The sequence below is a fragment of the Vidua macroura genome, chromosome 2, assembly GCF_024509145.1.
Source record: "Vidua macroura isolate BioBank_ID:100142 chromosome 2, ASM2450914v1, whole genome shotgun sequence".
Classification (NCBI taxonomy): Eukaryota; Metazoa; Chordata; class Aves; order Passeriformes; family Viduidae; genus Vidua; species Vidua macroura.
Window position 1 is genome coordinate 60,196,361 of NC_071572.1, and position 288,358 is coordinate 60,484,718.

General features: G+C 43.5%; 3 protein-coding genes and 2 long non-coding RNA genes across 8 annotated transcripts; 4 read left to right on the forward strand and 1 right to left on the reverse strand.

The window, feature by feature from the left end:
• Positions 1-286: 286 nt before the first annotated feature.
• MOGAT2 (monoacylglycerol O-acyltransferase 2) lies at positions 287-33,132 on the forward strand. Its single transcript, XM_053971086.1, has 6 exons — positions 287-380; positions 10,832-11,010; positions 28,357-28,561; positions 29,982-30,156; positions 30,308-30,507; positions 32,519-33,132. The coding sequence occupies exons 1-6, from the start codon at positions 287-289 to the stop codon at positions 32,671-32,673; spliced, it is 1,008 nt and encodes a 335-aa protein (XP_053827061.1). The 3' UTR covers positions 32,674-33,132.
• Positions 33,133-63,240: 30,108 nt separating this feature from the next.
• On the forward strand, positions 63,241-94,818 carry DGAT2 (diacylglycerol O-acyltransferase 2). The gene is made up of 8 exons (XM_053971085.1): positions 63,241-63,359; positions 78,696-78,815; positions 79,758-79,865; positions 80,681-80,751; positions 88,250-88,454; positions 91,571-91,745; positions 92,414-92,616; positions 93,403-94,818. The coding sequence occupies exons 1-8, from the start codon at positions 63,320-63,322 to the stop codon at positions 93,555-93,557; spliced, it is 1,077 nt and encodes a 358-aa protein (XP_053827060.1). The 5' UTR covers positions 63,241-63,319; the 3' UTR covers positions 93,558-94,818.
• Positions 94,819-106,790: 11,972 nt separating this feature from the next.
• On the reverse strand, positions 106,791-108,869 carry LOC128803817 (uncharacterized). The gene is made up of 2 exons (XR_008435845.1): positions 108,685-108,869; positions 106,791-108,433 (listed from the first exon to the last, which is right to left on the reverse strand). It is a non-coding gene; the product is annotated as an uncharacterized LOC128803817 (long non-coding RNA).
• Positions 108,870-108,980: 111 nt separating this feature from the next.
• UVRAG (UV radiation resistance associated) lies at positions 108,981-211,665 on the forward strand. 4 transcript variants are annotated; one of them, XM_053971080.1, is made up of 15 exons: positions 108,981-109,169; positions 118,744-118,861; positions 120,281-120,315; positions 122,068-122,229; positions 123,055-123,129; positions 127,678-127,763; positions 142,533-142,638; positions 144,445-144,571; positions 145,458-145,542; positions 146,014-146,101; positions 146,668-146,728; positions 148,746-148,911; positions 168,206-168,284; positions 186,300-186,391; positions 207,992-211,665. In XM_053971080.1, exons 1-15 carry the CDS (start codon positions 109,089-109,091, stop codon positions 208,698-208,700), a joined length of 2,070 nt encoding a protein of 689 aa, XP_053827055.1. In that variant the 5' UTR covers positions 108,981-109,088; the 3' UTR covers positions 208,701-211,665. The 4 variants fall into 4 exon arrangements, with proteins under 4 accessions (XP_053827055.1, XP_053827056.1, XP_053827057.1 ...); XM_053971081.1 differs by lacking the exon at positions 120,281-120,315; XM_053971082.1 differs by lacking the exons at positions 168,206-168,284; positions 186,300-186,391.
• A 40,354-nt stretch (positions 211,666-252,019) lies between these two features.
• Positions 252,020-257,905, forward strand: LOC128803818 (uncharacterized). Its single transcript, XR_008435846.1, has 4 exons — positions 252,020-252,334; positions 254,686-254,999; positions 255,643-255,890; positions 257,732-257,905. It is a non-coding gene; the product is annotated as an uncharacterized LOC128803818 (long non-coding RNA).
• Positions 257,906-288,358: the final 30,453 nt, after the last annotated feature.

Sequence of the window (288,358 nt, forward strand, 5' to 3'; positions counted from 1 at the left end):
ATCTTGAAAGCAGGATTGGGTCCTGAATGGAATTTACTTTCCAGATTTGGGTGGAAGAAGCATGAAATTGTCACCATCTAACAATATTGTGAGTCATGATGGTGTAAAGTCCATGACACCTCCCTCTCCTCCCTGTATGGAATGGTGCTGTGCCCAGCCACCACTGTGACTGTATGTTGCACAATCCCTTCTACTGTTACACTGGATAGATACTGACGGATGACTTTGCACTTTGCATATGCCATTTGTTTCCTTCTCCTTGCGAGACGTGCATGCAGAGCCCAAGATGAAAGTTGAGTTTGCTCCAATGTCTGTGCCACTGCAGAGAAGGCTTCAGACAGCATCAGTGGTTCAATGGATCTTCAGCTTCCTGGGTCTAGGTAAGAGACATCTCTTTTTCCTTTTTCTGAGAAGCCAGAGAAGCTTTCCATAGAATTGCAGTATGGTTTGCATTGGAAGGGCCCTTAAAGACCATCCAGATACAATCCCCTACATTTTTTTGCATTTCAATTGTTCTTTTTATGCAGCACTCTGATATGGATTTGCTTTGGCTCCTGTCCCATTTGGCCTCAAAACACTCTCACAACATACATGAATCATAAGCACATTTGGCAAGGAAAATGAGAACATGCCAGGCTGAACCTTGTGAACCCAGCAGGCAGTAGCTGTGCATGATTATAAAATGATTTAAGATGTGAGAGGCCACTAAAACACCCCTTTAAATTGTCACCTGCGGTGTTGTCATATTCTCTTGTCCCGGTGATAGATGTTAGGGATAGGAGCAATTGGTGCCAGGACATCTCCTGCAAAGCAGAGGGAGTGCCTGGAACAGCCAGAGTAAACAGAGCTTTCCTGCATCTCACTGGGGTAGTGTATAGCTGAACACTCTACACAGAGGGAGCTGCAAGTGTGGTCCGGCTCTGGCTTTGGAGATGGAGTCTCACCTACCTTTAGCCCAGGGCATCTCCATTCCTACAATGGAGGGAAAAGGCTCCTAAGAAGATGTGGGGCTCCTACCTGATTTTTTTTTTCTTCATTTTCACTTCATTCCAGCTTTTGTCGGTGATCTCCTGGGAGCAATGGGATGAGCTGCCATCCCCTTCCTCTGACTCTTGTCAGTGATTGACAAGGAATTAGGTGCCTACCTTTGTGATGGCTACAACTGTATGGTGTGTTTTCCCTAAATAAACCCACGGTCCACTCCTATGAGGTCTTGGCCTGAGCTTTGCCATGCTGTTCTCACAATGCCATAGCATTGTTTCCTAAAAGATTTATGTGTACAGGGGTATGTGTGTACAGGGTGTGGGGGAGAATGTGTACAGACAGCATGTGATGAGATGTCAGCTGGCAGTCTGAGAAAAGAAGCCAGTCCACCTTTGTGTCATCAGATCCTGCAGAGATTTAAACATCTGCGCACATCGTCATTGCCAGTCATCTTGCTCCTCATGCCATCACAAAATGCAGGAGAAACTATCAAAAATGCCCCTGGATGGTCTCCAGTAGCTTAAGTTTGACTGAAAGGTGCCCTGGCTTCGTGTGAGGATGCCAGGACAAGAAGGTTTATCAGGTACCTTATTATTCAGCTTCCAAAACATCCTGATTATCATTGCACAGTGGGTGCTTGACAAGGAACCACTGCTTGGCGCTCTGCTCAAAGTCAGTGGTGATTTTGGGGGCTGCAAAATATTGGTCTTGCTCTGGTTTGTACCACACCATGATGCCTTTAGCATAATCATACAATCACAGACTGGTTTGGGTTGACAGAGACTTTAAAAATCATCCTGTTCCACTCCCTGCCACAGGCAAGGACACCTTCCACTAGACTGGGTTGCTCCAAGCCCCATCTAACATGGCCTTGAACAGGGCCCCAGGTATGGGAAAGCTACAACTTCTTTGAGCCATCTATGCCAGCGTTTTTGACTTGTTCTCACCACCTGATCGGAGCACGGTGGCACTAAGGAAGTGTACAGCTATGCATGGGAATATTTACAGGTCATGCAGCATCTAAACCAGGGTGGGATTTTCCACTTCTCTTTCCACTCTTTAGGTTTAGAGTTTTTGTGCTTTAAGCTGTTGCTCTGCTTGGTATTAGGAATGGGAAATAGAATTACCATGCTTGAGGAATGGTACCATAGGAGGAGTATTGGTGACTCTGCTTTTGTAGCAGTTTGAGGAAAAGACACATCAGCAAACTAAGATGCAGACAAAGTCACTGCTTGGTGGAGGACATCAGGTGCTGATGGAAATGACACACATGCTGTTTTGAATAGGATGCACAGGGAAATGATGATGGGAGACACAGAGGCACATTATCAGGGAGTGCAAACTGCCTGGGGGCATTTACAGCCCATCAGGCTGGAAGGTGACATCCCAGTGTTTCCTAGTTTTATGGAAATAAAAATATCAAAGGTAGGTTATCAGTGTAAAATGCCTGGGGCCATTTACAGCCCATCAGGAGCCAAGCTGAAAGGTAACATCACAGAACTTCCCGTTGTTATGCCAGTTGTGAATCTCAGATGGGATGTGTGTAAAGCTCCTCCTTTGCTGTGGCAAGACAGTTACTGACTAGCTCAAAACACAGCAGATATTTGTGTGTATCTTTGTGTGCATCTCCAGAACTATACCTGGACAGAAAGCACAGGCTGTGCTTCAGACTCCCACTCAGTTTCTTAGATGGGCCTTCCAAAATCTTCTACAGACCTGAGCTTGAATGACCACATTTGCACCAGTATCTGATGGACTGGAGGACTGTGCAATACTGGTCCAGACAGGGTAGCTCTTTAAATGTTTCTTGCTGTAGGACTGGCTTATGCTAAGTGTCAGGAAAATTACTCCACAAACACCAGAGGTTTATGTCCAAAAAGGAGACAGAGGAGTCCTGTAACTTTATTCGAATAAAGGGAGAGGCCATGAGGCATTTCCCCTGGGGTCTCTCAAAATTTTAGAGGACACAGCCTCCTTTTTATCCTAATTTCCTGGGCACATTTCCCTTTCACTTTCCTCATTGGCTGAGGTACTTGAGATGTTATAAATTGAGGCGAATAATTTATTCAGCCTTTCAAGAGTCAATCAGAAATTTATTGATTACAGCAAGCGATGGCAAGCAAACAGCGCTGGGTGGAGCCGGGGAGTCCCTGCTCCGCAAACGGCTCACACCGTTTCCCCCTTCCCGCAGTCTTTTTATACTCTTTTTCTTCCGTGTCTGTGGTATCTCTGGGTGTACTCTGCGCTTGCGCCCTCTGTTGCTAGGGGGTCGTCTTCTGCTCTCTGGTGGTCGTTTGAGGAAGGCTCCTCTCTTCTTCCTTGGTGAAAGTCCACGGCCCTGTAATGGTCTTTTCCATATAAGGTTATATGTTATATGCACCTAAGTTCTAATTACACAACCAGCTTAAGTAATCAACATACTAGCTAGTTTCTGTCTGGCGGTTTTCTGTTATCTACACAAGGCTTCTCCTTTGGTTCTCTGTTATCTTACACAAGGGTTCTCCTTTGATTTTCTGTTATCTACACAAGGCTTCTCCTTTCTGTCTTGATGAACAAAGAGTCTTCTCTAACTTATCACAGAGAGGTACAGACTTCCTGAAATGCCAAGACCCCCTTCTAATGTATTTTCCCCTGGCCCTTTTCCCAGAGTCAATCAGTGGAATTCCTATAGAATTAATGGTTATTCCCGTTGTTTCTTTCATGTCTCAGTATCCAATTTTATTTATCAGGAGACCTACAGTTTGTTTGTAAAGACAAATCTCTCTCATTCCATTTATCAATCAGTGGAATCTTTCCCATTGTTTCTTTTAGCTCTCTCAGTGCTAGTTTTATCTACTAGCAGACTCACCATTTGTTTGTAAAGACAAATCTCTCATTCCTTTCATAAGTATCACTCTTCTGAACAACACCTTATCCCAGTTTGTGCAATTCAAGTGGCATGGGGGCATTGCTGGTCACCAGGAGGGATGAAGCTACCTTTTTTTTTGGAAGAGATGTGCCAAACAGCCATCCTTGGTGCCATTGTGTACTTGTGTTATAAACCCTGGGGGTCTCCCTGAGCAGAAGAGATCCCACCTGTGATCAACGTTCTAGTGAAGAAGAGATCCCACATGTGATCAACCTTCTGCCACCAGAGAACACCTGGCAGGAGAAGACACCAATGTATCCTGGCAAGAGAGATGGAAATCTGGCAAAGAGCCATGCAGTCTTGGACATAGCTAACCAGAATGGAACATTTTGGAGTGCTCTATGATTCCCTCTCTAGCCCTGCATTTGCATTTCCTTCCGTTGGAAGGAAATTCAGTTGGGATGCAGTAGAGATGTGGTCACAGTGTTAACAGACGATCGAACAGCACATCCCCATTCTCAGCATGGATGCAGTTTGGAGCTTATGGAGCTTCAACAATGTTTTCCAATAAAACAATTTGTACTTCAGGTTTTTCTCTTCTTGGTATTGGAAGCAAGCTGGCACTTGACTTTCCAGAGATGGAAATAACTTCTAGAGCCAGCAGAATGACAGCAAATGGCCAGGAGGGAGGAATCCTCTGCAGTTGTAGGAGTTGCTTGCAAACACAGACTCTACATCCTGCAGGGAAATGCAGCTTGCTCTGAATGAGAATGAGACCCAAACCCACTCCTTCTCCCATGGCTGACCTTCAAGAGCTTATCATCTTTCCCAGGAAGAACTTGATTTGTTGTTTGGGGTTTTTTTGTGTGGGTTTTTTTTTGGTTGGTTTGGGGTTTTGCATGTTTTGTTTGGTTTGGTTTGGTTTGTTTCAGGGTTTGGTTTGGGTTTCTTTTGGTGATACAATCTGAAACCAAAAGCAGTTAAGAAATGCTCTTAAGAGGGGCATTAGAAAGGTGATAACAAAACCTCATGAAGCAATTCCAGCTGGTTTGATTCACTTTACAAAGTTTCTTTAAGCCTGGAGCTTTCCACCTAAAATCTCCCAGTTTAACAACTGCATAAGCCAGATGCTGATACTGTTATTTTCATTCCATGAGCTGCCAAACACCCCTTGTTGCACTGTTATAATCCTGAGGCACAGAGATCAGACTTTCTGTGGGCAGGATTTAGCTGTCGGCTGCTCCTTTGTTTGGGAGACAGGCTTGGGCTTCTGCTTCCACAAGAGGGCTTCTGAAACACCCATTTGCTGCCTAGCCCTTCGGCCAGAGATCCCAGGAGCACTGATTGCAGGCAGCTTGGTTGCTATGGTTGTGCAAATGCATTCCCTAAGAAGCCAATCACCGTGCGAGGGACTCATTTATTCCTGCAGGATGCTGGGTGAGGGCAGCAGCTTGGCCCCAGTGCTGGCAAGGAGCTCTGCTCCAGCATCCCTTGCAACAGGCAGGCATTGTCCATACTGCCAGTTTTCTTGAGGATGCTCCTGACAAGAGCATGGAGACAAAAGGTTCTATTTATTTCAGGGGCTGACAGTTGCTGGAGGAGGAATGCATATTGTAAGAATGGGTTGCAGGGCATGGAGTGGGGACCCTATTGCCTTCCTAGTACATGATCTGAGTACTGACCAATGTCCCTTTATAATGGAGTGGAACCAGGCTACTGCAGAAAACTGAAATCAACAGGCTGGTGCCCAAGCCTGCTGCACTGCTTCCTTCTGCCTCTCTCATTCCCACTCTCCACTGGGCATGGACACCCATCCAGATACACCATGCAGAACTATGAGTGCAGAGCTGAACCATGGCAAACAAACCCAGTGTAGGGCCAGTAGATCCGAGCATGCTGCCTCTTCAGATCCAGCATACCACACGCAGACTTTGAACCTTCGAGTCATCAGGGTTGGCTCAAAGGGCATGTGGTACCAGCATGATCAGGCTTCCTTGGCAGATGAGTGTAGTCCACAGCCTACCCACATCAGCTGTGCCCAAGGGTGTACTATCTGTGTAGGTGGCCACAATCAGTGCCACTCCAGGCTGGCACTGAGGATCTCAGCAGCATGCATCTTGGAAGCATTCAAGGCCAGCTTGGATGGGACTTTGAACAATCTGATTTAATGGAAGGTAACCCTGCCCATGGCAGGGCAGTTGGAACTGGATGGTCTTTAAGATCCCTCTAACCCAATGCATTCTGTGATTCTGCAATGATCTTGGAAACCATCCTGGCAAGTGCAGTATGAATCTGATTCACTTTGGGGATGTTGTGACAACTAAAATCTCTTTCTGCAGGCTGCAGTTTTCCCTATTTCAGGCTGAATTAACAAATTTTGGGTTAGGAACACTTTGATGGGACATGGTCCCTGCTTAGACTTGGTCAGAGAAGTTCTCCATGTGCTTTGAAACCTGTGGCTCCTTTGGAACCCATGGCTTACTTGGAGCCCATGGCATATTTGTGCTGTCTGTGATATGGCCATTTTCTTGTCCAGAGAGGGATTTACAGCTCACAGCAACACTCAGCGTAAGAAACCCACCACTTCATTTTTGCTTCTTTGAAGCAAAGCTATGAGCTTCTTTGAAGCAATCCAGCCCAGGAAACCAATTGACCTGTGGAAAAAAACAAAAACAAACAAAAAACCCAACCAAACAAACCCCCCTCCCCCCCAAAAAAACCCAAAAAAAACCCCAAAAAAAACCCCAAAAAAAACCAAAACAAAAGCCAAAAACCAGAAAACAAAAAAAAAACCCATCAAATACACATTGATGTGTCTTTTCTTTGCTGAGTCTCATACAGCCATGGAGATGTGAGATGCTGGGTCTTGGATCATCAAAAGTTGCTGCACTCTGCTAAACAGGTGCACTGCAGAGTCCAGGACCATCCTATGAATGCTTCATCCAGAGCCAAACCTTACCATGGACAACCATAGAGAAAACTTCCTGAATCTGGACTCATCAGAAAATGCAAGATTTAGGTCTGCATGCTGCATTCCTTCTTGCCAGGGACCCTTTGGTTTTAGTTTTGGTTTGAAGCAGTCTCCACTTTCCATGACAGTGTAGACAATGCAGCAGCCAATCTCAGCCCAGCCCAGAATTATCTGTTTTCAGATAACAGAACTGATGCATCTGCAATGACTTGCATGATGCCTTTAACCCTGCTCTTATAGCCCTTGTCTGCTTTGAAAGAGCTCTGTGTAAGGGCTTAAGCCATTTTATAGCAATTTAGCATATGCCATTGGGCTATAGCACAGGAGTCCAGATGTTGGTGATGGAGAGATGGGGAAGACTGATTCAATTATCAGAATGCAAATTTATTTTGGGATACAAATGCTTATATACTATTTAGGGAGCCTAGTAATGTTTACTACAATGATTAGGTTAAAATCACATACACAAACTTATGCATATCACATCTCTTGCTTGCAGAGTTTAATGAGATTTTCTTTTTCCAGGAAACCTGTCTGATTGAATCTTCTTGCAATCTAGATCTAATTTTCAAAGTTCTGTTTGCTTTTGCCAAGGCATCCTGTTACCAAATCTCTTATGTTAACCAGGTCCAAAGTCTTGTGTCTCACAACATCCCAACATCTCCCCCTTTCCTTTCAACCAAAATCACTCCTTTAATGGCCTTAATAATTAATCTATGCACAGATCGAAAGGTATCATGATTAATACAATTATTATCAAAATTATCACATACATACCTATCATAAAAAGAGTCTTTTAGTTAAAAAACTCCAACCCTAAAAGGCTCAGGTTTGATCTTTATAAACGAAAACATTCCTGATGGTAGCTGCAGGGGTGGAGGCATTACTGGACTTAGAAAGGCTGCCAGAAGTATAATTGCAGCAAAAGGTTTGATTATTTTACACAGGGTGATAGAAACATTTTTAGACTGATTCCTTTTTGTGTATTTAAAATCAACATAAAAATCCAATTTCACAGATCCCAGGAACTCTAATTCTTGGGGTTCCTAGGATGTTTCGGGAGGGTAAGGGATCAAATTTGATGTGCTTTGATTTGCTTTCAAAATTTTTAGTGTAAATATTAGTATAAAGTTCTGGAGGAGCTATATCCAGACCTGCAGAAGGAGCAGATGAGGATCATGTCTATTTGCAACCTCAAACCTGTTTGTAATCTCAAACCTGTCTGCAACTCAAACCTGCCCATTTCTTCTGAGCAGTGGGACTGGTGGTGGTGGTGGATTTAGTCTGGGAACCTGACATGACTTTTGGAACACACTAATAGAGCTCTGTGGAAAATTTCTGGCCACTGGTGGCCCACAAAGTGTTGGTGTTCAGACAGTGGTATGGAGCTGTTCCTCCTCACCAAATTACAGACCATAAATAATCAGGTGCCTGCGTAAGGCTGGAATTCATTTGGATGCAGATTTAACTGTACATTTTCTGGAACCTTCCTGTCTCCTTGGTCCCATCCACAGTAACTTTCAGACTGACAGTCCATTCTCGCACAGGAATGGGCCCCTTTCCCAAAGAGCACCAAAAGGTTTCAAAAGGACAAAGCCCCCCTAAATCTTAAAATTGAGTGTCGGTCACCGAGCACAAATTTTGCTCTGGGGAAAAAAAAAAAAAAGTTGAATTGCAAATGAATTGAGGAAGAAATTAATAGTTATATAATTGTGACATAAAGCATGGATTCGGTCCAGAACTACTCCTTCACTTTGCAGAATGTACTTTGAGCTTTGCACAGTACGATAAAAAGAGAATTAGGCATGGCAGTTTTGCAGCAGACCTGATGACCTGGCTCCTAGGTGCAGTAAAATTGTGTTTATTTATCATGTGGACCCTTGAGCTGCAGTTCATGTTCTATGAAGTTCTTGAGAGTTATAAAGTCTGTGTCTGTGGCATTTGAAAATGAAGCGTGAGCAGCAGATTGAGGGAGGGGATTCTCTCATTCTGTTTCAGTTTTCTGAGGCTCCAGTTGGAGTGGGTCCAGAGGAGGCCTCAGAGATGCTTCAAGGGCTGGACCCCTCTCTTCTGGAGACAGGCTGGGAGAGCTGGGGGTGTTCAGCCTGGAGAAGAGAAGGCTCTGGGCAGACCTTAGAGTCTTTTCCAGTGCTATAGGGGCTCCAAGGGAGCTGGAGAGGGATTTTGCACAAGGGCCTGGAGGGGACAGGACAAGGGAGAGTGGCTTCCCACTGCCAGAGGGCAGGGTTAGATGGGATATTGGGAAGAAATTCTTGGCTGTGATGGTGGTGAGGTCCTGGCACAGGTTGCCCAGAGAAACTATGACTGCCACATCCTTGGAAGTGTCCAAGGCCAGATTTGAGGGGACTTTTATGATTCCATTAAAGTGTGGCACCAGGTGTGAGCAGTGGTTCTTTCTGCCCTGCACGATGCATTACAGGTTAGACCCGTTGCTTTGCCGAGAGCTGCAGTCTTTCTCCCCACTGCGAAATTCTTAGTGCCTACCCAGGTGCTTGCTGCAGTCTCTCTACTTAAAGAAAGACATGCAATCCCATTTCAGCTTTAAGGGGATTTAGGATCCTGTTAGATTATTGCTCTTTTTTTCCCCATAGGAATTATTGGTACCATCATGACAGCATTCTAAAAAAGGGCAATGATTTGCTTTTCAATGCAAAGCTTTGTAATCAGGGTGACTTATCATGAAAAAAAAATGCTACAAACATGATCTACTTATTTATCCTTAAGTGAAAGCAAGCAGGAGGTACATGAAGGTCTTAGATGAGAGCATCCTATTCCATGTCTCTGACAGGCCTTAGCTGAGAGGAGGTGGAGAGAGCAGGTATCAGGTGACTCCTAAAGGTGGAAAAGATGTCTCAGAGTATGAGGGTGTGGCTGCATCTATATCACAGCTGAAGCTGAGCAGGGCATCTGCATCCTCATATCTTCCAGGCCTGGGTGGAAAATCTGAAATGAAGACCCAAAGTAAAACAAAATATACAAAACATTATGTAATTCATGAGCTAGGGAAGGCAAAGGACTTGGATTAATCTTTGGGTTTTCTTCAGCTCAGTCTTTCCCTTTGAATGTAATACCAAGGGTTCCAGAGGGACAGATGGAGAGGACACAGCTCTTCCCAGGCACACATCTGCTTTACCAAGTGGAAGCTTGGTGGCCATCATCACTTTCCAGTATCTGCAGACACGCAGTGTTGGGGTTGAGTGGGTTTTTATGTACCAAGTGATGTTTGTTTGCACAAATACTTTTGTTCTCCTGTTTCTATGCCAAAACACAGGGTATAAGGGAGGTGGGAGGTAGAGGTCAAAGCTGGCACTAATTGGAGAAAGTCCCAAGTCATGGAAGTCATAGAGAATTAAATAGAGCACTCTTATAAAATTAATTATGACATTGAGTTGAAAGAACTGAAAATCCTCTGGAGTCCAAGATTACAAGTGGAGGAAAGGGTTCAAAATCAATAATAAAAACTCACTAAAGAGTAAAATCTTATCTATGGGTATAAATCATAGACACAATTAAAATGGGGAATCATTAGCTCAAGATAAAGCTATTGGGGACTGTACAGTCTGAACATAAGACACTTTTTGCTACAATTGCAAAATATCAGGTGTCATCAGGGGGTATTAACAGGAATTTTGGGGTAAAACAAGGTCATTATCATTGCAGAGATCAGTCTGACTCCAGAGAAAAGCAAGACAGCAAAGGGATAAAGAGCTGATCCATGAGAACACTGTGAATGGAGTGAGATTCATCAGTCTTTTGGGAAGAGGGGGACATGGTGGCCTTTGGAGAAATTGGTGGTTGCTACAAGGGAGGTGCTTGGTGTCTTTTCAGGTTCCTGGGGCAGACAGAAAAGAAAACACCTCTGCATCAGAGGTGCCTTCACACTGATAAATTCAGCAGCAAGTCCAGTGGAGGCTCCATCCCAGGACCAAAAATGCCTCTCCAAATGAACCATTCCTCCCAAAATCCACCTAATCCAACTATCAAGTCACTGCTGGCTTTTCTTTCAGCACAGTGCTGTACAGCTGCCTTCATCGCCCTCTTCTTCACTCGTTTTTGGCTGGTCAGTGCCCTCTATGCTGCATGGTGGTTAATAGACAGGGAGAAACCCAGCAAGGGTGGGCGACGGATCCACGTCCTCCGGAACTGCATCGTTTGGAGGTACATGAGGGACTATTTCCCCATCACGGTAAGTGCCACCAGTTCATTAATGGCTCTTCAGTGTTTCAGGAACCAGTTTTGTCCTTGGAGTCTGGATACAGTCTAGGGCCAGCAGTCATGGCATGGGGTGCAGGGAGCTTGGTGTTGAAGGATAATCTTCCCAGCTCCCAGATTACTCAGACACAGTAAGAAATGGGGATTACCATTTTTACAAACCACATCCTTCAATCATCTGCCTTTTCCATACCTATTTAATCTTGATGCATTCCAGCTGTTAGGGAAATCTCACCTTTGTTTTCCATGTCTATATTGCAACATTCCAGCCCTTCAGGTTGCTCAGAATTTACCCAGTGGGCATAGGGCCAAGTTTTAATCAAAATCCAAGAGATCCTGTGTGGTCTGCAATGTCAGTACCCCATTCTGTTTAAAAGGGAGATGGATGGGTAAAGCTGGGGGTGCACTGGCAGTCTCAGAGAGCTGTTGTTCTCTTGAGAGGGACTTCTGTGACATTCCCTGATTTACTTAATGTGTGTGGCTGACATTTGCCCTTACTCTTTTATCTGGTGTCCCCTTGGGCATGGTGCGGATGCATGGAGCAGCAGCAAGTCCTGCCTCAGAGCCATCACAAGTTGGTACAAATCTGAGCAATGTAGGAGAAGAGCTCATGGGTTGTGCAAGGAAGAGAGCTTTGAGGATAGACCAGGCAATGGGAATTTCTAAGATAATTCCTTTAGGAATACATTGCCTGTTGAGAAAACTCAGATGGGATGCACCCAGCTGGTCAGAGATCACCTGGAGTCAGAAGCTGAGTGCTGCAGTCCAGGATAAAGAAGTTGGGAGCCCAAAAAGCCAAAGAACCCACCAGCCTAAAGGAAAAAATAAGAACCCAGCCTGAGAGTCCATCCTGCATGGAGTAGGGCCTGGGATGAGAGTCCATCCTGCATAGAGTAGGGCCTAGCATAAGGATTAGGGGGAGCCTGAGCAAAGTGAGGACCAGAGATGACATGCCCATCAGCTTTGCTGCTCAAACAGAAATAACCCTCTTTTCTGTTATCAAAAGATCACACCTGGAATACTGTGCACAGTTCTGGAGCTCCCATCATAAGAAGGTTAAATGGCACTTCTGGGGCAAGTCCAGAGGAGGCCACAAAGTCAGTAAGGGGACTGGAGCACCTGCCATATGGAGACATCTGAGAAAGTTGTGGCTGTTTAGCCTGGAGAATGTTGTGTGGATACTGCACAGCACCTTCCACTATCTGAAGGGGCCCTACAGGGAAGATGGAGACTCTTCATCAGGAACTAAGTGATGGAACAAGGGGGAATGGGTTCAAACTGTAAGAAAGTAGATTTAAATGGAATATGGGGAAAAAATTCTTGTCTGTGAGGGTGGTAATGCCATGTTACAGGTTGGCCAGAGAAGCTTTCACTGCCCATCCTTGAAAGTGTCCGGGGCCAGGTTGGACAGGGCTTGGAGCAACCTGGTCTAGCCATTCCCATGGCAAGGAGTAGAATTTCAAGGTCCCTTTGATACTGAAATCAGCCAGAAAATAAACTTTCTAACACAATTGGAAGAGTTAGAAAGCAGGCATTCTTTATCTGTGCAAGACACATTGCAAGGATGTCTTGTTTAATCCAATGAGTGTGGTGAGGCTTTACAACATTATAATCATATATATTCATTAAAACATGTCTCCTAGCTAATACATTGTCGCAGTGCGCTGTCGTATCGTGCTGGGCAGCAACAGCAGGGGCGCAACCTTCTCCCTGTGAGCTCTGCTATTCCCAGTTATTGCTTGGTCCAGCGCAGGAACAGATAATGATGACATGGGATTTGGGGTAAAACTGGATGGATTTATTAGGTCCGTGACCTGGGACCCCAAGAAAAAGCCCAGGGCGTCTGCAGAGGTTTTTATAGGGGGAGTGGTATAGGGCAACTAACCAATGAGGGCATGGCAGGGGAGGAATCTAGGGCAGGACTAACATTCTATAAACTTATCAGGGAGAGCAGGGGAGGGGGATAATACAAAGCAACAAATGGGGTATCGAATACTATAAGATAGACAAGGAACATTCTGGAAAAGGGGGTAGGGATAGGGAGGATTGACAACTTGGGAGGGAGGAAGTTAGGGAAGGGCTTGGGGAGACTGGTAACTCGGGAGGGGAGGAGATTAGGGAGGAGAATAGTGGGCAAACACAAATTTAAAGCAAAAACCACACCACAGGAGCTCCTCCTTTTCTTTTAAAATAAAGAGAGGGGAGAGCCCTGGTGTTAAAACAAATTGATGAAGGGTATGGGTGTATGACAATACAACAGTCATATAACAGATACAACAAATTTCACATAACAGATACTGTACTTTCACAACATATAACAATTTACTAAAACAACAGAGAAGATTCAGAAACTATCAGGAAAAGGATAAACTTATTATTGCTATAACATATAGGATAAAAATCTTCTTCATGAAATATAAAATGCACAAAGTCCTCATGAAGCACAGGTGGATCTGAGGTATGAAGCACAGCAGAATTTGGGGTATTGGAATTTCTGGGGCTTGACGAGTGACTGAAGAAAACTGATTTTAAATTCTGCATAACACACAAAGTACTTCAGGGACTAATCGTCAGTGACACCGTCACTGAAGGGTGATGTAGTTTTACTAATTTTATTTTTCACCTGACGGCTGCATGGAAACGGTGGGCATTAATTTGATTGGGTGGCATTTCCTTCTATAACATATAACTCAACAAATAAATTATTTCAAAATTGTCTAGAACATAAAGGACAATTGCATAATACAAAAATCTGTTTTGAGATGTGGGGAGTTGATTAATAAATCAATATTTAATTTCTGCTTATAATACTAAATGGTCGTAATATAGAAATCAAAAGGAATAACAGGTAGGGTATACTTAGGGAAATGGATAGGGAACTTGAGCAGTCACCTCTGCAATTTCAAGATGTAATTTTATTTTGACTGTTTCTTTTTATTTTCTTTTTGTTTCTTTTTTACTTGATTGTTTATTGCAAGTGCTGCAGCTAGAAAGTGTATGATCTGGAAGGGTTTTCAGAGAGGCCTCGAATGATCAAGGCCTTTCGGAAGATCCTTCCAAAAACGGAATGTCAATTGAATCCGAATTTGGTTTAATTCACAGGAAAAACCATGATCGCATTGGTGACTGCCGCAAGTAGTATGGGGTATCAGTGAGGTGATTGACCTGGGCGTCGCCATCCTGGGGGGAAACAAAACAGCGACTTCCCGGTCTGGGTTTCCAGCTCCACCTTCCTCTGAAGGAGTCCCCCCCAGACGGGGAGGGACCTCCCATCAGAGGAGGAGCCGGAGGAAGGAGTAGGGGTTGGTCCAGCTCTGCCTTCCGACAAAGGAGAACGGCCTCCTACATGCAATTCGTGTAGTGGCCTCTACGGAAGGGGCGGGGCTGGCGGTAAGTTTGGGGCCGGAAAAGAAGGGCTATGGCAGATAAGTGGGCTCCAAGCAGTGTGGCAATCACCATCTTAGAAAGGGGGGGGCCAGGTACACTGCAGTTCCCTCGTACGGCCTGAACAGTGTCCAGCAGAGCACTTGGGATGGCGCAGCCAACACCATCTCCAAGGGAGGATAGGGAATTGTTTTGAGAAGTCCGAGGGACAGAGGGTACGGGGGGCTTCACAGAAACCACAGGGGAACTTACAGGGGAGGGTCCCGCCACAACAAGATCTCGACGGTGTGTGTGGATGCCGGGGGCCTCTTTAATATTAAATTCTCCCCTATACTTACAAACGTGCCGTCATTTGGTGAAAAATTTCTGCCCCATTCTTGTTTTTCCTACTCTCTCAGCCCTCATGGGATGCCCCAGCTTTTTGGGGGAGAGCCCAGCTTTGGGTAAGAGAGAATAGAACAAACACTCTCCTGATAAGTGGAGGGTACCCTCAGGGAATGTTCCAACCTTTTGGGGAAGAGCCCCGATGCTAGAGAAAGTGGAGGGTACCTGTGCTCTCCACAAGCTTGGCCACCAGCTCTTGGAGACTAAACCCACCCGCTGGGGATATGCCCTGCTTCGGCTCACTTATCCTCAGAGCATGGGTGGAGGTGTGTTTCTGGCCATTCACCTTGAGGATCCAAGGGAGTGACGGTGGAAATCCCCTCAGATTAGCTTATCAGGACGTGCCTGACCAGAGTCGTCCTCCTTAGCCAGTTCGGGAGCTGGCTTCTGTGGTGGAATTGCAATTAGCTGGGGACTTTTTCTTTCTCAGCTTGTCGCCTGCAGGGACTTGGGTTTCCTGGTGCTTCAAGGCTTGTCCCCAAGAACTTGGTTGCGGCCACTATCAGCCCCTGGTGTGCTCGTCCCAGTGCGAACACCTTGCCCTGCAGAGATTCTGGGATCTTCCCTCTCACCTCTTAGGGCCCTGACTCAGCTTACTGTGAGCCGTCCGACAAGCCTTCTCTCTCTGTCCTCTGGGTAAGTCCACCCCCTCGAGGTGCCCGATGGCAAGAAGAAAGTCAGGGGCGGAGAGCATGTTGGCAAGGACAAGAGAGTCCCGGAGTCTGAAATTTGCTGCTCAGCTCCTCTTAGAGACCAAAGCAGAGCTCGCTGATCTTTGTCATTGGCGTTCCTTTTCCCTCTTCTTCTTCAGAGAGGCGGGCGCCCCCACAGATTTGCCCATTTGTTTTAAAAGACGAAGGAGGAAACCATCCTTTGCTACCATCTGTTGCAGTGCGCTGTCGTATCGTGCTGGGCAGCAACAGCAAGGGCGCAACCTTCTCCCTGTGAGCTCTGCTATTCCCAGTTATTGCTTGGTTCAGCGCAGGAACAGATAACGATGGCACAGGATTTGGGGTAAAACTGGATGGATTTATTAGGTCCGTGACCTGGGACCCCAAGAAAAAGCCCAGGGCGTCTGCAGAGGTTTTTATAGGGGGAGTGGTATAGGGCAACTAACCAATGTGGGCATGGCAGGGGAGGAATCTAAGGCAGGACTAACATTCTATAAACTTATCAGGGAGAGCAGGGGAGGGGGATAATACAAAGCAACAAATGGGGTATCGAATACTACAAGATAGACAAGGAACATTCTGGAAAAAGGGGGTAGGGATAAGGGAGGATTGACAACTTGAGAGGGAGAAAGTTAGGGAAAAGTTTGGGGAGACTGGTAACTCGGGAGGGGAGGAGATTAGGGAGGAGAATAGTGGGCAAACACAAATTTAAAGCAAAAACCACACCACAGCAATACATAAGCATCACTTTTCCTAGAACTGCCTCCTACTGGAAATCGTTTTATGATCCTGGAGGGTCCTCTAAAGGGATCTCTGGTGGTCCTATTCAGTGAATATTTAAATTTTAAAGATGACCTTACCTCGAACTTTTTCTTTGGGCATGTGCTGTTGCTTCTTGTTGCCTAACTTGCAAAAAGAATACTGTAGCCCTCTTTATCTGTTCTTCTACAGTTAAGCAACATTTATCATCTAGTGTGCATACCTTTACATCCTTTTATCTTTTTCTGCTAGTTAGTCTTTAAGCTCTATTCAGCAACTTCAGAGGAACTGAAAATTTCTATTCTCTATGTTATTTGTCACATTGCAACCCAACCATAGTGTAATTCAATGATTTTTGTGACTCTAGTAATTATATACAATATATAATCTGTAAATTATTTGTGCCTGTAAGCCACCACTTGTGAAGTGTTGGACCAACCTCTCTGCTGAAATTTAGCTGCCAGCTCAGCCCAGCAATGACCCTTCTCCTGTCCCTTTCTAAAGAACATGGAACCCCACTCCTGAATGCCTCACTGTGTTCTGTCTGTCCTTTCTTGTAGGACGACCACTAAGACCAGTAGAGGGAGCATGGTATGGGGTTTGGCTGTAGCTCTCTGGGTGAGGGCCCACAGGGCTCCATGGAACCTTTGTCCCCACTTCTCTGGGAGAAAACAGAGGAACTTTCACAAAAGGACAGCAGAAAAATTTGAAAGAGATATCATATAGAGAGCATTATAACCAAGCAATCACATAATACTGTTTCTCCAAAATATTTTCTCAGTCATAGAATTATGGAATGATGAAGTGTTTTGGGTTGGAAGAGACCTCAATGATCATGCAATTCTAACCTCCCTACCATGGGCAAGGACACCTTCCACTAGACCAGGTTGCTCCAAACCCTGATCAACTTGGTCTTGAAAATTTCCAGGCATGGGACAGTCACAGCTTCTCTGGGCAGCCTGTATACCAGGGCTTCAGCATCCTCACAGCCAAGAATTTCTGCCCAATATCCCATCTAACCCTGTTCTCTGTCAGTGGGAAGCCATTCCCCATTGTCCTGTTTCTCCAGGCCCTTGTCCAAAACCCCTCTCCAGCTCTCTTTGAGCTCCTTTAGCACGGGGCTAAAGCCACTGGCAGGGGCTCTAAGGTCTCACATTTTCTTCCTCAGGCTGAACAATTCCACTAGCACAAGGTACACAAGGAAGTCACATCTGGGGACACAGACTGGGTTGGTATCCAGGACTCGGGACTGTATTTGTGTGTAGACAGAGTTTGTTAAGCCCTGGAGAATTAGGTATTCTGAGAAGATTAAGTATGACTCCTAATCCTACCAGATCCCAGCAGCAAACTTAGCATGGTCAAGTGTTTGGAAGCAGCAAATGCTGCCTGCTGTCTTATTTTAGGAAACAGCTTTAAACACTGCTTTTAAGGGATCCCTGTGCATGTTTGCTGTCTTGGAAGCAAAGAGAGGTTGGGATGAGCATCTGTTTTATGGGCAGTGTGAATTTGCAGTGTGCTTCAGTACATGGAGCATGCCAGTGCTGAGCTGAGCCAGGCCACTGCAGTGTGTGCAAGGTGCACTTCTGCTGATACCACCCTTGCACAAGTACCACTTTGCCGATTTATCCCCCTTGGAGATGACTGCATTTTTATTAATGATTTGAGAATCAGAGTTAGGCAAGACCTGAATGAGCTTGAGTGTTTTGAGAAGTGGGATGAGTGAGAAATCAAGTCAGGGTCCAATGCATTGCCCAGGGAAGTTATTCCTGCTTAATTTCCCTGCATTTTAAACATATTCAAATATGTTTATTTATTTATTAATTTATTTATTTTTAAATATGCCCTCATTGTAGTCCTTCAATTGGCCTGGAATTGTTTCAAAATCGTGTAGATGTGACACTTGGGGAACATGGTTTAGTGGTGGCCTTGGCAGTGCTGGGGTAATGGTTGGACTTGATGGTCTCAGAGGGCTTTTATGACCTAAATGAATCTATGATTCTTCAATTCCAGTACATGATCAAGCTCAGCTGCATTATAATGTTGTGGAAAATATACCAAAAGGCTTAAAATTAATCTTTTTGAGCTAGAGTTTGTCTGAACAGATAACCTCTGATGCCTACCATGTTGATGTTGCCTATAGCGTGATTTTAGATGCTGTGGACTGCTTTATCTATGCTATGTTCAAAAAGCAGTCAGTAATCTGTCTGCTGCTGTCCAAACCCTCCATTTTCATAATCTCTTCCTCATAATTTACCAGTGCATCTTTACAATGAAGGATACACCCAGCTTAACAGTAAAAACAAATTCTGTCCCCATACCAAGTGAACGGACATCGCTGCTTTTTCTCCCCAGTCCCATCCCGTCCTGTCACCATCCTCCCTCATACAGCCATGGTGCTTTGGTAACCTCAGATGACGAAGGTGAAATGGGGAAAGTGTAAGCATAAGCTTGACAATATCTATTTTTACCACAGTCCTCAAAGAGAAGTCACCATCTTGCTGACTGAAAATTGGGGCTGGATGCTTGGCTAAGGCAAGACATCTCACCTTTGGATCTTACAACTTGGATTATGAGTCTGTTCTAGCAAATTAAGGTCTCAGATAATTTTTTGGGGTTTTTTAGGTTGTGGTTTTTTAGTTTGTGGGGTTTTAGGTTTCTCAGTGAATTTTTTCCCTTTGTTATCAGGGAGACGCTGGAAGGGGTAGGGGGTGGCTTTTTGGGTAAATAGTTAGCGATCAAGACACAAAAGGACAAGACAAGTCACACAAGACACACTCCTGGCATTCCAGTGGAGTTTTTGTGGGGATGGGGAGTTTTTTGCTGGGGGAGTGGGCTTTTGTTTAGCATTTTTTGGGAGTTGTGGCGTGATGCCACCCAACACAAGTTGTGAACTCGGATCCGAGACTTCGTGGGGGTGGGTCTTACCTTCCTGCCCTCTTTCCATAAAGGAGATTGAGGACAGTGGTCATGCGGTGCCAAGGAAGTTTGTGTGCTAGGCTCTAGAACTTTGCTACGCTGCAATTAGGCACTACGGTCGAATCTGCCTGCTTCCATTGCTTCTGCCAGCTGCTCCTTGGTAGTGCTGGATCGAACGCTGCCCCTGAGTTTGCAAAAGAAGCAATTTCCTTCCTTCCCTCCCGGTGCCGGCTGAGGGGATCATGGCACGCTCTCTCTCTGCCTCTCTAGAGCGGCCAGCGCCCCCTGCTGGCCGTGGTCATAACTACACCATAAGGAAAAATTGTAGTTGGCGGGTTTGAAGCTTCTGTTATTGCATTGGGGTATTTTCTGGCCTGATACATATTTTTTAGTAAAGAACTGTTACTCCTTTTTCTACCTTTTTTTCTTCTTGAAAGCCACGTAAGTTTGAAATTACAATAATTTGGAGAGAGGGGTGTTTTCTTCCTGTTCCAGGAAGGTTCCCACCTTCCTTGGCAGACATTTGTCTTTTAAATCAAGACAGGGACATACTTTGTTTTTAACTACTGTCATCAGAGTACCCCAGCAGGGATAATCAAGCCAGCTTTATTCAGGGCAGCCTGGAAAGAACCTGCTGTACAGAGAAGGACCCTGTGGTCTTTGCCACACTCTTTTCTCCTTGTGAAAAGACACAAGACATTTCTTAAAAGCCTTGGGGTTATCTAAGTGCCAGGTGGACCTTGTTGTCTGCAGAAACCTCTGTCATTGTGCCTGTGGTCTTGCTGGTATTACTGTTTTTTGTTAGTGTAACTAAAATGAGTTATTGGAGAATTCGTTGAATCTTTGAAGCTGTAATTTGGGAAGACTTCAACCTATGGCTCATTCATTCTCATTATGGCACAAACTGTGATGGAGGTTATTTGAGTGTGTTGCAGTTCTAGGGAATTGCAAGGCACTGTAGAGGGGACAGTTCCAGTTCATGTGAACCAATCCCTGCCAGGAATGTTTCCTTTCTTTTCACAGAAGAGTGGTATTATTTGTAAATGGGGACTTGTGCCACAGCCTATGACATCAAATACAATTTCTGATTTCCAGAGGTCTTGACTGTTCCCTTTGCTTCCTTCCGTTGGCTGGAAGAGGGATTGTCAGGGAAAAAGAAAAGCATGGGCAAATGGCCCAAAGTCCCAGTACTATCATTTTCTGAGGAACTTCTGTCCCATGTGCTGGCCCTCTCTTTTCTGTTCTGGAGTGTCCTTAGGTAAGAGAGGTGTCATAGTTTGACATAGGAGGAATTTGGGGAAGTGAGGCAAAAGTTTTTTGTGTAACTGACAGTCTGTTGAACCACTGAGAAACCGGACATGCCTCCGTGAAAGACACATGTTGAAGATGAAAGAAATCCGGGAACTTTCTCTTTCTTTCCCGGCCGGCAAGAAGGTAACATGCCCCGGGCCCGCCAGGTCTCGCCCTGGCCGAGCCCGGGAAGCCTGCCGGGCCCCGTCCCGGGCCCCCTTCCCCCGGGCCGGCTGCTGCCTCCCCCTCTTCCCCCATCTGCTCCCGGGCAGGGAGAGGGGGGCGTACTCCGTGGCCGGATGGAACCGGCCTTGCTGACATCTGGCTGCTTGCTATAACTTATCCCCCTCCCCCAGCCCGGCTCGCCGAGCTGATCAGCCGAACCCGCCGGGCCTCGGAAGCAGCCCCGGCTCGGTGCCGGGATTTTAGCTCCATGGGAGTTCTCCGCGACCATCGAGCAGGGGAAAGGACAAGGCCACTCCCCCTCCCTCCCCCCATCCCGGCGTGCTGCTGAGTTCTAGCCTGGTTGATTAGATCCGAGACGCCTCCCCCAGCCGCAGATCCCGCTGTCTGGAGCACCCAGCCCCACCGGGGTCAGGTAACCATTTCAAGGGCTCAGGAGACATGTTAACCCTTTCAGTGATTCAATCCTCCCCCGAGTGAGAGATAGGAACAAAATGCAAGGATGTAAAGAAACAACATGAAGACATCGAGGTCAGTGAAGAAGAAGTCCCAGATGGGAGCAATGGGGAAATGCTTTGGTCTTGGGGCTGAAATCCTCCTGTAAGCTATGGAGAAAAATACTCTTTTTCCCTATAATGCATGAAACTATGGGGAGATGAAGGGTTCAAACGGATATTGGGCAAAGGGCTCCATGCTAAAGTAAGCAGAAGTGAAAGTAGTTGTAATCCCATGAAGTTTGAACAGAGAGAGTAGTCCAGTGCCCCCAGGAAAAGAAGATCTCTGTTCCCAGGGATGAAGATGATTTTAGAGATAGATAATGAGAACTTTTGTCTTTGAATAGCTCATCTTTAAAACAATACCCCATAAGTCGACATGGTCCATTAACAAGCTGTGGGAAGGCTTGTGGAAATGGGAAGGACTTCACGATGGCAGGGTTCCCCAGGTGGCTGCTATTAGTGATTAAATTGAGAGCCATGAGAAGACTGGTTTTTTCCTCTTGAGGATAAGTCTCCATAACATTAAGAAGAGGGACTTCTCTCTCTAAGTGAACTGAAGACAGACTATTTTAGAGGTGGTAAACTAACTGGAAATTTTAGGTTTTGTTTCTTTACATTGTCAGTGGGAAAGAAAAGATGAGGGGAATGAAAAGTGTTCTGAAGGGCTTGTTTTGATTCTTACTACCTTTTTTTCTTTTAGTTACTTTCAATGAACTTTTCTTTATACCCTTTTAAAGTTTTGAGCCTGCTTTGCCTTTCTCCTAATCCTATCTCACAGCAGGAAGTGAGTGCATTGGTGATTGGCCAGCACCGAACCCGCCACACTCTTTGGTGCGTTGGCTGGGAAAATCTCAAAATTGGGGAAATCTGAAACTGGTGAACCAAAACCACTACAAGGGGGGCTATGGCTGAGATCCATTGGAGGACTGTGTCCCACCATTTGTACTGCTAATCCACTGGATAAAGGAAGTCCTACAAGAGGAAGGGAGGACTTGAGCATTTTGGAGCTTCCTTCCTTACCAGCTTTGGGAGTGAGGGTGGTGAAGTCCCATCCAAACTCAATTTAAATCCACCTGGCTGGTCAGATTCTCCAGTATTTGCTGCAAATGCAGCTCTGACCTGACACTGTGGCACCAGGAGAAAACCCCACGAGTCAAAGATCTCACTGTTTCTAATTGCCTCTCTCAAACTCTCACCATTGCTGGGACCTGAAACCCATCCTCCTCAGCAGCTGCTGGCGGTACTCAGATGTTTGCACTTCCTTTGGTCTCCCATCCAGACAGCCTTGGGTTGGTGACCTGCTTTTTCTCAGTTTGGCACTATTTGTCCTTCTTCAGATCTGGTTGGGTTTCTTGGATATTTTTGTTGGGCTTCTTCCCGCATAGAAACTGGCTTCATGTTCTGTCCTGCAAGAGATGATTTTGGGAGGTGTCCATGGAGAGCTAAAGACATGAGAATTTGTTTAGTACAAAGCTGAAAGGAGGTTTATCCTACTTAAGAGCAGATTACTGACCATGACATACATGGAAACAGAGTTTTGGGACCAGAAGAGAATAGAAAAATATCAGCAACTCAGTTTGGGAGACTTTAAATTAAGAAGCCAGGAGCTTGCTGATCAGGTCTCCAAACTTCTCCTCCTCCATCACATCCTCCTCTGCTCTCTGAGTGACTGTGGGTGTAATACCGTGCTACTCCTTCTCTCCCATCTCAGTTCATCAATCCTTAAGGATGCAATGATATGGCACATTAGTGTCCTTCCTGAGTATATGCCCCCCAACATGGTATGCACCGTGCAGTGTCCCTGTTCATCTCAAACTTTGATTAATTCCTCACTTCACAACTTTTTAACCCCTTCAGACAATGCATCTCCAGAGGTTCCTGGAGCACCACCCTCCAAACCTTTGGACTCTGGGAGAATTTTATTTGAATCAGAGAATCACAGAATTATTTGGGTTGGAAGGGACCTTAAAGATCCTATAGTTTTAACCTCTTGCCATGGGCAGGGATGCCATTTACTATATCACATTGCTCCAAGTTTCATCCAACATGGCCTTGAATATTTCCAGGAATGGAGCATTCACAACTTCTTTGGGCAACTTGTGCCAGTGCCTCATTACTCTTTCCTCAACCACTAGTGCACCAGCCTTAAGCAGGGAATTACATGCTCTCTGTCTTCCTGTGGTTTGGGACAGGACAATTCAGTCTGTAGGGAGCAACTAGGAGAACCTAGTCACATCTCAAGGGATGAATTAAATCAGCCTGGTTAAACCAGTGCTGAATTACTGGGCTAAAGTCACTCAGAAGCCCTAACTCCAATTATCTTAATTGCACTCCAAAATTAATTCAAACCAAACCAAATATGAAATGAAGAGTACTTTAATCCCTCATCATTATTATCAAATTAATAATCTAATTGGGATGTTAATGCGATTTAACTAATCCAGTTTAAAAATAATTTGGATTAATTTGCTTGAGATCCTTCACGAGTACATGAGCTCTTATCAGAGGTCCTGGAAGTCTGCATATGCATATCATTGCAATGGACCCCCGGCCAGGTAATAAGTTACATAGACTCCATGTATTAGAGAAGGCTGATTAATTTCATTTATTAAGAAACCCATTGCTTTTATAGACAGTTACGATACAAGTAGGCCTAATTGGTCCTCTAATTAAAACACCATCACCATTGGCTAATTAGGAAACCACCCTTTGGTAAACAAATCTCTATAACACATTCCACATGTTGACAATACGAGGTGCAGCAAATTAAGATAAGAATTGTTTGTCATTCTTTTCTCTGATCTTCTCACAGACTTTTCCCAGAATGATGCCTGGGAAAGTTGTGTTTCTCTCTGTGGCCAGAGAGCTGCTGCCACATATGCATTTCCCTAACACAGCTGACAGTGCATGGAGCAGGTTCTACCATGTCTCTTGGGGAGCTGGGGGAACTGGGGCAGAGTTTTACCTATGTCTTGGACCCACATTTGAGTGGTCAGAATAAAGGGAGTTTTCTGTTCCAGAGTAATCACTGCAAGCCCTGAAAAACTGTAGTTATCAAGCTGTACTTCTTCACGATGAAGCATAAAATAGACCTTATCCTTCAAAATTTAGTTCTTCCCTGAAAGAATTGTCCAGCCTTGGCACAGGCTGTCCAAGGCAGTGGTGGAGTCCCCATTCCTGGAAACATTTAAAAGCTGTGTGGATATGGCAGCTGGGGACATGGATTAGTGGTGATCTTGGCAGTGCTGGGGGAGCATTTGGACTCCATGATCTTAGAGGGCTTTTCCAACCTAAACAATTTTATTTGTTAGGAAGGCCAGGATCACCCCACACCTGGGATCCAGAAGGCTTGAAGACTTCATAACACTTTTGAGAATGAATCATTACTCCTGTCAGCAGGCAGGGCATCAGCCAGCATCCTGACCATGCCAAAGGCAATCTCAAGGAAGTCAACAAACCCATGGCTCAGCTTGGAGAGCACAACCCTGAGCTGCTAATGGCTGCTTTCAGACCACAGGTCATGCACATTAACTTGGCATTCCTCAGACACCTCTGAGATGAGAAACTGCTCTTATTTCACAAAAAAATCCTGTGGGTTGTTTCATGCTTGTGGACAGACCAGCTTGGACTCTCAATTATTAAATGTTCAGTTCACTCATAAGACTGGAATTGCGAACGCCATCTAGAGGATGTGGAAAAGACAACTCATTTGAGGCAGGATGGAGGATAGTCCCACTTGTTGGCACCTCAAACCCTATTCCATTAGGCAGTTCAGCTGGACAGCAGGAGGGGGAGGCTGTGCAGAGTCACATTATTAACTTTTCTGGAAGTTTAGGAATGGAGACTGACCTCTGCCAGGGGGAGAGGGAAGGAATGAGACAGTGGGAACAATCCAGAAGGGAAGATGGAGTTTCTGTATTTAAGATTTTCCAGAAGGAAAAGGGTAGTGTAGAGTCTAAGACCTACGGTATCTAGAGACTTTGCCTAAGTCTCTCCTCCTACTACAGATTTCTCCTCTCCTTCTGCTACAGATTTCCTTCTCAGTCTTGTACAAGCTCTCTGGTTTCTCTGTGAGTTTTGGCCAAATCATCCAGATGAGAGGAGGCTCTGTGTCAAAATGAGGACCTTCTTTCCTCAGGGCTATTGCAGGGGACAGCTCTTGCAGAAACATTACCCAGATCCACCAAAACTTGAGAGACTCAATTGCTACCCTCCAGCTGCCCATGGCTTAGAGCAGAGCATCAAAAATCACAGATTCAAAGACTGGGTGACATTGGAAGAGAACTCTAGAGGTCAACATACCCAACCCACTGCTCAAACAGGGCCACTCAGAGCCAGTTGCCCAGGACCATATCTTACCACAGAATCACAAAATGGTTTGGGTTGGAAGGGGCCTTAAAACTGATCCTTGTTGGAACAAGGACACCTTCCACTAGACCAGGTTGCTCTAAGTCCCATCCAACCTGGCCATGAACACCTCCAGGAATGGGGAAGCCACAGCTTCTCTGGGCACCCTGTGCCAGGCCCTCACATATTTTTATGATATTCTTATCATAAAAAATTTCTTCCTCATAGCTAGTTTTAATCATCCCTCTCTTAGTTTAAGACCATTCTCTCCCTTGTCTTATCACTCCAAGCACTATCCTTTGTTCTTTCCTTTCCTGTCCTCCCTCCTCTTTCGTTGGGATGAGCACCAAGACAGCAGCTGGATGTTTTGTAGGGAGTGTTTTTACAGACGTGTGGTGTTTTAGCACAGGCAAACTCTCCCATCAAGGCAATTTGTCCGCTCAGTGGCTGCCCTCTTGCGTCGCCCTTCCCCCTCTTGTCTCCCTTCACACACAGAGCCAGAAATGTAGCAGTTTCTAACATGTCTGAGCATCTTGCTTCCCTGCTTATAAATCACTTGGATATGAAACATTGTTTAGAAGCTGAAGATGAATGCAGGAAACATTTATGCAATCTAAGACTACTCAAAAAAGAGCAAATGGTGGCAGGGGCCTTGAGCACTTAGTGATTCAGCCATCTTCTTCTCTTCCTGCCTAGAGACCTCTGCACCTGGGCAGTAGTGGGACTTGGTTTGTCCATTCCCCTCATTAGGAGCAGCTTGAATGGGTACATGTGCGAGCTGCCCTGGACTGCAGGGTGACCCACTGCTGACTAGTCAACAGGTGCCCAGATAGAGTAATAAGATCTCCACCAATGACAAGAGGACTCTGTTCAAATCCACATGGATTTATTGAAGGAGAGACTGAGGATGAAGAAGCAGGAACAGGAAGACAACCTCACGTAAAGGGGAAAGCTCCGAGAGCAAACTGGGGAAGGAGGGACCAGGGTATTTAACTGGGGAAGGATAGGCGGAGTCAGGGTGCAAACTGCTCAATGAGGGAAATGTTCGGGGGAGGAGCAGAGATGGGGTGACATAAACTGGACCAATGAGGGAGAAGGGAAGGAGTGGCTTTCTAAGGGAACCAATGGGGATAACGTGAACAGAGAACTTTCTGGAATGGGGGAGACTACAACAAATGATGGACATACCCTCATTTACATAAGGAAACAGTGAACTCTAGGAAAGTGCCCTGCCTTAAACAAATGCAGTCTCCCAGGGCATTCCTGAACTGCTTTCCACTGGGGTACCTCCCACACACATGTACAGTCAACAGTGCTTTTGTACAGGTAGAAAATGAGTAATGGTGGAAGAAAGTAAAATACACTGTCATGATTAACCTGCAGTTCTAGCAGCTTCTAGGAAAACACATGCACCATTAACTGCACCCTGAGTGCAGATGGAATCGGTACTTGGAGGGGTGACACTTAAATGCATAGGGCTTTGGTTGTTCTTGAGCACAAATGCCTTTGAGTTGTCTGGAAAAGCATGGTGGCTCTGTAATAACAGAATCACAGAATTGTTCAGGTTGGAAAAGCCCCCTAAAACCATTGAGTCCAGCTGTTCCCCAGCACTATCACAAATGCCATTTAATCATGTCCCCAGGTGCCACATCTACATATTTTTGAACAATTTCAGTGATTGTGGTCCCACCACTTCCCTAGTCACCTTGTTTCAATGTCTGACCACCCTTTCAGTGACAAAATTATGTGATGACTAAACTTGGAAAGATTCATCCTTCCCTGCTGCTGTGAGCATCCTCAGCACCCACAGAAATAGTGCAGAGATTTCAGCATTTTTCAGTTTTGCCTGCTTCTGCCTGGGCTGTGCAAATGCTGACTGATGTTGGCATGGCAAGGTCTTCTTGGTGCCAGAGCTGGAGGGTGGGTTTGTCACATCAGCTCCTCTCCCCTGGCAGTCCATAACAAGTGCAATGGAGATCAAATCCCAGTTGTCTCTTATCTCCCTTTAACCATCCCCTCTTGTTCTGTGGTACTCATTCTCCCATGTAGTATATCCCAGGCTTGAATATCACTTTCAGATCGGCTGAGGATTTTAAGAAGCTGCTTAATGAGCCCTCAAGGGCTGGCCATGAGCTGCACTGTATCTGCAATCCATGCTGCCCATCCCTAAAATGCTGGGCATGGGCATTCTCCATTCTCTCCTGCAAAATTTGCAGCAGCCTTGGGCAGACATCCACTGCTCTTTGATGGACCTGGGCACCCAACACAGGCACAAACATCTGCATCCTTCATGGTTTCCCCAGTGTCAAAGAAACCATTATCTTCTCTGTTAGATGTCTAGGAATTAGATTTCAATTTGCCATGTGTGAAAACATCCTGGAATCACCTGGCACATACTTCAGGACAGGATAAACCTTTAATCCACACCAAGTTGCTGGGTGGGACACATGCTTATGTTGTGTAGTAGGTCTGCTAGAGTGATTATGTACTCCCTCTGCTGTTCTGGTTGTGGGATCAAGAGGTACTGTGTGGAAGAAATCACCCTTTTCTCGCTTTCCCCCCCATATTAGAAAATGTATTGGAGGACATTTTAAACAAAGTTGGTTCCCAATAGCACATAGACCAGTTCAAGGCAACATAATGAACTGTGCCATTAGAAAAACCATTTTAGGCCAACAGGTAGGAGGAGATGGAAATGTGGGCAATGAAATACATCTCAGTGAAAAATGGGCGAGTTAATTCCAGTTAACCTTTTCCAATAGAAAGGCATGGTGGGTGCAAGACACTCCCCTCCAGGAATGCCTTATCTGCTCTTCATAGCCAGTGTTCCATCCTGCTGAGGTTAAAGCACTAACTCTGACCCCTTTTTGGCTTCATCTCTGTGTCTAGTTGATGAAGACAGCAGAGCTGGACCCTCGGCAGAACTACCTGGTGGGATTTCATCCTCATGGAGTCCTGTCAGCTGGAGCCTTTCTCAATTTCTGCACAGAGGCATCTGGCTTTTCCATACTCTTCCCAGGCATCACCCCCCACCTGATGATGCTTTCCCTGTGGTTTCGCATCCCATTCTTCAGGGACTATGTGATGAGTGGAGGTAAGGAGCATGGGCCTCTGGCAAGCAGTGGTATGTGTAGGTGCTTTTTTTGAGGAACATAGAGTGAAGATGCATGGGGAAGAGGAGTCAAGGGTCTGTTTTCCCTCATCTGGGGCCAATTGGATCCCATTCATGGACACATCTATTCAAGATGGCAACCCAAAACCTCTGAAGTTAAAAGTTGCCCTTCTTGCTGTTATGTCTGTTGTTCAACTCCATAAACGGTCTCTGTGCTCAGGGCATCACTGTGCAGGTGCTGTGTGCAAAATGCAGAGCAAATTGTGAACAGAAATGCTGAGAGCAGCAGGTCAGGATGTTCCTGTATTTCTTTCCATAAAAATTATATTAAGGCTTGAAATTGTGAGGAAAAATATGCTTTTTCTGAAGTATCTGCTGTTTCCAGGGAAGCAGCATCCAGGGACAGAGGATGAAAATAGCAGCTCATGCTGCTGCAATGGAATGTGGCAGGGGGAAATATGTAGTGAAAAGGAATAGGAAAAGGGACAGGTAAAAATTAAACTGAGAGAGGTGAAAGGGAGTTTTGAGAGATTTTTGGACACTGGCAGAATGACCTCCATCTCTCAGCAGCGAGCTTGGCAATTGTCACTTCTCTAGCTGAATGTGGGCAGAATTCAATAGGCTAAACATAGGCATCCAGTTCCATCTGATGTACCCCAGAGCATCCATTACCCTGTTTTCCACATAAACTCTGGCTCCTGCTGCCAGAGTATTTACATAGAGAGTGAGAAATCCAAACAGTGAGATATATGAGACAATTATGACCCAGGTGAAAGGAAGGTTTAGTCACTGTAATGTCGGAGTTGGGTACATAACTAATTTTGAGGTCAGTTGAATCCATTTCACAATGAGGTTTTAAAGTGCAAATTATTTTAGCCCCCGAAACAAGGATTTATTTTTTTAATTAAAAAAATATTGTCAGAACAATGTTGCTTTGTCATTTCTGAATTAAAGATTTCTATCTTATTCAAGTAAACAACACCAGAGAACCAAATCCTTCATCAAATTCCACTTTCAATTAGCATCATCCACTGAAATGTATGTGTGTTTTGACCTAAAGCAAATGTTTCTCTGATGTCAGAATTGTTCAGAATTGGACATGGTCTCACTTGACAACAAATTGAAACAAACTTTTTCTAGGACTTAAGTGCATCTAGTTCCCAGTTTATTTTTTTCCCTAAATTTTTCCCTCACTTCTGAGCCAGACAGTAAATAGATAATTGTATACTCACCCAGCAGAGCTGTGTGCAAATGTAGCACCTTTTAAAGGAGTTGACCTGGGGTTTTCAGCTCTTAAAATAAAGTTTTTAGCACCTCTCCAGAGACGGATTATGGGGGGGAAAAGGTGCAGAGCAAATCACTGACAGGTGGGTTTTACTTTTAATTTCTCTCTGCTCTCCAGGCCTCATCCCCTCTGACAAGGAGAGTGCATCCTACGTGCTGCAGAAGCCGGAGGGTGGGAACTTGCTGGCCATCATTGTTGGCGGGGCACAGGAGGCACTGGATGCCCGTCCAGGATCCTTCACCTTGCTGCTGAAGAACAGGAAGGGATTTGTGCGCCTGGCCATCCAGCATGGGTGATGAAGGGGGTGGGGTCCAGGGGTGCTGAGGGAGGAGTGCTCAGCTCTGTGGCTGGTTAATGGGGTGTTTCTGTTTTGGAGAAGAATGAAGGGGTTTTGGAATGGGCTTTGCTAATCATGACACCCTATTGGTTTTAATTCCCTGCAGCACCCCCCTGGTCCCTGCCTTTTCCTTTGGGGAGAATGATGTCTTTGATCAGGTGAAGAATCCCAAAGGCTCCTGGCTGCGGAGGATTCAGCATTGGCTCCAGCAGATCATGGGCATCTCCCTTCCCCTCTTCCATGCACGAGGCATCTTCCAGTACAGCTTTGGGCTGATACCCTACCGACGGCCCATCTGCACCGTGGGTGAGTCAATCCACAGAACTCTGACATGATGCCAGACACACTCAGGCTAGCCAAACTGGGAAAACAGGGACAGTCTCTGGGTTGTGTCATCCTCCTGCCAGGCTGAAGCCTCATGCCAGAGAGCACAAGCAGTGGTAGGCTAGAAATGTGCTGTAAAGCAGCATTCCAAACTGTTCTTGTTTTGGCAATCTGGTTTGATTTCATGACAAATACCAGCCCATCTGGGCTGTGCTGGGAAAGGCCCCAGAGCAAATGTGGCCAACCTCATCACTCCTGTGAGTTGCAGACAACCCCAATACCACAACACGGTGACAAAAACCACTGCAATAGGGTTGCATGAAACGTATTCCAAGGCAGTTTTACAAACACAAGTAGGTCAAGGGAGAGGATTCTGCCCCTCTGCCCCACTCAGGTGAGACCCCCTCATGCAATGCTGCCTCCAGCTCTAGGGCAAGAACATCAGAAGAATGGGGAGCTGCTGGAAACCATGGATATACTCCAAAGGCTTGGAGCATCTGGCAGACAGGCTGGGAGAGCTGGGGATGTTCAGCCTGGAGAAGAGAAGGCTCTGGGGAGACTTTAGAGCCCCTGCCAAGTGCCTAAAGGGCCTCCAAGAAAGGGGGAATTTGAAGGGCAAATTTGAAGGGAATTTGAAGGGGGATTTTTGGACAATGGCATGGAGTAACAGAATGGAAGGGTTAGATGGATATTGGGAAGAAATTCTTGGCTGTGAGGCCCTGACACAGGTTGCCCAGAGAAGCTGTGGCTGCCCCTCTTCTCTGGAAGTGTTCATGGGCAGCTGGAACTGGGCTTAGAGCAATCTGGTCCAGTGGAGAGTGTCCCTGTTCAAGGTAAGGGGGGTGGAATGAGATTATCTTTATGTCATTCCCAAGCCAAACTATTCTGTGATTCTCTGAACGCTCAAGCAGTTTGCAGCTTTGCTTACTGTCCTGTGCAGACATATCTACAAATCCAAACCTATTTGCATATGAGGAATATGAACCGTTTTGACCAGAGACCATGTCCATGGGAGACCAAGTTTCAAGAAAATCTTTGGTTTTGAATAAGTTTTTCAACATCTCCATGCTTGTTCCACCAGTGTGGGTGATTTTCTGTGAATTAATTTAATTAAAAATACTGTTTGGAATGGTTAGAGCTTACACCACTGATTAAGTTTGACAACCAGCAATTACTTCTAATTGTATTACAACCTGTTTAGATTGTCTCAATGGTTTTATAAGCTGTGTAGTATCACATGGACTCTTCACTAATTGGATGAAGAACAGCCTTATAACATGTTGAAACCCTCCGCCACTTGACAAAAACAATTTGAATAAGAGACCAGAGCAAAAAAAGTACCTCATGGACCTTCTATGTCCCCTGCTTCTGGTAGCTCTGGGAGATGGAAAGGCTCTTCTAGAGATAGGAATCAAAATAACTAGATTTTCTATTGAATAAAATGTGATTTTTAAAAGATAAGTAAGTACTTGGTTACTAATAAAAATCAGATATTGCACAGAATCTTTAATCTGAGGAAAGTGGAAGCACCTTCAGTGCAAGTGTATTTCAATAGTGTGGGGCTCCCCCGTTCCTCACTTTCCTCATTTGCAATGCAGATTCCCCGGGCGATGTGGAAACATGGAAAACCTAACCCAAATATTATCCTGTCTTTATATTGTGTTTATCTGCAGCACATCTGAGATGTGAGAAGCAGCTCTTGGGACTGCATTGGGATACAGCACTTCTAACTTCAAAAGGCTACACAGAGGGTCTTTGACATTAGCCAACTTTGCAGATGGGTAAACTGAGGCAAGGACCAGTGTGATCCTGGAGACCAAGAGCTTGGTCAGGATCTGAGCCACCATCCCTCCTTGGTTGTGCTATCTCCCAGGCTCCATGAAATAACTGGTCATACTGACCTGTCCATCCTGGATGGGCTGACCTCAGCTCTGGCAAAGTGTTCAGAGGTACCTGCCACTGGCTCCTCCTAACACCTGTACTTCTTTTCCAGTTGGGAAGCCAATTCCAGTGCAGAAGAAGCACAGACCCTCTGAGGAAGAAGTTGATCAAGTCCATCAAAAATACCTAAATGAGTTGTCCAAGCTCTTTGAGAAGCACAAAGCTAAATATAATGTCCCAGAAGATAGCCACCTGGAATTTATATAGAGTGCCTTAAGCAAGGTAAAAACATGGAGATCAAGCTCCAAGTTTCCCCCTTCTCTGGAACTACTTCACAACCCCAACATAGTTACAGTTAACACATAGTCTATATAGAGTCAGGAAAATAGCTTGATTTTCCCAGTATTTGCATGGGTGTAGAGACAGGTTTTTCATTTTTTCTCCATGTAGAACACATAAAAGATAAAAAAGAGAAGAAAAAAAAATCCCGTCTGTGGTCAGCACAATTGAAACTCCTCAGCACAAAAATAACACTTCCACTCTGGCATGGATGCCAGTTTATACAGATATTTCCAGGGAGTTCTGAATTATTGAAATTACTTCCTTTGCATTATTTTCATTTTGAAATGGGACAATGAGCCATAATTTGTGATGAAGGCATATGTTTTTTTTTAAATATAATCCATCTAGATCAATAAATGAACATTGTTTGTTTGGTGCTCTTCATGTTTTTAATTGCTCTGGGCTCTTTTCTCACCACCAGAAGCAGTTTATCTGAAAGGTCCAGCATGATGGCAAGCACCGTCAGCAGCATGATGCCGTAACACGCTTGCACAGAAGAAATTAAATAAATTCCATTAGAAATATGTATTGGAACTATAAAATATTTCCAATTATTATAAAGAAACCAGGAGCCACTCTGGCAGTCATACTCACACCACCACAGCTGGGATTGAGCCTTGGCAACTCCACACTCCATACTCCATCAGACTGGGCTTCCTTACTGGCTCAACCCCTAGTTTCCCATAGCACAGTCTCAGATATCTGGATCCTTCAAATAATTTAGTCATACAAGAACAAAATGACAGCTTGGGGTGAGAGACTCCAGAAGTGACAAGGAATCTCCAAAAAAAGAAACCCTTGGCTTATGTGCCTTTATTATCTGAGTGCGTGGGAAAGTCTGGGCTCTTCTTCCTGAGTCCTTGGCTCCTGCTGTATCTCGGCATGTCCATTCACCTGGCTGTGCCACAAGTCCCTGTGCCCTTTTGTTTTGCCAAGGGTTGGCAGTTGCCTCTTGCCTCCAGCTCTTGCCACCAGATCTCCTTCTACACCTGGCACTGTGGCTGCCCCTCAGCTGCCTGCTGCCTGCTCTGAATATGTTCTTTAATAATTAGTTTAGAAATATAAATTAGAAATAAATTTATAAAGTATAGGGACTCATCCAAAGGGTTCACCGTACCTGGGCTCTAGGAGTCCTGCTTCCAGTTTGGTTAGTTTAATCCCAGACATCCCTGCATAGGAACATGACTGGTCACCAGCTATGGTAGCAGGGTCACTGTGCATTTTGTTTTACAAATGAGACCATTTTCTTAGGAAAGAGGAGCATGACTAGGACATGGAGGAATGGAAATGTGATTTGGGCTGCAAATATCCATTGGGGTTTGGCAGGTGATTTGGCAGGTGATTAAGGCTCTAAATAGCTGCTTCTTTTTGATATCCAGAATTTCATTAAACTTTGCACTTAATGGGATTTTGCAGAGTGGAAGTTTCAGGTGGCAGGAAGCCATCTGCTCAGTTCCCTTACAGAGCCCTGATACTTTCATCTTCTTCTTTCTCCCTCCCTTCATTTCTTTCTCTTCCTCACATCCTACTCCCCACTTGTGAGCAGCCACCAAAAATCCTGCAGATCACATGCACTTCATTTTTGTTCTTGAAACTGCAAGAAATACATTTAACAAGAAAAACTTGTTTAAAAATTGAAAACTCTGTCTCAGCTGACAATACCAGGTCATCATTGGGGTCTATTTCCTTTTCCTGCCTCCTGTCCTGACCAAGGCTGCAAGGATTCCACCGGATTCTTAATCTGAATAACCCCCTGCAAATCCCTCCCATTCCTAGAAAACAAGCAGCAGCATGGAAGAATTTAATGGAGTCCTGCTCAGTATTCTAAACACTCCTGTAATCCCACACTTAATCCAGTCCAATAAAACAGGTCACATGCTATGATTTCTATTTTTCTTTTTGTTTTATTCTTTGTTAAGGACTAAGTTAAGAAGTGCCCAAGCAGGAGGAAGATTTTCTGCACCAGAAACAAACAAACAAAAAAATGTATCTCCCACCCTTTTCTCTTGGTGTTCATCACCATCCAAGCTTTACCATAGCTCTAGGTTTTTTTCTCTATCCTTTCTTCTACCTTTCCTTTTACATGGCCATCCACCCAGAGATATCAGGAATGTTGCCAAGACCTTCTGCAAACATCCCAATGGAGATCAGTGCCAGAGGGAAGCGATGGGGATGTCTCCAGAGTCACAGCATGGTGTGCTGTGGGGATGGGGGAGGTCTCCAGAGGTGAGGATGAGGAGCTGAGATCTCAATGCAAGAGGAAGAAGAGCGAAGGTGCTGCTGTTGGGGTGGAAATTAGCAGTGAGGGGAGGGAGAGGATTTGTTGAGATGTGGTGATATTTTGCAGGTGTAGGAAATGGAGAGGGGAGGATGCAAGGTCACAGACAAGGATGGCAGATATTTGTACTGACAAGAGAGGTTTGGTCAGAGGAGAGACTTCTACCCCACTGAGAAGCCATGTTAGAAGGTGTGTTCCCAATTGTCCGCAGAGGCCTTGGTCTTACCCTTTTGGGGCTGCCGAACTGATGCTCCTTGTGCCAGAGACACATCTACTTGAGAGGTGAGCTGGCCCATCATCTTCCTGGCTTGGATACCATTCTGAAAGGGAGAAAAGGCAGAAAATGGGTGGTCAGGAAAAAATCTCAGGGAGGCATGGGAAGGAGGATGCGGGAGCTGTCTGAAAGTTTTTAAGGTGGTCAGAGACATCCAAAGGTGAAGAAAGACCACAGTGCTGGAGAAGAGGAATCAAAGGAGAGTGTTGGCTGTACATAATTGGTTTCCTTCAAGGTCAGTTTTATCTCACAGACTGAAAAATATCCTTGATGTGTCAGGGACCTATATAACCCAGGAGGGAGAGGTCAGTGCCTGGGCTTTTGTTAAATATAACAATAAGAACAATAATTCATAGGCATCCTTGCAGCCAGGACTATTCAGGGAGCTCAGTACAATGAGAGGTCCCATCTCAAGAAGCCAGAGCTGTCTCTGAGCAAAACACTATAAACCAAGAAGCTTTTGTGCTATTTCAGCACAAAAAGTGGTGAATATTTCACACAGAGCTGTCTGGAGGATTGAAACTCTTCTGATGGTACACAAGACAGGAGGAGCCTAAGGAAAGTGCTCAGATCAACCAAACCAAACAATGTTTAGGTTTGACTCTTCAGCTGGAAACTGGCTTAACTGGAGTTACCTCTAAGGCACCTTCAACTGAGGGACCTTCAAGCTGTCACTCAAAATAAGGACCACTTGAAGTTAAAACAACACTGTATGTTTCCTTCCAGCATGTCCACTCCCTACTTACTCAGCTGGTTTTGATCTGAGAAACAAGCCCAAGGGAAAGAGATATATCCAATTGCCTTTCTTGCAGAAATGTCATATTTTACCCTTTTTGGGACTTCTGTGGAAATTCTGAATTGCAAAATATTGTAAGAAATAAAAGTGTGGTGATTCGGTATTCCCCTCCTGCCTGTCTCTTCCCTCCTGATCTTTCCTGTATTTCTGTTGCGAGAGGCTCTAATCTGGATTTGCCTTACTTAGCAGGTTCAGATCAGGAGGCTCAGAAGAAAACCTCTGATGACTGATGAATACAAAATTTGGACCAATTCTCCAAGAGGAGGAAAGCCAAGCAAAAAATGCTTTTTTGCCCTTCTGCAGCTCTACTGCTGCAAAGTTGTTTTACTGCCCTGAGAATGGGATTCAAAGATTGTCTGCTGTTGGTAACAAAATTAAAAGGTTTTCTGCTGCTGCAGAAAAACATGTGGTTTCTGCTCAGGGAAAGATTTGCTGCCTTTAGTTCAATAAAGTCCCAAAATGTGGTATGTTAAACATCCCTCTTTTATGGCATACCTTTCAATACAGGAAATAAAATTGCAAGTGCATCTGAAACCCATCACTTTGCATTAAAAAAACAAAGAAAGGAACACAAAATCAAATCAAGAAATTACTCTTTTTTTTGTTGTTTTTTTTTCATTTTCAATTTAAACATTTGGAACATAACATTTAAAACATTTAGAAAGCATGGGTCTCCTCATGAATATTGACACATATTTTTGGGGATAATCTGTTAGTTCTGTCTGACTTGTAACCAATGAACTCTCTTCTGCATCTCCCATCATGTGAGCTCACCTCTTGACACAATCTTTCTTGAAGAAAACATCTAATACAGGATTTTGGCAAACCATCCTGTTCAGATTATAAAAACCATCAGTGAAGAAATAATCTACAATCACAAACAAGGTAGGAGAGTATATATTGGATTTAAGAAATTATTTGGCATGATTTATCCATTTTTCAAGCTTGTGCTTGGTTTTACTCCTACCCATGTCCTGACCCCAGCCCCCTTGGAGATGCTAAGCCATTACATTTGGGCTGGCAACCTACTGAGCCACCATGTCTCTGGGGCACAGGGGTTTTGTGTGTTTCAGGCAACATATAACCTTCAAAACAGAGAATGCACTTATCAGGTGGGAAAGCACCTGTAAAATCAGGTAGTTGTGAACCAGCATCTTGGGTGTTAGGATACAAAATAATTCCTGTGAGCAAAAGGGATTAATATTTTATTAGATTATAAGAAGCCAACAAAATACAGCCCAAACATGATTTTAATGAGCAATTCAAGACACACAGAAAATTACATACAGAAAGCACTACAGGAAGGATTTGAAATCACTTACGAAATGCTTGTAGAAAACTCTGAATGCACAGAATATCAAGCATTCACAGAAAACTGTGCATGCACAGAAGAAAAATAATGCAAATTAAAAAAATTAATTTTTAATTCTTGGTGAAGAAAGTTTTCTGATCTCCTAGAATTGAAAGGGAACAAGCGCTAGCAAGCAGTGCTTTTATTTTCACCACTGCCAGCAAGGACAAAACTTAGTTGCTCATTGCAAACAAAAGCTTCATGGACAAGGGTGCATGTGGATGCTGAGCAACTCACCTCCACATCAGAGTACTTTGAACTGGGAGAGCAGTGTTGCATTGTCAAGAGCATGTAAACAGGGCTGTGAGGTCAGGATTTTCAGAATTATGTTACTTAGCTTGTACCTTCTGAGAGGGAGAACCTCTAAGATGCCATTTGGCAGGATCTCCTAGGAAGGCTAAGCACCTTATTTTCCTCATCAGCAACCCCAAAATCTACAAAATCTAGAGATGCTCACTTGCTAGAATCAGTGTACCCCTCAGAGGAGGGAATGAGCAGATTTTTCCATGCTGTGTTTTTGACATTACCTACAAATCCCACAGTGTGCCTTGCTGCCAGGAACTGCTAAGCACTTTACAAGTAAATAGGATCTGTAATCCCTGGAGAGGTAGAACAGGAGCTACTTTAACCCGTCTATTCATGCTGGGCTACTGTCAACCCAAGATCATGAATGTCACATGGCCAGAGAGCAAGAACAAGCATGACATGTAGCCCAGATTCCTAGATCATCTAGTTCCATGTGATTTGTGGTTGGTCAGAGGAAGACTATAGCAAAGTTGAGACCCAAATCCTCCTGAATCATAGAATAGCTCACCACCCACATTGTAAAAAACTTCTTCTTTATATCTAATCTCAATCGATCCTCTTTCCTATGAATACTTATAGTTAAACATAGAGGGAAAGAAAGAAGAGTATAATCTAGGAAGAAAGAGGCCAGACAAGTTGAAATTACAATTATTTTAAAGCAAATAAATCAGAATGGCTAAATTATTATTTAAAAATTAGAAATAAAGATATGATAACCAGATTTGACAGGTATTTAGGTTCAAAAATTATTCCCTTCCTTGGAAAGTCCAAATGACACAGAAAAAGTCCTCTCCACATTAGCCCCATGGCTCAGGAGTCCCTACAGCCACACCTCCTCTTTCAGTGGCCATCTCTGTTAGTCTCTATTTCTTTTCCCCTTCCTTTTTAGTCTGCTACTCTATTTGGCTTCAATTCCCTTGTAGAAACTCTTGCAGTCATGTTGTATCTGTATCTCCTTGTGTCTGGGATGTTCACATCCTTTGGCCAAAGACTGAGATGGAATGTATTTCACATCTTGCTGAGAGCATGTGTGCAACAGCACAGAGGTCAGTGCAGCCCTGGCACACCACGCTGATGATAATAGGATGTGCTGCTGGTTCTCCCTTGCCAAACTTTAGGGCTGGCCATGGCTAGAGCAGCAGGCAAGGTTAAAATTTGTTGAAAGATTTGGGTAAGGAGGCCAGCTAGCACTTCACTTTCATTTGTATTGACCAGTGCAGAGCATTAGGAGTATTAGAAGCATTAGAAGTAATGAAACCCAGTAACAAGCAAAGCCATTGTATGTAAGATTGATCCCGGGACTTTTGGGGTCTGATCCAGCTAGCTCTGGACCCCCGGCCCCTCTCAATCTCACAAGGACAAAAGTAAAAGATGGGAGGCGTTCTTTCCTCTCGGGACAAGAGTCCCACTTTATTCCTTGATAGGAGCTGCCTGGGAAAGAAGGCGGCGTCCCAGAGGGACAAGAAAGCGAGTACCTGATGGCAGGGGATTTTAAACCTGGGGGAACGGGGGGGTAGAAGAAAAGGAGCCACAGCCAATGGGATACAAGTGACGGGAGGGGCAAGGGGAGGAAGTAACTCAGGTGAAGACCACCACCACAAGGCTCTGGGGGGAGAGGGGAAGATACAGAAGAAACCACTTGCTTGGAGGTGCAACACAGCACCTCTCCCTTTTCTGTTAAACCAAAGTTAAAAGAAAAGTGTAAAATAACAACAAAAAAACAACAGAATTGTTTTAACCATATAAGTCCATGCCCCCCCCGAGAGTCCCCAGTCCTTGAACAGTCCGCTGAGCCAGTCCTTGGATGTTAAGTCCTTCAATGTTAAATTCAAGCAACAAAGTCCATGCCAGGGTCACTTAGATGTTTTGGCATGGCTGAGGGATGATCCATGCAGCTGTCAGACTGCTCAGCATGAAAAGGATGACAACTTGGACAGGGCTCACTATGAGGTTGAGTGGGAGGTAGATTTTCTTTTCTAAAAAACAAACATTTTAAAAACACATTAAAGGTCAGGGGTCTGCCAGAATGTAACCAAATCTCTTAGGAAAATTCTTCCTTCTCTTCCTGGCATCGTCTTCTCTTTGAGGCGACGGCTGCTTGCTTTTCATTCCCATCTGCTGGTGCTGGATTTTTGGGGACAAAAGGTTTTATCCACTTTTGGGGTATCCATCATGGGCTTGTGGTGGTGGACATGCACACATAACCACGCCCCCAGATGACAACTCATAAGGACCCTTTGTTTTCCAAGTTTCTGAGTCCTTAATGAGGACTGGTGGATGCTGTGGTAACTTAAACCGATTATTGCTGTGGAAATGCTGTCCTACCAGAGAACTCATATTCTCAAATGAACAATTCAAAAAGTTAATAGTAAACAGGGGTTTGCAGAGCTTTTGTTGTGGTGTCATCCACACTGCTGAAATGCTCTGCCTTGCCAGGACTTGTTTGAACATATGGTGGGCATGCTCAACTACAGCTTGACCCGTGGGGGAGTGGGGAATGCCTGTCTTGTGCTCCACCCCCCACTGCTGGACAAACTCTAGGAATTCCTTGGAGGCGTATGCTGGCCATTGTCAGTCTTCATTTCCCTAGGGATCCCCAACACTGAAAAGGCTAGCACCAGGTGTTTGGCATGCACAGCCCTTTCCCCTGTATGGGCAGAGACATAAACTGCACCTGAATATGTATCTATACTGACATGCACATATTTAAGGTGACCAAAACTGGAAATGTATGTGATGTCTGTTTGCCACACTTCACAGCTTCCAAGGCCTCGGGGGTTAATCCCAACACCCAGTGATGGCATGGCCTAGAGCTGGCAACTGGGACAGGTGGCCACAATGGCTCAAGCCTGACTCCGTGTTAGTTGGAACTGACAGATCAGACCTGGCACATTCTGTTGGTTTTGCTGATGACTTAGCTTTGCCTGTTGGAAGACGTCCGGAAGGCGTGCCATTTCTGCTGGGGCGGCAAGGGAATCTGCTTTGCAATTACCTTCTGCGATTTCAGCTGGTAAATTGGTATGTGACCTCATGTGCATCACATAGAACGGATGCTCCTGCTGCGAATCCAAATAAATTAGTTTTGAGAGCAACCTAAAGAGATGCTCGTTCTTGATGTCTTTGAGAACTGCCTGCTCTGCCCTGGACACTACTCTAGCCATGTAGGCTGAGTCAGTGACCAGATTAATTGGCTCTGAGAACTTCTCAAAGGCTCTCATGACTGTGGCCAGTTCAGTGACCTGGGGCCACCCCTCCACAAACTCAACATCAGCTTCCCAATGCTGAGTCTGGGGATTTCTCCAAGTCATCACCGACTTGTGGGATGCCCTGGACACGTCAGTGAACACTGTAAGTGCCTTGAGTGGCCTTTTCTCAGGAGCAATGAGGTGGAATTCCTCATTAAACAGCTTGTGTGACTGGCCATGGACTGCTATTTGTCCACTGTACTTGTCCAGAGATAGCTGGAGACTGGCATTGCTCTGGAGCAGGTGCTTGGATGTCTCTTTGGTCAACCTTTTGGGAGAGTTCCTTCCCTCCTTAGAAAGTTTGACCAGGAGGTGAATACACTGAAAGTCACAACCAGCCAGCTCACACAATCTCATCCTGGCCTTCCAGATCAGCTGAGCTATCAGCTCCTGTGGCTGTGTGATGGTTTTGGATCGCTGGTGGGACAGGAAAACCCACTCTATAATTAAGAGTGAATCCTTCTGCCCTTCAATCCATTGGAATATCAGACCATCTAAGTGTGGTAATTTTCCCATAACAATGAATTTGAAAGGCAGCTCGGGCTGATAACAATGAGCCTACCTCTCGGCCAAAGCCTTCTGCACTTTTTGGATTGCAGTTTTTGCCTCTGGTGTCAGTTCCCTGTGAGAAACCAGCTCTCTCTCCCCTTTCAATAAATTGAGGAGGGGATCTAGGTCCTTGTTGGTGAGGCCTAGCCAAGGCCTGACCCAGTTCAAAGACCCACACAAGGAATGGAGAGATGTTAAGGTGTTGGGATCACTATTGATATCCAATTTCTGAAGAACAACGGTCCGCGCAGTGATCTCCAAGCCCAGGTACTTCCAAGGTGGCATCCTTTGAACCTTGTCTTCCTGCAGTTGGAGTCCAGCAGAGGTTAAAATTGTAACCACTAGGTCAAGTGTGTTTTGGAATATTATGTCATCGGGGGTGCACACAAGCACATCATCCATGTAGTGTAGGATGATGGCTTCCCTTTTCTGGGCGTGCACTGGGGACAGCAATGAAGCCACATACCACTGGCAGATGGAAGGAGAGCACTTCATGCCCTGAGGCAATACTTTTCAGTGTGGTAGCACTTAATTGGGGTTTCTTGATTGATGGTAGGAACCGAGAAGGCAAAGCGTGGTGCATCTTCTGGGTGTAGGGGAATATGGAAAAACCAGTCCTTGATGTCAGGATAGCCAATTGCCAGTTTTGGGGAAGCATCGCTGGGGAGGGCATCCCTGGTTAGATTGACCCCATGTCCTCAATTACCTTGTTTATTTCTCGTAAATCATGGAGGAGCCGCCACTTATCCTTCCCTGGCTTTTTTATTACAAAGATCAGGGAATTCCAAGGGCTGGTTGTCTCTTCAATATGACCTTTAGCCAATTGCTCCTCTACGAGCTCCTCGAGCACCTTCAGCTTTTCTTTGCTGAGTGGCCACTGATTTACCCAGACTGGATTATCATCCAGCCATGGTAACTTGTCGGCAGGGCACTCCACAGTGGCCACCTCTAAAAATCCTGCGGTGTCTTAGGGATGACCAATTTGACCCCCCACTGGGACGTGGTGTCTCTCACCCACAAGGGTGCTTTGTAATTGGTGACAAACAGACGGACATTGGCCAGTTTTCCTTCTGGCCCCTCAATTTGCACGACACTTTTTGATATCTTTGTCAATGTGACTCCTCCTACACCTTGGATTTTGCCAGCCACGGGTTGCAAATCCCAGTGTGATGGCCACAACCTTTCAGGTACGATCGTCACATCTGCCCCCATGTCAAGCAACCCTTCCACATGGAGATGGTCTGCTCCACGCGTTAGGTTGCACTCCATAATGGGTTTGTCCTCACCAACCACTTCTGCCCAGTAGACGCCTGGTGATTTGCCATCTACTGGGATTTCCACTGGAACTGGAATGGCCTGGGCGATGACTTGCCCCTTGGCCAAATAGAAGGGTGGCTGAGGGCAGCGTGCCAGGAGAATGAGGTTAGGTATGTCTCCCTTGATGGTCATTGGAGTCACCTCAATCTCCATGGGTGTGTGTGTGTGGTGTCCCAAGTAACAAAGTACTCACTGTCCAGTCCTGTGCGATCTAACATCAAGTCCTGTGAGTCCTCTGGCAGGTCCACTCCAATGACTGTCCACTGGGTAGACCTGAAAACAAAAGCTTTGGTGGTCACAAGCTTGAAACACTTGTGAGGCCACCAGATTTTGTCACGTAAACATTTCTTTTATTGTCCTGCACCCCGCCTCCCTTCCTCCCTTTTCTGTTTTCCCCTTAGGGGAAAAACCCCTCCTCTTCCTCCCCCGGAGAGGTTTTCCCCTTAGGGAAGCCTGCTGCATTTATGTCGTAGCACGGGGCGGGCTCGTGCTGGTGTCCTAGTTTTTTGGTTTGAAGGTCTTATTTTTCTGCTGCTGACTTTGGGGGCAGTCTTGGGCAAAGTGTCCTGGGTTCTTGCAGTGGAAGCTAATGATATGTTGAAGCTGCTCTGGTGACATCTGTTGCCTCCTCACTCCTGGGGACACAGCTGCCACAATCCTTGAGTTTGTTGACCTTGGCATCACCTCTTGTGCATCAAACAGCTCTGCCTCCCTAGCACACACTTCAATCATCTGTGATACTGTAGGTGGAGGGGTTGAGAGGCAGTCCCAGGAGCACTCTGCGGCAGACACTGTTGGCATTTCTCTGAGCCATCTCCTTAATTAACTCTGCCTGTGTCACGGGGTCTGGTACTTGTCTCTCTATCTGTGCACAGAGCTGGTCGACAAACTGCAAGAAACTCTCTGAAGCAGACTGTTTAATGTTAAGGTAAACTTAAGCAGTTGGTAGCTGGTTAAAAGCCTTTTTTGCACCTTTTGAGATCTTATCTAGGACGAATTTAGATAACACCCCGGCTTGGTCCTCAGGGTTAGCCCACACGCCCTCACCGCATAGATGTTCATACTTGATGTCTTTATTTTCTAAATCTTTTGCACCCTGGGTGCTTTGCTGAAGTTCTACCAGGAGTCCCCTCAGGGATCTCTTCCAGGAGTTTTCCCATAGATCAAACGCTGATTGGGTAAGCAGGCACCAGAAAAGATCTCAGAGGTCAGTAGGAACAAATTCAAGAGATGCTAAAGTGGCTCTTATCATGCTTCTAAAGATCTCACTGTGTCTACCAAATTGTAACTGACTTTTACATAACTCTCTTTTACTTTGGTAGGGAAAGGGCTGATATTTTCTAGGCCTGCTTCTACCACCAGTATATAGGACAGGGGCCACTGAGGGAATTGCTTCCTCCCCCCAGTTTTGGTCCTCAGGTTTTCCCTTTCGGCTCCACCCCCGTGGGACCCGGCTGGGGGGCACACTCTCTGTGGGAACCGGCAGAGGGACCACCCCCTCCCCCAGGCCCACCCCTGTGGGAACTGAACAAGGGACCACCCCCTACCCTGGTCCCACCCCCTTGGGGAGAGGGCGGGGGTCCACCCCCTACCCCATCCCCATGGGGTGAAGGGCCCACCCCTTCCCCCGGCCCTACCCCTGAGGGAACCAGGAAGGGGCCCTGTGAAACCCAGATGGGGCGGGGGGGGGCAGGGGGGTGGGAAACAGGAATAGGCAGGGGGTGGAGCTTTGGGGGGGGTGGAGCAACGATGGGAACCAGGGATGGGGTTGCAGGATGACATCATGCAGGGCAGGAACATGGCGGGGGGGGGCAGTGTCCAGGGAAAGGAAGGGGTTGTGGGACCAGAAGGGGTTGGGGGAGGGGATAAGTGGACAAAAGGGATTGTGGGAAGAAGAAGGGTAGGAGGGAGGGCCAGCCTTGTGGCCGTCGCCATCTTGGCCCCTGACCATGTGGTCGCTGCCATTTTGGGGATGGGTGGGGGTCAGAACGCAAAACTGGGGAAGCAGCAGCTGGGTTAAAGGGGTGCAGGGAAGGTGCTCTGTCAGCCTGCGCACAACTGCCAGAGCCAGGGTACTGAGATGGAGGCGGGAGGCCGGGGAAACAGTGGCTGTGCCAGGTACCCTGCATTTCTCAGGGTGCCTCACACGTCCCTCTTAGTTCAGGGGCAGAGGGTTTGGGAGGAAGGGTAGGGGAAACTGCAGAAGAGGAGGTTTGCTCTGGCTGTCCCTTCACTTCCCTCTTAAACAGTTCTTTCCAAATCAAAAGGAGCACAGGGAGAAATTCAGACACGGTTTCATCTCCCTGTTCCACCTTTGCTGTTAGTAACTCTCCAATTTTATCCCAGGCAGAGACAGAATTCACATTCTGCTGCATAAACTGAGGGAAATGAAAAGATATCCAGCAAATAAACCGTTTCAAAACTCCTTTGGAAACTTTAACATTTTTACCTTCAACTAGGATATAAATGCCTCTCCGTGTTGCAGAAAACTTTGCACCCATTTCTAATGTTATTTGCTTTCTGCACACTTGTATCTACCTTCCTTACAATCAGCACAAACAGAAACTGAAAGTGCAACAATGTCTACAGCCAAACCAGGGAAAGCATCAGCAGTTTTCCCCCCCCCAACTGTGAGGTAAGAGCAAAACCACTTGCGTGCAAAACTGCTCGGCTTTCAATATCACAGCTGGCAGCGGCCAGGCTCTCCTGCACCACGTGGCCAAGGCGCAGATTGGCGCCGCCTGCGCCAGTCCCCACTGCTCGCGTGCAGTATGAAAGCATGAGCCGCGGTTTCTCCCCGCGCCAGCTGCGCCCCACTTGGGAGCCATGGCTGCCCTCACACCGCGGAAAAATCAAAACCGCCGCGCCGCAGAGCTGGTGCTGCCCTGTGCGGAAATCGCTCGTACTCGGAGCTGCGCCCCCGCTGCCACTCGCCCTGGAGCCGGCCCGCCACTGCCTGCACACACAAATCCCTCCCCACGGGGCTTGCACCTTTCCCTCAGGCCGGGGATTAACCCCCACCACCCAGGGATTACTCCAAGGTTCCATTACCACTCGCGGGTTATACTCACCCCTCCTGAGGACCTGGGTTGGCTGGAACGTTGCAAGTAAGTCTTCTATCCTGAGACCGATCCTTCTTGGGCTGGATGGGCTGCTGGTCTCTCCCTTGTGATTTTCCGCTGTCCAAAAAGCGTCTGGAACCTCCGAGAAAGCTGATGGCCCAAAAGCTTGTGAAATCCACAGATGGATTACCAGCTGCTGCGTGGCATCTCAGACCTCGCGGGAGATGAGACCACATGGGTGCCAGATTGATCCCAGGGGCTTTGAGGTTTGATCCAGCTAGCTCTGGACCCCTGGCCTCTCTCAATCTCACAAGGACAAAACTAAAAGATGGGAGGCGCTCTTTCCTCTCGGGACAAGAGTCCCACTTTATTCCTTGATAGGAAGAACCGCCTGGGAAAGAAGGCGTCTGGTGTCCCAGAGGGGCAAAAGAGCGAGTGCTTTATGGCAGGAGATTTTAAACCTGGGGGAATGGGGGGCAGAAGAAAAGAGGCCATGGCCAATGGGATACAAGTGACAGGAGGGGTGAGGGGAAAAAGTAACCCAGACTAAGACCACCACCACAAGGCTCTGGGGGGAGAGGGGAAGATATGGAACAAACCACTTTGTGCAACACAACAACTGGACACTGGTGTCTGTTAAGAAGGAAGAAATATTCATCACTTTCTAGCAGGACATGCTAAAACTGGCCTCATGAAAGATCTTCCGAAGCCTATTAGCTAAGGCACTTCCTGCGGGAAATCCTCTTAGAGCAGTGGAGGTGACAATGTAGCTGATATTACTGTTCCCAGGACTGCAGTCATAGAGAAACAGGGCTGGGATGGGGTATTAAGAGGTCAGTGGGGGCATGCCCTTTATCTCAAGGAAGGATCAAGTCCATCGATCTCATATGTCACCAGGCAGACGTGGTGTTAATATGCTCTTGAAGACTTTATATGATAAAGATGCCACAACCTTCCCAGAGAATTTATATCTAAAGCAAACTGTAACTCAAATTCTCAAATACTTTGGCTCATGGCTTTTTACCCCCATCCAGTATGTGAATGAAGATAAGGTTATTCTCTTCTCTGTCTGTCTTCATGTCATCACATGTCATGTCTTCTCAATCCACAGTTTTTCAGGCTAAACCATGGCTAAACTATGTTTATTTGATGAGCTGGATCCACTAAAATCTCCATAATAATCTCTATCAGACTGGTTGTTTGAGTGTACACAAACTTGTATATTTTGATGCTCATCTCAACTTCTGGAAGTGGACAACACAGGGTTATGAGGACTTCCATAAGTCTGAAAGTACTCCAGCAGAAAAGAGCTGATAGAAAATGACCTGTGAAAGGAGGATTTCCCTTCTTCCCATTTATACCCCAAAGCTGTTGATCTGTTTTTGGATGTCCTCAAAACACTGGTCCATATTTGGTGAAGAAATTTCTCATGTGGCAGATCGCTGAAAAGACCTGCAACATGGTCTAGTTGAAAATGTCCCTGCCCGTGGAAGAAGGCAGAGTTGGAATAGATGATATTTCAAGGTCCCTTCCAACCCAAACCATTCTCTAATTCTGTAATACTTTTCTTAGAACATTCCAGAAATGCGGGCTGAGATGAAGAGTCGTTGAAAGGTTCTGTAGAGAATAAAGACAACCTCAGATGACTAGATTAGTTTTTTGTCCTTCAGCCTGTAGATGGCACCAAGAAGTACCACTTTTATTCTGCATTTCCTGGCTTCTTCCTGCAACTGTGGAGTGCACAGGGAGCATCTGCAGAAACGGTCTGGTTGCAGTCAGCGTGACTCCCTGGTGAATAAAGGGTTGCAAGACTGAGTCTGTCTGGTGCCTGCAGCCCACATGCATGTGTGGAACAACTCTATTGGGATTTGCAGGAGTTGTGAAATAAAGCTGTCACCTCTTCCTGCAGACTTTGTTAATTCTTAGTTTTTTATAGTTTGATATTTGATTGTGATGCAACCCTCTGTGGTCATCATATATCCTCTGAACAGAGAGAGACATAGCTCACCCAGGATTTTCCTGGGAAGCTGTGAGAAAGCTCAGAGAAAGAATTAAAACAATTATTATCTCAGTTTCTGCAGCTGGCAGACAATCTGTTTGTCAAAGATGTTTACAAGAAGGAGTTGTCCCTTCTTGACCAATAGGTGAGAGAAGATTCCTAAAGACCAATCAGGTCTTAGGTCCACCATTGTTTCTATAAGATCTGTGGATTTCTAATAAAGTGCTTTCAAATAAGTGGATTTCAAATAAAGTACTTTTTCATGTCTTCTGATGATGGAGTCTCTGTATCACCTTCGTCTGTCCCCGATACCCCTTTGGTGACAACCCCCTAAATTTAACAGCATGGCACACTCAGGCAGCTCTAGTCCATTACACGTAATCTCTACATCAATTCCTGCAGTAGCAGGGCTGTAAAAAATAGTATAGAAATTATATGCTTTCCACATTTCAAGCTATTCGAACACAGTGGGGAGGCTCAGGTTATTGCTCAGATTGGCTGACCCAGAAGGAATTAAGATTCAGCCTCCCACAGTTTTTCCACAAACTGTTTCTGCCATGCAACATGCCAAGTGCAGTGGGGATGGTGTGTTAGCTGCCTTCCTGAGGGAAGGTGAGGAATTTCTGTTGCAAAATCCTTCTTCATTTATAATGAGGAGGTATTTTCAACCATGCACGGCTTCTAGAGATGTGCTTTGAAATTCAAGAGCCAGCATAGACTATCCAACCATGCACGAGTCAAAGACTCAAAGAAAAAGGTGTTTTGGCACCAGAGCCCTGCCACGCAGGGTCTTTTGGGTTCTTTTAGTAACAAGAGGTGCTGGAGGGTGTCCAGAGAAGGACAATGGAGCTGGGTAAGGAACTGGAGCACAAGTCCTGTGAGGAGTGTATGAAGGACCTAGGGGAGGCTCAGCCTAGAGAAAAGGAGGCTCAGGGACAACCATCTCACTCTCTACAACTCCCTGAAAGGAGGGTGGAGCCAGGTGGAAGTTGGGCTCTTCTCCCATGGGACAAGTGACAGCATAAGAGAAAACAGTTTCAAGTTGTGGGGGTTTAGATTGGATATCAGGGAAAATGTCTTCACCAAAAGGGTGGTCAGACATTGGAACAGGTGGTGGAATCATCATTCCTAAAACTGAAAGGTGTGTGGATGTGGCATGTGGGGACATGGTTTAGTGTTGCACTTGGCAGTGCTAGGGGATTGGTTTGACTCAATAATCTTAGAGGGCTATTCCAACCTAAAGGATTCTATGACTCTACGACTTTAGGACTCTAAGTGCCTAAGAAGAAACCAGGCTGCAGAAGAAACTTGAGGAGAAAATCAGGTAGGTCCTGACACTTTGCTGTAAGAGTTCTATGCTTCGTCTCTTTGCATCTGCATTTCCAATTTTGTAATTGAACATTTAATGTTTTTCTGTGCTAAAATAACCCTCCATTTTAATTGGTGTGGTGGCTGGTGAGCACACTTGCTCTAAAACAGCAAAGAATGGCATTGCAAACAAGCCCTAAAACTTTTCTCCATCCATTTCTGTAGCATAAAGATGCAGCAATTAATAAAGAGAGGGTCTTCAGGGCAAGAGCATTTGTGCCATTTGTGTCTCCCAGACCACCGACAGTGATGCTGTTCTGTATTCAGAGGAGAGAGCTCTGGGTCAGGGTGAAAGGAGGCAAAATAATCTTTGCAAAGCATAATTAGCAAGCAAGGGTTTGATTGCAGCTGTTCTCAAAGGTGAAGGCTTTTAAATGAGCATCTGCAGCAGATCTGGGGCCTCTTTTGAATGTCCTGCTAAATTTCATATCATTATTACTGATTTGTGTTGCAAGAGCTTCTTATGTGTGGTCCAAGGAATATCACAGTAAGTTTTGATTTGGTATCACAATCCTGTCTTGTAGCTGCAAGTTGGAGCCAGACTTCGCCAAGGGGAGAAATCTGTGAAAATATAGGGAGGAAAAAAGGTTAAATCTATGGTAGAAATGGTAAAATCAGACTTCCAACATGCCTGGGGAGGAAGAGCATTCTTGGGAAGGAGACTCATTCAGACTGAGACCCTCCTGAGTCCCCTTGTTTTGCTTCCAGTCCTGAAACGTGAACAAAAAATCAAAACCCCACAATTCCAATAAATATTTGTAGGGACGGTATGTTTATTACAGCACTGGGCACATGTAAGGGATCTTTCCCCTTCAAAGGACATGCATGCCCCAGAGAACTCCCAATCCTTTTTTATTACCCTTAACTAATTTACAGATGCATAGATTTTCATAATAGGTTCATGCATATTCATTCTGCTGATTTAGCTTTACACTTACAGCTCGTTACAATCATACTCAGTTTTTGTCAGAAAGTACAGAAAGAACTCCTGGGTCACTCTGTGCTGTCTGTTTCAAGGTCTAAGGAGTCTTACTTATCTTTTTAGCTTGGAAATTTGCATTCCTTCTCCTCAGCTGGGGCAATTTTGCTAGTGCTGCAGTTACCAGACTAAACAGCATATTTTACTTATGTTGGCAAGCTCAAAGTGGCACATTTCACCTAAATCCAAATGCATTTCTAACCTGTTAAATTTTCATTCTTTCTCAGTCCCTTATCAGAAGAAACCATTTTATTCAAGACCTCAAAAGGCAGCTTGGACAGACTAATGTGGGCATCTGCAATAACCATAAAGCACAGGTAGGTGGGTGACAGTGTGTTCCTAAGCCTGTGGGCAGACCCACATCTCATACAACGGGGAAAATGGTGCAGCAGATGGCCATGTATTTTTTCTCTTGCACCTTTCCCCAGCACAAAGCTCACAGAAGTTCTGGTCTGCAAAAGTTCTGCAGACCAAGGATGGGCAGGGCAGCTCAAACTGGAAGAAGTTTCAGCCTCAACATTTCAGGGCTGGGATCAAAGAATCATGGGATTGTCGCAGTGCATTGTTGTATCGTGCTGGGCAGCGACAGCAGGGGCACAACCTTCCCCCCTGTGAGCTCTACTATTCCCAGTTATCGTTTAGTCTGGCTCAGGAACAGATAATGATGACACAGGTCTTGGGTTACAACTGGGTAGATTTATTCCTGGACTCCAAGACAAAGCCTGGGGGGGGGGGTCTGCAGAGGTTTTTATAGGGGGAGTGGTATAGGGCAACTAACCAATGAGGGCATGGCAGGGGAGGAATCTAGGGCAGGACTAACATTCTATAAACCTATCAGAGAGAGCAGGGGAGGGGGATAATACAAAGTAACAAATGGTGTATCGAATACTACAAGATAGACAAGGAACACTCTGGAAAAAGGGGTAGGGATAGAGAGGATTGACAACTTGGGAGGGAGGAAGTTAGGGAAAAGTTTGGGGAGATTGGTAACTCGGGAGGGGAGGAGATTAGGGAGAAGAATAGTGGGCAAACAAACTCAAAGCAAAAACCACACCACAACATGGGATCATAGAATAGTTTTGGTTTGGGAAGATTTTGGGAAGAAACTTTAAATCTCATTTCATTCCACCCCCCTGACATGAGCAGGGACACCTTCCACTAGACCAGGTCCAAACCCCATCCAACCTGGCCTTGAACACTTCCAGGCATGGGGCAGACACAGCTTCTGAGGGCAACCTGTGCCAGGGCCTCACCACACTCACTGCCAAGAATTTCCTCCCAATATCCCATCTAACCCTATTCTCTGGCAGTGGTGTCTTGGTTTACAAGACAGGTGTCTGCTAGGGAAGGCAGAAAGCCTGCCTTGGAATGGAGAATGTAAACCCTCTCCCTCGTAATTATTTGAATTTTGAAATTTAGGGGCTCTCAGGCAAAGATATGGAATAGGAATAACAGTTCTTTATTAGTATGTATAACAAGGCAAACAAAGCAACAACTACAGCCTTAGTAACAAACAGAACCCGGAACCCCGTTGACAGCCTTTCTTGGCTGCAGCACTTTCCCCTTTGGTGCAGTTACGGTCATGGCCGGCAGGGGCGCTGGCAGGCTCCCGGTGGACAGGGCAGATGCGGTGATTCTCCCGCGGCTGCAGGGGGCGCCCCGGCACGGGCTCAGGGAGCACGTGGTAATGGCGGCTCAGCCGAGACAGGAAGGTATGGAAGAGAGGCTTTGCACCACAAACCCCTGGGGCAGCCGATCCCGGTGCCCCTAGCAGGACTCTCGGAAGCAGCAGGCTGGAACAGCAGGGATAAGCAGAAATCCTGGGGCGGAGGACAAGATGTATCAGAAACTCCACGGCAATAGCTGGAACCTGCAGGATGTCCTGGCAGGGCAGAGGGATGCAGGGCCCAGCACCAGAAGAAAGGTTCCCTGCAGTGTAATGGTGGTGGCAGTGAATTCCCTTTTCCAAGCAGCAGGTCTGACTGTCCTCCTCCAAAGTCCAGCAGAGAGAGAGAGAGACAGAGAGAGAGAGAGCGCTTTCCAAACTCCAGCCATCATCTTTTTACCTGACTCCATTCTTGCAGTACCTCTGTCATGTCCCCTCCCCCCCCCCCATGCCCCCCTCCCCCCTCCCCACGGGAAAACTCAAAAAACCCTAGGGTAGTTCCCCCTCCCCACTGTCTCAAGCACCCAGCCATCAGCACTTCTTAGCAACTCAATGGGAAAAAAATTCCACAAGTAACAGGGAAAGAAAAGAAAAAACCCAACCCCCAACAAATAGGAAGCCATTCCTTCTTGTCCTGTCCCTCCAAGCCCTTGGCTAAAGTCCCTCTCCAGCTCTCTTGTAGGTCCCCTTAAGTATTGGAAGGCTGCTGGAAGATCTCCCCTATCCCTGTGCTCTCATTCATATCCCCTTCCTTTTCTCCTTTGAGACCCACATGCTGGGGGTCATCCATGTGCAGTTTTCACCTCCTCTCCTCCTACTGAGGCAAATTCCTAGATGTAGACATGAACTTCATAATAAACCAAAGTCTGTTGCCTCCAAATTACACCACCCAGTTTGCAGTCCTAAGGAACCCTTCCTAACATCTTAAAAAGGCCACAAGCATCCTCCTGTAAGAGGGATCCATCCTCCCTTTCTAAAAACCTACAGATTTTCTTCAGTGAAGGGAAGAGACAAGCAGCCAACATCATGGAACAGAAATACACCAGCTTAAGGGAGACAGTCTCCTAAGAAACAACCCACAACCGTTTTTCATGGAACAGACATACCCAAAACATGATACGCTACAACCTTGAGAAACCAAGTGCCTGTGAGCAGTGGGGAACTTGTCTCTCTGCCATGTAGCAAGGTGGTCTCTTCTCACTAGGCTGCTTTCAAGGCTGGGGCGCATCTTTTCTTCTTCCCTGCTTTAAGTCATCCTGTGCTCTGTGCATGGCTGAAACCCGCAGGGAGGATTGCAGGAATCTGGGGCAAAGAGAGGATTTCCCAGTCTCTGTTTTTCTCTGCAAAGGGTGCTGGTGCTGGAGGGGCCCTAAAGCACTCAGGGAGGTTTGCTGCAATTGGTAAAATCCTTGGAAGCGGAAAAGCACAGGATGGGCTAATTCCATGAGGCAATTCTTAGATATGTCCTTGCAAACTGCAAGTGATCTGTTGGGTAAATTTCTACTTTTTTAAATCTATTTTGTCCTTATGATCTTGGGACTGATGGATCCTGCACAGGATTTGGGGCGATACCTGTCATGCCTAGGGTGGTGGAGGGCCCTTGAGAGGTCTGACTGGCTGGAAGGTCAGGGGGGAAGGACAACCTTGGCTAGTAGCTTTAAGGCCTTGCTTATTGGCTTTTGCTGTGCCCAGGGGATGGAGGGTGTATGATGCTTTTGCTAGGAATTGCCTGGCTGAGAGCTGGGATGGAGGCAGGGAGGTGCAGAGGAGCACTTGACTTGGCTTCACCAGAAATGCATGGTCTGTGTGGTCACCTTTCCAAGATTTGTGCCTCAGTTTCCCTACCTGTGTTTGGAGACCTGTTCTGTCCCATGGCTGTCTGTCTGGTTGCAAACAGAGAAAAAAACACAGAAGTTTCTGGATTTCTCAGGGAAGGCTTTAGAAAAATGCAGTCATCATGGGCAAGAGCTGAAAATGCTGGGCAAGAGCTGAAAATGCTCATTTTTAAAGAAGTATAGCAAGATGCTTCCTAAAAGATCATGAAACTCTCCCACCCTTCAATAATAACTTTTTTTCCTCTTATATTTAACCACTTTCCAATGTCTCATTCTCCCACACCCATCTTAGCAAAGAAAGCAAACATAATTAAGAAAAACACTAAAATCACCTTTTTTGGTCTGTGTGTGCCAATTCTTGTTTTAAAAAACACCCTGCAATTGGATTAAAAGTGGAGCTGGTCAACTGTCTATTAGTAATTCTCTTCCTGGTCTCTCTCCTGTGCTGAAGTAGTGCTCATTCAGCACAGGGACCAAAGTTTGGACATACAGTTAATTTTTAGGTGCTCTAATTTTAGACTACAGCTAGGCAGCTCTACCATGACTTGATGCCAACAGCCAAAGTCTTTGCTCCCTCACTTGCATAAATCTTCCTATCTGTGTGCTGGGGAAAAGTGAGGGTGAGACTTTGAAAGAAAAAATAATTAATGCCCTCTAACACAAAGCTCACTGTGAAGTGTCTCTCTTGCAGTTTTGGCCTGAAGTTTGCTTCCAGTTGTGAAAAAGAGGAGGTGTAAGTGCAGTTTAGAAGGGGAAGAAATGGATACATTTCAAAGCCTCTCTAAATGTTAAATAACTACATGAACAAAAAAGGCAAGTGCTATGAAAACAGCTGATACCCTTTGGGCTTTGAAGTGGTTGTACCATTAACCAGTGAGTTGCAGAGGAAATACTCTTCGCTCCAATACTACAAAAATAGTGGCTGTATACAGTGAGCGTGGAGGTTTGCAGTGGTTGTTCTCCTACCCCAGACAATACCTAATAGGTGGTGTGACATCAGAAAGGATACAGGACCAGTATCCAACAGGTGGACAGAAGAAATGTGGCATTTCCTTCTGTGCTGGGCACTGCCAATGCAGCTCCAGTCCTGGGGGCAGTTCTGGGCCCCTCGCTCCAACAAAGACATTGAGGGGCTGGAGTGTGCCCAGAGAAGGGAACAGAGCTGGGAAAGGGTCTGGAGCACCAGGAGCATCTGAGGGAGCTGGGGAGGCTTGGGTGAACCTTTTCACTCTCCTCAACTCCCTTACAGGTGGGGATTAGGCTCTGCTCCCAGGGAACAAGTGACAGGACGATAGGAAGCAGCTTCAATTTGCCCCAGGTGTGGTTTAAGTTGGATATAAGAGAAAATTTCTTCCGTGAGAGAGTGGTCTGGCATTATAATAGGCTGCCCAGAGAAGTGGTGGAATCACCATCTCTGGAAGTGTTTGAAAGGCATGTGGATGTGGCACAGGGAACAGGGTTTAGTGGTGGCCTTGGCAGTGCTGGTTTAACAGTTGGACATGATGATCTTGGAGGGCTTTTTCATCCCAAATGATTCTGTGATTCCATGCTCATTGGGGTTTTACCATCTGCTTGTCCCTTGCTTTCATCAGTGGTCAGCTCATCAGTCAAATTTGCTTTTAACACAGTCTGGATAAATTCAGGCTTTGCCCCACCAGCTAAATAAATGCTTGCTCTTCCTTAGTTTCTTTCCTGGGGATGTCCCAGGATGCAAAAGTCCCAGGGGTATGTTTGTAGGGGTTTTGAACAACCTGGTCTATTGGAAAGTGTCCCTGCCCATGGCAGAGGGTTGGAACTGGATGATCTTTAAGGTCACTTCCAACCTAAACCATTCTGTGATTCTGTGATTTTATGTGTCAATGTACTCCTAAGGTGCCCATAGCTGCAGAAATCCCTCTAGAGAACAGGGTTTGCAAAGCTCTGTGATGCAAACATCCCTTTCCAAGCAAATTCTTTGAACAGGAAGGGTGTAAAGCACAAATTGGCAGAAAATCAAGCCATGGGCTGGGGGCTTGGGTAATTTTTTGGCCATATGATGTGGATCCTCCATATGCAAAGGTCAACCAGTTCAATGATCATGGTGGTGCTCAGATGTCCACAGGTACCTCAGCATGGGCTCTGCTGAGGTGGAGGGAGGCATTGCTCCTTGCTCATTCTGGCTCTGGACATGTTAGTGGATGTCTTTGCACCCTGTCAAAACATAAGCCAATGTCTCTGGACCATGCCAACGACCTGGCCCAGAATGACTTCATGCATCTGCAAAACGTTGCCCTGTTATGCTCCCGTTAGAAAGTGTATGATGGCTTTAAACTGAAAAAGAGCAGGTTTAGAGTAGAGGTTAAGAAGAAATTCTCATGAGACCTTGGCACAGGCTGTCCAGAGAGGCTGTGACTGCCCCATTCCTGGAGGTGTTTAAAGCCAGGTTGGATGGGGCTTGGAACAACCTAGGAAGATGTCCCTCTTGATAGCAAGGGGGTTGGGACTAGAAGATCTTTAATGTCCCTTCTACCAAGGGTAAAATTACCACAACTACCCAAATCTGCATTGTTTCTTCAGCTTAATTCCCCAGTAAGCTTGTGCCTCAGTTACCTCCATACCTTTGGGTTACACAGCTTTTGTGTTTATTTGAAGTTCTATAGAAAAACAGGTGACGTGTGGGGATGTGGGAACACACCTCTTCTCCCTTTGCTCAAGATTTAGCTCATTACTCAGGTGATGTATGAGCCAACAGCACACTTCCGTAAATACTACCTAGAATGTGAAGTGTTCCCATCGAGGCAGGAAAAATAATCAAAAGATAGATGAACCCTCTATTGACTTTCTGCTACCTCAGTACAAAATTCTAAAAATACCCTCAGGGACATGATGGATGGACCTTCAAAAAGGCAGGGGCAGATGTCCAGGAGCATAATTTTGTCAGTTTTGATGTTTGTGAGAGCCTCCCAAGTGGCACATGGAGACTCAGATCACATTTTGGGCTCATTCTTCCTAGCCTCCTGCACCTAAATTAACTGGCAAAGAAAAAGGACACAATGTTTTGGAGGGAAAGTGGGGAACACTGTTGGTGACATGCAGTGCAAACCAAATAAGTACAGATGCCACATTTATGGCAGGAAGAAAAATACCTACTGTAAGAGTAAGAAGGGGTTTTGTCACAGTTTTGCCTTCTTGGCAACTTGATAAAGCAAATATTGCTGGTTGGCTGACTCAGGTTCAAACTCCGTGTTAAATCCCAGCTCTTACTGTCTGGCTTGTTATTCACTAATGATAAAACTTAGATCACTTCCTGTGAGGGCATGATTGTGGTTCAGAGGAGGATATAGGGATGAAAGCAGGCATGATCTGGAGGTTCCTGTGGTTTGGGAGGAGCTCTTTGGTGGAGCTTAATTTGGCAGAACAAACTTGGCATTCTTGCAAAGTCTTCCTGCTTAATGCAAGGTTTTCCCTTTCTAATGAGATGCTTCTCATACACAAGTAGCCTGCAGAGAGAGCAGAAAGAGATTTCGAATCTGAATTCATCCCGCTGCAGGCATTAGAAGAGGGGGTGGAGCATGTCCAGAGAATGGCAGCAAAGCTGGGGAAGAGTCTGGAGCTCAAGTCATATGAGCAACAGCTGAGGGAGCTGCAGAGGCTCAGACTGGAGAAAAGGAGGCTCGTGGGTGGGGAGGCTGACGGACACTTTCTCATTCTGTTCAACTGCTTGACAAGAGTGTGGAGCCAGGTGGGAGTCAGGCTCTGCTCCCAGGGAGCAAGGGACAGGATGAGAGAAAACAGCTTCAAGTTGCCTGAGGGGAGGTTTAAATTGGCTATTTGAGAAAATTTCTTCATGGAAAGGTTGTCAAGCCCTGACACAGTCTGCCCAGGGCAATGTTGGAGTCCCCATCCCTGGAGAGATTTAACAGGCATGTAGATGTGGCATTTGGGGACATGGGTTAGTAGTGGGCTTGGAAGTGCTGGGGATCTCATTGGACTTGATCTTAAGAGAGTTTTTACAGCCCAAATGATTCTGTGATTATACAAAATGAATACTGAGTTGGACCTGATTGTGGTACCTGAGCTATGGTCTCTACCACAGGAACAGATCTATCATCTTCTGAGAGTGACCAATCCGATTTTTATTTATGCCTCAATATATGTTACGCATGAGGCGAAAGATTCCTATGAAGACTGCTGGCATCCCTGTTCCCGGAGAGGCTTCACCTGGCAGCCAATCAAGGCAGAGAAAACTTCCACAATTAAACAATGAGCACCCCCCTCCCTCCAGGCACTTGCCAACGGGTCAAATGCTCACATGCCCGCGGAGAATGCCCCCAGAAAGCCATTCTGTGGGAGGAGCCTTAGCACAGAAAAGCAGCTAGCTGCTACACAACTAGAGCCATTTTGCTTTGGGTTGCTTGGAGAGGTCAGGGGCTCACTCAGAGAGTCAGCTTGGCTCTTCTGCCCCCGCCCTCGCGTCTTCTTCTCTGTGGTCCTGTTTCCCTGCCCGTACTTTGCTTTGCCCTGTTGCACCGTTTCTGCGAACCAGCTTGTCACCTCAAAGACCATGTGCAGTGCAGTCGCCGCCATCTGCATCTGGCATCGAACAGCGACCACTGTTGCCATCGTGTTTCCCCGCCGCGACCGTAGCCGCCAGCATCCAGCTGTGACTGTTGCCGCCATCGTGATTACTGGAGCTGCCGCCCATAGCCGCTGTCTGCAGCCGTTGCTGGAGGCATGTTGCCGCCGCCACTTGGAACTCGCATTCAGCCTACCACGGGAGCTAGATGCACCGTAGTTCGCAGCACGCCCGCTCAGTCTGCCAAACTGAAGCTGACAAAGAGCCACGGTTCTTGTGGTGACACTGTCCCTGTCTTCTGTTTCTTTCTTCCTCTCCCTTTTCCCCCCATCTCTGCTCCTTTTCCTATTCTCCCCCCTCCCCCCCTTAGTAGGAACACTTTTTTTTCAATAAACGGTTTTCACATATAATATTACCGCCTTTGCACTTTATTTTCATCAGAGAAATCTATCAAAAGAATCCTTCCCGACTCCTTATTTTATAACGGAATGGGATATATTAGTAGGCTCAGGAGTCAAAATTGTGGAGAAAAGGCCCTTTTCAGATGCTGTGGTTGCAGCCTGTGCAGACTACTGGATTAGTGAACAACCTTGGTAGCTGTAAATTCTCTGTTTTTAAGAGACAGATCAACTCTTGAAACAAAAATCTTGTAAAAATACTACTACCCTAAAAGAGAAAACCTGAAAATCCATGAGCACAGGTTTAACTCATGCAGGTAAATGATTCTATGGTTATAAATCAATGAAGGGAATGACAAAGACACATAAGCCCTACACTGGAGTGTAATGTGTTCTGACAAGCCAAATACAGGAACTTTCTTACATATATCCAAGCCACTAGGTGAAGACAGGGCATTTTCTGCCGCTAAGTAGCTGTACAGAAACAAAGCTACAGAACTGCACACCAAGTTCTCACTCAAACTATTGCAAATCTGCCCCACAACTTGGAGGTGATTCCTGAAGTCTCTGAATAGAAGTGCAAAGGGAAAAATAAGTGTGTTCTCAAAAGCTTTATTCAATAGGCATTGCCCTAAAAATTCAGTATATGTATTAAAAAAAAAGGAGTCTAAAACTATTGTGAATTGTTCTTGGCTGCAGAGAGCTGGAGGGCTGGCTCCTATCTGTGTTGCTCTGTCCATAGCCCGTGTTTTTCAGACTGATGTGAAGTAGGGTATTTGAAAAGGTGTTATTGTTCAAAAATATTCATGCTAGACACACAGGTTAATATCTCCTGCATCAACTAAAGCATAAATAAAACATGTCCTGGGCATTTCCAAAATCATTATCAAACCACCACCTGGTGTGTGGCTTCTTGTTGGGAAAAACATCCTTGTGGGAACACAGCCAAGATATTTCTAATCTTTTATTTAGGAATGTTTGCTGATTTTCAGTGAGTGAGATGGGAGAGGGAAAAAAAAGTTTCAGGACAAGTACTCTTCAAAGAAGTGAGATACTGCACTGCTCAAGTAGTGGGAGTCAAAGAATCCAAGAATGGTTTGGGTTGGAAGGTTCCTTAAAGCCCATCTTGTTTCAACACCCTGCCAGGGGCAGGGTCACCTTCCACTAGATCAGGTTGATCCAAGCCCCATCCTACCTGCCCTTAAACACTTCCAGGCATGGGGCAGCCACTGCTGCTCTGGGCAACCTGTGCCTGGGCCTCACCACCCTCATAGACAAAAATTCATTCTAACCCTGCCCTCTGTCAGTTTAAAGGGATTCCCCTGATTGTGTCACTACATGCCCTTGTGAAGGTAGAGGCTGTTCAGGGGCTCAGTCGTATCATCAGGTTGAGGCTTATGTTTTCCTTCCTCACAAGAAACTTGGTGACACAATTTTCAGTTTCAAGTCACAAAGCAGTTGCTGACGCTGAGGCTATCTATGGTCGTTGCATCTTTACCCCTGACAGTTGTAATAATCCATGAAGCACTAAAGCATTTTATTATTATTATTAGTTAATTTATTTAAATTTTAATGCATCCATCTAGGCTGGGATACCATGGCAGTATATGGAGCAAGAAAAGCAGTCCAGAAAACCCCCATGTCCTGGGTCTGGGCTGATCCCACAGCATGGGCAGCAGGGGAGCAGGTGATTCTGCTCCTCTGCCTCACTCAGGTAAGACCCCACCTGCAGGGCTGCCTCCAACATCAGAAGGATGTGGAACTACCTGACACCTTAGAGCCCCTGCCAGTGCCTAAAGGGGCTCCAAGAGAGCTAGAGAGAGACTTTGGACAAGGTCATGGAGGGACAGGATAAGGGAGAATGGATTCCCACTGCCAGAGGGCAGGGTTAGATGGGATATTGCGAGGAAATTCTTGGCTGTGATGGTGGTGAGGCTGTGGCACAGGTTTCCCAGTGTAGTAGTGGCTGCCCCATGCCTGAAAATGTTCAAGGGCAGGTAGGATGTGGCTCAGAGCAACCTGGTCTATTGGAAGATATCCCTGCCCATGGCACAGGATTGGAAATGGATGAGCTTTAAGTTCCTTACAACCCAGACCATTTTGTGATTCTGTAATCAGGATTCAGAGAATTTGCACCAAAATAGATAAAAGGTGAATATATAAATAGTAGGATGATGGATCTGGGCAGATAGTGATCCCAGCAATTCAGCTATTTTCCATTTGCCTCTCTCACGCCTGTCATGACCTCGCAGTGTGATTTTTTTGCAGGCTTTTTTTTCAGTTACAACAAGAAGAGATACCTCAGCCCTTCTTTGCTTGTAGATAACTTTATTTAATTCAACAGGGAACACAGGCAGGCAGGAGAACATTCACTTTTCACTCAGCACTATGCTAGAGTGATTTATTTGGGTTCTGGCCTCCCTTTTGCAGGTCTTAGCCAAGACCTGTTGGTCAAGAATCTTTCTTCAGACGGGCTTTTTCAATTTTACATTATTATGCAGATTTCCACAGGCTACTACAAGTGTTGGAACACAGCCTTATGGCCTAATGGGGAGCAAACCAGTTCTGGTGCTATTTTGACTCATAAGGACAGATGTGGGAATGCCTTGGGACCGAGAAGAAAAAGAAAACGTTCTTTCACCTCTGAATCACAGGTTTAAGCTCTCCAAAGCAGAAAATATGACTTTTTTTTTTTTTTTTTTTTTTTTTTTTTTTTTTTTTTTTTTTTTTTCAATGAAACACACTGCTAGATATGTCTGTCTGGGCCAAAAAGTGGATATTGCAACAGCATCTCCAGAAGCAACTGGAAAAAAAACTGCTGACACAGCTAGACATGATCCTGCTTCCACCCAAAAAACTAGTCAAAAGTTGAAGCATTTTCATATCTGTTTCAGTTGTGATATGCTCATTACTTTCCACCAGCTTTTCTTTGAGTGATGTTGAAGTGCTTCTTAAATACAGATTATTCCATTTTCTCCAAATTACAGAAGATGAAACTGAAATTAGGAAAGAGACAGAGGCCTGATCCTTTGTCCAGAGCTATAGCAAAGTCCCTCCTTTACCAACTTACCTAGACATGATATAGTTATAAATGATCTGGTTTAATGTCATGGGAGCTGGGACAGACCCATCTGCCTCCAGAAATCTCAAGTGGCAAGTACAGCTACATTAAAACCTTGGTGCAAACCTAAGTAACACCTTGTTTCTTGTGGATGAGTTGAATAGACCCTTCAACATGTTGTTAGAAGAAAATGAAGCTTGGTCAGTGGTTTAGACATTATCTGTAGGTTATCTTAACAAAAATGATGCTCAATGAAACCATTAGAGCCTCCTTTAAGTTTTAATTAATTCCATTTTCATTCAAAAGCCTTTAAAATGCATCAAAATTACTAAATTTTCCTCCTTTCTACCTTTTCTCTTAATTTCATTATTCTTTCAGGAACCCAGAACTCCCAAAGCCAGCTGGGGAAGATAAAATCAGCCAAGAGTGGAGTGGGAGAGCATTTGAACAAGAAGAGGGTGTTTTAAACAGCTCATCATTAGTAGAGGAATGGGGTGACCCTCTCACCACCAGTGAGGGGGGAGAATGGATTGAGAGCAGCCCTGAAGATGAGGACTTGCGGGTGCTGGTGGACAAGAAACTGAACATTCCCCAGCCATGTGCTTTGCCAGCCTAGAAGCCCCTGTGTGCTGGGCTGATCACACAGTGTAGGGAGCAGGGGAGGGGGGATTCTGCCCCTTTGCCCCACTCAGGTGAGACTCCACCTGCAGTGCTGCCTCCAGCTCTGGTAACCAACATCAGAATGACATGGAGCTGCTGGAGTGCATCCAGAGGAGGCCATGGAGATGCTCCGAGGGTGGGAGTCCCTCTGCTCTGGAGATAGGCTGGGAGAGCTGGGGGTGTTCAACCTGGAGAAAAGAAGGCTCTTTTCTCCAGGGAGAGACCTCAGAGAGCCTGCCAGTGCCTAAAGGGGCTGCAAGAGAGCTGGAGCAGGACTTTGGACAGGGGCCTGGAGGGACAGGACAAAGGGGAATGCTTCTCACTGTCACGGGACAGGGTTAGATGGGATATTGGGAAAAAATTTTTGGCTGTGATGGTGGTGAGGCCCTGGCACAGGCTACCCAGAGCAGCGGTGGCTGCCTCATGCCTGGAGGTACTCAAGACCAGGTTGAATTCAGCTCAGGGCAACCTGGTCTAGTGGAAGGTGATCCTGCCCATGGCAGGGTGTTGTAAATAGATGAGTCTTAACGTCTGTGCTAATCCAAATCGTTCTGTGATTCTATAAAACAGGGCGTGAAACAGCCTGTATAGGAGGCGGGCCTCTGCTTGGTCTCCTCACTCCCTAATCCCTATCCCATGCAGAAAGCTGCATCACCTGGACCAAGACCTTCCCCCTACCCCCACGCCTGGGCTGGGACATGGGACCCGGGAACCGCCCGCCCCTCCACCTCCCTCCGTCTCCTCCTCCTCCCTGGGCTATATATGGATACGCGACTAGTGGCTCTCCTACTCGCTGGCTGCAGGGGGGTGGCGTAGCGTGGTGCGCTGCTCCATCCCATGGCCTTACCCCAGTCCTAACCACCCCTCCCGCCATGAAGACCATCATCGCTGCCTACTCCGGAGTGGTCCGAGGTACCGGCGGGGGGAGAGGGGGGACACTGGGAAGGGGTGGAGATGAGTCTTCGTGCCCGGAGGGAAATACTGCGGTGCGGAGCAGCGTTCTGGTGCTTCAAGGGCTGGGGTGGGAGCAGCACCGAAACAGTCCGCTTTAAGATATTGCTCCTTTTTTTTTTTTTTTTTTTTTTTTTTTTTTTTGCCGCAGGAACGTTGTTCAAGGGGAATAAGGAGGGGGAAGAGCGATGTGCAATGGCGGGAGGCAGCTGTATCTTTTCTTGGGTAGAGGATTACAGGTCTCTGCGCAGATTTTGTGTTTTAGTGGCTCGGAGGCTCGGGGTGCGCTCCTGGAGCTGTTGGAAACGGCTCTAGTCAGTCTTGTATATTTTGCCAAGATACAAACTACAGTAAGTTTGCACCTTGGCAAAATGTGGGCGTGGGGCGCTTGCCTGTAAACGTGTCTCCCCCTCCCCCCCACTTTCTTTTGTCATGGTAGGAAGAGAAGTGTAGTCGCTTTATCCGTGCTGCGCGGCTGATAAAGTTCGGTCTCAACTTTATTTTCATATGATTTCATTTATCTGGGAAAAGGCCTCTTTAGCGAATCCAGCTGTTTCATAATACTGTGTTCCCCACACCTACATCAAGGGGAGAGAGGAAAAATGGCAACATGTTGCTATTTTTGCTGTGTTATAATGAGGAACTGAAGATTCACTGCTCAGCAGGAGTTCCGTGGTAGCCCGTTCTGCGAAGTTTTCTTTAACAGCCCTCCGTGCTGGTAAGTGGCTTGTTGAGAGTAGTGGAATAGGTGTCAGTGGCTGACACCCCTCGTGGACAGAGCTGCTGCAGACACCGAACACTTCCCTGCACGCTGGAATATGTTGGTTAAAGGCTTTGGAGAGAGTATAGGGAATCCCAAACCACAAGCTACCTTGCTTGCTTGTAAAGGCATCTCAAAGGATCTTGTAAGAATTAATTCAGCAAGTCTTAATGTTTTGCTAGATAGAGTTTTGTATCCCTTCTGCAAGGGTGCTTGTTTAGAGAAAGGTCAGGATTTGCAAACAGGGTGGGTTGTGTGTGAAAATGCAGTTGAAGAACGATTTAACCTGTGATTTGTGGAGGGTCCTTGAGTGATTGCTCTGTGTTGTGAAAGGCTTTTTGCCATCAAAAGGCAAACTGCTAATACCTCCTGGGATGAAGGGACCTGTAAAATGTTTTATTGATTAAACAAATCATTAGCAGAGCTGAAAGGACATTAACTTGGTGAATTAACCTCTGAAGTCTTGATTTTGCACAGTCCTGTCCAGTCCTGCGTGTAGAGGTGCTGGTGCTCATCTCAGCCAGGATATTAGATTGATCTGAAGGATCAGTTGTGAACTGACTGGGAAGAAGACCTGCATGTGTTTCCTGTTTTCAGATCTGTTTTTTAAAATAACTTCACTTGCTTGCATGACTAACAGAGGACAAGTTATATTTTCAGTTGAGAGAAGTTATTTGAATTAGCATAATCTGAACAGTTATATTGAGCATTAACTGCAAACTAAGTGCAGAGAATAAATAATTCAGGAAACCTATAAAATATGTAGGGTTGACCTGAGACCTCAGCAGCCACCTTGTTGGCACTGGCATGTTAATGATGGATCTAGGACACATGCATAATTCAAAATGGAGTGTGGTTTAGAGACAGTGATTGGCCTCATCTCTAGATAATCCTGATTAGTGATGGAAAGCTGTCTTAACTCTTCTCAGGTCAGTTTTCCTCTGAGACACCTCGTGGGGATCCTGCAGTGATATTTGTGCTTTTTAACTTAACTTAATTCTGCCTGGGGAGACAAGGGATATTGTCTTGGTGACTGCAACATCTACCAACTCCATGCCAGTGCTGTAGCCTGCATGGGCAGGAAAGCACAGGACTGTCTTCAGAGCTGAATTCGGGTGCCTCCCAGAGGAGCTCTGACTCAGACTGGGTATGGAGATAGTGGTGTGGGACCCTGCAGATCAAAACTGGCAGAGGTGATGTGGTAGAGATTCATTCATGAGATCTTATGTACTGCTTGATCATGTTGGACAACTTGTCCCACTACAGAGGATGTGTAGAACAAACTCACTAGATTTTTTTTTCCTATGTCCCTGAATATTTTTTTCCAAGTACCATGCTTGTGCAAAGGGCTGACTTTGGGGTGAGCATCTGAATGGTTCATACTGTCCTTTAGTCTTCTTGTTTTCCTGGCATCTGATTTTGTTCTGGTGCTTGTAAAATTGGCTGAATTAAGTCTGATCCTATTTAAAAACAGGCAGAAAAAGAGGTGCATGCATCTGCCTCTATATCCATCCCTGTATGTATGCAGAGGAATGTCCTTTGATATCAACCCCGTACTGCAAAAATCAGAGCAGACCTTGGACCAATGCCTAGGGTTGGATAATGCTCTGAGAAACCTAGTTGGGTAGGAGGGGTTGTGGTCTCCTTATCTTGATCTGCCCCACTTTGGCCATAGGATGCCCAGGAAGTCTCCTCCTTGTGTTTGGCAGAGCAGCAAGGAGCTCGGTCTCAATCCCGCTCCCCTGAGGAAAGCTGCTAGTCTGGCTGGAACCTTGAAAGGCTGTGCTGTGCTGAAATGTCTTTTCTAATGTTACTTCATCAGAAAGAAGTTTGGGATGAAGAAGATGATTTTGCTCAGCTTTATCTTGGAGTTAGTCTTACACTGCATGTGAGGTTTACCAGACCTGAATTCTGCTCTGGGGTGGGCAGCCTGGGAGCTCCTGTTTTGGGAGAACAGGATCACAGCTGGCTGCAATGAGGTGTTGTCTCTTTACACAGTTGCTTGGGAGGTGAAGGTCTGGGCTTGCTCATATGCAACCCCTCTTTCAGAGCTCTCATGTGCTCTGGACACACTGATGAGCTATAGTAGGATGGGTCATTTTCTCTTGTCCAGACCTATTCAGTGTTGCTAACTTAAATCTAAGCTTGTTGGCTGGTCTGGGACAGTGTGGTCTTGTGGTTACATAATTGTAACATACATACTGCTGTGAGTGTGGAGATTGAGGGCTGAGTTTAGTGCTGTGAGTAAATCCAGAACTAAGATAAGTAATCATGACAGATTTGTTTCCTGGGTCTGGAGAATCCCAGCTCCTTTCTAAAAGAGCTGATATAAATTTTTATTTGCATGTCCCTGTTCAAAATATTGTTGATCTCCAGTTGTAGACACACCATACTGTAGATAATATGTAATTGAGTAGCTTCCTGGGACAGGAGCAAACTGTTGTAAAGCTGTGTACAGGGCAGGATAACTATACTCTTCACTGATTACTCATTATTTTCTTAACAAATTGTTTACTCTATAGTGAATATGCTTGTGCTTGGGGCACCCAAGTAAACCTAAGACACAAAATAACTAGTGTTGCTCAAGGGCTTTTACAGGTGCACCAGCGTGCTGTGTGGGCTCCTGCTCTTGCGTGGGAGGCTGTGTCCTCCTGAATATTCTAGTACTGGTCTATTTTTCTTATCTATCTTTGTTCTAGTTTCAGCTTCTCTGCAAAATACATAGCTCAAAATGTCTATTTGCAGCTTATCCTTTGATGGATCTAATATGGTTTTCATCTAAATAAGGAAGCAGTTTCATTCTTGACCAAGAATTAGCATGCTAATTGTCTGGAAAAGGTGGCAGATGAAGCTTGGCTTTAATAAGGTTTCAGTGTATTTTTAACTATATGTAACACTTGTACTTCTTTTCAGGCAATTTCTTTTGCTGCTGTTTAATTAAGTCCTGTCAGTTGGGTTTTTCTGGTGCCCACGTGTGAAGTCCTGTTTACTTCCGTTATTGGGATTTTGATTCTACTTCCCTGCCTAGATAAGTGTTGTTTGTGTAATTTATCTGAAATAAACTGTGCTAGAAGAGCACTGGATGCTGAGTCCGTAATGCAGGAGTCAAATGCTTGGTCAAACCGTTTGCTGATTCCAGGACTGCCTTGGTAGCAACTCCTGCATTTGATGTTAAATGGAACTAAATGATAAAAGTATGGTGAGCCCATCGGCAGTTGCAGGATAGCTGGCTAATGTCCCTGAGCTTCCTTGGAAGGTGGCAGATGACTGCCATCTTTGAGCAGCAGGGAGAAGTTCTCCTGGAGAAGTTGTTACTCTGTCCATTGTGACAAGGAAAGTCCTTGAGAGCCATGCATGGCTTAGTGCAGGGAGTATCCCATCAGTACTCCAGGGAATGGGCTGCAGTGTGAACTGGAGACCAGGAAAGCTGTTGGTAAAGTATGTCTTGTATAGATATGGTTTGCCAAGGCTGACCCCAACAGTCATGGAATGGCTTGGGTTAAAAAGGATCTTAATGGTCGTCTAGTTAAGGCTCCCCAGACAGGCTTTCCAGTTTTCCAGGTACCCTGGAAAATGCTCCAGGGGGTGTGCTGTGTGGCCAGCATAGGAGCTACTGTCTTCAGCAGCAAAAGATGGAGGTTTGGGTTTCTTCAGGATTCAGGATATTTCCTTGGGAAAAGACTGATAGGAATGTATACAAATTATAGTTATGTCTACTGGGCCCTTTTAAGCTAGGTTATAAGGGTAATCTGTTCCCTGAAAGTTAGAGAAAATGCCATGGGTTTTTAATATGTGAAAGGTGTTTGGTGTGGGCCCACAGGTGAGCCATTAGGAGGAAGTATTTTCTCTAATGGACTGAACTCAAGTGTCAGTGTTGGGTTATTCTTCTGTGGCTGAGTGCCAGCTCCCCCTTCTCCCCATTTCTGTTGATTTGTCAAAGCTCTTCTGCTGTGTGTCACTAGTAACTGGCCTGGTTCTCCAGAGCATGGAGAGTCTTTCCAAAAATGCCTCCTGGTTACTGAAGCTGAAAGGAGATAAGGCTTGCCTGGGAGTTGAATACACAGTGTCAGTCATACATGATGAACGGGAAGCTCAGAACTGTCTGGAAAGGATTGTCTTGGCACTAAGGTGTGTAAATGCCTCGTTGATGAAATGGGTTAATCTGCAGGTTTGGTACAAAGGTAGGCCTGATGAACTTGCCAGGTTGACTGACCATTCCCATGGTCCTTTCCTTTGCTACTGGGCATCTTTCATTTCTTAACTGAGAATTAAATGCTAGTATTCAGGCCATGGTAACTACTGGCTTTCCTGGTGTGGAAAATCTTGTTCTCTTTGAAGGATATCTTTGCTTTCAGCAAATAACTGACCCAAGACACTTGTCCAAGGTCAGGTGCTTAGAGCCGTGTGGCAAACCACTGCCTTCCCTCTGTCTGCAGAAGTTGAATGTGAGTTTTACGAGGTTCGAAAAACAAGCTGACAGGTTGATTTGTGCTACTCAATACTGCTCTATTTACAGGGCTGGCAATGCCTACAATTTGTTCAAACATCTAGAAAATGCTGAAGTACAAATTCTCATCTAGAGGGATAAACAACTGTTCTCTTTGGGAAGAGGATAGGGATTTAGCTGATCCAAGGCTAGAGTGTTTGGTTTATGAAGCCAAAGAGGTTTAGTAGTGTAAATGCGAGTACTGGAAGAAAAAAATTACATGGGACTGGGCTTTTATTGTGAGTCACAAATAATCTCTAAGACTTTTGGCTTCTTTTGGAGGACATAGACATATGTCCAGTGACACCACTTTTGCTAAACGCTTTCTTTAAACTTGTATCTGGTAATCCTCAGTCTATATCAAGTCTGTCCACATGCAATTTTGTAAGGTTTCTGGGATAGCAAGTTCCTGGAGCTGTGGCCCCTCAGCAAGAGTTGAGCAACCTGGTCTAGTGGAAACCATGGCAGGGTATTGGATTGAGATGAGCTATAAAGGCCTCTTTGAATACAAACTATTCTAAACCCAAAGATTTCTTTTACCCCTGAACAGGCAACTGGCTTTGTAAAAAATTGGGTGAAGTTCATCCCTCACCCCAAATTTGGGGATTTACTGCTAGATTTTACAGCATCTGAATCTCACTGCTTAGATACTCTAGTGTGGCAAATCAGTGCATGTGACATTTTGATGTTTTGACATTGTCCTGTCTTGCCTCAAAAACAGGAGAACTGCTTGCAGAATTCAGTCTTAATACTGCACTGTATTATCTTGTAAAGAACTGTCTACAGCTCTAGCTGTTGTTTCAACCTGGATTAGTACTGTAGGTTTCAGTTTACTCGCAGTTGTAGTGGTATGATCTATTCCAGCCTAAGACTTGGTCTGCTTAGAGTATAATTAATGCCCAACGCACTTCTGGGATTGTTCATGTAACATGGACTAACCAGAACTAAGGGTCTGAACTGGGTGGTCTGGCTCTAAATTTAGACTGTAGCCTTTGGTGTGGCTCCCCCCTGAATGTTGCCAGGGATGAGGCATCTCTGGGTAACCTATGCCAGTGTTTCACCACCCTCATAGTAAAAAACTTTTCCTTACCTAATGTAAATTGACCCTCATTTCTGTGAAACAGTTGCTTTACATATTTAAAGATGCACCAGTTAGAGTATGTTTGTAGAAACTACCAAAAATACTAGTGCCTACTTATACCTAGAGAAGCTATTTTCAATCACTTTAATTTGACTGAGTGTGAACACTTGTTATGCTATTACCACTAGCAGGTAATAACTTGTCAGCAAGAACTGAACCTATTCAATGTAATAGCTGCTTTCATAGTCCTAATAACAGGCTGATCATTAAATACAAAAGAAAATATGTAAATACACATAAAGTGATTTGTATTTTGGCCAGTTATCATGGTGCTTGTAAATAAAGTAATGAAGAAAAGTGAAGGAAAGCCCACTTGGAAGTGATTCTTTCTGGAGGTCGTGTATACTGCCAAAAGATGCAGTGGGTGGTTCTTCATATAGAAAGCAAGTGTTTTCAGTGTTTTACCCACTTTTGGGTTTTTTCCCCACTTGAGTGTATTAAGCTTCTACAAGAGTGGCTTTCAGCTCCTTCCTTCTTATTTACTGCTTGAGGAATGTTGATAGTTTTCCTTACTCATAGAGTTGTGGATCCTGAGGGTTTTATGTTGAGGTTTGAAAAGACAGGAGTCTGTGAAGGAAGGCAAGGGCCTCTCGTGAAATGGAAAAGGTAAACCCCCTCCCTCCAAATTACCACAATTTCAAAATAAAAAGGCTCTCAGGCAAAGATATGAGAATGAGAATAACAGTTCTTTACTAGGAAAAAACTACATTAAAAAAAATGTAATTAGTACAAACAAAACTACTGATAGAGTCAGAAACCTGACTCTTCAGGGTGTTGGTGATAGTCCAGTTAAATGGTGGCTGCTCCTCTTGGAGTGGCAGATGAAATGTGGCTGAAGTGGTGATCCTGTAAAAGGGTGTAGTTTTCTCTGAAGGTCTGGTGATAGAATAGATGGGCCTGGTCTTCCTCTGGGAATCTAGTGAAGAGGCTGTTCTGATGTCTCAAAAAATGCTGATTTTATGCAGGTAGAGATGCTTGGCTCCTCCCTCTGGGTGGAGTTATCTCACAACGGGATGATGTAACTTTCTCAGTCATTGAATGGCAGTGAGCCATTCAATGGCCCATTAACAGAAGATATCTCCCTGGAGAGAGACATTGATCTTGGAAGAGATAAGAAAACTGCCCAACTTAACAGAAGATACCTGCCCCACCTCCGACAGATGGTAAATAGAATATATGCTTATCTTACAAGCTAGGACATTATCTACCCTTTATTCTATTTCTATCCCTGTCACAATGAAATCTTACACCCAGTTCTCACTTAAGACTAGGTTTCCCTGTGGCACACAATGGGTTTCCCATTTTTCTGCATTACCTACCAAGTGTAACCAGGTAGCAAAAGCAATTCTACGGATGGGTTTGTCTTTGCCTGAGGTGGGATTAATCCAAACAATTTTTCTTAAAATACTTTTCATATGTACCACAGAGACTTTATCTCCATCCACTGTGTGCAAGGGTTCTGACTGGGCAGGACCAGCTCGATTGATGGACCCTCGGGTGTTGACCATCTAGGTTGCTTTTGCCAGGTTCATTTCTCAGTTTCTAAATGTTCCCCCACCAAGTGCCTTCAGGGTAGTCTTAAGGAGTCCATTGCACGGTTCAACTTTGCCGGCAGCTGGAGCATGATAGGGAATATGATATATCTATTTGATACGATGTTCCCTGGCCCAGGTTTTGATAAGGCCATTCTTGAAATGGGTGCTGTTGTCAGACTCAATTTTCTCAGGTGTGCCATGTCTCCACAGGACTTGCTTTTCCAGGCCTAAGATGGTGTTCTGGGCAGTGGCATGAGGCACAGGGTAGGTCTCCAGCCATCTAGTGGTGGCTTCCACCATGGTCAGCACGTTAGCACTTGCCTTGGCGTGTCTGAGGCAGTGTGATGTAGTCAATCTGCCAGGCCTCCCCATACTTGTACTTGGACCACCGTCCACCATACCACAGGGGCTTCACCCGCTTGGCCTGTTTGATGGCATTACATGTCTCACAGTCATGGACAACCTGAGAAATGCTGTCCATGGTTAGATCCACCCCTTGGTCTCATGCCCACTTGTAGGTGGCATCTCTGCCCTGATGACCTGAGGCATCATGAGCCCATCGAGCCAGGAACAACTCCCTCTTATGGTGCAAATCTAAGTCTATCTTTGACACCTCTATTCTTGCTGCCTGATCTACCTGCTCGTTGTTTTGGTGCTCCTCATTAGTTCAACTTTTGGGGACATGGGCATCTACATGATGGACTTTCACCGTTAGTTTCTCCACCCAAGAGGCAATGTCTTTCCATATATCAGCAGCCCAGATTAGTTTTCCACTACATACCAGTTGGCCTTTCTCTCTACCCTCTCAGCCAGCCCCACAGAGCATTGGCTACCGTCTACTAATTGATATAAAGGTAGAGCTTTGGCTACTTCTCCCTTTCAGCAATGTCTAGGGCCAGCTGAATGGTTTTGAGTTCAGTGAGTTGGCTTGATCCACTTTCTCTTTCGGTAGCTTGTGCAACTTGTCGTGTGGGGCTCCATACGGCTGCTTTCTACTTCTGGTTCATCCCTACGATGCAACAGGGACCGTCAGTGAAAACAGCATAGCATGTTTCCTCTGCTGCTAGTTAGTTATATGGTGGAGCTTCTTCAGCCTTTGTTGCTTGTACCTGCTCCTCGTCATCAGTGAGACTAAAGTTTTCACCTTCTGGCCAGTTCATAATTATTTCTAAAATCCCAGGGTGATTCAGGTTTCCAATAGGGGCGCGCTGGGTGATGAGGGCATTCCATTTGCTCCATGTGGCGTCAGTGGCATGGTGGCTAGTAGGAACTTTCCCTTTGAACATCCACCCTAGCACCGGGAGTCGGGGTGGCAGGAGGAGTTGTGCTTCCGTGCCAGTCACCTCTGAGGCAGCTTGAACTCCTTTGTAGACAGCTAAGATTTCCTTCTCTGTTGGGTGTAGTTGGCTTCGGACCTTCTGTAACTTCGGCTCCAGAATCCCAGCGGTCGACCTCGAGTCTCACCAGGCACCTTCTGCCAAAGGCTCTAGGACAAACTATTGTTCCCGGCTGCAGAGTAGAGCACATTCTTGACCTCTGGTCCCGCCTTGACTGGGCCAAGGGCTATAGCATGAGCAATCTCCCGCTTGATCTGGGTGAAGGCTTGTTGCTGCTCAGGGCCCCAGTGGAAATCCTTCTTGCAGGTAACCAGGTAAAGAGGGCTCACAATCTGGCTATACTGGGGAATGTGCATTCTCTAAAAACCTATGGCACCTAGGAAAGCTTGTGTTTCTTTTTTGCTGGTTGGTGGAGACATCGCCGTGATCTTGTTGATGATCTCAGTGGGAATCTGGCGCCGTCCATCTTGCTATTTCACTCTCAGGAACTGGATCTCTCAGGCAGGTCCCTTGACTTTGCTCTTCTTGATGGCAAAGCCAGCTTCTAGCAGTATCTGGATGATCCTCTCACTTCTCCCAAACACTTCTGCTGCTGTGCTCCCCCACACAATGATATCATCGATGTATTGAAGGTGTTCTGGAGCCTCACCCTTTTTTTAGTGCAGTCTGGACCAGTCCATGGCAGATGGTAGGACTGTGCTTCCACCCCTGGGGCAGTTGGTTTCAGGTGTACCGCACACCCCTCCAGGTGAAAGCAAACTGAGGCCTGCATTCTGCTGCCAGAGGAATGGAGAAAAACGCATTAGCAATATTAATAGTGGCATACTACTTTGTTGCCTTGGAGGCCAGCTCGTACTGGAGTTCCAGCATATCCAGTACAGCAGCGCTCAGCAGTGGAGTCACTTCATTTAAGCCACAATAGTCCACAGTCAATCTCCATTCTCTGTCAGATTTGCGCACAGGCCAGATGGGGCTGTTGAAGGGTGAGTGGGTCTTGCTGACCACCCCTTGGCTCTCTAGCTCATGAATCATTCTGTGGATGGGGATCACAGCATCTCGATCCGTCTGATACTGCCGGCGGTGCACTGTCAAGGTCGCAATTGGCACGCGTTGCTCTTTTACCCTTAGGAGTCCTACTGTAGACGGGTTTTCTGACAGTCCAGGCAAGGTGTTTAATTGCTTAATGTCTTCTGCCTCTACAGTAGCTATTCTAAAAGCCCACTTGAGTCTCTTTGGGTCTTTGTAATAGCTGTTCCACAGGAATCTATGCTTAGAATATACGGAGTGTCTGGGCCAGTTACTATAGGATGTTTCTTTCACTATTTCCCTGTCAGGCTCACCTCGGCTTCCACCAGGGTCAATTGCTGCGATCCCCTTGTCACACCAGCAATGGAAACAGGCTCTGCCCCCACATGTCCCAACGGTATCAGAGTACACTGCGCACCAATATCAACTAAAGCATCATATTTTTGTGGCTCTGATGTGCCAGGCCATCGGATCCACACCATCCAGAAGATCCGGTTTTCTCGTGCCTCTCTTTGGCTAGAGACAGGGCCCCTCTAACCCTGGTTATTATTCCTTTCCTGGGCATACATACTAGAGGTTCCTTCAAGGGGGTCTGACAGATCGTATCCAACAGCTTGGTTATGGGAGGTTGAGGCTACCTTCACCTTGGTGGAACTCCCCCGATTAGAGTTTTTCTCCTTGAGTTGACACACCCATGCTGCCAGGACAGAAGTGGGTTTCCCATCCCACCTTCTCATGTCTTCCCCATGGTCACGCAGGAAGAACTACAGATTAGCCCTTGGGGTGTACCCTCTCTCTCTAGCTGGGGAATGTTGGGCTCTGACTGTGGGGCCTGTGACTTGCACGGGTGCTGCATTAACCTTCTTCATCTCCTCCCTCATCTCCTCTTTGAACTCCTTAATCACAGCTGAGATATGAGCCTGCATTGGGCCATTAATCATACTCTCATAATTCTTAAGTTTGTTGGTAACAGAACCCACTGTCTCTCAGTTAGTGTCAGCATCAATTGTTGCGATGAAAGTGGTGTATTGAGATGGCCCAAGATTTGCTAGACTCTACAGCATTTGCCCTGTGCACCTGACCTTGTCAGGGTCATTATCATGCTGTCCATCCCTCCTAAAGAGTACTTTTAATACTGCCACTTCCCTCAACTGCTGGATCCCTTCCTCAAGGGTCTTCCAGCGCATTCTATGATGGTGCTCCTGCATTCTCTCCCTGTGGACAAACCTCCCTCTGACACTCACTAAAAGTCGCTCCCAGAGAGAAAGGGACCCTGGCTCCCTTTCAAAAATCTGATTCATACCTGAGTCCTGGGTCAAGGGTCCCAAGTTCCTTGCCTCACTACCATCCAGCTGGATGCTTGTACCCATAAGGTCCCACACCTGGAGTAACCAGGTAGTATAAGCCTCACGCCCTCGTCGCACAATGTCTTTGTGAAAATTACGGAGACTTTCATACGTCAGGGACTCGGTGATGATCGCAACCTCTGGCTCGTCTGTGGGTTGTGAAGTTCCTCCATTCCTATCCCTGTCTGGGTGCTCTGCTTTCATCGTAGACCTCCTTGTTTCTACTGGGGCAACTGCTGCTGGCTGGGACTGCTTTTGTGGTTCAGCTGGAACCTGGACAGTTGTAACAATTGCGGGTTCCACAGCTGTACTCTTTAAGGCAAAGGGAGGGTTTCTCACTAGCTGGGGAAATGCACTCCTTCAGCATCTCACGTATCTCCTTAACCAGAACCCTCACTCAATCTGGGTGGTTCATTTCTGAGGCGGGTTGTGGGGCAGGGTCAGGCTCTGGAGCAGTAGCATCTCTAGTCTCTGGGGCAGTGTCAGGCTCTGCAGCAGCATCCCTAGTCTCTGGTGTAGGTGTCAGGGTAGTTATCCAGGTTAATCTTCCCTTATCTCTGAGTGCTAAATATAACAGGCTTAACAGGCATATCAGCAACACTACCCATTGTATGATATCATTAGCATTTAGAGTGGATCTTAACCCTTCGAAAACTGGTGGAGCAGACCTAAAAAGATGGTTAAAGGGTTGGGAGAAAATTTCCCCCGGTGTCATTTCCTCACAGTAGGTACCATTATTAAAGTAACCCCAAAAACATACAGTTAGTGTGTGATAGCTCTGAATCCATGTACCTGCCTTCCAGAGTGTCATGGTTGGACACTGGCGCAATGCCAGCATCCCCATGAAAATGCACTTTTTCTAAATAAATGCTGTGAGATGTTATCAGGAACAGAGCAGAGCAGGCCCAAGCTTAATAACAAAGGAAAAAAACTTTATTAAACTACTACTAATACAGAAAACACATAAACTAAATCCAGGATGAAGACCTTTTAAACCACCCCTCCTCCTCCCAATTCCAAAAACACCCAGCCATGAAACATCACCCGGGATTCTTGATCAAATCACCACCCTTCAGGTAATCTATACTCAAACTATCAAGGGAGAGAGAAGTCTCTCTTGTACCACAGACCCCCAGGAAACACAGCTGCCCCCCTGTGTTTCCCTGTCACACATGGCAACCGCCCGGAAAAAATCTGCCAGTGTGACACTCTCCATTCCATGTCACAGTGCTCTCACCACCGTGCATGGACAGACTGCTCATAGGGCTCCTTTAAGGATGCTTTGCCACGGACCCAAAGATATAACAGTTCAGTTTCTCATCCTGGGACTACAGTCCCCCCCATTTTCCCCTGGGGCCGAGGGGTCCAAAAACAGGACTCATCTTCTTCCCGAAGACAGAGGGTATCACCATTCCCTCTTCAGCTTTCTTCGTTTCTCGCCATTCTTGTGCTGCTCGAAGCTGAAACAGGTCTCCTTGGGTCACCACTGCATCCCCCTAAAATGCAGTCTCTATTGCAGGAGAGTTTGGTTCAGTCCATGGCTAACAAGAAAAGTCCAGCCAAAGCTACTTCATCATCTCTTCCCACCTAAATATTTCTTCTTCTAACATCTCAGTTCCCGGACTATCTCTCTTCCACTACAAATCAAGGAGGAGTAATACTTTTAAAAAGCCCTCATTTCCTGGAAAGGGTTAAAAGTTCAGACTCCCTGGACGGCTGATATCTCAATCCAGCATTCCGCCTCCCACGGTGGGCATCCCCCCCCCCCCCCCCTTCTCCTCTGCCGGCAAATTTCCAGGTGCCGCCAGGCTCTCTGTCTCTTTCCCTCTTGGGGGGGGGGGGGCAAAGGCATCTCCGCTTCTCTCCACCCTTCCGTCCACAGGAGCTGGCTTGGTTCCAGACCCTCAGCCCCTCGGCCTACCTGGACAAGGCCGCGTGGCTTCCCCTCCCCCACCCAGCCTGAGGCCGGGCAGGGGAGGTCTGCACTCTCTGACGACCGGAACCAAAAGAGAGAGTTCTCCTGGGAGTTCTTGCTTTTAACCCCCTGTGTTCTCAGAGGCGTGTCCATACTTTCAGTGGTCACTCCAGGTGCCAATATCCAAACCTGACCACTGATTGGTTTGACCCAACTTCCTGGAAAAAAAATTCACTTCCATGTCAAACCACGACACTGAGGAAGTTAAAGATCCGTGAATTTCTCACTATATTAATCCATAAGCTAAACTGGATAACAGCCACAGCAGCCTTAGTTATAGGACCCATGTCTAGATAAGGGCCTACAAATGGGAGAAATACAGCTACGACCACGTGCCACTCAAACCAGGGTAAACTAGACCACATGGTGACACTTAAAGATGTTTCTATATCAGCACAAAAAAATAGATTACCTAAGAAATATTTATATTTTTTTTACTCTCAATGCCCTTGTGCCTCACGTTGGGCGCCAAAATCTGTCTTGGTTTGAAAAGACAGGAGTCTGTGAAGGAAGGCAAGGGCCTCTCGTGAAATGGAAAAGGTAAACCCCCTCCCTCCAAATTACCACAATTTCAAAATAAAAAGGCTCTCAGGCAAAGATATGAGAATGAGAATAACAGTTCTTTACTAGGAAAAAACTACATTAAAAAAAATGTAATTAGTACAAACAAAACTACTGATAGAGTCAGAAACCTGACTCTTCAGGGTGTTGGTGATAGTCCAGTTAAATGGTGGCTGCGCCTCTTGGAGTGGCAGATGAAATGTGGCTGAAGTGGTGATCCTGTAAAAGGGTGTAGTTTTCTCTGAAGGTCTGGTGATAGAATAGATGGGCCTGGTCTTCCTCTGGGAATCTAGTGAAGAGGCTGTTCTGATGTCTCAAAAAATGCTGATTTTATGCAGGTAGAGATGCTTGGCTCCTCCCTCTGGGTGGAGTTATCTCACAACGGGATGATGTAACTTTCTCAGTCATGCAGTGAGCCATTCAATGGCCCATTAACAGAAGATATCTCCCTGGAGAGAGACATTGATCTTGGAAGAGATAAGATACCTGCCCCAACTCTGACAGATGGTAAATAGAATATATGCTTATTTTACAAGCCAAGGCAGGTGTTCAACCAGCCCTTGGCCTGTGCTGAGGAAGGCTGGAGCACAGAGCTTATCTTGAACAGCACTGGGAGTTCTGCAACAGGCCTTGTGAAGGGTGGATGAGAATAGCTCAGACCACAGCCAGGTGTCTGCTTGCCTGTGGTTTGAGGCAGCTGATCTTTATCTTACTGTGAGGTCATAGGGTTCCCTCTTACCAAACACCACTTTGAAGAGCTGGCAGTTTGAGGTGAGGGTATGTGTTAAGAACATATGTTAACATCCTCTGCAATTTTATGGTCAAGTTAACAGAGGCTTGCTCAGGTGAGTACTGATGATTATTCAGTAATCCCCTCCATTATTCTGAAAAAAGCTGGATGTTGGCAGATGGCAATCCTTCCTCTTCCAGGGTGTCCAAACTCCATGGAAAATACTAACTTTTAGCAAGCCTTGCTCTAAAAGCAAAACGCACATTTATCTGAAACCTCTTACTAAAATAAATTGGACTTGATGACCCTTCCTTCTGTGATTCTGTTTCAAAGGAAAAATATTTTTTCCTTTGCTCAGTGTGCAAATGTAACTTTATTTCTTTTATTTTTCTTTCTTTAGGCACAGGATCGAATATTCTTTCTGCTCTGCAGGATTTGTTCAGGCTATTGAAATCCAAAGCAGAGAAACAGCTCCAAATCATCTCTGTGCTGCAATGGGTTCTCACTTTCCTTATCATGGGTAACACCTTTTGGCCTAAAGCAAAGGGGTTTTGGCAGTAATTCTGGATGAATTCTAATGCAAAATGTTAACTTTTTCCTAAGTTAACACTTAATTACTAGATGTGTACTGCAGCAGTGTAGTTCCTGGGGTACATGGATATTGTAAACCAGTTACATTGATATTTTCAACTATAAATTGCTTTTCCTGGCTCTAGGAAATTTCAACAGCTATGGAAAGACTGACTGATGTTTAGCTTGTTTCAGTGTCTACTGTGCAAATGAGGCTGAAACAATTGGAAATGTCTTACTTGGCTTGCTCATGGGAATATTCACAGAGATTTCTTAGAAGCAGCTGGTAACTGATGCAAGTGATTGCAACAGGAATGCCTTCCTCTTGGCTTGGTCTCTTTCCAGGAGGTATCAGAGATGAGCAAGAATTGTTTGTGTTAGACCAGTAAAAGAGTAAAGCCTGTTTATCCCTGGGTACTTGGATTATGTGAAACCTCAGGCTGCTCTGCTCCACTGGATTGTTAATAATTAAACTGGAGAATGACTGCTCTCAGCATCTGTCTTACTCTACCTTCCCAATTCACCCTGGTGGAGTGGCTGATAGAGAGCTGGTGTAACCTGTGGAAGATGTGTGTAGCTGTGGGGAAAAAACCCATTGGTGTGGGCCACAAGAAATCTTTATGCTCATCCAGTTTGATGAAGCAGCTGCCCTACCTGGAGATATAAGAGATGCCTGGAGGCACCATTAAGGGGAAGTTGAGGTTTTCCAGAGCTCTAGAAGAAGTTGCCTCAGCACTACATAAGTGGTTTTTGGCCAAATCAAATTTATTTGAGGATTAATGACATCAGACTGAGACTAAGATTTCAGCATGGAAGAGTCAAAAGGCAAGAGATGTAAATGGAGACCAAAACCTGCTGCAACCTTGTTTTCTTCTTTCTTGCACCTCTCCAGGTATTGCTTGCACTTTAATCCTCATGTATATACTGTGCACAGATTGCTGGGCGATTGCTGCTCTATATTTAGCCTGGCTGGTATTTGACTGGAATACACCAAAGAAAGGTAAATATTGCAGAACAGATACTTGTTGTTAAAGTGTTCCTGTCTCCATATTTGGACCAAGAAGCACTTCCTTGTAATGGATGACTTCTCTTCATAGCGGGACTTGGCTGAATCACTGACCAAAGGCATTATTCAGTGAAGGATTTAAATGTCAGCCCTTGGCATGAACAGTGACTGCAGGTTTCATTGATGCTGAGGGCAATACAAAATTAACATTCACTCCTATTATGCCATTGCTGGCTTTTACTAACATATTTATAAGGAATAGGTTCTTTCTGTAGTTCAGAAAGATGTAAAAAGTCAAGACCTTTCTGTCCTCTCCAGCTCCTTCAAGGTTCAGATTATGGTGTGATTATCAAGGTGTGGCTCCTCTATGGAGTCAGTGTTGCTACAAATTAAGCAGATGACTTTGTTTTAGGAAAAACAAAACCAAACCTGTAGAAGCCAGCTCTGGGAACCAGCAGTGGTAACAAACTTTGGCAACTATTTTTATAGCCAGATGAGCACAGTTCTCCATTGCTTCAAGATGACTGAAACCATCCAGGATTTTGGCCTTTCCCAAAGGTTGAATAGGAGTGTTTCTAGTTTGAATTGTAGAGTTGTCTACCATGAATTTGCAGTCAAGCCTTCATTTGCTTGAAGTACCTTGTGTTCCAGAGTGTGCATTGATTTCAGAGAATGATGTAGGTCTCCCACTTGGAGGAATGAAAGTGTTGATTCCTCTAGTGAGACAGCAAATGCTGGAGTCCTTTAGGCTTTTAGATGGACAGGCATGTGAAAAGAGCTTTAAAGACATGATTAATTTTTTTCAACAGGGGGAAGAAGATCCCAGTGGGTGAGAAACTGGGCTATGTGGAGGTACTTCAGGGATTATTTTCCAATAAGAGTAAGTAAAAGTTTAACACTCCTACCCTGGTGTTTAACTGCTTTAGTGACTTGTACTGGCAGTAGTCTGTCTATAACACTGAACTGTAAGCAGGACATGGCTCAGTTACTATTGCCATTCTATTGCTTGTGGCAGCTGTGGTTAGAAAATCTGAAATGTATTACCAATGGTGGCAATGTGATTGCCAGAAGCTGCTGTTTCTAGTGGTTTTACCAGATTCCTGGAGGCAGTCTGCAATCCTTGTTCATCTCTCCAGCTTCTGGAGGCACTGGCATAGGTTGTCCCAACAAGTGGTAGCTGCCTCATCCCTCAAAGTGTTCAAAGCCAGGCTGGATGGGGCTTGGAGCTGCCTGGTCTAATGGAAAGTGTCCCTGCCCATGGGAAGGAATTGGAATTGGATGATCTTTAAGGTTCCTTCCAATGCAAATCACTCTGTGATTCTCTTCTGTGCTGCAGCAGTCCTGTGTAGTGCCTGACCCTAACACTGTTCCCCTCTCATAAAACATAAAATCTAGCTCAGTTTTTGCCTGTTTTCCAGTAACTTCTGCTCTGGGATGTATTGGGCCAGAATATCTGGGACCTTTGTGCACCAAAAGTCATAGCACTTCACAAGGAGCAGTAAAATTTGTCCTCAAATCTATTTGCTTCGGAGAAGTGGATTTTCCAGCAGTGGGAATAGCTTCAATTCTCCAGCTTGTAACTTGCTCACCACATACTTGTATTTTTCCTACTGGTTCAGACAGTGCAGAGAAAGGACAGGGCTGCCAGACTGCTCTGTGACTGCAGAATAAGCTGGATGACTTGGAAGAGAGCAGGGGTCAAATTTGGCTAGGATGGAACTCGATCCTCTTTGGAAGGGCACACAGCTGAAAAGACTATTATGTAAGGTTGTTGGCAAGTTTTACTCAGCTTGAGTATGAGGGAGGGACCTTGATACAGCTTTTGAGCTACCTATCCCCAAGACACTCCAGCCTCAGAAGGAACAGCAGGATGCCAAAGCGGCTTAGACTGGATTCTTCCTTTGCAAAGTCACTTGAACTCTCAAGGTGCCTGAGCGTGCTGCTGGTGAACAAGCCTTTTGTTGTACTCTGAGAAGCATAGAACCATTTAGGTTGGAAAAGACCTTTAAGAGCAAGTCTGACCATTAACCCAGCACTGCCAAGTTCACTATGAAACTTGCTGTTGTTAACAGGTAATTCTTGGCAAGTCTAAGTGTACATGGAAAAATTCACTATGCCTGCACAGTTGGGAAGTCAGCTTGGGTCTCATGGCTGACAGAGAACTGAGCAGGCTCTGCTGTTGAAGATGGGTCTCAGATATGTTGTGTTCTAGTACCAAGTCCTTAGTGCTGCACTAAACAATGCTGCCTTGGATATTGGTGAAATGGGTTCTGTTATGCTGGGGACTTGGTTCCAAAGGGTCACTTGTAGTGCTGATTCTGCTGATTCCTTTGATGCACATTTATCCTTGTCTTCATGGAAATATGCTCTGCAGAAGCCCTGCAGGTCAGATTCACTGTGGTTATTAAAAGTTTGTCAAAGAGCTGTGTTGTTTAGGTAGGTTTAGAGATGAAATGGAGTAGATTAAACTAAACTTTGCAGCAGTTTTAAAATAAATACTTGCTAGTTCACAATATCTGTTTGTCAGAACTCCTTATGGGTGTAATTCCTATGCCACTGAGGGGGAGGAGTTGTGCAAGGTTTATGGAGTCCACTGGTATTTCACATGCAAAGGGCAGAACAGGAGGGTCGACAGCTGGGAGATTACTCCTGCATGTGTTTTGAGGGAACAGCCAGCTGGCTGCAGGGTTGGTAAAAGCTGCTACAGGGATCTTAGGGTAGAGAGGTGCTAGAAGTGTTTTTCTGCAGTTATGGGACTGATGTATCAACAATGCATCAGCATGAACAATGAATAATGTCTCTGGGTATTGAGAATGGTACCAAGAGCCAGAATGCTTTGGGCTTGCTAAGAGCATGGGAACTCCTGGGTTTAACTAGTTACCTGTTCTTGCACAAGAGGGAGATGGGTCTACAGAGGATCACTTGTTTAAATGTTATCTCTGCAAAAATCCTTTTTACTGGATTCTGATCTGTGTAATGGCTCAGTAGGACTTGGTTTGTGTCCCAGGCTTATGGTTTGTCACGACAGTCCTCTGCTGCATCTCATCCTATGCCATGTGTCTGCTGAGCACTGCAAGGACAGATCACACCAGTGACAGTCACACTACACTGGTGGCACTTGTAATGCTGAACTTGCCTCCAGCAAAGTCTGCATATAGAGCTGTGGTAGCTGCATCCATACCTGCACAGGTACCAGCTATTTTGGGCTATCACTCAGATTTAATTCATAGAATTAAATTCATAGTGCAGTTGGAAGGGACCTTAAAGCTCGTTTCATTCCTCCCCTCTGCCATGGTCAGGGACATCTTCCATTAGACCAGGCTGTGTAGCCAGGCCTTGAATACTTCCAGGGATGGGACAGCTACAGCTTCTTTGGGCAACCTGCGCCAGGGCCTCACCACCCTCACAGACAAGACTTTCTTCCTATTTAGCTTGCTGTATTAGAGCAGCTGCTTGAGAATCAAGCTCTGCTCCAATGTTTGTGCTGATTAGGTTGGTCTCACTAGAGTCAGCAGTGCCTCCCAGCCTGAAACACCAGGACTATTGTATCCATACCTGGAGATATGAGGTCATGTTTTGTAATACCAGGTGGATTTGGAAAGCAGCCTGAATCTGGCTCAGTTACTCAGCATGAGCTGAGTTGGCCACATTCTATGGGACTTCATACAGCTGCTCTGACAATAAGAAGCTATTTTAGGGCACTAGAAACTTAAGTTTGTCTGCTGGTTAATGGCTGGCCTTGTAAATAGTGCTTTAAGCTAAGCAGCACATGAAGCAGCTGAGGAATGTTCTAGTGAACTGAGTCCTGGACCTGAAGTGACAGGTGAAGCCCAAGCCCTTGTAGGTGTATGCATGTGGCTGGACTGGAGCAGACATCATCTGCATACACCATCTCAATCTCATGTTGTTGATCCCAGCAGCCTCCTAAGCACATGCTGATCTGAGGATGTCATGCTGGGAGTGCCATGATCTCAAGGTTTTGTTTAGATAAAGAAGCTGTTGCCTGAGCATGTGGATATCTCCACGTGCAGTATGACTCCAGGTAGCCAGGGCTTCAGACCTTTGGCTTACCTCTATCAGACTGTGAGCACTTCAGGTGCGTGCAGGGAGACCCGCTCACTGCAGTGGGAGAGTGGGCATCTGGCCAGAGCTGGAATTGCTGCCAAAAGTGTCTTTTTTTTTTTTTTTTTTCCCCACAATTTGTCTTATATTCTGTGTCTTGGCTAGCTACCTGGCAAAGCTCCTCCCTAATTGTTGTACATGATTTACGGAATGGAAATAGAAGGGTTAGATTGCTCTGTCCTAACCTCATGTAGTGGAAGGCGTTCCAGCTCATGACAGGGAATTAAAACAAGCTGAGCTTTAATGTCCCTTCCAACCCAAGCCATTCTGTGAATTTGTGACATATATAATACTGGGAGCCTGGTGAGGGGTCTTCAGGTCCTGGCTTGCACTGCTGGGAAGGTAAGATAATTTCTTCCATTGTGTTGCTGGGTGTGATGTGGCTAAGTGCAGTTCTTGGGTTGTTTTGCAAGCTTACATGCTCATGAGACCTGCTGCTTGGATCTTGCAGGATGAGCTCTGGTTTTGTGCTCTCTGAATTCTTCCATAGTCAGTGCTGCTCAGCTCCCACCCAGACAACTGATTTTTTTCCTGCTCTTTGGCTCCTGGTGCTGAGCAGCAGTGGTTCTGCAGTCCTCTTTCTCCAGTACTGAATGTGCCACTGTTCCTAAAAATAAAATTGGCAATATGGTTCTTTAGCTGTATCTGGCACTCAAATATTAACACTCATTTTCTTTACACTATTGCACTGGCTTACTGCTTCTGTAGGCTGGCTTAGTTCTATGTAAAGAAATCTGTTATTATTAAACAGGTGGATGGACTTTGCTCCCAGAGAAACATGTTTGGTTTTTAACAGCAGCAGGGAACAGGTGTGTTAGTGCAATGGGGTGAAGGTTCAGCTTCACTCCCAGTACTGATTGTCCAGCTGAGATGCAGCAGGGACGTGCTGACTGCTTCATCGTGGGAGCACCGAGGTTCCAAAGAGCTGTGTGGAAATGCAGAAGACCTTGGAGGCAAAAGGAAAAACCAGCTGGAGGTTCAGAACAGAGTTGCAGTGGTGTTGTTCAGTGACAGCTACAGCAATTCCTTGGGGCAACCTGATAACACTATTTGCTTCTCAAGGGGAGGGGTTCAAAGAACCAGCAATGAGTGATCAGTCTCCTGAAGAGAGGCATGGAATCATAGGATAGTTTGGGCTGGAAGGGACCTTTAAATGCATTCTAGTTCCAAAGTCCCATCTTGTGCACTTCACTATCTTCACTCTTGCTTTAGTCTAGAAATACATGATTTACACTACTTCAAAAATTCCTGCTTTTAGATTAAATTTAGGGAGAGATGAAGGTATTGGCAGGTCATACCCTCCCTGGGCTGAGTTTGTGCATCAGCAGATGCAAGACCTCTACTTGCAGAGAAGTGCCCAACCCTGTCTGATATCTGTTGGTCTTAGGTTCCCTGGCTTGACTTGGGTGGAAGAACACATAGTATCACCAAGGTTGGAAAAGACCTTGAAGATTGAGTCCAACTATTCCAGTGCCTTTTGGGTAATTTTTCCTGATATGTAATCTGAAACCTCCCTTGGTGCTACTTGAGGCTGTGTACTCTTGTCCTGTCACTTCTTACCCAGGAGAATAGACTGACCCTCACCTGCACCCTCCAGTTTTACCTTCTGTGAGCTTCTGTGTTGTAGGACAGGTGTAGAGGGCAGTGGCAGCCTACATGGGACAAACTGGGGAAAAGCACACACCTATAAATATGAGGCTAAATCTCAGCCCTTCTCCTTGCCTTTGTTTAGTTGGATCCCTGCATGCACCTTGCCCAGCTCCTGCAGAGGTGTGGGTGATTGATTGTCATGGGTATTGGCATCCCTATGGCTCCATAACAGGAGCTCTTGGAAAACAACCACAGCGATAAGGCTGCATTTTGGCTGGGGCTCCTATGAGGTATCCAAGCAATGGGCTCCACTGGGATCTGGGTGTCATTGTGTGTGGTGGAGGGGCTGGAGCAGGAGAATAGTGTGTCTTCCATATGTGTGGCTCTGCCAAGCTCAACATGCAGATGCCTTGTGCTCCAGAATGATAAGGACAAACCTTCTTTCAGCTGTCTTCCCTATTAAAGGATCTGTGCTTGGTGCAGGTGAGAGATGAGCTTGGAAATCACTACTTTGCTCTGACAGGAGCTTTAAGGAAGGTCTGCTGCTTGTGCACCCAAGCCATGTGTCTCTATCTACCAGGCCTGTAGTCAAAAAGTCAGAATATTGTCTAGGTTGGAAAAGTCCTCTGAGATCATTGAGCCCAACTGTTCTGCTAGAAGTGCCAAGGCCACCACTAACCCATATGCCCAGGTGCCACATCCACAAAGTTTTAACTCCTTCCAGGGATGTGGAGTCCATCACTGCCCTGGATAGCCTGTTATAGAAGTCTCTCTACCACTGAGCAAGAATTGAGGGGTTGCTTACCATATCATTACTTTTTTCCTGGAGATGGGTTTTTGGTCTTTAGTCTGTGATCCCTGTTTCTTGTAATTGATCAAGGGGAGAGCTCTTCTATCCTGGGAAGTGAAAGCAAAGTCATCTATTAATTGGGAAAGAAGGGAAAGGGGATGAAAGGATGACTTGGTGTCATAAAGGCAATGGGGCTCTGCAGAGCTGTTGCAACCACAAGCCTCTGTGCCCTCTTCCTGAAGTTCTACATGACTTCAAAGCCAGAGGAAATTATGAAGAGGGCCAGTCAACTTGCAGAACCTACTGCTGTATCATGCTTATATCACAGCCACTGTTTTAAATAGGACAGGAGCTGTAGCTTCATCTGGTGGCAAGGCTGAGAACAGGGAGAAGGGAATCAAGTTTCTGGGCATGCTGCTTTTGTGTGTTGCAATGGTACTTCAACTCCCTGTAGCATGATCCAACAGAATGAACTTGCATAGTGCCAAAACACTCCTTGTCCAAGGCAGTGGAGTGGGTAATGCTGGTGTGACATCGTGGAAATCTGTGGGGTTTTTTTTCCTTAAGGGAATTGATGGAGAGTGGCCTTTGCATATACAGTTTGAGGGATGGGGTACCAAAGCTTCAGCTTGTAGGTCTGAGAACTGCTGAGGTGTTGCAGTTGGCAAAAAGTGGCACTGTTGCAGCCTGACAAGAAGAAATGTTTAGATTAGATATTAGGAAAAGGTTATAGATTCTTAGAGCAGTGAGGTCCTGGCACAGGTTGCCCAGAGAAGCTGTGGCTGCCCCATGCCTGGAAGTGTTCAAGGCCAGGATGGACAGGGCTTGGAGCAACCTGGTCTACAGAAATGTGTCTCTGACTATGACAGAGGTCTGGAACTGGATGATCCTTAAGGTCTCTTCCAACACCAACTATTCTAACATAGGGAAAAAATTAAATTTTATCTCTGTTTTTGTAGGATGATGCAGCAGCCCTGCTGTGTTTTGTCCTGTGTGCTTCCTCAGACTGCATGTGTACTGCCTGGGGAAGATGCTCTGACACATGGGATGCTGCTGCTACTTATAACATCAAAAAAGCCCCCTCTGGCAGTAGTTGTTCTGTGCTAGCTAAGACAGCTGTGGAGAGTCCATGCTCTGCAAACAGAGGAGCAAATGGTTAGGAATATTGCACAGCCTGAAAACAATGTGATCATAACTCCTAGTGCATGCCCTGCAGGAATCAGAGATGGCTTGAGGTGTCTTGTTGACCCTTTAGCATGTAGGCCAGGGCAGAACGTCTTAAAAGGAGGGATAATTTCGAGTGGTTACCACCCTTCTGCACATTTTCCCACTTGGAAGGTTGCCAACAGGCCCATTAAAGGGTTGGCACTTTTTTCAGGCATTAGGTGAACTTGCTTCTGCTATGAGAGAGATGCTACGATGTTGATGTTCTTTCCCCTTCATACTGGGAGCCACTAATGTGCTGAGAGAGGGCCTGGAAGGAGGTAGCTGTGGCTACAGGACTGAAGAACTTGATTGGTTTGGGCAAGAGGTGTGTCAGAATACCTTAGGAAGGAGGAGAGAAGCAAAAGGCCCAGGCTGCAGCAACCCATGCCCTATTCCTATCTGGCTGGCCAGCTTCTTGTATCCAAGATCAGCCTGTTTATCCTGCTCCCTCTGCTTGGGAAACTGAAGTCTAAATGGCTGCTCCTACCAGAGCCTCTGAAATCCAGGTGAACCTATAGAAGAGCTGTTAGGCTGTTCTCCCTGATGGGAAGAGAGACAAAACCTGGGGGATATAATTTTTTTTTTTTTTTTTTTTTTTTTTTTGCTTCTCTCACTTTTATTAACTATCTGAAAATATCCATCTTCAATTGAGCTCTTTTTTCTTTCCTAGCTGGTTAAAACCCACAATCTGCTGACCACCAGGAATTACATTTTTGGGTACCATCCACATGGCATCATGGGCTTGGGTGCCTTTTGCAACTTCAGCACAGAGGCCACGGGTGTCAGCCAGAAATTCCCTGGGATCCAACCATACCTTGCTACCCTGGCTGGGAACTTCAGGATGCCCATACTGAGGGACTACTTAATGTCTGGTGGTAAGTGCAATCACACTGTGCCATTTCTGCTTATGCTCTTGGCTCTGAGTTGTCTTCACCTCCATCAAGTGAAAAGCTGTGTTGGAAGCTCATGTAACCACTTCCTGCTGATAGCATGACCCAAACATTGCTTTCATATAGTTGTCAAGAGGAAGCTGTGAATAAATGTGAGAAATCCTGTCTAGTGTTAGGTGTCCCTGTCCCTGGCATAGAGTTGGAACTGGATGATCTTTGAGGTCCCTTCCAACCCTAAACCATTCTGTGATTCTGTGAATATGGCTAGTTTGGGCTGCAGGGACTGCTGTTCCTCTGTGTTCATCCTTAACTCTAGGATACTCTTGTCCAAAACCATGGTAAAGATATCTGACAACTGTAGTTGTGGAAGATGGAGACATGCAACCAAGTTGTCCTAGTTATTGTGTGAAGGTACAGGAAGAAGCTGCACTGATTGAAAATACTGAGTAACCATAGCCAGCTCAGCTCCTGGTCTCACTACCACATCACTTGTTACACATCCGTGTTCTGTGGTGGTGGTGGATGCTGTCTCCACTCAATCACACAGCTGGGTGCCTGCCAGGGGTAAAGAGTCCTGAAGTATTTTACAATACCAGCTGTTCAAGGACCCCCTTCCTTGAATATATTCCTGTAGATGGATCCCACGGGTTGCAGTGATGTAAGTGTGCTGAATTACATTAATAGGTCTGTTTTAATGGAGTCCAGGATTTTAATGCTGGAGGGCTTGTAAGTTAGGACTGGACAGAGGAAACAATGTTTAAAATACCAATAAAGTGTTCTTACATTGCCTGAGCTTCCTTTTCAGAATGAGGGCACCTGTCAATTAGATAGAGGTGAGGGAGTAACACTTAAAGACTGTGAATTGAACAATCCAGTAACCTGTTTGCTGTTTCTGGAACTGATTCATCAATAAATGACTTTAAAACAGATATCTTAATAAGTACCATGGCTGGGAAGACAATAGGAGTAGCTGTACCTGACTCTGACTTGTTAGAATTGACTATTTCTGAGATTACTGTCTTAATTGAGGGAGAGAAAAAACTAACTGGATCTGGTGCAGAGAAGGTGTTTGTCTCTATCTAGAAAGGGCAGTATCTCAAGCTGGTTTTTATCTTCCTATACTGATGTTAGTTGCTGTGTGAAGTCCATAATGTGGGAATTCCCAGGACAGCAGTACATGAGAAGTTGGGATTTGCTTTCCAGTCTATCACATCTGTAAATTTAGTTGTGTTACTTAAGTTTCCATGCAGCCTTTGTGTATTTAAAAAAAAACATCTTCAATCTGTTCAGTATGACTGGCAGACAAATCTTGTGGCCAGCCAGAGCTGCTTTCTCCTTTCTGGAAGGAATGTGGCAGTAGGCATTAGCAACATCACTGTTGTCTTGGCTATCCCTGAGTATTGTGTTTAAACCAGAGGAAAATTGTGCTTCTTCAGTTCCTAGGATCTAAGCAAGGTGTCATGAAGTTAACCTTCTGAAAGCCATAATTTGTCTTCACTTTCCTACACTAGAACTTAAAGGTGCTGATACAAAGGCCTTAACATCACTTGGAAAGTGCTGGTAATTCCCTCAATCCTTTTTTCTGTGGACTAACCACTTCCAGGTAGAATTATAACAAATCCTAACACTGTACCAATAGACGTCATTGGTTTACAACTAGTACGAGTTCTTAATTTTACAGACTCCTAAAGGTTAAGGCACAGCAGGGATCCTGTAAGGCATGAGGGCATGACCAGAAAACCCTGTATACTGTGTGAATGTGCTGAAGAGCAGAATTTATCTATTGCCACTTGTCTCCATGTCACATTGCACTTTCTGAAGGAACTATTTGGTGCTGTGAGCAGCAGTAATCTCCTCCTGCTAACAAGTGTGAAAGACCTGAACATAAATCTGTTACTAGGCCTTTGTAGCCGGCATGAGCCTTGGTGTGGAAAATGGGAAAAGTTGAAAGTTGGAGCAGTGAGTATAGCCTGAGCCTTTCAGAGGAAAAACGGTCAGAGAGATGTAGTTGTGCTGAAAGAAACTAATTCTTCATCCTCAATTCCAGCTGATCTGTCTCAAGTGTGGTCTGTTGTGTTCTTATCTGGAGCTGGGATAGGTGATGACCCTGATGCCCAGATAGACACCAAGGCTGGCAGACTTGTTCTGTCTAAGTCTCCAGGTCCTGTTCATCATTAGTTCTTGTTTCAAGCAATTAATACTATGAGTGCAATAGGGCAATGACCTAAAGTACTCAGATCAGATGTGTTGTGTTAATGGAATGTAAGTGATGGCATCCCATTTCTCCTTGGCTTATTCTGGCCAAAAAACTGAGGCAGGAGTAAGCTTGGACACCAATTGTAGGATAAAGGCAAGAGTTTAAAGAGCAGACAATCAAATTTATTTACATTTTTAAAGCAGTACAGAGGAAATTAAAGGTGGTGTCTTTGGGTTTTCATTTCTCTGGAGCGGGGACTGGTGCTTTAGGGCAGAGATTGCTTACTAAAGGTGAAGGGAGGTCCTGTTCTTTCCAGTGTGGAATAGAGGGAAAGACCTTCACACTTTCCTCAGAGTATGGATTTATGTAAACACTTCGTCCTGTAAATTGCAAGAGCTTCATGTTATTTCAGATCTATCTTAAATGTTTGTCCATTTATTCTTTTTATATCACTAAATCTATTCCACATCTATTCTACTACCTAAATTTGCTGAGGAATTGGTCAATATCAGACTCTCATCCATCAAAATAACACAACTGCTTTCTTCCTTTCTAAAGGTAAACCAAATCCTACTGTAAAGTTTACATGGAGGGACGACGTCTGACACCAATGCCTTTAATATCACTAGATATAGAAAATCCTTGCTGAAGTCTTTTGATAAAGGAAAATTTTTGAGAGCTGATGTTTGTGGAGTTTATGACCAAGTCTAATGCTTCCAGGTCTGTGAACTACTTGTTCAGTTGAGGAATAGGTTGCCTGCTAATACTACCTGCTCTGACCAGAGGGATGTTGGACAGCTCAACTTGCAATTGAGGCATAAACTTTGTGCTGTAAGTATGAGAATATCCTGAAGTCACCAGCCAATCCTGTAATGTGACCCTTGTGTCTGTCTCCTTAATCCAGGTATATGTCCTGTGAACCGTGACAGCATAGACTATATCTTGTCCAAGAATGGCAGTGGCAATGCCATCATCATCGTGGTCGGAGGGGCAGCAGAGTCCCTGAACTGCACCCCAGGGAAGAACTCCGTGACGCTGAAGAACCGGAAAGGATTTGTGAAACTGGCTCTACGGCATGGGTAAGGGGCAACCTCAATGTTGGAGCAGTACTGCTGCCATGTGGAAGGTGCTTTTATTTGAACAACTTGATCTAGGTGAAGTGGTCCCTGTTCAATGCAAGGGTATAGGACTAGATGGCCTTTAAAGGTCCTCTCCAGCCCAAACCATTCTGTGATTCTGTTCCCTGAAGCAGCTGATACCTTAGAGGGATTTTCCTTTTTGCAGTTTTGCTGTGTTTTGTGGGTATTTGCCCAGAGCATCGGACATGAGCGTCCTTTGGCTTCTGCCCTGAGCAAGGTACAGGGGTAGGGGGATCTCTGGGATGGGAGGCTTCCACGGCAAGGAGAGTATGTCAGTATGGGGTGATGACCTGTGCAGTCCCCCTGATCCCCATGTGTCTGAAAGGAGATGGCCATCAAAAATAGGAGTTGAGTATATATGGAAGCATGCCCAATACCTGACTGCACAATGATCCACACGCCCACTGTCAGTACAATTCTTTATGCCTTCAAAGTCTTATTATGTCATGCCAAGTTTGGCTGGCTTATGTCAGTACCTTGTGCTGCAAAACTCTGGGCAATGGTACCAGCAACTGTGCAGCCTGACAGAACACACAGCAGCCAAGTGTGGGGCTGTCATATGAACTGCAGTCCAGGGGGTGGGGTCCTGAATCTTTCTGTCTTTCTAGAGCGGACTTGGTTCCTGTCTACTCCTTTGGGGAAAATGAAGTGTACAAGCAGGTGATCTTTGAAGAGGGTTCCTGGGGAAGATGGGTTCAGAAGATGTTCCAGAAGCACATTGGCTTTGCTCCATGCATCTTTCATGGCCGTGGCCTCTTCTCCTCCAACACCTGGGGATTGTTACCTTACTCCAAGCCCATCACTACTGTTGGTAAGGTTTTAGTATAGACATGCTGTGTGCCTCTCTAGGTAGCAGAATACTTGAGTCTGTGCTGTACACCTGCTGTAGTTTGGTCTTGGAGTCTTGACTAAAGAATGGCTTTCCCTTCTATATAAAAACCTTCCAGCAAAACTGAGAATGAGCTAGAAGAGTTTCCAGAGGTTACAAATCTTCGATCAATGATCTGCTTCCAGGCAATTTTGCAAGAGAGCGCTTTTTTGGGGGAAAAGGCTGTAGCTCTACTTTCTTTGGCCTTGGATAGCTAAAGTCAGAAGCAACCTGGCCCCTCATATTCCAGTGGGATGCATGTCTGACAGTTGAATATTTAAAGCCAACCCTAAAGCTTGCATTTGAGTCTTCTAACCCAAAGCAGCAATGCTTTAAGGGAGGAGGGGAAAAAAGCTCAGCTTTGCTTTTGTGGTGTGTATAGGGGAATACATAAGAAGAACTGACTCTTGGCTCATGTTAGCTGAGGAGGGATTTATCACTCTGCTGTAAACAGAAGGGGGACTTCCTAGCTGCCTTGAACAGTAGACGCATTTGTGTAGCTAAAGTACATCTGGTATTGCTGCAGAAGTGGTGTGTGTCCTTGTTGTGGGACAGTTGTGCTTCAGAGCCTGGTAAAACTGTGAGGAATCAGGTAAACCTCTGCTATAATGGCCATCTGTGCTGTGCCAGAATGGACGTGCTGAACTACCATAGCTGTGTCCATAGAGGACAAATACCTTAGGTTGTAGGAGAATTTAATCTAACATGGATTTGTCCCTTTTTTATCAGTTGGAGAGCCCATCACCATCCCCAAAATTGATAATCCATCTCAGAAGGATGTGGACTTCTACCATAGCATATATGTGGACTCCCTGATCAAACTCTTTGACAAATACAAGAGCAAATTTGGCCTGCCAGAGACTGAGGTCTTGGAAGTCAACTGAAGGCACTGGCTCAGCAGCACCTCCTTCTCTCAGAACTGACACATCATTTCCAGGAGTCAAAGTTGTCACTGTGTACTTGAAAGCATGTGTGGGTGTATGTATTCTTCAAAGCAAGTGTTTAAAGTATTGCTAAACCACTTTAAAAATAATAAAGGCTTTGTTTTAGAGAAATCCCATTACAATCATCTTTTTATACCAAAAAAAAAAAAAAGCACAACTCTCTATTGCTGTGAGGATTTGGATAAATTATTGCCTTTGTAATTGGCTATAATGCTGTTGGATCACTAGCAATGGATTAGAAAAATTCCTACAACTACTGTGCCCACTAGCACAAACAATTCTGGGGGAGTAGGATTCATCTGGTTTTCAACCTAAAAAGCAACAGGTTGATTTGAGCAGCATTGCAGTTTTACAGGTTTGTTGCACAAGAGGCCTGTTGAGACGTGCTTATGTAGTATAAGGGTATTTCTGCTTTGGAAAAAGCCCTTTCTGGAAGTACAGTTGGGCTGCCACTCCCCCTGGTGTGGCATCTATGCTGGATGGTGCAGGGAGAGTCAGGTGAAGCTTGATCCATAGTGTAGTGGATGATTTTGTGGCTGTATATTCACCACTGCATTTAAAATATCAGTTTAGAGGCAGGCATATCCCAGGTGCTGCTTGCACAGAGGTTTGTAGCTGGAAATATGAGACTTCTTCATAACCACAAAACTCCAAGGATAAGCTCTAGGAGCAGTAGAATGGTGCAGTTGTGTAGCCCTGGTGTTGCAGACTTTTAGAGTAGACCTTAGGGAGAAAATGCAGTGGGGCTATTGATGCAAGTGCTTTGGATCCCAGAAGCATTTGGAGAAATCTAGAAGTAAGTTCTGGCCTGAAGATGGCTTCTAATTACTTCATCCAGTGAATGTAAAGGAGTAGCCTTTTCATACATAGGATCTAAAGTGAGCTACTTTTAAAAGTATTTATAAAATGTTTATGTGGATGTTAACACTGCTTGTAGTAAGATTTCTTGAGAGTACAATTTGTTTATGTATAAACCTGAAACACTGCACTACATGCATGTCTGACCTGCCTTTTCAACCATTAAGTTGAGTGTATCTTGAGCTCTAAAATGTGCCTTTCTTCCATGTAAGAGGATAGTACTTCACATTATTGGAATCTTGCCTCTAAATATAAATGTTCATCTGTCATATTTGACAGATTATTGTATTACAGAGTATCAATTTTTGTACAAATTTCTAGAAATAAACTTGGGCAAAAATCGTGGGCTGCTTTGGTCCCTTCAGTGTTGCAGGGTTTGATACTGGTATTACAGCAGTAGTTTGTATGATTGGAGTTGTGCCTTTTTTCCTATGGGGAAAAAATGGTTTGTCTCTACAAAAGCAGACTCACACCAAAATCACCATCTCTGGAAGTGTGTAGTGGTAGACCTGGAAGAGTTAGGTTAAGGGTTGGACTTGATCCTAAAAATCTTTTCCAACCTTAATAATTCTGTTCTACCATCTGCATCCTCCCTGCATGGGGTAGCCAGGATAGTTTAAGCAAATCTTTGTGGTTTAAAGTTGGGGTTTTGCCTGGGAGTGTACAAGGAGCTGAGGCAGCCTCCATCTCTGGATCTCCACTGAGCAGATACAGAAAGCACATGCCCTATTGGCCCTTACAGCAGATTACTTTGGGTTTTGTTGCTGCCTAGAACAGAAAATGCTGGATTGCATCCCTGGTCCTCAGGTGAATAAATCCTTCCAGCCCCTTTCAGTACTTAAAAGGGAGCTTCATAAAAAAGTGACTTTCTATACAGAGTGCTTAGTAATAGGACAGGGGCCGAATGACTTTTATAAATAGGCAATAAACCTAATAGAGAAGAGAATTAGATTGGATATTGGGAAGAAATTCTTCCTTGTGAGGGTGGTGAGACCCTGGCACAGACTGCCCAAAGAAGCTCTTGCTGCCTCATCCTTGGAAGTGTTTTCCAAGCCAGCAACTGGGTTTAGTGGAAGGTGTCCCTGCCCCATGGCAGGGAAGTTGGAAGGAGATGAGCTTTAAGGTCACTTCCAACTCAAACCACTCTGATTATTCTTGTCAGAGCCCCCAAACTTCTACTACTGGAGGTGCAAAGTGCTGCAGAAATAGCTCATAGTGCTGAAAAGTTCATGTGGGCTCTCCTAGTAACAAGGAAGGGTTTAACCTGTTTTGGGCTAGGTCTGGCCTGTGAACCATGGAAGTGATTAATCGGTGCTGACTTTCACAGCCTGACAATGCTGTTCTCCAAGGTGAAAGCCAAACTTACTCTTTGCTCTTTTTAGGCATGTCCAATGGAATTTTAAAGTCTCCTGCTGAGGAAGATAAACCTGATGCATTGGTTGCTTCCCCTTTTTGTCACCCCTAGTAGGATTGATTTGTATCTCTGTGTTCTGCTAGCTGACATGAAGGTTGTGTTTCCAGTGACTTCTCTGGAAATTAATAGTAAGAGAAGCTCTGCCCAAACCACTTATAACTACTTGTGGCATGTCACTGGAATCCACCTTTGAGGATTCCATGAACTGAAGGAAGTCAATTCTTGTAGAGCTTTTTCCAAGCAGTGTTTTTTATTATCAAGTTTTAGATCAAAGCATAGCTGCAGACTGAAATCCCCCTAACACAGAGGAGGGAGAGAGTTATTTCAAACAAGGCTCCACTCTTGCAAAAAGGGATATACTAATGAATATCCTGTGATTTTCCATACTGCAAGGTTGGACCAGCTCTGCTGAATTCTTGGCTGTGCTAAGAGTGTAACGAGTTTGATACTGAACATTGTTCTTTTGCTATTACCAGTATATGAAAGGGGAATTTTTGCCTGATCTCAGCTCATGCCCAAGGTGCTAGCCCATGTTTTCTCTTACAATAGTGTGCAGAAGGCTAAATGCATCTTGGACTGATCTTACAGTGTGTCAGCAGCTCAAGGGAGGTGATCTGGTCCCTTTGCTTGTGAGGCCCCACCTGCACTGCTCCCTTCAGCTCTGGAGTCCCCACAAAGACGTAGACCTGGCAAGTCCAGAGGAGGCCCCATAGAGGCTCTGAGGGCTGCAGCCTGTCTCTGCAGACAGACTAGGAGAGCTGAGGATGTTCAGCCTGGAAAAGAGAAGGCTTTAGGGAGATCTTAGAGCCCCTGCCAGTGCATAAAGGGGCTCCCAGAGTTGTAGAAGGACTTTGGACAAAGGTATGGAGGGATAGGACAAGGGGTAATGGCTTCACAGTGACAGAAGGACAGGGCTAGAAGGGTTTTTAGGAAGAAAAAAGCTTTCTTCACTGTGAAACAGTGCCACAGGTTGCCCACAGAAGCTGTGGCTGCCTCATGCCTGGAAGTGATCAAGGTGAGGTTGGATGGGTCTTGGAGTAACCTAGTCTAGTGGAAGGTGTCTCTCCCATGGCAGGGGTGTGATACTGGATGATCTTTAAGATCATTTCCAATTCAAACCATTCTGTGCTTCTATGAGCTTAAGCACTAAGAGGAGTTAAAATTATCTCCTCTGTCTTTATGCTGATAAGCATTAGAAAAGTCTGTCCAGGGAAGCGTTAGAATCATGATCCCTAGGAGTCTTCTAAAAGCTTGTGGATGTGACTTGTGGACAATGGGTTAGTGGTGGCCTTGGCAGTGCCAGGTTGATGGTTGGACTCTGTGATCTTAGAGAGGACTTTTTCAGCCATGAGAGTTCTGTGATTCTTTGGTTCTGTGACTATGCTGTGTGTTGCTGGGACTGTGTCAGGATGGAACTGTGTTGTAGATGTCGGCGAACTTAATGATGATGTCTAACTCTATTTCAGAAGGTTGAATGATTTCTTTATTATAATTACGTTATAATACATTAATATGCTATATAAAAGAGGATACTAAATACTACATACTACTTTCTCTAACTATTATATCTAACTACTTACAACTCGTGACCCTTTTCTCCAGGGTCAAGACACAGGTGGATCTGATTGGCCATCAGGCCCAAACAATCCACCATAATCTAACTAAGCGCTCACTCTAGGTAAACAATTCTCTAAACACATTCCACAAGAGAAAAACAAAGAGCAGAAATAGAAATTGTTTTCTCTTTCATTTCTCTCTGTGCACTTCAATAAAAAATTCTGAGAGAGAGAGAAATGTGCTTGCTACAGAACTGCTATGCTCTTGCTGCCTTATCTAGGTCACTTCCCTTGGCTGAGATATGCTGCTGCCCTGATAAAGCTGTTCTTACAATCTCTGTTGAGAAATGAGCATCTTTGCTTTCCTTTGGATCTGTCTTGCCTTTAGCTCAGCAACTTTCCCTTCCTCTGCTTTTGTTTAGCTTGATATATGAACAACATTTGCACTTTTCAGGTTCTTTAAGATCTCCCTGTCTTCCTAACGTTCCTTATTATACCTGCAAGAATCCTGATAAATCTGTCCCTCATTGCAGGCTGGAAGAGGGGACTTTCCACTTTCACCAGTTTTTCCTCATGTGTTTATACATAGTTACTGTCCTATTTTGTTGTCTTTGCCTCAAATGAGAGCTCTCCCTCTGGCAAACAGAACAGTAGGGAACATGACTCAGTTTATGGAAAAGGCACAGCAGTTGGATGCAACCCACCTGCAGTGATTTATCCCTTCCTTGACAGCCAGCCATAGGGCATCCTGAGCATGTTACATGAATCCTGGGTTCAGTTTTGAGCCCTTCATGACAAGAAGGACATTAGGGGACAGAAGTATGTCCACAGAAGGGAATGCAGCTGGGGAAGGGGCTGGAGTGCCAGAAGTGGCTGAGGGAGCTGGGTGGGGCTCAGTATGGAGGAAAGGAAGCTTGAGGGGGACTTTGGCACTCTCTGCAACTCCTGGACGGGAGAATGAAGTCAGGTGAAGGTTGGGCTCTGCTCCCAGGGGACAAGGGATGGGACAAAAGGAAACAACCTTAAGTTGCACCAGGAAAGGTTTACATAGTATATTAGGGAAAATTTCTTCACTGAAAGGGCAGTCAGGCATTAGAACAGGCTGCAAAGGGCAGTGGCAGAGTCTCCATCCCTGGAGGGATTTAACAGAAGTGTAGATGTGGTATTTGGGGGCATGGGTTAGTAGTGGGCTCAGTATGGAATGGTTGGACTCAATGGTCTTAGGGGGCTTTCCCAATCTTTATGATTCTGTGGGTTTACTCAGCTGTTCTTTCCCTCTCTGTGAAGCAGGGCAGCCTTATTTCCTACAGCACCAGCTATAAAGGTGGGATATCACCAGCTTGCTTCGAGTCCCTCGTTAATTAGCATAGCATAAACAGAATAATGCTGTTTGTAGTGCGTACACAGCTTTTTTTTATTATTCAATGTGGAAGCAGACCTGGGTCTAATGAAGGAGATTGAAAAAACAAACAGAAAGGACGTGCTGCCCCCATAAAGTGCCTGTCAGTAACTCCAGGATAATGTAACAAAGCCTCCAAACATTTTGGGGAAACACCAAGTAGCAATGCCAGGAGATCACTCACCCAGACTAGAACGACCTTCTTTGAGGAGGCAGAAACCTGAAACTGATGCGTAACCCTCTGAATGAACTTTTTGTCAATTTAGCCCAAGCAGCAGTACCACAAGGAATCACAAATTATTCTTCTACAGTGCACATTCTCAAAGATTTGTGCTATAAAATGATCCCCTTGAAAATGGTTCTGTTTGGCAACAGCTTAGATAAATAAGTTTTTCCATTTAAAGAAAAATCTATACTATTACAAAAATAGGCATTTTCTTGCCTGCCTCTGCCAGAGATTCAAGGGAATCCCACATCAGGCAGCTGAAAGGGCAGGAAAAATGCTAATGTAGGGATTTCTCTATTTTGATTTGTGGTTATCTTTTTTTCTCTCAGACGGGGTTTTTGGGGTGAAGATGTTTGAACAGGTTGTAAAGGGCCATAATGTAAGCCTGATGGGAATTTGAACTCTATCCATGGTCTGATTATTTACTAGTTCCCTGATTCCTCTTAGGTCGGATCCACACTTATAGCTAATCATACATTGGGAGCTTTTTCCCCCAGTAGTTTTTGGCTTTGCTGGGTGCTTTCTGCTGTGCTTTGATCAAGGCGGCACAGTGCAGGCAGGAGTGCCCTCCTCGTGAGATGATCTGAGAGGTCTTTTCTAACCTATATGAGATTCTGTACTTTTATGCAAATAGACTGTGTAGCATCAGCAACCATCGAACCCATCCATTCTTCTTCCTTGTCACATCAGAAGGTCTGGATATCCCAAATTCTTTTTAATAGATGTAAATGTTTCATCAGTGAAGAGTCGGTCAGAATATTATGACCTACAGATGATACCTTATAAGTATCAAAGATCAAGAAAATCTTGGTGGTTTGGTATAATGGCATTATATTGTCTGGGAGATGCTTATAGCCAATGAAAGTGAAAAGTTCTGGTGCAAATGCTGTCCTGGGAAGGCTTAACAGCAAGTAGGCTCCAATTCAATGGGTATACTGATTTTTTTTTCTTCTTATGTATATTTAGCTTTCATCAATGCTTTCATCTGGCAGAAACTTTTCATTCAAAGAGCCTTAAAGGTCTCTATAAATATTCCAAAGAAGGATTTACTTTTCCCATAGATTAAATGCAACCACTTCTGGACTGGAAAGCACAACCATGACACATCAGATAAAGTGATAAAATCACATTACAAGATGAAAATGCAGGTGCAATAAAGGGAGGGACTTTATTTCAAGCAGAATTCAGAAACAAGTTTCCTTCAGGGACTTATGGTAATGTACCAGGAGATATTTCATGACTGTACTTACATGGGAGCTTAGGAATTTTGCATCTTGTTTGGAAGACAGTCCTTGCAGCAGCCTGCAGTCCCAGTGCTTATTTGTTATGTGGGATTGGTGGTCAAACACACTTTCAGAGATCCAAGCAACAACAACGAATTTTATTGTTCGTATCCTCTTTATATAGGGGGTTTGAAACACCTCGGTTTAAAACACTGATTGGTCTGGTTTTAACACCACTCAGCTCTTTGGCCAGTGTGATGTCTGCAGTTTAGGATGGAACGTGATTGGGTGAAGTCCCTGTTTGAGTTTAAATGTATCCTATCATTGTTCACCGAGGGACCGGTTTATGAAACTGGGCTGGGTTTCTTATTTATAGCTGAATTAATTGCCAAGCCACAGACCATCTGTGACACTTACTTGGTTGTGAACCACTTTGAAGGCCTTTGGCCTTGATCTACCACTGAAATCAGAAACCATCTTCTGGTTGATTGACATGGCCTTTTAATGTAATCCCCAGTGGTAGCAACTACTTTGAGGTCAGTGGGTGTGATGGACCCCATGTGCTATTCTCCTTCATTTAATTGCCTTCCCATTTAAAATATATTTAGTTTCATAGAATTACAGAATCATTTAAGTTCTAAAGCCTTTGAGACCATTGAGCCTAACTATTCCCCCAGCACTACCCAGCCCACCACTAATTCATGTCTCCAAGTGCCACATCCACATGCACACATCTGTTAAATCACACCACGGATGTGGACTCTACCACTGCCGTAGACAAACTGTTTCAGGGCTGGATGACCATTTCCATGAAAAACTTTTCCCAATATCTAACCTAAGTCTCCCCTCACACAACTTGAGGCCATTTCTGCCGAGCTGCAGGGGCTTTTAGCCTCTCGGCACGAAGCTCGGATAGCTGGTACATCTGAGGGTCCACCAGAAGAACAGGAGGGACACTCGGGCTGCTAAAATCCTGCTCGTTTATTGAAGGGTCGCAGAAGGGGCAGACAGGGAGACCACGAAGCAGAAGGGAGGCAGATTCCGAGAGCCCCGAGGGGCGGGGTGAGGAATCTTTTTGCTGTATAAGGGTAGGAGGGTCTGTCGTACGAGGGAACAATCGGGAAAAGGCTAAAGGGAGGGGAGATACAACATTAACCAATGGGGAAAAGGGAAAGGAGTGGTCTTGGTGGAGGAACCAAAGGGAAAACATGGAACAGAGAAGATTCTAGGCTAAGGGGTAGACTTGAACAATAACTGACAGGACAGGGGGAGGGTAGAATTCTCTTACAAAGGGGTGGGGAGCTCATACAACTGCTGTTTCCCATGGCAACCCTAGACTGCCTTCCCCAACCCCTCCTCCTACACATTTCCTCTTTTCCTGTCCCTTGTTCCCTGGGAGAAGAACCTGACTCCCAACTGGCTCCACCCTCCTGTCAGCGAGTTGTAGAGAGGGAGAAGGGCCCACCTGAGCCTCCTTTTCTCCAGGCTGAGCCCCCCAGCTCCCTCAGATGCTCCTTGTCACACTTGTGCTCTAGTCCTTTCACTACTTTCCCTATCTCATTCACAATATATACTTAAAATATGTCTTTGAGTCTGAGAAGGAAGTTTTTTCCATGTAAATAATAGCCCTTCTAAGCACTAGGAGAGTAACAGATATTCTAAGCATCATTTGCCTTCCAAAGTACCAGGAGTCCTCTTCTGTGTCCTGCGTGGAAATTATCTAACGGTTATGAGCTGACTTAAAAACGTCTTTTACTGAAGTGGATCTCCTCTGCACACATAATGTGACCCAAACAGCTTAATGGTGTGTCAAAAACACAATGAAGTGTCTCTGTCTGAGGCGGGGTTTATCTATAATGGGACACTCAGGAACTTTGGATAAATTAATTAAATCAATTTTTATACCTCCATATTTATGTAGCTGGTGGTGATGGTAAAGTGCAAACAATGGCCAGTTGCAAATTAATACAGTCCCCCTTGGAGTTTATTGCACTAAAGACTTATATTACTAGTAATTTAAAACCAAGTGCCTATACATTAAAAAGATCTGACCTTTACTGTGCTTTTCACTGTGAGCTTCTGATACAATGCCTAGGGATTACCAGAACACCTTAGGTAGCTGCAAGTGTCTCACAGCAGTTCAAAATAACCTCTGTGAAGGGAGCAAACATACTCAGCTGCAACTAGAAATACAGATCCTAAGAAATACCTTGGACACAAACAGGTGCAAAGTTCAATGCCCACAAAACCAGTCTTGTGTTTTAATCGCTATTGCTTAAGATTGATCCCTCTCAAAGCAAGGCTAACCCCACATCTATGGCTGTAAATTACATTATTTAATGCACATTCAGTGCAGAATTTGTCCTTTTTTCTCTTTAAACAGTTCACAAACTACAAGTATTTTGCTCTGCATTTGGAATGCTTCTACTCATTAGTGAAGTATGTTGTCTCACTGGAGTGATTTTGCAATGATCTCATACCCCAGTAAGAAGCATATTTGACCTATCTGTGGCAGAAGTAAGAATTATTGTTAGCCACAAGGTCATTTCTTCTATTCCCAAAGGTGCTACCCTGCCAAAATTTGCAATAAAGTCTATTAAATAATATCTGTAATAACTTGTAGGCAGTATCTCTCCACTGTATGTCATTTTGAAGGACATGAGTCCATGTATCTCAACGTCAGTGAATAAAGATTACTGATAAAGTAGTGCTTCCAGAAATGGCAATTAAATATTCTAATGTAATTTCTGGCAATTCCTCACTGGCACTTCATCCAGTTTTCTCCAGAGTCTTTTCAAAAATACACTTCATTCTGCAGAAGTCTTTACCTGATTTTGTTAAAATTGCTTTTAAAAGTTTTATTAGTACAAATTTTAATTATCTTCTGGCTTTGCTTTCCAGGAAAAAAAAAAAAAAAGTCCAGAAGAAATGCCATCTGATATTCCATAATGTCAGAGTGAGGAGCTGCTAGTGTGAGTTTAGACAACACATAAACACAAGACAGAGTCAGTAATCTGGTGATGTTTTTGACTGTTGAATTCATCTGAAGAAAACTGAAGATCACAGAACCACAGACTGGCGTAGATTGAAAGGGACCTTAAAGTTCATCTTGTTCCAGCCCTCTGCCATGTGCAAAGACACTTTCTACTATACCAGGTTGCTCCAAGCCCCATCCAACCTGGCCTTGAACACTTCCAGGGATGGGGCAGCCACAACTTCTCTGGGCAACCTGTACCAGGGCCTCACCACTCAGAGGGAAAAATTTCTTTGAAATTTAACCTTGCTTTCTGTCAATGTAATGTCATTCCCCCTTGTCACAGAGTCACAGAATATTCTGAGTTGGAAAGGACCCACTAGGATTATTCTGTCATTCCAGGCCCTTGTCCAAAGTCCCTCTCCAGCTTTCTTGCAGCTCCTTTAGGCACTAGCAGGGGGTCTAAGGTCTCCCTGGAGCCTTCTCTTGTCCAGGCTGGACAGCCCCAGCTCTCCCAGCCTGTCTCCAGAGCAGAGGTGCTCCAGCCCTTGGAACATCTCCATGACCTCCTCTGAACATGCTCCAGTAGCTCCATGTCCTTCTGATGTTGGACATGGAACAGAGGTGCTCCATGTCCTTCTGATGTTGCCTCTCTGGAGGCAGCTCTGCAGGTGGGGTCTCACCTAAGCAGGACAGAGGGGCAGAGCCCCTTCCCCTACTGCCCTTGCTGTGGGATCAGTCCAGCACATGGGTGTGGATATTCTCAGTTCAGTCAGGGAGAAAAGAGAGAGAATTCTTCCAGGCCTAGCTTGGGAAAGTTAGGAGAAGGAATGAAAACAGTTATTATCTCTCTTTCTGTTCATGTTGTTTATAGATATGTTCTACCACAGTGTGCTATTCATAGTGCACCAAGGGTGTGAAAGGTTTTCGCTTTGAGACCAATCATACTTTACCTTAGTGATCCTGGTTATAAAAAGGAACACTACTTCCTGTAATAAAGATTCTTCTCTTGCCTTCTGAACCATTGGAGTCTTTTCATTCCATCCCTGCCTCAACAGCGACACATGGGGGCTTCCGGGCTCTCAGTGCACATGGTCAATCCTGTTTAACTTCTCACCCATCAATACTCTAAAATTCTTCTCCCCCGGCTGCTTCCTGTTCATTCTTTGTCCAGCCTGTGTTTGTGCTTGGGATTGCCCTGACCCATGTGCAGGACCTTGTAGGAATACAGCTGGAAAGCTGAGCTGGAAGCACTGTCCAGCTCATGACAGAAGTGGATATGTTAGCATTAGTAGGCCGCAAGCCTTGGCAACAGAAAGCAGAACCTCGAAGAAGGAATGCAGAAGTTTGCAGTGTGCTTGGTACGATGTGCTTGGTAAACAGAACTTAAAATACATACCTGCGCTAGTTAGTACGAGGCTCTGAATTAAGCAGTGTTACCTAATTACATAAATGTTCTATTTGTGCTATTTTTAGTAATTGCTGAAAAGGTATATAAGCTCAGATTTGTGAATCAATAAATGGCTTCATGTGTGCAAACTATGGAGTCCACATCTCTCTCATCAGTCTCTCTCAGAACCTCAGATGTGGTCTGGTTGAACTTCACAAGGTTCACACAAACCCACTTCTTCAGCCTGTCCAGATCCCTCTTGACACCATCCCTTCCCTCTACACAGTAGAAACACCACTCAGGTTGAGTAGATGGGGAGGTTATGGATGTGGGAACACTGTGTGCATCCTACATCCATAACCTCCCCATCTGCCCAACCTGAGTGGTGTGTCTACTGTACTTGCTGCAGATGCAGGAACTTACTCTTTTATGATAACACACTGCAGGAACCTTGACAACCTTTTGATTTGGTTAAAAATGACAACCTTTTGATTTGGTTAAAAAAATCAAATTACAGTTTCCTAGGGCATCAGTAAATTACACAGGGTCCTATGTAATGCCATATACATGAGTTGGGCAGTACTGCTCCAGCATTACTGCCTCCAGTGACTGCTCATAATTAGGGACAAAGAAACCACTCTCTAGCTGAAGCTTGCAAATACACTGCTTAAAATAATCCAATAATCCTAATTAATGAACAAATTATTGTAAGCCCTACATTTTAGGAACGATCTGGGTTATTCAATGGCTGTCATAATGTTGAATGGTCATTGTGGTGAACTATACAAGGCAGGTACTAAATCTCTCAAAACTCATGAAAATCAGATGTAAATCTGAAACCTTATTCCTACAAACTTCCCATTTTATGATGTCCTTGGAAATGGTTCTTTTTCATGCTGACATAACAAAACCTAACAATAAATCTGAAATTTAGAATAAGGCCAAAGCTTGAGCTAGTGTGAGCTGGAAATCTGCCAGGACTTCTTTGCAGCTGTATGAGTTCCACTGCTACAAAATCAGCAATAAATCCACATGGGTTTTGGGGTCATATTTGAATTTTTCTCTGGGCAATATTTTACTTTTTAGTCCCTGAATTGTGGGTTAGAGCTCTCAGTCTACATCAAGCAGTCTCTCTACATCCATGCAATCTCCATATACATGGCAGGTGAACTGCTATGGTAAATAAATAATTTGACTTTTCTAAACATCACTATTTTATCATCACAGTCTGCTCCTGTGGAAAAGAAGAAAAGTAGGAAAATCCTGCTATGGTAATGACATATGGACTTAACATTCAGCAAATTTCACTATGTAAATTAGTGTTCTGGTATTCTTTGGGGTAGAGTTAGTTTTCTCCCTAGTACCTGGTATGTGGCTGGGTTTTTGATTTAGAACGAGAATAATGTTGATAACATACTTTTTATAGAAGGAGACGGTGAAGAAGTTGGGGAAAATCAGTCACAGAACTGAGGATGGACTTATTTTTTTTTAAGGATGTTTTAGGTTTTTTATATTTTGGGCAACCAAGCAGTGGCCTCTTCACACTGCTTCCATAAAGTGCTTTTAGTGATTTATCTCAGGAAAAACTATTCTTACAGCTGTGATCTTTGGTTTTGTATCTAAGTCTAAGCTAGAAATAGTTTTGCTGTCTGGAGGAAACATATTGAGGGTCTCAAAGGCAGAAAGCATTCTCAAAATTTCTTGATGTTTAGATAATTTTGTCATTCTAAATGTATTTTTCACACCTTGAGGAAAGAAATCCCCCAGATTTTGTCCTAAAAATCAAGTTTCAGTCATCCAAGGTGAAGATGGAATGCTTAAAAGGAAGGAGAATGTGTCTTGTACTGAACCAGAAACCAAGAGGTGAATCAAACTGATACACCAGGTCCAAAATGATTGTGTTTGAAATTCCTGATCTTAGCACATCTCAGGACTCTGGGTGCTTGAAAATAGAAAACTGGCTATAGAAAATACTGAAATAGAAAGAGGTTTTTTTCATCAGAAAGAAAAAAATGGAGACACACTTTTTCCCAGAAGGTCTTCCCAAAAAGGCCACTGTTTTTAATTAATTTTCCTGATCAGAGACAGAAATACCCAGTACTCACACATGCCAGGCTCAACAATGTCCAAAACTTAAGCTTGAGGTACCAAATTTATTTGATGCCTACATGTTGAATCAAACAATTTGGGAAAAGAAGTCCATATAGATGTGTTACTATGTGATAAACCAAGGAATCACCCAGAAGAAAAGTTTAGCATCTCCATTTCGACTAGGAAGCATTATGGAGAAAAGCAGACCATGGTGAGCAGCTGCAAAGGAAAGAGCAGGATGGAAGATGGCTTAATGCCACAAGGATAGCCATCAAACCCCAGAAAACTTGACTTTCCATTCTAGATTTTATTTTACTTCTTATCTTTAACAAGTTCACTTTTGAATACCTTAGACCAAAATAAGTGCTGAAGACAATGCTGTTAAAACACCTCACTACAGCATGGAATATTACAAACTGAGGAGTACTGCAGGTGAATAAAGGCTTACTGGGCTTCCAGCAGAATGGTCTCCATGGTGTGGGAGATGCATGGTGCTGAGGACAGGAGGACTGGAGGAGAGGAAGAGCAGAGGATGGGGTTTTCCAGCACTGTAAAGCACACTCAACCCTTTCAGAGCTGCCTGGCCCAGTGGGAACAAGCATTTCCAGTGCTGTGGCATGCATTAGGGACATTCCCAGTGCTGCTGCAGGGATGGCAGGACTGGTGTTTCCAGTAGTGCAGGGACAGGTGTTTTGACTCAGTCCCTGATGGTCCCTGCAAGTGCCATGGGGATGGGTGTCTTCAGTACAACCACCTCTACACTAGGTAGGTGCTGCAGAGTGCTGTTGGGATAGATGGCCCTGGTGGGGCACAGGCGCATGACTGGTGCTCTGAGAGCTGCACCGTACGTGGGGATGGTGCTGTTCCAGGTGGGCATGGTCTCCACTGTTCAGGATGGATGTTGCCTGGATGGGATGAGATGGAGGTAGGTGCTGAGGGGATGGTTGCATTGGGCTTTGGTATGTCTAGGCATCATGGTTGGTATGATGTTAGGCGAGTTGGCCTGTTGTGGGATTGCTTGGCATGAAATGGGATGGGTCCATATGCCGTAGGAAGGGTTTGTCTGACATGGGGTTGGTTGGCACAATGAGGGGCAGGTTGGTCTGTTGTTGGGCAGGTCGGGATGATGTGAGGCAGGTTGGGGTGACATGGGCCAGGTGGATGTGCTATGGAGAAGGTTGGTGTGATGCAAGGCAAGGGGATGTGATGTGGGGAACGTTCATAGAATCACAGAATCATGGAATAAGCTGAGTTGGAAGAGACTCATCAGGATCATCAACTCCAGTTCCTGGCCCTGTGTAGGACACCACAACAATCCCACCATGTGCCTGAGAGCATTGTCCAAATGCTTCTTGAGCTGTCAGATTTGATGCTGTGACCGCTTTTCTGGGGAGCCTATTCCAGTGCTCAGCCACCCTCTTGATGAAGAACTTTTTTCTAATATCCAACTCAAATCTTTCCCAACTCAGCTTCAGGCCATTCCTTCAGGTCCTGTCACTGATAACGAGAGTTAAGAGACTGTTACGTACCCCTGCGCTTCTCCTCCTGAGGATACTGAAGACCTCAATGAGGTCTACTCTTCTTGTTCGGTCTCTTCTCCAGGAGGAACAGAAGAAGTGTCCTCAGTAGCTCCTTATAAGGCTCTCCAGACCGTTCGCTGTCCTCATTGCCCTCCTTTGGACCCTCTGCAATAGCCCAAGGTCTTTTTTATATTGACATGACTTAGATGGATGTGACACTGGGCAGGCTGGCCTGTTTTGGGGCAGGTGTCACATGGGGCAGGTGGATATGATGTTGAGCAGGTCGGAGTGATATGGAGGGGGTGCTGAGGATGACACCACTGCCGATCCACAGAGTCGGGCCCAGGCTCGCAGCCCCTCCGGGTGCTATGGCGACCACCCCTCCCTCCCCTCTGCTGAACTATTTTCCTTCCCACCACGTGATGACAACAGCTCCCGCACACGTGACGGAGGGCATGCAGTCAATCAAACTGGATCTTCTCCAATCATCGCCCGTAATTGGGAGCCGTCCCGCCTTCCGGAAGCGGGCGCTCTAATCGACGCCGTCGCGCATTCCTGCCGTTTGACAGGGCCTGCGCAGAGGGGCGTTGATTTGCGTCAGATTAAGCCAGTCGTAACTCGAGAAGGCGTGTGGGCTCCCGCCCCTGCGGCGCGAGGACCAATGGGCGTGCGGGAGGCGGTGCTTCGCCCCCCCCCTTCCCCCCCCCCGGCACTGCGGTAATATGGCTCCGTAGCGGGCGGCCGGCTCGGCATTGCTGCCGCCATTAACCCCTGTGCGCCGGGCGGCCTCGGGGGAGTGGAGCGGGGACCCTACGTGAGGATGACCTCGGCTGCCAGTCCCGCCGCACTACCGCCCGGCTCCGCCGCCCGCGCCCTGCATGTGGAGCTGCCTTCGCAGCAGGTACGGCAGGGCCTAGGGGCGGCGCTCGGAGGGGGCTGAGGCGGAGGAGGGTGTCTCCTGAAGTGTGGGGTGTTCTGAGGTGAAGGGGATCTGCTCTTTTAGATGTGGGATGCCCTGAGGTGTACGCAGGGGCGTGCTCACTGAGATGTGGGTTCTAGGGTGAATGGGAGATGTTTCCCGAACTGAGAGGTGCTCCCTGAGGTGTACAGGGGTTGCTCCCTCAGGTGAATGGGGGCGCTCCCTGAGGTAAAGGCGTGGACAGGTACTCCATGAGGTGTCAGTGGGGCTACCCCGAGGTCTGAGGGTACCTGGGGTAGAGTCCCCAAGCTGATGGAAGGTGAGTTCCTGAGGCAAGGGGCAGTTTGAGCACCTTTCTCTTATACTGGTAGGAAGGCAAGAGGAAACATGGGGGTAGGGGTCTGTGCTTCTCTCCTGGGGGAGTCAGGTGGTGTTTCCTCTCCCAGAAAACTTATTTCTGTGCCTGTTAAGGATCTGGAGCAGACTAAAAGTGGAAGTTGCAGCAGGAATAACACCGTGGAAATCGATGCTGAACTTGGGCACCTCCTGGGGCTGAAGCATGGGGTGTCCCCTCCTCCTTCTCTTGGTGGGGAGCAAGTGTGGCTATAACATGAGGTGTATTCTGAAAAGTGGTGAAACGTTCTTTCCCCATTGCATCCTTCCTTCGCCTAACTCTCTTTTTCCTGTTTGCTGATAGTTGGCTTTTGGTTTATTTGGCATTTGTTCCACATTTTCATTTTGGAGAGCATTAATTTTAAGTGAGGAAGACTAGGTTCTGCCTGAGCATTTAGCAATCCGTATCAAACCAACTTTGTGCCCTTTCCCCTCTTTCATGTGGTGACTTTTATTGTACGGGAGCTGGAGCAGGAGTGGTGAAGGCGGGAGTAATTAGCAAAATTTTGCTTTTCTTTAGAAATAGTGTAAGATGTGAATGTTTTGGCTTATTGACTCACTACAGTCATGTTATTACAAGTTAGACACGCAATCTGTTTTACGTGTTACCAGGGAATATAAAGAGTACTAGAGAAAAAATCAACAGATGTTAACTTGAAGTTAGATCCATAACTGCTCTTTTGTTAAACATGTTCTAGAAGACATCCTCTTGGGGGCAAAGAGAGGGAAGTGGAGGTGGCTGTTGGCCACCTGACCCTAATTTGTGAGAAAGTACTTACTCTGAAATGTGGGTCTGTTCTATGTTAATAAGCATAAACATGAATGCTGCTCTGTATGAACAAGAAACAATGGATTGTCCACAAAATCAAGTATGGCCTTCTCCTTGCTGAATTTTTTGGTTTTATTCTTTCTCAGGCTTGTGCAAGGACCGAGTAAATGCTGCAGGGAGAAGCCTCATATTAGTCATGGGATTTCATTTGGGAAAGTGAGACCAAAACACAGACTTTTTATTCTAGGAGCAGAAACTTTTATAGGAGTTCCTAGGAGCAGAAATTGAGTCATCAATGATAGGATGTTCCAGTTGAGTAAATATTTATCGAGGAATCTTGTATGTTAATTGTAGCAAGTGTAAAGCTGTGATAGAGACTGAGGTATTCTGCTGTGTGCTCTGCTAACACAAGGACCATGTGCTGAGGGATCTGTGTACTGTGTCCGTACTTGGAATCAAATTGAGAGGCTCACGTGAACACAGTGATAGCAAATCACCCTCTCTATTATCTGAGCTCAAAAGTCTGTTACTGAAGTGCAAGATACCTTGAAGAGGCTCAGCACACTGGAGCCATTTTACTGCAGAATTATGAAAAAGATAAGTCATTCCTAGTCTATTGTACCACCTCTGTAATGCCATAGTCTGGCTGACTGAAGCTATGTGATGCTACGTAAGGCAAGGTAATTGCTTGCTGTATGCCAGCACGAAATCAACTTGGTGATTTGTTTCAGTAGGCAGCTTTCTCTAGAACACCCAAAGCTACATTTTTTTGACTATAAGGATTGAGAGCAGGATGGTCTGAGTCATGGCTATAAATCTCTCCAAAGACAAATTCTCAACTTGTGAATTCAAGGTGAGTGCTTTTAATGACTGAAGTGACTTTTTAGGGGAAGAAGTATTGATGGTGTAATTTGGATTTAGTCTAGCTTTAATTGTTCCAGTGACTTTTACATTAATTAGAAAACAATGTTCCTGCTACTAATTCACTTTTGCAGGAGCGAAAAGTTAAGTCTGAAACCTTTTGCTACTGTGATGACACTTATGTCAAAACTGACTGACCTCTTCTGTAACTTGTTTGTGTGGTGGGATGACTGGGGCAGAGAATGCTTTTTGCTGTTGTATTCTGTATTTTAGGAAAGAGAAATAGAGGATATGGCTGTAAAGAAATGCATCAGATTAAGCATAAAATTCCCATTTGAATCCCTTAGTAATTGTGTCAGGATGTTGTTCTCTTTTGCTGTACAAGTGAGCATAACAGTACTGAAAATGTGAAATAATTGCACTTCAGGAGCAGAGAGAGATTCTTTAGTAATATCTCTTTGTGGTTGCTCGATGCAAAAAAAACTGGGAGTGTCATAATAACTTAAGGATTTTTGAATGTTCAAAACAAACTGTTCAATCCTGTCATTATAAGCAGTTCAAATTGGTGGAGGGGTTGGGGGACCCAAACCTTTTAGGCTTTTTTTTTTTGTGAGTCATGTGATCATCATGAGCTTACATCTGTTTTAGTCTTAGTTCTTTTATTCATTTTGGACTCCAAAGTAAGTGGTGTAGATATTCTACATGTGATTATGGGGTACAAAGAGAAGATTTCTTGTGTCAGCTGAGCAGTTACCAGCTGTTTACATAATTTTGTGGGGGTAGAAGTTGAGTTCTGAGTTGCTCCTCAGTGTAAATGCAATTACTTAGTGAGGAAGTAGTTAAGAGGTTTAGCTAGTAGAAAAGGGTGCAGAGAAGGATAGACCAGAGAACACAGCTGTTTTTCAAGACCAATACATAGTCTTAAGTTTTTTCAGTTATAGTATAGATATCTGTTTTAATTTTTTTCTGGTGTAACTGTTGCTTTAGTTAGTAGTAAAGTAGCAGATAATGCCGTAGACTAAGATATTTTGTTAGATCTAACACTGACTTCGGATGTTGCATTCTTTAACTCCATACTGACCTTGCAAAGGGCTGTTCTGCATTCAGATAGCTGGAAAATAATTATACTTCTGCGTGGACCATGTCAAGTATTGAGATATTCCTTGTTCTTCCTGTTTCACTTTCTCCTTGTGTGAATTAGGGCAGACTTGATGTCTTTTGAACATCTTCCTTTTGCTGACTGTTCCTGGTGAAGCTCTCAGTGCAGTACAGAAGCAGGAGTAGCCATGGCATGGCGTATGGATGATTAGAAACCTGTATTGACCCTTGATGTGTTCACATGAAAGCTACATAGCTGTTTTCCTTCTTAAGGGAAACTTTAAAAAGCCTTTCAGATGCCCAGAAGTGTAAAGGCATCTGAGGCACTTTGATTTAAGGATCTGTAAACTAAAATTCACTACTGTGCATCTTTGAGCCCATGTTGATGAAATAACTTTGATTTTTCTTGTGGTAATTTAGTCTGGGTAAATCACTCTGCACAGGTTCAGTGTATGTGGTTCCTTGCATAAGATCTTTGGGAATGTGAGGTATGTGATGTAGTGAATGTTTTGCATCTTCACAGGAAGAAAAGTGTAGTTGTGTTCCTACGGTGTTGTCCTCAGTTCTGATTCCTAGTGGAAATAGTTTTCTTAAAGGCACTTGCAGGAAAGTAATTTAATCTTAAAAAGGGAAAGGAGTTCCTGGATGGCTGTTGATCACTTGACTTGGGAAAATGGAGATAGGAAGGAGGTGCAGTTGAAAGGAGAACTACAAGTGATTTATTGAACTAATTATGGCTGTATATGAACTAATTATGGCTATGTAGCTTTGAGGGCCTTGCTGTCTTCAAGTGTGTGCTGGAAGACATTAAAATAGAATTCCTTAAAATTCTTTATGGTGTGTCCCACAAAAACATGCATATCAAATGCTTCTGCTTTGCATCAGAAGTAGATCTGAAAGGCCCTTTGATTCTCTTGACTCTGAACTGTGGAAAACTGTTAAATTGCAAACCTCATAAGTCTTCCTAGCGAGTGTGTAAATTAGAGCACAAGCATTTTCTTGCCCTTCCTGTGGTTTTAAGTAACCATACATCTGAGTAATGCCTAAACTTCCCATGTACGTTTCTTGGATATTAAAAGCTTTATGTTTTGCAGCAGAGGTGACCAAAACCTTCTGTGAGATATGCTCCACTTAAAACAAAAAAAGGTATTAAATTGGAAAATGAGGCAGCTTGAAAACGTATATAAAATTAAGTATGAATTTTTATCTACCATTTGACTTCTAAGAGGTTGGATCATGTGATTGCTTCTTAATATTCAAACTGGCACGGGGAGGTGAAAGCAAATAGTGAAAGTCTGAGGAAGTTGGAAGGTGCAATATGGAGGTGTAGAGCAGTGCTGTGATAATAAATAATGCTCACATTGACTAAATATAGATCATATTTTGGTAACTTTTTTTTGTTTCAGGGCTGGAAGTTTTATGCTTTTTAAGAAAAAGACCCAGCACAACCTGTCTGCTATGAGCTACAAAGCACACAGAACCCTCTGTTTTAATATAACTTAATTCTGACAAATATCCAGACATCTAAATAGATGACATTACAAGCTCAGGTCCGTTCAGTTTAAAAACAGTGGATTTGCTGTAGTAACATTTGTGTTACTAATTAATCTTTGCCTCCTGCTTTAATGCTAAAATAGTTGGAAGGATTTTGCTTAAATTCTTCCAGAGCTTCTGTGGGTCATAGAGCAAGGAACCAAGCTATGAAATTAATGTGAAAGCCAGGTAAAAACAGAGTGTGTACCATGTCATACAGAGGTCAGAGCTGATCCTGATCTGAAAAGAATTCCGGGAATTTACTTCCTTGACAGAATTGTGAGGAAGGCGCCAGTCTGAAAACAGAGATGGTGCCCAGAGATGAAGACTGTCTTGGCATGTCTTGATTAAAAACTGTTTGAAAAGTAGGGTACCCCATTAAAGGAGGTAGATCTGGTGCTGAAATTTTAGCCAGTGTTGAGAGTTCTTTGTTCTGGAAACACGATAATTGCTTTTCAGGTCAGCAGGCCTCTGAGAGAGCCCTGAGTGGTGATATAATTTTGGTGAATTTAGGCTAAGTAATTTACATAAACTTCTACTTCGCTTGTACAAGGTTATTTCTCAGCCTTTTTAATGCTAGTTTTACCATTGTATTTACATTTCAGGCAAAAGTAAGTTTCTGGTTACCTGGGTTGTATGGAAAGTCATCAGGAATCGGATGGGTGCGGCAGCCTTTTTCAAATTCAGTCATAGATGTATAAAACTTTCTCCCTGGGCAATTGAATTTAAGCTTCATTCTGGAAAATGTATTTCTATTTATAAAATTCTTTAAAAATCTGCCTGATGGAATTTCTGAAACTTGCTTCTGGCCATGGGTGCAGTGAGCCCACTGTCACTTAGTAACATCTGGAAGTTTTCAGCCAAACCCTCCATTCACAGAGGGGGCTGTTTGATGGCATCTTGGGTAGTTCTTGCTGGAACAAAGAACATTCCTCCCTTGCTTAAGTTCAGATACTCCCTTGACAGCTTTGCAAATTTATTTAACGTGTCAAAGGGCCTGCTGAGAGTAGAATTCATGAACAGCGTTGCTAAAAGAGCCAGTGCTAAAGAGGGAAGACGGTGCTATTGGGAGAAGGCAGATGTGGGACAAGGAGAAGACAGACCTCTCCCTTTTCCCAGCTGTGAGCCATTAGATCATCCCAGCTGCTGACAGCATGATAGGCTCCATGTGATTAGAATGGGCTTTGCAGTTGCCCATATTAGTGACCTGAGCTTCACAATTGATACTTGGAGCTTGAGCTAGAGTCAGTGTAATGGCTGAGTACCAGAAATAGAAAATGTGTTCTCATCCAGCCTGGATATACTGACTTCTCTGAGATCTTCAGTCCTGTATTGCTGGTAACCTGTAAACTCTTTGAGGAGATAGCAGTGAAAATTAGCTATACTCATTTCATATTTTGCCTTTTTTCTTTTTAATGAAAACAGGTCCTGCACTATCATCTTGCACTCACACTGGTCTTTTTGAAGTTAAGTGCTTAGCTTGGTTTTTAGCCCTTTTATTTTGAATTTTAAGGTGGACTTTTCAGAATGACTGTTCTGGCTGCAGAGCATCTTATCCTGGGGGAATCCTCCCTCATAGTGAAGATTTCTTGACACTTTTACAGAAAGAGCAAAATAGCTGAAACTTGTCACTAAAGAAAAGGGACCCTTTTTAGCACTTCACCAAGAAGGAGGAGGAAATGAAAGAATTGTATATTATCTGCAGCTACTGTATTCAACATAGACTATACTGGTTTATTCTCTAAAAAGAGTTGATTTTGCAGTTTGAAATGCTCTGGTACCTCATTGTGAACTGCCTCCCCCTTGGTTCATGGCAGTGCCTGGCTCTGTTGCTCCATGTACACTTCAAACTGGTGGTTTCATTCCAGCCGTTCTCTGCTTTCAGCCTTTTGCTGCTGTTGTCCCCTCCTTGGTCTGTTCAGCTGCTTGCCCAGCCATGTGGTAAACCATACTGAGGAACTGACCTGGTGAAACTAACCCAGGAAAAGGGAGAGGTGGTTAGTTTCCATCCAGATTGGTTGCCCGATATGATTCTGTGAGCAGCTGCACAAGTGCTTATTTATGGTGTAACGAATAAGAAAGGGTGATGCAGTGCTGGGGGTTGGCAGTGTTTGGCTGATGCTGGTGCTAGCTGAGCTGCAACACAGTGGGGTTTTTGTTTTGTGTATTCCAATGTCTCCACTCCGGCACAGAATGATATGAAATACATAGGAAGTAACACTAGATATTTAAAACTTCCCTCAAAATAATACTTTGTCACAAAACAAAGCCCTTAATGAGGAATTTCAGAATCTATTTCAGTTGTCTTTGGGTATGTCTTTTGTAGCTGATAGTCTCCTGGTTTAAGCTAATTATATTTGATCAGGAGGGGTTAATTAACTCTGAATGTTGCCTGTGTAGTGTTCTGAGGAAATTTGAGTAATTCATTATAATATCACTGAACATTGTGGGCGAGCGGGAAGATTTATTATCAGGATTCAAGTCTCTCTGTCATCATAATTTCACTAAATGGATAGGAGGAGAGTGCTGGCTAAGCTGGAGATTCAAATAGACATTCATTACCTGTTGCACATTGACTTCTTAACTATGTTGTGGTCTCCTAGCCCCAGACTTAATGATCCTCTTCCAACGGGTTTAGGAGAAATAAGACTTTAACCCCCAGATCCTGAAGGGTGCAAGGAAGTCACAAATCATGGAGATAAGGATTCCCATCTTGTTCAGAGGTGCAGGTTAGGACACTTGACAGCTTTTTTTTTTTTTTCCCAAACCTCGTTGACCTCATTGTGTACTGTGAATGGTAAGAAACTTGTTTGACTTCGCTTGAGAGCTAATCAATGAAACATATTACTTAAAGCAGGTAAACAAATTAGTTTGCAATCCTAAAGAGACCTGGAGAAAATTGCTGTCTTAGAGTGCAGTGGGGGCTGTTCTTTGTAAGGGATGAAAGGAAAAAAAAGATACCAAAAATGAAGGGAATGAGCATGGTAGTTGATTGATTTCTCTGCTACTGATGTTAATTAAAAGAGACATGGCACATAAAATTCTTGAATCATTTTAATAGGTAGTAAAATTCATGTGCAAAGCTGTTTCTTAAAGAGTGTTTCAGTTGCACATAAAAACAACCATCGAAGCTTCCCAGCTTTGCGGTTAGATGTGTAAAAATGTTAAAGGTCCACGTGGCTTCTTTTAAGTGAGGCTTATTTCTGTTGACATTTTTGATACCAGTTTCTAAGAAAATAAGACCATGTAGTCTCACAGAACGTTTTTTGTTGGTTGTTTTTTTTTTTTTTTTAATCATGTAGTTTTCATATACTGGGCATCCCATCTTAGGTTCTGTTTACAGTCTAAGTCATAAACAGACTTTGAGTGGAATGACTCCATCATTGATATTTAGGCTGTCAAACAAAAATTTAATATTCCTCATACCTTTCCATAAAGGAAAACTAATATATCGCTGGAGTGGTGTTAAGTGATATAAAGTGTCGTACTATGATTCTAAAACAGATTATGGCCTTTCAACTCTTCTTAAAAGCCTTTTAAGACTAGCAACAAACAGGAAAATTGTCTTTTGGTTTCAAAAGTTTTTAAAATGTGCTTTTGGTCAATCGGCTTTTAATGTGCATTCAGCCTTACAAATAAAGACACTTGAGAAAAAGTGGTGTAAGATGAACTCTGAGGTAAAAGCATGCACTAAACCAGTTGTTTGAGGCTTGTTGGTGCATTGTGGTGATCCACAAAGTATGTGGAGCCATTTGTCAACGTCCCCATGGTAGTGGGTGAGAGACTGGTGAGTTGAGAGATTGATTTGGAGAATATGACACTGTATTTGAAGGAGCAGTTTGCTGAGTGCTGCATTCATGGGAGGCTGTTTGAAACATGGGTCTTCGAAGTTACAATAGAAACAACAGCTAAGCAATGATTTAAGTGTGGCAGTGCTGCAAAATTGTTTTGTTAACTAGTTAAATTTTATAAGATGTTAATGATGTAAAATATTTGTCAAAGATTAAGGGTATGGTATGCCTTGAAGCTTAGACCTTAGCCACAGCTATTAAAGCTGTTGGGCACAGAGAGGTGGAAGAGAGAGACTGATTTGATCTGATGATTTTCATTCAAGGTACAGTATTGTAGTAAACCAAGATAATGTTGGAGTTGGATAAAATCACTTAAACTAAATATTTTAATCCTACTGTATTAATTCCAAGGGAAAAGGACTCTCTCATCACAGCAGATGGTAACTGACAGTGAAAATCTCAAATTTCACTGTGCCCTTAATATTCCCTGAAAATCTTGATATGTCTTCCTGATGTATTTTACCTTTATTTAAGGTTGTTAGAGCAATTTGTAGGATTACCGTGAAATCGGGAAGCTTTGTTCAGCCGGTTCCTTATGGCTCTGGATTAGGTGGTGGTTTGTTTGAGCTATTTGTCCATTAATGCTTGTTTAAAATAGCTTTGGCTTGGAAGTGTTTCCAGTGTGATGATGCAAATCATCTGGGTGATGCTGCTGCTGTGTTTGAAGTTGATAGTGTCAGATTGCTTGAAACTGATCAAAGAGTTGGGGTGATTTTGTCATGTGGGATAAAAATGACATATAGGACATGAATAAGAATAGCTTTTCTTGAATATGAGTGTTGCTTAATCCAAGCTTTTAGGTGCTTGTTGCTTGTCCTGTGGCTTTGCTGAATCCTGGCTGTTTACACTTAATGTCTGACAGAGAAAATTGAGTGTTTGGTGGGTTTTGTGGTTTTTTTTTTTTTTGGGTTTTTTTTTTTTTTTTTTTGGTTTGTTTTTTTTTTTTTTTCCCACAACATTGCTTTGGGAATCATTAAAAAGCTTTGAAAAAAGAGAAAGGATTAATTTTCAATCTAAGAAAATTCTTTGAATTTTTTCTTCTTATTTTTAGCGCCGTCTTCGTCATCTTCGGAATATTGCTGCACGTAACATTATTAATAAGAATGGTCATTGCCTCTTGGATACATACTTCACTCTTCACTTGTGTGATAACAGCAAGATCTACAAAGGTAAAGCAGGCTTGCTATCAGTCTTTTTTCTAGTTTGAATCTTTGACTTCTTATGATATGAATTACCTTTCTTCTTTTTTTTTTTTGTCTTGACAACTTTCTGTCATTAGTTGCATCACCTTTGCTAACACTGGAAAATAGCTCTTTAGTTTCCTCAATTTCATGAAAGCTTTCAGTGTTAGCCAAGGAGGCAAAACAGATGACAGGTTTTGTAGTCTTTTAAATAAGCCTGTTTTTGTTATTGTTCTTCCCTGAGTGATGATGTAAGAAATTGGGACCTTCCAAGGGCACATAAAAGTTAAAGTTTTTGGAGCTTTGGTTGCCTTTGTGAGGAAGAGTGTCCCACTCTGTGCATACCAGTTGTTTTACAGAGCATATATCAGCACATATTGTTACTAAAGTTTTAATAAAATCAAATTGTCAGCCAATGACATGAAGTATCCAGGCTTCTGTTCTAGTTTAGATAACTGTGTTTGAGCATTAGATCTCCTCTCTTTCTTGCTTTTCTTTCCCACTATGGTGTATAGTTCATTGTGGAGAGATGTTATTAAAAATACCTTTTCATGTTCCTTTAGGTGTGATTGGAGATGAATTTTGATTTTCTCTTAATTTTTATTTTCATCTGGCACAGTGACACATCTGGCGTTTTGCCTTGCTTTTTTTAACAAGGTTGGTGTTTTAGAAGGATAAGAATACAAAACTTGAGCTTGCTGCCTGGACTTCGTTGAGGTGGTGGGTTAAACCTATCACTGATGACTATTTCTGCAGTGTTTGGTATTAGGGACTCTTTTGCACTTCATCAAAGCTTTATCCCTGGTCTCCAGTGGGCTGGGATATTGTACAAAATCTGTATTCCTGCCTCTAGAGCTGTCTTTTAAGTCTTTTAAGCTCTTGCTTTGACTGGGAAAGCCAAGGTGCATGCACCAGCAGTTGCTTATTCTCATTTAAATACAGGGGTTTTGGCACCTTTGTCAGGTAACTTGGCTGTTTCCTCTCTGAGCACCTGGAATAGGTCACCATTGCTCTTCAGGAAAGTGCTATAATTAATTTATCCAAGCTGCTGTGTTCCAGGAAGATGTTGTGTGGCAAACTAGTCATTTTTTCAAATGTCATCCAAATTCTGTTAACCACTGTGCCATGTTCTTTTCTTAGAAATTGAAGCCTTGTAAAACTTGAGGATTATCATGAGTATAAAGATGAAATACTAAATTTAAATAACGACTTGTAATAAGTAAGTGTGAAGGAGTAATTTTAGTCAAAAGCATGACACATTTCAAAGGGTCTCACTAATAAACTGGACCCACTAACATTTGTATTTCTTCATAGTTACTTATTTTGATTTTTTTCTGTTTCAAATACTAAGATTTGTATCAGTGTTTAAGCTAATCTAAAGGTGCTTTTTTACTTATTTTTCTTTAGAATTTTATAAGAGTGAGGTGATCAGGAATTCTCTGGTAAGTTACTTTAATGTGGAAAAACTTCATTTTAAAAATTGTGTATTTAGTGCAGTATATTGATTCTTCTGCTGAATACCATAACTGTTTAATGTATCTTTCCACTGTTTCATTCTGTTAGGAGCATTGTGTTGTTCTCCTCCTTTTCAGATTCTTTTCATGAGGGTTAGAGTAGGGAGCTACTGAGTAGTAGAAATGCTGATTTCTATTAACGTCTTCGTTTTCTGTAGGAAAATGGCAAGGAACATGTACCTGCCAGATATATACATGTATCCTTTGAAGAGCTAATAGCTGTAAGAAACTGAAGTTTGAAAACATGTTAGATTTTCTAAATTTTTCAGTTTAGATGAATGAAGGGGCCAGAACTAAACAGTTTATTACAAATGAAAAAGGGTAATAATAGGATAGGAGTAGGATGTTGCAAATGTTGGCTAAGGAAGTTTGAGAATCTGCTGAAGACTTTTTAATGCCTACATTAACAAGGTAGAGCTGCTCCATTTATAGCGCCCTGGGTAAATGCTTTGAAACCCTCCTGAATTAAGGAAGAGCTGTCTGCTTACTTAAGGCTGCTAACTTCTCCAGTTTCTCTCTTAAGTTGTTAGGATTTTTAGTTTGGTCTATTCTAAATCAGGAAAAGGAAAAACAAAAAGGGAAACTAACCACAGGATATAGGAGATAGAATAACAAAAATCTAAATAAAAGATGTCTTGAGGACATCCTGTATATAACCTATAGGTATTTGAATGACCTGGTATTCTTGTGCCTGAATAGCTATGAAATATTCCTTCTTGTTAGGAGGACTTGATTAATGCATTTTTTCTGTAATTCTTAGTGAGTAACTTTGCCTCTCCCTTCTTTTCAGAGGCATCCTATTTCAAATTGACTCATCCCAGTTCAGGGATGCTAGGCCTTTTCCAAGCTGCTTAAGCACTACAAGGGAAGGCGAGTTTTTTCATGGGGTGGTGGGTTCCTGCCTTTTTTGCAGGAGCTACTGTTTCTGTGTTCTGCAGAGGAGGGAGAGAAATAAATAAAAGCACTTTCCCATTTCTGCTTTTGGGCACCCTGTTGTCTCTTGGCACAAGTAATGTTGGATTGACTTGGTTTTGTTACAGCTTGGGTCAGTTCTTTAGATGCTGTTAGAGATGAGTGGAAATTCTTGGAACACATCGTCTTTGCAAATCTGAGCTCTGGTGGAATTTTCAGTTTACCTTAATGTGTGCTGGTTCTGAAAAGCTCCAGATGCAAGTCTGATATCGTGGAGTAAAGATGAGCTTTTAGTGACAGCGTTTGAGGATTGAGCATCAGTCAAGAGGAGAAGGATGTGAACAAATATATCAGCAAGTTCTGCAAATTTAATTATTGGGGAATATATCAGCATTTAACTTTGGGAATACATGCTATACTCTGGTTTTCAGAAGCTGAATTATAACTGTGAAAAGAATGTTACTTCTATTTTGAAAGTTCCTGATTTGGTTAAACTGAATTGGTAATTTCTGAAGTTAATTCTTTGTCTTGTAATGGAAGGAAGCAAAACCCATTGCCAGTTTCTGAAGTACTTTACAGCATGTAGCTTTTAACTAAGGAATTCTCTCTAGCAAACTAGGTAAGGAAGCAGCAGAGCTTGAAATGGTTGTTCCTAATTCTTAAGATTTTTAAAAATCTTTGAGGTAGGCTTTGCTGCTTTCTGAATTGTCAATTTATGGACTAGTTTCAGCTTGTTTATACTGTATTTATCCTTCTTTGAATACTTAGAATCCAACATGGAGAAGTCTGGACTTTGGAATAATGCCTGATCATCTTGATACCTCTGTCTCTTGTTTTGTTGTGAGGATCTGGGGTGGCAAGAAGGAACACTTTCAGCTTTTGATTGAATGGAAGGTCAATTTAGATGGGTTAAAGTACTTGGGCCAGCAGGTAATGTGAAAATATTTTTTTCTCAACTTTTTTCTTCAGGAAACAAAACATCTGGATGAATTAATATATAGAATGCTGAGAAAGGAAATGTGTGTGTTTGAAGATTATATTTTAAAGTTTGATTACAGATATTCATGTTAGTTTACATCAGAGCTTTAAATCATAAAATCATACAGTGGTTGGGGTTGGAAGAGACCTTAAATATCATCCAGTTCCATTCCACTACCGTGGGTGAGGACACCTTCCACTAGACCAGGTTGCTCTAAGCCCCTCCCATCATGGCCCACTTCCAGGCATGGGGCAGTCACATCTTCTGTGGGCAACCTGTGCCAGGACCTCATCACCCTCACAGCCAAGAATTTCTTCCCAATATCACATCTAACCCTGCCCTCTGGCCGTGAGAAGTCATTCCCCCTTGTCCAAAGTCCCTCTCCAGCTCTCTTGGAGCTCCTTGAGCCACTGGCAGGGGCTATAAGGTCTCCCTGGAACCTTCTGTTCTCCAGAACAAACTCTTGAGTCTTACCTTTGTTTAGTTTCCAGCTATCTTACTTATTTTTGTCACCTGGAAATGCAATAATAGGAAAGATGCTCTGTCTAGTATTTCTGATTTTAAAGTAGAATGGCTGAACATGGTGACTGTTGCTAAAGCTGTGAAGCAAACAGATTTTTCCATGTTAAATTCAGTTTTCTGTGAGCTTTTCTGTACTTCTAGAATTACAGGTGATGAAAAACTGCTTTAGACTCCTGGAGCAATTTGTACTCATTTGGTGTGAAAATATGCAGTAAGCTGGCTATAAACCGATTTGTTTTCTTCCCTCCCTACAGATCCATGCAAGAAACCCAAATGAGATTATTTTTGGTCTCAATGATGGTTATTATAGAGCTTCATTTGAACAGAAGGTAAGAGTGTCTTGTATTCTAGTTTGTTGGTACTGGTGACAAACTGAAATTCAACCCGTAAGATTGATTTTGCACATTTGGATGAGCAGAACATTAAAATGCTTTGTTTTGAGAAGGAATAGTTTTTTTGACATGACAGATACGAACTAATATCTTGCCTTGGTTGCATGGATGTCTATGATGTTTTGAAAAGACTTGAAGTGTAGCATTTAGAGTCCAAAAACCCTCTGGTTACTGAAAATAAGCGTTGACTCTATTCTTTGAGGCAGACATTTCATTCCAGCATAGGACATACTGAAAGTGATGTGATTGTTAAGACTCATTTTCATGGCAAATATAAAACCACAAAGCTTTGGTTATCAGACTGAAGCCTAGAGTTTGTAGGTCTTTAATGGGAAGCTATTTATTTGCTCATGCTGCACTTGTTTTACCCCATGGGTTTTTTCCTCAAGGATCTACTGTAGTATTAGTGCCTGTCCATGCAATATTGTCTCTGATTATTACCTCATTTATGATGAAAAAGTTTAAACTTACCTGTTGTAAGTAGTGCCTCTGACAGTTTTTTTTAATCTCAAATTGTTGGTGGCAGTACTGTGATACAGATAGGTTGTGTTAAGGAGTCCCTGGCTGGAGAGGAAATGACTCCTTGACACACAGCTGCAGTTTCTGCATTCAATTTTCCTGAAGCAGGATGCAGTTGTTTTTCAAGATTTCAGTACTGACAGCCTGGGCCTGAATTTGAAGATGGGATCATTGTCTTCTTTTTCTGATTGTTGTCAGGACTTGTTCCCCAGTTCATAAGGTTTAAAGGTACTTCTTAGTTTTGGTTATAGAATCATATCATAGAATCATTTGGGTTGCAAGGGATCTTCAAGACCAGCTCGTTCCAGCCCACTGCCATTTGCAGAGACACCTCCCACTAGACCTGGTTGCTCCAAGCTCCACCCATTAGACCTGGTTGCTCCAAGCTCCAATCCAGCCTAGAACACTTCCAGGAATGGGGCAGCCATGCTTCTGTGGGCAACCTGTACCAGGGCCTCAACACCCTCACAGGGAGGAATTTCTTTGAAATATCTGATCTAACCCTGCCCTCTCTCAGTGTCATTCCCCCTTGTCACAGAATCAAAGAATATTCCGAGTTGGAAAGGACCCAATAGGATTATTCTGTCATTCCAGGCCCTTGTCCAAAGCCTGTCTCCAGCTCTCTTGCAGCTCGTTTAGGCACTGGCAGGGGGTGGTCTAAGGTCTCCCTGGAGTCTTCTCTTGTCCAGGCTGAACATCCCTAGCTGTCCCCAGTCTGTCTCCAGAGCAGAGGTGCTCCAGCCCTCAGAGCCATTTTGTGGCCTCCTCTGGACTTGCTCCAGTAGCTCCATGTCCTCCTTATGTTGGAGATCGCAGAGCTGGAGGCAGCACTCAGGTAGGATCTCTCGCCCTGCAGGTTCCTCATTCTGTATTTTGGTTGCAAATACAGTCGTAGCCTGTCATGTAGAGGAACAAAGTAGGAAACTCTTGTAGCATTACTGGTGGAGAAATTCTAAGTATCCCAGACAATTGCAATATAATAATTGTCTTACCTGAATAAAAGAACCATGGCCAGAGCCTCTTGATTGTTATTGTCACTGATTCTTCACTTTTTTCCTAGACATGCCATAAAACTTATAAATTGACAGTATATAGGTATTAGGAGCTTTACCTTTCTTCCACCTCTTCTGTCCAGCAGCAACTTGGCTGTTGCTGAAATGCTCAAAAAGAAGTTTTCTTTGAGTCATGTTCTTACTCCAGTTGTAGGTTTTTTACTGCCATGGATACTTAGCTTGTGGCAAGGAAAAAGGTTGGGTTTCAAGGGTTTAAAAAACCTTTGTGGGTGCCTTCTGAACACTGAAGGGTACTCTTTCTTTACTATAGATGTCTGACAGTAACTCTTCTAGTGTTTACAGGTTTTCTTCTCAGTGTAAATACAAAAGTGTGCTGACAATATAGCTGCTTTGTTCTTGATCATGTTTGACTTTCACATGATGGTACCTCCAACTTCTGGACTTCAACAAGTTTATTATTTTTTTTGCAGCAGTAATTTTGCTGGAAGATTTCAGCAGGATTCTGCTACTTTGATTAGAACCATGTCCAATGTATTTTCCTGTTTCCTTTCTGGCACTGGACCACTGAAATGCTCTGTTCCTCTCTGTTTTACCATCTCTACTAATCATACACTGAACTTTTGTTTGGAGTTGCTTAAACTGGACCAATGTTTAAGTAAGATAGATGTATTCTTCAGGGATTTATTTTGAAGCTGTTAACCTGCATTTAAAGTATTCCTGATCCTTGAACAGCTTTCTGAGTCTGGTTTTGTCTGAGGCTTCATGTTTGTGTGTAAAACCAGTATTTACCAAGGTTCAACATAATCAATTCTGGATGCTCTACTAGCTTTCCTAAAGCCAGGCTTCTTGTCCTCTGGTTTCCTCAATGCCTTCCTGACTTACAGATTGCCTTTCAACTGTTTTATGGGTGCTGCTTCCAACTGATAGAGCTCACCCTTTGTCTTGCAGAGATACCTTTTCAGAAAGTGTATTGAGGGAAGCAAGTGTAGCTTCTAGTTAATGGCTGGCTTTCTGATTTCTCTTTAAAGAAGTAAAAGCAGAACTAATCAATACAACTCTCCATAGCTCAAAAGTTGTCAGAGGCATGGGGAAAGAATTGTAAGTTATATTTTTTCAGGGATGCTGAATTGTAGCTTCATTTTCAACCATCAAGAAGGAAAGAACCTCATCTTTGGAAAGATGCATCTCTCTCTTTTTTCAGTCTGTGGTCTCCATCAATGTAGGTAGAGTCTTCCCTGCATATGTATATTCTTAAAGTTTTTTTTTTTAGCGGCTAGATCCTGGCCACTTTGCGCAGGCAAAACTTTTTTGTGTGTTTACAAGTACATGTGCCTATATCTAGTAAATGTGGCAGAGAAGAAGACACACTCCTCTTTCAGAGGGTAAACTTCCTAATAGCTAAGTCTGAAACCCTTACATTACATGTTCTGCAAATTTACTCAGGGTAGAAGTATTTGCATAAAAGAAAAGACTGAAATAGGTTGCTGCTGCAAATTCTTCCACTCCTGAAAGCAGTTATTCTTGGTCAGTCTTGTTCTCTGAGAAATGTTGCACTTTGCTTTCTGAAGGCAGTGTTTGTTGAAACACCATCAACTGCATGCTGTAAAATCCTAGAATGGTTTGGGTTGGAAGAGACCTTAGAGCTCATCCATTTCTCCCCCCCGCCACAGGCAGGGATACCTTCCACTATATCCTCCACTTGGAGGTTTCTCCAGGCCCCATCCAACATGGCCTTGAACACTTCCAGGGATAGGGCATGGTGATGCTGGTACCTTGTGCATTTTCAGTTTTCCACCATCCTAGTTCTTTCAGACAGACATTAAGATGTTTTTTATTTGGTATTTTTTTAATGGCAAGATGTCTGGATTTCAGCATTTAGCATCCAGTGTCTTGAGTATGAAAATGAAGAGCTGAGAGTGCTGCTGGGATGATGCCTCTGTAGCAATGTTATGTGCTACACAGCATGTAGATCTCGAACTTACTTAGATGGAGCCATATTTTTGGTGGAAAGGAATGTCTGCTGTGTGGCCTATGGTTAACAGAGTTGTGTCAGGAGATGGTGACGTTTACCTCTGAATTTCAACATCTTCTGTATGGAGACAGACTCTTGTTGGGGCAGGAAAGACTCTTTAGGCAGAGATTGCGGTACTCAGAATCCATCTCTATCTGTTGGAAAGCTGGCTGATTACAGGTACAAGATGGGGCTGCTTTATACACTAAAGTAAGTGCCTTTTTTTCCTGAAATCCATAATCTTTCTGACAGTGCTGCCAGTGGCTTGACCTGCTTAAAATTTACTTTATCATGTAAAGCAACACTTCTAAGTTTGCAACTTTTCTAGGAAATTGTGTTACTGTGCCTGATGTGGAGAAGCTCAATATCTGACTTTTGCAGCATGAGGAATTGCTGTTTGTCTGTTACTGTTTTGATACCTTTTGAGCAGAATGGATACTCTGGTCTCTTAAAAGAACAACCTTACATCATTCTTACTTTGTAACTTCCAGAAACTTGTTCAGGTCACTCAAAACTAAGATTATTTTGATCTTTTAATGTGTTACGGCATGGATAAAGGGTGGAGCTTTATCTCATGTTCATGAGATAATTCTCTTGCACACAACTGAATGTGCTCTCAGGTCTGAAGCTGAAGAATGGCAGTGCTGTCAGTAGCACTTTTCAGTGTTTCTGTGCATAAAATTCAGACAGTTATGGATTATAAAGTTCAAGAAAACACACTATGTGTCTAGAATACAGATAAACTGATGGGTCTTTTATACGTTTATAGGTAAGTGGTGTTATTGCCACCTTAAATTGTTTCTACCTACCATAGATAAAACATGTGTAAAGACAGATTTAAAATACATTAAATGCAAGATCATTCATTCTACTAAAAGTACATGCTCTTACTCAAGATTTTTTTTTTTTATTTTTAAAGTAATATTCCTTCTTTTCCTCAAGGATCACTCAGGTACCCTGAAGAACAGTCTTCTCCAGGTGGATCAGAACTGTGTTCGTAACTCTTACGATGTCTTCTCTTTGCTTAGGTAAGGTTTTTGATAATATTTTGTGTAGCTATTGTAACTTCTGTAGAGTCTGTGTGGGAGGAATCTTTCCAAATATTTAAAAAAACCCAACATTCTGGTATGGAATGTGAAAGGAAATATCCAGGTTGTGCCAATATACTCATGTAGTGAGGAGCTGGGCTGTGGTGTATGTGTGTTCAGTGGTGGTCGCTGGGCTTCTGACGTGGGCTTGAGTGCTCTGAACTAGGACTGACTGTGGAGCTGGACATGCCTTGTGAATGTCAAAATCATGGAGCTTCTTTGCTGGAAAGTTTCTGTGGAAAGCCTCTACTCTGTTCTCAACAGTAATAAATTTTTTTGAAATACATGAGAACACAGTCAAGACCCAGTTATTCCAACACAGATGTGGTCTAAGAAAGGTACAGTGTTTTTTTGCTTTTGGGTGGCTACTTAAATGTCTGTGGTGATAAAAAACATGAAGTGCTAGTATTAAGTTAAACAAGATGTCCTTTTCAGATCTGCTTTAATTATAATAGTTCAAAAATACTAGTTATGTAAAGGTATAATTGTGGTCCACCACTATCAATAAGTTGGTTTTGAGGAATCTCTATTTAAATGGTGTTTTACAAGACAGGTTAATAACTTTAGTTCTGCAGTAAAGGCAGTAGATGTGCTATGAAGGAAACCCTTGAATAGGAAGTGTTTAATATGCTTTCTATGTAAACATTTGACTTTTTAAATCAGTTGTACAAGTTAAATCTATTTGACAGTGTTGACAGTAGGTGTCAGTGTTGCCTATCTCAAGAGAGAGGAAAAGTCAGCTTAGGTTGCCTATTCAGATGTCCTTATTTAAGCTCTCTTAAAATTTCACTGTTCTCTTTCTTGATTCTGTAAAGCATATTTAAACTGAAGGCTGCTTTCTTAGTGTTTGTTTTCTGTGCTTTTAGTGGGAAACAAACCAGGGGATATATTAGGAAGTTCTGATTACATTCTGGCACAGTCCACTAGAAGAGAACTTGTACTACCTAACATTAAATCTTTGTTAGACAGAAAAAGGAAAATATGTGCAGTGTACCCTGATTACTTAATTCTTGAGGGTTTTTCACATTTTGTGTACACATCTATGTAGTATGAGGCATGTTCCAGAAAAAAAACTCACTATGGTCATGAACTTGACTAGCTGGACCCCTGTCTAGCTCTGTGTAATTGATCTGTAAACCTTCTTCTGAACATGCCTGTTTTTCCTCAAGCTGGCAAGAAAATAAGATGTCAGCTGTGATAAAGTTCACGTTGTTGAGTGACCAGTGCTGTTTTGAACCCTGACTACTGGAGCTTCTCTCTGTTTTGGGGATGTGAGAGTCCAGGCTCAAGTCTCTCACAGTGCCTAGGCATGCTGCTGGGTTTAATTTCTATGAAGCTTTGTCTCTGACCTGGGGCATTCTCCTTTTTTATTTTGTCCCGAAATGAACAGTGTTTTCCAAGCCTCAGAACCAGGCCTCCAGCTCATTGTATTTTAGTGGATTCTGCATACCATATCAAGGGATTTACATTGCATTGTTTAGTTCCAGCAGAAGTTAACAGCTGTAATTTGTGACTCTACCTAGCTGTCATTTTTGTCTGATTTCATGGTAGTTAGGAAAGCTCATCAGGAACTAAGGCAGAATCCTCTCTGTAGTTTAGAATCCTTTCTATTCCCTTTCATGTTAACTCTGCTTTTTTACAGGTGTGTTTTCTATACTGCTGCTTAGCTTTGATATCAAGTTGAGAAGCCTGGTGATGGTATTTGTTTTAAAGTAATGTCTAGTCACTTTTTGTCGGGTGTCCTTTTTCTCCTACCAAGCAGTTTGGTTTGCCACCTCCTCCTGGAATCCATGCTTGAATAACCAGCCCATGAACTCTTCCCAAAGATAATTTGTATTATGAGTGTGTTCCTCTTTGAACAGAAGAGAGAGATGGGCATAATTTGAGTTACGATTCATTAGACATGATGTACTTTGGGAGGTGTCTTGGTTTGAAAAGACAGGTGTCTGCTAAGGAAGGCAGGAACTTCCCTTGAAATAGAAAATGCAAACCCCCTCCCTCCAAATTATTATAATTTTGAAATTAAGAGGTTCTCAGGTAAAGATACGGGAGTAGGAATAACAGTTATTTAGTAGGAAAAAAAATTAAAAGAAAAATATAAAAATAAAAATGCAGTAATACAAAACAACACTGACAGAGTCAGAATACAACCTGACACCCTGTTGGTCAGAGTGTTAGTAGCAGTGTGATTAAATGGTGGCTGCAGTCCTGGAGTGACAGATGTGGTTCTGTTGAAGCATTGATGCTGAAGAAGGGTGCACTTTTCCTCTGAAGGTCCAGTGGTGGTGTAGATGGGCCTGGTCTTCCTCTGGGAATCCAGTGGAGAAGACAGCTGCTTCTCTGGGAATCCAGTGCGAAAAGGCTGCCTGTGGTGTTCCAAGTCTCAGATTAGATGTAGGTAGGAATGCTTGGCTCCTCCCCCTGGACAGAGCATCTCACAATGGGATGATGTAATTTTTATCAGCCATGCAGTGAGACTCAATGGCTCATTAACAGACTATATTTCCCAGAGGGAGGATTGGTAGTGGAAGAGATAAAGAAAGCTGCCCCACCTGGTTTTAACAGGTGGCCCAATTAACAGAAGAAACTGCCCCTAACAGATGGCCATAGAATACGCACCCCCAGCCACATTTTGCAATTGCAACCTAAGACAGGAGGAAATGAGTTGTTGTCTTCCTTCTTCTGTCCATTGGCTGTAAAGAGAATACTGAGGTGTCCACACCATAAAGATTTGCGTCTGGTCACATAAATCCCATGTTTTGAAGAGTTTCTCATAATAAGATATTTATAACAAAAATTCACAAGCTCCACATGTGGTTTCCTAATGTTTTCACAATAAATGTGGATGTGAAGATAAGCTTGTACTGGCTTTATTTAAACTTCTATAAAAGGAAGCAAATCCTGGTGACAGTGGGATCTGAGTCCCAGTTGTGGTGGTACTGTGCTACCAGATGTGGCAAAGCCACTGATAGCCGAAACTGAGAGAACTGGTTCTAGCTCATGCCCAACTCTAGGCTGCACAGTGAGAACTTCTGTGGTTAATCTGTGTTTCAAAACTGCTTTTGGGGGAAGAAGCGAGGTAGTTTTTTTCCTCAGAAGTGAATAACTAAAATTTATGAAGCTTGTGAATAGACCTTAATGAAAAGTGTATGATTGGCCCAAATTATCTTGATTAATAAAATTAATTGGGAATGACAGAGTGTGTGAACAATAGAAATTTTTTTGTGCGTTGTATTAAAATAGTGCTTGTGTTCAGATGCTGAGTTACGTGGATTTATAAGTTAATTAAACAGGAAGAAAAAGTTAAATCTTCAGCCAACTCCTCTTTACAAAGAACGTTTCAGCACCTCTGCGGCTTATGACCCTTCTTGTTCTGAGACCAGGGACGAGATCCTCAGGCAAACATGGTGCTGCTTGTAAGTTGTTTGTGCCATATGGAAGTGAAAAATTTTCTTCCAGCCATTTGCTTTAAAAGGGCTAGCTAACAAAATTTCACCGTATCAACTGGAAAGCTCAAATTTTGAGGTTTTTGTCCCTTGTCATATTTCCTGAAAAGAGATAATTTAAAGACTTTCTAAACAGTATATTGCTGGTAGTAATAGATTATATAGTAACACCTTTCACATAGCACTCAGGATGGGCCAAATTCATCTGACATCAGGTTCTGGACATGTCTCAATAATCAAGTTCTGAGCACGTTTGCAGCACTAATGGGAATAGGTTTATATTTAGTATTCTCTTGGTTTTCTAGCCTTTCTTTTCCTAGAGGTTTGAAAAATAGACATTTAGTATTAAGTGGTGTTGGGAAGATGAGATATCACTAAAAAAAGGGCTTAAAATGCTATGTAATAAAATTTTACTTCCATTTCTAAATACAAAAATTAATATAGTGTATTGTGCAACAGGTTTTTGTGTTGTTTTGACACTTACAGAGCAATTGGCTTGTGCTTCTAAGTATGTGAATGCCTGAAATCCTCCTATATTCTTCCTGGAGACAAAAAGTACTCTTAAGAACTAGTAAAAATCTGCTTCTTTGAAGTTTTGCTTCCAGTAGTTTTTGTTACTCCATTCAGAACTGCCGTCTCTATGGCTTAAACTGTTTTTCATGAGATGGCATGGTGTGTTTCTGGTGTTTAGTCAGCCAGTTAGTGCAGATTGAAGACATTTTGCTTGTGTTTTTGCTTTAAAAAAGTATTCTTTTACAACAAAACCAACAACAGAATCTGTCATTGGCTTAATTTGAGTGCTGGGCTGGGTAAAAAGACTAGTTCCAGGCAGCTGCTTAATATTATTAGTGTCTAATCTGGCAGAATTTGATTTGAATAATACTTATGGGTCTTAATCTCTGATGGGACAGGGGTATGCTTCAAGTGACAGAGTTTGCTTCAGGGTTTGCCATCTGTAATATAACTGTTCATTTAAAGAAGAGTGCATGTCTCACTGAAGAGGTATTATTTAAGAATAAAAGTGTTGGTAGTGTTTGTCTGTGATCTGAAACTGAGATATTCATAAAATCGCCTTCTAGTGACCATGGCTAAAACGTGTTGACATTATATAAAATCAGCTTTTGTTTAGCTCTGCTTATTTTAGGGAAGATGTTTTTAAGAAGCTGTACTGCCTTTTGAGCTTCCCTGAAGTTCCTCTATTTCCATCTTCATCTCCATGAAAGAAGTGAACCCAACAGAGCTAGGAAGTAGATGGGACTACATGGAAAAGAGTTGCTTTTTGCTACCCTATTCCTTGTGGCATGCTAGTAGCTGCACAGAGATAAGGACAGGCAGAAAAGATCTAGTTAAATTTTAAAGATGCACTGATAATTAAGTCTCCTGTTTCTAGCTTTTCTCTTTGCTGTCCTTTACTCAGAGAAGGGTCCCAACTCAGCTGTGACCAAAACCTCTCTAAACGTTGCAGTTACGGATGTTCACGTGGTGGAACAGTCACCATCTTTTTGTAGAATGTGAATGGGTCAGGAAAGGTGATCACTAATAAATAACCTGATACTCTTGCAGTGCCTTGCTCTAGCTTTTTCTGAGAGTATCTTGGCAATCACATTGCAGACTTTTGGACTTCAGTGTTGCTGCTGCCATCATCTTCTCCTAGTTCATGCAGAAATACAACATCTTAAGTGTGAAAAAGGTTGTAGGATTCTTCTTACCTGCTCTTAAATCACCAAGTTCCTCTGCTAAAACATCCCTTTGCTAGTGATAAGTGTAGGGGATTTTGTGATGGCCAGGTTTGATGTTTCTAAAGAGGAAAGATTTGCACCTGGAAGACTTGGCACTTTGTACCTAATAGGCAGCCAAGACCAGGCAGGCATCCCCCCCAGGCTTTGGACAGGCAAATCCAGGTGGCTTAAGGCCAAGATGAATAAATAGGAGCTGGAATTAGATCTCAAGAGTGCCTCTATATGCTTAATTAAGCAGTACTGAAATGGATGAACAGTTTAACAAGTGTAATCCTTCTTGGTCTGAAAACTTTGTGGGTTGGAATTGTGCTGTGGTGGTTTCCTGAAAAGCAGTGATGGAGATGAAAACTCAGATCTGATTTTTTTTCTATTTTCAGAGGTTCATTAAGGATTTTTATTGGTGGCATCAGACTTTTGGACAAGTCTCTTCCCAGGCATTTTACCTTATGATGCTGAGCTTTATGGGAACTGAGGCTATTCAATCATTAGAACACTAAACTTACAAGCCTGCCTTTTGCCAAAATCTGTAGCAGAGAGTAGCATGGGTCATAGCAAGTTGAAACAGTCCATGAAACATAAGAGCAGTACATGTTTGTTAACTGCTGGTTTAGTAGTCTGCTGCTGCTCTGATCTTCAATTTTCCTTATATGCCAGATGCAATAAACTACCCCTGCATTGTCACATTTTTAGTGTTGATATATTGCTAGCTCTTGGTCAAATTTTGTTTCAAAGCACTTTTGAGAGGAATTACACACAGCTCTGCAGGTCTTAAAAGGTAGCTTTATTCTGCCTCTTTATTTGTGACAGTGTGTAAAAGATGGTATTAATGAAGCAATACTGAGAAGTCAGAACCCAGTCTGCGGCACCAGTCCTCCTCGTTTTCTGGCTCAATGAAATGGATGAAAACCAGCATGTTGTAGAATTGTACAATAGTTTGGGTTCAGATGGACCTTTAAAGATCATCCAGTTCCACCTGCCTGCCATGGCAGACCAGGTTGCTCCAAGTTCCATCCAGCTTGGTCTTAAACACTTTCAGGGATGAGGCACCTACTACCACCTTGAACAACCTGTGCCAGCGTTTCACCATCGTCATTGTAGAAAATGTCTTCCTTCCTTAATCTAAATAGCAAATTGTCACCTAAGGAGAATCTAAGTAATTTACTGATGGATACCTGAAAGTTTTTAAGAAGGAGAATTTTGTGATCAGGACTGTTTATTTTTTTTACACCTTTGTCCAGGATATGGCCATGAGAATGGTGCTGTGAGTTGCTTTCTCTCTCAGCGTGGGCAAATTTTGGTGAATGCAATCATGTCTCTCAAATCCTCAGAACTATCCAACCACACCAGGGAAAGTCAAAGCAAAATTTTGACTGAGAACAAATAAAATAGATTAAAGATCTTGTTGTGGGGAAAATGCTCTAATAAATTTGCTCATTAAAGCAGGGCAGGACAGGAAGTACATGGATGTCTAAGAAGCTGAAGAACACTCCTGAGAGCATTATGACCATCTCTGTTAGGTGGGAGTTTTCACTACTATAGCTACAGAATTCTGCTTCTCTTGGAAGAAACTCAGATTTGAATTTGGGGTTGGCTTCCAGGAGGAAAGTGCAGCAGTATGCAGCTTTGAAACATGAGTCACCTGAATATTGGCTAGTGTTCACCTCCTTCCTCTATTGCATAAGCCTGTGCTCTACCTTCACAAGCACTTTATCAGTTGTGTAGCCTTGAGTGGAAGAACACAAAATCAAGTGGAGAGCACCTGGTCTCTTTTGGGTGGAGCCTGGAACACATTCAGTCTGAATTTGTGAATCTTCCTTTTCAGTTGTCTAGTGAATCCCAGTCTTAGGCTTGCTCACTGTCTCAGAGTGAGAATTGAAACTTCTATGAAGATTTGTTAGGAAATGGCTGTTGATTTCTCCTGGTGTTACTGTCCACCTGGCAGGAGTCATCTTGACATGTTTATGCACTTCAGAAATTTGATTTGCATCTAATTTACCTTTTTTACTAAATACAGTGTCTTGTATATAATTCTGTGTGCCCTGGCAACAATGTTTCTGTAATTACAAACTGAGAAAGAACAAAAAGAAGCTTCCTTTGTAATTTGCCACATTTGTTCTTTGAAAAAAAAAAATAACCCATAAATCCATCAATTTACCTGGAGTTAAATCTGTGGATTGGAATAAGAGAACTAGAGACATCTCACGTTTTGTTGATTCATTTCTCAAAAAAACTGAGTTTCACTTTAAGGGTCTCCTCTTCCATTCATGCTCTTTGAGTATTGAAGGTGTTCTATATCCTAGCTAACTTCCTTAAATATTCCTCAAATTGGAAGCTGGAATCTGCCCATTTCATAGATGTGTTTTTTCCTTTTCTTCTCTGTTTCCAAATAGCTCAAAGCATTCACTGTTGCAGTCTACATGGATTTGATTATTTTAAAGCTTAATTTGAGTCTTAAATGTGTATGGCTTAAATGTAGACTCTCCAATGTAAACATAAGGCTTACATGTAAGTGATTTACATTTGTAGGACTCAGAACTGTTTGAAAGAATGATGGAAAATTATCTGTGCTGCATCAGCACTGTCTTCTGTGAGTGTGAGAAATGATACTCACTTTCAAAAAATTTAAAACCTTATGAAAAATACAACAGAAGACTGAATAGAGAAAATATTACCATGCTGGGAGCAGAGGATCTTTCCCACCATGTGCTCATCCACACAATGGAGGTTTTGTCTTTTTACCCTTTAGCCCCTCACAAAGTTCTGTCCATTGGCTTCTTTGCTGTCCAGTGGTGTTTACATCCTTAAATCTTGATTGGAGGTCAGGTGCTGCCATAGTAACCAGCTGACCCTCCCAAATGTCTGGAACCCAGGCCACCCCCTGATAATGACAGAAGGGGAGGTAAAACATAACTCTTAAGTCTGTGAAACTTCTTTTAATATACATACATGATATTTGCCTTTTAATCACAAGAGTCAACCATCACATTACTCATCTATCACATTAGTTGCTCATAGCATTGGCTCTTGTAGAAGTTTGATGTCACAAATTAGTAAGTCAGACTTGTATTTTATTGTTTTCTTATTCCCTACTGTCTTTTCTTGCCCTACATCTGCTTTTGATAAATTGTAGATATAGGTATCTTAAGAAATGGGAAAGGGAGTATATGATTATAAATTAGGAATCTTTTCTTATGGAAAAGCAGATGAAGCAAATGATGGTTTAAGAGGTTATGAAAAAAATCTTACAGCTGGCTGGCACTCTCCAGAATCTAAATTTGTGGACTGATATAGAGTAGTGTGTGTTCTAGTTTCTGAATTTAATAGGAAAGTCTTTAATTTGTTTTTGGTTTTGTTTTGGTGGGTTTTTTTTGTTTGGGGTTTTTTTTTTGGTTTTTTTTTTGTTGTTGTTGTTGCTGGTTTTTTTGGGGTTTTTTTTTTTTGGGGTTTTTTTTTTTGGTTGGTTTTTTTTTTTTTTTTTTTTGTTGTTGGGTTTTTTTTTTTTGTTGTTGTTGTTTTTTTAATAATAGATTTGGGTACTTTACTTCCAGGACCCTACATGTCACTTTTTGCCAGAAATGTTCCATTCTCTTTTCTAAATCCCATGTAGTAATTCTCAGTTTAAATTTAGTCTTGCTGTGAACTAAGGTTGTTCTGGCAAATATGACCAGAGGCATTTATTTCTCTTATGAGAAGGAGCTGTAGTATGCGACTATAATTAATTGACGTATTTATGGCTTAAAGTTCTGTACATGAAAAATCCAGCTGTGTCTGATAGAAAATATTGGGAGTGGATGATAGAACTGCAAAATCATGTATCAATTTTCTGATAAAGCTGAGACTGTTTCAACAATGTAAATACAAGCATATGTTGCATTAATGTTAGGGGTTAAGATTTTTCCTTTTGTTTCTTTCTCTCATGGTATTTCGTCCCATCTGTTGCTAAGAGACAATAATGACCAGTACTTAAAAGAGACAAAATATGTAGCCGAGGGGGAGGAGTGCAGCTGGCTGCACTATTGTAGCTGAGGTGCATTCTCTTGGGAAGGGCAGAGATACCGACAGATTTTCACGGTGGGGGGTGAGGGGCTAGGCTGGGCTCTTGTTGTTCTCTTGCTCTCAGGATTAGAGGAGGGACAACCAGTCTGCAGTTGCTGCCCGGAGGATTTGCTGCCACTGCAGAGCCTTTGTTTTCTCACTGGGTCTTCTACTGTGGGTGAGCCTTTGCTCATTAGAGCAGCCATTTAACTGGGACCTTATTAACACCTGATCTGACTGGAAAGGACCTACATCATCTGTTTGGGTGCGTCGGGGGAAAACCCGCGAGCCCTCCTCACTCCTGGAGGGCGTGTCCCCCTGGCAGCATGCTGCAGCCTGGCCCCACTTTCTGCCGCTGCCTCAGGCTTTTTTGCTAGACTCAGCATCCCAAGTCCACCCGACCGCTGCGGCTCCTGCTAAGGCCGTGGAGTTTTCTGTTACATATTGTTTGCCACCCCGGGGTGAAGTTAGGAGGGGTATGTGGGGGAAGGGGGGGGAGGTGTGCCTGCCTCTGCCATCCGAGCTGCTGCTCCCAGGTTTCTGCTGCGGCCTACTTTTGCCATCCAGCCCACCCCCCATTACCATGGGAGGTAGATGCAACAGATCTCGTACCACAGCGCCCTCTGCAGGCGTGGGGGGAATAATCGCACCTGCCCTACCTGGCTGGGAGCCACCAGTGCCCCTGCCGGCTATGAGCGTAACTACAGCAAAGGGGAAAGTGCTTGACAGCCAAGAGAAGGCTGTTTTTACTGGGTTTCTAGTTTTGTTTGTTGTTATTGCCATTGTTGTTGTTTGTTTGTCCTGTTGTACTTATGCATACTAGTAAAGCCCTTTTATTCCTTTTCCCATATCTTTGCCTGAAAGCCCCTTAATTTCCAGGTTATAATAATTTGGAAGGAAGGAGGTAATTTTTCTATTTCAGGGGAAGTTCCGCCTTCTTTGACAGATCCCTGTCTTTCAAACCAAGACACTTAATAGGCACAACTCTCACTACACTCCAGCTTTCAGCTTTTTAAGAGATTGCAGCCAGAAATGAACTTACTACACAAATTACTAAGTCACTGGACTAATGCATGACCAAGAAAAAGTAGGATACTGCAGTATATTGAAAAGGAAAGTGCTCCAGCTGAACATTCAAACTTACTGCAGGCTTAAAGAAAGAGAATGTGTTGTTACAGCACATTCCAAAGTTGTAAAGTCAAGTTATGTTGGACCACTTCACTGTTCAGTCCTGGGAAGTAAGGAAAACTGATTGATATTCCAAACAAGGTGAAATGAACAGGGCTAATGTCTTTATTAATGTTCAGCTCTTTATTAAAAAGATCAGCGGGCAGGGGGCCCAACATGGAGCTCACCCCCGCTGTTGTAGCTTTCCCAGGTAGCCGAAAGGGAAGGAGGCATGCAGAGTCTCACTGAAGTCCAGAGCAGCAGCTGTCCCCTCTCTTTTCCTTGTGGCACACTGTTAGCCGAAGGGTGATGAGGCGTGCAGAGTCTGTTGCTGAAGTCCAAAACAGCTGTCCCCTTCTCCTTTCCTTGTGGCAACACCAGGAAATTCCATCTCTTCGTCTTTGCTTCCCACAGCCTACTCTAGTCTAGTCTTTTGTAGGTGATGGTGACGGGCAAAAGTTGATCAGGGGACGTGTTTCCCTCTTCCTCAGTTAGGGCATTTGTCTAGCCCCCTCTACTGAGTTTAGTTCTTTATTTATGGGTGTCTTTATCCCCTAAAAAATTCTCCCATGGTCCCAAGGGTTTTTATTTGCATATTAGTCCCAGAATGTCAGCGTGGGTGGGGGAAGCAGGTCATCTCCAGGTAGTTTAGAGAAAACAAACAGAACAATTAGCTAATTAACATTTCAAATAAGTAATTAGCTAGAGCCAGCAGCTGTTCTGGTGTTGCCATGGGAACTAAGAAGGCCCTGCCGATGTTCCCAGGAACTTTGTTCATTACACAAGGCAAGAACATTATGTCAAAGAAATCCTGTAGTGATGAAGTCCAAAACTTGCTAACCACTTTTTCCCCCTGTCCCAGTCCAACCCAGTACCCAAATTGGATTGATTGGTGGAACACTGTATGCTAGAATAGTTTCAAATCTTACAACCAAGGTAAAAGGTGGGTTTTGGGCTTTTTTTGAGGGGGAGGAAAGGGGGGCCGTAATTGTTGGGGAAAGCAATTAGATGTAAGACTTGAAAAGCCTTGAGAAAATAACCCAAATAGCCTGTATTTCAGGAACGTGGATCTAGAAAGTATAGAGGAGAGACATTGAAATTTTATGTGCTGGTGCTTTGTAGACCAAGTAGGGATGCAGCTTGTGTTGGTCTTAGCTTATAATATATGGATTGCACTTTTAATGTATCCAACTGTTTTCTAAACTGTCAAAGGAAGGGAGAGTGTTTTGTGTCTTCTTAATCTCCCCCATCTCAGAAAGCTGGTGCTATAGGAAGTAGAACAGCAGCCTTGTGGATCTCCACCTTCAGTCAGTCAGGATGCTCAAGAATTTAAATGTCTGCTTTGTTTTCAGGTTCTTTCCCAGGCAGCAGCATGGAACTGGCCTGATGTTGGACAATTTCAGAGCAGCTCTCAGGGCCCCAAGCAACAGCAGTAAATCTGTCAGTCATCATGTTCCAGTTGCTCTGCTTGTGGCTGACAGTGGCTGTGAGCTGTTGCAGACACTGAGTGGCAACACTGTTGGCTAAGCTATCCCTTTAAAAAGGCTGGAGTTTCTGCTATAACTGGCTTGGCTTTCCCAGTTGCTGGAGGAAATTTGGTAGCAGGCCAGTAGCCTCTTCAAGTCCTCAATTAGCTTTTAAAGTGCTATGGAAGTGCTAATTTTAATAAAGTACTTTAAAAAATGAAGTCTTGGGCAATGTAGGAAGAATCCCATGTTAGCTGATTGCATGTAGGTGATATAATCAGTTAGCTTACTGTTGACAGTTACTAAACCAAGTAGGATGGTGCTCAAAACACAGCTTGTGCTGACTAAGCTGTAGCATTGGACCTGCATTTAGCCTAGAAATGGAAACAAGATGTGGTCAGTTAGGGTTGAAGTTTCTGTTTATTCTGTATACATTTTAATCTAGATTTATGGCCTCAGCTTGCTGATCTCCATTGTGTAATCATAATTGCTTCCACCAAGGTCTGCTTCTGCTGACGTTATACACAAAATTTCCATGGTTGGCACTCTTAATAGCTCGGTTTGTATTCCCCTTGTTGGATGACCAAAGATTTCCACGTGGGGGCTTTTTTTGGCTGAGAAAAAAAAAATCTGTTGATGGCTGCTGCTGTTGCGACTTGAAGTTCCTAAAATTTTAATCTTGTAAGATTTAACTTTGCATGTGGTCATGTTAACATTTTAAAGTTCTTAGAACAACAGTGGATGTACTGGAGTTGAGTCAACCAATATCAGTAATTTTTCTGTCTTGCAAAGTATATGGTCCTATTTGGCATCAAGGCAGCAAAGTTTAACTGTGCAAGGAATGAGTGGATGATGCTTGGTTTAAAAAAAAAATTTATTAAAACCAGATTTTATTGCTGAATTATTTTGTATTGCAGTTTTTATATGTTAGAAATTTATATTTAGATAACGATTCACCCAGTTGAACAAGTATTTGACTATATGTATTGTTTTGAGAAGTCAGTCTCTGTAGATGTTTGTTCCTTATCCTTTGAGTATGCATAGGAGAACTTAGTTACTGTTACACAAGTTACACAACTTGTGGGTTGTTAATGAGTATTGGTCAAATCACTGTGAGGAACTCACACAGCAAATGACCTTTCTAATAATTTCTCCATTATATAAATACTCTTTCAATGAGTAGAACACTTTCCAGGAGGTTTTGCTGCCTAAATGGAGTGTTGTGAAAACTTGTAAGACTGTCTTGTGATCACCTAATGGACTAAATCAAGAATGTTCTTCCAGTGTTCAACCACATAAAGAAGAAGGGGAAATGTCATTCAGTTATTACTCTTTACCAAAAAGAGTAAGGCTTGGGTAAGGCTTTCTTATATGTAGAAGGAAAACATTCCCGACTTTTGGAAAAAAACAAGTTGGAAAGTGTGGAAGTGGATGACATGACAGCAGAGTTCCGAGTGATGTTCAGGATGGTCAGCAAACCTTGGCTTTGACCTGTGTAACCACATGTTCTGTAGCCAGCAGCCTCAGGATGCATTCACAAAGGTGGGAGGTGTAAGAAGTAGTTCCCAGTAGGATCAGGGTTTCCAGGAGGTCTCAGTTCTTCATTAGGTGTGTTTAGACCAAGCCCTTGGGTGATGCAGGACTGTTGGTCTTAGCAGTCTTAGCCCCCTCCCACTCCCTCAGCAGCCAGCAGAGCAGTGTTTCTTCATATGGGATGGCCCCCGACCAGCTCTGCAGCTGTTGGTGCTATGGGCAGTTTGAGAAACTCAAGAGAAACCAAAGAAATTACTTACATTTTTGCTTGAAATTATGCTATTACCGGTGTTTAGGAGAAACAACAGTGTGAAGGAACTAAAGGCATCGGTGACTTAAGTGTATTCATTTAGAACTGTAACATGTAAAAGTTCTAAATCACAAGACCTTCTTTATTAATATTACTAGCACTGTTTGTTTCCATGTACAACTCCTCTTTTTCTACTAAATACAATAATTTCTACTCTGTGTTAATTTTAGGAAGATGTTAATGTTTCTCTTGGACCTGTTTTTGCCATCTTTTTCCTCTGCTTTTTTTTTTTCCAGTAAATATGGCAAATAATTGGTTTTCTCTCTTCACCCTGAAGCTAGGGCTAACAATCAGTAATGCATCATCATAATCTTCTAATGTTTTCAAATGTGATTCAATTAAGAAGCCTATGTTTTAGCTAGAGAAGCACCCACAGCATAGTGGGAGATAGTGAAGAATGTTTCATGTTCTTGGCTGGGTAGCTGTGTGTTAGCTAAAGGATACTTGCACTTTTTCTAAAGCTGGCCTGTGTTAACAATGGTTGTGTGTATCTATTTTCATGTTAATGGTGATTTAACTTAAGTGAGGTACCTGTAATTACCTGCTCTCTCACCTGCAGCCTGGTCAGTATCTGTTGAATTGAAAAATTGAAGAGGAGATTTTGATACTTAATTGAATTTAAAGACTTGGTAGTTTTCTTCATAAACTGTGCAAGTTATCACAAAATGGTTTGGAGTTGTGGGACCTTAACGCTCATGCAGTTCCAACCCCCTGCCATGGGCAGGGGCACCTTGTACTAGACTAGGCTGCTCCAAGCCCTGTCCAGCCTGACTTTGAACACTTCCAAGGATGGGTCAGCCACCGCTTCTCTGGGCAACCTGTGCCAGGGCCTCACTACTCTCACAGGAAGCGATTCCTGCCCAATGTCCCATCTAACCCTGCCCTCCTTATGCTTCCTCATTTGCTATTTTGAAATGGAAGCTGACAGCCTGAATATGCATTCTTGTTGCTGGTTTTGAGGTGTTTCCACATGTAGGAAACCTTTATCACAGCTATAACTTTTCTCCTTGCAGGCTCCACAGAGCTCAGTGTGCAATTAAACAGACTCAGGTAACTGTTCAGAAAATAGGAAGGGAGATTGAAGAAAAGCTGAGATGTACATCTACAAGGAATGAACTGGTATGTTTGATTTATTAAAACCTTATTTTATGGGCTTGCTGAAGCGTCTGACTGATGTCTTGACTGTAAGCTTTTTTTTTAACACTTGAACTTGGAATCTTTCTAATACCATCAGTTTGAGTTGTGTGAGTTACTCGGATTGATAAATCTGTTATCCTATTTTTACCTTTATTTTGTACAATCATGCTATCAAAACGTAAACATTGCACAGTGCACTATAGAGGTCTTCAGGAAAACCAAACTGCTAATGATTTATATGAAACTTGTCAGGAACCTGTGGTGGATTTAGAGTGAGGTGAGTCTATTGGCTGTATCTTCTTGCACCCTGACTCCCTTTAGATGAACAGAATTCATGCAAATGCTGTCACTCAAGTGATGTATTCATTTTAAACAGAAATTGTACTAGATCTTACAATGGCTTTTGAAATTTGGTTTTGCTTGCTCTCCTCCCCTCCCCAGAGAAGTCTGCTGACATTAGTTTCTGCTTGCTGCCCAGGAAAGCTGATTTTGGTTCAAAGAGGAGTTGACAGAACAGGAGTGGTTTGTGGTGACTTCATTATGTTGGTACGCAGTGGTATGTGTCTGGTGCCTTGTAAAGGACACATTTGCAGTGTGAAGTTATTTATTGCTATAAAGCAGATTCTGAGTTGAGAGTACTCAGCTAAGCTCCAAAAGTGTCAAACTGGTTCAAGGATTTGACAAAATTCTAGAGTCAGTCAGGGAGCTTGTTTATCCACTGTAATTACAGGGGTTACATTGTAGGTGAAGAGGTGAAGAAGTCACCTTCCATAAGGGGCAATATAAAATCTCTTGTGAGTCATTCCAACCCAGAGCTTCTTTGCCTTCTGGTATCTTGCATTTTAACCATTACCTTTTCGCTTATGGATATGCTTGTCCCTCCTTGCAAAGGCTTTTAATTTTTAAATATCTGAGGGCAAAACTATATCATACAATACTAATGTGTTTTTGGTTGGAAGGGACCTTAAAGCTCATCAAGTTCCAAACCCCTGCCATAGGCTGGCATATACCTTCCATTAGACTAGGCTGTTCCAAGCCCTGTCCAACCTGGCCTTGAACACTTCCAGGCATGGGGCAGCCACAGTTTCTGTGGGCAACCTGTGCCAGGGCCTCCTCACCCTCACAGCCAAGAGTTTCATTCCCAACATCTAACACTACTCTCTGGCAGTGGGAAGCCATTTCCCCTTGTCCTGTCATTTCAGACCCTTGTCAAACTCCCTCTCTGGCTCTCTTGGACAACTGGGGCTCTAAGGTCTCCCTGGAGCCTTTTCTTGTCTCTAGGCTGAACACTCAGCTTTTTCTTTGTATCCTCTTATTGTCATTGTCCTGAAGCTGGGAATTGAATCTAATAGGGCAGCTTGAATATCTCCAGCTTTTTTCCAGCTCCTACCTTCACTTTGTATGGACTTCTTACTGCTCACCTTCCCTCTTGCTGGTGAGCCCTTTGCCAGGGAATGAATGCTTATCCTTCTGCTAGTGCTGTGCTGTCAGTTTTTATGTCCTGGTGAAGCACCATTCTTAATTTTTGGTCTGGGCTCAAGAGAGATGCATCCCACAGGAGGAGTAAGCACTGTGACACACAGTGTCACAAGTTGCATTGCTTTCCTTCCAGAGCAGCAAAATTATTAGTGTTTGGGAATCTGTTTCCTGTGGTAATCTATGAACTCCATTCTTAGGCTGGTGCTAGTCTTGTCCTGTTTTTTCATTCTCTCCTACCACCTTTTTATGGAACTGCTTCTGTGCAGAGAAGCTTTTTTTTTTTTTTTTAATCTGTATTTCTTCCCATAGAAAAAGGAGAGTGAATGTTTACAGTTGAAGATCCTGGTGCTACGTAATGAACTGGAGCGACAGAAGAAGGCCCTTGGTCAAGAAGTAGCCTTGTTGCATAAGCAAAAAAGTACTTTGCTTGATAGAGGTAAGTGTAGAAACCTTAACCTAGTTTATGAGCAGAATGAAAATGCTGGTTTCTTTTCTGTTCTCATTGTCTGGCTGTAATGTGCTTGTGTTTTTTCTTTTTCTTAAATTTGCAGCCAGATGTTTTAGACAGCAGTTTCTGGTATCTTGTCTCTAAATAACTTCTTACTATGACACCTCTCCAAAGCAATCTTAAATCTGTGTTTAATTGACATTTTATGAGAACATCAGAAGAACTGCAGTATAGTACAGTAAACATTGCCGTCATAAAGGGACTTCATGTCACGAGGGAAGTTGCTGTACCTGTGATTTGGATTCAGTTTTAAGTATTAGAAGACAAAAATTCCTCTTAATATTTTAATATGTAAGTGACAGATGAAATACTCAGTCATCTTGGTATCATCCTTTACCAGGCAAGTCTCCTATAGTGAAATGCTGTATCACTGCCTCTTCAGAGCTCACCAAGACCAAACTATACACATTCTTGATTTTCTTGCAGGATTTTTTGTTTTCAGTACTTAGTTGAGTCTAAAGTAATTAGTTACTACTAAGAAGGATGGTTTTTACCATGTACTTTATTCTGGCTATGCAAGTATTGAGACCCTGTAATTGGATTAATGCACTGGGTGGTTGTGAGAGGAATAGGTATTAAAGGAAGATGAAATCTGATGGGATGTATTTGGCTGATTAATGGTGTGTAGTGCATGAAGACAGGTGTTCCTCCTGCTGTATGACTTTCTCTAGTTTGGGAGCATAATATGGAAAATGGGAGGGTAAGAATAAGTGGAGAATTATTGCCAACATTTTGTCAGTATCTACTTTTAAAACATTGGATTACTAAGAAAATATTTATACTATTTTTTTTCCTGATTCCTCATGTTGCTTAGAAAATGTATTTGGGACTGAATACCAGAAACTTGAAGAGCATAATGAATCTCTATATGAATTAAGAAAGGAATGCACTGCTAAGAGGTAAAAGGACCTATGTTTGTTCTGTAACTGGAAATAAAAGATAAGCTTGAGAGCAAGCCATTGAAAATTGAACTTCTAGCACCAGATTCTTCGTCATGTTGCCCTAAAACTTCTGTTAAGACATCCCTGCTACAATTCATAGATATCTAAAGTGATTACCAGTGGCAAGTCTAGAAGAGAAGACTAATGCTTGGTTGTATGTGAAAACTCTGATAGGAATTTCAGGTGTGTTTTAGTGTAACACAGCTTTGTAATACCTGATTCTTGTAGTCAAAATATGTCTATAATGTATGGTATGCCTGAAAACAAAAATTAGCTTTGTGTGCTGTTTTTTTTTTTTGGGTGGATTTACCTAACTTTTTGGAGGATAGGAGGTGATAATTGGAAAGCTGCAGAAGGGATATGACAGCTCGATACCTTTATTTGGAGCTTTTGAAGAAAATAATAGTTTTGAAATCTCTTTCCCCAAAGAGAACAGTTTTTGAAGATAAATGCCCAGCAGACTATTCGATACAAGCAGTTGCTGTCGGAGCTATCCTACATCTACCCTATTGATTTGGTATGTTTTCAACTTCCTGACAATCTGCTCAATGTGAAAAGGAGTTCCTGTTTATTACACTGCAAACAAATATTAAGCTTTACTTGTGACAGAATCTGCTCTTTACTCATTCTGTTTATTTCAGCTTTTTCTCACATTTGGTCTTTAGATTACAGACTTTACAGGGAGGGAACTTACACCAGTACCTCTTACACAGTGTCCTCTATGAAAATAGAATAACTATAATTTAATCGATGTTTTCCATTTTGTCTACAATTGCATAAAGTAGCCCTGACAGTAGGCTAGGTGAGTGCACAGAAACATGTTAAAATGTTGAGCTTCAAAATCTTTTGTATAATGAATTAATGTAAATCTCTTCACTCTTTAAAAAAGTTGCATTTATTTTCTGAACTATGTGAGATATGGATTAAAATACTGTGTCAGTCACTCTAAGTTTAGTTGAATATTTAGGTTTTTTACTTTTATTTTATTGTTTGTTAGCTTTGTTGTCATGTTTTATGCAGGTTTTGGTGTTCTGGATGTTATTGTATTATGCTCACTTTCCGCTGTTGATGTTAAATTTACAGAACAACCAAAAGGATTACTTTGTTTGTGGAGTCAAGCTTCCTAATTCTGAAGACTTTCAAGGTAGCTGCATATTCTTAATGTAGTTGCTACAGTTAACACTGCTTCTAAACTTTGTAAAATTAAGAAAAGTGGTAGCAATAGCTTGGGGTCCAAGTCTTTGACCAGAATTATATAGGCTAGAAAAAACTTGACAAATTATTTGTTGGTACTTCCTAGCTAAAGCAAAGGAGGTTCCTTTTGACTCTTAGTAAAGTACCTCTGTGTTCTAAGACTGCATATTGAAACACTGGAACAGGTTACCCAGAGAGGCAGCGAAATCTCCATTCTTGGGTATGCTCAGAACCCAGCTGGACACACAGCCCTGAGTGCAACCTGCTCTGAGCCAGTGGTAAGGACTGTGCCATTCCCCGAAGTGCCAGTGATTCTGGAAAATATTTGTGTCTGACCTGGAATTCCGTTTGGGCTGCTTTTAGTCCATAAATCTCAGTGGGGCAACAGGCATGAATCCCCATTTGGTTTGCTGTAGTTGCTGGTGAACTTGCCAAATAAATACCTTGCAAAAAAAGACTTTGAACATCTCTGACAGTATGGAGTACTTTACAAGTGACCTTCTACTTCAACTGTCAACCTTCATCCTATTCTAGAAGCAAATATATCATATACCTGTATGCCTGTATTAACAGTTGTACAGGTAACTGCATGCATTCATCTACAAATGTTTGACATGAACTGGAAATTCATGAAAATCTCCTTGAGGATTTCTTGTCCCCAGTACCTGTTCACTCTGGTTTCTTAGGCAAAAACCTCCATCAATTGTCTGACTCCTTAAAGCCACCACATAGTAATTAACTTGTACTAATAATATTTATATTGGATGCTCGAATATTGGAGGAATAATCTTTAAAACAAATCAATTTGTCAGTAGGACAGATTTTGCTTTGTTTCCCTGATTGCACTAAACATGGTAATGAACTCAGTTTGCTAACTCCTGAGGAATGAGTGGTGTGCCATCTTCTGTCCTGTATTTCAGTTTGGTGGTATTAATTAATTGCAAAAGAAGGACTAATTCTTTATCCAAGTCTTCAGAAGAATTGTACTGTGAGGAAGAAGTACCAAGCATTCAATTTAGTGAAATAGGCAGTTAAATTTGAAACCCAGGTGTCTGGCATGGATCTTATCTAAGACTCAGTAGATACTATCTTTTAAAAAAACTAGGCGTCAAAAAAAATCCCTAAAAAGGCAGTTTTGCTGCAAATTTTGAACCTTTTTTACAAAATCCATTTTGACAGGGGTGTAACTTAAATATATACATCATGACAGTCTCTGATAGAGCTCAGTATGGTTGTTGAATATCACTATAAGCTTTGTTGAAGGTCCTCTGTTTAGCTGGTTTCATGGGTGCATCAGTAGGGATGACTATTGTGCTGTCTGTGTCTCTTAAAAAGAATTAAAATAGAGAAAAGAGAAAGGAAAAGCCTTTATATGGCTAAAAGATGTACTTTCATTTGCAAGATCTATGTGTATTCCTGGCAGGTGAAGCTTTAAGGTTGAAACTTTAAATGTGAAATTGAAAATGATACTTTAAAACAATGGGTTAATCTAAGTTTTTCCAGCTATTGGCAGAGAACAGAGTTCATAGCTTGGGGTCAGTGTCTCTCCAGCTGATCTCACTTGTGAATAAAGTTGAGGAGGAATGCAGCTTTCTCCTGATCCCACTCATACGTGTCAACTCCATCTAGAGAAACACAGAAATCTTAATACTTGAGTTTTGTCTTGTGAATTTTGTTTCACTTTTCCCATTTCTCCTTCACCCTCTCCCATCCTGGCAGTGTAGCTTTGAAAGTAAAATTTGCAGAAGAACAAGCCATCACCAGATTTCTGTGCTGCATCACAACAGGCAAACACAACACAGTGAAGTGCAAACACTTGTAAAGCTCTCCAAAATGACACCAAGTCTCCTTCTGTCTTTGAGTTCTGACTTCTGAGAGCTACAGTAATTTATGTTCTCTGAGCGATAAAGATGAATATTAGGATTCAATGGATACAGTTAATAATAGAATCTTTTTGTCATTGACAGCAAAAGATGATGGAAGCATTGCTGTTGCCCTGGGCTATACCGCTCATCTAGTTTCCATGATATCCTTCTTCTTACAAGTGCCACTCAGGTATCCTATAATTCACAAGGGCTCCCGGTCTACAATCAAAGATAATATAAATGACAAGCTGACGGAGAAAGAGCGAGAGTGAGTATATTGTAAATACACTGATCTACTGTCTTCAAAACAACAAATCAACACCAAAAAACCCCATCTTAAACAGTTTTGGGCAGTCTGAGGTGATAAGGAATTTGAAGTTATTGTTACTGCTTTCAGCAACTGTGGAATAGTCGTTGAGTTCCAAACTTGTTGGAATTTTGGGATACAATAGAGTAACTCATCTTTGTTATTCCGGGTCTGTTGGCACATATATGGCTTTGATTTAGCATCCAGTAATGCTAGAAAAGCTTAAATAGTGTTTCATGAATTTTGGTTTCTGTTTGGAAAACTTGCCTTTTATGTTTTGCTACTGGCTATGGGAATAAACTGCAGATAGCAGGTGTAATTTCACTGGGGAGCTGCTGCCAGTGCCGGAATAGTGGTTGATAAATGGGAGAAAACAAATAGCTTTGTTTTAACACAGTTTTTAAATCAATTAAAAAAGCACAGTAACCTACTACCTACTATAAATCAACTGAATATTTAATATAGAGCTTTTAATTTGTTCTGTAATCATTGTCTTTGAACACGTAGCTTACACTGTTACTGTTTTCCTTCTAGAAAACTGTCTTGCTGTCTTTAAAATCACTCTCTGAATGTCTTCTGCATTTTGGAACTTAAATTATTTTCCCACTGTCTTGGCACCTGTGTGCTCTAACAGGAAATTAGTGGCAATTACTGGTTAAGGTTCCCTTTGTAGCCTGAAGCCACTGAACTGCCAGGAACAGTGCAGCACTGACCATTGGTGGGAGGCCAACTGCTCTGTTCTGATTCTGGGCACTGGCAAAGTTTGCCCAGAGACTTTACAGAGTACCCATCCCTGGAAGTTTTCAAGGCCAGGTTGGATGGGGCTTGGAGCAACCTGGTCTAGTGGAAGATGTCCCTGCCCTGGCAGGTGGTGGGAATGAGATGAGCTTGAAGTCCCTTACAACTCAGGGATTCTGCGACCCTGTATGTGTGTATGGATGGCTGCAGTCAGGCTTGCAGCATCAATAACTTCAGTTTTCCACAAAAGTTTGAAAAAGGAGCAAAGGAAATGACAGGGGAAATGAACTTGAGGAAAGTAGCTGACTCTACTGACAGGAAGCTGTGAAAAAAACAAATTCTTCTCTTTGGAAATATGCAGTCAAAGTATTACAACATTTTAACACTAATTCCTCATAATCCAAATAAAGATGCAAGGGTTTTATTGTGCCTAGTTGACAGAATTTTGATGCTTGAAAGTGCCTGATTTCTCTTTGAAGATTAGTGATTTTTGGCAGGACAGGCAAGGTAATTTGCCTTGAGATTTAAACTTGTCTTCCTGCAGGGACACCATAAAACACAACTATATAATTATGTCTTGCAAAGTAATTTTGATATTGTTATGGGTAAAAATTAATCAAGCAGAATTTAATAATTAATAAAAACAGATTTTTATTTTGTGACCGAGATTCGGTCCGAGATAGCTACAATCAAATAAAAAGGTCAGGTCTGAACTCTACAGCATAGGGTCCCCTATGTTTCACACCGACCTTCTCGTCTGAGCAGTTTTTATACAGTTTATTCTGCCTGAGGCAGAGTTCCTTTTCTTCCTTTCAGAATCCCACATATTCATGTGGTTTCTCATGTCCCGGAGAAGGTACATCCATGATTGAGTTAGTGGAATCCGATTCATTGCTTGGGAGTTCCTTGGATCACCTTGGGGAACAACCTATCCTCCAGGCCGGCTATGTTCATTCGTTTGCAAATGAGGTTCTCCTCCCTCTTGTCAGCTGTGGTTTCGACACAGTGTGAAGCAATCTCTTGACTCTGGCCCACTTGCTTAAAATCTTTATAAGAATATTTCTCATCAGCATAATATATTATATACATATCTTTTTTATACGCACGAATTATCCAAATTACACATAACAATACTATTTTAATAACTTGTCCAAACACACTTCTGGGTACCTTAGTAGAACATTGAACTGTTTTGCTTCAGTGTAGTTCTTGAAGCAGATGATCATACTTCTTCCTGTACATCATTTTGAGAAGGGTTGCAAACTAGAACATTTGTATCTTGAAAACAAATTTCTGAGTAGTAGAGCTCCTTGTGTGTGGGTGTGGAAAGATTAATTCAGTTTCTGAAATGAACAGGGCTAATGCCTTTATTAATGTTCAGCTCTTTATTAAAAAGATCAGCTGGGCAGGGGGCTCAACATGGAGCTCACCCCCACTGTTGTAGCCGAAAGGGAAGGAGGCATGCAGAGTCTCACTGAAGTCCAGAGCAGCAGCTGTCCCCTCTCTTTTCCTTGTGGCACACTGTTAGCCGAAGGGTGATGAGGCGTGCAGAGTCTGTTGCTGAAGTCCAGAACAGCTGTCTCCTTCTCCTTTCCTTGTGGCAACACCAGGAAATTCCATCTCTTCGTCTTTGCTTCCCACAGCCTACTCTAGTCTAGTCTTTCGTAGGTGATGGTGACGGGCAAAAGTTGATCAGGGGACGTGTTTCCCTCTTCCTCAGCTAGGGCATTTGTCTAGCCCCCTCTACTGAGTTTAGTTCTTTATTTATGGGTGTCTTTATCCCCTAAAAAATTCTCCCATGGTCCCAAGGGTTTTTATTTGCATATTAGTCCCAGAATGTCAGCGTGGGTGGGGCAAGCAGTTGCAGCTTTTCCCAGGTGGCTGAAAGGAAGGAGGTGTGCAGAGTCTGTCACTGGAGTCCAGAGCAGCAGCTGTCCCTTCTTCTTCCCTTGTGGCACACCAGTGATGTGTGCCACACCATCAGAGGATGAGGAGGCATGGCATGTAGAGTCTGTTGCTGAAGTCCACAACAACAGCTGTCCCTGCTCCTTTCCTGGTGGCAGCACCAGGACTCTCTCTATGCCTGTCTCCCTGCTTCTCATAGCCTAACCTAGTCTGTTCTTTTTTAGGTGATGGTGACAGGTAAAAGTCAATCAGGGGATGTGTTTCCCTCTTCCTCAGCTAGGGCATTTGTCTAGACCCCTCTACTTTGTTTAGTTTTTGATTTAGGGGTGTCTGTATTTCCTAAAAATACTCCCATGATCTTAAGGTTTTTTTTATTTGCATGTTACTCCCAAAATGGCAGCGTGGGGGGGTGGGAGGCCAGTTATCTCCAGGTAGTTTAGAGAAAACAAACAGAGCACTTAGCTAATTAACATTTTAATATCGGTACTTAGCTAGAGTTAGTAGTATTTTTAGTGTTGTCATGGGAACTAAGAAGGCCCTGCCCCCATCTCTGGGGAACACGTGGAAACTGTTCATTACAATTTCCTGTTCTCTCATACAGATTAGAAGGTTTAGTTCTTCATGCTGCAGTCTTCCAAACTCTTGTGACTTAATTAATACTTGATTTCACAACAGATTTCTGAAAAGGAGAGATTTTAGCTAAGTAAATGAGTCCCTGTTGGGCTGTTTATCTGTGTTGTGCAAGATTTTTTCAGAATTAGCTCCTGCTGGAGATCTTTTCTTCCCAGCTGTTGGAGAAACAATCCTACCAACTCCAAGGTTTTATGTCAAATGTCTTAAATTGCAGTTTTCTTTCTAAACTAATAGATCATGTTTCTGCCTTGCTCCTAATTGTGTTGAGCACAGCAGTTAACATGCATTATGAAATTTCTTTATTTCAGTTACCTGTCCTTTAGCAGCTTTTCAAACTCCAACATAAATTGTTGAGTAATTGCAGTGATGTAATCCCTATATTTGATCTTTACTATAACACATAGCGTCCTCATTATTCACTGGCTTGTAGTTACATACTTGGCTTTTTTTTTTTTTTTTTTTTTTTTCATTGCAGGATGTTGGATGTTAGGATTTTTTCTCTTTTTTTTTTTCCTTTCTCAGGAAATTTTTCTCCCATTTGTTGTCTAAGAGATGGGAACAACAGATACTTAAGAGAAACAAAAGATGTGGCCAGGGCTGGGGACGGGGCACTGTTTGCTTCTGTCTCTTAGCTGGGAGGTTTCTCTTGGAAAATGCAGGGATGCTGAGAGAATTGGCTGGGAGTTAGGGGCTGGGCTCAGCTCTCATTCTCTCTCTCAAGATGAAACTTGTGGTTTGGTGCCGGCCTGCTGCTGCCTGGGGATTCACTGCTACTGTGGAGTTTTTTGTCCTTCATTGCTTCTCCTTTCTGTGAGTAAGCCTCTGCTTGCAAGAGCAGCTGTTGAACTGGGACCTTTTCAACATCCAGCCTCACTGAGAAGGGGACCCTGACCCCTCCCTGGAGGGAGAGTGTCCTGGCTGCTTGTGAAAGCCTGGCTGCCGCTGACCTGCCCTGTTGTCTTCTGCCAGTGCTTTGGGCTTTTTCATTACACTTCAACTCCACAAGTGGTGTCTGACCCGCATGGCTCCTGTCATTGCTTTGGAGTTTTTGCTACACTTGTTTTACCACAGTGGGTGTGCTCACCTCTGCTGTTCCAGCCTGTTGCTCTGAGGTTCCTGCTACAGTCCATTTCGCTATCTGGAGTGGCCCTGAGACTAGCTTCACTCTGTGAGTTTGCAAAGGGAACCCCTTGTCTCTCTCTACCGCCAGCCAAAGTGCCATTAACCATGTGGCGAGAGGCAGCTGAGCTCACATCACAGAGCCCCCTGCAGCCGCGGGGGAATCATCGCACCTGCCCTGCCTGGCTGGGAGCCAACAGCGCCCCTGCTGGCTGTGGCCGTAACTACACCGAAGGGGAAAGTGCTCAATGGCCAAGAGGCGGCTATGGTTGCGTTTCTGTTTTTTGTTTATTGTTGCTGCCATTGTTGTTGTTTGTTTGTCTTGTTATACACATATATACTAGTAAAGCCCTGTTATTCCGTTTTCCATATCTTTGCCTAAAAGCTCTGTAATTTCAAAGTTACAGTAATTTGGAGGGAAGGGGTTCATGTTTTCCATCCCAGTAAGGTTCCCACCTTCCTTGGCAGGCACTTGTACTTTAAGCCAAGACACAGGGTTTCTCTAAGATCCTTATTAGAAATTGTTTGTTGGGGGCTGAGATTTTCGCTCAAGAGCAAATTCATAAGTACATAAGTTTGTTTTTAAAGTCATACTGTATAAAGATGTTATTATACTTTCAAGTTTCTTTACTGACTTTTCTAAGCCCTCCTTTTGAGCTGGTTAAATATTTTGAGAGCTTTCAGAAATCTAGGTAACTTCTGGGAAATGCTTCATCTGCTTCAGATTGGTTTACTTGCATGATACAGGTAACTTCTATGAGGACCTTGAGAACTTACAATTTTTTTCTGTTACAATAACTGTTACATTGGGACTTTGAAGTAGGAGGCTGTGGTGAGAACTTAGCTTTTGTCTGGCCACAGTACTGAACTTAGAATGAAGTACAGAGTGACTACCAGTAGCATATGGTAGTAGTATATGGTCAGCCTTGTAATTGTAGGGATATTAGTGTCTGTAATCTGCTTAGTAACTGTTCCTCTCTTGTATTCCAAAACCTGATTTTGGTACTACCAAAATGCTTCTAAGTTTTCTCCTATGATGTCTACTTTTATGACTTTTTGAATTACCATGTTAAGGCAAGAATCAGATTTTTACAAAATTTCTCATTAACTCACTTCTTCAGTGGTCCCTTTCAGCATCTTCAGAGTGCATGCAATATATAGGAAGAAAGAATTCTCCAAAGTTCTGGAGTCTGAGAGACTTCAAAGCAGTGAGTGCAGTTTGAGTCAGTTTGCAGAGGACACCATGTTTGGCAGGAGCGTTGACCTGCTGGAGGGGGCAGGAAAACTGCAGAAGGATCTGGACAGGCTACATTGGTGGGACAAGGCCAGTTGTATGAGGTTCAACAAGGCCAAGGGTTGTATCCTACCCTTGGGTCACCACAACTCCATGGAATGCTGCAGGCTTGGGGCAAAGTGGCTGGAAAGCTGGGAAGGGCCCTGGGGGTGCTGATCAACTGTGGCTGAACATGAGCCCCAGTGTTCCCAGTACCAGTAATGGCACCTGGCATCTGTCAGTAATGATACGGCAGGGCAGTGACTGTCCCCCTGTGCTGGGCACTGGTGAGGCACTTCCAATCCTCACTGTCTCTCAGCAAGACGGACATTGAGGAGCTGGAGCATGCCCAGAGATGGGGATGGAGTTGGGGAAGGGTCTGGAGCTCCAGGAGAAAGAGTTGGAGCACCAACTGAAAGAGTTGGTGGAGCTCAGGCTGGAGAAGAGGAGGCTTAGGGGGGACCTTTTCACTTTCTACAACTCCACAGGAGGGTGGAGCCAGGTGAGGGGGTTTCTATTCCCAGGTAACAAGTGACAGGATGAGAGGAAACAGCCTCAAATTGTGCCAGAGAAGTTTTAGGTTGGATATTAGGAAACATTTTTTCCTTGAAAATGTTGTCCAGCCCTGGTCCAGTCTGGTACAGTGGTGGAGTCAACATCCCTGGAGGGATTTAAAAGCCATGTGGATGTGGCACTTGAAACATGGGATAGTGGTGGCCTTGGCAGTGCTGGGTGAGTGGTTGGGTTTGGGATGTTCTTAAAGATCTAAGAACCTTAATGATTCTGTGATTCTATGAATATATAACTCCCAGATTAAAGGTACTTAGACAGCAATATGTTCCTCTCTCCAGTGATGAACAAGTTTGCTTGCGGAATAAATCACCTAAATTCTTTGGCAGTGTTCTGGTAGAACTGAAACCTAACACTTCCATCACATGCTGAACAACAGAGTGAGAATGCTAAGATGAAACTATTTCTGATATGTTCTGAGACTGTGTCTCTCAAGCCTTGTATTTAATGCTTCTGTTAGTCTGCTCCCAGATTTTTAATGAAGGATGACTCCTAGCTTAGGGTAATATTAGGATTGTTGTGGCTGGAGTGAGACATACATTGTAACATTCCCTGTGTTGGTGTTGCTGCTCATGTCATAGTATTTTTGAGTATAAACAGCTTGGAAATATATATATTCCTCTAAGTAGAAAAATAGGGTTTTTTACATTTAATCACCTTTCTGGTATGCTTTGTATATTTGGACAAGTGAAATGCACATTCAGATGAATTATTTATGTTGAATTTTTGAGCTATCACTCCCACTATGTCTCTTAAAGATTTTTGAGAGCTCTTACTTTCCTGCTAGGTAACTTGGTGTCTCCATTGAGTCAGGAATGGGAACAAAAGATTCAAGTCTTCAGGAGGTGAAAAGAAGATCTTTAATGGAGAATCACATGTCTTTTATAATCCGACTTGCTAAGTTAAGATTTGATTGGTCTTAGAGTAAAAACTTCTCACACTATTGGTGAACTAAGTGGTACACTCTGTAAAATTATATCTATAAACAATATGTGCAGAAAGAGAGATAATAATTGTTTTAATTCTTTCTCCGAGCTTTCTCACAGCTTCTCACAGCTTCCCAGGAAAATCCTGGGAGAGCTATGTCTCTCTCTGTTCAGAGGATATGTGATTACTGCAACTTGGAACTGGAAACTCTTTCAAGAAATAGTTTTACTAACATTATTTCTCTGTATTAATAGTACAGAGAAATCAAATAATACATACAATCTGATGGATGCTACACCTTCTTCCCAACAAAATGTGTTAAGGGAGGACTAGTAGGAGCAGTAGGAAGAAAGTTGCCACCTCAGTGTCATACTTCAGGTTGCGGAAAAAAATGAAGGGGTAGAAAATGGTATCAATGCCTAAAAAGGTTTTATATTTAAAAGGTAGCAAGAACATAAGAACATTGTCATTTGCAAGCATAGCTGCTGGAGCATTTAAAGACATTGCAGAGTTGTCTGATCTCCAGGAAGGGCTTTTTTTCTTTTTTGTTTTTTTGGTCATATGTTTAAATATTGAACTTGTTGGTATTTAGTGTTATAAAGGCCAAAAATATATATAAAATTTAAAGATAAACAAATAGGACCCAGACAGTAATGGAAGAAACCTGATCTAGTCTGGTGCATTTTTGGTAGGAATATTTGACATTAGTTGATCTGAGATAACAGTAAACAACTGTAAAGATTTCCTTGGCATTTTGTAATTTAGAGAAAGACTTTTTTTTTCTCCTTTCACTGTGCATGACAAACACAGACAGCAAAGGCCAAAGGATTCAAACAGCTACCATGCAAGTCTTGGACATGTACATTGAGGCATCTGACATCTTTGCAGTTGTTTTATGACTTTAATGTACCTCAGCAACCAAAAGATATATGAAATTATGTAAGGGGGAGTGAAATTAAGGATGCTGCCATGGGTTACTTGTCCTGTCTAAATACCTTTTGTTGTCATTAAAGTGGGAAACATCTGTCTATTTTAACACTGGGCCCTCATAGAAAACAGGATCAAAATACAGCTAAATAATTATATAGCTAAAAGGGATAGGTTTGTTCATGAAGTAATTTCCTGGAAGCTATTTTTATGAGTTGGAGTTACACCTCAAATTTGTCTTTTTATTCAGCTCAGCTTGATCATTATTGAAAACCTCAAGCATGCCAGAAGATTGCAGTGATTAGTCAGTTTTTGTCTTGATGTTTGATTTCTCTAGGTGCTGATACTTTGAAGGCCAGTTTGAATTCATTGCTGTAGGCCTTGTGGGAAGGGCAAATGTATAAATAAAAAAAACAGGTCACTCTCCACTGGGATAGTGCAGACTTCTTGCAACTGAAGAGTGCATAAAGCATGAATCAGAGGTGCCCTTCTTGGGTCTTCAGGGTGGTTCTGAATTCCTTAAGGATGCAAAGAATTGAGTAAGTTTATCTTAGTTGATGTACAAGATCTGCAGCACCTTTACATGTGGGGAATGTTGATGTATCTCCACAGTTTGTTGACTGAACTTTGAACTCAAACCCCAGCAGACTGGATTAGTCCAGTTTGGGGTGCTTTTCATTAGTTTAGGTAACCAAATTTCAGAGTAAGTAAATCAGGCAAGGCATATTTTGAATCTGCGCATACTCAAGCAATTATTTTGGTGTATTGGTGTTGTATTTTAGACCTACTCATTTGCACTGCTCAGAAAAACTGGTATGTTGTGTGTGGTTCATGCAGTGTTAAATCATGGAAAGTGAGTTACTGACAGTGGAAGTTCTGATGTAAAAAATTTCTTTTCAGCATAAAATATGAATAAAGGAAACATATGGGATTCCTTGCCAGTTCTGCTCAAAAAATGCTTCCAAATTATCTTCCTTGATGTATTATCTTTAATTTCTTTGAAGTGTGGCAAGCTGGATTTGCAAATAAGTGGAGAAAAGTGTTGCTGAACTGGCCTATGGATAATTCTGGAGCATTTGTGATCCACTTGTTGAATGAGCATAATCTGTGAGTGATCCTCCTTATTGTGGCCTTACTCCAATTTGGAAGAATGGGAAAATAAGGATTTCAGCTGCAGTAGACTTAGTACAACATCACTAAAGTTGTTATTGCTCTGTGCCTGGTAACAGATAAGTCACTTGCAAACAAAGCAGTCTGAAAAATCAAAACACAAGCATGTGAAGAATAACTTTTCACTGACATTAAGATTTTCCAACTCAATTGACACATCTTTACTCATATTTGGTACTTCTGCTGAGGTAATGAAATGGCAGCTTTGGGAAGAAATCTTGGCAAACTTACATGGAGAGAGATGGTTTCTTGAGAAATCTAATCGCTATCAAAGAAAAGTTGATTCGTTGGGGCAGATTGAGTGTGTGTTAAGGGTTCAACTGTATTGCTCAAAGAATGCTTTTTGCCATGAACTTATCTTGAACTGTATTTTTATATTCTACAATTCTTGAGGATATTTAGCTAGAATACTGACTTATTTGATTCTTGATTAGCAAAACAATACTTTTGCCTTCATTGAGTCAGCAGATACTGCTGTGTATAGGTAAATAATTAGATCATGTCTTGTTTAATGAATTTAGATAATGTTAACAGTGTTTCTGGGAACTGGAAGTTTTAACATGCTCCTGGCCAGTCTGAGAAAGCAGATTTTGTTTACTGCAGTATATGAGACCACTGACCCCAGATATGTGAGACCAGCTGAGAAATGTTACTGTGAAGACATACTAGTCTTAATTTACTCCCATTGGAATACTATACTCCTGTTGAGATTTTTTTTTTTCCCCCAAAACATTACTTCATTTTTTAAAATAAGCAGGGACTTGACCAGTATAAAGTGTCTCCTAGATAAAAATGATTCTTCAGTGGCAGTGAGATTTAAAGTTCTGATAGCAAGGTTGTCTGCTCTGTCCTTACAGATAGTCTATATGTTGTGACATCCATCATGGCTTGTATGGTACAAGCCTTGAATGCAAGCTGAAATATGTCATGGAAATGCCCAGCTTAAAAAAACCATCAGTGTCACTGGCTCCATAGATTCTTTGCTGTGATTTTGAGGTGTTTGAAATGATTTGCTGAAGCAATAGAATGATACCCTCTTGTACAAAGTGGTGGCTGTCCTGTCAGGAGCTACCTGAACTTTCATAATCTGGATCTTTGCTTTTATTTTCTTTCTACAGTCTGTACATACTGAAGCTATTGTGCATTCCCCAAGAGCAAGGTCACAGCAGTTACACTTATCACAGAAAGATGCTTCTACTTTTTATTATCATAAAATGAACAGTTCAGAAAAGCATTTTGAAAATACATTTCATAAAATTAAACTAATGTTTTATTTCCTCAGTAAACTAATTATTTATTTGTTGTATAAAGCTTGAATGGGGATATGCTTTTCCCTCATGGCAGTCTGTATTTTTGTCATGAAATTTGTTTTACAAGTGTAGCTTTTTCTGTTAAGTAGGAACTCAAAACCATATAGTAATCCAGTCTGAATTGGCTTGTGATTTGTAACTCATATTTATGTCTTAATCTGGAATTACAAGCAAAATGCATGCTTGTAGTCCTGTCTTCTGTCTTTTCATTTAATTTTGGGTCTTCTGCAGGAGATCTGTGCAGTCTTTGCTCTGAAGCTGATAGAGCTGTGAGAAGGAAACAGGTTGTAAAGGTGTGCAGCCAAAGCTTCTTGTGTCTTGATTTTCAGGTGGAGTGCTAAGATGTTAGGAATGCTGGATATTTTGGTGTTTGTGGCTCTTGAGCAGTTTGTCCTAGTATTTGATTTGAAGTGTCCTGAGAAATTGTCATATCAAGTGAGCTGTCTGGACAGTGGTGGTCCTTCTGACTTAAAAGATTTTCAGGGTTTAATTTCTTCTGGTTCAGAGAAGCCCCAGGACTTTTAAATAACACAAGCTTCCTCCTATGAATACAACATTCCATTACAGTGAGCAAACAAGATGTGGTTAGGTTGGAGGGAAAACACTAGTTCTTTCCTCCCCTGCCTACCCCCTTGCAGACCCCAGAATGGGGTGAAGCTGAAATAACTCAAACTTCAGTAAATATTTAAACTTTTTCTTCTACGCTCCTCATACTTCAGACATATCAAACAAGAACTTTTGGTTTTTTCAAGCCATTATCTTACCTGGATTGTGCTATTTAGTCCTATTCTTGTGCAGAGTGTCCTATCCATGGTCTAAAGCTTAAAATTCATTTTTTTCTTAACTGACCCATTATTAGTAACGTTGTGTGAGACACAATTGTTCCCCCAGATCTGTTAGATGACTCTGCTAGTCATGTAAGTGACTTACAGTCACAGAAAATACATCAGTTCCTTATCTGTATGGTAATAAATAACTGCGTTTCAGCTGCATTCTGCCAAGTCTGTGCTGCAGCCACCTCTCTGCAGTCATTCTGCTTACTGTCTTTGAAAATGAGAAGTGAAAGAAAAAGCCAGGTTGAGTTCATTCTCTGATAAATTTGACACAATTGGGCAGGAAGTATTGGGCAGCAAGATAGCGTAAATATGGTCATGTGAAAATGCAATGGTGTCAGCTTCATTTAATCTTTGGATTAAGATTCCAGTTTGCACTTAACTACCGGGTAATGTTTTGATGTCGAAATGGACAGCAGTGATGACTGGTGTTCTCATGATTTGGAATTGTAACCAGCACTGCTTAACTTCTAAGTTAACTTCTAAGTCAATGACATGTACAGTGAAATGGAGTTTGCCAATGACACCAAGCTGTGTGGTGCTAGAGGGAAGGGATGGCAGAGGGACCTGGACAGGCTGAAGAGCTGGGCCTGTGCCAGCCTCATGAAGTTCAACCAGGCCAAATGCAAGGTGCTGCACTGGGATCATAGCAATCCCAAGCACATGTTCAGGCTGGGTAGAGAATGGACTGAGAGCAGCTCTGAGGAGAAGGACAGCTTGGGAAAATGGCTGGATGAGAAGCTGGACCTACCCTGGCCATGTGTGCTGGCACCCATAAGCACCCGTGTACTTGGCTGATCCCATGGCATGGGCAGCAGTGAAGGGGGAAATTCTGCTCCTCTGTCCTGCTCTGGCGAGGCCACACGTGCAGTTGCCTCCAGCTCTGGGGTCTAACATCAGAAGGATGTAGAGCTGCTGGAGTGAATCCAGAGGAGGCCACAGAGGTGCTCCAAGGGCTGGAGCCCCTCTGCTCTGGAGGCAGGCTCAAAAACAGAAGGCTCCAAGGAGACCTGAGAGCTCTTTTCAGTTCGTAAAGGGGATCCAAGAGACCTACAGAGGCATTTAGGCAAGGGCCTGGAGAGATGGGACAAGGGAGGATGGCTTCCCACTGCCAGATGGCAGGGTTAGATGGAATATTGGGAAGAAATTCTTCCCTGTGAGTGTGGGGAGGTCCTGGCAGAGGTTGCCTGGAGAAGCTGTGGCTGCCCCATTCCTGGAAGTGTGCAGGGGCAGGTAGGACAGGGCTTGAAGAAACCTGGTTTAGTGGGAGATGTCCCTGCCCATGGTAGGAGGTTGGAACAAGATGGGTTTTTAGGTCCCTTCCAATACAAACCATTTTGTGATAATTAAGTGTTCTTAAAACATAAGTGTCCTAATTTAGCTTATAAAGCTGCAAATATTACTGGTCCTTAAAGTTCTGAATCACTTGGAAAGTTAAGGCTATGTAATATGATACCAAACTAGATTTGGAATTTTACTTAGATTTGCCAAATGAGATGTAATATGATATTTAAATTGTGCCAGACTTGAGCCTGTGCAAGACAGTTGGATGTGATGTGTAGAAACCATTTTTTTACTGACTTCTTCCCTTAAGAGCTTTCTGAAGTACAAATGAAACTTAGAGACTTTAATATAATTTGGGATATGGCAGAGGTCTGAACTGAAGAGAGAATAAAAGATCTAAAACATATGGTGTATTACCAAAGTAGAAGCAGGTGAAAACAGTTAAAAATTAAGCAATTTCATAAGCTTTAAAAATAGTTTGTGTTAAAGGCAGGTGGCTATAGACAATAAAAGTGAGCCATAAGTATATTGGTACATATACTGATATGTGATACTTCTGGATGCAGAATTCATAAATCACAGAACACAACAGTAAATGTATTTGGACTTGAATTCATAAGAGATGCTTGAGGTCTGAAATAAATGTATGAAATAAGGATTCTTTCAACTTTTCCTAACATTTACCATTTGCCTGAGCCAGGAATCCTGTAGTGATTTACTTGAGTGTTCATCAAGCACCAGAGTGACTATTTAAAATAGCTAAAGATGAGCTAAAGATATTAAATTAAATGAGATCCTGATGGCTGATGAGTACTTGTTTAGGGTCAGCTGGAAAAAGTAGGACAATGAAGAGTTTTTAGTGGTTATAGTAGAATACTTAGCACAATTTATTTGAGTTGTAAAAATGGTCTAATGCTTAAAACACCACAAGTAGTCTAATCATTGCTGTAGCTTTGAAACAGGCCTCTGGTTTTCCAGAATCAATATCTGTGGGCAACTTTAAAAGATCTCTTTTTCTGTAGTCAGTTTTCTGGTTTTTTAAATACATCAGTATTAGTGAGCAGTTTTGGTTGAAGACACTATATTAGCAAATTGTTGCCTATGCTCTTACCAAAGCCAGGGGTTTTAAAAGTCAGTAAGAGAAGGGTTGCAACCCTTTCTTTTGTTGAGGAGTCAATAATATTCCTTGTAAGGAAAAAAACCCACCAGAATATATTATGGATATGAACTGCAGACATCACACCTCAAACTGTAAATATGAAAATGAAAAATCCTTGCAAGAGGCTTTTTCTCTATCTGCGCCTGAAATTTCTTGGTTTTACTTTCAGCAGCACATGAGCACAGTCTTCTTTGTTACATCTTGAATCATGGAAAAGACTTAAATTAACAATGGAAAGTGACTTAAAGCACCTTCCTACCCCTAGAAAGGATGAAGTTTATTTAGAGGAAACTTCCGTTATGACAACGGAGTGTACAGGGTGGTTTGAACTTGCCTTAGAGGTGATACATTAGGCTTCTTTGTGCCTGTAGCTTTATGATTACAAGATGATCTTTTGTCTGGATGAACAGCAACATGGAGCAATGGCTTGTGGCCTCATGGGGTGGGCTGCAGCCTCTGGATCAGATTCCTGCAGGGATCCCATAATTACAGAGACAACTTTTAGCAGAAATGCCTTTAGACCCCTAGACAAGCACAACTGGCAAAAGTGTTCATCTGAAATCATGTCTGCTGCTCCTGTACTGCCACCAGACCACGAATGTGTTTAGACATATTCAGGAATCCTCCTTGAACTGAAAATTGGAATTTGCCCTGGTTTGACACTCAGATTTCTGTTCTGTTCTGCACAAGCTGTTTGTATGTGAATGAGTCAGCTGGAGTGAAAATGCTGACAACCAGCCAGCATTGGTTTTTCATATTGACTGGAAACACATATACTGGGTTTCTCTTTCTTAATAGAAAGACTTTTAAACCGGAGTAGATGATTTAGTATCCTGTCTAGTCTTTGTATCCTTGATGTGATTTACTGTAATGAGATTATACTTTGCTTTTAAGTTTGTTAGAGTTACATGTGTTTCTTATGTCTGCAGAGCATTCTACTTGATTAAATACCATGGTAGAATAAAGTCTAATTTGACTAAGCAAAATCTCAGACTAAGCCTGAGAGTCCTGTTGATGGTGTAGTTGGGTACCTTTAAACTTGATACCTATCAGAATTATATTTTTATGCAAATATTCAAACTAACTATTTAAAAACTTAGCATTTGTGAAGTGTTGTGAGGTCCTTGAACTCAAAACTTAATTCCATTGTTGATGGTAATGTGCTGGTTTTGTAGTTTCAGTGTGGATTACAGGTAGATGTTCAGCCCTGTTTTTTATTTAAAAGTCTGACTTGATGTTCCACCATCAGGGTAACTGTGAACCAAGCACGTAACCTCTGCCTTGCTTTTTCTTTTTCACAACTCTATTGAGCCTTGACCTGCTCACACTTGTTTCCTTACTCACTGCATATCAGCAGATCCTCCGTAGGTTTAAATATTTGCATATTAGGTGACTTTGATAGAAAAACAAGTTTTAAAGTGGAAGAGTTCTTTTTCCACTAGCTGATGTCTGCTTAGGAAGTGTGGCATGAATTAAATGGGAATGGATCAAAATAAAGCAGTGTATACTGACTTGCTGAAATTAAGATTGCAGGTAGAGAGGAGGGGCTTACTCTTAGGAACCCTCCAAGCAGGAGATGGGAGGGAGGTCAAGTGGGTGAGGATGAGAGAGATAAGGTTAGGGCATATGAATTGTCATCTCTATTTTAAGGTCTGCTAAAATGAAGTTATTCAGAGATGATTAAAAGTGTCTTTTATCTGCTTCTGTTATTTTGGGTTTATTTTATTTAATTTTTTTTTTGGGGTCATCTGTGAGAAATGACAATCAAAACCGCTTCTTGTGGGGCTGGGAATGCTTGGGTCTTGAACATAATAGTGTTGGTTCACCAGGGGAGAAACTGTTCAGTCATTGTGGCATCACCATAGAAAAACACAGGTTTTGTCCAAAGTGATATGCCATGGAAGGGGATATGAGCTATGTGCTTAAAGATGTCCTGCATGTGTTTTGTGGTTAATTGCAGATCTGCATTATGATGCAGCTGGATAACACTGGTCATCTGACTTATATCCCAGTGAACCCTATAACAGAACATGACTCAAAAAAAAACTAGTAAAAACTTAGTGTTTGTCACAGTCCTATAGGATTAAATAAGCAAAATGTGAGACTCCCAAAACAAATGTAAGCTTTTAAGATTAAGAATCTTCTTTGTGTTATCTTAGACCTCAAATCACTTATTGACCATCTGGTTCAAATCAGTCTGGTGTGCAGTTTGGATCACTCTTATCCAGAGTTCTCCACCTTCTGAATTCAGAGTGGGACTTGTTTAATTTCAGCATCTTTGGCACAATTCTCTTAGATCCTAAAGCCACCTTTACGCATGCCTGCTGGCTGATTATTCCCTTAATCACTCCTAGTTCTTGTTGCTTTTCCCCAGTATAGGCTCCTACCACTCCTACCTTTCCTGACATGTCTTGAAAGCAGTGGGAATACCAGATACAGAAACAACTCCAAATGGAGTAAACCTGTTACAAGTTACCAACCATGGTGGATTTTTTCTTGCATCAGGTTAATTTTCTCTAAACCAGGATCTTCTTTGCAAATCCCTATTAAAACTACTATTGCTGAATTGCCTGTCTCTTTATATACGGAAATAGATCATCTTCTGTAAACTCAGGGTGTGTTAGCACTGTATTTTAAGAAGTCTACATGCTATTGAAATATCATATTCCATAGCTGTATGTAAATGACAACATATTTTTGCAAAGGCACATGTTGATTCTCACTGAGCAGAAGCTGTTTTGTTCACAGTTCCTGACTGTTCACATGGCAGATGTGTGGTTTCCTGGAGTGTGTAAGTACTACTCTGAGGAGAAGTACTCAACTTCTGAGCTCTGTTCTGGACTGAGAACAAATTTCCAACACTTAATAACTTCTCTCAGATAATCTTTTCTGTTGATTATAGAAAGGGTACCTGTAGCTTGTTTTTTGATTATTTCCACCAAACATATCACACTCCTTCATATTTTTTCTCAAAATAAGTATCTGTGTTTTGCTTTAAAGGAGCTTAGTGATTTTTTTTCCCCAAATATATCAGCAAGAATGGAAAGAAGGAAGGTGCATTTTGGAGTAGAATAGGTAAGTGGATGCCATTTTGAATTTTATTATGCATTTTGTGATTATAAAAACATGAAAATAGTGTTTTTCAAAAGTATTTAGTATAACTAAATCCTTACACAGCAGACTCAGCTTTTTGCAGCATGCCAAAGGGAAAGATTAAGCTTACAGTCAATGCTTTTCTGTGGCGTGGGCAAGAAGAATTTCACACAGGGAGGCAGCAGTTCAAGTTGAGTTCAGTTATACTCACTGAAGCACTATATAAAATGTCTGTGTTCCTCTCCCTTGAGTTTATTGCTTGTGATGAGGCTTAACGGGCAAGCAAGATAAAACACCAAGAGAGAGGCATAAAACCTAGTAATATTTTTTCTCTTGAGTCATAAATGTGTATATGCAGAGATATCCACTGGCAGTTTTCAAGACTTTCATTTGAGTGATTTTGTTGTGAAAGCTGACCTGAGGAAGTACTTGGTTTAAAGCCTTTCAAGATTAATTAGTGGAAGTTAGAGGATAGAAATCTGAATACTGGCAAAGAAGCAGGGTCAATGTGATAAGCAGAAAAATCTGATTTTCCCTTTTGAAAGAATCTCTGTGTGGGAGATGTCAGTGAGCACCATGAGCCAATTTTTAGCCCCTTTCTATAATGCATGGATCAAAGAGCTCTGTGTCTAATAATAGAATTCATGGTTCTTGTTACCAGTGACTTCATGAAATGCTGCCTTTTAGGGAAACATGGTTTGTGTTCCTAATGGTGCTTTTATTGTAAAAAATTGATTAGTTTTAGATTGTTAATTGTAAATTATGCTTTAAATCTAACCCCTGCTCTGTTTGGGTAGTGTAATTGGAGATATTGAAATGAATTCCTCTTACTTTATATTTTACACTTAGAATACTGTGTTGCAGAATTTTTGTAGCATTTGGGAAAGTTTCATTTTCTTGCATGGGGAACTAGTTTGATTTCTATTGATTGCTGTTGATGGCTATTAAGCAAGGTTAGCTATCTATATAGTATTCACAGAGATTATGTTCCTTGGTTTAAAGAGACATAGCAAGTTTGAAAGTAGCAGAAAACCTGAAGCTGACATCTCAATATTTGATGTGCTGTGATCGTGACTTGTTAACCTTTAGCTTTAGTGACACTATATAATTATTAAAATTACTAATATGCTCTAGTATGGGGCTGATGGATGATAAAATTCACTTTGCCTAATCACCTTTCCAGAATGTGTGTTGTTTCTAGTAGATATTGTTCTCCTGTATTTGTTATCTTATATTTGAGAGAGACCTTAGTTTCTGCTGTAGGTTGGGGCTTATGTGGATAATTCATTCAGCGTCTTGATTAGGAGCTGTAGGACATGGTTTGTGAAAAGGCAAAAGCTTGATTCATGCTGTAGTACCCATAAAAATAAATTTTAGTTTGTACTAAGATTACTGAATTGACCATGATGACCTCATAACCTCTGGTGCTGAGGAGGAGTCAAAAGACAATCCTTAGAAGTACAGCGTACAGCTGTTAAAGCTGTTTGAGGGCTGCTTAACTTAAGCAGAGGTTCTTTAAGCAGACTATAAAACCATATTCTTTAATGCAGAAACTGTCAAAGAGTTTCAATATTTAAGGGACTAATGTTTCAGTTCTCTTGTCTCACTCAGCAGTGCCATGCTATGTTCTTACAAGCTATTTGCTACATCTGGGTATTTAAAATGGTGAGCAGTATTTATTACGTAGGAAAAATAAAGATCAGTAATAAAATGTTTGCAAGGGCTATAGTGACCTATGATGCTGTGACTCAAGCCTTTGGTGCGTGTGTGAAGTTTGTTGAAAGAGGAATTACTTCTGTTCTGAATGTTGTTCTGGTAAGTGAGCCTGCAAGTTTCTTCTCTGTGTAAAGGCCTTTGTGCTCTGTCAATCACATGTAATGATCAAAAGAAAACAACTTTTTTAAAAAATACTTCTGTTTGGAAATGAGCTAACCAAGTGTGACTGGGTGAATGCAGAGGGATAACGTGGGATCTGGAATTGTGCTGTGTGCTTCTGAAATTACACTTTGATTGGTGAGAGGGGTGTTGCAGCCCTGGGAGAATCATAAAGTGTCTTTTAAAAACCTGAAATACTTTAAAAAATTGAATTCTGTAGCTGAGTTTTGGCATCAGTTGTTAAATGCTGATTGACTGGAGTTGCAGAGGGTTCATAAATACATCCTGTGGAGGGGTTCCTGGGAGAAGTCAGCAAAGGAAGCTTTTTAAATTTTTACCTTCTCAGAAAAGGAATCTGGGGCTTTTTGAAGTTTACATAAGCTTCTGAATACTTTCACCTTAAATACTTTCCCCCCTCCCCTTTTTTTTTCCCCATCAGATTTCCTTTATATGCAAAAGGAGGGGAGAAGCTTCAGTTTGAATATGGAGTTTATCTTCTCAACAAAAATATAGCACAGGTTGGTACACTTGAGATTATTTTTTATTATTATTTATATGTATTCTCTGCTTGGTGTCAGTATGATGTGAGTGTGCATGTGCTGTCCTGTGATACTGCTCTCTGTGGTGAAAACCTGTGAACTAAGAAAAACATCCTTGAAAACATAATTTTCACTTATCTTCAGCTTTGTGCTTGAGATTTTCTTCTGTGGTGCTTAGAGAAGGACTTGCCAGATAATAACAAAATCTTTTCCTTTTCAAATAGTATGTTCTATGAGTCTATAGACTTCACGCTGTTTTGAAAACTGTAAATATTCTCAGTTTTTTAATTCTGTCATACTTAAAGATCTATTTGTGTAATTCTTGCTCATGTGTCTTTAATTTTGCTGTATTATTACTTCAACTAGTATTCTACCCTTATAAGAAAACGCAATACATGTAAAATATGAAGTATTGCAAATGTGTGACTTTTATTTAAAGAGTTATCTAATCAACCTTACTTCCTTGTTTTTAATGTATTTAAAAAAAACATCCTTTACTCTGAAAAGTGCAAGAGACTTTGCAAACTTGTATTTGAGATGGCAGTAATACCTGCATCTAACACATTTGGTATGGAATTTAGAGAATGTTCAGAAAGCTGGTCTTAAAGAGGCCTTGCTGTTTCAATTGGTATGTAGTCCTAGGACAGGGTCAGCTGTTTTTATGCTGTCCCTGGTGATGTTCTGTGAAGAAAAGCTTGTGATATAAGTACTGCTTAGTTCCAGTGCTTGACTGTCTTGGCCACTAGAGACAGCTAATTCCTGACATTGAGTCCAAACCTGTCTTACCTTTGTTTATATATTATAATAATCTGATCCATTTAAGTCTCTTCCTCTTTGCAAACTTTTATGCATTGAAAGAACACTTTTCAACACTTATCTTGTCTCAGATTCTCCATCTGAATCCACTTTTTTCTTGAAATGCAATGCCCAAAGCTGGATCCAGTGAGCTTTTTTCTTTCAAAACATTGAGTAGGATGGGAGAAATGCTTCCCAAGTCTTGTACTTTTATTTCCAGTTCATTGGGTTCTAATAGGTTTGTTCTGTTAAAAACCTAGCAGAGTAAATCTTACAATTCTGTGCAACCAACAACCCCAGGTATCTTCTGCAACACAACAGTCCATTCTGAATTTGCACAGGTTATTACGTTTGTTGCAGTTCTGGAGACAGGCACACGACTGAGCACACTGAGTTCAAGCGACAACAGCCAACGTTTATTGATGGACGCACCCTTTTATAGGGGGTTCAAAATTCCCTTGAACACCTGAGTGGTCAAGGTCTCAACACCACCTAGCTCACTGGCCAACTAGATGTCTGCATTCAGGATTGAATGGGATTGGCTGGGTTCCCCTGTTTGAGTTCGAATCCAACCTACCATTGTCTTCCCGGGGACTTGTTGACTTCTACTTCTTAACGAACTAGGCTGGCCGAGTTGGGTCTGTTATGGCCAGTCTTATCTGTGCAGCTTCAGACCAACTGCAGCTGTCACAGCAGGTGGTTTGGTTAATTCACATTTTACATGCTGTACCTTGAATGTATTCTTGAAGGTGAACTTTCTTGATCTTAATCATGTTTCTGCTTTGGTGGTATAACAGTAGAGGTTGAGAACTCAGTCTCAGCTTTATGCTGGCTGCATCTGAGCCTGTGCCCTATCCAGATTACCTAATTAAAATATTGGATAGAATTGGAGTTCTGTTATTCCAGGTGGAGTCCCATTTTGCCAGCACTTCAGTTGTAGTCATGAACCATTCCTTTTTACACCCAAAGAGTACTTTCTCTGTATTCACTTGTACTTCATCAATATCCCATTTCTCCAGCATGCTTTTGAGCATATTATAGCAGAAAATGCCAAGAGATTTAAATTCCAAGAGAAATATGACATTTCTGTTTCTAACCTGTTTGAAATTACATTAGTCTTAGAGTTTTATTCTTGAAAAATACAACCTTTTTATGCTTAATTTCTACTAGTCTTGTTTGTTTTTCCAGTTTTCTCTTTCACTTTTTTGCCATTCCTTATCCCAAATTGAAGTAAAGCTTCTGAATCTTTCTGTGTTGTTTGTTTTTAAGCTTGGATTGCATTTACCATTTTCCAGACTTGTCCATGCTTAGTGTATTTTGGACAATAACCTCTGAAATTACTTAAAGGCTAAAATATCTGAAGACAAAGTTGAGTCCTGCTATCTTGGAAATTAGCTTAGCCAGGCTGTTAATGTAGTAGAGTGTACCTCCTTGTTGGTGGTATTAGTAATGGCAGCCAGCTGTTCACACTTGACCTCCAGAGGGAAGATTAGTGAGAAAAAGGGATTAGTCTTTCCCTCAAATGCTTTGATAGATCTCTCTCTTCATTACTATCAAATCAGTGCTTTCCTTAATCTCTGCTTAGTTGTTCATTCTGTAACTTGTGAGTCGTGGTGTTGTTTGCTTTGCCTTTCAGCCCTTCTTTGTCTTTACCTTATTCTGGAGTTTGCCATTCAGTTATGTGATGCAAGCAAGAAGCTCTGTTATTTTTTTCGTCAAAATGATGAATTCTTCATTAAGCCCAGGATGGTTGTCTTTCCTGTTTGTGTAGTTTGGGTTACTTGACACTTGTGCCTGTAGTATTTTTTAATAGAAATTGTCACCACTTCACTTGTTTTCCTGTTTAATCTCTTTGACTTGTCACCTCTAAGTTGTTACCACTTTTGGACCTACTGAAACCTCTCATTCTCATTTTCTTGTCCTGTTTTTGAAGGACTCTGGGTGGTTGAACACACGGTCACTCAAGGCAACCCATGTTGCCTTCCAATTCCTTGCAGTTGGTTTCTGAAATCACTGGCATATGTTAAACTTAAAAAAGTAAATGAAGGGTTTAAGTATGTATTAGTATAAAAGGAGTTTCTAGCTCTACTTGGGGTCATTGGTGCTGGTGCAAGCTAGTCAGTGGCCAGACTTCAAAGTGGTTAGTAGAACACTAGTGGTTCACATGTTAATGCTTGAGATTGTATGCTGTTGGATATAAAAACATAATAAAAGTAAATTGGATTTTCTGGGGGTGCTTCTACTACTGATTTCATCATGAAAGTGTTATGATGTCCACATAAACTGTTGCAGTCACCTTTGTTTTGATGTCCTTGGTCAAATATTGCTGCTTTATATAGTTCTGCCAAGTGGAAATTCCACTGTGAAAGCAGAGCAGGTAGATAATGTGCAGAAATGCATCCCAAAACCTCTGTGCTCTGGGGCTGACTTGACCTAAAAAACAAGATTGTCTGAGTTCTTGTATGTTTCATGGGATGCTGAAACTGTTGAATTTACGTAGCTTTTAGCAGGCTGTTTGGCTGCTTTCAGAGAAGTGTCCAGATATGCTTCATTCTTGTGAATGTGGGAAAAATTAACTTTGGACAGAGAATGAGCAGCTGCCTCTGTCTTATCTCCAGACCATCACCCAGAGGTGTTTACCTTAATTCAGAGAGCCAGTCCTCTTTGTCCGAATAAGTGTAAATCAGTTGCTTAATTCCCTCTGTGCTGTGGGAAGGTTGGAGGTCCCTGGGAAGAATAGTGGTGACTTCACTGGAGCATGAAAACAAGAGCCTGGGTCTCTGTCACCTCACTTGAATCATTCATGCAAGTTTTGAACACTGTGACAAAGAACCCAGAAAAACTCGATCAACTTAAGGAAATATTTTAAAATTATTTGTATAAGCTTCCCTGGTTTCACAGATTTTTTTTTTCCTTTTACAATTACCTAGAATTCTGGCAGCAAGGAGAAATGTGAGTGTGGAAGAAGTGAGATGAGATTGATATTAAATAAAATTACTGACATAAAAACTCTTCTAGAGATAAAGGGGTACTGTTTTGTAAAGCAGCAGGATAATAACACTGGAAACCACATCTAGCACTCAGGAGAATTCAGCTGGAATTAGAAGCAGCCTAGTACTGGCTTGGTAGAGTTTCTTTTTTGGAGGAACTTGCTTTGCTGTTACATTCCAAAGTTGAAACAATGTGTGTTAATTCCAGTAGTTCATAATAACTTCCATCTGTATGTGAGCATGAATTGTTTCAATACCATGTTTTCTGTTTGTAAAATTACATCCCTCACAAAGTTCACAGAGGAGCTTTTTGAGTTGGATAACATTATCTAAGGCTGTAAATTTCCGTTTAGAATTTCAGCTGTTTGACTCTCACTAGCATAGAAATGCAGGGTTTTTTTCAAAGATAAGTTAGTCACTTATGTCTAATAATACATATGAAAAAAAACCCTATAATTATCAAAGGTGAAGTACAATGGAGTTGCTAAGAATGGAAGTTAATTGCACAGCTCTCCAAAGCACTAGACAGTGGGAGAGTATTCAGCAAGTACTAGCCCCATAAACTCTGTAGCTCCTAAATTAGGATGTGTATGGAGTATCTGAGGCTTTAGTAGGAGAAAGACGTGAACTCTTGTCTTGGTATTCACAGTGAAGTAATTGAGATTACACCAGGAAAGCCTCTTGTTATGGTGGATGAATATTAGGAAATCCCTGAAGCTTGGTGAGGTTTTTTGTGGGTAATAAGTGAACACAGAACAGGGTCAAAATGGCATCTCTCAGAGTTTTCTTTGTTCTGAACATACAATGTGGGTGGCACCCAGTTCTGCTGGGGCACAGACATGGACCTTGTGGAACTGAGCTCTCACAAGTGCTTGAGCAGTGGTCTTGCTGCTCTAGGTTTTTTCATCTCAATAATTCAATTAATTTTTTTTTAAACTTTGAAGTAGGGGTTATTGAGAGTGCAGTGGCTTTGAGTTTTGAGACGCAGGCCTGTAAAAAGAAAGCATCTTTATTGCTGCTTTACTGGCTGATTTGCTGTCTCTTTCGTTCCCAGAGCCTTAATTGCTTCGGCCTGACTTCAGTGTAGGTTCTTTATTACATATGATGAGTTGATCTTAATTTAGTGACCATCCTCCCTGAGGTGAGTGAGTCCCTGGTGAGCACACACAGTGTTACTGTGGGAGAATAACTTGCCCAAAATTGTATACCCAGAAAGTTGAAGGTGGTGAGGCCCTGGCACAGGTTGCTCAGAGAAGCTGTGGCTGCCTGATCCCTGGAGGTGGCCAAGGCCAGGTTGGATGAGGCTTGGAGCAGCCTGGTCTAGTGGAAGGTGTCCCTGCCTATGGCAGGGGGTTGGAATGAGAGGAGCTTTAAGGTCCTTTCCAACCCAAACAATTCTGTGATTCTATATTAAATTATTTCTGTTCTGTATTGGTCATTATGTCTAATGCATGCATTTATGATGTGTAGCCATTGAGGAGAGCATGTCCATCTTGTTCATCAAAGTTCCAGTTTCTTTAGATAGTCAAGAGGTTGTCTCTTGCATGATACTTGATAGGCATTATTCCTTGTCCAGTTCCCAGATTGCTTGTAGAGGACATAATTTCAATAGAGCTGTAAAGCTGGTTTCTTTAGGTACCAGTAAGAAGGGAGTTTACTGCAGCTATTTTCTTGCACAGGGCAGTCAAGTTATTTACACTCTTAAGTGTCAAATTATTTGCTATTTCAGTCAGCCACTGAAGGACATCAAATTAATTTGCCTCTTACTCGTCTGGATTTCTTATTCTAAGTCTTATCTCAGCTTTACCACAGAACCAGATGGCATCTGTATGACTGTTGTGAGACCCCTTTTATTCTTTTGCTGTGACCTTGGTCACTATCTCCACCTGGTTTTATTTGACATGGCCTCAGGAGTGGTGGTGGTCTGTCCTTGTCTAAATTAATGGCTCTTGAAAAGTAGACTTGTAAAACCAGGTGTCAAATTATTTGGATAATTTTAAAACTTCTTGTTTTCCTACAGCCAACCCAAGGAGTGAATGTGTCTAGTCTTACCTCAGTTCATAGAATCATACAACAGTTTGAGTTGGAAGGTAACTTGAAAACCATCTTCTTCATGGGCAGGGACACCTTCCCTAGACCAGCACCCTCCTTACACCACCCCTAGACCAGGTTGCTCAAAGGACTGTCCAACCTGGCCTTGAACACTTCCAGAGATGGGGCAACCCCAGCTTCTCTGGGCAACCTGTGCCAGGGCCTCACCACCTTCTGAGTAAATAATTTATTTCTAGTATCTAATCTAAGTCTGCCCTCTTTTAATTTAAATCTCTTCCCCTTTTCCTATGCCTGTCTGCCCATGTAAAAAGTTCATAGTTGGTGTTCGTTAGCAGAGTCTCTGCATATAGTGTCAGAGCATCACTTCCAAGTTTAGTGAAACCTGTGGAATTTGTTACACTGTATGAAATAAGGTTATTTTTTCTTCTGTTCAGCCTGAATGCCGTGCTTAGAATTGTTTCACAGGGAAGGCTTCTTTTCTGATTTGTTTTGTCAGACCATTATTGTGTTGTGTTAGACTGATACTCCTATTCACATTGGAATCACTTGCTCAGCCCTAGCCAAAGAATAGTCCCGCTTTCATCTGACAGTCATTAGCAATACATGAACTTTGCTGTTTGATATGAAAATAAAAAAAATCGCTCTCTTGTCAGCTCCCCCAAGGTTCTTTTTCTCATCAATAAAGTACAGATCCAGGGAAGTAACTTATGTCTAGCTCTCCTCTTGTGTGTCCACAGCCACTGTGTCCACATGGTGGCAGGTGGCGTTTATGTGCTTTGTGTAATCTGCTTGAGAAGCTGAGCAGCCAATGCTGCTTTCCTGGGAATGCTGCTTTGTGGGCGAGTTGCTTGTCTAATGCACAAACTAACATTCATGGAACCATAGAAGAAAACCAAAATATTTGTTATATTGTAGGTGTAGTTAAAGTGCCATCTTCCTAATACTTGCATGGAATTAAAGTTGAATGCTTATGTATTAGTGTCATATGTAAGAGGCTGAACTGAAACTCAGCTGTTAAATATGAAATGAGGCAAGAGGTTCAGTTTCTGGTTCAAACATGAGAGAAAATCAGCTCTATAATAGAAACTAAAAGCTTTTCCATGGCAAGTTGAACAGCAGAAATGTTAGGCCTAGAAATATGTTTTGGCAATAAATACTAAGGAGCAGAAGTCTTTAAAAGAGTTCTGTGCATAGTGGTGTATATGCAGTGGTTATGGCCCTTTGAGTGTAGGATACTGTGACTTGCACACTACATCTTTTATGAGGCCCCTAAACTAAGATCATAAAACATACAGTTCAGAAAGAATGCATCGTTTGAATCCAAGGCAAATTTAGCTACATATGGAAAAGTGTTTTTGAAAGAGCATAGGTTGAAGCCACAGTCTAGTCCTTGTCTTGTGAAGTGCCAGGTTTTCATTTCAATATTAAGAGGAAGGGACTGCACCTGAAACACCTTCTCCAGCTGTGTAGAGCCAAAAGCTCTTAGGAGAGTTTTCATTCCTGAAACTTTCCTTAGGTAACAGTGAGCTGATACTTGACCAGATCATTTAGAATTGGGGAATTTATATATGTTTTTTGCAAACTTTTTGGAAAGGCTTTCTTTTTTCCTTTCCTATCGCCTATGCCAAGAAAAAATAGGTTGAAATGAGACTGGATTAGTTGTAACTGAAGTCCTGGCTTTCATTCAGCTGAAAGCCTGCCTATCCTTGTCTGTAGGCAAAGGTCAATATTAACTTGCTCTGTGAAGAAGCAGATCTTGGGTGTTCAACCCATACATATCTCGGCACCTGCCACCTAAGGCCAGGCAGTGCTGGAGGCTCCTGCAGCTGTGGTGGGATAACCAGTGTGGTTGGGTGACTGGAGGGATGAAGCACTGCTCATATATGGACAGGCTGGAAGAGCTTGGGTTTTTCAGCCTGGATTAGAGACAGCTTTAGGAAGACATCAGAGCCCCTTCTAGTGCCTGAAGGGGTCCAAGACAGCTGAAGAGGGACTTTGGAGAAGAGCCTGGAATTACAGGACAAGGGAGAATGTCTTCCCACTGCCAGAGGGCATGGTTGGATGGGATATCGGGCAGAAATTTTTAGCTGTGAGAGTGGTGAGGCCCTTGCACAGCTTGCCCAGAGAAGCTGTGGCTGCCCCACCCCTGAAGTGTTCGAGGCCAGGCTGGATAGGTCTTGGAGCAGTCTGGTCTAGGGGAAGGTATCTAGGCCCATGGCGGGGGAGGGGTGAGGGGGGGTGGGTAGGACTGGATGAGCTTAAAAGTCCTAACCCAAACTATTCTGGGTTTCTATGAATAGGAGAGGTGGCATCACCAGCTGTGCTTAGAGTCAGTCCTCCAAAATAGTTTTGTGGACCAGCCTTGCAGGCATGTTCTGTGTGCTACATAGCTTTTGTACTGTGTAGCTGTCATCATCTCTGTGCATTAGCTCTTCAGACTAAAAAGTTTCCTAAAAATGAGTATGTTTTTAAAATAGAACCAAAATTGAGTAATCGAAAGGCAAATGGATTTCTGATATAGTTAATCTGACATAAACACATGTTGTCTGCCAGCTTCAGCTGCTTTGTAGTATATATAAGTTCAATGTTACAAAATTGAAAGAGATAGGGAGGTGGGAAATCTGTTATCAAGCCCTGGCACAATGTATCAGTGTAGGAAAAAGGTTAAGTTTTTCTTAACGAGTTGGGTGTGTGCACTGGAGGCAAAGCTGGACATTCAAATAGAAAGTGTTCACATCTGGAATTCCAGGTACTGCTTGGTAAGCCTGTTTCTTCCTTTGGAGCCTTCTCTTTTTCTGCCATGTGGCCCATTTCTTAATGGGTAAGAGATATTACGGTAAAATGGACCTAATTTCTTAACACTTCGCTTGCTTTAATGCATAAAAATTCTTCTTATCTCGTATTTGCAAGCGACAAGCTGTGACTTGCCACTGGGGGTTAGATTTTTTTTTCCCCGAGCTTCTGTTATTTTCACATTTCCCCCACATTCTTTGTTCATCTGTTGTATAGTTTAATATGTATGTTTTGTCCTCCTTGGGTCAGGGTTCATCTTATACTTCTGTGCTCAAGATCTGGCACATCAGGGCACAAAACCTATTTTGAAAGCTTTTGGTATGTCAGCTACTTAATCATCCATAAATGTCTTTCAGTTTTTTTATATACTGGGGTTGAAGTTTAGAGCAAGTTGTTCCCCAGCAAATGGAATAAAATGGTCTGATATGTATGGACTCATTCACTTTTTGGTCAGTCCAGAATGTTTGGAAATCCAGAGCTTTAAAGTATTTTGTTTTTCAAGAGATTGGAAATACTAAAGGGGTTATTTCATCTCTCTTTGCTGGCCTTGTGTGTAATTCATTTGAATATTTGTGAAGTTAATATTGTGTAATTAGGAACAAACAAAGCTCTGCTTCAATTTAGCACATATAAGTTGATGTTTTCAGGAAGACCAGTGCTGAACTGTCCTTGGTTTGATGCTCTCTGACCTCTGCTTTTAAGTTTGAAATATCATATATCATATGGGAAACCATTTCCTGTGTTGGTGTGTCTTACTGCCAAGTGGAGTTCACTAAATGCTGGTGTTATCCTGATAGGAAGCAAGTCTTTCATAGGTTAAACTGTTCATTCTGTACTCCTCAAATGAGAGGGCTTCTCATTTGATTCACAATCTAATCTCTTTTTAGAAGTCAGTCTCTTTTGTTCACTGACAGTAACGTAATAGATACCTGGAAAGCAGTTCAGCTGAAATGCAAGATGTGGCTGGGAAAAGAGAATCCCCAAATTCTTCTTCCGTTTAAGCTCTGTGTCATGGGCTGAATCACTTGCTCTTTGAGTAAAGCTTTCTTGAAGCAAAAGCCTTTTCACCTGAAAGAGCAGGGTTCACAAACCTGCACGAATGAATGGCCAGAAGTTCAATTTCACCCATTTAAAACAAGGGCTTTCCCAACACAACATGAAAGAGCAAATAGCTGAAAGATTTTATAACATCTAATGGAGCTCATTGTTTGCCCACTGAAATAATTCTGTGGGTTCCTTTCCTGTAACATCTTAAGGTAGAGGGTAGAGCTGGACTGATGTCATATGGGAAAATTACCTGATTTTGGAGTGGATTTATTAAAATGTGAAAATATTTCACATTTATTAAAATGTGAAAGAGAAGTGGAGGAGGAGTGTGTGGCACTATAAACCTAACCATACGTTTTCTCTGATTTCCATTCAGGACAAGATGGGAGAGTTCTCAGTATATACCTGTGCATTCCCTGAGAATATTGCCCTTCTGGTATTCATAGGTTCTTATATAGGTAAAAAGCAAACTTCAGGTATGCAGATTACATTTGGGGAGCTAAACACACACAGAAAATTTCATGTTTAAGACGGAAGCACAGAATGTTACTTATGTTTCTCCTTTTGACTTTTGCGTGTCTGACCTCTTGTTCTGTGCCTGATCGAATGATTTTTAATACAAAAGCTCAGGATGAATGAAGGCATAGGAAATAAGTGTGCCCATCTCCTATAATCCAGTGAACATCAATTAGTGATACTGAACCCTTTTGAGAAGCTCTGACCTGAAACTGTAAAGGTTATGTGCTCTGTAAGTTTCATCTCATCAAGCTATAAATGCAGCACGGCTGCAGTAAACATGGTTTTAGTTATTTGAGTGCTTCACTGAGGAGTGGGGGAAGCTTTTTGGAGGCTGGTAACTGCTCTATGTTTTAAGTTGCCTTTTTAATGTTCTTTTATGAAACAGTCATGGCATATGAAGCATACCTTTATGGGCATGAGAGCCCATATATGTTGGTTTGTGTAACAAGCCCAGTAACAGCTAAGTTTTACAGGAATACTTTACTTACAAAAGTGGGTATTTCTCCCAGCCTGTCTTTGACAATGGTTCCCCTTCCTGGACACCAGACTGAAACCATGAAGGCTAATGTTTGAGACCTTCTTACTCTCAAGAAGGGTTTCATATATATCAGTGAGAGAGTTCTTGAGGAAACACAGCTTTTTGGCTTATCTAAATGTTTAGTTCTACAATGTGTTCTACATGTACTCAAACACATACTCCTATTTCCTTATTTTCTTGAGGTCTATCTCAATAAACACTATAGCTGTGAAACCAAAATCCAGTATTAAAAATTGTTGAAGTTCTAAAAATAAGAAGAAAACTGCTTAACAAATGTTTGGCAGAATAGTACAAGTTGCTGTGCATTTAGAATTGAGGTTGCTGCTGTCTTTGAATAAAGATCAGACTTTGTGTTTTGGTGAATGCAAGAGGAAGAAGCAGCTTAATGTAATTCCAGGACAAATAAAAGAAAGTGAAAGGGAATTAGGTCTGTTATCAGATGAGAATATAGTCTGTTATCACTTCTGAATCATTCCTGTATGTAGATTTCATGCATGAATTTCCCCTGCCTTTCACATGGAAGTGAATTAAAATTCTCCAGGCTGAGAGGAGAGGAAGGGAGACAGGCTGTTCTTGGGGCAGGAAGAACCAGTGGTGAGAAGTTTCCATCTCAATTTGATGCAGTTTGTGAGAACTGAATCAGCCAGAGCTCTGTGAGGACGTTTGCTTGTTTTGGATGTTTCTGAACTGTACTAGTGACTGTCTTGGTACAGGGATTGTGTAGCATCTCCAATGTTAGTTATCACTGTTACAGGTCAAAGTGAGAGAGTGAGGGGCCCTCAACATCAGAAGAACATGGACCTGTTAGAGCGAGTCCAGTGGAGGCCACGGAGATGCTCCGAGGGCTGGACCCCCTTTGCTCTGGAGACAGCCAGGAGAGTTGGGGGTTCACCCTGGAGAAGAGAATGCTCCAGGGGGACCATAAAGCCCCTTCCAGTGCCTAAAGGGGCTCCAGGAGACCAGGAGAGAGACTGGAATGACAGGACAAGGGACAATGTCTTCCCATTGCCAGAGGGCAGGTTTAGATAGGATATTGGGCAGAAATTCTTGGCTGTGAGAGTGGTGAAGCCATGGCACAGGTTGTCCACAGAAGCTGTGGCTGCCCCACCCCTGGAAGTGTTTGAGGCTAGGCTGGAGAGGTCTTGGAGCAGTCTGGTCTATTGGAAGGTATCTAGGCCCATGGTGGGGGGATTAGGACTGGATGAGCTTAAAAGTCCTTTCCAACCTAAACCATTCTAGGATTTTGTGATAACAGGAAATTATCTTATTGATATCAGCATCTCCCTTGTAAATGTGGGACAAATCAGGTTAGTTCAGACTAAGCATGCTTTAAAAATTACTGATTGTAAGTATCCTTCAACGGCATAGCATAAAATGCAGTTATCTCCTCTTACTGCTTTGGTTGCTGTTTGTGTGACTTATTTGCTATTGCTAAATCAAAATTGTGGTGGGAGTCTTCTAAGATGGTTTTAGTGAAGGCTTTAGGCATGCTGGGTTGGCTTGAGGAACTTGAAGGAGTATGTTCAATGGATTAATGAAGGACATGGGTCTTCAAGGATGTGGATGTAACTTGTTTTCTTGATACTTTAATACTCTTGAATGAGTTGCAAAGTAAACATCTGCTTTTCAGGTGTAACTCTGGGAGACAGACACCAGCATATAAAGATGAGTCATAATATCTATTGAAATAACTGTTATATTTGAGCACTTCCTCTTGCTTGGATGAGGGCTGTCACTACTGTAGCAGTCCTCTATTTGCTCCTTCTGGAAGCAAGATTGAGAACTTCAAGACTTCAAGACTTGTTATAATCACAGTGGTAATTTTTATTTTTTCAGCTCCTACTTCCCCAAGAATCTCAAAAAAAAATTTAAAAACCCTTTTGTTATATTTACTTTCAAACTGTAATTGATGCTTATAGATAGCCTTTTTAAGTATGAAAAATGAAAATGATTTTTAGATGCTTAGTTTGGAAGTACATTATCTAAAGAGCTATTGATACCACAACATGTTTCAGTAATGTTGTAGCTTAAGGGTTTTTCAGTAAACCCACACAGGTGTTCAGAGCTAGAACAACTAACCAGATTCAATAAAACAAAGGCAAGCAAAAATTTTATAATTGCTCCCGAAAGATATAAACATAAATCTTTTGTTTATATAGCAGAGGCATTATTTCACTGATCCTCCTAGTTTATATAGCAACAGGCATTATAACAACACTTCCTATTTTCTTTATTGCAGTGCTTAGTAATCTGAATCCCTGCCGCTGTTCTGTCATACTCTGAAAAAGTCACCCAGGATCTTGTAAAACAATTAACTATGTCATTTTATTAAAACTTCTAAAACTTAGTATTTCTGTTTGGCATTCTTAATATTTCAGTGTTTGACATTCTCTGAAAACCTTATGCAAATTCTTGGCTTCTGTCCAGCTCTGCAAATTTGATTGAAACAATTGTTTTGCTTCTATTTTTCTCTGTAGGTTTTCACATTTATGGAGCAGATTTTTTTTTTTTTAATTCTTGATGCTATCAAGAGAAACTCCTCATATAGCTGAAAATAATTCAAAATTGGTTTTGACTGCCTTAATATTGCAAGATCTTTGCATAGTGTAATAGTGGTTTGAGTCCACCTGTTGTGTTGGTACAGGTACTGCTACAACATCAAGAACCAGTTGCCTGCAGTGGGGACTAAGGGAAGTCCAAAATACAGCAGATTTTGACATAGAATTGAATATTGTGCACAATATATACTAAAATTGCTGATATTTTGAGCTTTAATAACATGTTCTGGCTGTTAGACTGCTTCCACATGGCTTAGAACAGGATGAATATGGCTGGGGAAACAATGTGAGAAATGATGAACAGATGAGGTTAGAATTGGAGTAATTCTGCCCTCTCCCCCCCAAAAAAAAGAAACTTGAACACAGGTACTCTGTGGTTTCTGGCTGGAAGTAAATATATATGCTTGTATACAATTAGTTATTACATACTGCTGCAAGAATTAGGATAGGAAGTGGACAGTTGTTTTTTGCACATAAATGCAGGATATAATTGTTTTTCTTAAGAGTAGGCATAGAATGGCAAACTTCCTAATTCTGATCATGGGTGCAACCTGTAATTATCCAGGACAGAAAGAAAACTAATTAGTAAAGCCAACTTGATTGAAAAACTTCAGTATTCCTAGTACTTCTTATAGACTCTATAGGAAAGTAACTGAACTTTTGCAGGTTTGTATTTTAGCTAGTTAACAAATGATGTATCTCTACTGGTAGATTTGATGAATGAACATTTTGCTGTGGAATTGTTTCCTTTAGGAAGGCAGTAAGCTTTTCTATTGTCTAAAATGATTTTAGGTCATGATTTTTAAGTCTAACTGTCCAGTTGATGAAATGAATCCTTGGAAGCTGTTTGGTTGGCAGTGGAGTAGAGATGCTCAGATTGGAGCTGGTTCACTGCTGGTTCACTCACTTACCTTCCAGTGTAAGTTCAGACCATTGCAGAGAAGAAAATACAGGTAAAAACTGGAGCAACTGAATATTATTTTTTCTCTTGGAGTGTAAAATAATTATGCCTATTTTGTTACAATTTAACTTCAATTTGTCATGCCTCACCTACAGCTAATGCTGTGGTTTTTTTTGGTATTAGTCTTTTAAGGAAATTTAGTCTTGTAACACTTTATTAGAAAGCTAATACAGTTTTTTTAAAGAATAAATCTACCTTTTACTCTGAGAACCATTGTTTAAATGCAGCTTATTTTAACATTTATGGTTTTCTGTGATGTTGGAATATGTAGGTATATTAGAAAATATCCACTGGTATGATAAGTTTGCTTTCTGTAGAGAAGTTGGCCTTAAAGTGTATTATCCCATTTCTTGAGATTTCTCTGTACAGATAATTCTTTAAGTTCTTCTGCCTTGAACTGTTCATAAAATATGATGCATCTTGTCTCCTGTATCTTGTTTCTGTGGAGTAAGTATTGGTAGTAACAAATATGAGAGCAGCACTTAGGAAAACAAAGCTGCATAGGAGCTGAATATTGGTATAGAAATCAGAATTAATATTTTATCAGTGGAACATCATTAATGATTTACTCAAAGTCCTGTGGAAAATACATGGTCTTCTATGGGAATGCAAATTTTGGACACCTCTTCAATTAAAATAGGCACATTTTCTTTGGATGGTGGGTCTGTAATAGCCTGAAGAATCAATCTGATCTTTAAAATCTTAAATAAAATGCTGTTTTTGAAAATTATTGCATTGGAAACTTAGTGTGGAGATGGGTGACTTTTAATAGCAACAATTGAAATTTGAACAGTTTCTTAGGAGAATCAAGACAGCACATGGTTACCTCTGTCTGCTCTTGTTTTCCTGCCCTCTTAATTCTTATAAGCCAAGCAGCTTCTTCCTTCATTTTTCTGTTTTCAAAATTGATTTTGATGTTAAGAAGTATTTGTGTGAATCCTAATGTAACAAGTCACAGGGAATCATAGAATGGTTTGGACTGGAACAGATCTTAAAGATCATCCAATTCCACCCTCCTGCCATGGACAGGGAAACCCCCTCTAGATCAGGTTGCTCCAACCCCCATCCAACCTGGCCTTGGGGCCCCATCCTTCTAAACCTGGGGCATTCCCAGCTTCTCTGGGCAACCTGTGCCAGGGCCTCACCACCCTCACAGCCAAGAATTTCTTCCCAATATTCCATCTAACCCTGTCCTTTCTTAGTTTGAAGTCAGTCCCCCTTGTCCTGTCATTTCAGGCCGTTGTCCAAAGTCCCTCTCTAGCTCTTGGAGCCTCTTTAGTTACTGGAAGGGGCTCTGAGGTCTCCCTAATGCCTTCTCTACTCCAGGCTGAACACCCCTATCTCTCCCAGCCTGTCTTCAGAGCAGAGGTGCTCCAGCAACCCTTCTTGTATCTCCATAGTGTCCTCTGGATTCAGTCCTTATGACTGTTGTTCAATGCCTTACTATTTATTGGATGAGGTGGATTAACTAGCCCTGCATGTGTGGCATTGGATGTTAAAAAAAATTAAATTTAAGGGAAGGTGTATGAGAAATGCTTTATGGATTGGGGGAAAAAAACCCAGTCCTTAATAATATTTGTTATTTTACATTGTCAGAGGTTAAGGAGAGAGGAGGAAGAGGAATTCTCATCTTTTAAGTAAAAAAAAGTTGTTTTCAAGCTCCCTCCACCTCCTTGTTCACATTTATTTGGTATTGTACCTGTAGTGGCCTACATCATGCAGCAAAGCAGAGATTTCTTTGTCAGGATATGTGAGACTACTACAGAATTATGCAAAGCAGGAGTTAACCTTTGCTGCATTAATGGAGTGATAATTTTGAATCCAGACTAAAACCTGATTCATCAGCTGATTTTTGAAATTTTTTTTCTGTACCTAGAAGGCAGATAAGTTTTTAAGTGATTTCTGGGTTTGTAAATACATCAGCAGCTTGTATTGATGCAGACACAAGGCAGTATTGCTTTGTTTTTAATCTATTACAAAGCAAAATAGTATGCAGTTTATGAAGTTAAATAATAACTTTTTGTAGGGGTTTCATGAAACTTGTATCCTAACTTTACTTAATATGCATCTCTACTATTGGAAATATGAAAATGTCTTTTAGTAGAAGCAGTGGTTTTGCTCATGTTTAGATACTGGTGTCTCCTATGAATTCCTCTGATCTTGGCTGTTGGGGAGATCCCTTAATTCACCTTATATTCATGCTCTGAAACCTTAAAATGTAAGAATGACTATAAAAAAGGGTATTCCATGAACTTTTCATTGTTGGAGGAGGAACAAATGTAAAGTTTTGAGGTTGGTGGGTTTTTTCTTCTTTATTTCTTTTGTTCCAGGCTAGTTCTCCAGTTAACCAATTCCACTATAATGCCATCAGGAGAATGTGGTGATGGTTTTGTAATTTATATTGCATGGTTGTCTTAATCCAGGTTCTGTCATTGTAGCAGAAAATATGAACCCAAGCCCACCATATGATTTGGCTTTGTCCATATGGAAATAATAAACTATAATAAATGGCCACCTGTTGTACAATGTGGTATTGAGGGTGATTTTCTTCCAAAATAATTTTTCTTTCTGAAACTCAGACAAGCATAAAAATAATTCCCAATTTCAGGAGTCTTTTTCACTGAAAAACTGATTGTTTGGGAGAAGTCAAAAATTTTTGAAACTTCAGATACTTTCCTGCATCTTGCTGTCAGGAATTGTGGAAGCAGGTGTGTGATTTTAAACAAAAGAAATTTAACTTTGAGTGGGACTGTTCCATATTTTAGCAAGTAGCTCTATCAGCACTACATTTGTGTAGTTACTGTGTGTGCCTATGCTGGAGTCCAGTAGAGACTTCTAAAGTGTGTTAATGTATGCTGAGAACTGCTTATTAAATTGGTAGCGCATCATTCCAGTAGCCTTAGAGATACTGGAATGTAGGGTGTCGGGGTTTTTTTGCAAATTTTAACCACACAAGGGATACATTTCTCTGCAAAGTTTCCCTGAAATTTTGAGATTCAATCTTGAAAGACAGACTTTCCTTTCCATGTGCTGTTTTCTTCAGAGGTATTTTTTAATTTGGTGACTTGTTAAACATGGAGTTTATAATTCTCACCAGTGACAGTTATGTCATGTGGACAACGTAAGAACAACTTGTAGGAGTCAATATCCAGGTTAAAGTATGTCAGTGTTTAAAGCCTTTCCCTTTGCTAAGTAGCATCTGATTTGAGTGCTGGATTTAATTATGATACTAATAACAGGCATTTAAATGCTGATATAAACTGTGTAAGGAGCACAGATATTGATCAGTTGTGTGACAATATGTATTTTTACTCATTGATGTTACTATAATAATTCCATTACTGATTCCCGTATACACTAATACATTCAGACTGACACGTACACACAAATAAATATTTGGAATTCATGAATACAGAATATTGGGATGGAATTTGGTGTCTTCCCATAATGGCCGTGGTTTTTATTAAACTGTGAACCTGCTCTCCTGTTGCAGAGAGTAAGTGGAGAAAGTGTAATGGAGAAAGAGTCAGGTTGACTGATTATTTTGTCCCTGTTCTTGGGTGGGTTTCCTAATACAAGTAGTAAATGGACCATTTTCTTAAAGGGAATAAATATCTTGGAACTGCTGGATAATAATCCTAAACTCTGTAAAATCCAGTGACTTAACTGACCATGATGTTGTGTTCTTTGGGATTTGGAAAGCTGTGCTAATTTTAGGATTTTTTTTTTCTGGTTTTGTAGCTTAGATACCAGCATGGGCTGAGTACTCCAGATCTAAGGCAAACTCTTCCTAACCTGAAAAATTTCATGGAGCTTGGGCTGATGGTTAGGTGGTAAGTATTTTTTATAATTTATAAGAAAGAGGTGGGTGCTACAAAAAAATTGAAGGTAAGAATTTGTCTCAAACAAGCAGCTCGTCTTCGCAAGCTGAGCATGCTTGGCCGAGATTATGACCTTCCCAAAATACGGACTCTGTAACTGTCCACAACATTACTGTTTTCTTACACTTTTACAAGTTTTTCTATATGATGGGCCCACAACCCTTCTCAGAGGTTGATGTAGCAAGGGAATCCTGTTTGAAAAAACAATGTTCTTCACTAGAGGGTGGTGAATTAATTGTTGTCTTAAGACTGTATTTAATGTTTGGTAGCAGGTGCACCTTCTGTATCTAAACTTCTTAAGCAGAACAAATCATAGCCTGGGCAGTCTCTGATTGTGTAATTCAAGTAAGCTGCATAGAGGAATCTGAATGATAAACAACACAACTTCTCTGTAATATAATTGCTGCTAATGAAAATAGTTGTTGCATGTTCAGTGTTGTTGCTAAATGAGAAGCTACTTTAATAAATAATGGAAGGTTTTAGTATCTTCCAGGGAAATCCCATGTACTTCTGTTCTGATTCACTCTGGAGGATTCAGGCTCATCTTTCACTGTCTGCAGAAAATCAAATCAGACAGGTTTCTATGTTTTAAGGCTAAAGTTAGTTTAGGTTTATCTTGCAGCAGTTGTTTGAGCAGGAGGCTTAACCAGTTCTCCTTAAACGGAGGTGAACTTTACTGTGAAGCACAGTTTACTACCCAGTGTATTTCAACAAGTGATGGTTTGTATTCACATGGTTTTAATTTATGCTCTTTGAATTGCAAGCACTCATGAAGTCTTTTGCTTTAAGCAATTATTTTGTCCTGCATTCTCATCTAATCATGGAATCATAGAACGGTTTTGTTTTCCTGCCTTCCTAACTTTCATGAGTAAAGCACTTTCTTCTCCATACATTTTCCTCTTTTTAAAATTGATTTTTGATGTTGAAAAGTACTTGTGCTGAATCCTACTGTAACAAGTCACAGGGAATCATAAGATGCTTTGGGTTGGAAAGACTTTAAAGACCATCCACTTCCCACCCCTTGCCATGGGCAGGGACACCTCCCAGTAGATCAAGCTGCACCAAGCTCCATCCAACCCGGCCTTGAACATATCCAGGGATGGGACAGCCCCAGCTTCTCTGGGCAGCTTGTCCCAGGGCCTTACCACCCTCACAGGGAAGAATTTTTCCCCAGTATTCCATCTAAGCCTTCTCTCTGGCAGTGGAAAGCTATTCCCTCTTGTCCTGTCATTCTAGGCTCTTGTCTAAAGTCCCTCTGCAGCTCACTTGGAGCCTCTTCAGGCACTGGCAGGAGCTTTAAGGTATCTAGAGTCTTCCCTTCTTCCAGGCTGATCACCCCCACCTCCAGGTTGCTGTTTGGAGTCTTGGCTAAGGAAAACAAATATAGGAGTAGGAAAAGTTTCCACTGTGGGCAATACTGTAAAAAGCATTGCCTGATGGAAATTTAACTCAGCCAACAGAGGAAGTAGATAGGTCTTGAAAAAAGTAAGCTCAGCCCCTTGTGCAGTTTTATTCTTTAAGTAATTTCAGGCACAGCTGAAAAGATTCTCCCTGCTTTTGTTTTTTTCTCTAGCAAGATGCATAAAGAAAAATCTTCTTCATTGGGAAAATAGCACAGTGAGTTTTCATGTGGTATCCATCACAGTAGTGTAAAAATCCTCAGATGATGTGTGGTCCCCTCAGAACATCTGAAAATGAAAGGCCAGACTGTGACATTTGTAGCACTTCTCTCTGCTCATCAATAGAGTGGGAGGGGTGCAGGTCATGGGTGTCTAGTACAGTCTTGAATAAACAGAAGTGGGTTGACACTGGAACATATGAAATGGGAATAATTTTCAGTGTGGATACCTGTTATTCCCTTCTGCCATGTGCTGTCTCTGAGGAACTGATCTGGAAACTTTAATTATGCTTCAGAGGTTTTGGCACCATACAATCCTGTTGTTTTCTCTAGGTGACGCACAGTCATTAACAAAAGAAAGCACTTTTTTTTTTTTTTTGGCTGCATAATATTTCTATGTAGGAATATTAAGCATAGTTCTTCTGGAGCATCACAGTCCCTTCTCCCCATGGACATCTATGCCTCATTTTCTTCTCATGTCCAGAAGCTGTATGAATAGTTTTGTTTTTTTTTTTTTAACTGATGATTCCAATCAATGCTTCTTAGTGCTTCCTAATAATATAAATGGAAATGAGGCTTTATAGGGAGTCTATCTTGAGGGGGAAACTGGCTAGACTTTCATAATTGGGCAGAATACAGATGTCCACTGTCCTGTGGATAATATCTAATTACAAACATTGAAACAAGCAGACAAGCCACTAGCTGTTAAAATGAATATTTGAAGGAATTTTTTGTTTTCAGGTTACTGTGAGTCATCTGATACCCTCTGACACAAACTGTTGTCATTAAAATATTTCCAGGTTATTCTTTGTTGGAAGGATAAGAGCAGGGAGACAAGAGGTTTTCTTATCCATGTACTCATTTGCACTGCCTGATTTGTTTGGTTCTCTTGCTGGTCTTCAGTTTCCTTTCTGAGCACTGTAGCTGGGTTTTTCTGAATTTAAGTTCTGTCACCACCATAATCATTACCATTTTAGATTAAAAGCAAACCCAAAAAATCCTCCATGGCTTTTGTAGAAGAGCTCACTTATACATCCATTAGAGCAAATTAGGCTGTAAAGTCTCTGCTTCAATCTTCTACGAGTTTCCCTGTTTTGCCTGGAGCTCTGGGCTAGCCTTTGGCCCTTTGGAAGGTCTGCGGAGTCCAATGTTTGTCCATCAAGGTTTAGTGGCTGGTTCCCTGAGCCTGGTGAGATTTGTGTTGTTTTGGTTTCTCAGGCATTACACTTCAATTATTAATACATGTTTTCACATCTAAACTTGTGTGATTTATTGCAGGAAACTTGCAGGTCTGCAAACTTCGCTTCCATCTTCATACCTCTCTCCTGGTACCAATATCCTGCTGTGTTTACTTTTGTCCCCCAAATATTTTCTGTTTCCTTTTGGGAATACTTCTTTCTGTTTCCAATTTTTTTTAGTCCTGGAGTTTCACTGGCCTCCAGAAAAGTAGCTTAGTTTTTTAGGTTAGCTTCTGTGGATGCATAAGGCCCTATGCAGATTCTGTCTTAAATCCTTTTTCTTGTGAGCAAACAGTTTATTCCAGCATCTGAGACCAAATCATAGAAAGGTTTGGATTGGAAGGGACCTTAAAGACATGTCCCAGACCATGGTCAGGGATACCTTCCACTAGACCAGGTTGCTCGAAGCCCTGTCCAACTTGGCCTTGAACACTTCCAGGGATGGGACAGTCACAGTTTCTGTGGGTAACCCATGCCAGAGCCTTACCACCCTCACAGCCAAGAATTTCTTCCTTATTTCTAATCTAAATCTCCCCTCTTTTAGTTTAAAACTGTTTCCCCTTGTCCTGCCCCACTCATAGCAAAGAGTTGTAGCTGTTAATTTTGGCTTTTGGCCAGGCAATCAAAATTTAGTATTTTGTCCAGCAGTGATACAGTAACATTCCTCACAGGAGACTGTGATCCAGTAACTCTCCTCACAGGGGGGGAAGACACATATTTGAGCCTGTAAATTGTATTTTGTCCCTCATATTGCTTTACAGTTTCTCTGAGCCACTTGCAGACAGATTAAATAATCACAGGTGAATCTGACCAAAGAAACCTTTTACCAAAACTGCAATCAGAATGTGTTCACTAAGAAAATAATTTCAGAAATGTTTGTGTCTTACTTCAGTCACTTTATCTCACCTGTTTACAGTGGGGAGTCTGTGTCTTCCACCTTAGGGCTAAGAATGCTCGAACTGACTATTTGTTAACTAGCGAAAATTAATATTTTGGGAGGAAATAGCTACTTTCTCATTTTGCTGCCAGAAAAACTTAGAGCTGAAGTCAGACTGTTAGAATTGGCTTTTGAGATTTGGATACAATTGAAATTTGTGACCTGAGGCTTCTCATTGTTTTTTTGTTTTTTTTTTTTAATTTAGAAATCCTGCTTTCTGACAGGAACTATACATACCCATATGCATAACCAGTTGTAGTGTCATCCAACCTAATGACTAAAAGTCATCAGGCCCTAATGACAGTTAATCAAATCAGTTTTTATACTCCACAAGTCACAGGCCATTCTTTTGGACAGATGTCCACACTTGTCTGTGTGTCTCAGGAGACCAACCAAAGGATTGTTGCTGGAAGCTGAATCAGCCCAACCTGAGTAATTCAGCTCGAGGCTGTGCCTTAGAGTAAAGGATTGTCCTCCTGCAAGCCAAACCCTTCTCAATGGGGACAGTACCTGAAAGTCTCTAAAGTGTGTGAGTAACTGGATGATAGTTTTCTAACATTACTCTGTTTTTTATATACTTTTATATATTTTTATTAATTTCATGAGCTGTGAAGCTCAAAGGACAAGGGACAATGTCTTTAAACTGATGGAGGGTAGGTTTAGTTTAGAAATCAGGAAGCAATTCTTTCCTGTGAATGTGAGGGAGCCTGTGTTCAAGGCTGGGTTGGATGGGGCTTGGAGCAGCCTGGTCTAGTGGAAGGTGTCCCTGCCCATGGCAGGGGGATTGGACCTAGATGGTCTTGAAAGTCGCTTTCAAACCAGACCCTTCCAGGATTCTAATATGGGATTCTTTCTCTGGACTTTACCTTGATGTGAATGCTGTGAAATCTGGTAACAGTACAGCCTCAAGGAAAACATAAATGGAATAGACACCCTCTATCAGCTCCTTGTTTTCATAGGTATTAATAGCAGCCTTGTATTTCTGAGCTCTGTGCCTCTGTCTAAACATTACTTTTGAAACTTCAACATGACTTCCATTCTCACCTGGAGGGAAAAACTGGGTTAAACTGTTTCCTGACAGCACAGGAAAAAACAGTTCAACCCACTGTACCCAGAGTCCTTATGGATTTGTTTTACTTGCCTATGAGACTATGACCATGGTTCGACTTAAAAGAGAGCTATTTATCTTTTTATGTTTGCCTTGTAGACACTTGTCACTCAGCCTGAGCTTGTTGTCTAGGTTGCCCCCTGTGATCAAGAAAAGACATCCAGGGAAGATGACTTTCCCACTGATCTTAACTGGCTCTCAAATTGGGGATTACCACCTTTCTCTCATTTTTCTTCTCCAGTGACTGTGGAACTCTTGAATGGCTGATCTCTAAAACGCTTTATACATATTTACTTCTATCTAGATGCCTTAGATAATATTTGAAAAGCAGATAAACCATACTATTGACTTCATTCCTCCATTCTCAGATTTGGGATGTTATCCCTGTATTTATTCCTGACTGAAGCTCAACCCATCCTATTCATACTTACTTGTAACAATGGGCAGTTTCTGAACTCTGCCTCCATTATTTTCCAGCGCTTAAAACCTGGTTTTAAAGTCTTAAGTTCCATTTCAGTGCATGTCAACCAAAGAATCTGGCTGCAAGCTGTTTTTGTTCGAATACATTAGTTTGAATATCTGCTCAACAAATGGAGATAATTCCTGCTTTACTGCCCTATGGGGCAGCCCTTACCTACTCTGCTAACTGAGAAGTTATTTTGTAGATGAGAGATGAATAACTTACTGCTGCTACATTTAGATCACTTGGTATAGATAATTCTGCCAGTTCAATTTAGTAAGGAAGGGAAGATGTTTTGGCTGCTGAACTAAAGAGGTATTGTTCAGACATACCTAACATGTTAGCTTGAGTAGCCTTGTTGTAAGAACCTCTTAAACTCTCCTGGTCCTGCAAACTAATTAATTTCTCACCCATTTTTGTGTAAGGTCTAGCTTTACAAAGGAATTTAGGAATGTTTCCTTTGAGGGGGAATTTAAATTTATATATTCACTGCAACAATTTTTAAAGCTGTTTTTCTTGTGCTAGGCACCTCAGTTTTCATGTTGGTTTACTCGGACACTTTAATTCCTTCTGCTTCGTAGAAGTGTTGCTGCTGTGCCTAAATTGAGCTGATTAACACTTGCTAAAGAATCACAGAATACCCTGAGTTGAAGAGACACACAGGGATCATCAAATCCAACTCCTGGCCCTCACAGGACACCCCAGCAATTCTACCCTGTCCTGAGAGCATTGTCCAAACGTTTCTCGGGGTCTGACAGCCTTGGGGCTGTGACCACTGCCCTGGGGAGTCTGTTCAGTGCCCGACCACCCTCTGGGGGAAGAACCTTTTCCTGATAACCAACCTAAATCTCCCCTGACACAGCTCCAGCCATTCCCTTGGGTCCTGTTCCTTCCTGGTCACAGAGAGCAGAAATTGGAGTTGCTGCTCTGCTGCCCTTTGGGAGGAAGCTGCAGACCATGGGGAGATCCTCAGCATCCTCCAGGCTGAACAAGCCAAGTGACCTCAGCTAGTCTGCAGGTAACTTGGGGTTTGCCAATTAGGCAGTCCTATGCCATACTGAAGTCTCTGTCCTTTAAAGAGTCCAGCCCAAGATAATTTAATTTGAGCAAGCTTGACATGCAGCACAACAGATAAAGAGGTATTACTCACTCAGGACGGCAAAGAGACTTTGCCTTGGGTTTTATCTCTCCTAGAATTACCTATGTTTTTCAAAACAGTGTGCCTCTGCAACTTCAGAACCTAGGCCTGCTTTCTGCTCTTCTTTCCCTCCATATCCTTCTCATCTGAGGTGGCATTTATTCTTGTGAGTCTTTGCATCTTGTACTGCAAAGTGATGTATTCAACAGGAGGGTCTACTCCAAACCCATCTGTAGGCTGTTCAGGCCACTGTGTTTGTAACTTGTCTGTGCCTAATTCTGGCTGTGTATGTTCCAGGCAAGGGTTTTTATCACTCAAATATTGTGTAAAGAGTAGATAGTCTTGTCACTATTTTCACAAACACACATCTGTACTTAAATCCACAAGGTACAGCTTGAAATTCTTCCTGAATTAGATTTTAGTCTTCTAACTACCTATTTTAACCTGCGGATGATTGAATAAAACCTAGAGAAGTGGCAGAATTTCCTATAAACCTTCTAGTCATTCTGCCTAGGAAGCCCTCACTGCTATACGAAATGTTGCAGATCTGATGCTTTGACATCAAACTGTCCTTTTTCTTTGGGAAGGATACGAGTGCCCTGTATCATAACTTCTGTAGTTGCCATAGGGACTGCTCTTCCTGCTGTTGCTGTGGACGTCTCTTGGTGAACCTGAACACAAACTCTTGGCAGAAGAACTAACATGATACATCTCTGCATCTGCCATCCATTGCACATGAGGGGGAAAAAGTTATCCTTCCAGTAAATCTTGTGTTATGCCTAGTCTTGGAGTTCCTTTTTGATTTTTTTTTCTTTGTTTGTTGGTTTGGTTGGTGAGGGAGATTATTTTTTTTAATTTAATTTTTTTTTAAATTAGTATTTCAAATGTGGGAATTATTTCTCTGGATTGTGGCCCCCCTCAGTTCCTATTCAGCAGAAGTATATTTCCATTTCCTGACATCTTGATAAAAACCAAACAGAATGATTTTTATCATTACTGTTCCAGGAGGTATAGCACTGACAATAGTTTTTGGAATGGCCCATTTCTTTTGGAAAGGGATAGCAATCATAGAATCATTAAGATTGGACAACTCCTCTAAGATCATCAAGACCAACCATTCCATAGGCCAAGGCCACCACTGACCCATGTACCCAAGGTGCCAAATCCACACATCTACAACAAGTGGCCCTTGAGTTTGAAAAGGAGCTCCTGTGGGAATGGTATCCACCCCATCTTCTTTGCCTCGGTTTGGAAGAGAAGTGTCTGCTAGGGAAGGCAGGAGCCTCCCTTGGAATGGAGAATGTAAACACCCTCCCTCTGAATTATTATAATTTTGAAATTAAGGGGACTCTCAGGCAAAGATATGAGGATAGGAATAACAGTTCTTTACTAGTGTTACAGATGAGTAATATAATAGTTGGCTCTCACAGTTAAGAGACAGATATTATGTAGGTGTTAAAATGTATAGTGATGTTATTGTAATATGTCCCCCCATAGTCCTCTTTCCCCTCCCCCTTGTAATAGCCTTCATAGTCAGGGCATTTAGAGAAGGCCAGCTTATTACCAAGAGGCACAGCGTAACACCACCTGTCCTCCAGTCAAGATAAAAGAAGGTAATCTGCACCAATGGATGGCAGAGAAGGGGTTGACTGACAAAACTTTGGGAAGGGCTAAGGATATAAAAGTCAGACCATCGATTTTGTAGATGAGCACATGGGTGATAGTCACGGGGGCTCCCAGCACTGTAAGTTTTCCTTATTTAGTCCTTTTGTTATATTTTTTGTTAAGGTTTAATAAACCTTTAAAATTTTAAAAGTGAGCAGTTGTTTCTCACACTAGTATGTATAACAAGGCAAACAAAACAATAATAACTATGGTATTAACAACAAATAGAACCAGGGACCCAGTAACAGTCTTCTCAGCCTCAGGCACTTTCCCCTTTGGTGCAGTTACCATCACAGTCGGCAGGAACGTGCATTAAATCCCGGGCTGGTGGGTGAGATATATCAGAAGCTCCACGGCAGTAGCTGGAAGTGCGGGACGTCCCAGCAGGGCAGAAGGATGCGGGCTTCTGTGTGGAGAGAAAAACCTAGAGCAGTATCAAAGAAACAGCATGGGCAGGGCAGTGGTAGCCTGGCTCTGAGCAAGGCAGGGAGAGGCAAAGTTCCGGATTCCCAGGACACATGAGCAGAAGATGATAGGTCCCTCAGGACTGAGCTACAGCGGTGCCGGTGAATTCTTCCCACAGTAAGTGACAGCCTGGCCATCCTCCTCCGATGCCAAAGAGAGAGAGAGCGCAGCTGCCCCCAACCCCATTTTTTACCTGTCTGCAAAACTTGCGGTATCTCTGTCTCTCGATCGAAACTCCCCAGAAAAAAAAAAAGTATAGCCAAATGGTCTATTCCTCTCCCGACTTCAGCCACCTTCTTTTGTCTTTCTTAAATACCCATAAGAATCCATAAGTACCCAGTAGTTAGTTTCCTAGCAACTTATGGGAAAAAAATTCTATAAGTAAAAGAAAAAAAGAAAGAAACCCAACCCCCAACAGTCACTCTTACCTCTCTACTTCACTGTCTGCAACTGTGTATTCTGAAAAACAGCTTCTCCTTAAGGTTATTTGATGGTTTTGTGGAAGAGACAGAAGCGCTATGGATGCATTTAGGGGCAGCCTGGGGGGAGGTAATATGGGAGAGGAAATTCAATAGGAGTAGTACTACTCACTGCCCTCCCATGGGGACACTTATTCTTCACAGAGGGATTCGTTGCAATCTACTTTATTCTATTTGTTATAAATTGAGGCAAATAATTTGTTCAGCCTTTCGACAGTCAATCAGAAATTTATTGGTTACAGCAAGCAATGGCAAGCAAACAGCGCTGGGTGCAGCCGGGGAGTCAGCGCTCCACCAGCGGCTCACACCATTTCCCCCTTCCCACAGTCTTTTATACTCTTTCTTCTTCCGTGTCCGTGGTATTTCTGGGTGTACTCTGCGCTTGCGCCCTCTGTAGCTAGGGGATCTTCTTCTACTCTCTGGTGGTTGTTTGAGGAAGGCTCCTCTCTTCCTCCTCGGTGAAAGTTCACGGCCCTGTAATGATGTTTTCCATATAAGGTTAGTTATATGCACCTAAGTTCTAGTTGCACAATCAGCTTAAGTAATCAACATACTAGCTAGTTTGTGTCTTGGCAACTCCAAGAGGGTCCTCTAAGAGGTGTCCCATTTCCTTTTTGAACTCCCTCACATTTCCCGAGTTCAAGGGTACGGACACATATCCAACTCCTAAGATTTGGGCCGGTTGCCCCGGTTGTCCTGCAATAGGGTTAGGGACCATACCCATTCCTGCTTCTCGGAGTGGGAAAAATCCCAATTCCTCCCGCCTTTTCCTAGTCTGGTTTCTACTTACCTGCTGGTTATTCCTCTGGAGCTCAACATTCAACTCATCCCCCTCCGAGTCATCTTGTACCAGGGCAGAGGGTTCAGGATGTTGTGGTGAATGTGGAGGTAGGGGTGGATAAAGGTTCTGGGGAGGAGAATGGGGGGGGGAGGGGGGGGGAAGGTGGGGGAGGAGGTATGTAGGGTGGAGGGGTGGAATCGGGCAAGTCTGTATCCTCTTTCAATCTTTTCTTCTTCTCCCTAGTACTAAGTGCAAACAACTTAGTGCGAGTTTCCCCCACTATCCAGAGGGAGGCATACTCACTTTCCTCTAAGTTCAAGGGCTCTTTAGAATTCACATAAATATTTAAAGCCTGACATATCCAATCCTCAAATGAGCCAAACACTAGCCAATACAAATGGTTCCCTCTTATTTGTTTCCCTCCCCAAACCTCCATGCAGTAGTGCACCATTTTCACCTTGTCCTTTCCTTTCCTGGAGGGGAAGGCATCCCAATTTTTAATCATTAGTCCTAATGGGCTATCTGGATGAATCTGGGGAAGCGTTACAGGGGTTCCCCCACCCATGGAACCAGAGGGCTTGCTTTTCCTCTGTCCCATCTTCCGGGGTGCCTTCTTACACACATCTCCACGCTTCCCTCAATTAGTGGCCCTGCCTGTCACCAGGTGTGGGAAATGCACTACTATGAGGTCCACACTCACGTCGTCTCACAGAGACGTCTCACTCATCACACTCTGGGATCCCAACCCCAACCGAGCGGCCCCCATTCCCTTTAAATGGGGCAACCTCAGTAGCCCCAAAGGACTACTGAAAGGTATTTACACAATCCTGTGTCTTCACCCGGGACTTCGTGCACAAAGATTAAGGGGTTGCCGGCTATTCTTTGCTTGCCACCAAATTTGAGTTCATCGGTAAGGGTCCCAGAGGGAAGATTCCTGAGCGGGGCTCACTGCCAAGGCAGTGAGGACGCCTCCCCGTGAGGAGCTTCCAATGGACAGCTCTTATCCGAGTCACAGCACCCTTATCCAAGGCGAATAATTTGTTCAGCCTTTCAAGAGTCAATCAGAAATTTATTGGTTACAGCAAGCAATGGCAAGCAAACAGCACTGGGTGCAGCTGGGGAGTCAGCGCTCTGCCAACAGCTCACGCCGTTTCCCCCTTCCCACAGTCTTTTATACTCTTTCTTCTTCCGTGTCTGTGGTATTTCTGAATGTACTCTGCGCTTTTGCCCTCTGTTGCTAGGAGGTCTTCTTCTACTCTCTGGTGGTTGTTTGAGGAAGGCTCCTCTCTTCCTCCTCGGTGAAAGTTCACGGCCCTGTAATGATGTTTTCCATATAAGGTTAGTTATATGCGCCTAAGTTCTAGTTGCACAATCAGCTTAAGAAATCAACATACTAGCTAGTTTGTGTCTTGCGGTTTTCTGTTACCTACACAAGTCTTCTCCTTTCTGTCTTGTGGTTTCCTTAATGATGAACAAAAAGTCCTTTCCTTTTTATCACGTGTTTATAAAGGGGAGCCAAACAAGAAAAGTAATGTGGAAAAGGATCTGCACTAGGGACTACTTGTAACTGCTGTTTCAAGATGCAGTGATTTCACTTTGAAAACCAGGCGGAAACACCAATGAAGTTTAGTGGTTTTGGTTCGCCAATCTGAGTTTCCCAGACAACGCACTAATTAATGTAGTGGGTGCAAATGCCAGTGCACCCACTAGAATTATTTATTCATTTTCTGCTGCAAGATAAGGGTTAGGAGGAGAGAAAAGGAGGCTCAAAACTTTAAAGGGTATAAAGAAAATTTTATTAATGGAACTAAAAAAAAAAAAAAAAATCAGAATAAACCTTCACAACACTTCTCCCCCCACACCCTCTTTTCTTTCCCACTGACAATGTAAAGAGACAAAACCTATGACTTTCAGTCAGTTTGCCACCTCTAAATCTTTCTTCAGTTCTCTTAGGGAGAGGAGTCTCTCTTGCCATGCCATGGAGACTTCTCCACAAGAAATAGTTCTCTTATGGCTTCAGTGTCACAGCAGATCAGCTGCTCGGGAAAGGAATATCTGTTGGCAGTGTGAAAGTCCCTCCCATGCTTTGCAGTTTTCCCACAGCTGCTTTCATGGGCCATGTCAACTTATGGGGTCCTATTTTAAGGATGAGCTGTGTTATAGGTAAAAATTAACCCAGCCAAATTAAAAAGAAAAAACCAAGTTTTATTATAGTGATCAAATTCTATCTGAGCCAACCACAAAGAAAAGGACAATAAAACTTGTGTCTCCCTCTCCCTTTATTTGCCCTTCAAACCTGGCCAAGGCCTCTGCTGCTCTGCTGTGTGGGTTTTCTTCTCCTAATTTCATGATTTTTGATACCTGATTAAATTTTCCTGTTGCGCATTCTGGATCTGTGGGCATGGCTGCCACCTGCATCCCTTGTACTACTTGAGTGGATTAGTCTGATAAAACAGGGTATCAAGCAGGGCAGGAATATGATTCCAGCCATGGAACATACAATGAAGAATATTACCTTTTTCCACCAAGCTCCGTCAAACAAATGGTCCCACCAGGACGCTTGGAGTATTGAATTCTATTTCTGTATGGGAACATGCGCTACACGTTTGATCTCAGTTGCTAGGTCTCTAATAGTTTCCCCATAATCATCAATTTCTGTACAACATTCCTACTCATTAAATTTCCCACAAACTCCCCCTTCCTTGGCCAGCAAATAGTCAAAAGATATCCTATTATGATATACAAAAGCTCTCATTTGGGAGTGCTGTTTAGATAGCAGTTTGAGGGCATCTGAGGTGTGGTTGGATACAATTTCTACCAAAGCCTGTAGTCTTATTAGGTGGTTTAATAAGTAAATAGGGGTCCTGTACCCCCAGGTCCCATCCTGGGCCCACGTAATAGGACCATAGTATTCTGTTATCCTTTCTGCAGGCCACTCTTCCTCACCCCAGGTCTGACCCCCACAAAAGATAGGGAACTTCTTTTTTAAACTCCTCTTTTTCCTGCTTAAGATCTTGTATAAGGGGGCCCCTTATGAACTGCACTCAGAGTGAGGTAGGGTAAAGAAAACAGGCCTTATTAATACTACCATACATGATCCCTTCCATCACTGAGGTAGCTCACTGTATGCCTTCTTTCCACAAATCCAATACAAACCATTTTCGGCTTTCCACTTAACTTTTGTGCTTTCAGACTCTTTCCAGTATTTACTTAATTCATTTAAGGACTGGTAAGGGTTAGCTCCAGGGCTTTTTTTCCAACAGAGTCCAATCTTATCACTCCATTCACACTGACCCCCTTTTTCTGGGCTCCAGTGTCCTGCCGAGCTCTCTGGCTGTCAGATCCTGCTTTTGTTAAAAGAATTCACAGTTAAAGGGGATACACACGGGGTGTATCCCACCACTTCAGTGTATTCCTTCCCCTCCCGGCTAAGGCAGAATGTTCCAATTAACCTTTTGTCTAGGATCCATCCCTCAGGCCTCTGAATTATTCTCAGGGTCTTAGTATCTTCCCATTTTAACAATTGCTCTGGTGCTAAACCCTCACCTTTCCACGGCCACTTCTCTGCGGACTTGAGCCTTCCGCAGATCCAACAATTAGTCAGACCTAATTCCATGGCAATTTCTTGCATCAGATCCACAAATAAATTTTGATCTGATGCAAGAAAGCCCCCATTAGTGTATTGTTTCTCCAGCTGATTGTATTATTCAAGGTTTTTAACTTCTCCTGTTCCATCCTTCTTTTTCTTACCTCTGCCTTTTTCGTGGACTATGGCAATTGTCTCCGGCCCTCTAACAGCCTCCAATATTTTCCTGATTATTTCCTCATGCACCAACCCTCACCCGCAAGTATTAAGCAGCTCCCTTTCTTCCCAGATTTTTCTAAAGGTGTGTACCACCCCGAATGCATATTTTGAATCTGTGAAGATTGTTCCCCTTTTCCCTTGTAGTTTCTGTAAAGCTCTATATACTGCTTATAGCTTGCTAGCTTGGGCTGACCAACTGGCATCCAGAGGTCTGATTCCACCATCTCCCCAGTTTTCCCATTTATCACGGCATACCCAGATTTTCTTTTCCCATCTACAACCCTTGCTGACCCATCCACAAACCATTTTTCTCCATCTTCTAGTTCTTCCTCTTCCAAATCAGGTCTTACTTTAGTTTGTAATTCCACCACCTCAGCAAATCATGAAGAGGAACCCCTGGGGTTTCCCCAAACATAAACTGGGCAGGATTTTGTGCCAAAGTAGTTTGTAATTCTAAATCATGAGAGTGAATCAGGATGGCTTCATATTTCAGGAGCCTAGCATCTGTCAGACACTTATCCACCTTCTGCTGTAAAATGCTCCTTACATTGTGAGGGGTGTAAACTACCAATGAGTCCCCGAAGGTTGCTTTCTTGGCCTCCTCCACTAATATTGCCACTGCCACAATTGATTGTAAGCAAGTGGGCCACCTCCTGCTTACAGGGTCCGGGAGTTTTGATACAAACCCCACTGGATTTTGGCCCCTGCCCAGTCCTAAGTTAGGACTCCGTGGACAGTGTGATTACTAACGTCCACAAATAACTGGAAGGGTCTTCTTACATCTGGGAGGCTCAATACTGGTGCTGCCATGAGGGTCTCTTTTAACTCTATGAAGCCTTCCTCATCCTGTTTTGTCCACTTAAGCCTGTCTGTGGTAAGCTTCTCATAAAGAAATCTTACCTTCTCGCTGTAACCTTCGATCCATTGCCTGCAGTAACCCAGGAGCCCCAGTAGTTGTCTGACTTCCCTCTTCGTTTCTGGTGGAGGCAAGGTGATGATCCCTGCTACCCTGTCTGGGTCCAATTTCTTCTTACCTTTTGTCAGCCAGTGTCCTAGGTATTTTACCTCGGGCTCCGTGAACTGTAGTTTAGATTTTGAAATCTTCAACCCCTTTTCTCCCAGAAAATTTAACAAGGCTATAGTGCCAGTCCTTACATCATCCTCCTTGGACCAGCTACCAGCAGGTCATCCACATATTGCAGTAATTTGGTCCCTTGTACTGGCACAAATTCACTCAATAGTTTCTCAAGGGCCTGACCAAAGAGATTCGGTGAATCCACAAACCCTTAAGGCAGGGAGGTCCACCTTAGTTGCTGTTTTCTTTTTGTCTCTGGGTCCTCCGACTGGAAGGCAAAATAGTCCCGACTTTCCTTGGCTAAAGGACAAGTCCAGAAGGCATCCTTTAAATCTATGACACTATACCAAGTGTCCTCCGGAGATATGTTATTTAACAAGGTGTAGGGGTTTGAGACCGTAGGGAACAAAGTTTTTGTTCTCTGATTTACAGCTCTCAAGTCCTGCACCAGCCAGTAACTCCCATCTGATTTTTGCACCGCTAGAATAGGTGTGTTATGCCTTGACATACAAGGCTCCAGCGTGCCCTTTTTTATTAAATCCTCTATTACAGGTTTTAATCCCTGTCTGCCTTTCATGGGAATGGGATATTGTTTGATCCAAATAGGATCCTCCGGCCTCTCAATTTCAATGTGTATGGGTTCCATATCCAACCTTCCCACCTCCCCCTGAGTGTGCCAGACCTTGGGATTTATTTCTTTTTCATCCTCAATACTTAACTTACATAGACTTACCGTGAGCTGTGAATTCTGCGCAATTAGACTTATCCCCAGGGACTACCATCAAGTCCCGCCCCAGTAAATCATAGTCTGATTCTTCTACTAATAAGATATTCCCAAGACAGATTTTATTTTCAGATTCTATTTCCACATCTTTTAACACCAGTACCTTGAAAGGTTCCCCTTTTGCCCCAATAACTACGATTGAATCTTTACTTTTTGTACACCCAGCTGGCAGTCTTTGGACCATGGTCCTTTCTGCTCCTGAATCAACTAAGAAAACCAGTTCCTGGGGTCCTACTTTTAATTTTATCAAGGACTCTCCAGGTGTTGCGGACCCCAAATTATAAAGCCTCTGACACCTCTAATCCTCTTGGAAAATCTTTTCATCTTTTATTATTTTCTTACATTCTCTCTTAAAGTGTCCTTTCTGTTTGCAGTAAAAACACTCAAGGCCACTTACCTGTTTGTTTGTTTCCTTCTTTGGCTTTCCCTGAGGCTGTTGAACTTGTGCTGGCTTCCCAGGGTTTTTGGCTTGCTTCTGCTTTTGAGCTTCCCTGACCACCACTACCAACACCCTTGCTTGTGCCTTTCCCTGTCTCATATAAACCTTCTGGGCTTCTCTTAGTAACTCCTGCAGGCTTTTCTCTTGCCAATTTTCTATTTTATCCAACTTTTTCCGAATATCCTCCCATGATTTGGCAACAAATTGGGTTTTTAACAAAATTTCCCCAACGGGAGAATTAGGATCCATCCCCGAATACATTTGGAGGCTTTTTCTAAGCCTCTCTAGCCACTCAGTGGTCATCTCATCCCTCCCTTGGCACTCTCCCAATGCTTTACTACTGTTTTGTCCCTTCGGCACCACCCCCCGGATACCTTGTATTAGCATGTTCCTCAGTCCTATCATTTTAAGCTGGTCCTCCTCCGCCTGGGCATTCTACTGTGGCCTCTGTTCAGGCCATTTCTCAGCCCCTCTCCCTCCCTGGGGGTTCCTGAATTCCTAGTCCTTTATAGCAGCCTGCCTTATCATATCCCATTCTTTGGCGGGAAGAACGGAGACCTTAGTATAGCAGTGATATCATCATACGAATAAATGCTGTTCCCCAAGAATTCATCCAACCTCTCTGCCACTCCCAGAGGGTCATCCATCAAATTTCCCATTTCCCTCTTAAAGGCTCTCACATCACCTGTGTTAATTGGTACGTTTACGTATCCAATAACTCCTGGAGCGGTAGGTACTTCCCTTAAGGGGTAGAAGTTGGGTCTATCCTTTTCCTCCTCACTATCATCGGTATTATCTCTCCTTGTTTTTCACCACATTCTACTGGCGGGAGGAGATGTGGATTCCCCAGTGTGAAGTGTGCAGCTAAAGTCACCCGTGTATTGTGTGGGGAGGAGAGATTGGGAAGGTCCTGGTGCGTCCAGTACTGCCAGTGCCAAGGGCTGTGTATTGAGTGGCAGTTCTGATGCCTGTGTGGGTTGTGATAGGGGAGCTGCTGAGGCGGTAAGGGGGCCTGTGCTTGAAGAGGAGGGACCTGATATGGTGGTGGAAGATTTTCTAAGGGTTCCCACGCTTTGCTAGGACTTACCGTGTTGCCAGAGGTCTTGACTGGGAATAGCCTTGCACTGGCGTATTCCCATAACCTGACATAGACCATCTCCTCACTGTCCAGTCTACTTTCTCCATATAGATAGTCAAATAAAGCTTGGCATATTTTCATATCAAATGTGCCATACATGGGCCAGAATATGTACTTCCCGATTTCCATACACCGCCCCCCCCCCCATACTTCTACACAATAATGGATCATTTTCTCCTTGAAGGACATTCCTGCCAATGTTCAAACATCCATCCCAAGGGGCTTTCCCCTTTTAAAATCTCCTTACTGTACCTCTGTGTTGAATTCCAAAAATGACTCCATGTGCATGTGACTTGGTCCTCCCCCGACCGAGTCTTACCAGCCTACTAGTCTCACAGTGAACCGATCTGTGGATTTTTGGCTGATAAAATGAGCTCTCTTACCTTTTCCCAGACTCCCAAGTCCTGGATCGAAGGGGTTTCCTAATTCTTGAGTGCCCGAGAACATTCCTTTCTTCTCCGATCCTCCTGTGATCGAACCCCTGAACCCCCCTTGCGTTGCAGGCTTTATTACGTGATGTGAGTTCACCCAGTTTCACTTGCTTCCCCCTTAATCGACCACATCCCTCACGGGATAGTGGAACTGCAGTTTTGGGGTCCGCTCTTGCCCCATGACGATGTCACGTCTCACACACATGTCCGATCACACCCCACTCAACCACGCAATACTTACGGTCCTTTTTCCCGCGTGGATTCTTCATGCATGTAGATTTTTATGAGTGAAAAAGTTGCTGCTGCAGTTTTGGAAGTTCCGACTCCAAATACCCGAGAGCTCTGGGCCCATTTTATCCATTTCTGATTGTGGCTTTTCTTTTGGCTTTTGGTTCGGAATCTGATTGGTTCCGCAGGTTTCCCCAATCCTGTCCGGCTGCTGAAATCAGCGGGGCACCACCCGGACCAAGGGCAGGGAGCCCTTGGATGGCCCAAGTCAGATCACGTCAGGGTCACCAAGATTGTTATAGGTAAAAATTGACCCAGATAAATTAAAAAGAAAAAAACAATTTTTATTATAGTGATCAAATTCTATCTGAGCCAGCCACAAAGAAAAGGACAGTGCCGCGCCTGGGATTGGCGCTGGGTGAGACACAGGTCCGACCACTCTAACAGAGGGTCTCCTATGCTTCACCACCATCCGTCCCGCACGAGCAGTTTTTATACAGTTTATTTTGTTTGAGGCCAGGATTTCGGTGATCAGCCTTTTCTTTACATTCAAAGTCCCGCATATTCATAAAGTCTCTTTTCTCTGCAGCTAGGTTGAACAATTCGAGGTCCTAGAAGCGATGTATGTATGTCGGTAATTGAGTTACGGGAACCCGGCATTGAGATACATCTTCCAGAGGTTCCAGTTCCTAGATCATCTCGAGAAACAGCCCATCTCCGAGCGAGCCACATGTATTAACTTGCAAATGAAGCCTTATCGGCAATGGTTTCAACATACGTGAGGCAACCCCCTTGCCCTGGCTTGCTTGCTTTATGTCTATATTTTAATCATATAAAACTTCTACCCATATTTCCCTTTATAGGCGTGAATTATACATATTACACATAACAGCTGTTATAGCATAAAAGCAAAAATTCTCTTTAGCCATCTCTAGGAAACAGAGGTTTTCTTCTTCTATTCCTGGGGCAAGGTTTCTCATCTCTCTCATTTCTCTCTGTTCAAGCTACTTCCACATCTGCTTACTTCAACACAGGTGCTTCTGCTCACAGTTGTGGCTATAATGCTACATGCCCCCAGTGCATTCCACGAGTTATAGGGAAAAAATTAAAGTCTGATGTATCAATTATATCTTCACCATAGCCTTACAAGAGAATTTCATCCCATGACTAAGGCATCTCCTCAATCTCCTCCCATCTAGGATTTGACTTCTTCACTGATCTCAGTGTCCCATGTTGTTTTCTCTATGTGTCTTCACCCTTTCCTTTTTCCTGATTCAAGAGAGAATTGGTGTTCATAGGTTTGTTATAGCTAAAAATTAATCGAGCCAAATTTAATATTTAATAAAAATAAATTTTTATTATGCAAATGTAATACGGTCCGAATTAGCCACAATCCAATGAAAAAGGACAGAGCCGAGCCCAGGATCAGCGCTGGGTGAGACATAGGTCTGACCACTACAGCAGAGGGTCCCCTATGTTGACACCAACCTTCCAGTAAGAGCGATTTTTTTATACAGTTTATTTAACCCGGGGCTGAGTCCCTTTAATTCCTTTCAGAGTTTCACATATTCATGTGGAGTCCTATCTGAACTGAACAAAACCATGATAGAGTCCCCAGAACCCAGCATTTATATGTATCTCTCTGATGGCTCTGGCTATCTCAGTCTTAGATATTTATCAGAATTCACCGTCCAGGTGTTCCCCAGATCACCCTGAGGGACGACCCATCTCCACGCCAGCCACGTTCATTCGTTTGCAAATGAGGTTCTCCTTCCTTTTGTCCAGGTGGTTTCAACACTGTGCAATCCCCAACACTAGCTTGTGCATTTAAAAGTCTTTTATAAGAATGTTTTTCACCAGCAAAATATATTTAAGACATGTAAACCATTTTATATGCACGAATTATCCCCTATACACATAACAGGTTAATTTGTTCTCAAGCTTTATCAATTGAAACAGTTTTGTATAGAGTTCTGGAGCACTAGAAGGTTGATCTCATCCAGGCTCTACATTGGGGAGATTGCTCGCGGTGCCCCTCTGTTGGTCATGTGGTCTTCTCTGACACTGTGCCAGTCGTGCTGGCTGCCAGCGCCACCCTGTGTCTTCTCTTCATGTGGGGCACAAAAAAAAAAAAAAAGAAAAGCTGCTGCTGCTGCTGCTTTTGTCCTTCTGTCAGCAGCATGGCTGGCTAAAAGCAGCCAAACAAACAAAGTTCATTGCAAGCCATGCTGAGATAGCTGCAGCTGCATGGCGCTGCCCCTGCCATGCTGATTTTGGCTGAACAGTCCCAGCAACATGGCTGCTCCCGGCCTTAGGGTCCCCTCCAGCACCGGCTGTGGGGCAATTCCCAGCTCTGGTCCCAGCCACATGGTGACTCCCAGCATTGGGATTTGCCCTGAAGGCATGGCCAGCAGTGCCGCCAGAAAAAAGGACCGGCAGGCTTTCCAGGAAATGGCTTGATCCTGCTGGGAAGGGACCGCAGCCACCCCAGTGGGATGGGGTCTGGTGGGCTTCCTGGGAAGGGGCCTGCATCACAGCAGAGCCTGGCCTGTCTAAAGCCTAGTTACCTGTTCCAAGGCTGGAAGCAATAGAGCTTTTCATGGGCTTACATATCCTTAAATATGTTTTCACAGAGGCTTATGCAACTCTTTTAAGTGGTTTAACTGGGTGTCAATCTTCAAAACTAGCCAGCTGATTGGGTGCGCCAGATCTCCCACACGGAACCACCCTCACAGCCTGTGGACTCCCTCCCCACCTCAAAACCAAACGATCTGTTAAACCACAACACAAGATTTTCCCATGCCAGACAAAGCGTATCAGGCCTTGAGCAGAAGGAGTTTCTTTCAAATGCAGTTCATGAAGGAGTTTCATACTGACAGTGGTTGAATCTTAAGAGTTGTATATTCAGCTGGTCAATAATAGCTGGTTTTTTACTATTTTTTTTTAATTTGGAAAGAAAATTAATCAGCTGCTTATGTTAATGTGCAGCATGCTATTTGTATATAGGGTGGTGATAATCGTTGAATAAGTATTGAGCTGACGAATGAAAGTTCTCGTAACACACCTGAGAGGACATAAAGCAGATTTTCCAAATTATAGAGCTTTAAACAGTGAAAGTGGTTTGTAAAACTGTATTAAACAGTAAAGTTAGACTTGTAAATTAGGCTTGATTGGTTCACATTCCTTAAGAAATAGAGGTTGGCATTTGTCCCAAAAGTTTTGGAATGACTGGCACAGAAAAGCAGAAGATCTGGCAAGAATAACCCTCTGCAAATAGTGAAGTTGGTGTGACTTTTCTCCTTTGTGCAGCTGTCACGGAAGTCCACTGTTGGATTCTTTGCTCATTCTTTGCTCAGTTGTTATTACTCACTTTTGAAGAGTTTATGATGACCCCGTACAGCCATAAATACATAAATATATGGTGAATAGTAATATTCCATAAGTGCAGCTCAGTCCTATAAAATGGTGTTAACAGTGCGAATTAGCATAATGTGATCATTTCTTGGGTGATTGGCCAAACCATAGAGCTGTCTAAGTGTTCCTACACAACCTCACTGTTTTTCAGTACAGCTATCCTCTGGGCTGTCTTCTGTGGTTCATATGCCACTAAATGTGTTCGGGGATTTAGCACTTTGGTATAGAAGTTGTTGGCCAAATGGAGCCTGGAGTTGTCATAAAACAGTTGCTTCAGCCTTTGATTAAACATCTGTATTGCTCGTGAGCATGCCTGATGGATGTGATCTGTTCTTTCCTTCTTTTATAGCGATCGACACCATATATCCAGTGCAATTCCTGTTCCAAAGAGACAGAGCTCTAGCTTCAGCAGATTGGATATTGGCTTTTCCAGTGGACTTCCTTCTCCAGGTAAAGGACTCCGAAAACGAGCCAGCACAGGAAGCGAGAGACTAGAGTACAAAACTCCTCCTCCTAGTTACGACTCTGCTTTAACACAGCCTATTGCTGTCACAGCCTGTGTTGGAGAGGTGGATAAAAAACCTGGACCCATATGTTCTTCCTTGGACACCTCTGTGGACCTCTCCAAAAGAAATACCAAAAAAGGCCAGGACTTATGCAGTAGTTTAAATGGAGAAAATGGAAGCCTAAACAATACCCAAGACAGGCAGGAATCTTTCCTAGAATGTTCTAGTGCAATAAATGGGGCATTTCTGCCTGGCGAGTGCTTTGACACCATGAACAACGAGCAGCCCTGTGAGTTTCAGCCCTCACCCAACCCTGTGCTTTGCTGCACTGTGGAGCAGGCAGAGGAGATCATGGGTATGGAAGCGACAGGGTTCAGCACAGGAGATCAAGATCAGCTTGAAGACTTTACCTCCATCCCAGTGGAACATGCTGTAGCGGTTGAGTGTGATGAACAAGTCCTAGGGGAGTTTGAGGAGTTCTCTCGAAGGATCTGTGCACTGAATGAGAACATGTCCAGCTTCCGCAGACCTCGTAAAAGTTCGGACAAGTGAGCTCAGACAGAGATTTGATAGCAGACATTGAGGTGAAATCAGTGATCTGGAATAGAAATAAAATTGCACTTATTCTTTATATTAATTATGAAAATAAAAAAGCTAAAGTTACTCCTATGGTGTTAGACAAATGGACTTGAGCACAATAACACAGGATCATGGTGTATTCACAGCCCAGGTAACTTCATTCTTCTTTAAGTCCTTTTATGTCTGGCATTTATAATCTGTTGGAGGTTTTGTGTTTTTTTTTTTTTTTTCTTGGGCATTGGAATCCATTTATAAAGGCTTTTCTGAAAACAACTTCTAGTGCTGATCAGCCCCTTCTATGAATGTTTGTTATGTTCTTAATTATTATTTAGAGTTAAATTTATTTTAATCTTTTCAGAAGAAAAACCCTTTAATTTAATATATTTTTATGGTAAGATGTCCTTGTATTCTCCCATGTACTCCTGTGTTTGCTTGAGTAATGTAGTCAGTATTAGAGAAATACCATGAATTTGCTACAATTGGACAACTTTATTTTGGCTGTGCTCTGTAGCCTTTGAAGTTCTAGTTTGCACTGAGGTGTCTTCAGTTGGCAGTGTAAACTTGACAGAGAATGAGCACCTGTGGGATTTTTTTGCAGTTTCCTTGCACCTGGTTAATCAAAAGTGACATTTGGGAGTTTTTCCACTCTCCTTTTCCTCCATACTTGCTCTTCCTACCAGTGGAAATTTTGAGGAGTAAATCACCTCTAAGGTTCTGTATAATAATCTCAGCCTGACCATTCCCCACTTAGGTTAGGCACAGATCTCATTAGAAGGGACTTAATGAACCCAGTACCAACATGGGATTCAGCTGCTACCCTCCAAGGTGTGCAGTGGGGACAGTGTGCCCCGAGACACTTCAGACATCTTCCAAAAAACCCAGTCTGGGAATGAAGCACTTTGGAATTAGGTGAATGTGTGGAATTGCTCCATCCTCTGTAAAAAGGAGGCACTTAACATTATTCATCTGATTTTTTTTTTTTTAACCATCTATACTTTGAGGGAAGAAACTTCCAGTGGTTTGCTGGAGGTGCAGTTTGCTGTTGGGTAGGTTACCACTGCCACACGTGTTCAGATGCACTAATGAGAAAGCAATTTGCAGCCTTCTTTGTGATTTCTGGTATGTATTTCAGTTTGGATTTCATTGCTCTTGCTTTCTATATTGTATACCCAAGAATCTGAGCTCAGTTGTGAGCTCTGAAATATAAAAGTATATAGCAGAATAAAAATACTTCATCTTGTCTGGCTTTTTTTTCTCTCCCTGGTTTATGTTTTCTTTTGAACCCTAGTCTTTGCCTAACTTCACTGTAAGGCTAGCAGAAATTAACTTTATAAAAATACGGATATGTATAATCTCAGCTTTCTGTTGTCAAAACAAGACATGTTTGTGAGAACCAGTATACATAACAGCGCTGTTCTAGAATATGCATTTTTCCAGGTAATGCCTTAATGATTGTATTAAAACTATATTCACATTTCTTCCGTTAGCTTTTAATGGTTGTGTCCACAATTGAGTAGTTGGATAGAGCCTCTCTGCAGCAATTTGCTGGCTTTGGTCTGTCCCAGGATGATGTGCTAGATGGGAGCACTTGGAGACCTTTATTTTGAGACACTGAACATGATTTCAGGTACAAAGTTGGACACATCTATGAGTATCTTCTCCCCCAAATAAGCTCTTCTGTTCAAACCTCATGAAAATTTCCCCAAAGGAAGTGCTGCAGAAGCTCAAAGCACTGCCACCATCTTTGGAAAGGAATAGGTAGGAAGCTCTTGCTGTCCTTTTGCCTAGAGAAGGAGAAATAAACACCTGAAAGAACAGCACTTCGTAGTGATGAACATAAGGTATTCTGTCCTGGGCCCTGTACCATCTTCGGATACTAGTATAATTTCAGGTGAAATTCAGTAACTTTAGGTCAGTTTTGCACCCTGTGGGATGGGATCTGGCAGGCTCAAGGCAGCACAGGCCTGTTTGTACACACTCTCATGTTACTATATAACAGAAAAGCATTAGCTTGTGTGTGATGGTGCCTTTTCAAAGCAACCCAAAGAGTAGTTGTGAAGTCACTGTGTATTGTAGGCGAACATGGAGCGTCTCAGCGCAATTTAGCAACTTGTGAAATTAGGTTTGTACAGCATCGGTGGGACTTTTTTTTCCATTAGTTGTTTATTTCTCAGGTTACACAAACCAAATGAAGTCTACTTCTCCTCCCCAATGTTGTGTTGCTGTTCCTGTTTAACCCTTGTAATTGGTAATGTGCTAAACACTATGGTTAATTTTTGTATCTGTTGCACAGAGCTGCTCAGATGGGCTTTCTATGGATTGATCTTTAGGTAGCCTTAAATTATCCCTGTGTTTGTCTTCCACTTCTACCACTTTCATTGTAGCAGGTGGTGTGAGGTGGGACAGCATCACAGGGCTGATGAAGCATTGACCAGCTCCTTGTGGCTGTGAGGAAGAGGGTTGTACAGACTGCAGCCATGTCTTAGCTTTCTCCTTTTGGTGGTTTTTTTTTTTTTTTTTTTTTGACCCCCTGTAAATTACTTTGGAAATAGTGTAGTGGAAGAGAAACAAACAGGAGGTTTGAGGGTGAGATAATGGATCACAGTGTACGTTCAATTTTCAAGAGCCTTTCAGTTCCTGCACAGCTGTGGCACGTAAAAGTCTGCAACTGTCTTCAAATGGAGAAAGCATTCCATTGCAATCTCAATCTAATCCCTCATTAGAAATCCTTAAGATTTTTGAGCATAGTAGTTTTGGAATATCAGATTCCACTATATTTTTATAGCAAGCACAACAGCATTGGTTTATCCTTGCTTGACCAGGTATTTAAAATAAGTGAGACTAGAATATTGCATAGTAAATGACACATTAAAACTATGTTGGCAATTGCAGGAAAGCTCATCTGTCTTTATAAAATAAAATTTATTTGTATATCTCAGCTTGTGTGTCTTCTTCAATGGCTCCTTTGAGTATTTTCTTTATGAGCCTAGTTTAAACCCCAGTGGGCTTCCCAGCCCCAAAACTCCTTGGCTTACTGTTCATCAAATCAATATTGCTTCCAATGGGAATGGTTGGGCAAGAAGATTACCTGAAGAACTGACTGCCTTGATGGTTCCAAATCCTGTTTCAGAAGAGCTGGTACTGCAGTTCTTTTTCATGCTTCTCCTCAAAAGATGGCATGCAGCTAGAAAAATAGCTCCAGCCTACACTGGGGCTGGGGTTAAGCTGGACTTGTAGACAGTTATGGGTAGTAGAAATACTGTGTTCCTTCATCAGGGAAGCTACTGCTACTCGTCCAGCACCTTCTGTGATCCCAGCTAATAATCAACATATGTCTGCCCAAAATGCTGATGTGTGTCTTGAACAGGAGTCAGCTGCATGAGTCTTGGCAGGAGTCTGTCGACAACTCATGAGTCTCTGGTGGGAAGCAGTGAAATGTGAAGAGCTACAGGGACTCCCCAGGTTTTTTGGAGAGTTAAAAAAACTTAGGCAGTTTTTTGGGTTATTTTTTTTCCTCCTACCCAGTCTGTCTTTCAGCAGACAGTAAAAGCCCAGGGCATCATCTGTGTAGTCCAGGAGCTGAAGTAGGAAGATCCAGGAGAGAAATTTTACTTTAAGCTATCTTACAATGTTGAACAGCATTACTGAAATATAGTTGCCTGAAAGTGAAAAATAAGGAGTGGGAAGAATAAGATGGAGGTGCTGCTGGAAGAGTGGACTTAATCTAGGTAAACCTTGGGTTCTTCTGTGCCTTATTCTGTCACCTTTCAAATGGCCAGAGAAGGTATGTCTACTTACTGTCTGGATTTTGACCTTTTTCAGGTGGAAGTGTTTTAATGTGCTCTGTCTGCTCTGAAATGATGTGGCATAGCTGGTACCTCTGGGCAGCCATGAGCACCTCCAGTCTGCAGGTGAGCTGTTCTTAATGCCAGGTGAAGAAATATTTTCCAGGGGAAAAAACATTCATGAATCAAATCTTGATTGCTCATTATTTTAATATCACTTTATTTTGTATATGGTTAATTGCAACATTGGTTTACAATTTTTCATTAAATAGTATGAAAGCTTTTTTGCCGTAAATAACTGTGAGATGTCATGTCTGCTGCTGCTCAATTTAATGGTGAATTTATTGCATTGACTGGCTCAACATATAATCTGCAGGACTCTTCAGTCTTGCTTTACTAGGTCACTTTATTAGAATAATGGAATAGGCTTAGAAGGGACCTTCAGCATCATCCAGTTCCACCTCCTGCCATGGGTAGGACACCTCCCACTAGACCTGGTTGCTCAGAGCCCCATCCTTCCTAGTCTTGAACACTTCCAGGGATGAGGCAGCCCCAGCTTTCCTGAGCCACCTGTGCCAGGGCCTCACCACTTTCACAGGGAAGGATTTTTTTCCCAATATTCCATCTAACAATCTCTGGCAGTGGAAAGCCATTTGCTTTGGTCCTGTCATTCCAGGCCCTTGTTCAAAGTTCCTCTCCAACTCTTTTGGAACCCCTTTAGGCACTGGCAGGGGCTCTAAGATCTTCCTGGAGCCTTCTCCAGGCTGAAGAATACTATTTCTCTTGGTTTTTTCACATGGCAGAGCTGTTCCTGCCCTCAGAGCATCTTTTGCTGATAGTGCTTGAACTGTGAGTTGAGCCTGGACTTCCATGAGTCCACCGGGCCAGCTGCCTTACATAGTGTGTTTCTTATGTCTCTCTTAAAAAGGAGTTTGCAAAAAAGGTTGTATGGTCTCGTCTCAGGTGTTAAGTGAAACCATGGATGAGCACCAATTGGCAACTCCTGAACTGCCAGAGCATACTTACGTTTATATAAAACAGATGTACAAACATAGAACATTCTTACCTGCCTCAAAATTTAATGCAAAATGCATTTATTTTGAAATGCAGCAATAAGGTAGCTCAGTCAGTTAAGCTGCATGAAAATCTGTAAACCTTGAACATGCAGAGTTAGTACATGTAGAAAACCTGCCAGCCCAGCCATTGTGCTTTATGGTGGCCTGGGGTCCCAGGGGTCCATCCAGCCCCCCGGGCAGCATCTGCGGTAGGTGTCCCGGATAGCACTGTGCTGATGAGGCACAGCCTGTCTGGGCCCTTGGGCTAGCTCCCAGTTGCAGGCAACTTTAGCGAGCACTTGTGGAGTGATCTCAGCTCTTGTGAGTTCAGCTCTCAGTGATTTCAGCTCTGTGCTTGCAAAGTGCCTCAGCAGACGCAGGGATGGAGAGAGGAGAGGCTGTGTGGAGTTCTGCGGAGATGTCTTTATTGGCAGCTTCTGCAAAGGGTTCCAGTGACAGCTCTTCCCCTGAAGTGGGCAGAGGTGAGGGTTTAAGTAGGCTACTGGGGGATTGGAAATTGTCCACTGGCCAGGGTTGAGAAGAATACAATCTATAGCCTTACAGAGAGATAACAGAGGTCTGATGTGTGGAAGAGGGGCAGCTCTGGTCCACTCATGACTCTGCATTTCTTATCTTAGGCGAGTGACCGCCATGGAGGCCTTTCAGGGCCTCTGACTGCTACAGTGCTTCTGCCAGGCACAAAGGTGTGAGATTGGACAGAGCAGGCAGAGGAACTCCTGCTCTTGGGGAGAGGTTTCTCTCTTCGTGCTTCATACAGAAGGTGGCAAAATGGTAACATCACTATGGATAGTTGGGTTACCTATCCCTACTGAAACCTGAATCCCAGCAGTATCTCTTGTTGATGTTCTACTTAATGAGTCTTTTTGGACTTCTCTTTCAGGAAGGCACTATCTGGCTGGCCAGTTGCTTGCTGCCAATACTGCCAATGCTAAGTGCATTTATTTTCTTCTGAGATCTATACATGCTACTGTTATGGTTTGATACTGGCGCAAAGCTAGCGCTTTTATGAAAATACACTTTCTTAAATAAATGTTGTGAGATGTTATCAGGAATAGAGCAGAGCAGGTTTAATAACAAAGGAAAAAACTTTATTAAGCTACTATTATTTTAGAAGATACATACACTAAATTTAAGATGAGGACTTTCTAAAACACTTCTTAATTTTTAAAACAACTACTATGAAACATTACCTGGGATTCTTGATCAAATTACTACCTTTTAGATAATCAATACTCAGTCTATTAAGGGAGAGAGGAGTCTCTTTTGCGCTATAGACTCCTCAGGAAACACAGTTGTTACTTCTTGTGTTTCTATGTCACATATGGCAACTGCCTGGAGAAAATTTGCCAGTGTGACACTTCCTTTTTTATGTTACAGTGCTCTCACTACTGTGTATGGACAGACTGCCTGTAGGGCTCTTTTAAGGATGCTTTGTCACAGACTAAAAGAGACAATAGTTCAGCTTTTCATTTTGGGACTACAGTCCCCCTTATTTTTTTCTGGGGCCAAGGGTCTAGGAACAGAGATCATCTTCTTCTTGAAGATAGAGGGTATCACTATTCCTTCTTTAGCTTTTTTCTGTTTTTGCCATTCCTGTGCTGGTGGTTGCTGAAGCAGGTCTCCTTGGGTCACTACTGCATCTCTTTAAAATGTAGTCTCTATTGCAGGAGAATTTGGTTCAGTCTATGGCTAATAAGAAAAGTCTAGCTAAAAGCTACTTCATTATTTCTTCCTACTTAATTTTTTTTTTTTCTAACATCTTAGGTCCTGGACAGTCTCTTTTCTACTACAAATTGAGGAGGAGTAATATTTTATAAAACCCTCATTTCCCAGGAAAGGGTTAAAAGTTCAGACTCTCTGGACGGCTGAAATCTCTGCCCAGCACTCTCGACTCTCACACTGGGCATCATCCCCCCCGCCTTCTCCTTCTCCTCTGCCGGCAAATTTCCAGGTGCTGTCAGGCTCTCTGTCTCTTTTCCCTCTGGGGGGGCGGGGGGGGGGGACGGACGACAAAGACATCTCTGCTTCTTTCTACTCTTTTGTCTGCAGGAGCTGGCTCGGTTCCAGACCTTCAGCCCTCTTGGCCTACCGGGACAAGGCCGCATGCATGGCTTCCCCTTCCCCACCCAGCCTGTGGCTGGGCAGGGGAGAGTCTGCACTCTCTGATGACCAGAACTAAAGAGAGAGTTCCCCTGGGAGTTCTTGCTTTTAACCTCCTGTGTTCTCAGAGGCGTCTCCATACTTTCAGTGGTCACTCTAGGTGCTAATATCCAAACCTGACTACTGATTGGTTTGACCCAACTTCCTGAAAAAAAAATTCACTTCCATGTCAAACCACGACAGCTACAAGCAAGGCATTTTTGGGGAAGAAAATCTCCTTTTCCTTACAGGGTGACTCCAAAGGTGGACGTGCATAGAATTCCTTGTCCTTCCTTGGTGGAGCTCTGCTGCAGAAAACCATCTGTCTCTTTTTTTCAGCCCTTGGTTTTCTGGTTTTTCTTTCAGGAATGTGGTTTCTCCAGCACCAGTTGTGTTGTGTGCTCACGCAGGACACCATCAGTTCCTGTGCAAGAGAAGGACGAAAGCAATTGTATTGTGGTTTTCTGCAGTCTGGGAACACCTTCTTTAAAACCCTCTGGGCAGGCTGAAAGTTACCTGGAATTCTCTAAAAACATTCCCTATTTTCTGTTTCTCTGTTACATTTGTAACCGCAAAAAATTTACTTGTTTTGGAAAGAGACTGATAACTTCACATATTTTTCAGATGGCCTTGAAAGGCAAGTGCCCTATGGATTCTGTATGGCTTCTCCACCTATTGATGTCTGTCACATCTCCCTTTGTCCTGTATGGATGTTGGTCTCTTCTCTCAGGGAATAAGTGATAGGACAAGAGAAAACAGACTCAAGATGTGCCACAGGAGATTTAAATTGAATATCAGGGAAACTTATTCCCCAAAAGATGTCCAGCACCAGCACAGGCTGCCCAGGGCAATGGTGAAGTCCCCATTCCTGGAGGGGTTTAACAGATGTGTAGATGTGGCACTTGGGGACTTGGGTTAGTGGTGGCCTTGGCAGAACTGGGGGAACAGTTGGACTTGATGATCATGGAGAGCATTTCCCACCTTAATGATTGTGTGATTCTATGTCTGTTCAGAGTATTGACTTGGGCAGCTAAAAACTCTTGAAACTACAGCATCTTTAATTCCTTGGTGAGTTTAAGCACATTCAAACATGTCCCTGCTGCACATCTACCTCATTTCATTTTAACATCTCACCTTTGGATTTCATATTCCTCATCTACCAGATGGACCCCTCCTTTCACAGATCACCTTTCTTGGACTTTGGACACTGATACAAGGCAAGTGCAGGTCCACAACCTATGGCAGCACTCTTTGCCTCCAAGTGTGCCTTTAATAGCCTTTTCCCCTGAGCTAGCAGGAAATGTTCTCATGCTGGAGTAAGTGGAGGGCCCTGGCTGGCTTGGCTCAGTGTTTTTATAGTGATAACTTTGTCAATAATGCATAGTGGACAACAAAAAGTAGTTTGGCTACCCTACTGTCCATTGAGGAGGCTTGCTAAATTGGGGTAGGATTTGTCCTGGCTGATCATTCCAAGATGATGTCAGCTTTGCTGGGAACTTAAAGGGCCAACGAGGGAAGCTTTATTCCTCCCTAGATATCGGGCGCTGGAGTGTGTGGGTTTGCTCTGTGCAGCAAAGCTTCCAGCCTTAATGAAAAGTGTTACTGCCTTGAACAGAGTTTATCAAGTTGATGAGCGGTGGAGTAGAGGAATATTTTTCATGCTCTTTGGCTAAGCATCTTGAAACTTGTGCCTCAGCTGTGATTTTCAGCATAAGATAAACAAGCAAAACAGGCACCATTGATCATTCTCTACCTGCCAAAACAAATTAGTCCCAAAACTTTTCATCATTTTCATTACAAGCCTGTCCAGCCGCAGAACAGGCTGCCCAGGGCAGTAGTGTCCCCATCCCAGGAGAGATTTAAAAGTTGTGTGGATATAGCATTTGGAAACAAGGTTAAGTGATGGGTTTTGGCAGTGCTGGGGGAAGGGTTGGAGTCGATCATGTTAATGATCTTTTCTGACCAAAATGATTCTGTGAACTATCTTCTTCCCTGACAAAACCACTGTGAAACAGGTATGACTTTAGTTTGACTTAATGTCCCTCACTTTAATTTTGGTGCTAGTGTAGTTAGTGAAAGCAGAGCAAATTAGAGGCTCTGGAATCTGAATTACACAAGCAGTCACTGGAACAGAGAAGAGGAGGAAGAGCATGAAGTTTTGTAGGGTGATTTTTAATGACTTGGCTAGGGCAAATGCTTCTAGCCTAAGATTGTTCCCAGTGATTGGAAGCCAGAAGGAGGAGTGGACAAAGGATGAGATGACCAGCTCCTCATGCTGCTGAGTGTTTGCAGGGAAGAAAAGAGGCTGCAAGTGCCCTGCAAATGCCATTCCTGACTTTGGTAATTCACGGGGGTGCATGGCCATGGTCTGCCAGATGATTGTGTGTGTGCATGTACAAGGCAGAAGAAGTTCAATGCTTCCGCAGAGCAAATGAAGTTCTGATCTTATCCCCAGATTCACCATAAACAGGTTAGAGAATTATGGGGTAGAGTTATGAATTAAGGTTTATATTTGTTTTATTTAAATTTTTTTAAGACTTCAGTCCTATGATCTTTGGTTGGAGGAACTAAACTTCACCTTCCTTTTCTCCAAGTATTTTCTCCATACAGCTAACTACAAAATGTTGAGAGTCTCTGTGAGAAGAATTTAGGAGGAAACTTTGGGGAATATGACATTAATTAGGGAGAACATCAAGAATAATAACATTAGCACCTACTGAATAGAAACTTCAACAAAACCATTTATTTAGAGATGGTGTGTATTTGGACAACACTCTCACACCCTTGGTTGGTCTTGATGATCCTTGTGGGCCCCTTCCAGCTCAGGATATCCTATTATTGCATTGAATTCTTCTCTTCTAGCTTGAAATTATTTTAAAATCTGGCATGTGGCTTGTACCTGGGATTTCAGCTTCTTCTGAGCATTGCCTTGGTAGGATACCTTTTCCCACCCCTGTATGATGGTGTGACCCCTCTGTGGATGTGAGCGTGTGCTTTCTACACTGCATACCCCATGGGTGCTGCTGTGTGTGTGCAGTGAGTAATGGGCAGCAGAAGATAATTAGCTTTCACTTCCAAGTGATTAGGATGGAGCATAAGAAATGAATGGAGTTCCCCAGTTTTCCAGTCCAGCCTGCCTCTTTCCACATGAATCCAGGTTGATGCAGGAGTGTGGATGAAATCCCAGGCACAAGCTGTCAGCAGTCCTGGAACAGGGGCAACATTGTGGCAATGTGCCTGGAAAGGAAGATGTCTTATCCCTCGACCCTGTGCACCTCTCCTCTGGCATCCCATGCTCTGGATTAATTCTTTTATGCCTTTAGTACAAGGGGTGGGATCTTGTCTTCACCTGTGTCTGGGAGGATGGGAATCGTGATTGCATTTGGCACTTTAGGTTCCCAGAGTGACTGTGATTTAGATGTGTACTAATAGAGTTATTTAGCCTCCCAACATATCGGAACACTCCAGATCTCTTTGGGACTCTAATGAAGCCTTCCCAGCCAAAGAAATCATGTGCAAAGTAGGAAAGGTGCTGGGGAGAGAATGAGGGGGCTCATCTTCTAGACATAGAGGGTTTGTTCAGTCTTAGTTGTTATATTTGCACAGGGAAAAATATAAATGTAGGCTGTGCTGGTCTATATCTGACAAATTTCACTTTGGAGTTCCTGACAGGTGACCCCAGGGTCCAGCTGCATTCTCTCAGTACTTATTTTTGACACTGTAATCCAAATTAACGTTCAGCACTTGAATATACAATAAGTTCATTACAGCTAAACCCTCCAACTCAGGGATTTCCTGTTAGTAAGTGTTGGAAAAATCAGGATTCCTAGTGCAATCAGGCTGAAAACATTTACAGATCAAATTCAAGTTAGCAAGTTATGCCAAACTATTTTTTGAGCCAAAGTGAAACTGTATTTTTTAGCCTGCTGCAGTGGTACCTTATCCTTCCTTGTCTTATCCTACCTCTTCCTCCCTGGGATTGGAGGCGGAGGTGCCAGCCATGCATAGCTCCTGAATAGGGTTTTGGTGCTGCTCTCAAGGGGAGATCATTAAATTGCAACAGATGAATCCACAGTCCTATGGCTAAGCACATTTCTTGAGCATGTTTTTGCAACTTAAAAGTATCTCCTCTTGTCCCTCTTTCTAATGAGCACGAGAAAAATCTGCACAGCATCTTACCCAATCACTATGTGATCACCCTGATAAATGCCACAAACAGCTAGGACTTCAAATATCCCAATTACCTCCAGAAGTGGAACATATCTTCCATTCTTTCCATGTCTATATGAGCATTGCAACACAGTGGGGTTACTACTTGAGCTCTTGACCTGCTGGTTAATAAGCTGTTATGATGAGGTGTGAATTTGGCCTGGGACTGGTCTGTGCCCATCTGGCACATGGACAGCAGCTCTTCTGCTTCCACCTTCTTCCCTTGATAGAGCTGATACCTTATAAAAACAGACGCAGCTCTCTTCATGCAGTGGATCTCAGCTGGAATTTTAAGCTGGTTTCTAATAAGATGAAGGTAAAACATTCATTGTTGTGTCCCAAATAGGAAATATGAACTGGCTTTGTGTGTGGTTGAGGGGTCGGAAAGGAGCCAAGAGGTTCTCCAGCAGAGGTGATGCCAGAGTCAGAGGTACTGCTATAAAAAAAAAAGAGATGCATCTCTTGCAAAGCATTAACAAGATCCAAAGAGAACAGGAAAGGTCTAATTTCTACTCATCCACCACCATGTGATGAGAAGAAATGCATGACCACACAGAATACGTGCAGTTTGGGTATTTTAGGAAAAAAATCGGAATTTTAGGAGTAGGGAATATTAGAAAAGATGATCCAAAGAGACTGTAATCCCTGCTAATGGAGAGTGTGAGGACAAAAATATGGAATCACAGAATTGTTTGGTTTGGAAGGGACCTTAAAGCTTATCTCATTCTACCCCCGTGTCATAAGCAGGGACACTTTCCACTAGACCAAGTTGTTTCAAGCCCTGTCCAGTCTGACCTTGAACACTTCCAGGGATGGAGCAGCCACAGCTTCTCTGTTCAACCTGTGCCAGGGCCAGGGAATAATTTATGATGATAGAATCAGAGTAAACAAGACTGGAAGGACCAGCTTTGAAGATTGATCTGAGGTTGCTCAGGTTTTTTTAAGAGAATTTCAAGTATCTCCAAAGGTGGAGGTTCCCTAACCCAGACTCCTGTTCCACTGTTTGTCCACCTTCATGGGGAAAAGGTTTCTTAATTGGATTTTCTTCTCTTCTAACTTGGGTTCTTAACTCTTTTCCTATCACTGAGTATCTCCCATGTCCCTCTCTCATCTTTACACCATCCCAGAGTTGCAGACAGTAATAAAGTCTGTCCTTGCCTGAGCCTCTCCCTGTGTGCCCTGAGCTCCAGTTCTAACCAGCTTGTTGGCTTTGCTGTATTCTCTCACACCATTTACCTGGTACTGGGGAGCCCAAACTGGTCCCAGTGCCCTGTTTGACAAGTGTCAAATGGAGAGAAGGAATCACTTCCCTGGTCCTGCTGGCTCCACTCTTGCCACCACCACCCACCACATGGTTTGTCTTCATTTTTCCAGGTTCTTTCCCCAAAAGCTGTTCTCCAGCCCAGCAGACTCCAAGCTGTAGACATCCTGAGAGATGTCCCATCCTATCTCAGCAACTGAGGGTGGTCTACTCAGGCTCCTGAACTCCTTTCCAGCTCCATGTTTGTGTTCATCCAAGTCACATGTATCCTTAATTCCCAAAGAATTAAATTTTTTTAAAAAATGGGAAAAGGTTCCTGTTCTTTCTTCCCTCTGTGGTTTTTAAATTTTAAACATCTTAAACCCAAGTAATATGCTTGTCACTGGAAGTGTAGCATCCTGTATGGCTCCTGTGAGAAGAACATGTGATAAAAGTAGGATTATCATTTGCAGGAGCAGCACAAGAACAAACCTGGTAACATACCTTTCTGCAGCATGGGACCTGTGCATGGAGGATCAGCCACGAGCTCTTAAACACCAGACATGGAAACAATTCCTTGCTGCATGCTCCTGCCTGTTGCTCTTGGTAGCTTTTTGTTGTGACAAATGACACAATTTCTTTTCCTACATGCTCATGTTTTTGTGGTAGGAGTGTTTAAAAGCAGCAGCTGAGCTGAGCCTTATTCCCCCGGGGGCTACCTAGCCAACTAGAAGGGGCTCTTCCTGGTGGCCACATCTAAACTTTCCCTAGGATCTGGAGAGCAGAGGCTGCTGTGGGGGTTGGCAATGAATAATTCTATAGGTGAGAAAGTCCTGGAAAGTTTGATCTTTGAAAATGCTCTAAAAGAAGGGATAGAAACCTGCTCAACCTGAAGTCATAGACCTTGCCATCTATGGTGTCTATTCTGGTGATTCAGAATATATCTAGGTCTTAAAATTTCACATTTCTAGGACTAATATATTCCCAAGTTGTCCCTTCTCTCTGCTTCTGTGTCCTTCCTTCTTCTTTTCTCCAGCTAAGTGAGAGAAAGAGACTGCCACTACCAGGAAGGTAGCACAGGATTGCTGGTCCTCATGGCTTGGTATGATGTCCAGTTGCTGTTGCAACTATCGCTTTTGCTGGAGCAGGGATGGATCAGTGCTGTCCTCATCCGAGGTGTGGCTGTGAAGATTTCTCCTGGGTGGTACTCACTGCCCAAGGATCTGCTGCTCATCTCTGAGGAGAGATTGAGCTGAACTGGGGGATTTGGTGTGCCAAAGGGTGGCAATGATCTGAGTGCTGGGTTCCTCTCCTGCACATCTCAGCCTAGGTAGAAATCCAGCTTTTGAGGTTAGCTCCAACCTTCCAGGTTTTCTGGTTCTGGGGAGCTGGAGCATCCCTCCCACACAATCAGCACACTGCTTTTACAAGCTGTCTTCCCTTTGGCTGTAGAGGTGAAAACATAAGGGTAAGTGTCCACCCCATGACACTCCTTGGCAAAATACTTGGAGACCTTTGCAGGGAAGAACAGGATCAGCTAAGCTTTCTCCTTGTGTCCACCATATGCTAACACCTTCATGTCTCTGAGGACCACTTTCCAGGCAGCTTTGGGAATCCAGGACCTACTTTTGATCTGAGGGTGCATTTTGTGCACCCAGCAATAGCTTAGACCGTAATCCTGGAGAAGTCGGTGCCAAGGATGCTGGCTGATGACACACTGCTCAGGTGACAGGCTGTGAGGAGAGGGGTGGGTTAGAAACAGGAATTTGGTTTTGTTCCATCATATTTTCAATGAGTCTCAGTTTATAAATAGTTCAGGTCAACCACGTGCTTCTTTCTTTGACACTTTTTTGAGGCTGAAGATGCTTTGGGGTTAATAGTTTGAAGTTCTTCTTTCCTGGCTGCCTCCATCTCCTTGCCTGCCAGGAAAAGTCCAGCACAAGAGTCAAAAAGGTGCTTGTGTGGATAAATGAGGAGCCAGCACTATGCTTTTCCCAGGGCATGGCCTGGTTGGTATCAAGGAGTCTATAAATCATCATGGTTCCTGGGTGCTAAGCTGCTCTCAGGGCTGGTCCCCAAATGAGGGAGGACATGGGGCTTGTTTCCCATTCTCAGCATGGAAACAAGCTGGGAAGACAGATAAAAGTGGTGCTTGCAAAGGATAGTTTAACATCTGGACATTATTTGCTGTAAAGTCATCAAAGTCATGCAGAGTAATCTTCTGTCCTTTTGAGCATCTCTCCTGAGCAGATGGGAATTGCAACACCCACCTGGCAGGGTAATGGCTGTGTTGACAGAGTCTAGGGCTTGGGAGTGGGGTTCGCTCCAAGAGTTCTCTTCTAACAGTGTTTGGGATGTTGAGCAACAGATCCAGCTTTTGCCATGAACTGTGTGAAATGAGTATCCCAGCAGTCATCTCCTGAAGTGGAATGAGGATGCAAAAGCTGAAGGGAAAGAGCAGAGGTATTTGCAGTGTAGTTTAAATGACTGTTTTGAGCTCCAGTAAGATTCAAGGAGGAGAAGTGAGCATAGGGTCCCATTCTTGGGGTGCATGCATCCCTTGGAATAGAGAAGTCTTGCTGCAAAAACATTATTTTTCCCTATCAGCAATAGAAACAACTTGTGAGGAGCAGCACATGTGGAGCCATTCCTACAGAGCTGCATCCTTAGCCAGACCAGGTTGTATTTTTCCTAGAAGATTGGTTTTCCTTCTTTCTTCAGGATCACACTGTTACTTCACAACTCAGATGTCTCCCTAAACTAACCTCCCAATCTTGAGGCAGGAAGTGTACAACGAGAACACAGGAGACAAGGTCTGATAGTTTTCAAGATTTTTTTCATCAGTGATGTCTTTGTTTTCTTACTCTGAATGTCAAGAGAGCAAGAAACATATGGAAGTGCTTAGAATCATAGAACTGTAGAAGGATTTGAGTTGGAAGGGACCTTAAAGCTCCTTTTAAGGTCCAAGTTCCAACCTCCTGCATCTTCCATTGGACCTGGTTGCTCCAAGCCCCATCCAACCTGGCCTGCAACACTTCCAGGGATGGGGCAGCGACAGCTTCTCTGGGCAACCAGTGCCAATGTCTTCACAGTTGTTGGGTTGTGCACATCAAACCTTCCTGCAAGTGCTGAAGTACAGGCGAGAAAACTGGAAGAGTCTTGGAAAGCTAGAGACTGAAGCATCCTGCACAAATTACAGGAGACAAGGTAATTTTGTTGGGTTGTGGGTTCTAATTCTTATGTTTATAGCACAATGGTTGTGTGTTATTCCTTACCACTGTTATAAATTAATCAGTCAATTTAATAATTAAAGGAATTTATTGAAACAAATCCAAGTAAAATTGGAAAAGCAAATCAGCACCGAGCCAGGCGATTGGTGCTGGATGAACTGGGTCCAGACTATGCAGCTCCATACCACTGGCAGTTCACAGGGTACTATTTCACAGGGTCTTTTTTATACTGTTTTCAAACTTAGACAGATTCTAGGGTGGGTCTTCCTGTTTCCTTTTGTCCTTTTTCACATATTAATGCATGTTCTTTTCTTGTGGGGCTTCTAAACAGAGGTTTTCTGGAATACTCTGCTGAAATCCTGTTAGACAGTACGAATATCTTGCTCTGGTGACAAATATTCATCTTATTGTTCAAAACATATCTTCTAGACAGAATAATCCTTCAGAATAACCATCTTTTGAGGCAGGAATTCATCCTGTGTATATTGCTCTTTCCTGTCACTGGGTTCCATTTAAAAGGATACTGTATTTTTCAGTCCTGAGCACGAAATTATTCTAAATCATATATTACACCACCAACCACGTCCTCCCAGAAACTGGTCTGTTTGTTGCTAGTGGTGAAGGGGAAAGAGAGAAGCCATGCTACTTCCTTCAAACCAGGCAGGGAAGCAAGATCAACTTCAGATTTTTTTGAAGCCAAACATGTCTGAAGGGTTTAGATCAAGGATTTACAGTCTGCAGCATGGCCCTCAACAGTGAAACATGGGAGATTTGCAATGACTTGCTGGGAATTTCCAGCAGTTTGTGCAGGCATCTCCTGGTGCTTGAGTCCCTCTGAGGTCAGAACTTCAAGAAGAAGGGACTTCCTGAACAGAGTAGTCTGAGCTGAGCCACAGCCACTCAACTAACCTAGGAAACACTGTCCTCTGATTCCTCTGCTTCTCTCCACACAGACATGCCTGAAGGAGTGCTCCTGGATGGGGCTCTGAGCAAACTGATTTAGTAGAAGGTGTCCCTACCCATGTGTCTTGGTTTGAAAGACAGGTGTCTGCCAAGGAAGGTGGGAACCTCCCTTGGAATGGAAAATGTAACCCACTTCCCTCCAAATTATTATAACTTTGAAATTATGGGGCTTTCAAGCAAAGATATGGAGAAAGGAATAATAGTTCTTTACTAATATGTATATATATATAACAAAAACAAACAACAACAACAGCAGCAACAACAAACAAAACCAGAAACCTAATAACAGCTTTTTCTTGATCTTCAAGCACTTTCCCCTTTGGTGTAGTTATGGCCACAGCCAGCAGGGGCGCTGTTGGCTCCCGGCCAGGCAGGGTAGGTGCAATGATTCCCCCGCGGCTGCAGGGGGCGCTGTGATGTGAGCTCAGCCGCCTCTCGCCACACGGTTAATGGCACTTTGGCCGGTGGGAGAGAGAGACAAGGGGCTCCCTTTGCAAATTCACAGAGGGCAGTGGTCTCAGCGCGACTCGGGAAGCTGACTGGACTGCAGCAGAAAACCTCAGAGCAGCAGTCTGGAACAGCAGAGGTGGGCACACCTGGGGTGGAAAACAAAGTGCAGCAAAGACTCCAGAGTAGTGCCAGAAACAATGGGATATCTGGGTGGACATGGGGTGTTGGGTTAAAGTGTAGCAAAATCCCTGAAACATCAGCAGGAAACAGTGGGGCTGGGCAGTGGCAGATGGGCTGCCGCAGGCAGGTGCCACTAGCAGCTGGGAGACTCTCCCTCCAGTGGGGGTCAGCGTCTTGCGTTTTCCTCTGAAGCACCTGAGTAGGTAGTGAGGGTCCTTCCCAGTGAGGTCGGGTATTGAAAAGATCCTAGTTCAACAGCTGTTCTTACAAGCAAAGGCTCACCCACGGTAGGAGAAGCAGTAAGGGGTTGACCTCTGTGGTGGCAGCAAATTTTCCCCTGCAGTGGCACCAGCCTGGCTGGCTGTTCCCCTCCAGTCCCAAGAGCGAGAGAGAGCAAGGAGCTGAGCCCAGCCCCTCATCCTCCAGCCAAAATCTCGTGATATCTCTGCACTTTCCAAGAGAAAGCCCCCCAGCTAAGAGAGTGCAGCTAGCTGCACCCCTTCCCCCATCTTGGCTACTTATTTTGTCTTTCTTAAGTATCCTCATTACCATCTCTTAGGCAACAAATGGGAGAAAATTCCTGGAGAGAAAGGGAAAAAAAAAAGGAAAAATCCTAACTTCCAATATCATGGCGATGTTGTTGGAACAAGATGAGCTCTGAGGTCCCTTCCACCAAATCATTCTGTGATTCTAGGATGTCTTTCTTCAAATAGAAAAGTTATTTCCAGTTATGTTTTTTGGAGACTTAGGTATAGATGAACAGAGTAAAAGTAACTTCTGCCCCAAAGAGCTTGAAGTCCTAATGTGAAAGAAGATGAGGATATAAAAATGAGGTTCACTCTCCTGGTAAAATTTAAAAGTTTAATAAAGGACAATGAGAAACAAAGATAATAAAGCAAAGACTTACAGCTGGGTGCTTGGCATTCAGCCAAGAGCATACCTGCTATTTCAGAGATGCCCTTTAAATACCTTTCCTATTGCATCAGCCTATTGCATATTCATAAACAATTATGCCTATTTAAACTTTTCCCCAAACTAGTTTACATATTCCAAGAACTGCTTAGCATGTCTCCTCCTCAGGTCCATCTTTTTAGAGCATGTGTATTTCTTGGCTGTGGTTTTGTTATGTTCTTGTTATCACCTCCAGTTTGGGCTTTGCTCCATATTTTCTATAGACGGTGGGTGCTGATAAGTAGTAGGGGTCTCCATCATATGTTCATTGGATATTATGCCAACCAAGCAGGCAGTTTAAGACAAGCATACTATATCAGCTATTTCACTTCTATGTCTAAGTTTAGTTAAGAACAGAAATAAAAAAACCCCTATATCTTTATAGCAAAGTTACATTGCACATTATACATACAGCATCCATTTTAATATTTGTGAAAAGCCAATATTATATGTATTTATAACAAGGACAACTGAGGAAATGATGAATCAGTAAATTAGAGAAAGATGTTTTCCCTATTCAGTTCCTTTATGAAATCCTTCTCAAGCAGATTTAGCTACAGAGCACCTGGTTTATCTTTTCCTACCTTCATAGCTCTAGGTTGGGAGGTGTGGGGTGATCTACTGCACGTTGCTATGGAGAACACAGTTTGCTGTCTCTAAATTAAAACAGGGAGAGTGTGGCATTCTCTCTTTCTCCCTGGTCCGGGGCAGCTCCGACTCCCTCTGGCACCGCCTCCCCCTGGACTTCTGGGTTCGCCGCTTCTCTCCCGCGTGCTGCTGGCACTGGCACACGGGTCGGGGTCTGCCGGGTTCAGTCGCCCAGACGGGGATCCGAGGTAAAGAGGGAAGGAATGTCCAGATCATCCACGAGGAAGGCAGTAAGGCTTTATTGTCACTGAGAGCTGCAGTGGGGGGGTAGCGACCCGTGCTTCCCACTCCACCTGGGGGAAATGGCAGTGGGACCCAGGAGGGAGTGGGATGATATAAGGGATGTGATAGGGAGGGCAGCCGCCGCCCCCCAATGATGATGACGTAGGACAGCGACCAGCCAGAGAACCCCGCAGGGGCGGGCACCGAGCCTCGGGCTGAGTGGGATTGTGGGGATGGGGCGGCAGACACGGCGTTTCCCGGGGCCGGATGGGGGAGTGGTTACAGAAGCGGCAGGGGGGATAGCCCAACGGCAGGCAGCATGGGGCCAGAAACCAGGGGGGGGGAATGACACGGGGGAAGCGCGGGGGTACACAGGACTTGGCTGGCTAACACAAATAAGAACCCCTAAAACCCAATCCCAGGATGTAACAGAAGAGCTGCAGCTTTTTGTGTCAGAATAAGGCTGAGCTGGACTTGTAGAGTAAAGGTAGTGTTGAGCAACCTGATCTGAGAGAACTGTGATCTTGCTGTGAGCGCTCCAGAGGTCTGTCCAACCTCAATTATTCTGTGATATTGGTTCTTACCACAATGATATGAGTCACAAGTAACTACTTCTGGTACAAACATCCCAGACAGTTACGGTAAGTGGTGCAAAAGTCCACCTGGCAGCCAGTAACTAGTGGTATTCCCCAGTAATCAATGCTGGCAATTAGTGAATGTCTTCACTGATCACCTGGATGAATTTTGCTACCAGAAAGCTTGTGGGTGGCAATAGACTTAGGTAGGGACATGACCAATGGACTGGCGATCAAGGCTGCTACTCAGAAGAGGGCCCTGAGCAGGCTTGAGAAATAGGCTGACAGGAACTTGACCAAGTTCAACCAGGGCACATGTGGGTTCTTTTATCTTGGATTGAACAATCCCATGCAGGATGGGCACCTAAACCTTAGATCACAGCTCTGCAGGCAGGGAAGGACAAGGCTCTGCCCCCATCATCTTGTGCGAATAACTTAGCATTGCAAACTCTTTCTCGCACAGAAAGGGTTGCAGTTCATCAGGTGGAAGTTTGAAGGATTTCCTGAATAAAATACAAAGGAATGTCCTGTGAGGAACTACTGTACAGCCAAGGAGCATGGACCTTTCCCCAGCTGTTCAACACATCCTGTAGCTTTTGCAAGAACTGCATCTTCCAACCCCTGTCTTTCCACCCACAAGCCCCACAAAATTATGCACTTAGCAAGTTGATGAGGAAGCTCTTCACCCAATACGCTGGTCTTTGCCTTTCATTATTTCTCTTAAGTGGTGAATCAAAGAATTATTGAAGTCGTTAGAGGGCTTTTAAGCCTTCTAAAGCCATCAAGTCCAACTAATCCGCAACAAACTACCAAGGCCACTGTTAACCTATGTCCCCAAGTGCTACATCCAGGGATGGGGACTCTACCACTGCCCTGGGCAGCCATTGCCAGGGCTGGACAACCTTTTCAGAGAAGGAATTTTCCCAATATCCAACATAAACCTCTCCTGGCACAACTGGAGGCTATTTTCTCTTCTGTTCTGTCCCTTGTTCTGTTCTTCCGTTCTGTTCCTTGTTCCCTGGGAGAAGAGCCTGACCTCCACCTGGCTACACCCTCCTGTCAGGGACTTGTGGAGAGTGAGCCTCCTTTTCTTCAGTTTGAGCTCCACTAGCTCCCTCAGCCACTCTTCGTGCTGCAGCCTCTTCCCCAGCTCTGTTTCCTTCCCTGGACATGCTCCAGCCCTTCAGTGTCCTTCTTGTTGGGAGGGGCCCAGAACTGCCCCCTAGGACTGGAGGTACCTCAGCAGTGCCTGGAACAGGTCACTGCCCTGGTCCTGCTAACACACCATTGCTGGTACAGGCCAGGTGCCCTTGGCCTTCTTGCCCATGTGGGCATACCTAGGTTCATTTCCAGCCTGCTCTTAATCAAAATGAAGGAAGAAGACAAAGCTTGGTGGACATTTGCGAGTCCTGCACTTGTATTTGTGCTCTGCCACAAAGCTCCTCTCTTAAGTCTCCTGACACAGAGGAGTCTCCAGGAGTCCTTCTCAGGGGCACCATCAGAGAGGTGTCAAAGCATGGAAATATTCCAGGGATGTGGGTGCTCACACTCAATCAACTGAAGTGGAGCAGGATGTGTTATGTCCATAAACAGAAGCATTTGGGTTGCTGCTAACCCTTGGTGGAGACCAGGAAGTTTTTCTCCAGCCTCCACTGCCCTGCTGAGATGAGGGGTCATCTGAAGAAGTTGTGTTGAAGAAATACCCAGACTTCCTTCCCAGGCCAGTCAAAATGAAGAGCTTTGTATTCTTTTCTGCATTGGCTCCTGGTGCTGACACCTCTCTTGGGATGGTGCTGGAAGGGCCAATGTACAAATGCCCTCTGATGACAGGCCCAGTAAACACCTTCTCAGGCTGAAGAAGTGAAAAATGACAGTAATTTCCTGCCCACACCAACTACACAGATATGTTCTCCCATGAAGTTTTATGAGGCTGCAGAGCCTGGAAATGCATGAAAGGCAGAAAGGACTAATCAGTGGAGAGGGAAAACTGATTGAGAGGAAATTAGTGGTGTGGAACTCTGCAAAAATTTAGAAACTCCTCTGAAGACCCAGGGCGTGATTGTGATCTGACCCAGAGAGGTGGCAAAACTTCACTCGATCCAACTCACAGATTTACAGAACCCCTTGCAGAGACTTTGTATCAGTTCCTGCCCACTTTTAATGTGTCAAAGTGTGGACACAAAGCAGACGGATGTCTAAGCACTGGTGTTTTCCTGCCCTAATGATACAATTAGTCTATCATAATTATCATGAGTTTTGTGGGGTTTCATGATGTCTTCAAGAACATCCCAGTCACCAGTGTTCCATAGAGGCTGCCTATACCCTGCTTGTTGGTGAGTCCTTCAGGGAAGGGCATAGGAGGGAATGTCTCACCCCGTTTCAGGTCACATGCACTTACAGGTATGTATTTTCAGATGTCCTGGCTCCAACCCAGAGGTTGAGGCACATGTGGGGACATGTCTAAACCCTGGCTCCTTCTTACACCTTCCATCCTGAGCAGCCAAACCTGGTAGTTTTCCAAGGGCTGTATCTCTTTCCAGCTGTTCAAGGCCTCAGGTCCTAGCTCTTCTAGTCTCAGCCACCTTCCAGAACCCTGTGCTTATGCTGCAGTACCAGGAACAGGTAGTCTTGGTTTGGTGTGGACTTGAGGCACCAACTGCTTGCCATGGGCTAGACAGGACGGGGTAAAGCAGTGTCCTCTGTGTAAGAGCCCCAGGAGAAATAATCACTCTGGGGGTGGCTCTGCTGGTCTTCCACTGTGAGGGATTTTATTGATGCTAAGGAGTCCAAGCAGAGGTGCAAAGGAGAACATAATGGGGAAAATAGCCAAAATGGAATTTAAAAAGAAAATACTCTATTTTTTTGTATAGGTTGTGGTCAACCTATTGCCTTCAACTTGCCAAATGCTGAAAAAATATGGTAGTTGCACTGAGTGTGATCACATAACTTTTGCAAAACATTGAGTGGCTGACTCTTAGAAAAAAACACCTTTCTTCTTTAATGTGTCATTTGTAAACTGCAGAAAGAAAAAGAATGCTTTTTGAAGGATCCAGTTTCAGCTATGGGGAGACTATAGACATGATCTAGTTGAAGGTATCTCTGTTCATTGCAAGGGGGTTGGACTAGGTGGCCTTTAAACCTTCCAACCCAAATCTTTGATTCTTGGATTTTCCAAACTGAGGGCAACCTTGGCTTTTTGCAATTCCATTGCAAATTTTCTATAAGAACTCACTACTGACCTTGTTAACCTTATTGTTTTTTTCATGAGTAACATCCCTATATCACAACTACCTTTTCCCTCAAGGATCTCCAACTGCTTTTGAGACAAATATTTATTATCTCTGCTTCAGAGATGGAGAAAACAAGATGCATAAATGGGATTGGCCTGGTGTGATGGGTTTTTTTACATCTTGTCTAATTGCTCCCTTTATTGTTTCTGGAGAGAAACAGATGCTCCTACTCATTACTTCCTAACATAGATGACTGAAATAGGTCAGGTGACCAGCTTCAACATATTTATGTAGCGTTTGTGACGGGCATCTACAGGGAGAGGACGAGGGGAGTAGAAACAGCCTCTCTAGGATCATTTTTTCTCTTTAAATACCCATGCAAGATACTTATATCTAAATAGTCACAGGCTCTTTCCTGTCCTGGTATATGATGATGGATAGATAACCTTTCTCCATAAAAATATACATAATTAAGGGTAAATTTTTCAGTGTCATCTCCAGCTTGTGTTGAACAATTTATTTTTCTCTTTTTTTTCCCATGGAATATTGTTATGGGTGAAGAGATCTGATTTATGTCTAACATAATATTCTTGGATGGGTTTTTTGAGTAATGACACTGTTATTGTACAACCTCCAGCAAGAACAATTTGCGAAGTGTTGTGAACTTTTGAAAATGACCTGACAACAGCTCTCCAACCAGAGTGGTTTTACAGGGGTCTGTTCCAGTTCCACAGATTTGGAAAGAGGGAGGAAAAAAGAAAAAGGCATCAGAGGTCTGTACAAGCTGCCCTTCAAGTTTGCGGTGTTGGTAAAGGGGCCTAGTGTCTGTTGTGCAACACCCACGGTAGATGCGTCATTCTCTTTGGGGCATAAAAAGCTCCAAGTGCTCAGTGTTTTTTTGAAATAGTCTAAACCTAGAGTCACAAGGTCACCTTTATGATTTTCTCAGAAGGTTTATCTTCACCCATGACCATCTACTACATGTGAACACAGAGCCAGCAGACTTGTGCCCAGAAGTTGCAGAGACCTTACGGATAAGAAGTAAAACACATGACTATAGATGCTGTTGCCTCCCTTGTGGGCACGCAGTTCCTCTGGGCCACCAAGGCTTTTGCTTTGGTCCATTTTCTCCCAGCTTTCTTGTGATAAGATACAGGTCCAATCACCATGAATATAGGTGAGACCTGAATGCAAGCTGCTGCTGTAACAACTGAGGTCTCCACGATGTAGCACAGGCTGGTCTGGTGTATCCAGAAGTTATGGTGTGATTCTTACTTGCTAGGATTTTTAGAAATTAATTTCTTCCTCCATGTGGGGTTTGGGTCCCCTGAGGGGCTGAATGGAGAAGGTGAATGTTCAGAACCAGGCTTCAATTGGCTGAAACACAATTGTCTGCCAAGATTTACTCCACAATCCCATGGCAGAAGGGGTTAATGTGGGACACCTGTGCCATCATGCCAAGAGTAAAAGCAATAAGAGAAATTGGCTGTGGAGTCAGGGTCAGATGGGGGGAGACCCTATTGTTAAGGTGCTTTGATGGTTATCAAAGGATTTAAAGAGAGGTTTTGCTGTATGGGTGGGATGAGGAGACTGCAAGGGAGAGGAAGAGCATGGTTCATGGTCAGCTAGTGTAGAGAAACCTTCAGAGGTGTGATGGGACCCAGAGTGGCAGGAGCAGCAATACCAGCACCCTGCAAGTACTAGTGGAGTGAAGATGGATATATTTTCTGTCTGTAGCAAAGTAGTGATGGAAAGCATCAGCTGGGGAGCCATGCTGGGAATTCTACCAACACCGTCTGCTGTGTGCCTCAGCTCTGGGGCCCAGGGGAAGTCAACTTCTTTCCTCTGATGCCAGTGGATGCTGTGGGTCTGTTAATGTGCAATTAGCAGGATCTGGTCACCCTTCTCACTTCACCTGTTCTAAGTGGCCTCTCTCTTGAGTGTGACAAGGAGTGGGGACTCAGCCAGACTCTGTGGCTGAAATGCCAGGCACTGTTGACACACAGCAAAGCTGATACAACTATAATGAGCAGAAAAGGCTGCTTTATTAATTACAGTGGATTACAGAGCAGAAACCAAGGACAGGGACTAAGCAAGCCATCTGGGCTGGCAGATAAGATGATTGGAAATCTCCCCAGATTGCCTGAATCTTCTTAACCATGTTTTAACCATAGAAGCCCCATGCTGGCATCCATCTCCCAGGAACCTCTGTCCATGATATCCCTCCATCCAGTAAGACTAAAAATTAGTCAAGAGAGACATCAAGTTTACCTGGACTCCCAAAGATGTGTGACCAACACTCCCTTTCTCCCTGCTGAACAAAATTATGTGCAGCTGAGATGTCCTGACTGCATTCCCTTGAGATGAACCCTTCTGCCTTTGTAGTACCAGGCTCCTCTGCAAGCAGTGAAGTTGACTTGAACCATTATTAAAATAATACAGAGACCCCAGAGGATCTTTAACCAGGAGATCTTTAACAATTACTACCTCTAAGACTGTTGCTACTTGATTTGAACCATGGTTTCTTCTGCTAAGTGCTGTAGGAGACCTTAAGTCCATTCCCACAGAGCTATGAGTGCTATGTGACTTAATTATCCTTGATGTTTTTCTAGTCATGTCAAGGGTTTCCTTCAAAATGTTATACAGCTGAGAAAGAGTTTATTATTTGCTGTCAGGGGGCAAATAACACCAAGGAATCTCTGAAGACATCTATAATGCATCTGTGTAATGTGAAGGTTAATATAAATCAGTAAAAACAGCCATTCTCTTGAGGGCAATATACTGTAAAATATTTCATCAGAAGGCCTGGATATTATTGCACTTGCAATTAATCTTCTTGGTTATAGCACAGCTTGTTTTCTTCTGCCACATTATCTTTCTCTGTTTTCAGCAGCCACTAGATGTCAGGAGGAAATTCTTTTGGCATTGTTTTTGAGAAAATTCCTGTCTAAGTTGGAAGCTGTTGACTTTCTTCAATCATTTGAGGTCCAAAAAAATGCCTAATATGGTTGGAAATGCCTTGGTATCTCATCTGTCCCCCAGCTTCTCCCCTTGCTTTGCAACCATGGATCACTTCATGCAGCTGACGAGGCTTGGCTCTAGCAAAATGATAACCGCAGCACTGACCATCTTTCATCCACTGCATGCAAGTCGTGGATATTTTATTATTATTATATATATCTCATGGATTTATTATTATTATTATTATTATTATTATTATTATTATTATTATATGAATTTTGCCTAGGTTTAAACACTGGCTTTTGGAGCATTTGTAACCCTTCTGTTAACAGATCATCATGTTTCAAGTATTCTGTGACTTGATTTTTATGACTGGAGTGAGTAGTTTTTGTTTGTAAGATGAGTGGTGGGGACAAATCTTGTATAACAAAGATATGCTTGCAAGGAGCCACAACACCAAATGGACTTTGGGAGCCAGTGCTTGGGGAAGGTGATGGGAGAAGACACTTTGTGGGTGGTTCTTGCATGCAAGGAGGCCACCTTGGTGCAGATGTTCCCCTCCTATCATGTGCACCATCAGCATGAACCTCCTCCCCAGGAAGGGTCAGGCTCTTTCACAGAAAGACTTCAACTGGAAGATGCCAGAGACCCACATATCACTCCCTATGTCCAAGAGTCATTGCAACACACTTTTTTTTCACAGAGGGGAAAGCGGGACCAAATGCAAACCATGAGCCCCACAAAACGGAAACACTATTGAAATATTTTCTTGTAAGTTCTCCTCCTCAGCTGTGTACTTCCTGACTCTTGAGCAAGAGCTGACTGCTGTGAACAGCTCTGCCCCTCAAAGCAATGACCTGCTAGAGAGGGCCAGTTCTCTAGTGAAGGGTCCTGTCTGGGAAGAGAATGCTTAAAGGTAAAAGGTTAATGCAGGAGGACAGAGAGAGAGTATCTGACATTGAGAGTATCTGACAATTGAAGATTATAGAAATGCTCCTGCCTTTCATGTTCCCTGGCAGCCCTCCCTGCCCTTTGAATGCTTTTGCTTTTTAGCCCAGTCTGCTGCAAGTTCGAAGTGGCTTTTTCCCCTGTATTGGAAAACAAGTGGTCTGGGAAAATTGGAAATTTGGTTTCTGCCTGGTTCATGGTGTACTTTGATTCATAAGTTTCCTCCTAATGTGCATGGCTTTTCCATGGGAAGCTGAAAATCATAGGCTCATGGAATCATTTAGGTTGGAAAAGCCCTCTAAGATCACTGAGTCCAACCATTTACTCAGCATTGCCAAGCCCATCACTTAAACCATGTCCCAAAGTGCCATATCTACATGCCTTTTAAAACCCCTTCAGGGATGGTGACTCCACCCCTGCCCTGGACAGCCTATGCCTGGGCTGAACAACCCTTTGAGAGAAGTTTTTCCTAATTTCCAATCTAAATCACTCCTGGTGCAACATGTGTCTGCTTCAGAGGGTATATATTTGAATTGATGCAGTATGTAATGGTTTTGCTGTGATGGAGAGAGGCTGCCGCTATAGACATGGTGCTCAGAACCAGAGATGCTTTCTAAATATAAATTATAGGTGTGACCGATGTTTCTTTTGTGCCATGGTGTTTGTTGCAGGTGGGCATCCTGATGCACCTTGCCCCAGCTCAGGCAAGGCTCATATGTATCCTTCATCTAGCTGAAGAGGTTTCAGTGTATTCCAAAACTGTGAAATGGTGAAAATTTGGCAGCAAATGAAACAAAACAATTTTTGCTCTTTTCTCTCTTCTTTTTTTACTGATCTTACTGGAATGTCCTCAGCAAGGACAAAATCTCATGTAAGTTTCTTGCAGAAAGACTTTATACTTAACATTACTGAGAACAGGATTTGGTTCCTCACCTCCAGCCTCAGCCTGTTGAATTCAGCCTTTTTCACCATAACAAGTGCTTGTAAATCCTGGTGCTTGAAGATAGGATGTGTGTAGGTGAACAGATTCTCTGTCCACTAGCACTGGTTTTGAAGACAAGATTGACTGTTACTCTGTTTTCCCTTGTGGTGTGAGTCTGGATAGTAGACCTGCAGAGACTCCTTTTTTATGGAAATTATATAGCAGAGCCTGTGGAATTTCATTAATTTGGGCATCTTTGGGACAGAAGAAAACTCAAGACACCTTTTAGTCTGAATGTCTACACCAAGGACCATGCTGCCAGAAGAACCCACAGCAGAAATGAGTCCGGGCTTTTTCAGTGTTTCACTTCTATCAACTTAGTAAGTTTCCTTTGGAGCTGCAACTGATGCCATGACAGTCATCACATTCTCTCCATGGGCTTCTTTCCTGTAGGCTGAGGAAACATTACTCCACCAGTCTTTCTTCTTAAGCGGTATTTTCTTCAGTCTCTTATAACTTTTGTTCTCCTGTGACCTCTTCCTCATCTTGCCCACATCTGACTGCCATTTTTTCACAGTGTTGATGGTGTTTAAAAATGTTATGTCTCACAACATGCCTGAAGAAGAGATGACTGATTGACATCTGGGGAAGGGGGAGGCAACTTAGGGCAAAACCACCAAAGGAGGGGGAAAACAGGAACAAACCAAACAACACCATACAAAAACTAAATAACACAATACAACACTCCTAAGAAATTTTCTTTGCATCCTTTACCCCAAGGGTTTTCTTTGTTGTTATTTCCCTCTATATAGAAGTTGTAGACCACCACCTCCAGCTGCTCATATCCCTGTCTGCCTTGTAATGTAATGAGGAACACATTCAACACAGCCCTGTCCTTGCAGGAGAAATTGATATTGAATTTCACTCTGACCAAACTGTATTCTGCCAGATTCCATTCTACAGCCAGGAATGTGAGCATTAATATACAAGTGTCCTCTCACGGCAAATAGAGAGGTATTGTTTGTCATCATTTTTCAGAAATCCATTTTGGTTTTGGGTCGTGATTTGTGTTTGGTTTCTGCTCAAGACACATCTAAAGAAGAGGGACAGTGTCACCTTGAGTTCTTCATGTTGATCCACTCCAAATTATTCTACGAGGCACTCAGAGGATAGTGGGGTTGGCTTGCCTCAACCACACACAGCTGGGAACTGGAAGTTATAGGCTCAGAGAGGAAAACATTACTTCTGGGGTCCAGAGTTAAAAGTTTTGCAGCAAGATGGTAAGTGGGCACGTGTCTCTTGGGAACATGAAGCCAACAGTGAGCTCTCATGGTTTGGAATTTCCTTTGCTCCAGGCAGACCTGATGGGAATGAAGTATTTGTAGCTGCAGAGCAGAAACCAGACTAGGGCAACCCTCCTGCCTGAAACCATGAGTCACTTAACAATAACAGCCCCAGATGGACACGCCCCCTTGGGTCCATGTCAAGCATCCAAAAAAGAGCAACAAAAGTACCTCAGAGACTTGCCATGGAATCCATCACCATCTCCCTGACACCTGTTAGGCCAATTCCTGTGCTTTGACTAAACCCTCACTCCCCATCTGAGCTTGGGAGGTGGAAATCAAACCACATTGGTCTCAGGGACAACATGGGAATCTTGACAGAGAGAACATGAGATGGTTTCTTTTCTCTTTTACAGTCCCATGCCTATTCTGTGGTCTATTATCATTCAACAGCTCTGCTGTGATTTCTGTGTCCCAGTGCTGCAGGATGGATATGATATATCCAGGTTGATTTACCCAGAATGACCAGTAACAATTTCACATATCTAAAGCCAAATTTTGGTTCCAGTGTGCAAACAATTTGGCTGAGACTCTACAATCCTTATGACTGATATAATCTATACTTGCATCACTGCTTATTTTAATTTACCTGAGTTGCAGCTACCCTTGCAGCCTATTTCTCCTTGTACCCACTCAGTCCTCACCACCATGATCATCTTCACTCAGGTTTCTTTTCTAAGTGAATTTTGAATTGAAGTCACCTGGCTTGTTTTCTACTTGGCCCTCTAAGTAAGCCCAACTTATATGATCATGTTCTGCCTGTGTCCATCTCTTTATCTCTCAAAAAAACCCAATTAAGGATGTGTTGTGGTTTAACACTGGCCAAACACCAGGTACCCACTCACTCTCAAAGTCGCTCAGTCACTCTCCCCTGCCACAGCTGGGCAGAGGAGTGAAAAAAATTAATAAAGCGTTCATCAGGTTGAGATAAGGACCAAGAAAAAACACTCCAAGGGCAAAAGAGGCTTGACTTGGAAGTACAAAGTGAATTTATTACTAACAAAACCAGGGGAGGATAATGAGAGGTAAAATAAGCCCTTAAAAATGCCAGTTTCCCACCCCGCCCCCCCCCCCCCCCCCCAGGCCTTCCCTCCTTCCTGCTGCCAGTGCAGGGAGACAGGGCATGGGGTTTTGGTCAGTTTGTCAGCTTAGCTTTTCTTCCACTGCTCAGGGAGAGGAGTCCTTCACCTGCTATGCCATGGGGTCCCTCCCACAGGAGACAATTCTCTGTGAACTTTTTCAGTGTGGTTCCAATCTCATGAGCAGCAGTCCTCCCACAACTGCTGCAACATGAGTTCCTCCCAGAGATGGACAGTCCTCCCAAAACAGCTATGGCATGGGTCACTCTTCCACAGGGTGCAGTCCTCCAAGGACAGGCTGCTCCAGCCTGGAAGCAGGGGCCCTCTCTGTTCTCTGGGTCTCCGTCTGGATCACAGCCTCCTCCAAGCATCCACCTGTTCCAGCATGGGCACCTCCCCCATGAGCTGCGGATGGATCTCTGCATCCCTCACAGATCCCCATTGCCTGCAGGAGGACAACCTGCCTCCCCATGGTCACTACCACAGCCTGCAGAGGAATCTTGGCTCTGACATCTGGAGCACCTCCTCCCCCTCCTTCTTCACTGACCTTCTTGTCTCCATGTTTTTTCCTCACATATTCTCACTCTGCTCTTCTCTGACTAAGAAAAACCCTGTGCCCTACTTTGTTTTGGTTTTCTCCTTCAATATGTTATCACAGAGGCATTTCCACTATCTCTAATTGGCCCAGCCTTGGCCAGCAGCATTTCCATCTTCAGAGCCATCAGGGATTGGCTCTGCCAGAAATGGTGGAAGCTTCTAGCAGCTTCTCACAGAAGCCACATCTGTGGCCCACTCCACTACCAAAAACCAGGCCGTGCAAAACCTGTGGGAGTTGGACTAGAGGGGACTGACAGTGACTTGGCCTTGGCTGACTACACAGAAGGCATCAACATAAGACTCTAGGATGCAAAGTGTGGAGTTCAGTTCAGTTGAAGAGAGAACAGAGAGAATTCTGTCAGGCTTTGGCCTGGGAAAGTTAGGAGAAAAAATTCAAACATTTACTATCTCTCTTTCTGTTCATGTTGTTTATAGGTATGTTCTATCACAGTGTGCTATTCATAGTGCACCAATGGTGTGAAAGGTTTTTACTTTGAGACCAATCATATTTTACCATTATAAAAGACATGTGCTACTTTCATTAAATGTTCTTTTAGCCTTCTGAACCTTGGAGTCTTTTCATCCGTCCCTGACTCAACAGCAACAGCAAAGTGCTGAAGAGAGAGAATGTCTAGACATGGTATGGAGAGTTGGGTGGGTACCATCAGATGGATGCTGTTGTTGAGCTAAATAACCTGCCAGTTTAGGCATGACTGTCTTGGTTTGAAAAGACAGGTGTCTGCTAAGGAAGGCAGAAGCCTTCCCTGAAATAGAAAATGTAAACCCTTCCTTCCGGATTGTTATAATTTTGAAATTAAGGGGGCTCTCAGGCAAAGATATGGGAGCAGGAATAACAGTTCTTTATTAGGGAAAAAAAATAAACAATGCAGTAATACAAAACAACACTGAAAGAGTCAGAATACGACCTGATGCCCTGTGGGTCAGGGTGTTGGTAGCAGTCCAATTGAAACGGTGGCTGCAGTCCTCCTGGAATGGCAGATGTGATTCTGTTGAAGCAGTGAGCCTGTAGAAGGGTGTAGTTTTCCTCTGAAGATCCAGTGGAGAAGATAACTGCTCCACTGGGAATCCAGTGGAAAAGGCTGGCTGTGGTCTTCCAGATCTCTGATTACATCTAGTTGGGAATGCTTGGCTCCTCCCTCTGGGTGGAGCTTCTCACAGTGGGATGCTGTAATTTTATCAGTCATGCAGTGACACTCCATGGCCCATTAACAGAAGATATTTCCCGGAGGGAGGATGGGTTGTGGAAGAGATAAAGAAAACTGCCCAATTAACAGAAGGAAACTGCCCCATCAGATAGGAATAGAACACACCCCCCATTTTCAACTTAAGACAAGTAGGTAGACAAAACAATTCCTTTTCTAGCTTGGGACCAAGGACAACTGATCCAAATTTCAGGCCCAAGAGCATAAACAATGTGGACTGAAGAGAGAAGAACAAGAAGGATAACACTTCATAACCTAAAGCTATAATTGGACAATTAACTTCAATATCCTAATGGACCAGTGCCGTCGTGTCCACTCGGCAGTCGCTCGAGTGACCCGGCTAGGTGACACGGCGACGGCAGAGGGCACTCCCTTTGGGTTCCCCAAAGGGCTTGCCAGGAGTGCCTCTGGAGGAGCGACGGGACGGCGAGACCACTGAGCAAAGAGGCTGACTCTCCTCGGGGGCAAACGTCAGGTTTTATTGTTAGCTCCAAGAGCTCCAACAGCACCTAACTCAGCTGACCGACGAGAGCCCCGAGAAGGGCTCTGCGGCGACTTATAAAGGGGGAGTGGAAGGGGAGAACAACCAATAGGGATAAACTGGGGAGTAACTTTCGAGGAAACAGACAGGGATAACAACCTATTAAGGGAAGGTAGGGGAGGGGTCCCTGGTCCTGATCCAATCACTTGACGCCCCTGATGGAAGTTTCCAGGTGGTGGGAATGGGCTGCCGAGTGATGGACAGGGCACCAGGGAGGGGACACAGGAATGACTCAGCAGTTCTGCTGAGTCAAGGGGTAGTCTAAGGGGAGAGTGACAAGGAAGGAACCAAAGGGATATGAGGGAGCAACAGGGGCAAACCATCTTAACAACACGGGTAATAACAATAGTAAAAGCAGATAAAAGCAGACACAATACAACAATTCCCCCTTTTTGTTTTAAACAGAAGGGGATGTAACTTAATGCTTAAACAGAGCTTAAGAATTAAAATGAAGTAAACTCAGTCTGGGGTAAAAACTCAGATTCCGGGTACAGGTCCCCAAACCACGGCTGCTGTGTCGGTGCTGTCTCCTGCCACGGTTGCTTCTCTGTCGGGGTCTCCTCTGGTGGTGTCGACATAGAGACCCGATTCACCTCAACCGTGGTACTTATTAGGCCGACCAGCATCCGTTTAAGGACACTGAACCCGATAACTAAAATACTCAGAATAAACAAAATTAAAAGTCCCAGTCGAAGTAATGACTGTGCCCAACTAGAGAGTCCCCATCCTTCGAAGATACTCCCCAGCCAGTCTCCTGATTCTTTCTTAATGTCTGATATCATGTTTTGCATCTTGTTTATCGTGGCGTGGACGTCCTCAGCGTGGGATGTTAAATTTAAGCAACACAGTCCTTCAAACTCCTCACAACGATGATTATGCAAAAGGAGAAGAAAATCAATTGCCGCCCGATTCTGGAGGGTGGCCTGCCTCGTTATTTCCTCATCCGATAGGAGGTCCGATAGCGCGGCTGATGTTAAATTTGCTTGTTTAGCTACCCAGCACTCGAGGTGAGCCAATTCCCCGAATGCTTTGGCTACAGCTACCCATGGCAAGAACGCGATAGCCGCAACCCCTTTTGGTTTTGACCAATGGATGATTTCTGAGTCACAATTTGGGTCCAAATCTTTTAGTTCTCTTTTGGGACGTGCCAATTGATGGGTTGCATTCTTCTTTTGCCAAGTAGTAATTTGAGTCTTATTGGGAGTGAACAAGCCCAACCGGCCAAAGGTACAGGGGCCTCCGATCAGGTGAGGGGGGATGCCTGCCCAAGCCCTATCCCCACAAATTAAAAAGGTGCCCTTAGGAAGGGAGTGGGGTCGATTGTCGGGGGTGGATCTCGAGGGGATATGGATTGTCTTTCGGCACCAAAATTTAGCGGTATAATTTAGATTATATTGCCGGATCTCGGTGAAGGGACGGACTTGGGGGTCAGGATTGACCGCAAAATGGATACAAACGAAGGCTTTTGAGGAACCTAACAGGTCTAATTCCGGGGGAAGGGTTTCTAGGACGGGTAACTTTCTGACCCACTCCTTCCAAGGGTTAACTTCCTTGATGACAAAGGAGCGGGTCTTCCTTCGAGGGGAAACTGAACCTTTAGGAAAAACAAAAGGAAATTCATTTAATCTCAGTGGGATCCCCACGAGGCAGGAAAGCATAGGATTGGCGGCAGAGGAGGTTGATAGGCATATATGGTCTTGGTTCATTGCTTTGGCCAGGGTGGTCCAAACGTTGGCCTGTGGCTGAGGAACTATCCACACCCGCTGGGGAGGTATGATGTTCAGCAGCATCACAAACAGGATGGGGCTCATTCCCGATGTTATCGTAGGTTGGGACAACAGCAAAGGAAATCTGTGGGGGAAACTAAAACAAAGCAGAGTTAGGTACTTAAAAATTTTAACTTTTAAAGGGAGGACCTCCGGCGTCACCTCCTCCTCCATGCTGCATTTCCTACCTGGGAACTACTATCATTCTTCGGGAGCTTCGGGACATATGGTTTTACAAACTTGGAGGGGACCCACTTCAAACCTGAGGGAGTGGACACGCAAGCGTATCCACGCCCCGAGGTTATCATGTCATAGGGCCCCTCCTGCTCCCATGTCTCCGGATTCTTGACCAGCACAGGAGGTCTGGCCTTTAGGCTGGTTTGCGCACTGTTTGTAAAGTGCCTAGCAATCGGCGGGTTTAGATTTTCAAAAGAGCAATTTAAAAAATTCAACGTGAACAATGCTCTCGACAACCGGACCTGGGGGGGCTCCACCTTCATAGTCGGCTGTTGTTGGTGTAAGATCCTCTTGAGACTCTCGTGAGCCCTTTCCACCACGGCTTGACCTGTCGGGGAGTAGGGGATGCCGGTCTTATGTTCTACTCCCCATTGCTGCAGGAAGCTTCGGAATTCCTTGGATTTGTACGCTGGGCCGTTATCTGTTTTGATGACCCTCGGAACGCCGAGCATGGAGAAGGCCTGTACTAGATGTTTTTTTGTATCTGCCGCCTTCTCCCCCGCGTGGGCAGAGGCGTACACTGCACTAGAGAAGGTATCAATGGAGACGTGTACGTATTTCAGTCTGCCAAAGGACGCGACATGAGTCACGTCCGTCTGCCACACCTCACAGCTGTGCAACCCGCGAGGGTTGGCTCCTGCACTCAAAGAGGGTAGGGAATGCGATTGGCATGAAGGACATGTGGCCACAATTGCCCGTGCCTGCTCACGGGTAAGATGGAATTGACGAACCAGGCCTGGCGCATTCTGATGGAAAAGCTGGTGGCTGATCTTGGCTTGTTGGAACACGTCAGGGAGCGGGGCCATCCTAACTGCTGCAGCTGCAAGGGCATCGGCACGCCGATTGCCCTCAGCGATGAACCCCGGCAGGTCTGTGTGTGACCTTACATGCATCACATAGTATGGTTGCTCTCGGTGGGAGACTAATTTTACCAATTTTGAGAGCAAGTTATACAGAGGGATGTTGGACACCTCCTGCAGTATTGCATTTTCTGCTCTGGACACTACACCCGCTACATAGGCCGAATCTGTGACCAAATTAAATGGTTCAGAGAACCTCTCAAAGGCTCTGACGACTGCAGCCAACTCAGCTATTTGGGGTGATCCCTCTACCTCGGCAATATCTGCCTCCCACCACTGAGTCTGAGGATCCCTCCAAGTCACCACTGACTTGTGGGATGCTCCGGATGCGTCGGTAAAAACTGTCAGAGCTTTAAGAGGTGTTTTACTCTGAATACTTTTTACTGACAATGTAAATTGAACTTCCAAATTGAAAATTTTGTGGGCCGGTCTCTGAACAGAGATTTCCCCGGTGTAGCTGTCCAGTGCAAACTGTAGGGCTTCGCTCTCTTGAAGCAAGTGCTCCAACATTCCTTTTGAAAATTGGCCCGATTCCAATTTTAAAGGGATGTGAATACATGTAAAGTCGCAACCTGCTAACTCCCTGATCCGGACCCTCGCTTTCCGGATCAGCTCTGCCACCAGCTCTTGTGGCCGGGTCATTCTCTTGGACCGTTGGTGACTGAGGAACACCCACTCTATTATAGAGAGTGGGTCCCTCTGGTCCTGGTCCTTCTTCCTACCCTGGATGATCTCCCACTGGAAGATCATCCCGTGGAGGTGTGGCAGCTTACCCAATATGATGAATTTGAAGGGCAGGCCCGGTTGGTAACGGTGGGCCTGCCTGGCAGACATCGTCTCCTGAACCTTTTCCAGTGCAGCTTTCGCCTCTGGGGTAAGAGCCCTAGGAGAACTCGGCTCCTCTCCCCCTTTCAATAGATTGAAAAGGGGGGTTAGGTCTTCGTTGGTAATACCTAGCCAGGGTCTTACCCAATTCAAAGACCCACACAGTTGCTGGACATCCACGAGAGTCTTGATATTATTTTTAATAGCCAATTTCTGCGGTACAATGGTCCGCTTATTAATTTCCAGGCCCAGGTACTTCCAAGGCGGCATCCGTTGAACCTTGTCCTCACGAAGCTCGAACCCTGCAGCAATCAACACATTGATTGTCAGTTCAAGCGCGTGGGTAAGCAGATCGTCGGAGGGGGCACAAACAAGAATATCATCCATGTAATGGTGTATGATTACGCCCTCGACGGCTGCACGGACAGGGGACAGCAAGGAAGAGACATACCATTGGCAAATAGATGGACTGTTCTTCATCCCCTGAGGGAGAACTTTCCAATGGTATCTCTTCCTTGGGGCTTCCCGGTTGATGGTAGGAACCGAGAAGGCAAAACGTGGAGCATCATCAGGGTGTAAGGGAATTTGGAAGAAACAATTTTTTATGTCGACTATTGCCAAATTCCAATTTTCAGGGAGCATCGCAGGGGACGGCATCCCAGGTTGGAGAGAGCCCATGTCTTCAATTACTTTATTGATTTCTCGGAGGTCGTGAAGAAGCCGCCACTCGTCTTTGCCTGGTTTTTTGATGACAAAGACGGGGGAATTCCAAGGAGATGCTGTTTCCTGGATATTCCCTTTGGCTAATTGCTCCGCCACGAGCTCCTCAAGCGCCTTTAATTTTTGCTTACTAAGCGGCCACTGCTCTACCCATACTGGAACATCAGTTTTCCAATTCAGTTTCTGGGTAGGGCGCTCATCAGTGACCGCCGCCCGAAAAACCTGGGGAGTCGGGATATCAATTGTGACTCCCCATTGGGCCATCAGGTCTCTCCCCCACAAGGGTTCCGAATAGTCCAACACGAATGGGCGTATAGAAGCCAATTGCCCATTCGGCCCCTCAATTTTTACGATGCTCTTTGATTGTTTCGCCAATTGAATACCCCCTACACCTTGCACATGTCCAGCCACGTTTTGCAACTCCCAATGCGACGGCCATTCCCGAGAGGGAATGATCGTCACATCTGCCCCTGTGTCTAGTAGTCCCTTCATATACTTGTACTCGCCTCCCCGGCGCAGCCCGCACGAAATCCTAGGTTTCTCTCTCCCCAGCACCCGAGTCCAACACACTGTGGGGACAGACTCCAGGTGGTCGGGGTCCCCTGGGAGCTCAGGTACTGGGAGAGCTTGGGCGATCACTTGGCCCTTTGGCAGGTATACCGGAGGGTGAGTACAGTGCAGCCATACTACCAAGCTCCCCGGATCAGCTGTTACCAGACCCGGGGCAATGGTAATGTCGAGAGGCGTGTGTTTGGTGTCCCCAAGGACGATGTACTTACAATGGAATTTCTTCCAGGTCCCGGGTGTCTCAGTGTCGACCGACACAAACCGCCAATCACTGTCTCGTAGATGTAAAGGTTCTGTCAAGGCCAACCTAAAAGAGCCAGAAGAAGAATCGATAGTTAAAATGGGGTTAGGATAGTCCAGGTGTTCTCCTAAACTTGCCCTGATACCCAATCTCCCTTCCCACATAACTGGTCAAGTGATAAAATCCGTCCCTCAGCATCTAACGTTGTTTCTTGATTGGCCCACAACTCCGGCAGTACCGCTCGGACCTCTCTCTCCCATGCCACCTCCCATAACATAAACTCTGTCTGTGTTAACAGGCATGAGAAGAGAGCCCTTAGGTCTGCCGGAGTGTATTCACTTGCTGTTAAAGTGGCCTTTAATAAGCCCCTAAAATACTCACTCTCTCTTTTAAATTGCTTTTGGGCCTTACACAATTCCTTGATGGTTTGCTGAGAGATCGGTGACCATTGGGCAAGGAGTCTACCCTCCGGCTGCGGGACATATGACACCGGTGCAGCCGAAAGGGTAGAAAGGGTACCAGGCAGGCCTGGGTTCCCACCATCCCCCGCCCCGGAAACCAAAGCGTGGGAACCGGAAGAGGGGTCGTGGGAACCGTGGGAATCAGGGGCGGGACCGGAAGGGACAACAATGGGACCAGTGGGAGGGGCATTGGGTGATGTCACCTTTGGGTGGGTGGTGTCGGTGGGAGGAGAGGTAGGAGGAGTGAGAAAACCAGAGGATAGGGAGGGGTCAGGTTCCGAAAGGATGGGGCTTTGGGGAAGAGAGGGAGGAGAAGGGGGAGGATCACGGGGAGATGGATCATGGGGAGAAGGAGGACAAGTGGCGGGAGATGCCACTTGGCGCCCGCCATCTTGCGCCCCCCGGGGGCCATTTTGAGGGGAAATGGGATCAGGGACATTAAACGTAACCGAGGGTTTCTTGGACAGGGCTGTACATTTAGGAGAGATTGGGGAATGGGGAAGATCCCGAGCAGTCTGGCCAGAACTGCCCAGGCGGGGGTCACGAGAATTCTGTGGGGAGCCGGGGAGACGGTGGCGACCCCGCGCCGAATGGCAGGTTGTTCCCTTCAGAATTCCTGAACGAGGGACAGCGGGAGAGGATAGAGGGGTAGGATGGGATGAACCGGGTTGCGAACAGGGTTGCGAACTGGGGAGAAGTTTGTCAGCGGGTGGCTGCCCCTGCATTTCATTTTTAACAATATTGCGAATTTGCAAAGCCAAATAAGTAAATTTGGATAGGGATGGATCCCCTAATCTCAGGATCTCATTCCCTACCCTGTCCCAAAACGGCACCTGCAGTAATTTTTGGGCCGAAACATCAGGGAAATGGAGGGACAACCATCGGACAAACTTCTGAACTTCAGATTTTTTAAATTTCTGTTCCCCCCCAGCAAGGATACCCACAACTTGGTAGTAGAGCCTCTTCTGCGAGACAGACAGCCGTGCACCCATACTGTCAGTTGTTACAAGTGTCTCGCAGAATCAACCCCTAACCAGGAGAAAAAAAAACTAACAAAATGTAGCCTGCCCTAGCCGCCCGGCAACCTACTTAGAGGTTGCTTAGCAACCTGCCCAGAAAAACGAAGAGTAACTTCCCCTCCCCACCCAAAGGGAAGACAAGGAAGGGCCCCCAGACAAAGTGGGCAGCGTTGCTCAGAAACCTCCCCTAGATAGAGAGGGGATACAAAGAATCAACTTACCAAAGTTGCAAACTTCAAGGCAGGGCAGGAGCTGAAAGTCCGGGACTGTGACAAAATCCTCGGCTAGGGAGCCTCAGTGGGGGTCTGACCTCTCAGGTGCCGGAGAGGCTACCAGACCCTTCCCCGGGAGCGCTACTCCCTAAAACGGAGTCTGCTCCCACCGGGGTAGCTTGACGTCCACAGGTTGAAAGTCCGGAGCCACAGGAGAGCAGCCTAGTCCACCAGGAAGATCCTGGAAGAGACGAACGGTCCCCCGCAGCACCCGGTCACCTCCTCCGTGGGGTCCGGCGGTGTTCTCGGGCCCCATGTTGGGCGCCAAGCTGCCGTCGTGTCCACTCGGCAGTCGCTCGAGTGACCCGGCTAGGTGACACGGCGACAGCAGAGGGCACTCCCTTTGGGTTCCCCAAAGGGCTTGCCAGGAGTGCCTCTGGAGGAGCGACGGGACGGCGAGACCACTGAGCAAAGAGGCTGACTCTCCTCGGGGGCAAACGTCAGGTTTTATTGTTAGCTCCAAGAGCTCCAACAGCACCTAACTCAGCTGACCGACGAGAGCCCCGAGAAGGGCTCTGCGGCGACTTATAAAGGGGGGAGTGGAAGGGGAGAACAACCAATAGGGATAAACCGGGGAGTAACTTTCGAGGAAACAGACAGGGATAACAACCTATTAAGGGAAGGTAGGGGAGGGGTCCCTGGTCCTGATCCAATCACTCGACGCCCCTGATGGAAGTTTCCAGGTGGTGGGAATGGGCTGCCGAGTGATGGACAGGGCACCAGGGAGGGGACACAGGAATGACTCAGCAGTTCTGCTGAGTCAAGGGGTAGTCTAAGGGGAGAGTGACAAGGAAGGAACCAAAGGGATATGAGGGAGCAACAGGGGCAAACCATCTTAACAACACGGGTAATAACAATAGTAAAAGCAGATAAAAGCAGACACAATACAACAGACCAGAACTTCTAAAAGTGAGAGACCTCATGACCAGTCATCCATTTTGTGACTATTTTGGGTCCATCTTGGATGTAGCCCTGGCTGGGCTCTTTTTTTCCTGCCCAAGGTGTATCCATTGAGGTCTTTTAATAAATACCTACTTTATTATTTAACTCTGTCTAGCATGTGTTCTAAGTCAGCCTTCACAAGGCATCATTTCTGGTGACCATGATTGGACAGAAGTCATCTGGAAAACCCCTAGACCAGAGGAACACTCAGCTCCTGCCCCTCCCAGTCCTGCTGGCACTCCTGGGGAGGGCCCCAACTGCAATCCAGAAGGTATCGGAGCCCAAGAACCCTTGGACCTGACAGAGATGCGTGAGTAGATAAAGGGGTATTCTGTTTAGTACCTAAGTTAAGTTGTAGTGCTGCTGGTGTGAGGCCAGCAGTGGGGAAGGGGATAGATCCTGTGCTGCGACTGCAAAGGGCGGGGTTTGTATCCTGTCTCTTCTTTCTTACTCTCTCTCTCTCCCTGGTTCTTTTAATTTCTATGGGTTCTCTTACTCAGAACTCTTAAGATATGGGATGCATGTTCTCCTGCGAATGTTGTAATAATAATATCCCGAGAGATAGTCCTCTGGGATTAATACTGAGAAACTGGAGACACATTACCGGTGGGGAGTCTTTGTTTTTTAAATTCAAACTTAGCAGACTCTCAGAAAATATCTGGCCTATGTATGAACTAGATAACGATGAGACGCTGCCCGAGTTCAGAATTTTTGATAAAAAATTAATATCAAGTTTGATTTCCCATATATACGAGGAAGAATACTTAAATGAGTTGGGGTACACTAGGCTCTTTATAGTGTTAGCATGTCAGCCAAACAGCAAACAAAAAGGAAGAGCATATTTTGGTCTTAAAGGGAAAAGTAAAAAAGAGCCTATATTGAGGAAGGAAAGTAAAAGAAAAGAAAAAGCAGAGTTTGATCTAGTCGCTCCGGCTTTGCGGGTGGGGACAATTCTACTTGTGATGAGCGCGGGCCTGGTCCAAAGCATGGCCCCGCCGCCGCCCTTGCCACCACCAGTTGTCACTGCCGCCACGACGAGGTGGGGTGGAGGAAGGAGTGGCTCAGGCAGGGTCCTAGCCAGTGGAGGAGAAGCTGGCAGGTAGAGCCTTCTACTGAGCGGGGGAAGGGGACGGCTGGTGTGTGCAGCCCACAGCACTGCCGCGAGAGGAGGGGCCGGAGGACAGAGCCTTCTACCAAGAGGGCAGAGAGAGAACTTCCCATAGGAGGAGTGGTCTCTCTGCTCTCGGGCCTGTGAGTTTCCATAGCAACCCTGAACACCAGGGAGCAGCTTCAGGGGATTACATCATCAATGCACGCAGACATGTGTTAAAAGACACAGTAAATCCTGCATAGTGCTTTCTAGGATCGGGAGTAGTCGAAATAGATTATATGATACAACAGAGTCAGCCGAATCAGAGAGCTCTTGCTCAAATAGTTCCGAGGAAGAGGAAATTGATGAGGTCATTGCAGCCCTGAGCACGCGAAGGAGGAGTTAAGATAGTGAGAAAAGCCTTCAAAGAGCATAGACTGATAGCTAAATGTACTAGACCAAAAAAGGAAAAGGAAAACAAACCAGTTTTACAAGCCCCATTGCAACAAGCAGCTGGCAACCAGGGCCTGATATAAGTAAAGGTTCCATACTGCCTTATTGAGTTAGAGCAGTGGAAAACTACTGTGGGAAAATAGAAAGATTATCCAGATAAGGCGGCAAAATTAGTAGAAAGACCAATTAACTCACAAAATCCTGACTGGGCTGATATGAATTCTATGTTAGACACATTACTTGACCCCACTGAGAGACAAATGGTCAATAAGGCCATCACAATGACAGTTGAAGGGAGCATAGCCAGTGGCCTGCTTTGAGGAACTGTCACTGAAATATTTCCGCTTGAAAACCCAGGGTGGGAACCAAATATACCAGAACATATGGTGAGGTTAAAGCGATATCAAAGCCTTGGGGTATATGAGTTAAAACATGGAGTCCCTAAAGCTATAAATTGGTCAAAGATTTAGGAAGTGAAGTAAAATTATGATGAATCACCCACTGATTTTTTAAACAGACTAAGAGAAACTGCCATCAAATACACAGATTTAGAACCTGAGTCAGGCAATCATAAAGCACATCTAGTACTTTTGTTTATAAGTCAAGGTTCAAATGATATATGAAAAAAACTGCAAAAGACAGAGGGGGTTTGAGACATAGATAAATTACTAGAGGTTGCCTAGAAAGTGGTTTAAGATAGGGGCCCAACTGAAAAAGTTAAATCCCAACCTAGCAAGAAGGCTACTCAGGAAAAACTTCATCCAAGAAAACTTCCCCTACAGACAAGAACCAATGTGCATACTGGAAGAAGTGGGGACATTAAAAGAATAACTGGCTAGTGCTGAAAGAAAAATCTTCAGTTCCATAACTCCCAGTAGTACAAACCTCAAATCGTTCAAGTTCTGAGTGATGGAGATTGAAGGCCAGCCCCTAGTGGAGCCTTTGGTTATAGCTAAGCTGAGGAAAGATGACATAGAGGTTTTAGTAGATACTGGAGCAGCATATTCTGTGTTAAATACCTTAGAAGGGAAACTGAGTCACAATACTGTACTTGTTGTTAAGGTGACCGAGGTAAGCAAAACACAGCCTTTCTTCCAAACCTTAAAATTCCAACTGGGGAAGCACTAGTGTCATAATTTGGAATGGGAGGAAATTCAAGGAATTGATGCAAAGGTTTTGTGTAACTGACAGTCTGTTAAACCACTTAGTAGCTAGACACGCCTCTGTGAAACACACATGTTAAAGATGAAAAAACCCAGGAACTCTCTCTTTCCTTTCAGGTCGGTGAGGAGGTAGTGGGCCCTGGCCCCGGCACCCCGGTCTCAGCCAAGCCAGGCTGGACAGTCCTGCTGCGGGCTGGGCCCCTTCCCCGCTCCCTGGGCCGCCCGCTGGCCCCCCGCATCGGCTCTGGTCTGGCCGGGCCGGGCCCCAGCAGTTGCCGGGCAGGAAGGAGGGGGAGGCTGCAGAGCACTGGCTGCAGCAGGGCTGGCCACGGCTGTAAAGGTCTTACCGTCAGACACCCTCCACCAGCGCAGCTGAGACCAGAGACCCCTGCAGCCCGTGCAGAAAACCAAAAACCAACCATGAGATCGATCCTTACACAGCCCAGGCGCAGCCCTGCCACAGGTTACCAGCAGGTCAGGTAGGCCTCAGGCATGATGTTAACCCTTTCAGTGCTTCAATCCTCCCTTGAGTGAGAGAAAAGAACAAGATACAAGCATGCAAAGTCAGTGAAGAAGAAGTTAAGTCCCAGATGGGAGGGGGGAGGAGATGCCTTGTTTTTAGAACTAAAATCCTCAATAAAAAGCTATTAAAAAACCCCTCTTTTTCCTTACAACACATGATACTATAGAGAGATTAAAGTGTTCAAATTGATATCAAATAAGGCTCCCATGCTACGATAAGAAAATGTTCAAATAGCTGTAATCCTATGCCTAACAATCTAACAATCCCATAAAGAGTTTGAACAAAAAAAGAAAGAAGAGTAGTCTTATGCTTCCCAGAAAAAAAGAAGAAAATTTCTGTGTCCAGAGATGATGTTTTTAACGATAAATAATGAAAACTTTTACCTTTAAACAACTCATCTTTAAACCAATACCCCCTAAGTCAACATAGCCCATTAACAAGCTGTGGGAAGCCTTGTAAAAATAAAAAAGATTTCATGATGGCAGGGTTCCCTGGGCAGCTGATATTTGTAACAAAATTGAGAACCACAAGAGAACTATTTTTTTCATCTTGTAAAGAAGTATCCATAACATTAACAAAAAATACTTCTCTCCCCCAGGGAACTGAAGAAAGACTATTTTAAAAGTAGTAAACTGACTAGAAATGTTAAGTTTAGTTTCTTTACATTATCAGTGGGAAAGAAAAGGTTGTGGGGAGAGAAGTGTTCTAAAGAGTTTGTTTTGATTCTTACTACTATTTTTCCTTTTAGTTACTGCTAATAAAATTTTCTTTATACCCTTTTAAAATTTTAAACCTACTTTACCTTTCTCCTAATCCTATCTCACAGCAGGAAGTAAGTGTAGTAGTAATTAGCCAGCACTGAACCCGCCACATTCTTTAGTGGGCCACCCAGGAAAATCTCAGAATTGAGAAATCTGAAATTAGCAAACCAAAACCACTACACAAAATTAATATTTCCACCTGGTTTCAAACTGAAACCACCAAAACTCGGTAACTCATCAATTCCTCTATATGCCCAGCTCCCCTAAAACATTGCTGGGGAGGGATTTGCTAGAAAATTAGTAGCAGAAATTAAATTCAAAAAGGGGAAAGCTATATGAGTTGTAATTCCTGAATTTAAATTTGTCCAAGTTGCTGCACTTTTTATACAGGAAAAAATGTGGTGAAATCCCTGCTGAAGTTGAAAATTGGTAAATCCAATAGGGTAGGCCAGTGTTATCCCAAGAACATCCAAATGGGCAGAACCTGTAAGTATTGCACTCAAACCAGGAACTACATCAGTAAGGCAAAAACAATACCCTTTGAAATTCGGAAACTGTAAGAGAATAGCATCTATAATTGAAAAATTCCTACAACATAGTTTATTAGTGCAATGTGAGTCCAAATTCAATACTCCCATTTTAAGTGTTAAAAAAGCAGATGGCAAGAGTTATCGATTAGTACAAGATTTGAGAGCAATTAACAAAATTACAGATGACATACACCCAGTAGTAGCCAATCCCTACACCCTTTTGACCACACTGACAGATGAATTAGAGTGGTTTACTGTTGTAGACCTGAAGAATGCTTTTTCTGCATTCCTGTGCACAAAACCAGCCAAGAGCTTTTTGCTTTTGAGTGGGAAAATCCTGAAACAGAGAGAGAAAGTCAACTTACATGGACAGTTTTACCCTGAAAAAGTTTCAAGAACAGCCCAACAATATCTGGGAACCAGCTAGCAAAGGAACTAGAAGACTAGTGTTAGAAATGCACATTATAATATTGGCTTTCTGCAAATATTAATATGGATGCTATATGTGTAATGTAACTTTGCTATAAAGATACAGTTTTTTTTTTTTAATTTCTGTTCTTAACTAAACTTGGACATAGTAGTGAAATAGCTGATATAGTATGCTTGCGTTAAAGTGCCTGCTTGGTTGGGGTAACATCCAATGAACATATGATGAAGACCCCTGCTACTAATCAGCATCCACCATCTGTAGAAAATATGGACCAAAGCCCAAACTGGAGGTGATAACAAGAACAGACTAAAACCACAGCCAAGAAATGGCATGCTCTAAAAAAGTGGACCCAAGGATGAGACATGCTAAGCAGTTCTTGGAATATGTAAACTAGTTGGGGGAAAAGTTTAAATATGTATAATTGTTTATGAATATACAGTAGGCTGATGCAATAGAAAGGGTATGTAAAGGGCATCTCCGAAATAGCAGGTGTGCTCTTGATGGAATGCCAAGCACCCAGCCATATATCTTTGCTTTATTGTCTTTGTCTCCTATTGTCCGTTATTAAACTTTTAAATTTTACCAGGAGAGTGAACCTCGTTTTTCACACTATAAAAGACAAAAGCCAGAAGGAGTTATTCTTCAATATGTAGATGACATCCTGATTGCAGCCAGAACGAGAGATGACTGTGTATGACTTACTGTAAGTCTATTAAACTACTTGCGACTGAGTGGGACAGAGTTTCTAGAGACAAGGAACAGATTGCTAAAGAAGCAGTAGTTTACTTGGAGCATGAGATCTTCTGTGGACATCAGCAGCTCAGCAAAGAACAGAAAGAAACCATCTGTTGACTCCCAGCGCCCCATGCCGTAAGAAAGATGCAATCTTTCCTGAGAAAGGTAGGTTAGTGTCGTCCGTAGATAGCAATTATGGACTGCCAGTAAAACCCCTATATAAAGCATTAAAAGTAGCTGCAAAAAGAATTATCATGTAGACTGAAAACACCAGAGCAGCTTTTAAACAGCTGAAACACCCTCTAATGTCAGCTCCAGCAGTAAGACTGCCAGACTTCACTAAACCTTTTGAACTTTTCACATATGAGAGACTGAATGTGGCTTTGGGGATGCTAGCACAGCACCTTGAGAACCAACGGAGGGCTGTAGCCTACTTTTTTAAACAGCTAGACAGTGTTGCCCAAGGCTTGCCAGGGTGCTTGAAAGCTGTAGCAGCCACTGTCATCTTGATCCAGGAGGCCCGAAAACTCACCCTTGAGCAACACATTGTAGTGTTTGTACTCCATGCGGTATCAGCTGTACTAGAACAAAAGGGGGGATATTGGCTGTTCAGTAACCGGATGCCTAAATATCAATTACTATTATTAGTAGAAGATGATGCTACCCTGAAAACAACTTCTGCTGTTAACTCTGCCATGTTTTTGTCTTTCACCTTAATTGACAATGAGCCTGAACATGATTGTTTGCAGACATTGAAGATGTCTATTCCAGCTGACCAGACATGCCCCTGAAAAATCCAATTTTACAGATGCAGCTTTATGAAAAATGGCAGAAGGATGACAGGCTATGCAGTGACCACGCAAGATAAGGTGATCAAGGCAAAGGTCCTGCCAGCAGATGTGTCATCACAGAAAGCTGAATTGATTGCACTGACGAGAGCCCGAGACCTGAGCAAAGGAAAGAATATAAATATATGGACTGACTCTAAATATGCATTTAGTGTTGTCCATGCCCATGGAGCCATCTGGGAGGAGAAAGGACTTCTGAACAATCAAGGTAATCAAATCAAGCATGCTGAACAAATACTTGCCCTCTTAAAAAACCTACAGAAGTAGCTATCATGCATTGTAGCAGTCACCAAAAAAAGAAAAACACTCCAGAACTGAGAAATCGCTTTGCTGATAAAGCAGCGAGAGAGATTGCAGAATAAAGTGTTCTTGCAGTAGTTCCACAAAAAGAGATTAATTTGTCAGGGTTCACTCCAAAATATGATGAAGCAGACCACAAACTAATTAAGTTTCTTAAAGCTGAGATCACAGAGTGGATGAGCTGTTACACCATCAAACCAGGTGGTAGTCCCACCCCTGATCCTTCAGGAGCTAGCTCAGAGAGAACATGAAAACACACATTTCAGGGTTGAAAATCTTCTGAAACATCTAAAAAAGGTAGTAAAAAAAAAAGGAATGACTGATATTATACAATCAGTAATAAGCAAATGTGAAATGTGCTGTAAAAAGAACCCTGACACAAGAAAAAGAGTTGTGTTAGGAGTAACAAAAGCAGGGGATCTTCCCAGAGATTACTGGCAAATAGAATTTGCAGAGTTTCCACCCAAAGAGGGATACAAGTTCATACTAGTATTAGTTGACACCTTTAGTAGATGGCCAGAATCTTAGCCCTGTCACACTAACACAGCCAAAGAAGTAGTGAAAGTTTTACTCAATCATGTAATTCCAAAGTTCAGAGTTCCCTTAGATAATGTTATCAAATAGGAGACCACACTTTGTTGCAACAGTAGATAAAAAAAATTAGTCAGATTTTAGGAATTTCTTGGGATCTGCATACACCTTATAGACCCCAAGTGAGTGGTAAAGTTGAACGTATGAATAGAACTCTCAAAACACAAATTAGCAAAATTTGTCAGGAAACATCCATGACATGGGTTCAGGCCTTGCCTATAGCTTTACTAAGAATTTGCATTCAACCAAGGCGAAGGATAGTATCAGTCCCTATGAAATACTGTATGGCAGGCCATATCAGATTCCGCATATTCCAGGTGAAATTCACATGAAAGGGAAACATGATTTACAGAGATATCTAATGGCTTCAGGCTCCACTTTGAAGAAGCTCCAGAATTATATTGTGCTATCCAGACCCATAGAACTAGACACACCTGCACATCCCTTCCAACCAGGACACAGGGTCTATGATAAGTGGTGGGACAGTGATCCTCTACAAGCTAAGTGGAGAAGAAAATTCCAAGTTCTATTGACCACCCTCACCGCAGTCAAAGTTGCTGGCAAAGGACCCTGGATTCACTACTCCAGAGTTAAGAAAGCTTCTGCTCCTGAAACAACTGTAAAAACAGAGACTAATGCAGACGAAAACCTGTTTTAAATGATTCCTCTTCTGTACCTGAAGAACTGTTGACAATAATCATTATTCTTCTTTGCATGATACCCAACTGTGCAAAGCATTATTGTTCTTAGATGTTTATTACTATTTATTATTGTTTATTATTATTAATATTGTTAGATATGTATCTATTATTATATATTTGCTGTTAAATATTTACTGTTATATTTATCTAGCATTATATGTTGATTTACTATTAGATATTTATCTATTGTTAGATGTTTATTATTAAATGTTTATTTTAAAAGTTATTTACTGTTGTTAGATACTTATCTGTTATTAAATACTTATTATTATTATATATTTAGAATAGAGACTCGACAAGGTAAAGGCCTTTGTCAAGCCTCTAAAGGGAAGAAATGATGCCTTAGGTTTTAACTTTTATATTTATCAGATTCTGTACTGCTTTAATGTGTAGTTCTGAGCTTCATATTTAGGGATGGTAAGCTCTCTTCACAGAGGCAAAACAATTCCTTTTCTAGCTTGGAACCAAGGACAACTGATCCAAATTTCAGGCCCAAGAGCATAAACACCGTGGACTGAAGAGAGAAAAACAAGAAGGATAAGACTTCATAACCTAAAGCTATAATTGGACAATTAACTCCAATATGCTAATGGACCAGAACTTCTAAAAGTGAGAGACATCATGACCATTCATTTTGTGACCATTTTGGATCAATCTTGGAGGTAGCCCTGGCTGGGCTCTTGTCCTGCCCAAGGTGTATCCATTGAGGTCTTTTAATAAATACCTACTTTATTATTTAACTCCGTCTAGCCTGTGTTCTAAGTCAGCCTTCATAAGGCATCACCAGCAGGTCAGTTTGTTCTTCAGTCCATATATCACTCCATGTGAACTGCAACATGACAACCCCATCAAAGTATTTGTGATATCCTCAGTGTCTTATATTACACTAAGATCAACACTTTAGAACTACACAGAGAGAGTGGAGGTTATGTGTTGCTAGCTATAGGTCAGAAAACATAACAATAGGAATTCCTCCTTTATTAGTAGGTAGCTCGACTTCAAGTTAACAGTCTGTTTTATCATAGTCAGAGCTTGGGAAGGGCAGACTATAATGGCTTTGATGCAAATGGACTGGTGCTCATAGGTTTTTGCTCACTCAGATGTTGCCATTGCTACTGGACCAAGGCATGGGCTATCCCCCATGGATGGGCCTCATCCTTGGAACTGGAAAGAATTTCTGTTAGTTTCCACCAATCTCTGTGGAAAACAGCTTCACAGCTCACAACTGTTTAATAAAGGTCTTATTGTCACAAACTGATACTGACCTACTGCTTAGTTCAGAGTGTCCTTGGTGTGGACACTTAGCCCCTGCCAGCAAAAAGGATTCATAAATCTGTAGGTTTGAGAGGCAGGGTGTGATTCAGACATGTAAACTTGGGTGCCTCAGTGATGTTTGTTCTCTCTTTATTCTTGATGGAGATCTATGTAGTCAACCATCCCTACAGATTTTGTTTAACCCAGTTTATTTAATCCAACTGGTTAAATGCAAGCTTTAGTGCCTAGAGCATGCTTGGAGTGTCTAAGATACCCAAATGACCCTGAAAATGCAAAAAATGTACATGAAAGGCTATTGTCCTTCTGCAGTGCTATCTGGAGCTTGGGTCAGGTGCTCTTCAGGCATCTCAAATGATTAAACACCTCTGCTGGGCAACAGTGTCCTGCTCCAGGTGGACATAAGTTCCACAGTCTGTTTGACTGTCCTCTGCCATAATGTAAGCACAGGCACCACCAGGCATTTGGTGACACCTTCATAAGGGCACTTCATGCTAAAGCTTCCCCATACAGAACTTTCATGGTTGCCTCTGCATCTGATGTTCCACTCCCTGCTGCAATGCGGGAGGTATGGATAGGTCTGAAGGACAGATGCTCTCTAATCTCAGTCCTGTTTTCTCTGCAATAGGTAGAATTTTTCTGCCCAAATTTAGTGTCTTTAATGTACTTGTCATTTGAGTGCGGCATCTAAATGATTGCTGCACTCCATGGGAAGGACCAGAGTCACCCTGTCATCATTCATCCAAATAGAGGGAAAACCACCAGGTTAGATGCTCTATGCTTCAGACCAGCCTCTTCTTTGCTCTATAGCAGAATCCAGGCACCTAGTTCAACATCAAGGGTTCATCTGTCTGCTTGTAGGCATCTAGTGCAAGCTGATGGCTGTAGAGCATTCTCCTTGGTCTCCAGTTTCCAACATAGGAGAACATTTGTGTCTTGTAGGTCTGTGGTGATGCCTACTATCTCTAAGTATTTATAAATGTACCATGCATTGATCTGACTACATTTCCATTATGATTTCTTTACTTCTTGTCCTAATATCTTCCATTTATTCCCTGTATTGTCACTTGAATTAGCCCTGATGGAGGAATAAAAGAAAACATAGCTGGACTGTCCCTCAACTTGAGCACAGGCTAACCACAGACTCAGACCTCCATTTTCACTTTTTTCCATCATTCCCAAGTGGCAAATGTGAATAAATGGAAGGACTCTTGGCTGTTACTTTGGCCCCTGTCAAAGCCTCCTGGAAATAATGAAACCTCTATTTCCTTTATCTCAGAATCACAGAGTCACAGAATAATGAGGTTGGAAGAGACCTCTAAGATCATCAAGTCCAACCTATGCCATAACACCTCAACTGGACTACAGCATCAAGTGCCATATCCAGTCTTTTTTTAAACACATCCAGAGATGGTGATTCTACCACCTCCCTGGGAAGACAATTCCAGTACTTTATTATTCTTTCGGTGAAAAATTTCTTCCTAATATCCAGCCTGTACCTTCCCTGATGTACCTTGAGACTGTGTCCTCTTGTTCTGTGGGTTGCTGCCCAGTGGAAGAGACCGACCCCCACCTGTCTACAACCTCCCTTCAGGAAGTTGTAGAGAGCAATAAGGTCACCTCTAAGTCTCCTCTTCTCCAGGCTAAACAACCCCAGCTCCTTCAAATATTCCTCTTAGGGCTTGTGTTCCAAGCCCCTCACCAACCTTGTTGCCCTCCTCTGGACACGCTCAAGCATCTCAATGTCCTTCCTAAACTGAGGGGCCCAGAACTGGACATAGTACTCAAGATGCAGTCTCACCAGCGCCGAGTAAAAGGGAAGAATGACCTCCCTGCTCCTGCTGGTCACACAATTCCTAATGCAGGCCAGGATGCCATTGGCCTTCTTGGCCACCAAGGCACATTGCTGGCTCATATTCAACTGGCTGTCAACCAGCACCCCCAGGTCCCTTTCTGCCTGAACACTGTCCAGCCACACTGTCCCCAGCTTGTAACGTTGTAGGGGATTTTTGTGGCCAAAATGTAGAACTCGGCACTTAGACTTATTAAACTTCATGCTGTTGGACTCTGCCCATCTATCCAACTGATCTAAATCTCTCTGCAGAGCCCTTATTCCTTCCAGTAGATCAACACAAGCTCCCAGCTTAGTGTCGTCTGCAAATTTACTAATGAAGGATTCAATGCCCTCATCCATGTCATCTATAAAAATATTAAATAGAACTGGTCCTAGTACAGAGCCCTGAGGGACACCACTGGTGACTGGCTGCCAGCTGAATGCAGCACCGTTCACCACCACTCTCTGGGCCTGGCCAGAGTTCCTAACCCAGCGAAGAGTGCTCCTGTCCAAGCCGTGGGCTGCCAGCTTCTCCAGGAGTATGCTGTGGGAGACAGTATCAAAGGCCTTGCTGAAGTCTAAATAGACAACATCCACAGCCTTTTCTGCATCCACCAGACAGGTCACCTGGTCATAGAAGGAGACCAGGTTGGTCAGACATGACCTACCCTTCGTAAACCCATGCTGACTGGGTCTGATACCCTGGCCATCCTGTAAGTGTTGTGTGATAGCACTCAGTATGAACTGTTCCATTATCTTACCTGGTACTGAGGTCAGGCTAACTGGCCTCTAATTACCAGGATCCTTCTTCCTACCTTTTTTTGTAAACTGGTGTCACATTGACCAGTTTCCAATCATCTGGAACCTCACCAGTGAGCCACGACTCCTGATAAATGATGGAGAGCGGCTTTGCAAGCTCATCTGCCAGCTCCCTCATCACCCTAGGGTGGATCACATCTGGTCCCATTGATTTTTAAATATCCAAGTGTCCCAGCAGTTCTCTGACTGGGATATCCTCCTGGATAACAGGACCATTCTGCTCCCTGGCATCACTTACCAACCCCTGAGGACAGTTGTCTTGAGGACAAGCTGTCTTGCCACTAAAGACTAAGGCAAAGAAGGCATTAAGAATTTCCGCCTTTTCCTCATCTTTAGTTACTAGGTTGCCTGCCTCATCCAATAAGGAATAGAGGTCGGTTATACCGTTCCTTTTACTATTAATATATTTGTAAAAACTTTTTTTATTATTTTTAACAGAAGTTGCCAAGTTAAGTTCAAACTGAGCTTTGGCCTCCCTAATTTTTTTTCTACATGCCCTGGCAGCTCCCTTAAATACTTCCTGAGAAATCAGTCCCTCCTTAAAAAAATTATACATCTTTTTTTTATTTCTAAGTTCCTTCCAAACCTCATTGCTCATCCAGACTGGACGCTTGCCACGTCGACTCATATTTCGGCACACAGGGACCGTCTGTTCTTGTGCCCTCAAGATCTCTGCTTTGAAGCACACCCATCTCTCCTGGACTCCTTTGTTTTCAAGGGCTGTTACCAAAGGAACTCTCTGAATAAGTCTCTTAAATAGGCCAAAGTCTGCCCTGCGGAAGTCCAACGTAGAGATCTTATTGATATTCCTCTTTATTTCACCAATTATCGAGAATTCTATAATTTCATGATCACTGTGCCCCAAGCAGCCTCCAACATCCACATCACCCACCAGTCTATCTCTGTTTGTGAACAATAGGTCTAACATAGTCCCTCCCTGGTGGGCTTGCCCACCAGTTGTGACAAAAAGTTATCCTCCACACACTCTAAAATCTTTCTAGATTGCTGTTTTTCTGCTGTATTAAGTTCCCAGCAGATGTCTGGTAGGTTGAAATCACCTACAAGAACAAGGGCTGATGATCCTGAAATATTGTTCAGTTGCTTATAGAATAAGTTGTCCACCTTTTCATCCTGGTTGGGTGAACAATAGCAGACTCCCAGTAGGATATCAGCCTTGTTGGCCTTCTCCTTAATTCTTACCTATAGGGACTCAACTTCATCATTATTAGTTTCAATACCTATGACATCCAAAACTTCCCTGATATAAAGGGCTACCCCTCCACCTCTTCTCCCTTTTCTGTCTCTTCTGAAGAGCTTGTAGCCATCTAGTGCAGTGCTCCAACTATGTGAGTCATCCCACCACGTTTCTGTGATGGCGACTATGTCATAGTTCTGCTGTTGCACCATGGCCTCCAGCTCTCCCTGTTTGTTGCCCATGCTACGTGCATTGGTGTACATGCACCTCAGCTGGGCTGCTGATTTCTCCCCTAACACAGTCTTACCATCCTTGGGCCTGCTTCCAGACATCTCAGATGCATCCCCTTCCCCCTTCAGACGTAGTTTAAAGCCCTCTCAACAAGGTCTGCCAGTTCATGAGCTAAAAACCTCCTGCCCTTAACAGAGAGATGTATCCCATCTGATTCTAGTAGAGCAGGTGCTGTAAAGGTTGCCCCATGATCAAAGAATCTGAAACTTTGCTGATGACACCAACCTTTGGGCCACTTGTTAATGATGTGAGTTCTCCTATTCCTTTCATCATTTTTCTCTGCCACCAAAGGGACTGAGCAGAACACTACCTGTACACCTGTCCTATCAACCACTTGACCCAGTGCCCTAAACTCCCTTTTAATCACCTTGATACTCCTCTTTTCAATCTCATCACTGCCAGCCTGGAGTATCAGCAGTGGGTAATAATCAGAGGACTGAATCAGCCTAGGAAGTCTCTCAGTGATACTTCATACCTGGGCCCCAGGGAGGCAGCAGACTTCCCTGTGGGATGGGTCTGGTCGACATACAGGGCCCTCCGTCCCCCTCAGAAGGAAATCACCCACTATGATTACCTTTTTCTTCTTGATGTTAGAGGTGGTAATCCATTTTTTAGACGAGTCATAATTGGGAGGCTCACTGGGCAGATCATTTTCTTCTAAACCATCTGGCTGGCTCTCTAGATCCAGGGCCTCATACCTATTCTGAAGTGGCACCTGGCTAGGGGATGGGGGGCAGGAGGAATTTTTGTTATTACCTCCCCAAGAAGGGACCCATTTCCACTCACCTTCATCTACCAGGTGCCCCTCTATTGCCTGAGAGTGAGAGGCATATGAGTCCTCTGATTTTTGGTGGGCCTCCCTTAAAGATGTAAAGGCTGAACTCCACCAGTCTATTTCCTTTTCACTATCCCTGATACTCCTTAATTTTTCAACTTCCTCCCTAAGCTCGGCCACCAGCGAAAGGAGGTCATTCACTTGTTCACACCGTAGGCAGACCTTCTCCACAGCATCCCCTGAAACCATGGATAAGCTCAAACACTCCAGGCAGGAATAGATCTGCATAGCCACATCCTTTTTGGAGGGCTCTATTTGGTCACATACACTTGTGCCAACCACAGATTTAGACTGGGTTAAAACCATTGCTAGGAGAAAGCCCAAAATCAAGCAACCAGTAAAAAAACACCTTACCTAACTAGCAAGAACCTTGAACCCTGCCTGCACGAACTGCTGCACAAAGTGCTGTGACCCTGTTTGCTCGCTCCTGTTCGCCGCGCTCCCCAGAGGCCTCTTATAATGAGTCACTCAGGAACGAAGGAAGCTCCACCTCCTGCTCCTGAATGGCTCACATGCTATCTGTCACATAGCAAAGATAGTGTGGCTTCGCCTGGGGTTTGTAGCAAATGTTTGTACAGTGTTGGGAGATATTTGAATGAAAAGGCACTACAGAGCTATTAAATAATCATGTTTACTGTGCTTTCTCAAGTGGGCCCCTTAACAATGTAGTGTGCAAGTAGTGTGATTCTAGCACCATATTTGACATTCAACTACCACACTCCCCACATCCCTCTGGAGCTGAATGTCTTTTGTGCAACTTCATGACACTGGAGGTAGAGCACTTATGTGTGTCTTGCTTCATAAAACTCACTTGCCTGCTTTTCCCCTTTCCTAAGCTGGTTTTCCCTCAGGAAATCCTCACAGTCTGGTGGAATTTGATCGAGGCAGGACTAAAATAAAGTTCTGTTGAGCTGTACTTCTAGAATTGCACAAGACACTTCTTTCTGATGCTCTTGAATGCCACCCTTTGCAAGGGCAGAAGATAATACAGTGAGGAGACTTGGATTCTTAGCAATTTTCTTATTGAAGTAATTTATCTTTCTAGTCTCATTTATTTTCATTACTTTGAAGTTGGTCCTTTAAGGGAGAGAAACTTGGTGATGTAATTCATTCAACGTACTGCCAGAGTCTGTGCTGAGAGAAACTATATGCTACATATACTCTTGATGATAGCTCTCAGCAATTCAAAACTCCAGCCTAGAAGAAAATGTCCATTTCCCCCCCACACACTTTTTTTCTTACCATCAGCACAGGTGGTGATGTTCAAGCCACCACCAGTTAGGCACTGGTTGCTCTGGCCTCTGTGCTGCACCAGATATCACTGTGAATGGTTTGCCTCCTTGTTGTGATGTACACACTCTACCTAGAGACTGCAGTGTGCAAAATATAACTGAAAACCACCTGAATATGTGTGTTCTTGAAGAATTTCTGATGCTTTTTATTCAGATATTTCTAGAGAGCCTGGAAATACCAGAGGGAATTGCCTTTCCAGCAGGGTTTGAGTGGACTCAAATCCAGACAGAAATGAGAAGAAGAAAGAATGACAGGAAGCAGAGTCTGATTGTGATGAATTTCTGTCTCAAAGCTGATGGCTTGTTAAACTGATTTATTTTAAGATTGTCCATTTTTTTTCTGTTTCCCCTTTAAAATTCCCTTGGGGTTTTTGTACATTTTGTCTACTACAATCTGCTATCACCTGATTGTCTGCTACAATCACCTGCCCTGTAGAAATCAGATAATAAGATAAAAATTAAGAAGAAATTGTTTAGCTTGAAATCATTCCTTTCTCTGAATAATTATTTTAATGTTGAAATAGGAACATAGTATCTTTGGAGACCTTCAGTTTCCTGTCAAAACTGTTTGAAAAATCAACAAGTGGAGAAATCTCTGGGGGGCAGATAGATGACAGACTGAATGACCAGTAAATTTAAATTCTTGTGGGGAAGTTTATATAATAAATGGGGAAATTAATTCACAGGGGGTTCCGTCACTGTATTTCCTGTACTGAATGGAGGAGAAATGAATTGTGGAAAACCTTAACCCAGGTTTGAATCTGGAGACAGGATATTTTTCAATTAAATTCAGTTTTTTACAACAGGTCTTGATAAGACAAACACTTCATAGATTTTGAAGCACTTCCTTTAGTGCCAAGCGTATGTAATTTGTCCATAATGTGCTCATCACTGGAAGAAATCTGAATGACTTGTCCATGTGTTGAGGATATTATAAAACCCTAATTGTTGAGTCTTTGTTGATTAGCCTAAAGCAAAGGAGTAGTGGCCCCAGTGCAGAGCAGGAGTTATCCTGGTAGCAGATACCAGTGGTTTAACTTACACAGCAGGATTCCAGCAAGGAATAATAGAATCATAGCATAGCTCAGGTTAAGAGGGACCTTAAATCTCCTCTCATCTCCACCTCCTACCATGGATAGGGAACCTTCCACTAGACCAGGCTGCTTCAAGCCCTGTCCAACCTGACAATTTATGTTCTTTGAAGACTGGGGCAGGTGCATAAGACTGGCCATAAAAAACAAGAGTACATACATTTCATTACTATCTCCCAATGTCTGATAAAATGGGAAAAGACTTGATCTGGGGTATGTCATCTGTTCAAGAAGACCAGTGAGTGCTTCTGTAGGTTGTTTCCTTGCAAGGAGGATGATTATAAGCTAAGAGAAAACCTGGGAGAGTGAGAGAATCTATACTGCATGGTGAGAGTCTTGAGACCATTGGGGAGACCTTAAAGGAAACACAATTTCAGCTGAATACTGAGTATTCAAAGTGTTTCAAACTTCTGGGAACAAGTGTTTAGAAAGTGGACACAGATCCTTGCAGAGATTAGACCCCTGCAGCTGGTTGTCCTCTTTCTGGGACCACAGTATTCATCTTTGGCAATAGGAAATGTGCTAAATGCAGAGAGCCTTATTTAGGTGCTCAGCAAAGCAATGTTTGGATAGATAGGATTACCTTGCTCCTGGTTTGTGAAGTTGGCATACCTTGTGTGGCACATTTATCACCCCTCTTCCCTCTTGGAATAGGGGGAAAGGGAACAGTAGGAGGGAAAAGAAAGTGGAAGACAAGAGAGGGGGCTTGTGGGGCATGTCTTCCCATCCTGAGTGATGTATTTTTCTTCTGGGAAACACTGAAACTTCCAAGTTGAAATTAATGGGACAAGAACACTTTACAAGTGCTCATAAGTGCAAAAGTGCAATAAATCAAAGATATAGTCTAAAGGAGGAATCTTGCAGCTTAGGGAGAAAAAAAAAAAACAGGCAGAAGAGCTGTGTCTCCTTTGATGTGTAGGATGGTCTCCAAGTTCCTGTGATGCATTTGAGGGCATGTTTTGGCCTGCATAAGGAGCTTTCTTGGGCCAGTTGAATCTGTCGGTGGAGGAACCTGGTGTAGGAGATTGTTCTCTGGGTCTGAAGCATAATGAGAAAGATGTGGAGAGGGCCAGAGGGAGAAGAAGGACCAAGAGGGAAAACTGGCAAAGGCAGATGACAGAATCACCTATTATCTGTAATGGAAAGAGATCTCTGTTCCCACTCTGTGACCTCAAAACTCTAGGTCAGCTCTCTGCTAACACCCCAATATCCTACAAGATTACATTTACTCAGCTCTTCTTGAAGGGATACACAGCCAACTTTTAACACAGATGATGCACCATGAACTCTAGCTCTGACTTCCAAATTGTCCCCCTGTTGGTGATGAACATAGAGAGCTGCATCAAGCTTAGGCTTTGTACCCTTCTTCAGGGAAGCACAGCTCCATCCCACCCCACTGATGAGCCCAAGTAAGGGCTCATGATTTCATGCCACATGAAGATACATCTTTGGCATCAGCAAAGCACTTTGAAGCATGTGGAATTGTAAGCTAAGGGATGCTGTTGCCCCAAGGCAACTAACACAGGGCATGAATGTCCAGCTATGGGGCTCCAAAAATAAGAAGGATGTAGAATTTTGGAGCAAGTCCAGAGGAGTCCATGGAGATCCTTCAAGAGCTGGAGCCCCTCTGCTCTGGAAGCAGGTTGGGAGAGCTGAGGGTGTTCACCTGGAGAGAAGAAGGCGCTGGGGAGACCTTGGAGTTACTTCTAGTGCCTAAAGGGGCTCTAAGAGTTGGAGAGGGACTTTGGACAAGGGGCTGGAGGGACAGGACAAAGGGGAATGGCTTCCTACTGACAGAGGGCAGGGTTAGATTGGATATTGGAATTAAATTCTTGGCTGGGAGTGTGTTGAGGCTGTGGCACAGGTTGCCCAGAGAAGCTGTGGCTGCCCTGTCCCTGGAAGTGTTCAAGGCCAGGTAGGATAGGGCTTAGAGAAACTTGGTCTAGTGGAAAGGGGGGTTGGACTAGATGACTTTTAAAAGATCCGTTCCAATTGAAGCATTCTGTGACTCTATGCTATGTTTGAATGAGTTGCTGATGTCTTAAGGAATGGCTTCATTGTCAGTTTGTGGCTTGTTTCCTCTCCTGAAGGCTTCTGGGCAGAGTGGTTTGCTCTCTCGTAGTTACTGATCACCAAAGAAACTCCTGATCCAGGGCAATGCTGGCCCTTTTGATCTGCAGCATTCACACAAGAGCTCCTTCAGTGACCATCATCCCAACAATGCTAACCTTGTTCTGACATCTCCACTAACAATTTATTTTTTTTTTAAACCAGAGGACTAGTTTCTCAAGTACTACTGGGATTTTCACTAGAAGAATTTGCAGTGCCATGTGGAAAATGGGTCATTTGAACTCTTGGAAAATGGAAGCATCTAGAAAATGTTTTTGTGGAAATAATTCCCCATCTTTTTCAAACATCACCTCCCACATGTTATTAAATAACTAATACTGTTTGTTATTATTTCTTGTTACTTTATGCTATTAATAATAATTGCTGATTGCTAATGATAACTATTATTTATTATTGTTGAGGTAACACCTGGAAACTTTACGGCTACTCTGGCCTACATCATGCCAGAAATTATGCAAATATACTGGAGAACTCCAGTCTTGACTTCCTTTTCTCTGTCTCTTCAGTTGTCCTGAGCTTGGGCCCAGCATGTTATCCATTCCTGATTTGCTGACAGCTGTAGAGAGCAAAATGAGTCAGTTCCCTACTTGAGATGAACCATTGGTCAATTAAACTTTTACTCTAAATCTCTGGGCATAAGAAAGGAAACATTTATGAGCTAATGTTAAGAGTGTTAGGGCTAAAGGGGAATAAAAGTCCTTCACAGTCATAACAGGGGAAAATGAGAACCCAATCTCATTAATAAACAAAGAGCAGGATGTAATTAATAAATGCCTCTAAACCTGCCAGAATGTGGAATTCCTTTCTAAATATGTCATTAGGAAGAGAAATAAAGAGAAAAATTAAACTGATAAGGTTAGGCTTGGTAACCTTGAAAGTATACCCAATGTAGTAGCTGGCTGACATTTATCCTGCTTGTTAAAGGCATTTAACTAAAGAGTTAAGGAATCACTGTGAAGCCTATGGAAGTGTGGCCATAGAATATAAAAGCAAATGTTTCTAGTTAGCTTTTATATGGCAGATGTTGTCTGCTGTGCCTATCATGGTGCAAATATAGCAGAGGGATATGGCCCCTGGTCAGAGGGAAGCACACCAGTGGATCTGGTCTGTGACACCATCCCAGGGGGAAATTTGTAACATGCAGGGAAAAAAGAAATATTTCTGGTTTTCCCAGGATTTGGGGAATAAAAAGTTCTGCTACAAAACAACCATACTGACCAGATTAGTAGTGGAGAAAAATGGTACACAGAAAACAAATATATTATGGTTTAACACTACTTCTAACTACTGGTAGGTCAATCACTTCACAACTTTTTCATGTCTTGGACCTCACAGTCACTTAAGGTGCCCCTTCCATCATGGGCCCCAAAAGCTCTCCCTTTTATCTTCCTGAGGTGCAACCCAGAAGGGGTGTGGAAGAACCCACCAGCCCCAGACTGAGTAGCATTCTCTCCTGAACTTCATTTACTCATGTGCCTTGATGAATCCAGGCTCTGACCAAGAGAGAGCACACATCTGAGAAACCTGAAATGGGCAGTAGATGCAAAACCTGGCATTAGGGAAGGCCTGATGAAAGCAAGGAGAAGCAGCTCACACTGGATGTGGCACAGATGGAGGAGTCTGAGAAGAGCTGTCTGGGGAGGAAAAGACTTGATCCAAGATACACTCAGGATTAATGTCAGTGGGATGGAATGGCTTTTGTCAAGATTAGAGGAAAAGAGGTTCCCACACAAGGATTTGGTGGTAGAGATGGGTTGGAAAGGGCATGCTGCAGAGGCAGTGTGTGTAAGGCAAGGAGCCAGAACTGAACACAAATGCCAGAAATTATCAGACTCCCCACTAGTTAACATATTTAAACCCAATTGTTATTTTTCCCTTCAAAATGAAAGCTCTTGTTCAATCATGAATTATTAATCTGTCATAGAGATCTGCTGTAAGATTGCACCATTGTAGAAGTTGACCACTTGTCTGCAAATCTATGCATTTGTTGAAGGTCATTGCTTTGCCTTAGGGCTCCCTGGGTTTTTTCCTCAATTATCACTGGGAGAAGAATCAGCCCCAGAACTGTCTAGTCCAGCTTTTTCCAAGTACACAAGTGCCACTATTTTGGCAACTTATCTGTGATATTTTTTTAGCTGTTCTTCTTCTAGACTTTAATATGTGTTTCAAATCTTCACAGTGAAAAGTAAAAAGTAAATAAAGAGACAATTCAGACGGGTAATACAGGCCCTAACAGAAGATGGAGAAGAGAAACAGTAACAGATAAACATAAACAAATAGTTAAACTCCTAATAAATTATGTCCAATCACCAGACAACTGTAGCAGAGCAGCCAAATTAGCTGCCTGATGCTGATGGTCTAGATAAAAAACTAAAACAAATCTGGACCAAAGAGAGGCTCTCAGCAGTTTGCTTTCTAGCCAAGGCAAAAATAACATGTACTCATTTAATACCATTTCTTCAAATAAACTTCATTTTGAGATAATAGTTTCCAGATGGATTAAGGTTTATAAACATCTCTGCCACATGATACATTACCACTGGGCAACAGAAAGGTTAAGAGAGGGATTTAGTCACTGGGTCTATACCAGTAAATTAAATGTGCCTAGTGCTGATCTCCTGAGGCCAAACAGCAAAGGAGGGTTGTGTCCACATTGTTATCCCTTCTTGCTATCCAAAACTAAGTGGCTTCTTCCAAACTGCCTGTTTGGAGTTGTCGACTTGTGCTGCCTTCTGAGCTGTGCCTGGAAGGCATGCATAGAACAGTCTGATTGTCCAGACCTGAATGGTCCCAAGAGCATCCTAAAAATTAAACCATCCGGAGAAGAGAGCTCTCATGTCTGGAAAGAATCCCAGGTGCTTTTTGATTTTCTTGTATGGACACAGGTGAAAAGAAACTTTGGAGAAAACACCACAACTCTTTCTGCATCAACCGATACTGAAACTATTTTGGAAGCTCATCTAAAGCTTTAGGGTTGGATTATCATGGCCAGCTTTGAAAACACGGAATCCCACACAAAAGATCAAGTCACAAGTGGTCATACTCAAAAATAAGGCAAGAACCTGTTCAAGATGTCCATATAGTTTGTCAACTAATGGCTCTGCACCATTTCTTCGATGAAATACTAGCCTTGATCTCCTTGGAGCCAAAGCTGCTAATCACGTTGTCAGTGTTACACATGTGTTTGATTGCTTTGTTGGGGTGGGGCCCTGCAGAATCAGCACCAGGAATGCAAGGGAAACAATGGCACTTCACACTTAGCATGGAGAATTTTGATTGTTATTATTTTTCATTTTCCTGGTTAGCATTAAGAGACAGGGCTGAAACAAATCCAGGCAGAAATCAGCCAGAGTTATTAGTGTCTCAAATCTTTGTCTTGTAGGCTTCAGTCTGGTTAAAACAACAGAAAGAAAAAAAAATGCATTTGTTTCAGATGAAGGCCCCTGAGATACATGGGATTTTAAATAAATTACTTTGGTTGGATCCAGCACTAACTATTTCCCTTATAAAACCTCAGCTTTTTTCCCCCTCTGCTTACAGGGGATTGTTAGTTGTGAGATTTTCCTCAGTTTTATTCATACCTTCCACCATGACAATACCTCCATAGATCCCACAGCTAAATGAACCATGGAGACAGTTGGATTTCATCAAGAGATTGACGGAATATTGGCATGTGTCTAGCTCATCCTGCTTCATTTTTCAGCTGGTGGGTTGAAGAAGAGTTCTCATCTTCTAGGATCTCTCATCTTGGGCAAATTGACTGCTGTGGAACCAAGGCCAGAGGTGCCCGAGTTCTTAAGCTTCTCACCAACAGTCCCTGAATTCCTTGGGTGTCTACATGTTGCTGCATTCTCTGCAGCTCATTTGCCAGGCTCCTTTTAGCCTTTCAAAGCAGGAGCTGTGGAGTCATGTAACTCCAGAATTTCCCAGTCCTTTGGGGTTGCATGTTTCTGTGGCTCTGGAAAAGCCCCTTAATGGTGAAGATGTTTCAGGGACTCTTTTGCACTGTTCCACATAAAAGTATGAAACCCAGCACATTTTGAAGTGTTTATTGGAAGAGCAGATAGGCTTTGGGATTATATTTTTGACTTCATGAACAAGCATAAAATGTAGATCTTGAAATGAAAGGTTAGTAGTGGATTACATTCCTGAATGTTTAGATGAGATGGTGGTACTCAATGTGTTTCCTCTTGATTCTGAGCCACAGAGACTCATCAGAAGAGGGCATCACTGCAGAAACTTGCTGAAAGATCAGAAACTTGTTATAATATATGTTATTTAAGTGGAAAACAAGAAAACATACAGGAAAGGATCAAATTTTGGTTAAAGGCCCTGCACAATCTAAAGGACTACAAGGTTATTGAATACAATTATCTTTGGACAAGACTGAAGATCTGACATAAGGGACTAAATGTTGATGTAAATGACACAGGTACCACTGTGGGTGTCATCTTTTTAAACTTAGTACTTTCAGCTCCAAACTGGAAGTTTGGTGGGCCTGACAAATTGGGATTTTACAGTGCACTGACTGTACTTGCCTTTTCCATGGTAAAGGACATCAATCCAAAGGCATCTGGAGATTCCTGGGTATCTGAAGGGAGACTCTGACAAAGATTTTCAATGGCTGAATCTCCTCTCTGCCAGGCTGATGTCTGGAGGACTTAACAAATACCTGCTGTCCACTCCTCCTTCTCAACTGAAGAGATGACAGACTGAGACAGCTCTTTTGGGGCAAGATGGGACCCATGTTCCCTCTCTGAAGAGCAGAGCATCACCAATTCCCAGTCTGAATGCATGCTGAAATTCAGGATCACGCCTAAACTGTTGCTTGAAAACATTTAATCTTGACTGTAAGAACAGCTGTGGATGAGTCTCTGTTACTTGTTGCTCAATATGTTTCTGATGAGTTGATATTCCAGAGACATTAGACAACTATCTCATTAACTGTTAAACCCTGCATGGTTTTATCTCAAATCCTTTCTGAGATACCAAATCCACTGCTGCCAAGTTGGATGCCAGGTGTCACGATCTGCTAGAGCAAGGGGGGTGTCATGATGGTTCGTTTTACCAATCCCAAAAGTGCAAAAGGCAAACAGCAGGGGACCATCAGTTTACTCACAACAAATGCACCTTTTATTGAGTGCCAACAGCAAATGTGATAGAAGAAATCAGAAAGGAGATAAAGAATGGGAGGAGGAGGGATATAGGTACCAAACGGAGAGACAAAATCCTCAATGGTCCAGCCACGTAGATTCGCCGTCATCCATGGGGGTTCACCAAAGTCTTGGTTAACTTAGGGGTCTTTTATAGTCCTCTGCGAGTGGGGGGGAACAGGTAATGGAGGAATGAGTCTACAGAAAAACGGGTACAGACAATCCATGTTCTGAAGCAGGGCAAGTCAATTTCAGCAGTGAGTGAGATCCATTGTTTTCTTGGTCCAGCAAACACACCTGCAGGCACCACTTGACAGACATCCTGCTTCACTCAGGCCAGCACCCCTGTGTTAGGATTATAGGGGTCTCAGTCTCAATCCTTGGGAGGGAGCTTCAATCTCCGTCTGTCACGGTGGTTGTGAGGCAGATGAGGGACCTTCCGTGGGAGATCACCAAAGTTACCCCAGAAAGTTCATTTGGCCAAGAGGTGGGAAAATTCATGGGTTCGGGTAGGTATCGTGAAGAAAGTGTAAGCTTGTAGCACAAGCCACTCCTTGCCAGGTCCTTGCCAGGCCCTGCTCAAAGCAGTGTTCCATGGTGGCACAGCAAACTCACCTGCAAATAATCATCCACTTCTCCCAAGCCGGAATTACAATTGGGGTCTCCAGGATCTCAGTCTCTGCTATTGCGGCAAACGTGAGGCAAAAATGAGGGGAACTTCGGACCGTCTCTTACACCAGGTCTTAAGCAGGTAGGAGAAGCCATGAGCCTGTTGTGCTGCCCTTAAACTACATAGCCCAGCAAATAGTGTGAAGATCCTGCTCTATCATCTCTGCATGTCAAAATCTCCCCAGCCTTTCTTCTTCACCCTCCATTGACATGGCAGATATTTCTGGACATCTTTCCAGTTTCATAAGGTCAGTTCTCAGTAGGTTGGAAATCTCTGTTTCCCATATAGTCCCCTCAAAAGAAAAACAAATATCATCTGTGGTGGAGCTCAGCACTAGAAAGGTATATGTCCTGTTATATTACTACTCGGAGCAGACTAGGTGGTTTCATATTTTTGGAGTTTTTTAGTTCTCTTGCACATGCTATAGTTTTGTAACCCAGCACAAATACTGGGACCCCTTTGGAAAAGAGTGGCTTAGAAGGGCCTCAAACCTTCTCTACTCTCTCTGTATTTTACAAGCCAAAGGTTATCCATTTTTCACCCCAAAATTTCTTCCATGACCAGGATCTCTCTTTCATGTCCTTCTCACCAGGTAATCTCTGCTAGGTATGTAGTCCCATCTCATGCTGACATAACAAAGGTGAGTATAGAATCACAGAATAGTTTGGGTTAGAAGGGGCCCTTAAAGATCATCCAGCTCCATCCTCTTACCATGGGAAGGACACCTTCCACTAGACCAGGTTGCTCCAAGCCTCCATCCTGCCTAGCCATGAACACTTTCAGGGATGGGGTACCCACAGCTTCTCTGAGCAACCTGTGCTAGGGCCTCACTATCCTCAGGGAAGAATTTCCTCCAATATCCAATCTAACCCTGCCCTCAGCTTGAACCCATTCTTCCTTGTCCTGTCATTCTATGTTGTTTTCACAACCCCCTCTCCAGCTCTTTTGGAGCCTCTTTAGGCACTGGAAGAAGAGCTAAGCTCTTTCTGAAACCTTCTTTTCTTGAGGCTAAACACCCCCGATTCTCCCAGCTTGTCTCCAGAGCAGAGGGGCTTCAGTTCTTGAAGCATCTCCATGGCCTCCTCTGGACTCACTTCAGCAGCTTCATGTCCTTCTGATGCTGGGGGCCTCAGAAGTGGAGGTAGCTCTGCAGGTGGGTTCTCACAAGAGCTGAATAGTTTGGGACAATCACCTATTTTGACCCAGTGATAACAAGGCTCTGAAGTGATTACACTGTGCTGCTGCAAATGTACAGTTGAGCTCTTTGCTATGTGTTTTGTGCTGCTCCTCTCTGTCATTAGAAACTTCACTGTCTCTTCAGTAATACCAAGCATGTAAAAACTTAAAAAATGTATATACAACTAACCCAATGCACCTGCTAATCAAACTAGTTTCAACTGTTGGCAGAAGAACTGAATGCTCTTGATGATTTGGTATGTGGGTCATGAGTATCACCTTCCTGCTGCCGAGTTTGGGATAGGTCTACAGCACCATTGAAACCAGACAAGTATCTGAAATAAGGTTTCTCTTGGTGGGCAGTGTCCTGCAGAGCTTCTTGCTTCATGTTTTGTTTTTTTCCACCAGTGAACCACTAAGACCCAGAAGTGACCTTTCCAGTTGAAAAAAGGACTCAACAATTTGTTGAAAGAAATTTTAAAGAAAGTTTCAACACAGAAATTGGTGTTTTTCCTTCCTGCTGAGTCAAGCTCATTGCAGAACAGAGCTTGTTGTGCTGTCACAGCAGTGGTGGAAAAGGGAGGGTTAATATCTGCAAGACTGCTGTGACCTCAGGAGAGCCTGAGAGCAGGGAATGGGTAGCTTTGTTTTGTTTTCATTGGAAATGGGGAGAGTTGATTTTGTCTTGACACTCACTGTTAGAGGCAGGCGAATCAGAGCCAAAATAGTTTTCAAAAGCCTGGGCCTGTTTATTAAAAACAAAGACAACTGAGGGTGAGGCCCCAGGATAAGCCCAGGACCTCAGTGGCAAGTCAGAGTAACAAGTATCAGTGTGCACAGGGTGTTTCCAAGGGTACAGAATCCACAGAAAAACCCGGGAGGCCAGCACCTGGGGGTTTTTTAAGTCTCTGGAAGCTGCCGGATTGGTGCGTTCTTGATCCTTTTGCTGATTGGCCCTCTTTCTGGTCACTGATTGGTCCATGAGGTGGTGCATTCCTGGCCAATCATTCTGGAACTACTAGACACTATTGGTTGGTTGATCAGCCTCCAATCGCAGGCTGAGCTGGTGATATCACTCTCCGATGCACCTTGTCCCCTCCCCCTGGATTGACAGCTATGCCCACACACTTGACTAACAATACATTTAACTTTGTAACTTACAACAATTTACAGAATTAACAATTCATTACATTAATTGGTAATTCCTTACAACTCATTTGACACAATTAACCATTATTAAACCCGCCTACTAAAACAAGTTTATTTATAACAGTCACCATGCTACCAAAGGGTTCAGAAATTTTCCAGCCAAACTTCACTGGAGGCTGGGGGGGAAAAAAGTTTAGTCAACCAATGTGTGAGATTTGCAACAGTGATGGAAGCCTGGAGGGAAGGTGTGCGTGGTAAAGGCAGCACAGCCAAGACATGCTTTGAGACTGATTTTTATGGCTGTCAGCTAATCCGTCTGTGGGCAAATCTAGCTCATGTTACCAGCAGTAGGATGCAAGAATAGCCCATAATTGGAAGCAGACTATGGCCCATTGTTGGGAATTAGGATTTTTCCTGTTGTTTCCTTCCCTCATGGAATTTTGTCACACATGTTGTTAGGAAACAATACCTTGCGAGTTAAGAAAACAAAGACATAGCTGGGTGTCCCAACATTCCATTGAAATGGCCTTGGCTGGGGGCAGGTTGCAAGTAATAGCTGGAGAGAAAAGGCTATCCCAGAGGTTTGGGGTTGGGTTTTTGGTCAGTCCAGTCTCCTCGTTCAGAGAAGAAAGGAGCTGGGAGCTGTTTGCTATTTTCCCTGCCACCTAGCTACTTGGAGCTCAGAACCAGCCTGTGTGGTGCTGAAACATCAGATTTGCCTCCTCTGCGCACAGTGCGTTGCCACAGCCACTCCTGTGCATTGGACTCTGAGATCCTGGTCACCTGCACTGCAAGTCTGCTTAATTTTTTTTTTTTTTTTTTTTTTTTTTTTTTTGTTCCTCAGCCATTTGTGGGTGGGAGGGGTCCAGAGCTGGCATGTGGCTCTGCGCAGTAGCCCAGCAATTGAGACCAGCTACTACCTGTGACTTCCAGTCTTGGCCAAGGCGCCATTAACTACGTAGTCTCCAAGCTTGCATTGCAGCGCCCCCTGCAGTCGCGGAGCAATCATTGCACCTACCCTGCCCACTGGGTGCCTGCCAGCTCCCCTGCTGGCTGTTATTGTAACTACACCAAAGGGGAAATTGCCTGAAGAGCAGGGAAGAGAATATTTATTGGTTTGGTGGGGTTTTTTTGTTTGTTTTGTTGTTTTTGTTTGTTTGTTTGTTGTTGTTGCCATTGTTGTTGTTTGTTTTCCTTATTTTACACATATATCCTTGTAAAGAACTGTTATTCCTTTCCTATATCTTTGCCTGAAAACCCTTTATTTCAAAGTTATAATTCAGAGGAAAGCAGGTCATATTCTCCATTTCAAGGGAGGCTCCTACCTCCCTTGGCACACATCTGTCATTCAAACTGAGACACACATAAACTGGATCTTCTTACAACTTGCTGGAGTCAATCCCTTGCTCCCTGAAAGGAGGCACCTCAAGGACAGCTCCTTCTTGAACCCAGTTACTACATCCCCTTCTTGGAAGAGGGAGGTGTTGGGACCTGCCCCATCTTTCCCCTCATAAATGGCTTTGATCATAAAATTCTACTGTGCACAAAATATTTCCTCAAACTCAACTTTTTTTTTTTTTGATGAAAATGTGACTCTTTTAGTGAACCTTCATGATTTCTCCACTCTACAGAAGACAATATTCCCCAAGCCAAAGACAGACAAATATCAGCCCTAGAACAGATGATCACACAAAGCCCAGGAAGGGCAGGGAAGCAGATAATACTGGTTTACCAGCTTCTAACTGGACCCTTGTTGTCAACTTCCTGCAGTGCAGGTGGTTGTCATTTCCAAAATCCAGGGTAGCTATCCTTGCTCTCTTTTTCATAGTGTTCCATAAAGTACAGGGAAATATTCACTGGAGCAGAATGAATGGAAAATTTGAACAATCATCAGATAAACTCTCTATGAAAAAAATCATTATAGGGAATATTAACAAGGAGAAATTTAATGCAAAATTTAATTTTAGGTAGAAAGTATCCCATTCTGCTATAAAAGGGGGAATTGGGAAGGATGCTTTTGATAGATTTCTTGGATGAAAATAAAGCATAAATACAGCACTATTATATCTGAGAACCGTTTATTGACAAAAAAAGAGTTAGTGTTCCTACTAAAGGGGGATAGGAAAAGGAGCAAAGAGAGGAAAAAGAGAGAGGCTCTTTGTTGGCATCAGCCTAGCAGGTGGAGGCATGTGCACTGCGAACCACGGTGCATTTGCCTTTCTCCCATGGTGGGCTGGACACAATTTCCAAACAGCAGCAGGCTGCATGTTCCTTCCGTTGGTGCAGAACAGGCTGCTGTAGTCATGGGTGCAGTCCTGGAACAGCTGCAGGTTCTCAGGGTTGGGGTGCCATGGCTCTGTGCATGACCGAATGCAGGTGGTGGCAGCAGGCTGGTCACTATGGGCTACTGCTATGGCAAGTTGGTGGAGGCTGGCAGCGCAGAAAACACAGCAGCAGTGGTGGCAGTTGTGGTCAGGTGCAAGCAGGCTTGTGCTGCTTGCTTGGCTAGTGCAGGTCAGCAGTGGCAGCTGTGCCCAGGAAGCACAATGGGGACTTCTGGCTGCGGCAGCATCCGCTCCATAGGGGAGGCAGTGGAGCATGAGCTCGTCGTGATGACAAGCTCATCTGTGAGAACGATAAAGCAAGCAAGCAGGGCCACAGAGAGGAAAAGGCAACTAGGGGAGGACAACCTAGCAGACCCTACAGGTGAGCCCTCTCTCCCTCCAAGCCCTCATTGTATTGCAGTTAGCTGGTTTATGTGCTGACTCCTCCTACAGTATCACTTTGCAGGCATTTTTGGTGGGCATTCTTCTTGGGCAACTGGGCATTTGCCCCACCAGCAAGTGGGGGGTGGTCACTCGCAGTCTAATTGTGGAGGCTTTCTCTGCCGATTGGTTGCTAGGAGAAGCCTCCTCAGGGACAGGGCTGCCAGCATAGGAATCTTTCACTTCATGTATAACATATCTTGAGGCATAAATAAAAATCAGATTGGTCTCTCTCAATAGCTAGATACATTTAGTAAAAACCATTCCTATACCCTTCCCTGCCTCTTTTGCTGGTGCTCCTGCATAAGCCTTCCAGCATCCATTATTCAAAATCCCTTCTTCCTGCCTCCTGCAATCTCAGGATTGGCAAGGATGGAAACCTTTGAAGTTTGTACCCCACAGTCATGGCTGGTGGAAAGGTTGCTTCTGTCCTTCGGGAGGACATCACACATAAGTGAGAAAGACCCAAAGATGGTTCCTTCTTGTGGGAATGCTAATACAGGTCTGCCATACCTCAGCATCAGGGAATGTATCAAGCATCACAGTATGGCTCAATAGCTCTGTGCAATGTTGAGAAGTTGAGATGTTGTATCTGATCCCTAGAATTATTTGAGATCATTTTGGTCAGGGCTTGGAGCAACCTGCTCTAGTGGAAAATGTCCCTGTCTAAGGCAGGAGGTTGGTACTGGATGATCTTTAGGGTCCCTTTCAACCCAAATCATTTTTTGATTGTATGATTCTGTGTCTGGAGAACAGACTGCTTTTAGGCAACCCATTGATGAAGCAGGGCTTTTGGCTGAGCTTTGAGGTGCACTAGGGGACAAGTTTGGAGCATGCCATTCTTCATATCAACCTCATTTGAGGTACAGGAGTGACTCACATTGTCCAGCCACCCTCATATACCCCTAAGGGCCTTTGGGCATCTTGTGGTTGATGCTGAACAGTGAGTTGGCCAGAAGGTCCTTGGAAGGTTCATGGTCCTAGGACGCTAGATATTGTTTAATGCTACACATTTGGTAAAGTCGATGAATTAGGAAGAGTACTTCAGTCTGGGTACACTGGTGTGGCTATGCCTCAAAGGTGCATAAACATGGTGGCAAAAGAACACGCTGTACAGATCAGCCCGTGCTTTGCCATTAGGATCACAGGTCACAGCCACTGCTTCTGTTCCACCTCTGACATCACCTCTCTGTGTAACCCTGAACTACTCTGCTCAGCTTCTTTATCTGTCAGAATAGGACAATAATGACTGGCTACCTCACAAGTAAAGTTTACAACTTCACCTTACAGCTATTGTCCTAGCATACTGTTACGGGATGGTTGGGTTCATTGAAGATCTGATGGAGTTTGTGTTTTCCCATTGCAAGAGTAGATGGGGCATCACCCCAGATGTCCCAGCAAATTTTCCTTTTTGCTTTCTGCCATTGTGATGAAAGGGGGCATGTCAGCCCTAGAAAATGCATGCTAAGCAAGAAAGAGGAGAATGCTGGGAAAGGTCTTATTTTCTGCAAAATTAGATTTGCTGAGTTTATAAGATGCCGAAGGCTATTAATACTGCATGCTCTGGTACCATAAGACTACGAACAAAGCTTCTATATGCCTTTCTACAGTGCCATGTATCAGCCTCCACCTTTTTCCCTTCTAGTTTTTTCCACCTTTTTGCCCCCATTTTTCCCCCCTTTATCTCATTCCTTTGCTTTGTCTCCTGGATTTGTTCCCATTATCTAGATTGTCTTATTAATTTTACTCTCTTTTCAAAGGAAAAAAAAACAGTCTTGTGGGCTAAAGACTTTACAACATTTTCTCATAGTCCTGGATTTAAAATGCCTCACTGGGGATCTATAATGTACTGACACGGAAAGACTTATTATTAAGCTAATAATCTAGGAATTTTTATGAACTTCAGAGCTCTGAAATGTTTTCTAACCACATGGCATGGATTGTTGAGGCATTAGAAGCCACTGGCAAAAACCTATTGTGGCTGGACACACCAGCTTTGTAAAAATCTGGAGCAGGGCTGCAAAGATGAATGAGCCAAGGAGCTGGGTGGAGAGAAATGGGATGCATGCAACAGCAGTTGGTGAGATCTACCTGCTTCCTCCCAGGTGTGTACCTTGTGTATTGGCCACGTTAGAGCTCCCAAAGTATAAACTGTGGTATTAGAAAATATCTTAAATGAAACAAGATTGCTAGGAGTTGGGATGCAACTGTATACTTACCTTAGTCTCTGCTTTGACCACTGCTACATACTTAGAAGGAGATCAAAACCAACATGGCTATGCTGTATTATTATGACAGACTGGTCTGGTTAAGATGCTGCCGCACCTCTCATTTTAACACCTTTTTTAATGCTGCTTACAAATAGCTTTTGCCATGAAAAAGTGTATTCAGTGTATGGCATTAGGAAATCATTAGGAAATTAGGAAATAATGTGTGACATTTGGTGATCTTCTATGATGGGGCTACAGAGTTTGTGGATAGGTGCAGAGTGATCGACATCATGTGCCTGGATTTCTGCAAAACATTTTACACTGTCCAACACAACAACCTTGTCTGCAAAACATTTTACACTGTCCAACACAACAACCTTGTCTCCAAATTGGAGAGATGGATTTGATGGATGGACCATTCGATGGACAAAGAACTGGCTGGATGGCCGCATGCAGAGTTGTGATCAACGGCTCATTGTCCACGTGGAGACCAGTGACAAGTGGGGTCCCTCATCACTGGTGCTGGAGGTGGTACTGTTCAACAGCTTTGCTGGCAACATGGACAATGGGACGTAGGCACCCTCATCATGTCCACTGACTACACTAAGCTGTGTGCTGCAGTCACACACTGGAGGGAAGGGATGGCACCCAGAGTGACCTAGACAGGTGGAAAGGTGGGTCTGTGTGAACCTCATGAAGTTTAGTAAAGCCAAGTGCAAGGTTTTACACCTGGGTCATGTCAGTCCCAGGCACATCTAAAGGTGGGACAGAGAAGTGATAGAGAGCAGCCATGCAGGGAGGCACTTGTGGGTGATGGTTGTTGAAAAACTCACCATGAGCTGGTAGTGAATGCTCCCAGCCCAGAAAGCCAACAAAATCCTGGGCTGCATCCAAAGAAGCACAGCCAGCAGGTTGAGGGAGGTGATTCCCCCTCTACTGTGCTCTTACCTAGAGTACTGCATCCAGTTCTGCTGCCCCTAACACAGAGAGGGACATGGAACTTCTGGAGCAAGCCCAGAGGTGTTATAATAAGTCAGCTGTGACTCCATTTACTTCATGCAGGAAAAGCCCATTTTTTGTTCACAACTCATTTTACACAGGTTTTATAGACCTCGTGTGCAGCTTTATTTGGTTAATAGCTTTCTTGCCAATTAATCTGTTGGTTAGTAACAGGTATTTTACTTGTCCATCAAATCTCTCTATTCTTGAATTGAGATTTACAAAATTTACATATTTTCTTCACTGATTCTCATGGGACAGGTTTAATGTTTATGCAGGTGCCAGTTGTTTCTCTCCCCAAGAATGGGTTGTTGTGTTAATGAACCTTTCATACCAAGATTGCTTTCACATGGAACTTACAAATACTTAGCTGCACTTAGAGGAAGTGACAGGCTAGCTATTTAATTTAGCAGAGCAGGCCTGATTTTATGAGGCCTTTCTTTTATAATTTCTCTACCTGTCTGTGACACAGAGGAGATCCTAAAGTTGATGAGGGGACTGGAGCACGTCCCCTACAGAGACAGGCTGAGAGAACTGGGGCTGTTCAGCCTGGAGAAGAGAAGGTGGGGCAACATTATAGCACCTTCCAGTATCTGAAGGAAGCCAGGAGGTTCATAATGAACTGTGGTAATAGGACAAGGGGATATGGGTTCAAACTCTAATTGGGGAAATTTAGATTAGATGTTAGGAAGAAATTATTTACTGTGAGAGTGGTGAGGCCCTGGCACAGGTTGCCCAGAGAAGCTGTGGCTGCCCCAACCCTGAAATTGTTCAAAGCCAGGTTGGACAAGGCTTTGAGGCCTTGACTTGGTCTTGTGGAAGGTGACCCTGCCCATTGCAGGGGTGTTTGGGACTAGATGGTGTTTAAGGTTCATTTTAACCTCTTAACATTCTTAACACCTCATTAGGAGATGAAGATGGCATTCAGTAATTGGCATTCATTGCTCACTTTGCTGCCCAGTAAAATGCAATCTCCCAGCTTGATGCTGCTCATTACATTCTCAAAGCATAATTTCAAAGAGGCATGAAACACTTTTGCTCCTTGCTCCAGACATCTGGATAGCTGTACTGCTTGGTCCTAGGCAGTGTCATGCTTCCTTTATTAGGTGGAAGTACCATCATTGTCATCTATGCATGGTTTTGCAAAGGTTTTTAATGTCCTTCAGGGTGAAAGCTGACAGTAGAAAGGACACACAGGTATTTGAGCTGCATTTTAAAGCTGATCATCCATAATATGATTTATATCATTGTGGGATCTGCCATCATATGAGATACTTTTTTCCACTGCAAGACATTTGGGAGACCTCCTCCCCTTTCATATTTCACCTCTTTGTCAATCTTCTTATCCTTACATTTTATTTAAATAGAAACACTGGGTTTAATTATATTTTTCCTCAGAGACAGAACACACCAGGACATTCTCCATGTAACTCAGGTGGTAGAAGTGATGCTTTGAGAAGCTAGCTAGAACAGAGGCTAGACAGTGTTAAAGGAATAAAGTAAATACTTATTAAAAGGCCTTCAAAAGATAATATACCTTGGGCAGTACAAGAGCCTGGCTGTGGCTCCACCCAAGATGGACACACTTCTGTAAGTTTTGGTTCATTTACATATTAGGGTTAATTGTCCAGTTACAGCTTCAGGTTATGAAGTCCTATCCTCCCAGATTGCTCTCCTCAACTTGCTGTTGTTTGTACTTTTCGGGCCTGAAGCTGCAATGTTGTCCTTGGTTCTCAGGCTGGAAAAGGATTGTTTTGTCTAACTAAACTGTGAAGAGAACTTGCTAACCCTTTATATGAAGTTCAATTATATACTAATGCAGTACAGAATCTTGAAAATATGAAAGCTAAAACTTAAGGCATTAGAAGTACATTGGCTGCCATGAAATCACCTGTGGAAATACAAAGAGGAAGGAAAGTTCAGTATCCCCCTGTGCTGGATTACTAACCCAACCCTGGGATGTTTCTTTAGAGAGAACAGACACACAACCCAAGCTGAGGATGAATTACTGGATCCTATTATAACAGGAGGCATGGAGGCATAAAAAAAAAATAAAAGCTTCTCCAGATAATCAACGTCTGCTGCCATTTCCAGGATACCCACCTCCTCCAGGCAAGCCACTGCTGTGATTCGTGCCACATCCCACACTGTTGCCTGCCCTTACCATCTGAACAGTGTGCATGCATATTTCCTCCTTACGTGTGAGTTTCTGGCTGCTCAGCAAAGCAGGTGGATGGGGAAGATGAGGAGTCATCCATGAGGAGGATGACAGACAAGGGTGTCGGGGAAAAATTTCTAGTGAGTCTCTGGATGAGAGACATGGATCTTCTTTTCTGTGTCAGCCATATGTCAGGGTAATTGGAAGGAACAAGGCAGTGCTGGAAAACACTGCCATGGATCTTAAGCCTTTTTGGGAGTCACTCCTCACAATATATGAAGTGCTTACAAGAAGCCGTGACAACTCCAGTGCATGGCTGACATGTTGAGCCTTTCATCTAAGCCAGTGAGGCAGGAAAAGAGGATGAAAAGTTTCATGAAGTCACAGGGAGAAGAGACCCAGGGTTGTTCTACAGGAGAAGAGGGCAAAAGGGGTAATAAAGTCAGTTTCTAGCTGGGGAGGCCAAAATTATTTTGTGGAATATAACATGTGCTTGCTAAGGTAGCAGCAGATGGGGTTTCTAACCCTGTGTGCCTAAGGTATTCCCTACAAATGGCATGAGGAAAACAGGCACAGTCAACACCTGTGGACAACTGCAGGACAGTTGTGTCTCTGTGAGGGCACAGCAGGAGCTCCTTGAGAAGCTCAGCATCCCCATGGCTCATCTCCAGAGCTGGTGAGTGTTTGGGATGCCACTCCACATGTAACCTCGTAGGCTGCCCCTCTTGACCCTGACACATGCCATGAACTGAATGTAACTTTACCAGGCATTGGTGGCATTTTCTTTTGGAGGTCTCCCTCTCTGGAAGAAAAGTCCCTTTTCTGTCTTGAAAGTTGTGTCTCAGCTGATGTGTGGCTTTTCTATGTTTCTGTCACTAACCATTGGTCCAGCCCCTACTGCAGCCTGCACCACACCAAGAAAACTTATTAAGCCCAGACATATAGTCTTCACCTTTCAAGAGGAAAGGACCTATGCAAAGTGTTTTTTTCTGGCAAGGAAATCCCAAGTGGAGACTGAGGAGCCCTAAACCCAGCCTGGGAGTCATCCCTTTCCACGCAGTTACTCTCTAAGGGCAGCCACACAGGACCAGTGCCTGGCATTGTCTTGCTGGACACCCAGGACAACCCAACACAAATGAGATACCATGAGACAGAAGCAGAGTGTGCTTCTGTTCATCTGTCTTAGTAGAATTATTCTGCTGTAATTTTTTTCTGAATGCTTTTTGGTCTCACCTCACCTTTAAACCTTATTTAGAGTTTAGGGTCTGAACATTAAATTTGACATAAATTTGTTTCTGTGTAAGGACAGCTGCTGCAGAGGGTGAGTCTTACGCACCACCAGTTTACTGTAGGCTTTTGGGTTGAAAGTACACTGTTTACTCCTCCCAAATCATCTCTACTGTGCCTCTCATAAGCTTTGGATGCTGGGCACAGCAGGAGAGGAGTTAGAATTAACCCAACCCAGAGGGGGATGAAAAGGAGGATTTCTCAGTGTTACATGTTCTGGCTGGGCTGTAATCCCATCCAGGAAAGTTTACACTTTCCCAATTTCACTGTTTTATCACTTCTAGAGAGACCATGGATCTGGGGCCTTCGCTGGTGACTTGCCGCCAGGGCTCAGCAGGGTGGGTGGACAATGATGAATTGGTCCAAGATAAGATGTCCTACTGCAAAAGGTGTTACTTATCTTCCCTCACTCCTGCTCCATAAAAACCACTGCAAGAACTGGTTTTCAGCCCTTTTTGGCTTGGAACCAGTGAAAAAATCTCCAACCCCCAAAACTTCAGGGGAGGGTGTGATTGTGCCCGCATGCTGGAAGGATGCTCAGCAGGATTGGGCACACAGAAGGTGAGTCATGCTCGGAATTGCAGCTTCACTACTCCTGTCCAGGACTAACTCTTGGCCACTGAAAGAAAAGGGGATTTCTTCCTGACTGTGTTGGAGTGATTTATGATGACAGTCTATTCCACGATCCTCTGCTTTATGCCCAAAAATAAGGGTATAAAGGCCTGGGATTGGGTGTGTGTGGGAGAGGGGGAGAGGGAGCTTTGGGCTCTTTGGCAGGATTTTTCAAGGCTCACCACCCAAGTGTTGTGTGATGCTGTGCAGTTTAGTTTTGCTTGGCTAGCATGGTTTTGTTGGCCCAGGCAAGAAACTTTTCCCTTCCCTGCCCTTGGAGAAGCTGCAGCAGCAATCTTTCACCTGCCTCAAGGTGAACTGAACAGCTGCTGGTCCATGGCTGGAGGAACGGGGCCACCCCATTCCAGCCCCAAACCTCAGGAAGCTGAGCCAGGGAGAGAAAGCACACAGAAAGGTTCCAGCCCAACTGCTTTGTCTGCTGTGGAGAGAAGGTCAATGCCAGACAGCCACCAGGTATTTTGCATCCTGCTGGAACTCTTGTGATAGCTCCACTTTCCTCAGCATGAAAGCTGGTGCCATCTCACACCATGTGTTGGGCAGGGGCATTTCTCCAATATTTGCCCCATTCTCCAGACATTTTTGGGTCTTTGTTCCTCTGTGTGTGTGGGGTAGGGGGTGAGTTCTGTGAGCATTCTTTTGTTAATAAACTGTTGGTTTTGGCTTTTTTTTTCACCTTCGTCTATTCATCTTCTTATTGGCGGAGGAGAATTGTTGAAACCCTTTAGAGGAAAGGGTTAGAGAAAACTAGTCATTGCAGTGTGTCTCCTCCTAAATTTGTCTCAAAACAGACACAGTGACTGCTGGTAAACACCTCCACTTTCCTAGAGGAAAAGGAGTATTTGCAGCTTTGCTCATTTGCCATTGTGCTATGGTATCCGAATACTCTGACTCAAAGGAGTCAATCTCATGGTAGAGATGTGAGTAGAAGTCCATACGAAGGGGATTCTCTGTAAATGTGCTTCTGTCTGACTAGAGTGACATTATTTTTGCTGCAATGAAACCTGCAAGGTCAAAATGTCATGGTGTTGAGCACTAGGCATGTAGGCTAAGACCTACATGCTTGTTATTTTGACCAAACTTATTATCTCAACAGATAGGAAGAGTAGGGAAAGGAAATATAACCATGGGAAAATGAGGGTCAGAGAAACTAGACTTCTTGAACAAAAGCTTTGATTTGATTTGACTTGATTAGATTTGAGCAGTCTAGGTCTTCAGCACCATGATCCCAGTGCCTCCCTCTGGTACTCAGTGTCCTGAAATGATTTCTTTGTAATTGTGGGTTTCCCTAATCCCTTGCATTATTGCAGCTCAACATGTTTTTATCACTGCAGTGCATGGAGACTTCTGTGGAGTCATGAAAATGATCAAGGGAGAGAGACATAGATAGAGGAGCTCAAGAAGTGCTCTTCACATGGAGAAGTGGGCTCTGTCTGAGTTTAAACAGGAGTCTGAAAGTGGTGAGAAAGTGCTATGGCCATGGAAGGCAGTGCAAAGCTTGGGTGCAGAGGAAGTAGTTAACAGTAGAAAGGCAGCAAGGAGCTGGGAACCCCTTCCAAGCTCTGGAGTATGCCAGCTTCCTTGGAGAAGCTGCTGCAGCAGCAGCAGATTCTGTGCACATGCCTTTCTGGCAGGCAGATATTTTTATCACACGCTTGGCAACCACCAAATGCCCAGATTTTGGCAGGAAAGATGAGTGGAGATAAAGAGGCTGAGTGACAGCAGAAGGCTGGTGAGACTCAAGTGTCCAGGTGAGCTTTGAAGACATGAATCTCACCTCCAAGCATATAGTCATAAAACAGTTGGTATGCATGCTTACACATAAACACATGCACCATCTCCCATAGCAAATGTCCTCAGAAGAGTTGCCTTGAACTGATGGGTAACACAAGTAATAAAGGTGTTATGCAATTAGTCTCTTCCATGTACCCTTCATTAACTTCAATGCTGCTTTGTAAAACCTCTTAAGGGTAAAGGCTGTCACTTTATTATGTGCCTGTGCCTTGTCAAGCATGGTGTCAAGCATTCAGTCAAGTCTGGTGTGGGAGGGGTCCCCGCCCTCGCTTGGGAGGCAGCTTCAATATAGATAAAAGTTGCCAATCACATGTTGCTCCTCTCCCCAGTTGAG

Excerpts from the sequence above, each read along its gene's own strand:
- MOGAT2 (XM_053971086.1), top strand. The coding sequence starts at position 287 with ATGAAAGTTGAGTTTGCTCCAATGTCTGTGCCACTGCAGAGAAGGCTT. Across the intron at positions 381-10,831 it reads CTTCAGCTTCCTGGGTCTAG|CACAGTGCTGTACAGCTGCC; the intron begins GTAAGAGACATC and ends CTTTTCTTTCAG. Across the intron at positions 28,562-29,981 it reads GGACTATGTGATGAGTGGAG|GCCTCATCCCCTCTGACAAG; the intron begins GTAAGGAGCATG and ends TCTGCTCTCCAG.
- DGAT2 (XM_053971085.1), top strand. The coding sequence starts at position 63,320 with ATGAAGACCATCATCGCTGCCTACTCCGGAGTGGTCCGAG. Across the intron at positions 78,816-79,757 it reads TCTCACTTTCCTTATCATGG|GTATTGCTTGCACTTTAATC; the intron begins GTAACACCTTTT and ends GCACCTCTCCAG. Across the intron at positions 79,866-80,680 it reads CTGGAATACACCAAAGAAAG|GGGGAAGAAGATCCCAGTGG; the intron begins GTAAATATTGCA and ends TTTTTTCAACAG.
- UVRAG (XM_053971080.1), top strand. The coding sequence starts at position 109,089 with ATGACCTCGGCTGCCAGTCCCGCCGCACTACCGCCCGGCTCCGCCGCC. Across the intron at positions 122,230-123,054 it reads TAAAGTACTTGGGCCAGCAG|ATCCATGCAAGAAACCCAAA; the intron begins GTAATGTGAAAA and ends CCCTCCCTACAG. Across the intron at positions 168,285-186,299 it reads TCAACAAAAATATAGCACAG|CTTAGATACCAGCATGGGCT; the intron begins GTTGGTACACTT and ends CTGGTTTTGTAG.